The 288358-nt window shown below is 36.5% G+C and overlaps 6 protein-coding genes, 1 long non-coding RNA gene and 1 pseudogene across 12 annotated transcripts; 5 read left to right on the top strand and 3 right to left on the bottom strand.

Moving 5' to 3' along the window:
* The first annotated feature begins 1677 nt into the window (after positions 1 to 1677).
* Positions 1678 to 6900, top strand: LOC102802257 (CMP-N-acetylneuraminate-poly-alpha-2,8-sialyltransferase-like). Its single transcript, XM_085501520.1, has one exon. It carries the CDS (start codon positions 2248 to 2250, stop codon positions 3382 to 3384), a length of 1137 nt encoding a protein of 378 aa, XP_085357646.1. The 5' UTR covers positions 1678 to 2247; the 3' UTR covers positions 3385 to 6900.
* Positions 6901 to 9657: 2757 nt separating this feature from the next.
* Positions 9658 to 39276, top strand: LOC102802499 (ceramide kinase-like protein). The gene is made up of 12 exons (XM_006824983.3): positions 9658 to 9916; positions 12448 to 12681; positions 17629 to 17754; positions 18558 to 18618; positions 23984 to 24129; positions 25033 to 25107; positions 28525 to 28693; positions 30423 to 30500; positions 34179 to 34531; positions 36105 to 36319; positions 37081 to 37196; positions 37593 to 39276. Exons 1-12 carry the CDS (start codon positions 9808 to 9810, stop codon positions 37669 to 37671), a joined length of 1761 nt encoding a protein of 586 aa, XP_006825046.1. The 5' UTR covers positions 9658 to 9807; the 3' UTR covers positions 37672 to 39276.
* A 1804-nt stretch (positions 39277 to 41080) lies between these two features.
* Positions 41081 to 94941, bottom strand: LOC100378887 (ATP-dependent translocase ABCB1-like). Of its 2 annotated transcripts, XM_085501521.1 has the most exons (25): positions 94810 to 94941; positions 92818 to 93045; positions 92251 to 92422; positions 90828 to 90952; positions 86406 to 86522; positions 85895 to 85949; positions 84103 to 84216; positions 83214 to 83321; positions 82928 to 83053; positions 82087 to 82290; positions 81690 to 81860; positions 71414 to 71606; positions 71026 to 71049; positions 70642 to 70790; positions 63958 to 64107; positions 63163 to 63267; positions 62743 to 62820; positions 55881 to 55964; positions 50369 to 50572; positions 49990 to 50231; positions 47283 to 47439; positions 46122 to 46319; positions 41865 to 42071; positions 41566 to 41712; positions 41081 to 41463 (listed from the first exon to the last, which is right to left on the bottom strand). In XM_085501521.1, exons 1-25 carry the CDS (start codon positions 94935 to 94937, stop codon positions 41266 to 41268), a joined length of 3684 nt encoding a protein of 1227 aa, XP_085357647.1. In that variant the 5' UTR covers positions 94938 to 94941; the 3' UTR covers positions 41081 to 41265. The 2 variants fall into 2 exon arrangements, with proteins under 2 accessions (XP_085357647.1, XP_085357648.1); XM_085501522.1 differs by lacking the exon at positions 71026 to 71049.
* Positions 94942 to 95402: 461 nt separating this feature from the next.
* Positions 95403 to 108480, bottom strand: LOC146740965 (uncharacterized). The gene is made up of 4 exons (XR_014930041.1): positions 108429 to 108480; positions 101292 to 101375; positions 98764 to 98938; positions 95403 to 95478 (listed from the first exon to the last, which is right to left on the bottom strand). It is a non-coding gene; the product is annotated as an uncharacterized LOC146740965 (long non-coding RNA).
* A 5493-nt stretch (positions 108481 to 113973) lies between these two features.
* On the top strand, positions 113974 to 166977 carry LOC100379035 (ATP-dependent translocase ABCB1-like). Of its 3 annotated transcripts, none has more exons than XM_085501524.1 (29): positions 113974 to 114203; positions 122613 to 122678; positions 122875 to 123034; positions 123323 to 123377; positions 124009 to 124193; positions 125786 to 126013; positions 126459 to 126630; positions 128077 to 128201; positions 130180 to 130296; positions 130651 to 130705; positions 131156 to 131269; positions 131428 to 131535; positions 131693 to 131818; positions 131912 to 132115; positions 133518 to 133688; positions 140305 to 140497; positions 145027 to 145053; positions 145534 to 145685; positions 146018 to 146164; positions 147347 to 147451; positions 149461 to 149538; positions 153225 to 153308; positions 155701 to 155904; positions 157578 to 157819; positions 158599 to 158755; positions 160595 to 160792; positions 163161 to 163367; positions 165225 to 165371; positions 165477 to 166977. In XM_085501524.1, the coding sequence occupies exons 2-29, from the start codon at positions 122639 to 122641 to the stop codon at positions 165672 to 165674; spliced, it is 3999 nt and encodes a 1332-aa protein (XP_085357650.1). In that variant the 5' UTR covers positions 113974 to 114203; positions 122613 to 122638; the 3' UTR covers positions 165675 to 166977. The 3 variants fall into 3 exon arrangements, with proteins under 3 accessions (XP_085357650.1, XP_085357649.1, XP_085357651.1); XM_085501523.1 differs by having other exon boundaries at positions 113974 to 114192; XM_085501525.1 differs by lacking the exon at positions 145027 to 145053 and having other exon boundaries at positions 113974 to 114192.
* A 2512-nt stretch (positions 166978 to 169489) lies between these two features.
* Positions 169490 to 176560, top strand: LOC144344679 (uncharacterized). Its single transcript, XM_085501925.1, has 3 exons — positions 169490 to 169614; positions 169791 to 176333; positions 176510 to 176560. Exon 2 carries the CDS (start codon positions 169903 to 169905, stop codon positions 175999 to 176001), a length of 6099 nt encoding a protein of 2032 aa, XP_085358051.1. The 5' UTR covers positions 169490 to 169614; positions 169791 to 169902; the 3' UTR covers positions 176002 to 176333; positions 176510 to 176560.
* Positions 176561 to 178219: 1659 nt separating this feature from the next.
* LOC144362062 (uncharacterized) lies at positions 178220 to 189345 on the bottom strand (annotated as a pseudogene).
* A 22357-nt stretch (positions 189346 to 211702) lies between these two features.
* Positions 211703 to 243415, top strand: LOC100366380 (progranulin-like). Of its 3 annotated transcripts, XM_085501527.1 has the most exons (16): positions 211703 to 211818; positions 214097 to 214273; positions 214666 to 214890; positions 218408 to 218641; positions 219208 to 219432; positions 219683 to 219907; positions 222703 to 222927; positions 223178 to 223402; positions 231742 to 231941; positions 231963 to 232170; positions 237476 to 237580; positions 237764 to 237889; positions 239449 to 239550; positions 240135 to 240581; positions 240746 to 240973; positions 242286 to 243415. In XM_085501527.1, exons 2-16 carry the CDS (start codon positions 214097 to 214099, stop codon positions 242397 to 242399), a joined length of 3066 nt encoding a protein of 1021 aa, XP_085357653.1. In that variant the 5' UTR covers positions 211703 to 211818; the 3' UTR covers positions 242400 to 243415. The 3 variants fall into 3 exon arrangements, with proteins under 3 accessions (XP_085357653.1, XP_085357652.1, XP_085357654.1); XM_085501526.1 differs by having other exon boundaries at positions 231742 to 232170; XM_085501528.1 differs by lacking the exons at positions 237476 to 237580; positions 237764 to 237889 and having other exon boundaries at positions 231742 to 232170.
* The last annotated feature ends 44943 nt before the right edge of the window (positions 243416 to 288358 follow it).

Consider the following 288358-nt stretch of genomic DNA (forward strand, 5'->3'; position numbering starts at 1 on the left):
CTTGTTTGGTCCAACTGTCATTGAAATTTATAAATATTAATAATGATAAAAGGAATGCTGTTGTTGAGCCGAGAGTACACTACCTTGTCTTCATTTGTTGTCATTAAAACACAAAACAAATTGAGTTGAAAGTAAAGTACAAGTAGTTATGTATAATTTGTAACCTAGCTGTTGTTGCGGAGTAAAAGCTTATTATTATAACATTTCACATTGATATATTTTAATTTCGTAAAAAAATGTTTTATTAGGTTATCCAGGGTAACTACTATCATATTTGTTCCGAACAACCCCAGCATGATCCCAACTGAATGGCGACAACCGCGACCCAAGGAAAAATATATGCAGGTATACCCTTTCATTTATACGTGTCGTGGGCTGTCGTTTCGTCCCAAATAAAGCTGTTTCGTAACTGTTCATCGATGGTGATACATATAATTGGTTTGTTTGACGGGCGAAGTGCCCGGTAAAACCACTCTCTCACTTTAATGATATATATTCGCATGTATATATAATCTCAATGTAACGATAATTAATGATAATTATTCAGAACCTGGATACGAAATTTCGAATCGTGAGTTAGTCCGAGCTTGTCTGTTTTAATGGGACGAAACAGATTTGGGACGAAATGACATTGGGGCAAAAACGAAACAGATTTGGGACGAAATGACATTGGGGCAAAAACGACTTATAGACGAAACAGCATTGGTAGAGGTCGAGAAAGCTCCGCGGTATACAAGTGGGTGAAATGACACCGAACCGTCGTGGGCGGCATTCCATTTGTCACCTCCGGCATTCAGCTCTAACCGTAAACGCATGGATGAAGTGTTTTGGTGATAACGTATCACCCAATTTAGGACAAGGTCAAGATAATATAATATGTGTAAGTGTTTACTTGTTGTGATTTGTGTGTAACCAAGGGCGGTTACGGGCAATGTTTATTTGCTTTACAAGCATACAGTCAGTTGAATTGGGTCGATGACGTCAACAATTGTATGTATTCGATTTACGTGACTAACTATACCAGATTTAAATGTATAAAGTTTGAGTTTGAGTAATAAAGTTATTATTGTTATTATTATACAATTTGTTCTTCCTACTATCAGTATTATTAACAAGCCTATATTCCTATTTTATCAATATTGTATTGCACTTAAAACTAAGATCGAAATGTTGAAATAGTCACTTTACTTACTCCAGGATTTTTTCACTACTTTAATACCGTTTAGTCGCAGTCAATATTTCCACCCAACCCATAAAATTGACGAATTTATGGCATCTTCGGGACCAAAATGTCCGAAATACAAACATTCGGTGTACAATTTGTAAATGTTTCTTTCAGTGCTAATATCCAAGAGAATCAGTACCTATCATAATGGTTATGAATTACTTCACGATGTAGTATTGCTTGATGATGTAGTAGTGATGGCAAGAAACCGGTGCACTACCATAAGCTTCCGCGCAGGGTCAGCTAGTAGCATGCAGTGCCTTTAAAATTGTTAAAAAAATGTGTACCTGGTCGCGGATTTACAAGTTTAGATTTAAACATATTTTTTAGATGATATTTTTAACTGGTTAACCAAAACTACGAAAAGTCAGAGTTTGTAGTTGAATAGGTTACATCGTACTACATCGTATTTGCGGACTAATACATATTTATACACGGTGAAGCTTAATGAAGGTCAATTTTCCGACAATGGTTGTCGTTTCTTAGCGGTGGGTGTTGAGCATATTACGGTGTAGATCCATTCTCGGTACCAGGTTTAGTTCTTGATTTTCACATCTCCAGGTAGAAGACTAGTTGGGCTTTTCCATTGAATTCACAAAGGACTCCAGATTTCGACGTGAAAATCGAGAACTCATCGCTGAATGTTTGAGCTGCGGTACTTTGTTACTCAACTCACAGTCCCTCAACTGTAATCGGAAAACGGTTAACCATGAGGTAACAAGAAGCTAACGGTCAGGTTGTTGTAGTGTTTATTTGCCTTGTTGACGCTGTGAGGGGTATTCGGACAAACAACATCAAGGGTGAGAAATTTCACTAGAAACGTGGCCATATTCTGACGTCCAGTCAGCAGGAACTTGATTAATGCATGTACAGAAGGGTGGATCTGTTGAATAGAATAGAAACCGGGGTCGTTTCTAACGCACCCGGATCTTGTAAACGGGCGTTGGCATTACAAACCCATTTTGGATAATTCATTCTTTCATTTCGCTACTGGAATGAGTAATATATAATTTATTTCCAAGATGCGACTCAAAAGATTACACGGTCGCATAGGCGAACAGTGGAGATGGATGAAACGGCTGAATCACCACTATCTCTATCTCGTTATTATGGAAAAGCGTAACTCGAACTCACAACTCGCAAATTGCTTGTTGTCGTGGATCAATCTTCGTTCAACACTTGTATTCTGTGTTTTAACGTTTATGATATGCATTGCAATGTATGGGACTATGTCTGCTACAACTCGTCGCCTCTACACAGACACTATTAATCGAAATATACTACAAAGACATTTGGCTAAAACATCTCTTAAACTTAGAACTTGGGAAAATAATATCACCAGACGAGCAGAGCTGAGGACTCGACTTGATGAGCACATGAAACACACTAGTTTTGTTTGCACCCAAGAAAATACTCCAATTGGTGCACAGTATTTCGACACTTTTCATTCGAAAAAAACAATGGGAATTGATGCTGAGAAACAACGTCTACTTCCAAAAGTGTCTCCATTTTCAAACACCACGTTCAAGACATGTAGCATTGTGGGAAACTCAGGTATTCTCAATAACAGTAAATGTGGACGAGAGATTGACAGTTGGGATTTCGTTATGAGGTCAAACTTGCAGCAAATTCAGCCATTTGTAGAGGACGCTGGCAAAAAAATGAATCTTACGAGCCTGTCACCGAGTCTTATAGTTTCCAGATATAAATTATTCGGAAAAGAATTTGATGTGACAAACCTGTTGGAAGCCATGCAAGAATACGTGGGGTATATGCTTTGGATTCCCAACAGTAAAGGAAATGCTGTCATGACTTTTCCTGTAACTCAACTAGTACAAGAAAACACTGAAATTGAGGTATTGCTCTTAAATTCTGAACATACTGAAAAATTCCAGGAGTTTTGGCAGTTATCTAAAAAAACAATATCAACAGGATTGACTTTGGTCAGTATAGCACTGTCAATGTGTGAAGAATTACACCTGTATGGGTTTTGGCCATTTCCTCTGACTGCGGACGGACAGTCAGTAGAAATGCACTATTCTGGTGACCTGCAATGGTCTTCCTACTTTAGCCATCATGATTATCCTTCAGAGTTTGATCTTTTGACAAAGCTTCACTATCAAGGTATTCTTAAGTTACATGTTGATAAGTGTTACTGATTAGTTTAGCAAATATTAACTTATGATAATGAACAAAAAAGCTCATTGGGTTCAATGTTCCAGGTCTTTGCAATAGGTAGTTTTTACTGTTTACAAATTTGTTATGTGCATATTGCCATGAAATATTGATATGTAATATCAGCTATTATGACAAATGTACTTGCATGAAAAGCCTCTTTCAGCCTTTGCATCATGATGTGGAAAACTTATCTTAGCCTTTGCATCATGAACTGGAAAACTTATCTTAGCTTTTTCACCATGATGGAGAAAGCCTCTTAGCTTTTTCACCATGGCATGGAAAGGCATTTTTATAGCCACGACCAGCATTTCACTTTTGTAGTCTTGCCTCATGTGTGTATGCAAGACTGATAAAATTATTGTTTGAGGAGTGTGTGATAAGTAAATTTGGGTTTTATGTAAACTTAAATGTTGAGATTTTGTAGCTGCTGTTTTGGTCGTCTGGTAATAAACTTCAACATTGAAGTGGTATTTGATGATACCAAAGTGAACTGCCAATGTTTTCGATATAGAAAATTTGTTCTGGAAACCCCAAGTTACTTTAGTCTGAAGATAAGAATAGGAATAGTTATAATACATGGAGGGTTAAAATAGTTTAAATACCAATGGATAGCTATATTGTCCACTTACAATGCATTTTGTATGCACTAGAAAACTGGTTCTATGAAAACAGGAGATGTCTGCACAGTAAGAACTACATTGTTATGAAACTGAAGCCCATTAAGTGATTCTGAAAAGGTCATACTTCCTGGTATTTCATTGCTGTTGTGTAACATTAGACTGAAAAATAGTTGATTTTACTTTTCAAATCTTGTGTGTTTTTCTGTGATTTTTTTTTCAAATCTTTAAAAAAATATATTCACAGCCATAAATGTTGGGTAGGATTGGAACCATAAAATTTGTTTTGTTTGGCTTTATTTGCATCTGATAATTCAATATCCCTGTAATAGAACTTGTAAATATAAGCTAGATAATTTGTGAAACTTGCACACATGACTTGCCTGGGATGCATAGTGGTGAAGATGAGGCTGGTGTAATGTAAATAGGATTCTATACTCCTGCTTAATCAGGCTGCGTCTGCAATTCGTCGTTATGGTACAGTGTCTTCAGTGCACTGCTAAAGCATGTATTTATAATGTTCTTTGTGACTAATAATGTCAAGGACTGTAATTGTCTTTAAATTTTTTCAATATCAGTACCGGTATGTTTACTGGTTTTGAGGTACCGTACCTTTCTTCTTTATAACAGATTATGACATACCGTCTACCAGTATGTCATAATTACCTGAACTCAGGGCTTGTTTTTTATCGAATAGTACTTGTACATGTGTGGTTATTTCTGTAAACTGTTTTATTTTCACCGCATTTCCAAATGCCAATTTTCACTGCTACAAAATTTCACTGACTCACAAAAACTTGTCTCTGGGAAAAACAAAGTGGTTTACAGTATATGGTTTGTGTGATAGAGTACAATAATATGAGATGTTGGACAAATAGTACAAGTTGGTTCATGTGGTTAGTCAATCTAATTTTTTTTACATTCATTGAAAGTCTAAAGAAAATGGCGCACCATGGTGACCATCACCTTTTAAATAAAAGTATACAGATTTATTTTATTTAAACTAAAGTGACAATGTTCATGGACAAAAGATAAATTATCTTGGTGCAAGTGGCATGTAAATTGCAATGATATGAATCTATATGAAGTATGGTAATGATTCCCATTATCAACACTGAGTGAAACATAATCAGTTGCAAATGTCACTTTGCTTACTTATTAATACATTAATGATGGTGTTCCCATTTAGTTAGATAATATGGTGTGGATCATCAATGTGCTATTGTCATGTAAATATTTATAATCTTTTTTATGACTTAGCTTTATTACTAAATAGAACATTAGCTGTTTTCATTTTGAATGTAAACCATACAGTTAACAAAAATATAACAGTGGTAAACTTGAAGAGAGTAAGTGTTCTACAGTTTTATTATGCATTCAGATTTAATGTAAATTAACAATATTGAAATAGACGATGCTGTGATGTGACTAGTACTACTTTAAGTAGGCATGTAAACCAGTATCAAGTTGATGATTGCTGCCCCGAATTGACATAAACTACCTAGAATTCCTGACACTGGTGATATAAAACAAGTTATTTTCTGTAATGGTACTCATTTTTTTGATTGCTACTTTCTGTGGAGACCCACATCAAAAGGAATTTCCTGTTGCTGACATCTTGTAATAATTTCTGTATAAATATGTCTAAAGATGGTTCTCTAGGGTAATTGTTTAATGTCACCGTTGTTCAATACGATTTGTTGGCTGAATTACAAATGTTGTTTTATTCAGTAAAATAGTACTGTCATTGCAAAGAAAGTTTCATTGTACTATTTCAAACACTGATTTTTTTGTCTTCCATGTTTTTTTTATTCTCTGACTGGCTTGATTTGTACTTATTTCTTGTATGCACCATGTAAACATTAATTGAAACAGTTTTTTTTTTAAAGTAATTTAAAAAGCCAATTTTTTAAATTTGGTAATTTCTTTGGTTAAATACATGTAGTTATTACTTACCTTGAATTCAAAACTAAGTGTTCTTTTCATGTATACTTATGCAAAATGCCAAAATTATCAAATAGAATCTTTCTAGGACTGTACAAATGCTTTAACGCTTGACTGGATTTTTCAGGAATATACTAGTTATAATAATAGAATAGAACAAAATGTGTTTTTTTTTTTAACAGCAACTTTCAATGCAAATGTTTAATGTAATTACAGTGTTCATCTCTCTCTCTTTCTATCTATCTGCCTACCCACCTAATGCTTGAAGTTTTTTTGTCACTTTTATATCATGTTAATATTATTTATAATGCAGATTTATTTTTTTCATGCAAATTAATTTAAAAGACTAATAATAATGGAATGAAAGGGAATGCCTGATAACACTGAATACATTTCTGAACACAGTTGATATTTGTGGGAATGTTGTGTACAGAATGAAGCCATTACCCTGACTTTGCCATTTATTATTAATCTGTTTGTGTTCTTGAAACAGTGTTTGTTTTATGCTTGTTTTGTTTAACTACAATACCAATCTTTAGTATAATATAATGTACCCAACAACAACAAAATTACTTATTTTTGGTCATTATCTGTTTGCCTGGCAAACAACACGCGCTCTTTCCTTTTCTGCGAATAATTAATAAACTGAAAAAACATGACCAGAAACAAGTTTTTTTTTTTTTTGGAGGGTATATGATAGTACGTGAAGGCTATAATATTGAATAATGAAGTCATCTATAATGGTCTAAAGCGTTAATGCTGTGGTCCCGTCATTGACTGATATTCAAATACTATTACAGCCTGAACTACTAACACAGTCAGTATGCTACAATACTTTTGACAAAATGAATCATCTTCAATGTTATTCACATATGTCTAGTCATCACAGTGCAACTGTAGATTCAATAAATGTAGTTTTTAATAAATTAACATAAATTTTATTTTGTATTTTTATATTTGCATTGTTGGACACCAAACATATTATTAGTTTTTCTATATCTGATGACTGTTGCAATGGTATGTACCTTACCACGTTTATATTATGGTTACTACTGTAAGCAGCTTTCACTGTCTGGATGTGGCTGCAGACTGACCACGCCCTTTTCACCACTAAATATTGTCACCTTGAAGGTGCACTTCTTTCCTTCATGAAGGATTTTGTACCTCAAACTCTCAGCTGGATATGGGTAATGAAAAATAAGGTGTTGAATATTAAAGCCAATCTTATACATATTACCACACAATGTAACCTCCCTACGATAAAACTGCTTCTACTGACTTCTATTTGTAGACATAGTAATCAGATTATGATAGTATCTTCCTTGTTTTCGGAAATATTTTCCTACAGTGGTTAAACAGAAAAAAGAAAATCTTCATCTGCTCAATACAAATACGAGTCATGAGGGTGATTATAATGCTGACATTGTACAGAAAGATTATGAAAAACCCTATGTTTTGAGTCACAAATCAAATATAAAAAAATCATAATCTGCTTATAACAACCAAGACAAGTCTGTCAGTCTGGACAACAAACACCCTTGAGATCACGAGCAAAATCATTAACAACCAATATTTTTGATTTCTCAAACTCGTCATTCTGTCACTCTTCACTGTAAGTGTTGGCCTACACTTCCAATAAACGTTAAATAAAAAAACTCCTTGTATTTCTAAAAATTAAGTAAATTGATGTGCTTTATAAACTTCCCTTGTTTGAAACGCTTGATTTGTAGATTTGAAAATTTATAACAAGGCCCCAATTTCTACACCACTCTTGGACATGTCGACTGCATTTTATAAAAGCATGAATGTTTTTTAGTCCCCGTTTAGAGGAAGTCTGAAAACGGGGACTATTAATTTGGGTTCGTTTCGTCAGTACGTATGTCCGGAGCTGTATCTCGGACACCCATTGACGGATTTCATTCAAACTTTACATGAAGACTATAAATAATGTCTTGCATATGCGCGTCAAGTTACTTTATGATCGGAGAAAAATGGCCAACTGGCGACCATTTTGGATGTTAAATTTGCTATTTCTGATACCTAAACGTGTTCAGTTTTTCAGAGATGACTGGGCCAATCTTGATCAAAGTTGGTATGATGATCATACATATTGGGTTGTAGGTGCCATTTTGTTTTTCATGGTACCCATGCTACTTTCTTATGAATGCAATGAGCGTTTTCTTTAAATTTTGTACAAAGACAGTATACCAATAGATACATCAACATAAACATTATTTTTGTAATTTGATTCAATATGACTGCCCAATGTCCAATTCGTGTGTAAAAGCACTAAATCATAATTTTTTACAAATCCATCTCCTATAATGGTTTCAATCTAATCTCAATGACTTCATCAGCATCAAATTGATATGTCAGATCACAAAATTTTGGACGGGGACTGTGTTGTTGTTAGGACTTGTTGAAATTTTGGTTGAATTACGTTAACTTAACATGTTGTGATTGGTCAAGGTGTTTTCACAAATCTTTAAAACAGAAATTGTATGTAAAAACATTTGTGCCTTCATGAAATGCAATATAACATTTACACATTTTCTGCATTGTCATCTAAAAGAACTACTGGTATGTCATTGACATATAATCAAGGTCCAAATCTCTTGGTTTTGCTAAAGCCATCCATCCCTCCCATGCTTGAAGTGGAATAAATGGAACTTGGCTTGCAAATATGGTATATAATTAGAGAAATGCATTTTCATTGCCAACCTGTAAGCAGAGGTGGAGGTGTTTCAAACCCAACAGCAATATGATGGTAAGTGATTGCTTGCAACTGTTTTGCACCTGAAACCAATTGTTTCTTTGTGCTCTGGTGATATATGATAACCCCCGCCGTGAGCGTGTACATCTGTCATGCTGAAAGGGTGACTGCCCTCCACAATAAAGGGTGGACATGCTTACCATTGCACCACACACTAGGTTGATTGCGTATGTGTTATCGTAAATAACAGATGAGTTCATGGTCAAATGAGAATCTGGCATACAGTTAATGACATTTTTAATACGGTAAGGAGAAAGTAGCCATACCAATTAACTAAAGTATCAATCTTACTGGTAATGACCCAATTGTTTTCTGTTACAACTAATGTCCCCGGTAATATGCAAATGAGCTACTGAAGAGGGCTTTAATTTGCAGAAAACAACCAATTGAATTGAATTGACACATAACATAACTATTGTTAATATGATATTATAGTTACAGATTTGTCATAAATTACAGCCAAGCAAACCTTGAGGACTTTATTTTGAATATCTCTATGGGAAAAACCAGGCAAAATACTATTTTTCTTTCTTTCACTTTTGTGCTAATTTTTTTTCAATGATGAATTTGCTGTAATTCCCTCAGGGTGTAATTTTCTAAGAAATATGCACACAGAATTTGTTCCTGTTATTGATCCCTGCAGATTTGTTTTTGCCATCGCACCCGAGTTTCTAATGGTCCACCTCTAAACAAATAGAACATCTGGGAGGAGAGATGATTGGAAAATTGTATAATTTGTTTTCATCACTTAGTTGTAAAATGTTTATTTGTTGCTTTTCTTAATAAAATGTTTATTTATTAAATGTGAAATACAGGTCTATTATATTGAGAAAGTGGCGAAGCTTTAAAGGTCAGTCACCCATCCATACTTATGAATATGGCATATGAGGGCGCAATTCAGCTCACCTGACTTCGGCGGACCTTTAGCCTTTATTCAATAAAAGAGTGTCGTTGCGGTCGTTGAACCATGCAGATTTGTCATTCGTCTTGCAACAATGAAATCGTGGTTATATTTATGACTAATGCTCTGTAGCTTGAGAACCATATACATGGCATTACTTGAGTAAATCATGGCCACCGACAATTTACTGACTGGTATTTTCGACATTGAGAAAAATCACTTTGACGTGAGTCTCACAAGAACAGAAATCAAATGGATACCCATCGAAGAAAAACACCGTAAGTGACAATTTAATAATGCCATAGTAACACCTGGCAACTGTTATTGTTTAGAAACATGCAGTTAGGATAACTTGTTCGAGCCTGCTTTCGTTTTCGGCACCTTTGGCGCTGTATTGTGGGTGAGATATTTCGGTCAAGTCGACGACCAAATCAAATGTAAATATGGCTGACGCCGACTATTTAGAGCCACGCAGCGGCTCGTGTGGTACATGCCGTATGTATTGTGACATTTCTGTCAAGCGTCTTGTTATCTTACGCCATGAAAATCGATTATTTAAAATTTGTTACGTAGTAATTTGACAAGGCAGGGAATTTATGAACGAAGTGTATCTAATATTAAGCTATGATCTAATAGATTGAGAGATTGTGATTAGACTAGAGCACGGTTACTAAAAAACGAAACCGTGACTAGAGTTACTACTACTAGTAACTCTGATGAGAATCGTTATATCTTGGTCTGTATTCTACGCAATTTTATAAGATCACGAGGGACAAATAAATAGAATCAAAAAAAAAAAAATCATTTTAGATATTTAAAGACTGCAAGTCACAGTAACTTTTGCTACATTTTGTCATTCCGAAATCGAGTGATTGTATAGTGAGTACATTGACCTACTACTTATTATTATTATTATTTTTTTAATCATTACTTTAGTCTTAATGTTTTGTATTATTAGTCTAGTTTTGTTTAGTGTAAATTTAACACAGTCACTTGGGGGCTGAAAATCAATAAATACTAATTTTCAAAAAAAATCATCCGCTATACGTATATAAATAAACAAGTTGTGAAACACGGCACCTAGTAAATCGACACCCTGTCGTTTTCAAATGTCGATTTCTTACCTTAAAATGCGAAACAAAAAGTGCAGAGGGGGTCAGGTGTTATGTTAATAACCATTGTTCATAATCGCTAACTTGGTTTTATTCAAAACTGCACAAATCGCGAGTTTTCTGGTGATATCCGACAATTTCATGATCGAAAATGGCCAGCAGCCAGAATCAAGGGGGATTCGCACAGAGTTCTGGGTAAATCAAGTGCGCATACTCATTTTCAGCCAATCAGGCGTGCCGTAACAGCGAGTATTTCCTTGATTTACCCAGAACTCTATGCGAATCCCCCTTGATTCTGGCTGCTGGCCATTTTCGATCATGAAATCGTCGGATATCATCAGAAAACGCGGGATTTGTGCAGTTTGGAATAAAACCAAGTTAGCGATTATGAACAATGGTTATTAACGTAACACCTGATCCCCTCTAAAATTTTTGTTTCGCATTTTAAGGTAAGAAATCGACATTTGAAACCGACAGGGTGTCGATTTACTCGGTGCCGTGTTTCACAACTTGTTTATTTATATACGTATAGCGGATGATTTTTTTTTTGAAAATTAGTATTTATTGATTTTCAGCCCCCAAGTGACTGTGAAATTTAACCATTGTAATTCCTCCTGGGGAATTTTACGTGTTTAATAAAGTATAAGTATAACATGGAGGTCCATCGTGAGAATAAAACAATTTTTTCCAAAACCACTTAGTTTTCACGAATTGATATGTTTATAGCATTTTGAAAATTTCACTGATTTTCACCGACAGATATAATTTGTAAAAAATTTCTCTTATGACCAAAACACTTTACATTAATTTATTTGCATCTCAGCCTGAATTGATTTTTCAATAAATGCATGCATGACAGTGATATTAATTGTTAAGAGTAATAATAAATAGCCAAAAGTTGAAAACCTATAGAAAAGTGTTACATTGTAGCCTCAAGCCAGATAGAATATTCCAGGACTTGGAAAAAAATTGGACAAGTATTTACAAAATGCAGATTTCAGGGCATGTTAAAGATTAGCAGTGTATCAACATTGAAAAATCATTGCAAATTTTTCGTAACCTTCTTGGTCTTCTTAATGAATTCAGATTTATTTTAATTAGTATAATTTCCTAATGTCTAATATGAAGTCCATTGTTCTACAAAATATTTTCAAATGCAAACAGCAAAGCTGTCTTGATCAACAAGTCTTTTGTTGTAGTTTTTAATGCTGCAAAAACGTTCAAGTTTAGTACACACTGTAAAACTAGAAACAGTAACTATAGCAATGGCGTATGTGATGAATAATAAACAACTAAACATGAATAAACATGTTCTTCTATTCAAAATTATAAATAACTTACCTGACATAATTTATTATTTTCACTTCTCACAAGTTTTGTCCTTTCAGCAAAAATTAATTCTAGCTAAAATAAATTTGTTTGCAGTACTTGAACTGTGTACTCTCAGCCCAAGGCATTTACTTCATTTTTATAAATATTTAAACTGAAACAAGGTTTCTATTTGCCGATTGAATAACACACTGCACACATGGCTTGTTGATTAGCTGGTTAGATTCAACTGCTTTTAGAATTACTAAATATTTATAAAGTTGAAGAGAATGCATTTGTTACGATGAGAGTATTTCAAGCTGGACTATCATTCTATACTGTGAATAAAAGCAATCTTTAAAATCAAAGTTTGAATTTTGCTATTTCAGGATTTATCAATATCTTCCAATCAAAAAGTACATTCACAAAGTTGAATCTCCATCAAGTCTTTGGTGTTAAAGTGAAACGACGTGTGAAAGTAGGAAGTCATACTGGGTATCCATTGGGCGTGGCAGTGTTTTATAGAAAACGTGATGAGAGAAAAAAAGATGTGTTGTTGTTGAGATGTAGTAATGAAGAGATATGCCAGCAATGGAGGAAAGCGATTAATGATATAGTCAAAGGTGAGACAGCTTGGCAATATTTAATTCAGGCCATGCTTTTTGAAAATAGTCTGGAGGCTAGAAATGGCTCGTCTGAATACAGTAACGCAAGTAATTGAGGAGCTGTGCTATTAAAATCTTTTCAGAATTCTGTTGATTGTGAGAGAGTCTTGACTTGAGCAAGTGATGAAATGATCACATGCCAGTAAGGTGTGACAATCATAAACCAAGAATTGTGTTTATTACAGACTAGACCATAGACCCATTTCTGTTATTCATGCAAGTGTATGCACTTCTAATACAGCGAATATCAGGGGGTAGAGGGTAACAGTAGCAACATTATTTTGTGTGGAACAAGATAACATTTTGAAAAAAATGCTATTTTAATTGGCCAATTATTCAACAAAATTCTATTTTGAAGTTTTATTTGGTTTTAAATCTATTTAAAGAATAATTCTAGACATCAAAAAGTACCATATCATTCATAATATATAAATTAAGCTAAAAAAAGTTTTTAACTGAAAAATGACTATGTGACCAATTATGGCCAAAATATTTTTTGAAAAAACAGTCTGATTGGCTTGGAGTAAAACATTGAAATTTTGACAAATTCAGTATATTTTCACCTTAGATACTTACAAAATTATGGCTGATTTACTACCCAACCATAAAAACTAGCTGGCAGTCAGAGGTTAGCTTTATGGTGACAGTTTTTTTAAAAAAGATGCAATGAAGTCTGTAACAGTGCACATCAAGTCTTCAAAGACAGACCAGTTCCGTCAGGATTCCCACCTGCAATTATTTCCAACAGGCAACGTGGTTTGTCCGGTCACCACAATGTGTCACCTCCTGTCTGTTCGCTACCAAATGAACGCACTACCTAATGACCCACTAACTGGCTCTACTAGAAGGAACCCCACTCCACAGGGAATTTGTTATCAATGCGCTACGTCTTTGCTAACGCGGCCGGTCATTCATTCGTATTGGAGCTGCTACAACTGCTGCAACGCGTCATATTCCAGACCATCTTATCAAAACCTTAGGAAGATGGACCAGTGACTGCTACCTGACCTACATCTGCGCACCTCAACAGCTTTTAAGAGAAACCTTTATCGTCCTAGCATCTCCATAAACCGCGTTCAGACAATTACCACCTGCATCACGGGCCACACATGGCTGTCCCACAGGCCCGAGGCACTTCCCTCCCCCTGTGTTGCACAGTTCCATGTCACCCATGCCCCTCTCCCCCCAGGCCGCACATAGCTGTCCCATAGACCACGAGGTTACTAAACACCCCTGTGCCGCTCAGTTGATGTCCCCTGAGCCGTGAGAAGTTCAGTTTAGTTACCTTATTCTTGAGCAGACCACGCAGACAGCGAACGTCAGTTCCCTCTGCACCACTCCCTGGTCTGTTCAAGTTTGAGTCACCCTACTAACCTTTTTTTTTCTCCTTCAGGTCTCTTTATTTCATGGGGGTCACTTTGCTCCACTAGCAGCTCATGTCCCTCGTTTGGCCATTGGATTTCATCCTGACCCCCATTTCAAGGTCAAGCGGCCTCATACAGGTTTTCCCTCTCCTTCTTTTGGATCCAGAAATCCATTGCTCAGGGGGGCATGTGCTGTCTTGGTGGGTAGAAGTGGGTCCCCTACCCAATTTTTCTGAATCGTATCTTATTGAATTGTAATTTTATTAGTTTTGTAGTTTGTGTCTGTAAGTTGTTTTTGCTCAATAAACTTGTCTTTGTCTTTTACTCGTTTACCGCGTGGAGTGTCTTTACAAACTTGCATTGTGTGCATTGCATGATGGGAAACAGTAGACAGTATATTTTTTGAGGTGACTGCTTGTTATAGGTTGTTCATAATGTTTGAAAAGTACAAATATTCATCATTTTATAGCTTAGATGTAGATATAGTTTCATTTCTTTTAACCACTAGACATGAAACTAGACAAATAATAAAGAAATTTTTAATTTACGGTTTTAAACAAATGGTCTGATCTGAACTTGCTCCCATGATTATTCTGTGAAAAAAAAAATCTTGAAAAAAAACACAGATTTGTGGTTCCCTGTTTCTAGACTTCAAGTCATGCCAGAGGCTAATAAACATGGTGTTCGTAACATTAATGTTATTTTTAGGTTCAACCAGTATGAGTTCTAAATAATTTTAACGCATGATCTGTAGAAAGCCCATACGGATAAAATGAATGGGCAATATAAGCATCAGTAAGTGATGTGTTATAGAAAAGAAATTTAACATAAATTTAATTTCTGATATATTTCTTCTTACATTTTATTTCACTATTTTAATGTTCAAGACATATTTACTGTTTTTTTATAATTTCACGTATTTGTCAAAGAAAGCAATGAGTTTTATTGTTATTTTCCATGTTCACATAGATTTAATTTAGTGGATTAAATTTACTTATCAGTGAAAATAGTGAAATTAAAACCCAGTGAATAATTAATGCATTTACAGTAACTTGATTTCTTCTGTAGAATATTTGTTAAAGGGACTGTTGATAGTCATGAAGTGCATTATGCACTATTAATTTAGTTCATCTAAAATTGGTTGGATTATATAATAAATATTTGCTTTCTTAATAGCTGACGTGCTTGCATATGCATGACAGAGACACAGGGTTCTTCATAGTGTTCTTAATGTGTTGGTTCATTTGCATAACAAACAGTGTTAATTTCCTCTATTGTTTTCATTGTATGCTAAATGAACCCTGTTGCTTTATTGCTTTGGGACAATTCATGGTAGTATACACATTAATTTTCATTGACAAATTTGCCTAAAAAAAATTGCAAATACTATTTCCTTTATTCCATTTAATGTTCCATTTTGTACTATCAGATTTGAATAAAATGCCCAGTTAATTATGGTTTGCATTCAATAGAAAGTCTTCTCAAATTTTTTAAGATGTTAGATTAGGTTACAATAAACTACTAACTTTATAAACTGGCAATGTTCTTTGTGTTCTATGGTTGTTATTCACAGAAAATCCATTCAAGACAGAGTCATACTATTGAAATATTCACCAGATAAGTTTACAAACAGGGATGCTAGTATAGACTGTGTTTAATGTTTTTTTTCCAACTAGATATTTAAACAAAATGTAATTTTCTCCTTCAGTTTTTGTAGATCACATCTGCTAATTCTCTTCAGTAACTCACATAATGTAGTTCATGGTGAAATTGTTTCTATGGATAAACAGTTTGGTTGTCACAAACAATTTATTTTGCTTATTGTAGTACGTCAAACTGTCAAAAAAATGGCTGTGCGCAGTGAGGTGATTAACCACAAAATTGAAGGCTGCTTGCATGTGGTTAGAGGTACTATTTCATTAGGACTTGTGAGAGGGAGTTTGGTTGTAACCATAGACCTTAGAAGGTCTATGTTGTAACACCAGTCCTGTTGTTGTGGGACTGTGACTAAAACAGCATTAGGAACCAACCATTTGAAATCCGGGGTGGGGGTGTGGCAAAAGTGTTTCCCTGCAACACCTTGAACAGATCTTTAAGCCCCCCCCCATTACCCTGATTTTCAATGGTCAAGCCCTTATTTAATTGTTCATGTATTCTAGTTATTCTGATATGATCTAAAACAATTACAATATCTTATTTTCCATTATGTGCATGTATAATTGAGGTTTTTAGAATGTTAAAATCTAATTTAAGGAAAAAATATACTGTCAAATTCTTTATTTTTGCTTGAAATTAATTTTCACTATTTTTGCTGAAGGACTGATTCAGTGAAAATAAATTCCAACAAATATACCTTTTTCCCTATAGTGCAAATAAATTCCATACAAAACACCCAAAGTCTTTTCAGTGAAAATTAAATCCAGCTAAAATAAAGTATTTCACAGTATGTGTTTCTGATCCTGAAATTTTGAAAAAAAAATGGTGAGCTTAAATTCAGATTCATAACATAAATTATTTTTATTACCTGCATTATTTCAAACATTATAATGACAAAGCAAATAAAATTGAGCAGATGTAATGTCAGTCCATAATAGAGAGTAACGGTAGCACTTAACATGTTATTGTATATTATTCAAGATGGATGCTTAGTTACATATAGCAACCAATCAAAAATCTTCTCTTATGTATAGGCAGTTTTTATGTCATAATTACTGTAATTTGTTACCTCTGTCACTTGACTCTCAGTAATTGCCAAATTGTTAGTTTTTACATCCAACCTATAAATTACATGGGTGGGCCTAGGATTACCGGTATATTGATTACATGTAATTTTAAATGTCATATACATACATGTATAGACCATTTTCCCAGAAGTCGAAGATACAGCGTTTCACATGCACACTGTTTTGGGGTGTAACATACATGCATGATATTTTGCCTCTGGAGTGTACCAATCAACATTACAAAAAATAAAATGTCCTCCTATTTAATATTGGCAAACTTAATACATGTTTGTATTTTCAGCCATGACGAAGCAGGAGTAGTTTTGCATCCCAGGCTCTCCCTACTCACTGGAAAGTTGTCTATTGTGTGTACCATCACTACTTTCATGTACAACAGTACTACAGTACAAGGGGTAGTGTATAAAATGTTTCCATGACAGGAAAGGGAGTGCTTCTATAGATAATAAAATATTAGTGGTAATCCTTTGCTATATATTTTTACCAATGATGCACCACTGCAGCTATAAGTGTTTTTGTAGAACATGTAAGATTTATGATCAAACTACGACTACATGGTTAATTTTTTCCATATTAATGTTACGTAATTCAGCAATGGAAAGCTGTGAACCAATGAAAAGGTACTAAATTGTTTTCAGTTTTCACTTTCAGTTTTTTTTTTTTTTTTTTTTTACAAATCAATAAATCAGGGTGATCAGGAAACCTATAACACCATTATAAACATATATTCTTACACAGAAAATAAAGTAATCCCCAAGACATCACAGATGGTTTCTCACCTATCAAATTTGTTGTTACAGATTTTCCCGAAAGGCCAAAGAAGTTGAATGTTATTATTCATGAAGATAATAGTCGAGCAGAAAATGTGTACAGAAGAAAAGTTCAACAGTTATTTGAATATGCAAATATCATTGTACAGATTGTTTGTAAGTATATTCAGCTCCATATGTATATAGATAAATAAAATATTTGAATCAGAAAAACATGGTTGAGGTATTTGTGCCCAATATTTTTAGCTTCACTGTCAACTTTTGAGCAAGGCTTATCATAAGAGTGATTGTCCACTGTTGCCATCCATACGCGTCGGTGTCAAATTTTTTCGACTTTTCTTGAAAACCGATTGTCAAGTCTGATTGTTTTGACACTTGGTGTATATGTACCTTGTGTAGACCTCTCTCAGATTTGTTCATTTTGTGATGATATCTTCAATTCTTTATTTGAAATGTGCATTGCAAACAGTGGAGCTATCTCAAGCAAGAGACTGCTTGTCTTTATCCTATTTAAAAATAAAATATTGACTTTTGAGTAGCAACCTTAATTATATGCACTAAAAAACTGTTTTATTTCATAACAATAAATAATTATTTACTTTACATATTGATTTAGAATCAGTTCATGTTTTATATGTTCTATACACAAATGCAGCTAAACTAGCTGTAGTTACAGAATATGCCCCTTTAACCACTGAACAAAAGTACAAATAAAATATCTACTGTTAATATTTCTTTTGTCAATCTATGCTGATAAATTTGTTATTCATTGTTAGAATTCTAAAGATACAATATTGATATAAAATTAATTCATGTGAAATATACACTATATCCGTCCAGTCAAACTGGATACAGATACTGAATATGGCCCTTTAACCACTGAACAAAAGTGGAAATCTACCGTTGATACATCCTTCCTTGTGCTGTGCTAACAATTTGGTTTGTTTGTTTGTTGTTAGATTCCTCAAGATACAATATTGATAATAAATTTCAAGAGATGCAGCTTAAGGACATAGATGGGTATGTGAATACTATCGGATTCTGCCGTAAATTCGCCCATCCGAAAAACCGCCCTGGGCGATTTCACTGCTGGTGGGCCCTTATTTGGGGTAAAAATTTTCAAAAAATTATCAAATATTTTTAGGCGGGCTTATATTTTTATTGAAAAATCCACCTATGCCGATTTTCAACGCTGGCAGTTGGACAACCCAAAACGAAAGAAACTATTGCAGAAGCTAATCTAAAATGTTATACATTTTTGACTCCCGTGTGCGAAGCACAAAAAACCGCCCTGGGCGATTTCACTGCTGGTGGGCCCTTATTTGGGGTAAAAATTTTCAAAAAATTATCAAATATTTTTAGGCGGGCTTATATTTTTATTGAAAAATCCACCTATACCGATTTTCAACGCTGGCAGTTGGACAACCCAAAACGAAAGAAACTATTGCAGAAGCTAATCTAAAATGTTATACATTTTTGACTCCCGTGTGCGAAGCACAAAAAACCGCCCTGGGCGATTTCACTGCTGGTGGGCCCTTATTTGGGGTAAAAATTTTCAAAAAATTATCAAATATTTTTAGGCGGGCTTATATTTTTATTGAAAAATCCACCTATACCGATTTTCAACGCTGGCAGTTGGACAACCCAAAACGAAAGAAACTATTGCAGAAGCTAATCTAAAATGTTATACATTTTTGACTCCCGTGTGCGAAGCACAAAAAGGGAGTCTTTGCAGTTAGTGTGTCTGTATGTGTGTGTGTGTATGTGTGTATGTGTGTGTGTGTGTGTGTGTGTATGTGTGTCCGTCTGTTCCACTGATATCTCAAGAACCATACATCAGTTTTTGATGAAACTTGGTGCATAGATGCTCTGGGCCAATGCGCAGATTTGATTAGGTTTTGGTAAAAATCCATGCATATTAATTACCTAATTTGCATGATAATTAGCTGATTTTTAGCTGTTCCATGACTGTTCCACTGATATCTAAAGAACCACTCTTTGGATTGTGATGAAACTTGGCACACAGATGCTCCAAACTAATGCACAGATTTGATTAGTTTTGGGTAAAAATCTGTACAATATTAATTACCTAATTTGCATAATGATTAATCAATTTTCGGCTTTTCCACTGATATCTCAAGTACTAATCATCACATTTCAATAAAACTTGGTACATAGATGTCATAGGACGCTGCACAGACCTGATAGTTTTTAGGATAATATCAGTATATATTAATTAGCTAATTTGCATAATTAATTAATTTTCAGCTTTTGATATTTCAAGTAGTAATCATCACATTTCAATGACACTTGGTACATCGATGTCATAGGACACTGCACAGACCTGATAGTTTTTAGGATAATATCAGTATATATTAATTAGCTAATTTGCATAATTAATTAATTTTCAGCTTTTGATATTTCAAGTAGTAATCATCACATTTCAATGACACTTGGTACATAGATGTCATAGGACACTGCACAGACCTGATAGTTTTTAGGGTAATATGAGTACATATTAATTACCTAATTTGCATAATTAATTAATTTTCAGCTTTTGATATATCAAGTAGTAATCATCATATTTCAATGAGACTTGCTACATAGATCTTCTAGGATTATGCAGAGACCTGATTAGTTTTAATTGGATATTAATTACCTAATTTGCATAATGTTCCACTGATATATAAAGAACCACAAATTGGATTTTAATGAAACTTTTAAAGAGAACTATGCAGAAACCCAATTAGTTTTTGGTAAATATTTATGCTTATTAATCTCCTAATTAACATAATTAATTAACACTGATATCTCAATTACTGATCATCACATTTGAATAAAATTTGGTACATAAATGCTCTAGAACAATAGACAGGCCTGATTAATTTTGGGTTAAAATTTGTTCATATTAATTCTCTAATTAGCATAATAATTCATAATTTTTTTGTTCTGTTCTGTTCATATTAGTTACCTGATTTACATAATTAGTTTTCAGCTTTTCCATCAATATCTCATGTACAAGTAATTTTTAATTAATTTTTAATGTGTCTTCAATACTCTCAGCACACGGGAGTCCTTTCTAAGCTTTCTTTGATTTACTTGCTGGATTGAAAATTAGCAGCGCAATTTTCTCAAAAAAAAATAACATTAACAACCTCGTTTCATTTTATTAGTAACGAAAGTATATTCTAAAAGAAGTTTCAAATAAAAACGAACCCAACTGCATTGCAAATGATCACGGTATCTCAATCCGGCCATGCTGCGTTTTACAATTGTTGATTATTACCTAGTAATGATTATAATAACGTGCAAAAAATAAATATGTTGAATTGTTATGAAATGGAAATAAATTTCAAATTATTTCATCGTAAGCGAATGATTCCGTTCGCATTTTCAGCGCTCGATGCTGTGGAAATGAATATCCGCCATGTTTGACCTGTGATGGTGTTCTTTGACCTGACAATATAATTAACCAATGAAAACGATGGATGATGCCAACGTGATCAAAATATCATAGCTCATTTAAATATGTTAATGTTATTGAATGCAGTACGTGCAGACGATGATTTACCGATGTTGTTGTACGATCTTTTGGCTTAGATTTTGATGGGAAAGCGGCATGATTTGTTTTTAAATAAAAAAAATAGTTATTTTCAAAAGATAAACTGAGCATTTGAAGAATAATTTAACATTGTTTACAGCGATAACAGCTCATTGTCGGAACGATAATACTCTTCAATAGGCGTCGATGACTACAGCGAAACTTTTAGGCACCAGAAAAGATTAAAATAACACCTTAAAAAACTGCCGAAAAAATCGCCCTGGGCGGTTATTTGGTCCCATTTAATTTTTTCAAAAACCCGAACTGCCGTTTAACGGCCCTGGGCAAATTTACGACAGAATCCGGTACTCATACTAGGCATCATATAGACTTTATCTACGTATGGAGATTTTTAAATATGGCAATCAATTGTTAATATTTTCCCAACAGACTTTCTCGCCCAAATTTTTCTGCACTCTTTAAATATTCTTTAGTTTTTCTGGAACTTTGCTCTAATTTTGGAGCCAACAGACAAAACTTTAGTCAATTTCACTCCAAAAATTTGGCTACTTTTGTTTTTTGTCTCAGTCTTCTGAAGTGCAGACTATAAACAGGACTATTTTGTGAATTTGTGATAAAAAGAAAGAACTGGTAGTGAAAAGCTTACTTTAATATTTTTAGATATTTTATGATAGACAAATTATGTGAAAAAAACCTATTTGTGGCAAACATACAGTCTCTGTAAACAACATACTGCTGTATTAAACAAACCACTTCTGTAAACCAAAGACCTACATGTATAAACCAACACCTCTGAACAAAAAAAACCTCTATAAACTAACCACTCCTGTAAACTGAATACTTCTGTAAACCAAACCATTCTATAAACCATATAGCTCTGTAAATCAGATACCTCTGTAAACAAAACACCTGTAAACCAACCACATCTGTAAACAAACACTGCTGTGAACCAACTCTTCTATAAACCAACACTTTAATTTAATACATATGTAAACAAAACATCAGTAAACAAACATTTCTGTAGACTAAATACACCTCTAAAACAACCACTTCTGTAAACCATTCTCCCTGGTGTTTGATTTACTTTGGTTTGACTGACATAACATATTAAAGTGCCTGTGAAATGGCTGCTATTTTCAAGCCTAAAATTATCATTTGATACATAAATATTATTAATTTTTATGTTTCTAAGCATGAATTATTTTTTTAAGTGAAAAAATGTGTTTTAAACTCAGTCTACGGCAACTTTATTTTTGTGTATTTTAAAACAAGGCTCCTCATTAGCTTCTCATTTGCATACAGAAATTCCCCTTGTGACGTCAGAAGGGGAAGTCGCATGGCAGCTTGCATTGCCGATACGTGTAAATAAGGCAAATTTCTTGTGCAGTTTTCTCATCTTTGACTAAATTGTCACTTATGTACTTGTTCGTCGAGGAAGAATGGACCATAATGAACACATAGTATAAATTTTTGTTGCATGGGGTTGAGTTAGATGTGAAATATGTCCGTTCTGGTGTAGCTGGTCACCGTGATCGTCACCGACACCGGCGCACGTTTGTACACTGTCGCTGAACAAAATAGAATTTGACATCGGAATTATCTCGTTATTTAGCAGGTTACTAGGCACGTCACTACACTGTTTTATTTCATCGATCGTCTGAGTAAAACTTTCAAAATTAAAATAAAAGAGAACATATTCTGACATTCTAAACATTAGACTATAGTGATCACTATAAAATAATTAAAAAAACGACAAATCACAGTTACTAAATAAATGACAGCCACGTGGAAATAAATTGACTTTTTGTTGAAATAGGTGAACGCGTCGGGTCACGACGAGGGCAAGTGCGTTAAAAGCAGCGTTTAATTGGATAACAAAAATAATCGAGATCGACACACATACAGATAAATTCAGAGTGGATTCGAGTTAGCGTGATCCATGGCGTGATTGTCATAATTATGACATCATATTAAAACTTCATTTGGTGGAAACACGTCGACCAAGCCCGAATTCTAATTTCATAAATTATTACGCAGATCAAGCTGCAAGCATGGAGGTAAAAAAGAACAGAGGTGTGAATTCGACATTCAACACCAATCACCAAACAATTCAGAAACTTTTAGCCTTCGAAAATGAAAACAATTAGAAGTGTGTAAGGGCTGTGTAATTTCCTGTTTGTCCGACGCTTCGTTTTCGTGTCACTGTCAAAATTATTGCTACCTTTTACCTAACAGGGACTAAACGATAATCACGATCGCAAACACTTGCCGGACGTCTCTCTCTCTCTTCTAAAATCCGCCTCGGTGATCATGGGCTGGTCCGGAATCTATTTCTTTCAAAAGTGTTGCGCCAGGTTTACGTTAAGTTGATTTTGTCCACTGATGTCGCACCTTCGGATCGATTAGAAACGTGTGAATACATACAATATGATTATACGTTTCACTGCAACTGCCCACAACACAACACAACAACTAAAAACTCTCTCTCTCAAAAAAAAAATAAAATAGACAAAAAAGAAAAAACGCCGACCGAAAAATGTAAATCGTTTAAAACTATACTGAATGACCAGTGTTATTACGGCTCGGGGGTATGACTTCTTCTCACATTTTTGTCATTTGGTGGCGCACTTTCCGCGAGAGTCGGAAATCCGGAAACAGTTGACCGTTTCAGGATAGGTGGGTGTGGCTACAGCACGAGAAATATCCCAAATTTACTTGAATACGAGTAATCATTTTCAGTGGGACACGGATCTAAAATGGGAAACGTGAGGGTGGGCATTGCACAGGCACTTTAAATGACATGTTTGTATTGTATTTTGATAGGATTGTCTGCATTGGTGATGATGGTTATATCAGTGACTGTATAAATGTCATATTAAAGCAAGCACAATGTGATGCTGGTGTTGATACCAAGAATATCAATTTCAGTCCTGCACGATGTCTTCTACCAATTGGAATCATATCAACAGGTTGGTCCACTAGTTATAGATTAGGAATATTCAGGTCTAGGTTGACAGCAGTGGGTTGTGTTGGGGTTTGGCTGGGTGCTTCACCCTTCACGTATGCTTGTTTTGCCGGACTATTTAGCCGCTCACAAAGAATACATTCAACCCCTCGCATAGGCCTTTTTTTGCCACTCGCAAATGATACATTTTTATCCCTTTTATACATTTTATCCTATATGCAATTTTGTATTCAACACTTTTTGCTGCTTGGTACTCGCATATGGGACTTTTTCTAGGTGGTACATACCTGGTTCATGATGTCACTTATGTCAAAGACTATCTATATATTCTCTATATTCTTTGCTTATATCAACCAGCTCAACAAACAAAATAAACTATTAAGATCAGTGCATATTATGAGTACTTATTTGTGGTGGTTTTTTGTATAAATAAACATATTTTACATTATAATCCCCAATGCAATGTTAAATCATATACTCTCCAGTAGAGAGTCTATAGTTAAATATTTGCTCTGTTAGAAGTTTTTTTCCAATAGAAACACACACAAACAAAAACTTGTATTTATTTGCATCAAGTGACTTATTTTGATTACATTTGTCAATCACTTAAGCACTACTGTTTATCATCTAAATATATGATGTTTTATGCGATGAAAATTGAGGTTATAAAAATTTATAAATTGAAGAGACAATTGCAATGTTAGTTTCATTGCCAACCGCCTAGGAGTCTTTATTGATAAAATCTTAGAAATTTGTGCTAATTGTTAAATGAGTTTTTTCTTATATTTATTATTGTCTTTGACAGTTTTGTTACTTTGTTCGTTTTTTGACCATAATTTTCTCAAATTATTTTGAGTCAAATAAAATTCTATATTGGTAATATTTTGCATGTTTTCTTTTTGTACAGGGCCACTGGATATAATATCTTCATCGAGTTGTGGAAGTAGTGATCCAGTACAAACAGCATTAAATATTATCTTTGGTAAGTATATATATGATATGTATCTAGTGTGAATATGAGGTTATTACGAGAATACCTCAAAGTATGCATGAAGACAGTACAGCTGGTGTACCGTATCAACCGATGTGCAGCAGAGGTCGATGCGTGTACTGTCTTCGTGTATACTTTGAGGTATTCTCGTAATAACCTTATTATTATACATCTTTTCCTTCCAAGGATACATCATGAAAATGCCGAAATACAAAAAGTTTAGAACAGAATCAGCGAACATCAGCCATGTTTGTTTTTATTATTAGAGGATGCTTACAGTACAGTTCTCGCGAAAGCTTTGGCTTTTGTGGCATCATTGTCGCCTACGCATGGCTTCATTGTCACCTCAGCATCACATCATTGTGGCATCAGCTTCACGTCATGAAAATTGAAGCTGTGTTCACCTCGCTTATTTTGTGGCATCATCGTGGCCTCAGCTTCGCAGTCTCATGGCATCAACATGGCATCAGCTTCAAAATATTGTGACATGAGTACCGGTATGACCTCATTATTTTCACACGGAAAGGCAGTAGAGAAAAACATGTGTACAGAAGTTAGATATGTAATAGATTTGAAATTCAAGGCAGTAAGGGGAACAAAATAACATGACCAAGAGTAAAATGACATTTTAAAAAGATATTTTGTTTAATTATTTAATGTTGCAAGTATTGGGTACCAAAAACTTTGTGAAGTACATTGCAATCTGCAAGGTGACGTATTGTGTCATATTGACTGCAAGGAAATCACACGATGCAATCATCGTTCGGATACAACACAATTTGCTATACAAAATGAAACTGTTCTTGTTATAAAATTACCTTATTTTCGTTCATTTTATTTGCTGGTAAGAGATTAAGAGGTAACAGATTCAGATTCCTCATTTCGGTGGTATTTTACTGTGTTTCGTTTAGTTTTACCCGAGTCCGATCCCATGCCTGGACTTACTAATACATTCAAAACACATGCACGCCGCCTGGTGCGTCGGCGTTGTCGTCTGCCATCTTGATACAAAGTTCCAAAACAAGTGCGTACATTTCTAACTATGATTGGATAGTTGTAGTGGCGTAGGTCTCGTAAAATTTTACATCCAATTTTCTAAATTAAGTCACGATCAGTGACCTGAGCTCGATCTATATGTACTTTAAAAGTATTCTCACAAAAAATATTTTTGAATAAAAACGAGCCACTTGCCCTGTAAAAAATCGAATAGTACTTGACATGCAGAAATAATTTATTGGGCTTCAGAAAAAAAACGTGTCCATTTAGTTGTAGCCGTAAATATTTGGTGACCAGTCGATGAACAATTTGAAACTCATGATACACACGAAAGTCCTTCGATACTGAATATCATCGACCCCAATCTGGTTTACCTTATTTCCCAACTTGCAAAACTGATTTGTATCTCTTTTTTTGAACTGAGGTCAAATCCCAGCCGTTTGTCAAAATATACCGATGTTTTTCAGTGAATAATTGTGAAGCATGTCACAGCACAAAAAAACTATGTGAATCAACGCTGGAGATTGGATGGTACAATGACCCTTAAATTAGCGTCAAATATGCTTTGTTACAACATCATTGATTGGCTGAGAGTCACCTGATCAGAGCACGACCTAGGTCACAGAACCATATTTGTCCGTATTATCAACGGGACTTTGCGAGAGATCGATATTCCAAACAAATTATTGGGACATGGTCGGTAGACATTTCAAACTAATGAAATTATTAACGAAAAACAAGATTTTTCCAGATATTTACGAACATACTGTCATACCAAATATATGCAAAATTGACAAATACACAAAGAGATATTAAGTTTTATTTTAGCCTTAGAAATATTTCGGCTTGTTTTCTCCTTGGGGGAAATAACATTATTATACAAATTATACAAATTGTAAACTCAACACATTCAGGAAAAGAAACCCAGACAACTATGTCGTACTTCTGTTGAAATACATTTTGTAGCAGTGCGTCACGTCAGAATATTGTTTAAAATAAAATAGTCAATCCCAGCCAAATCTAGGTCAAAGGGTCAGATAGCGTGCATATAATTATAGATAGTTAAAACAAAAGGTATTTGAACTTTTGACAAATCTAATATTGTAATGATTATTTTGTTTGACGTGTATCGTTTGTTGATGTGACCGCGTTCTATCTGATCTTGACCTTATTATTTATACATCAATCTTCATGATCTAATTAAATGGTTTGTATAGCCCTGAGCAGGATGATAAAAATTAGGGGTGCTTTCTCACTTTGAACTCTCACATTTGAACATGTCCACCATCTTAGAAATATCATTTTTGTAGAATTTGATTTGTAGTTTGAATTTCCTAATAAGGTAGTATGTGGATAACGGTGAAAAACTGCAAAATTATGGTATTCTGTAACTGATGGAGTGGCGGTGAATGAAATATAGTAATGCCTGATATGCCAGACATAAATTTATTGTTTTGGTACAGCATGCAACTATGTTCAAAATTGAGTCTCCTCAACATGATTTAATTCTTGTACTTCAAAAGAACAATGCAGATTTATTTTACATTGTGAATCACTATAGTGGGCAGACTGCTTGTGTAGTGGTGTTATATACAATGCCTGGTTACCATTTGAATAGGACAAGAGAATGAACTGACCATTAAGGAGTGTTGACTGCCCAAGCCTTTACAATAAGATAGCATGAAAGATACTATCCAACCAACAATTGGTCAGCTTCTCCATCTTATGTTTGAGAGTGTGTTTGACTTTAACTGGATTTGATCAAATGACCTAAATAATACATAATTTTTCAGCTAGCTACTTCTCAGTAATAGGGTTGACATTGGTGCCAAGTGCATAAAAGTGCATATGTTCATATGTTCAATCTAACATGTATGTCCTGCCTCGCTACTTTTTATCAGTCTTGAATTTTGCAAATAACTAGGAGATCAATACCTTATTCTGTCCTATATACATTGTTTCAGTGTAAAATTTTTTTGTTCTTTTCTCATGTCTGGCAGCCTCTATCTCTGAACTGCAAACCATGTGGACTGTACGTGCCAGCATGGTAAAAGAAAGCGCACATACAGCCAACATTGCTTGCAATTAAATACAGCTGATAGATTGTATGATTCCCCATATACAGGTAATTAGATGAATTCTTATTTATGTATATGCTAATATGGTGAAAGATAGCTTTTGATGCTTGTAGACATAACTAATATCAGTACGATTCCCCCATATTGCAGGTAATTAAGTGAATTGCGAAACTATCACATAGAATATGGCTTTTTAGCTTTACTGTTACTGGGCTCCGAGAGTGTAACATTTTTTCTGGTCTTTTGGTCTTTCCTGTTGAGCAAGTTTGCTTCAATTCATGTGGTGTGTCAACATATGCCATATAATACAAATATTGTGTTGTATTATTTTCAGGTGATATGCAAGCCTTAGATGCCTGTAGTTTATATTATGATGGGCAATTCCAGCAATTTTGTTTCACAGCTCTCTCTGGATTTTATAGTGACTGTATTAAAAAACAGAAATGGCCGGTGCTAATTAAAAATAAATATACAGTCGCTGCAAAGTCGCTTGTCAATCTTGGGTAAGTTTGCTCCTACTGTTTCAGGCTCTTGTATTAGAGATCAAAGTTAAAAAAAATGGTTGTCCCAGCAGGTCAACCACATTGAGAAACCTGTTATCCACCTGAAAAATTGGTTATAAAATAAAACTTTTTAAGCTTTTGAGTTCAAAAAATTAACGTAAATAGTTTTTGGCTGAAACACTATTCTATTTTGTGTTGGAATAGACTTTCATTGTAACAGCAAACAAAATTTTAGTGTGTGCTACTGTACTGTACTATAAGAAAAATTGCCAAATATGCTGTGGCAGTTCTTTCCTAAATCTTGGCCATATACAAAATTACCACGACAGGATTGGTCTGAATAGCAGTATTCACTGCTATTAATTATTCATGATGTGTAGTTTTGGAACCTGGAGTGGAACACTTTCAAAACAGGAAAGTAGACGTGCACTTGCGCAATGAATTCTACATGTCAGGAAACACATGCATTATAGTTGCGTAGAACAGGTCAGATTAAAAGCTGCCATTCTTATTGGTTACCAGCTTATAAGTCATGCTACTCATTAGCATATTTATTACGTCAAAAACATGGTGACAACTATAGAGGGCATGGCAGAACAGATGAGTCGTGGACATTTTGTGTCAACCCAGGAACTTGTTCTTAAAGGGATTATATAAAAAAATATAACTGCCATGAAGTAAAGCATTTTTTATTGTTTTTTTAAAAACAAGATTTGTGAAACAAATTGGGTTATACTGATTTTTAAGCTAGAGTAGATTGATGTATGAGAGTAATGATAACAATAGAGAATGACCAAGACTCGATCTACATGCCAAGAACTACCGTTCTTACTTTTTATGGAATAAGCAGTTAGCATGGCTAAAACTGCTTACTCTTTATGGAATAAGCAGTTAGCATGGCTAAAACTGCTTACTCTTTATGGAATAAGCAGTTAGCATGGCTAAAACTGCTTACTCTTTATGGAATAAGCAGTTAGCATGGCTAAAACTGCTTACTCTTTATGGAATAAGCAGTTAGCATGGCTAAAACTGCTTACTCTTTATGGAATAAGCAGTTAGCATGGCTAAAACTGCTTACTCTTTATGGAATAAGCAGTTAGCATGGCTAAAACTGCTTACTCTTTATGGAATAAGCAGTTAGCATGGCTAGAACTGCTTACTCTTTATGGAATAAGCAGTTAGCATGGCTAGAACTGCTTACTCTTTATGGAATAAGCAGTTAGCATGGCTAGAACTGCTTAGACCACACTGATTTAATTTTATGGATGACATCCTCTGAAGACCCCAAAACTAATGCGAGAGGGCGAAAAAAAAAAAATCCTGCCAAAAAAAAAAATTGCTGCTAAAACCACAGGACTACAGAGTTGTTATTACCAATTGAACCACAGTGTATCAAAAAAACAACAACAAGTCTTTATTTGTAGGAGGCACATGTTGATGTACGCATTTCGTACTGTATTACTGTCACAGGTATCATCACCTTTGATTTTGAAAAGGCAAAAGGATAAGGCAGATGTTAGCTTTGCCAAAGGCATACACATCAACTCAATAATAAAGAAAAACTTACTGTGTTGTATTGAAAAAAAAAATTTAATTAAAAATGAACATATTATTTTTAATACAAGAGTGCACAGAACACGAGAAAAACAGTCTCAATATTTATAGTACCCAGTTATGTGCTGTACAGTCAAAATAAGTAGTAATTTTAATAATGTGTTTTTCTTTATAGTGATAATGACTATACCATAGAATTTCTACCAAGATGGGATTTAGTAGCAAGGAGAGACACAAGTCCATGTAGAACTCGGTATGTACCATGTCATCATACTGTAACTACTTTTTATAATAATGTAACAAATTTTCAAGAATTTTGTGAAAATCTTAACATTTTGTAGCAGTGAAAATGATAATAACAACTTGTTGTAATCAGCGCTCTCCCCAGGATTTTGTTATCACAATAATAAAGAAATACATTTGATAGCTGTGGTGTACATGATGTATATTGTATGGTATGTGTAGCATTCTATGCAGGTACAGACCTTCTCTATTCACTACGTTCAGTTACCCACCATAGACTTAGGTAAGTCAATTTTGTGCTTAACTCTTTTCTCTAGACCAAGCGCTACCCGATCGGTGTGGTGTCGGGCACCGAAGCCAGCAGAGACTGGTGTGAGACCTCCCTTGGTTCCTTCTCCGACCCCAGTACCATGAATTCTTGTTTGATGGAACGGGCAAGGGTGGATGGCTGCGTTCCATGGAATTTTTCAGCAGCTCAGTCTGAAACAATTGTCACATGCAACGTAATATTACCGTAATTGGTATAGTACAGGTGTGATGGTTCAAATACCAGATGTCACATGCAACGTAATATTACCGTAATTGGTATAGTACAGGTGTGATGGTTCAAATACCAGATGTCACACGCAACGTAATATTACTGTAATTGGTATAGTACAGGTGTGATGGTTCAAATACCAAAATGGCAACAGTAACATAAAGACTTCCCTGGCGGCAATGATAACATGCAAACACGGAGCCAACAGATGAGGTTTCAACTGGTACTGGTATTATTATACTCTGCAAATATCAAGTACAATAACGTGGTAAAACTCCACTACTCCAATAACTAGATACTTAAACTCCAATACAATTCAACGAGATCTCCGATCTGAACTCAGTGCAGAACAACTCCCCTATATATACCCCCACTGTCTATAAATAGACCATAACATCAGCATACATAATGAGTCTGGAACTTACTACAAATTCCTAGTTCCATTACCTTCTATTGCCTCCGACAGTGTTCTATTACCTATTCAACCAGTTTCTAAAAAAATCTAGAATATTCCACCCCAGACACAGTACGGTTCTAGAACATTCTCAGTGAACATTCTTGGTGTTGGCCAAGGGCAAGCGGAGTAGACCCTAAGCTGTGAAAATGCGACCTAAGTCGACACTTGCTAGCAAGAAGCAGTCAGGAGGCAAGCGCCCCTAATCTTCCGGGGGAGGGAAGAGTGGCAGCACGCCACCAGGAAGAAGGCAACAGGTGGTGGATCCTCCTCTTCCTCGGGTGGTCGTTGCCACCCCACTGCTCAGTTGACTGTTGGCCAGGTAGCTGATTTTGCGTCCATTTGTTTGACGAGTTAGGATTGTCCTATGCAGCAATTGCCATTGAGAACTCTTTGGGGACAAGACTAGTCGATTGACCTGTTATTAGGAGACTTTTCACTGCTTTTCATTATCAGAGGCCTAGACCCCAAACTAAGGAACTGCTCAATTGGGTCATGTCGGTTGTGTTGTCCGCTCTGAGCAGACTGCCCTTTGAACCACTGGAATTAGCACTACTGAAAGGTTTGACATGGAAAACAGTCTTCTTTCTAGCTCTCGCCCCTGGCAGGCGTCGTGGATGGCTGTGCCATCTTTATGGACAATGAAGTTGTGCTAAAGACATGAATCTGGTTTCTCGCCAAGAACCAAATCCCAGGGTACGATCCACAGCTGATCATCATCCCCGTCTGGACAACATTGTCAGACCTCTACACAGGGTCTACAGAGACACCAAGTATGAGTGCATGAGGTTTGTGTGATTGCTAACTCATTAGCTCTTGCGTCAGGTGCCCTCTCGAAAACGTACTGAGGGCAGGCTTCTGGAGAACGCAAAACTATAACCTTAGAGACGCGCAATCCATTGAGGAGGTTCTTTTTAGGTTAGGTCCTGTCGTAGCAAGTCTGATTTAGATTACTGACCCAGCCCGGACGACCACAGGGATCCTTGCGCATAGGCGATAGGACAGTCTCGGTGACAGATTTGTGCAGAGAAGCATCACAACAACAAAAGCGAGGAAGAAACCTTGGACGTTTTTTTCCAGGTCTCACTTTCGGTCTATGCACCTAATGCAGAACTGTTTTTGGCTTTAATTTTCTTTTCTTTTGGGAAGCTACATTGTAGTTATCCCCAGACTTTGGGTTTGGGTCTAGCATCCTTGGGCAAGATAAGACATCGTTTTTTCACTGGTCTTAACTAGGTAGTAATCATAGGTGAAATTTTGTCCCAGAATGGGGCACCCTTTAATTTGAGTACTCCTTTGCTTCTGTTTTAGCTTGGAACCCACAATTTCTCAGCGTCAGACACTGCCTACAGTTCAAAATGGTCATTTTGACTGACTGGCGTTTATGGTGGGTAACTGAACATAGTGAATTTAGGCAGAGGGTTTTTCAACCCGCAAATTTACATAGTTCATACCCACCATAGACTCCGGGTCCCCCCAACCACCCCATTTTCCATAGCGATTGACTTTATTCCTCATATACAGAGAAAACCAAGGGAGTAGCATGAGGCAAGATGGTTGCTGACTTCTTTGCCTTGGTCACGTGTTATGTGACATGGAAGACAATTTATGAGATCATGGGGCTTCCCCTGACCGAGATATCTCTGTCCATCATTGGCTGAATCGCATTTTGACTGACCGGAGTCTATGTTGGGTATGAACTATGTGAATTGGCTCTGCCTAAGCTAAGGGCAATTGTAATTGTGCTACTAGCACTTTCCCAATTTTGTTTACATCGTAACTGAGAGTTGCAATTGGAAATCAAGAATGAAAAGAACTACATGATTTGAAAAAAACATACAACGAACTTTACAAATACGTGGATGTCTAACATGAACAGTACTGATTCAAAACTAAGGACTTTTAAATTATTCAAAAATATCATTCAACAGGAAACCTATTTTCAAAAATTCAATGACAGAAAAGAAATAGGGACACTTGCAAGATTTAGAATGAGTGGCCACAAACTGAAAATTGAAACTGGTCGCCATCAAAAACCTAAAATACAACTACAAAGCAGAATTTGTCAAAACTGTTTCAAAATTGAAGATGAACAACATTTCACAACAGAATGCACTTTATATGCAAACAACAGAGACATTCTATATGCAACAGCCAAATCCTGTATATATGGATTCCAAGATATGACAAACAATACTAAATTCATACAAATAATGAATAATAAGAACACTTCACTAATCAAAGAAACCATAAAGTACATCGAACAGTGTTACAACATAAGAAATACATTACCGACATAAATAAACAATATATGCCATATTCTTACATATTGTAAATTGTCTTACTATTTACGGATAGTTTTATGTCCGCTCAACTATGTAAAAACTTTATTAACTTGTCAACCAAAAAAGAAATATCACATTATCTTTACGGTATTAATAAAGAATTCTATTCTATTCTAATAATAATAAAAAAAAAAATTAAATTACTATTATTATAAGGGAGTAATCAAAAATTGCAAGGTGACAGTGCTCCCCCGTTACCTTGTTTACAGAGAACTTCACTGCTGGAATGATGAACAAAATAGTTAGAACTGAACAGATTTGTTGTGCCTTTGTTGCGCCAAGAGAATTGGTCACATCAATTTATTCAGATATTGTTTTTTTCTACTTAGTAATACAAATATTGTTTCACAGATGTAAACATTGTTCTGCAGTTGAAGACTACCAAGTTCTACACGGCAATACATTCAGTACAATCTATAAGAATAAGGAAACACTAGTAGAAGTACCAAATCATGTCAAGAAAATTCAAGTGCGAAGTCGGACACCAGATCAACCACATGCTAGTAAATCTGCCTGGTTAAATGTTAATACTTCCATACCAAGAGTACAAAGTTCTCCAAATTTTCCATGTGTGGACACTGTAGATCCTGTACTTTTACCTAATCCAGTTGCTACACCGCCAGAACTGCCATTGCAGTCACCACCATCCTCACATTTACAGTGCAGTGGCATTGCCTCTGCTATGCCACATGAAAGCATCACAGGTTTGTTTCTTTAATCAGTATTTCTACACACAGTAATCTTATGTGAATATGTTAATCATGTGTAAATACCAATATAGATGATTTAAACTTGTGACATTTGGTTGTATGTATGAATATAGACAAATTGAACCAATGACGTTAGATTACAGGCAACTGCCGCAAACATTACAGGAATAAAATGTTTTGCGCGACATATCTGGGTGCGTGTAACAAGTCGACAACTGACATATCACACTTTTCTCATAGTTTATGTGATCCAATTTTAAAAATATTCTGTATCAATGTGGAGTAGCTGCAATGTGGATGATTTGAACCAATTACATTCGATTATATGTACAAATGTTGATGATTTGAACCAATTACATTCAGTTATATGTACAAATGTTGATGATTTGAACCAAGCCATTCGGTTGTATGTACAAATGTTGATGATTTGAACCAATTACATTTGGTTGTATGTACAAATGTTGATAATTTGAACCAATTACATTTGGTTGTATGTACAAATGTTGATGATTTGAACCAATCCATTCGGTTGTATGTACACATGTTGATGATTTGAACCAATCCATTCAGTTGTATGTGTACAAATGTTGATGATTTGAACCAATCCATTCGGTTGTATGTACACATGTTGATGATTTGAACCAATCCATTCAGTTGTATGTGTACAAATGTTGATGATTTGAACCAATCCATTCGGTTGTATGTACAAATGTTGATGATTTGAACCAAGCCATTCGGTTGTATGTACAAATGTTGATGATTTGAACCAATTACATTTGGTTGTATGTACAAATGTTGATGATTTGAACCAAGCCATTCGGTTGTATGTACAAATGTTAATGATTTGAACCAATCCATTCGGTTGTATGTACAAATGTTGATAATTTGAACCAATTACATTTGGTTGTATGTACAAATGTTGATGATTTGAACCAATCCATTCGGTTGTATGTACAAATGTTGATAATTTGAACCAATTACATTTGGTTGTATGTACAAATGTTGATGATTTGAACCAATCCATTCGGTTGTATGTACAAATGTTGATAATTTGAACCAATTACATTTGGTTGTATGTACAAATGTTGATGATTTGAACCAATCCATTCGGTTGTATGTACAAATGTTGATAATTTGAACCAATTACATTTGGTTGTATGTACAAATGTTGATGATTTGAACCAATCCATTCGGTTGTATGTACAAATGTTAATGATTTGAACCAAGACATTCTGTTGTATGTACAAATGTGGATTATTTGAAACAAGACATTCGGTTGTGTGTACAAATGTTGATGATTTGAAACAAGACATTCGGTTGTGTGTACAAATGTGGATGATTTGAAACAAAACATTCTGTTGTATGTACAAATGTGGATTATTTGAAACAAGACATTTGGTTGTATGTACAAATGTGGATGATTTGAGCCAATGGTATTTAATATTACAGGTATGTAACAATAATGTGGATGATTTTGTTTGTTCTAAATTATTTCAAGCAATGAGATATGGGCTGATTACAACTACTGCAATATGATTACAGTATTATTTATTTGCATAAATTTCAGGTAGTGGTAGTGACAATACGTGGCATACTGTGAATGGCTCATATTTGAGTATTGGTCTGTTCATAGTACCTGGTATTTGTAACATTGTACCTAACTATGGATTATCACCATACACTCATATAGCTGATAGTAATGCTGATCTAGTGGTTGTACAAACTACTACTAAGACTAATTTTTTACATCATCTCAGAAAATACAATACTAACAAAGATCCTGTAAGTAGAGTATCATTTATTTTAATAATTTATTTCACATTTGTTTGTATAGCGTTCGTGACGCGATTTCCGTTACTGCCTGAGTGCATACTTTGTGGTATTCTCATGATAACCTCATTATTATAAATCTTTTTTTGCTTGTAGTGATAATTTATGAGATTTTAGACCGAAATGACAACAAAAAACCATTTGTACTAAGTGAATGTTTGCATGAGTGGCTGAATTCTGTTTTCATTACACACTATAGCACTTCTGTAAATTAAGGAAATTGTTCAAATGTGAAAACAACCTGGTTATATTGGTGATGTTGTTTACAAAGAAAAATTTGGGCGTTTGAATGAGTGCTAATTGTCGGTAGACAAATTCTATTTTTGGTGGTAGATGTACAATAATATGAGGTTATTACGATGATACCAAAAAATTATGCGTGAAGACTGTCTGAGTGCATACTTTGAGGTATCCTCGTAAGAATCTTTATAGTATTATACATCTTTTCCTACCAAGGATACATCATGGTAATGCCGAAATCCAAAAAGTTTAGAACAGAATCAGTGAACTTTGTGTGAAGTCCGGTCAAACCCTGGTTTTTATTATGAGAGCATGCTTACGCGCATAATTGGAATTCGCATTTCCTAATATGGTAGGATGAAAATACCCAGTAAAATACCGCAAAATTATGGCACGGTGTAACTTATGGCGTTACGATGACAGATGTATAATAATACAAAGTACCAGGATGTGTCATGTATTTTTTGTTGCAGTTTGATTTCCCTTTTATTAATGTATACCGAGTGAAAGCAGTGCGCATTTCAAGCAGCTCACCTGTTGATTGGTCAATTGATGGTCATGTGATACAGAAAAACAACATAGAAATCCGGTAGGAATAGAATACATGTTACTTTATACAGAACACTTGATTGCAAAGTGTATTGGGTAATCTGTATGCAGATTTGAATACATTTCATAGTTAACCTTTTTACCACCAGTTCCCTCTTTTCATCACTAATAGTCCCGTTTATAGTCTGCACTTTCCTTCAGAAGTTGGGACAAAAATAAACAAATTATTCAAGTAAAAACTAAAAATTGATTCAAATTTTGTCTGTTGGCTCAACAAATTTGGGTTCATTTTCAGAAATATTGAAGTATATAAAAATATATGCAGAAAAATTTGGGTGAAAATATTAAACTTGTATTCTGCATCAACATTTCTATATGTTGGTACACACTATCATATTAATCACGGTAAGCAATTTATTTATCTGTTCTATTTCAGAGCACATCATCAGTTATTAGCAGTGTTTAGCAGTGGTATATCACAGACAAGACATGTCACACAGGATGTTTCCACTTAGTATGCTTCTAGTTATGTGACTATTTCTTTTTTTAAATCAACAATACTTCATTTCACATTTCTCCATAAAATGGTAATAGACTTGAATATATATTTTTATTTATGTACCCAGTAAATATTTGCAGCTTTGCGTGCACCTGTTTTTTTATTTTTCAAAAACTTGTAAGAGAGTTTTGTAAATTTAGTACGGCATATAAAGTGAAAAAATGTTTTATTTCTAGAATTTATTTTATTTATGAATTTTCCTTAAAATTGAGGTGATAATAGAATGAAGTTGTGATGCATGGTGTAATTCTGAACAACTCTCCATCCATGACAAACCAAATACTGTATTTGCTCTATTTGAAGCACATCTCTAAAAGTACAAAAAAAAGATGCCAGATCAATAAAATATGACCTATATAGAACATGCTAATAGACCAAATACAGTTTGAGATTTATATACATAATCACAATTTGTTGATTCAAAATAGATGCAAATAAATGAGACAACTGATATAGTAATTTATTTATTTCTGACAAGTATAACAAAAACAGTACTTCCAATCATTGATAAGTTATATTTAACAAAAGTTTTAATTTTGCAATGTGATAAAATAAAAGTTTAGTAATGGTCTCTGCAACAAAATGGGTGTGGGCAATATAATCTTTTGACCTGAGTTTGGGTATTAAAGGCAGTCGTTTAGCTTTGACCTGAGTTTGGGTATTAAAGGCAGTCGTTTAGCTTTGACCTGAGTTTGGGTATTAAAGGCAGTCGTTTAGCTTGCTGAACAATGAAAAACCTAAACCTATTTGTTGCTATTCTATTGCTATTTACTTCAATATGGTTGCATCTTCATGACAAACATAACTTATTTCCAGTTACTGTAATTAATCAGATGAAGCACTTGAACAAATGTACTGTCAAATGGGTTTGGTTTACTACATGGCAGTTTGTTTTCAAAAATATTTTTAGCAAGTTAATGAGAAAGTCAAACAAACATTACCTTGAACACCGTAAATTGACCTTCAATTAATAATTTTATGTCTTTTGAAAACAAACAAAAATATACAAAACATGACTGCAGTAATAGAAATATTAAACAAAAGTGACATTAATAATTTACAAAACTTGGACATACAATTATAAATTCAGGTGAAAAATTGATATTTTGAGTTAAAAATAGTATCTTAAACGATTAGTATAAAATCAGTTATGTATTAGGAGGTAATCTAGAATCACATATAATGTTTTGTGCTGCATTCTTCTTAAAGATATAGATTTTGACGTATCATAGAAAGATCTCTGTTGGGTACTTGAAATGTGTTCACAATGTTTTCTCAGTTATAATACTCAATATTAATGCCCTTAAAATTGAATATTATCTTTGGTCAAAAGTATCGGTAAAAAAATAAGGTCCCATGATTAACCATGACAAATTAGGGTTTGTTTTAGGAATTTTTTTTTTCTAGTGTCTTTTCAAATTCATCACAATTGCTGATAATCTGAGTCTGTTTTCATAAACAAACCTTTCAATGATTGTTGTCAAATGCTTGTGTGTGGTCTAATAGCATAAAAAATGGAAAGTTAAAGGGATTCTAAATAAATCGCTTCATGGGATTTTAATCGTCGCCTGCATGGTTATAAACATACATACCGTATCACTTTCTGTTATTTTGGTCGGAGCATTAGGGACAATACCCTCAGATCTAAATGTAAATATTGGGGTTTGATCCTGTAATACAAGTCACTACATACATTAAAGGCCACTTTGAAACACAGTCACTTCATACTATTTGGGCCACTTTGCATGTTTACACTTCGTACAAACCACTTAGTTGAATTGATGCACGGGACAAAAAGTATATTTACGAAAGACTAACAGGAAAGTGAACACATATTATTTTAAGTATGCTGTTTTGGTAAACCATTGCCAACAATATGGGATGAAATTCATGTGATACAAAGTTACTTTGGATAGGCATGTGGGACAAAGTGACTTGGGATAGGCATGCGGGACAAAGTGACTTGGGATAGGCATGCGGGACAAAGTGACTTGGGATAGGCATGTGGGACAAAGTGACTTGGGATAGGCATGTGATACAAAGTGACTTGGGATATGCATATAGGACAAAGTGACTTGGGATAGGCATGTGGGACAAAGTGACTTGGGATAGGCATGTTGGACAAAGTGACTTGGGATAGGCATGTGGGACAAAGTGACTTGGGATAGGCATGTGATACAAAGTGACTTGGGATAGGCATGCGGGACAAAGTGACTTGGGATAGGCATGTGATACAAAGTGACTTGGGATAGGCATGTGGGACAAAGTGACTTGGGATAGGCATGTGAGACAAAGTGACTTGGGATATGCATGTTGGACAAAGTGACTTGGGATAGGCATGTGGGACAAAGTGACTTGGGATAGGCATGTGGGACAAAGTGACTTGGGATAGGCATGTGATACAAAGTGACTTGGGATAGGCATGCGGGACAAAGTGACGTGGGATAGGCATGTGGGACAAAGTGACTTGGAATAGGCATGTGATACAAAGTGACTTGGGATAGGCATGTGATACAAAGTGACTTGGGATAGGCATGTGGGACAAAGTGACTTGGGATAGGCATGTTGGACAAAGTGACTTGGGATAGGCATGTGATACAAAGTGACCTGGGATAGGCATGTGATACAAAGTGACCTGGGATAGGCATGTGATACAAAGTGACTTGGGATAGGCATGCGGGACAAAGTGACTTGGGATAGGCATGTGGGACAAAGTGACTTGGAATAGGCATGTGATACAAAGTGACTTAGGATAGGCATGTGATACAAAGTGACTTGGGATAGGCATGTTGGACAAAGTGACTTGGGATAGGCATGTTGGACAAAGTGACTTGGGATAGGCATGTGATACAAAGTGACTTGGGATAGGCATGTGATACAAAGTGACTTGGGATAGGCATGTGGGACAAAGTGACTTGGGATAGGCATGTTGGACAAAGTGACTTGGGATAGGCATGTGATACAAAGTGACCTGGGATAGGCATGTGATACAAAGTGACCTGGGATAGGCATGTGATACAAAGTGACCTGGGATAGGCATGTGATACAAAGTGACTTGGGATAGGCATATGGGACAAAGTGACTTGGGATAGGCATGTGGGACAAAGTGACTTGGGATAGGCATGTGGGACAAAGTGACTTGGGATAGGCATATGATACAAAGTGACTTGGGATAGGCATGTGGGACAAAGTGACTGGATGAACTGCATATGGTGGTACATAGTGAGTTTGTGGTATGTCATGACCCTCTGGTACGAAGTAATTCTGTTTTGGTACAAAGTTATTAGCAATAAATATGGAAATAAAAAAAAAAAAATTAAACCTTTAGGAAAGTCACATATATACACATCATCCTTAAAAACAGGTTTTTAGAGTAATAAGTTATGAATTTTGTATTATACAAGAATATTATTAACCATGTGTCAAATATTTACACCAAATGTCACTGTGAAGTATTTTACAAGCAACCGATTCAGAACATAAGCAATTAGAATGACAGCTGTAGTTTATTTTCAAAATATGCACAACCCAAATTTAACTAAACTTGGTTTCAGTTCATAACTTGTGTGTTGTTTAACCTGAAATAAACGCCCTCTTTGTTCAAGAGATCATTGTGTTTGCCTTCTTCTATTACTTTACCATGTTGTATAACAACAATCTTGTCAGCATCTTGGATAGTTGATAAACGATGGGCAATGACCAAACATGTACGACCTACGCTGGCTTTGTCAAGTGCTTCTTGTACTACCTATTACAAAATAAATATATATACACATTTAGTATTGATGATAAAAAGCCAAAAGAATCACAAACACAGTTTGTCAGTCAGCAGAGAATGGATGAAACATACCGATTCACTTTCTGTATCTAATGCTGATGTTGCTTCATCCAGTAGAAGTATCTTAGGATTTCTGACTAAAGCTCTGGCAATGGCAACTCTTTGCTTCTGTCCACCTGATAACTGAGTTCCTTTATCCCCTACACCTGTCTCATATCCCTGGTAAAAAATGTGAATAAACAAAATAAGAAGACCACAAAACTGCTTTGTTGAAGAAAACCAGTAATACTAGAAGCAATGTTCTTTTACAAGGTGCCTGTGTATTTTTATTCATGTTTCAAATAATTGTACTCGTGTACTAATGAACTCACCAGAGGCAAGCTCTCAATAAAACTATGAATATTTGCATTAGTTGCAGCTTGAATGATTTCTTCCATGGGTACTTCACGGGAATTGTCCCCATAGGCGATATTTTCAGCAATAGAGCAATCAAATAATGTTGGTTCTTGTGAAACAATACCAATCTGAGATCTCAACCACTGGATGTTTAGATCCCTTACATTGTGCCCATCTAATATCTAGAATCAAAAATTAAAACAAAGTTACATTTAGGCAATGGAGTGAAGTAAGGTAGACCAACTTACCACCATACCAGCCCATGGATCATATAATCTCTGTATTATCAGAGAATAGAGTAAGGTAGACCAACTTACCACTGTACCTGCCCATGGATCATATAACCTCTGTATTATCAGAGAATAGAGTAAGGTAGACCAACTTACCACCATACCGCCTATGGATCATATAATCTCTGTATTATCAGGGAATAGAGTAAGGTAGACCAACTTACCACCATACCAGCCCATGGATCATATAATCTCTGTATTATCAGAGAATAGAGTAAGCTAGACCAACTTACCACCATACCAGCCCATGGATCATATAACCTCTGTATTATCAGAGAATAGAGTAAGGTAGACCAACTTACCACCATACCACCTATGGATCATATAATCTCTGTATTATCAGGGAATAGAGTAAGGTAGACCAACTTACCACTGTACCTGCCCATGGATCATATAATCTCTGTATTATCAGAGAATAGAGTAAGCTAGACCAACTTACCACCATACCAGCCCATGGATCATATAACCTCTGTATTATCAGAGAATAGAGTAAGGTAGACCAACTTACCACTGTACCTGCCCATGGATCATATAATCTCTGTATTATCAGAGAATAGAGTAAGATAGACCAACTTAGCACCATACCGCCTATGGATCATATAATCTCTGTATTATCAGGGAATAGAGTAAGGTAGACCAACTTACCACTGTACCTGCCCATGGATCATATAATCTCTGTATTATCAGAGAATAGAGTAAGATAGACCAACTTAGCACCATACCGCCTATGGATCATATAATCTCTGTATTATCAGGGAATAGAGTAAGGTAGACCAACTTACCACTGTACCTGCCCATGGATCATATAATCTCTGTATTATCAGAGAATAGAGTAAGATAGACCAACTTAGCACCATACCGCCTATGGATCATATAATCTCTGTATTATCAGGGAATAGAGTAAGGTAGACCAACTTACCACCATACCGCCTATGGATCATATAATCTCTGTATTATCAGGGAATAGAGTAAGGTAGACCAACTTACCACCATACCGTCTATGGATCATATAATCTCTGTATTATCAGGGAATAGAGTAAGATAGACCAACTTAGCACCATACCAGCCCAATGGATCATATAATCTCTGTATTATCAGAGAATAGAGTAAAGTAGACCAACTTACCACCATACCTGCCCATGGATCATATAACCTTTCTATTATCAGAGAATAGAGTAAGGTAGACCAACTTACCACTGTACCTGCCCATGGATCATAGAATCTCTGTATTATCAGAGAATAGAGTAAGATAGACCAACTTAGCACCATACCGCCTATGGATCATATAATCTCTGTATTATCAGGGAATAGAGTAAGGTAGACCAACTTACCACTGTACCTGCCCATGGATCATATAATCTCTGTATTATCAGAGAATAGAGTAAGATAGACCAACTTAGCACCATACCGCCTATGGATCATATAATCTCTGTATTATCAGGGAATAGAGTAAGGTAGACCAACTTACCACTGTACCTGCCCATGGATCATATAATCTCTGTATTATCAGAGAATAGAGTAAGATAGACCAACTTAGCACCATACCGCCTATGGATCATATAATCTCTGTATTATCAGGGAATAGAGTAAGGTAGACCAACTTACCACCATACCGCCTATGGATCATATAATCTCTGTATTATCAGGCAATAGAGTAAGATAGACCAACTTAGCACCATACCAGCCCAATGGATCATATAATCTCTGTATTATCAGAGAATAGAGTAAAGTAGACCAACTTACCACCATACCTGCCCATGGATCATATAACCTCTGTATTATCAGAGAATAGAGTAAGGTAGACCAACTTACCACTGTACCTGCCCATGGATCATATAATCTCTGTATTATCAGAGAATAGAGTAAGATAGACCAACTTAGCACCATACCGCCTATGGATCATATAATCTCTGTATTATCAGGGAATAGAGTAAGGTAGACCAACTTACCACTGTACCTGCCCATGGATCATATAATCTCTGTATTATCAGAGAATAGAGTAAGATAGACCAACTTAGCACCATACCGCCTATGGATCATATAATCTCTGTATTATCAGGGAATAGAGTAAGGTAGACCAACTTACCACTGTACCTGCCCATGGATCATATAATCTCTGTATTATCAGAGAATAGAGTAAGATAGACCAACTTAGCACCATACCGCCTATGGATCATATAATCTCTGTATTATCAGGGAATAGAGTAAGGTAGACCAACTTACCACCATACCGCCTATGGATCATATAATCTCTGTATTATCAGGGAATAGAGTAAGATAGACCAACTTAGCACCATACCAGCCCAATGGATCATATAATCTCTGTATTATCAGAGAATAGAGTAAAGTAGACCAACTTACCACCATACCTGCCCATGGATCATATAACCTTTCTATTATCAGAGAATAGAGTAAGGTAGACCAACTTACCACTGTACCTGCCCATGGATCATAGAATCTCTGTATTATCAGAGAATAGAGTAAGCTAGACCAACTTAGCACCATACCAGCCCAATGGATCATATAATCTCTGTATTATCAGAGAATAGAGTAAAGTAGACCAACTTACCACCATACCTGCCCATGGATCATATAACCTTTCTATTATCAGAGAATAGAGTAAGGTAGACCAACTTACCACCATACCAGCCCATGGATCATATAAGCTCTGTATTATCAGAGAATAGAGTAAGGTAGACCAACTTATCACAATACCAGCCCATGGATCATATAATCTCTGTATTATCAGGGAATAGAGTAAGGTAGACCAACTTACCACCATACCAGCCCATGTATCATATAACCTTTCTATTATCAGAGAATAGAGTAAGGTAGACCAACTTACCACCATACCAGCCCATGGATCATATAATCTCTGTATTATCAGGGAATAGAGTAAGGTAGACCAACTTACCACCATACCAGCCCATGGATCATATAATCTCTGTATTATCAGGGAATAGAGTAAGGTAGACCAACTTACCACCATACCAGCCCAATGGATCATATAATCTCTGTATTATCAGAGAATAGAGTAAGGTAGACCAACTTACCACCATACCAGCCCATGGATCATATAATCTCTGTATTATCAGGGAATAGAGTAAGGTAGACCAACTTACCACCATACCAGCCCATGGATCATATAACGTTTCTATTATCAGAGAATAGAGTAAGGTAGACCAACTTACCACCATACCTGCCCATGGATCATATAACCTTTTTATTATCAGAGAATAGAGTAAGGTAGACCAACTTACCACCATACCAGCCCATGGATCATATAATCTCTGTATTATCAGGGAATAGAGTAAGGTAGACCAACTTACCACCATACCAGCCCATGGATCATATAACGTTTCTATTATCAGAGAATAGAGTAAGGTAGACCAACTTACCACCATACCTGCCCATGGATCATATAACCTTTTTATTATCAGAGAATAGAGTAAGGTAGACCAACTTACCACCATACCAGCCCATGGATCATATAATCTCTGTATTATCAGGGAATAGAGTAAGGTAGACCAACTTACCACCATACCAGCCCATGGATCATATAATCTCTGTATTATCAGAGAAAAGAGTAAGCTAGACCAACATACCAGCCCATGGATCATATAACCTTTCTATTATCAGAGAATAGAGTAAGGTAGACCAACTTACCACCATACCAGCCCATGGATAATATAATCTCTGTATTATCAGGGAATAGAGTAAGGTAGACCAACTTACCACCATACCAGCCCATGGATCATATAATCTCTGTATTATCAGGGAATAGAGTAAGGTAGACCAACTTACCACCATACCAGCCCATGGATAATATAATCTCTGTATTATCAGAGAATAGAGTAAGGTAGACCAACTTACCACCATACCAGACTATGGATCATATAACCTCTGTATTATCAGAGAATAGAGTAAGGTAGACCAACTTACCACCATACCAGCCCATGGATCATAGAATCTCTCCAGAATCTGTACACATGTACTTTTACCACAGCCACTGCTACCAACCAGTGCAACACGTTGTCCAGGATTTACTTTCATGTCTAATCCTCTTAATACTGGTACATCTGGTCTTGTTGGATAACGGAACTTAACCGCCTGGAATTCAACTTCAGAGTTACATACTTCCTGCAAGTGATCAAACCACATGTGTTAATTAACTTTAAGTCTATTAAAATTTACTGTCTACACAGGAAGAGTTGTCCTTGCTCTGTACTGATATACATAAACATTATCACACACAAGATTATGATTAAAGGGTGGTGATTGTTGCTCTGTGTCATATTCCATAATGGTCTCACAGTAAAGTATACAACGTGTGTAAAATGCACTGTTAACAAGAAATTCAAACATGTACTGCACAATGACCACCTCTCTTTAATGTCATTCAAGTGCCATAGTGAAAAGAATTACTATCACTCACTACAAATATCACTTAAATGGGAAACCCAAGTTTATAGATCTGCGACCAATAACAGTTGTCAATATTATTGCTTCTGTGCAAACATTAGGGATTAAGCATGGGCAAGATTGGTAGTACACATAGTGGAAAATTCATTGCCTTAAAACAGAATCTCTCCACATTAATCACAAAGAAGTTTTATCTGTCGTTCTAGCTGCTGATGAGATGAGAACAAACTATTCCACTGTTCTCATTTACACTAAAATCCAGGTTACAATGGCAAACATCAACAAAAGGACATCCCGTAATAAATTAGAGGCAATCTCTTTCCTACAAGAGACATTTTAGTATTTACATGGGATGATTTCCAGAATCCACCAATATATTTTATATTTACATGTCTAATGCTGTTTCTCCTTTCATAAATGCAACAATTTTAATTATCATTACTGCTTTTGTAGTATCTTGGGAATTTTTATAGTTTAGTGTTTTTCAGAATATGCATATTAATTTGAGAACACCATGTTAGGTTGTAGCTAGTTGTAGTCAAGATTAAACTACCCCTACACTATCCAAGACACTTGTTTTATTCTGTATTTTCTTCCCACCTAAGCACCCTCACCAGTTGATCATTTGACATAAAATTAACATAACATCACAGGTAACAAATGTATTTGCATTGAACTTACTGGTTTGAGTCCCTCTGTGCTAGAACTGTCTATTTCAGATTCCTTGTCCAAAAGATAGAATATGTTATTAGCAGCAAATTTAGCTTTGGTTGCATCAGGTGCGAACGCACTGGCTTGACCCAATGCCATGGCACCAAATGCAATAGCAGAGAAAACCCTGAAATTAGAATATATCTGATTGTAATCAAGCAAGCATATTCAGATAGAAATAATGACTAACAGGCAGGAGCTGTTTTTTTTCTTTTCTTTTTTTTAATCTTTGTAATCAAGTCAAAATGACCCCTGTTGCTATACACATGGAAACAGTACCTAGACAGCTAGCTATACATATACAAACAGTGCCTAAACAACTGGCCATATATTTGCAAACAGCACCTAGACAGCTATACACATACAAACATTGCCTAAACAGCCGGCTATATACTTGCAAACAGCACCTAGACAGCTATATAGCTATACACATACAAACATTGCCTAAACAGCTGGCTATATACTTGCAAACATAATCTAGACAGCTATATAGCTATACACATACAAGCATTGCCTAAACAGCTGGCTATATACTTGCAAATAGCACCTAGACAGCGAGCTATACACATACAAAAATTGTCTAAACAGCTGGCTATATACTTACAAACAGCACCTAGACAGCTATATAGCTATACACATACAAGCATTGCCTAAACAGCTGGCTATATACTTGCAAACAGCACCTATACAGCTAGCTATACACATACAAACATTGCCAAAACAGCCGGCTATATACTTGCAAACAGCACCTAGACAGCTATATAGCTATACACATACAAACATTGCCTAAACAGCTGGCTATATACTTGCAAACATAATCTAGACAGCTATATAGCTATACACATACAAGCATTGCCTAAACAGCTGGCTATATACTTGCAAACAGCACCTAGACAGCTAGCTATACACATACAAACATTGCCTAAACAGCCGGCTATATACTTACAAACAGCACCTAGACAGCTATATAGCTATACACATACAAACATTGCCTATGCAGCTGGCTATATACTTGCAAACATAATCTAGACAGCTATATAGCTATACACATACAAGCATTGCCTAAACAGCTGGCTATATACTTGCAAACAGCACCTATACAGCTAGCTATACACATACAAACATTGCCAAAACAGCTGGCTATATACTTGCAAACAGCACCTAGACAGCTATATAGCTATACACATACAAACATTGCCTATGCAGCTGGCTATATACTTGCAAACAGCACCAAGGCAGCTAGCTATACACATACAAACATCACCTAAACAGCTGGCTATATACTCGCAAACAGCACCTAGACAGCTATATAGCTATACACATACAAACATTGCCTAAACAGCTGGCTATATACTTGCGAACAGCACCTAGACAGCTATATAGCTATACACATACAAACATTGCCTATACAGCTGGCTATATACTTGCAAACAGCACCTAGGCAGCTAGCTATACACATACAAACATTGCCTAAACAGCTGGCTATATACTTGCGAACAGCACCTAGACAGCTATATAGCTATACACATACAAACATTGTCTATACAGCTGGCTATATACTTGCAAACAGCACCTAGGCAGCTAGCTATACACATACAAAAATTGCCTAAACAGCTGGCTATATACTTGCAAACAGCACCTAGGCAGCTAGCTATACACATACAAACATTGCCTAAACAGCTGGCTATATACTTGCAAACAGCACCTAGACAGCGAGCTATACACATACAAACATTGCCTAAACAGCTGACTATATACTTGCAAACAGCACCTAGAAAGCAAGCTATACACATACAAACATTGCCTAAACAGCTGGCTATATACTTGCAAACAGCACCTAGACAGCTATATAGCTATACACATACAAACATTGTCTAGACAGCTGGCTATATACTTGCAAACAGCACCTGGACAGCTGGCTATATACATGCAAACAGTGCCTGGGCAGCTAGTTATATACTTGCAAACAGCACCTAGACAGCTAGATTAACACATACTAACATTGCCTAAACAGCTGGCTATGCATATGCAAACAGCGCCTGGGCAGCTAGTTATATACTTGCAAACAGCGCCTGGACAGCTAGTTATATACTTGCAAACAGCACCTACACAGCTAGCTATACACATACAAACATTGCCTAAACAGCTGGCTATGCATATGTAAACAGCGCCTGGGCAGCTAGTTATATACTTGCAAACAGTGCCTGGACAGCTAGTTATATACTTGCAAACAGCACCTACACAGCTAGCTATACATATAAAAACAGTTCCTAAACAGCTGGCTATGCATATGCAAACAGCACCTGGGCGGCTGGCTATATATACATGCAAACAGCCCTAAAGCAGCTGGCTACTCATATGCAAACAGCACCCAGGCAGCTGGAGATTTTGTGATCATAATTAATTTTTCAGCTATTTGCATGCCAGTACCATAAATATAAACAAGGCAAAAAAAAACTGAAATTGAATATCAGCAACCTGTAAACCTCTATGCCAATGACTTCACCATAGACATAATCAAAGAATGAATCTTTATAATCTGATTACCTCTGTAGTACCTATTTTTTCTTTTGGTGTTTGCTTTAGACAGTTTTCAGTGTAAATAACTACCTCACCATTTCATGCAAGCATTGCTTACAGTTTATGATAAATTTTCATTGGTTGTTTAATTACTTACAGAAATACATCTTCAAAATCCATTTCTCCTAATTCAATCATCCAGGCACCAAAGCGAAAGGCTGCAGCGTGCACAAAATAAATCATACACTGTGAGAAACCAAAACTTAATCCATAGACATGAGCTTTTTTTAGACCAGCTTTATATGGTGGATATAAAGAATCATGATATAGTTTATTAAAAGTCTTCTCTCTGTTCAATGACACAACAGTTCTGATATTCTCAATGGCTTCAGATGCAATCTGCAATAACAACATAACAACAATTATAAAAATATAATCATACATGTAACAAAATTGTGTATTCTCATAAAAAAATATCATTGTAAATTCTGTACAAACTAAATACCTTCAAAATTAAACAAAAAAAGACCTCTGACCTTTCCAGCCTCTTCCAAGGCTTCTTTATCCTTGTGTGTGAATCCCTTAAGAATATTCAACTGCAGAGCAGACCCCACTGCCATGAAGGGTACACATGCTAAGACAATAAGGGTCATCTGCCAACCAAATACAAATGCTATGATGATGCCAGTACCCATGTTGGTTACTGACTGAATCATAATTCCTATACGAACACCAGCAGCCTAGTAAACACAATAAAGCAGTTGTCAGATATTATATAGAATGTGAACGTAAGTAGTTGTCTGAGGTTCTTAGATGTGAACATTGATATTGACAAATGATAGTGTTGGAACTACCAGATTCACCAAGACATACCCATTGATATTGATAAATGATAGTGTGGGAACTACCAGATTCACCAAGACATAAACATTGATATTGACAAATGATAGTGTTGGAACTACCAGATTCACCAAGACATAAACATTGATATTGATAAATGATAGTGTGGGAACTACCAGATTCACCAATACATAAACATTGATATTGATAAATGATAATGTGGGAACTACCAGATTCACCAAGACATAAACATTGATATTGATAAATGATAATGTGGGAACTACCACATTCACCAAGACATAAATATTGATATTGATAAATGATAGTGTGGGAACTACCAGATTCACCAAGGCATAAACATTGATATTGATAAATGATAGTTTGGGCACTACCAGATTCACCAAAACATAAACATTGATATTGACAAATGATAGTGTTGGAACTACCAGATTCACCAAGACATAAACATTGATATTGATAAATGATAGTGTGGGAACTACCAGATTTACCAAGACTTAAACATTGATATTGATAAATGATAATGTGGGAACTACCAGATTCACCAAGACATAAACATTGATATTGATAAATGATAGTGTGGGAACTACCAGATTTACCAAGACTTAAACATTGATATTGATAAATGATAATGTGGGAACTACCAGATTCACCAAGACATAAACATTGATATTGATAAATGATAATGTGGGAACTACCAGATTCACCAAGACATAAACATTGATATTGATAAATGATAGTGTGGGAACTACCACATTCACCAAGACATAAACATTGATATTGATAAATGATAATGTGGGAACTACCAGATTCACCAAGACATAAACATTGATATTGATAAATGATAGTGTGGGAACTACCACATTCACCAAGACATAAACATTGATATTGATAAATGATAGTGTGGGGACTACCAGATTCACCAAAACATAAACATTGATATTGATAAATGATAGTGTGGGAACAACCAGATTCACCAAGACATAAACATTGATATTGATAAATGATAGTGTGGGAACTACCAGATTCACCAAGACATAAACATTGATATTGATAAATGATAGTGTGGGAACTACCAGATTCACCAAGACATAAACATTGATATTGATAAATGATAGTGTGGGAACTACCAGATTCACCAAGGCATAAACATTGATATTGATAAATGATAGTTTGGGCACTACCAGATTCACCAAGACATAAACATTGATATTGATAAATGATAGTGTGGGAACTACCAGATTCACCAAGACATAAACATTGATATTGACAAATGATAGTGTGGGAACTACCAGATTCACCAAGACATAAACATTGATATTGATAAATGATAGTGTGGGAACTATCAGATTCACCAAGACATAAACATTGATATTGACAAATGATAGTGTTGGAACTACCAGATTCACCAAGACATAAACATTGATATTGATAAATGATAGTGTGGGAACTATCAGATTCACCAAGACATAAACATTGATATTGATAAATGATAGTGTGGGAACTATCAGATTCACCAAGACATAAACATCGATATTGATAAATGATAGTGTGGGAACTACCAGATTCACCGAGACATAAACATTGATATTGATAAATGATAGTGCAGGAACTACCAGATTCACCAAGGCATAAACATTGATATTGATAAATGATAGTTTGGTCACTACCAGATTCATCAAGACATACACATTGATATTGATAAATGATAGTTTGGGAACTACCAGATTCACCAAGACATAAACATTGATATTGATAAATGATAATGTGGAAACTACCAGATTCACCAAGACATAAACATTGATATTGATAAATGATAGTGTGGGAACTACCACATTCACCAAGACATAAATATTGATATTGATAAATGATAATGTGGGAACTACCAGATTCACCAAGACATAAACATTGATATTGATAAATGATAGTGTGGGAACTACCACATTCACCAAGACATAAACATTGATATTGATAAATGATAGTGTGGGAACTACCAGATTCACCAAGGCATAAACATTGATATTGATAAATGATAGTTTGGGCACTACCAGATTCACCAAGACATAAACATTGATATTGATAAATGATAGTGTGGGAATTACCAGATTCACCAAGGCATAAACATTGATATTGATAAATGATAGTTTGGGCACTACCAGATTCACCAAGGCATAAACATTGATATTGATAAATGATAGTGTGGGAACTACCACATTCACCAAGACATAAACATTGATATTGATAAATGATAATGTGGGAACTACCAGATTCACCAAGACATAAACATTGATATTGATAAATGATAGTGTGGGAACTACCAGATTCACCAAGACATAAACATTGATATTGATAAATGATAGTGTGGGAACTACCAGATTCACCAAGACATAAACATTGATATTGATAAATGATAGTGTGGGAACTACCAGATTCACCAAGGCATAAACATTGATATTGATAAATGATAGTTTGGGCACTACCAGATTCACCAAGACATAAACATTGATATTGATAAATGATAGTGTGGGAACTACCAGATTCACCAAGACATAAACATTGATATTGATAAATGATAGTGTGGGAACTATCAGATTCACCAAGACATAAGCATTGATATTGATAAATGATAGTGTGGGAACTATCAGATTCACCAAGACATAAACATTGATATTGATAAATGATAGTGTGGGAACTACCAGATTCACCGAGACATAAACATTGATATTGATAAATGATAGTTTGGGCACTACCAGATTCACCAAGACATACACATTGATATTGATAAATGATAGTTTGGGAACTACCAGATTCACCAAGGCATAAACATTGATATTGATAAATGATAGTTTGGGCACTAACAGATTCACCAAGACATAAACATTGATATTGACAAATGATAGTGTGGGAACTACCAGATTCACCAAGACATAAACATTGATATTGACAAATGATAATGTGGGAACTACCAGATTCACCAAGACATAAACATTGATATTGACAAATGATAATGTGGGAACTACCAGATTCACCAAGACATAAACATTGATATTGATAAATGATAGTGTGGGAACTACCACATTCACCAAGACATAAATATTGATATTGCTAAATGATAGTGTGGGAACTACCACATTCACCAAGACATAAACATTGATATTGATAAATGATAATGTGGGAACTACCAGATTCACCAAGACATAAACATTGATATTGATAAATGATAGTGTGGGAACTACCACATTCACCAATACATAAACATTGATATTGATAAATGATAATGTGGGAACTACCAGATTCACCAAGACATAAACATTGATATTGATAAATGATAGTGTGGGAACTACCAGATTCACCAAGACATAAACATTGATATTGATAAATGATAGTGTGGGAACTACCAGATTCACCAAGACATACACATTGATATTGATAAATGATAGTGTGGGAACTACCAGATTCACCAAGGCATAAACATTGATATTGATAAATGATAGTTTGGGCACTACCAGATTCACCAAGACATAAACATTGATATTGATAAATGATAGTGTGGGAACTACCAGATTCACCAAGACATAAACATTGATATTGACAAATGATAGTGTGGGAACTACCAGATTCACCAAGACATAAACATTGATATTGATAAATGATAGTGTGGAAATATCAGATTCACCAAGACATAAACATTGATATTGACAAATGATAGTGTTGGAACTACCAGATTCACCAAGACATAAACATTGATATTGATAAATGATAGTGTGGGAACTATCAGATTCACCAAGACATAAACATTGATATTGACAAATGATAGTGCTGTAACTACCAGATTCACCAAGACATAAACATTGATATTGATAAATGATAGTGTGGGAACTATCAGATTCACCAAGACATAAACATTGATATTGATAAATGATAGTGTGGGAACTATCAGATTCACCAAGACATAAACATTGATATTGATAAATGATAGTGTGGGAACTACCAGATTCACCGAGACATAAACATTGATATTGATAAATGATAGTGCAGGAACTACCAGATTCACCAAGGCATAAACATTGATATTGATAAATGATAGTTTGGGCACTACCAGATTCACCAAGACATACACATTGGTATTGATAAATGATAGTGTGGGAACTACCAGATTCACCAAGACATAAACATTGATATTGATAAATGATAGTGTGGGAACTACCACATTCACCAAGACATAAACATTGATATTGATAAATGATAGTGTGGGAACTACCAGATTCACCAAGACATACACATTGGTATTGATAAATGATAGTGTGGGAACTACCACATTCACCAAGACATAAACATTGATATTGGTAAATGATAGTGTGGGAACTACCAGATTCACCAAGACATAAACATTGATATTGATAAATGATAGTGTGGGAACTACCAGATTCACCAAGACATAAACATTGATATTGATAAATGATAGTGTGGGAACTATCAGATTCACCAAGACATAAACATTGATATTGACAAATGATAGTGTTGGAACTACCAGATTCACCAAGGCATAAACATTGATATTGATAAATGATAGTTTGGGCACTACCAGATTCACCAAGACATACACATTGGTATTGATAAATGATAGTGTGGGAACTATCAGATTCACCAAGACATACACATTGATATTGACAAATGATAGTGTTGGAACTACCAGATTCACCAAGACATAAACATTGATATTGATAAATGATAGTGTGGGAACTATCAGATTCACCAAGACATAAACATTGATATTGATAAATGATAGTGTGGGAACTACCAGATTCACCGAGACATAAACATTGATATTGATAAATGATAGTGCAGGAACTACCAGATTCACCAAGACATAAACATTGATATTGATAAATGATAGTGTGGGAACTACCAGATTCACCGAGACATAAACATTGATATTGATAAATGATAGTGCAGGAACTACCAGATTCACCAAGGCATAAACATTGATATTGATAAATGATAGTTTGGGCACTACCAGATTCACCAAGACATAAACATTGATATTGATAAATGATAGTGTGGGAACTACCAGATTCACCAAGACATAAACATTGATATTGACAAATGATGATGTGGGAAATACCAGATTGACACATTGCATCACAACATACTACTCAACAATAAAATGAGAGATGTGAAATGACTTACCCCTTGAACTAATGATGCATCCGATGCCAATCTGGTTGTCAAGGCACCCGTACTATTCTTTGGATCATCAAACCAAGATATTTCCTGCAACAATATAATCTAAAGGTGAATAGCAACTCATTAAATAGTTATGTAGTGCTTGTAGCTAGGGAATAAAGATGGCTATGATAGTCTGTAGATGGCTATGATAGTCTGTAGATGGCTATGATAGTCTGCAGATGGCTATGATAGTCTGTCGATGGCCATGGCAGTCTGTAAATGGCTATGATAGTCTGTAGATGGCTATGATAGTCTGTAGATGGCTATGATAGTCTGTAGATGGCTATGATAGCCTGTAGATGGATATGATAGTCTGTAGATGGCTATGATAGTCTGTAGAAGGCTATGATAGTCTGTAGATGGCTATGACATTATGCAGATGGCTATGATAGTCCATAGATGGCTATGATAGTCTGTAGATGGCTATGATAGTCCATAGATGGATATGATAGTCTGTAGAAGGCTATGATAGTCCATAGATGGATATGATAGTCTGTAGATGGCTATGATAGTCTGTAGATGGCTATGATAGTCTGTAGATGGCTATGACATTATGTAGATGGCTATGATAGTCTGTAGATGGCTATGATAGTCTGTAGATGGCTATGATAGTCTGTAGATGGCTATGACATTATGTAGATGGCTATGATAGTCCATAGATGGCTATGATAGTCTGTAGATGGCTATGATAGTCCATAGATGGATATGATAGTCTGTAGATGGATATGATAGTCTGTAGATGGCTATGATAGTCTGTAGATGGCTATGATAGTCTGTAGATGGCTATGATAGTCTGTAGATGGCTATGATAGTCTGTAGATGGCTATGACATTATGTAGATGGATATGATAGTCTGTAGATGGCTATGATAGTCTGTAGATGGCTATAATAATCTGTAGATGGCTATGATAGTCTGTAGATGGTTATGATGGTCAGTAGATGGCTATGATAGTCTGTAGATGGCTATGATAGTCTGTAGTTAGCTATGATACACTGTAGATGGCTATGATACACTATAGATGGCTATGATAGTCTGTAGATGGCTATGCTAGTCTGTAGATGGCTATGATAGTCTGTAGATGGCTATGATAGTCTGTAGATGGCTATGATAGTCTGTAGATGGCTATGATAGTCTGTAGATGGCTATGATAGTCTGTAGATGGCTATGCTAGTCTGTAGATAGATATGATAGTCTGTAGATGGCTATGGTATTCTGTAGATGGCTATGGTAGTCTGTAGAAGGCTATGATACACTATAGATGGATATGATAGTCTGTAGATGGCTATGATAGTCTGTAGATGGCTATGATAGTCTGTAGATGGCTATGATAGTCCGTAGATGGATATGATAGTCTGTAGATGGCTATGATACACTATAGATGGATATGATAGTCTGTAGATGGCTATGATAGTCTGTAGATGGCTAAGATAATCCATATATGGCTATGATAGCCTGCAGATGGCTATGATAGTCTGTAGATGGTTATTATAGTCCATAGATGGCTATGGTAGTCTGTAGATGGCTATGATAGTCCGTAGATGGCTATGGTAGTCTGTAAATGGCTATGATAGTCTTTAAATGGCTATGATAGTCTGTAAATGGCTATGATAGTCTTTAAATGGCTATGGTAGTCTGTAGATGGCTATGGTAGTCTGTAGATGGCTATGATAGTCTGTAGATGGCTATGATACACTATAGATGGATATGATAGTCCATAGATGGCTATGATAGTCTGTAGATGGCTATGATAGTCCATAGATGGATATGATAGTCTGTAGAAGGCTATGATAGTCCATAGATGGATATGATAGTCTGTAGATGGCTATGATAGTCTGTAGATGGCTATGACATTATGTAGATGGCTATGATAGTCTGTAGATGGCTATGATAGTCTGTAGATGGCTATGATAGTCTGTAGATGGCTATGACATTATGTAGATGGCTATGATAGTCCATAGATGGCTATGATAGTCCATAGATGGATATGATAGTCTGTAGATGGATATGACAGTCTGTAGATGGCTATGATAGTCTGTAGATGGCTATGATAGTCTGTAGATGGCTATGATAGTCTGTAGATGGCTATGACATTATGTAGATGGATATGATAGTCTGTAGATGGCTATGATAGTCTGTAGATGGCTATAATAATCTGTAGATGGCTATAATAATCTGTAGATGGCTATGATAGTCTGTAGATGGTTATGATGGTCAGTAGATGGCTATGATAGTCTGTAGATGGCTATGATAGTCTGTAGATGGCTATGATAGTCTGTAGATGGCTATGATGGTCTGTAGATGGCCATGATAGTCTGTGAATGGCTATGATAGTCTGTAGATGGCTATAATAGTCCGTAGATGGCTATGATAGTCCATAGATGGCTATGATTGTCCATAGATGGCTATGATAGTCTGTAGATGGCTATAATAATCTGTAGATGGCTATGATAGTCTGTAGAAGGTTATGATACACTATAGATGGCTATGATAGTCTGTAGATGGCTATGCTGGTCTGTAGACGGCTATGATAGTCTGTAGACGGCTATGATAGTCTGTAGATGGATATGATAGTCTGTAGATGGCTATGATACACTGTAGATGGCTATGATACACTATAGATGGCTATGATAGTCTGTAGATGGCTATGCTAGTCTGTAGATGGCTATGATAGTCTGTAGATGGCTATGATAGTCTGTAGATGGATATGATAGTCTGTAGATGGCTATGATAGTCTGTAGTTGGCTATGATACACTGTAGATGGCTATGATACACTATAGATGGCTATGCTAGTCTATAGATGGCTATGATAGTCTGTAGATGGCTATGATAGTCTGTAGATGGCTATGACGGTCTGTTGATGGCTATGATAGTCTGTAGATGGCTATGATAGTCTGTAGTTGGCTATGATACACTGTAGATGGCTATGATACACTATAGATGGCTATGATAGTCTATAGATGGCTATGCTAGTCTGTAGATAGATATGATAGTCTGTAGATGGCTATGGTAGCCTGTAGATGGCTATGATACTCTGTAGATGGATATGATAGTCTGTAGATAGATATGATAGTCTGTAGATGGCTATGGTATTCTGTAGATGGCTATGGTAGTCTGTAGATGGCTATGATACACTATAGATGGATATGATAGTCTGTAGATGGCTATGATAGTCTGTAGATGGCTATGATAGTCCGTAGATGGCTATGATACACTATAGATGGCCATGACAGTCTGTAGATGGCTATGATAGTCTGTAGATGGCTAAGATAATCCATAGATGGCTATGATAGTCTGTAGATGGTTATTATAGTCCATAGATGGCTATGGTAGTCTGTAGATGGCTATGATAGTCCGTAGATGGCTATGATAGTCTGTAAATGGCTATGATAGTCTGTAAATGGCTATGATAGTAGATGGCTATGATAGTCAATAGATGGCTATGATAGTCTGTAGATGGCTATGATAGTCTGTAGATGGCTATGATACACTATAGATGGATATGATAGTCTATAGATGGCTACGATAGTCTGTAAATGGCTATGATAGTCTGTAGATGGCTATGATACACTATAGATGGATGTGATAGTCTGTAGATGGCTATGATAGTCTGTAGATGGCTATGATAGTCTGTAGATGGCTATGATAGTCTGTAGATGGCTATGATAGTCTGTAGATGGCTATGGTAGTCTGTAGATGGCTATGGTAGTCTGTAGATGGCTATGATAGTCTGTAGATGGCTATGATACACTATAGATGGCTATGATACACTATAGATGGATATGATAGTCTATAGATGGCTATGATACACTATAAATGGATATGATAGTCTGTAGATGGCTATGATAGTCTGTAGATGGCTATGATAGTCTGTAGATGGCTATGATAGTCTGTAAATGGCTATGATAGTCTGTAGATGGCTATGATAGTCTGTAGATGGCTATGATACACTATAGATGGCTATGATACACTATAGATGGATATGATAGTCTATAGATGGCTATGATACACTATAGATGGATATGATAGTCTGTAGATGGCTATGATAGTCTGTAGATGGATATGATAGTCTGTAGATGGCTATGGTAGTCTGTAGATGGCTATGATAGTCTGTAGATGGCTATGATAGTCTGTAGATGGCTATGATACACTATAGATGGCTATGATACACTATAGATGGATATGATAGTCTGTAGATGGCTATGATACACTATAGATGGATATGATAGTCTATAGATGGCTACGATAGTCTGTAAATGGCTATGATAGTCTGTAGATGGCTATGATACACTATAGATGGATATGATAGTCTGTAGATGGCTATGATAGTCTGTAGATGGATATGATAGTCTGTAGATGGCTATGGAAGTCTGTAGATGGATATGATAGTCTGTAGATGGCTATGGTAGTCTGTAGATGGATATGATAGTCTGTAGATGGCTATGGTAGTCTGTAGATGGCTATGATAGTCTGTAGATGGCTATGATACACTATAGATGGATATGATAGTCTATAGATGGCTACGATAGTCTGTAAATGGCTATGATAGTCTGTAGATGGCTATGATACACTATAGATGGATATGATAGTCTGTAGATGGCTATGATAGTCTGTAGATGGATATGATAGTCTGTAGATGGCTATGGAAGTCTGTAGATGGATATGATAGTCTGTAGATGGCTATGGTAGTCTGTAGATGGATATGATAGTCTGTAGATGGCTATGGTAGTCTGTAGATGGCTATGATAGTCTGTAGATGGCTATGATACACTATAGATGGATATGATAGTCTGTAGATGGCTATGATAGTCTGTAGATGGATATGATAGTCTATAGATGGATATGATAGTCTGTAGATGGCTATGGTAGTCTGTAGATGGATATGATAGTCTGTAGATGGCTATGATACACTATAGATGGATATGATAGTCTGTAGATGGCTATGATAGTCTGTAGATGGATATGATAGTCTGTAGATGTATATGATAGTCTGTAGATGGCTATGATAGTCTGTAGATGAATATGATAGTCTGTAGATGGATATGATACACTATAGATGGATATGATAGTCTGTAGATGGCTGTGATAGTTTGTAGATGGCTGTGATAGTCTGTAGATGGCTGTGATAGTCTGTAGATGGCTATGATAGTCTGTAGATGGCTATGATAGTCTGTAGATGGCTATGATAGTCTGTAGATGGCTATGATAGCCTGTAGATGGCTATGATAGTCTGTAGATGGCTATGATAGTCTGTAAATGGCTATGATAGTCTGTAGATGGATATGATAGTCTGTAGATGTATATGATAGTCTGTAGATGGCTATGATAGCCTGTAGATGGCTATGATAGTCTGTAGATGGCTATGATAGTCTGTAGATGGCTATGATAGTCTGTAGATGGCTATGATACACTATAGATGGCTATGATACACTATAGACGGATATGATAGTCTGTAGATGGCTATGATAGTCTGTAGATGGATGTAATAGTCTGTAGATGATCCATATATGGCTATTGTAGTCTGTAGATGGCTATTGTAGTCTTCATACAGCCATGAAAATCTTCATACAACTATGAAAGTCTATGAATGAATATGGAAGTCCACAAATGAACTACGATAGTAAACACTCAGCTGCTGGCCAATGTGTTGTGCTGTGTAGGAATGGATATGAATGTCCATATAATTGAAGATTCTGTAGACAGTTATGATGAAAGTCTACAGATAGCCATGAATTATAGCCTGCAGATGGCTTAACTCAAAATTCTGTAGACAGTTACGGAAGTCTACAGATTGGCATGAATTACAGCCTGCAGAAGGCTTAAATCAAGATTCTGTAGACAGTTATGAAAGTCTACAGATTGGCATGAATTAAAGCCTGCAGAAGGCTTAACTCAAGATTCTGTAGACAGTTATGAAAGTCTACAGATTGGCATGAATTAAAGCCTGCAGAAGGTTTAACTCAAGATTCTGTAGACAGTTATGAAAGTCTACAGATTGCCATGAATTAAAGCCTGCAGAAGGCTTAACTCAAGATTCTGTAGACAGTTATGAAAGTCTACAGATTGCCATGAATTAAAGCCTGCAGAAGGCTTAACTCAAGATTCTGTAGACAGTTATGAAAGTCTACAGATTGGCATGAATTAAAGCCTGCAGAAGGCTTAACTCAAGATTCTGTAGACAGTTATGAAAGTCTACAGATTGCCATGAATTGTAGCCTGCAGAAGGCTTAACTCAAGATTCTGTAGACAGTTATGAAAGTTTACAGATTGCCATGAATTAAAGCCTGCAGAAGGCTTAACTCAAGATTCTGTAGACAGTTATGAAAGTCTACAGATTGGCATGAATTAAAGCCTGCAGAAGGCTTAACTCAAGATTCTGTAGACAGTTATGAAAGTCTACAGATTGCCATGAATTATAGCCTGCAGAAGGCTTAACTCAAGATTCTGTAGACAGCTATGAAAGTCTACAGGTTGCCATGAATTAAAGCTTGCAGAAGGCTTAACTCAAGATTCTGTAGACAGTTATGAAAGTCTACAGATTGCCATGAATTATAGCCTGCAGAAGGCTTAACTCAAGATTCTGTAGACAGTTATGAAAGTCTACAGATGCCTACATCACAGCAGCAGTTAAAGCGTGTCACAGTTATATCTAGAAAAGTGCATGTCTAAATAGTTCTGAAATCAGAGATAAAAATATACATTAGTCACAAAGACTTTATGTAGTCAGTAAGTGGATAGGTTCTGTTTTCTATTGGAAAGATGCAACAATTATTGCCAACAACATTCAAGGGGCTTGTATATTCCCGTATCAAGATGACAAATACCTGTTTTAGCATGGCACGAAATGTCAGACTTCTAAGCCTCATTGTTAATTCTTCACCGGATTTACCAAACATTGTAGACTACAATAAATAAAGACAATAACATCACTGTGCAACACAAGGTATAGAAATATGCCAGCCTACATTGGGTGAATATTTATAGTGATAACTGGTGACATGTTACAACAGTGTTGACCAACATTCAACACTGGTATGACAGTATATTTCAAGTTTAAAACTACCTTAATAATTGCCAAAACTTACCAAAAGTTATAATGAACCCTTATGTGTACTAAATGACAAGTTTTATACTGATACAGTTTTTTTAAAACTATGTTACGAACTGCAAACCATGATATTGCACTGACCATGATTGATGAACTTTGAACTATGAGTGGAGTAAGCACTGAAAGGATAACTCACCTGTACAACAAAAGCAATGCCAGACATTACTCCAATACAAACAAAGAAGAGACAAAACAAATTAGCATCAGATCTGACCTGATCCTCATCTGGGTTTGCAAACACCTAGAATAAAAACACAAGTAAATACTGATAGTTTATAAGTAACTGACTTTTAATTTAATTCATAAACTGGTAAATGGGTCCATGTTTTGGGACAGTTTTTCGATTTTCATCAAAAATGTATGCAATAGTTCAGAAGATTGGAACAAAAAAAGCCAAATTTTTTAGTAAAAACTGAAAATTGCTCAAATCTCGTCTGTTGGCTCCAAAATTAGGGTTCATTTCCAGAAATATTGAAGAAAATAAAAAAACAAGTGCAGACAAATTTGGGCAAGAACATCTAGTGGTAAAAAGGTTAAAGTTGCAATCAACTCAAATCATATAAGTTTTTATTCTTCAACAACAGTAATCCAGTTAAACAGAAAATGTAAGGTAAGATTATGACAAACTAACATGTTTATATATAAGTAGTCCTTAGTGTGATAGCATTGCACATTGTATCAGTGATACACACTACATAGGGAATACATATTACAAATCCGTTAAACATTAAATATGTCAATCATAAAATGCTGAGGGTTTCAGAAAAGAATCTTTCCAGATCCAGTGATAGTGTCAATGGTCCTTGGCACAAACAGTGTCAAAGATGTCTACAATACTTATACCACTGTTCAACTTAAATAATGCACTCAGCATTAATGGTACCTATACTGAGTCTACTATTATAATTATATATACATCATATATACATACGGCTATAATTTTACTGAAAACCACAGCAAATGCAGGTTGTACAGCACCATGAAGAATAGCTGCTAGGGAGCCTGCTAGTATATAAGGCCACTCAGGTGCATTCATTTTCAGAATACGACCAAACCCAATGTCTGGTATCGTTATATTATCCTGAAAATATATACAAATAAAGAATTAAATCATAACATGTCCTTTCGTTAATGTATAAGATGATGCACGAAGGAGAGTTAATAGGATAAAGTAGGTTAAAAAGGTAGATATCCTAAGGTGCCATCAGGATTAAAGGAATCGTCCAAAAAGGTAACAGGACACCACATAGGTTTAAGATATTAATTACAGAAGGATAATGATGGCCATCATGTTTAAGATTGATGCCAGTGGGATAAAAGGGTTGCTATCAGGTTTAAGGGAATTATCCTTGTAAGATAAAGAGTTGCTACCAGGTTTACGGTATTTATCCTAGTGGGATAAAGGGTGGCTATCAGGGTTAATGTATTTCTCCTAGTGGGATAAAGGGTGGTTATCAGGGTTAATGTATTTATCCTAGTGGGATAAAGGGTGGCTATCAGGGTTAATGTACTTATCCTAGTGGGATAAAGGGTGGCTATCAGGGTTAATGTACTTATCCTAGTGGGATAAAGGGTGGCTATCAGGGTTAATGTATTTATCCTAGTGGGATAAAGGGTGGCTATCAGGGTTAATGTATTTATCCCAGTGGGATAAAGGGTGGCTATCAGGGTTAATGTATTTATCCCAGTGGGATAAAGGGTGGCTATCAGGGTTAATGTACTTATCCTAGTGGGATAAAGGGTGGCTATCAGGGTTAATGTATTTATCCTAGTGGGATAAAGGGTGGCTATCAGGGTTAAGGTATTTATCTTAGTGGGATAAAGGGTGGCTACTAGGGTTAAGGTATTTATCCTAGTAGGATAAAGGGTGGCTATCAGGGTTAATGTATTTATCCTAGTGGAATAAAGGGTGGCTATCAGGGTTAATGTACTTATCCTAGTGGGATAACGGGTGGCTATCAGGGTTAAGGTATTTATCCTAGTGGGATAAAGGGTTGCTATCAGGGTTAATGTATTTATCCTAGTGGGATAAAGGGTGGCTATCAGGGTTAATGTATTTATCCTAGTGGAATAAAGGGTGGCTATTGGGGTTAATGTATTTATTTTAGTGGGATAAAGGGTGGCTACTAGGGTTAATGTATTTATCCTAGTGGAATAAAGGGTGGCTATCAGGGTTAATGTATTTATCCTAGTAGGATAAAGGGTGGCTATCAGGGTTAAGGTATTTATCTTAGTGGGATAAAGGGTGGCTACTAGGGTTAAGGTATTTATCCTAGTAGGATAAAGGGTGGCTATCAGGGTTAATGTATTTATCCTAGTGGAATAAAGGGTGGCTATCAGGGTTAATGTACTTATCCTAGTGGGATAACGGGTGGCTATCAGGGTTAAGGTATTTATCCTAGTGGGATAAAGGGTGGCTATCAGGGTTAATGTATTTATCCTAGTGGGATAAAGGGTGGCTATCAGGGTTAATGTATTTATCCTAGTGGAATAAAGGGTGGCTATTGGGGTTAATGTATTTATTTTAGTGGGATAAAGGGTGGCTACTAGGGTTAATGTATTTATCCTTGTGGAATAAAGGGTGGCTATCAGGGTTAATGTATTTATCCTAGTAGGATAAAGGGTGGCTATCAGGGTTAATGTATTTATCCTAGTGGAATAAAGGGTGGCTATCAGGGTTAATGTACTTATCCTGGTGGGATAACGGGTGGCTATCAGGGTTAAGGTATTTATCCTTGTGGAATAAAGGGTGGCTATCAGGGTTAATGTATTTATCCTAGTAGGATAAAGGGTGGCTATCAGGGTTAATGTATTTATCCTAGTGGAATAAAGGGTGGCTATCAGGGTTAATGTACTTATCCTAGTGGGATAACGGGTGGCTATCAGGGTTAAGGTATTTATCCTAGTGGGATAAAGGGTGGCTATCAGGGTTAATGTATTTATCCTAGTGGGATAAAGGGTGGCTATCAGGGTTAATGTATTTATCCTAGTGGAATAAAGGGTGGCTATTGGGGTTAATGTATTTATTTTAGTGGGATAAAGGGTGGCTACTAGGGTTAATGTATTTATCCTAGTGGAATAAAGGGTGGCTATCAGGGTTAATGTATTTATCCTAGTAGGATAAAGGGTGGCTATCAGGGTTAAGGTATTTATCTTAGTGGGATAAAGGGTGGCTACTAGGGTTAAGGTATTTATCCTAGTAGGATAAAGGGTGGCTATCAGGGTTAATGTATTTATCCTAGTGGAATAAAGGGTGGCTATCAGGGTTAATGTACTTATCCTAGTGGGATAATGGGTGGCTATCAGGGTTAAGGTATTTATCCTAGTGGGATAAAGGGTGGCTATCAGGGTTAATGTATTTATCCTAGTGGGATAAAGGGTGGCTATCAGGGTTAATGTATTTATCCTAGTGGAATAAAGGGTGGCTATTGGGGTTAATGTATTTATTTTAGTGGGATAAAGGGTGGCTACTAGGGTTAATGTATTTATCCTTGTGGAATAAAGGGTGGCTATCAGGGTTAATGTATTTATCCTAGTGGAATAAAGGGTGGCTATCAGGGTTAATGTACTTATCCTAGTGGGATAACGGGTGGCTATCAGGGTTAAGGTATTTATCCTAGTGGGATAAAGGGTGGCTATCAGGGTTAATGTATTTATCCTAGTGGGATAAAGGGTGGCTATCAGGGTTAATGTATTTATCCTAGTGGAATAAAGGGTGGCTATTGGGGTTAATGTATTTATTTTAGTGGGATAAAGGGTGGCTACTAGGGTTAATGTATTTATCCTTGTGGAATAAAGGGTGGCTATCAGGGTTAATGTATTTATCCTAGTAGGATAAAGGGTGGCTATCAGGGTTAATGTATTTATCCTAGTGGAATAAAGGGTGGCTATCAGGGTTAATGTACTTATCCTAGTGGGATAACGGGTGGCTATCAGGGTTAAGGTATTTATCCTTGTGGAATAAAGGGTGGCTATCAGGGTTAATGTATTTATCCTAGTGGGATAAAGGGTGGCTATCAGGGTTAATGTACTTATCCTAGTGGGATAAAGGGTGGCTATCAGGGTTAATGTATTCATCCTAGTGGAATAAAGGGTGGCTATCAGGGTTAATGTATTTATCTTAGTGGGATAAAGGGTGGCTATCAGGGTTAATGTATTTATCCTAGTGGGATACAGGGTGGCTATCAGAGTTAATGTATTTATCCTAGTGGAATAAAGGGTGGCTATCAGGGTTAATGTATTTATCTTAGTGGGATAAAGGGTGGCTATCAGGGTTAAGGTACTTATCCTAGTGGGATAAAGGCTGGCTATCAGGGTTAATGTATTTATCTTAGTGGGATAAAGGGTGGCTATCAGGGTTAATGTATTTATCCCAGTGGAATAAAGGGTGGCTATCAGAGTTAATGTACTTATCCCAGTGGGATAAAGGGTGGCTATCAGGGTTAATGTATTTATCCTAGTAGAATAAAGGGTGGCTATCAGGGTTAATGTATTTATCTTAGTGGGATAAAGGGTGGCTGTTAGGGTTAAGGTACTTATCCTAGTGGGATAAAGGGTGGCTATCAGGGTTAATGCATTTATCTTAGTGGGATAAAGGGTGGCTATCAGGGTTAATGTATTTATCCTAGTGGAATAAAGGGTGGCTATCAGGGTTAATGTACTTATCCTAGTGGGATAACGGGTGGCTATCAGGGTTAAGGTATTTATCCTTGTGGAATAAAGGGTGGCTATCAGGGTTAATGTATTTATCCTAGTGGGATAAAGGGTGGCTATCAGGGTTAATGTACTTATCCTAGTGGGATAAAGGGTGGCTATCAGGGTTAATGTATTCATCCTAGTGGAATAAAGGGTGGCTATCAGGGTTAATGTATTTATCTTAGTGGGATAAAGGGTGGCTATCAGGGTTAATGTATTTATCCTAGTGGGATACAGGGTGGCTATCAGAGTTAATGTATTTATCCTAGTGGAATAAAGGGTGGCTATCAGGGTTAATGTATTTATCTTAGTGGGATAAAGGGTGGCTATCAGGGTTAAGGTACTTATCCTAGTGGGATAAAGGCTGGCTATCAGGGTTAATGTATTTATCTTAGTGGGATAAAGGGTGGCTATCAGGGTTAATGTATTTATCCTAGTGGAATAAAGGGTGGCTATCAGAGTTAATGTACTTATCCCAGTGGGATAAAGGGTGGCTATCAGGGTTAATGTATTTATCCTAGTAGAATAAAGGGTGGCTATCAGGGTTAATGTATTTATCTTAGTGGGATAAAGGGTGGCTGTTAGGGTTAAGGTACTTATCCTAGTGGGATAAAGGGTGGCTATCAGGGTTAATGCATTTATCTTAGTGGGATAAAGGGTGGCTATCAGGGTTAATGTATTTATCCTAGTGGAATAAAGGGTGGCTATCAGGGTTAATGTATTTATCCTAGTGGGATAAAGGGTGGCTATCAGGGTTAATGTATTTATCCTAGTGGAATAAAGGGTGGCTATCAGGGTTAATGTACTTATCCTAGTGGGATAAATGGTGGCTATCAGGGTTAATGTATTTATCTTAGTGGGATAAAGGGTGGCTACTAGGGTTAATGTATTTATCCTAGTGGGATAAAGGGTGGCTATCAGGGTTAATGTATTTATCCTAGTGGGATAAAGGGTGGCTATCAGGGTTAAGGTATTTATCCTAGTGGGTTAAAGGGTGGCTATCAGGGTTAATGTATTTATCCTAGTGGAATAAAGGGTGACTATCAGGGTTAATGTACTTATCCTAGTGGAATAACGGGTGGCTATCAGGGTTAAGGTATTTATCCTAGTGGGATAAAGGGTGTCTATCAGGGTTAATGTACTTATCCTAGTGGAATAAAGGGTGGCTATCAGGGTTAATGTACTTATCCTAGTGGAATAAAGGGTGGCTATCAGGGTTAATGTACTTATCCTAGTAAGATAAAGGGTGGCTATCAGGGTTAATGTATTTATCCTAGTGGAATAAACGGTGGATATCAGGGTTAATGTACTTATCCTGGTGGAATAAAGGATGGCTATCAGGGTTAATGTATTTATCCTTGTGGGATAAAGGGTGGCTATCAGGGTTAATGTACTTATCCTAGTGGGATAAAGGGTGGCTATCAGGGTTAATGTATTTATCCTAGTGGGATAAAGGGTGGCTATCAGGGTTAATGTACTTATCCTAGTGGAATAAAGGGTGGCTATCAGGGTTAATGTATTTATCCTTGTGGGATAAAGGGTGGCTATCAGGGTTAATGTATTTATCCTTGTGGGATAAAGGGTGGCTGTCAGGGTTAATGTATTTATCTTAGTGGGATAAAGGGTTGCTATTAGGGTTAAGGTATTTATCCTAGTGGGATAAAGGGTGGCTATCAGGGTTAAGGTATTTATCCTAGTGGGATAAAGGGTAGCTATTAGGGTTAAGGTATTTATCCCATTAAATGGAAACTATCAGATTTAGATTTCAGTAGGTTGAAGGGAGGGCATTATGTTGAAACTTTTGATCATAGTAGCTTAAACAGTGACAATGATTTCAAGGTATTTATCCCAGTTAGTAATAAGGTTTAAGGTATTGTTTTCAGTAGGATAAAAAGTTTTCTTTATGCTATTGATCCCAGTAGGTTAAAGGTCAAGAACCAGTTTAAGGTATTGATGCCAGTAGGTTTAATGTGACCGTAGGTTTAGGGTATTGATGCCAGTAGGTTAAATGTGACCATGGGTTTAGGGTATTGATCCCAGTAGGTTAAATGTGACCATGGGTTTAGGGTATTGATCCCAGTAGGTTAAATGTGACCATGGGTTTAGGATATTGATGCCAGTAGGTTAAATGTGACCATGGGTTTAGGGTATTGATCCCAGTAGGTTAAATGTGACCATGGGTTTAGGGTATTGATCCCAGTAGGTTAAATGTGACCATGGGTTTAGAGTATTGATCCCAGTAGGTTAAATGTGACCATGGGTTTAGAGTATTGATCCCAGTAGGTTAAATGTGACCATGGGTTGAGGGTATTGATCCCAGTAGGTTAAATGTGACCATGGGTTTAGAGTATTGATCCCAGTAGGTTAAATGTGACCATGGGTTTAGGGTATTGATCCCAGTAGGTTAAATGTGACCATGGGTTTAGGGTATTGATCCCAGTAGGTTAAATGTAACCATGGGTTTAGGGTATTGATCCCAGTAGGTTAAATGTGACCATGGGTTTAGAGTATTGATCCCAGTAGGTTAAATGTGACCATGGGTTGAGGGTATTGATCCCAGTAGGTTAAATGTGACCATGGGTTTAGAGTATTGATCCCAGTAGGTTAAATGTGACCATGGGTTTAGGGTATTGATCCCAGTAGGTTAAATGTGACCATGGGTGTAGGGTGTTGATCCCAGTAGGTTAAATGTGACTATGGGTTTAGGGTGTTGATCCCAGTAGGTTAAATGTGACCATGGGTTTAGGGTGTTGATCCCAGTAGGTTAAATGTGACCATGGGTTTAGGGTGTTGATCCCAGTAGGTTAAATGTGACCATGGGTTTAGGGTATTGATCCCACTAGGTTAAATGTGACCATGGGTTTAGGGTATTGATCCCAGTAGGTTAAATGTGACCATTTATCTTTGCGGGTTTACACACCTTTTCTTTGTCAGTTTCTTCATCACTTTTCTTGGAAGATGCTGAAAATGCTCTTTTCAATTTTCTTTTAGAACCCCTGTCTGATTCAACACGTTTCAAACTACTTGACTTGAAAAGTATTGCCTCAATTTCCTCATCTTCTTCATCATCTGTGAAAAAGATACATTTAATATACTACTATTTGAGATCATAACATAACCTGAAAACAAGTGTGTATGCATTGAAGGTAGTTGTTACAAAAAACCTCACGATTGAAACATGTTTGAGTTGTTTTAAACAAAAAATAAAGTCACCCTAACTAAGCTGATGTTAGTATCAAAGTAGATAAAAGCATATGCATAGAGAATGAGACAAAGTTTGAACCACATGGTGGGTATCACTTACCAATTACATTCTCATTTAAAGCATCTACAATGTTGGCATAGCAAGAAAGTTAAGAAATGAATATTCATAGGATTTAGTATACAGTGATAAGATACAGCAGTCAATTACAAACCATGATTATGTCTACATTCTAGACAAGTATTAGTATCGTGTATAAAATGTTTACATTGTACAGTTGTCTACTGTTGCGCCTTGTATAATTATTTTTTTCTGTTAATTTCTTTGTTGTTGAGAATTTTAACAATGTTTAGTTTGACTATGTTTTAAAATAAAAAAACAAAAACATGTCTTTCTTTTACACCAAAACAGCTAGTTTGTGCTTTTCAATAATTCAGCACAATTTATTAGAGAAAAGTACACTATAATTTTACTAAACTGATGTACTTACCATCACTGACATCTTCATCTTTTTGTTTGGTTTGCATCATTACCAATTCATAATATAACCCTTCAGCAGCCATGAGTTCATCATGAGTTCCTTCTTCGACAATAACACCATTTTGTACAGAACAGATTTTATCAGCATTTCTGATAGTTGATAATCTATGTGCAATCACTATTGTTGTTCTTCCTTCACTTGCCTAGTGTAAACAACAATACTGATTGGTTAAACTGATTGCATAAATTATGGAAATGAGAAATGACACTTGCCTAGTGTAAACACAACAATACTGATTGGTTAAACTGAATGCATACATTATGGAAATGAGAAATGACACTTGCCTAGTGTAAACACAACAATACTGATTGATTAAACTGAATGCATACATTATGGAAATGAGAAATGACACTTGCCTAGTGTAAACACAACAATACTGATTGGTTAAACTGAATGCATACATGATGGAAATGAGAAATGACACTTGCCTAGTGTAAACACAACAATACTGATTGATTAAACTGAATGCATAAATTATGGAAGTGAGATAACACTTGCCTGGTGTAAACACAACAATACTGATTGGTTAAAATGAATTTATAAATTATGGAAATGAGAAATGACACTTGCCTAGTGTAAACACAACAATACTGATTGGTTAAACTGAATGCATAAATTATGGAAGTGAGATAACACTTGCCTAGTGTAAACAACAATACTGATTGGTTAAAATGAATTTATAAATTATGGAAATGAGAAATGACACTTGTCTAGTGTAAACACAACAATACTGATTGGTTAAAATGAATTTATAAATTATGGAAATGAGAAATGACACTTGCCTAGTGTAAACACAACAATACTGATTGGTTAAACTGGATGCATAAATTATGGAAGTGAGAAATGACACTTGCCTAGTGTAAACAACAATACTGATTGGTTAAACTGAATGCATAAATTATGGAAATGAGAAATGACACTTGCCTAGTGTAAACACAACAATACTGATTGGTTAAACTGAATGCATAAATTATGGAAATGAGAAATGACACTTGCCTAGTGTAAACACAACAATACTGATTGATTAAACTGAATGCATAAATTATGGAAGTGAGAAATGACACTGGCCTAGAGTAAACACAACAATACTGATTGGTTAAACTGAATGCATAAATTATGGAAATGAGAAATAACACTTGCCTAGTGTAAACAACAATACTGATTGGTTAAACTGAATGCATAAATTATGGAAATGAGAAATGACACTTGCCTAGTGTAAACACAACAATACTGATTGGTTAAACTGAATGCATAAATTATGGAAGTGAGATAACACTTGCCTAGTGTAAACAACAATACTGATTGGTTAAACTGAATGCATACATTATGGAAGTGAGAAATGACACTTGCCTAGTGTAAACACAACAATACTGATTGGTTAAACTGATTGCATAAATTATGGAAGTGAGAAATGACACTTGCCTAGTGGAAACACAACAATACTGATTGGTTAAACTGAATGTATAAATTATGGAAATGAGAAATGACACTTGCCTAGTGTAAACAACAATACTGATTGGTTAAACTGAATGCATAAATTATGGAAATGAGAAATGACACTTGCCTAGTGTAAACACAACAATACTGATTGGTTAAACTGAATGCATAAATTATGGAAATGAGAAATGACACTTGCTTAGTGTAAACACAACAATACTGATTGGTTAAACTGAATGCATAAATTATGGAAGTGAAATGACACTTGCCTAGTGTAAACACAACAATACTGATTGGTTAAACTGAATGCATAAATTATGGAAGTGAGAAATGACACTTGCCTAGTGTAAACAACAATACTGATTGGTTAAACTGAATGCATAAATTATGGAAATGAGAAATAACACTTGCCTAGTGTAAACAACAATACTGATTGGTTAAACTGAATGCATAAATTATGGAAATGAGAAATGACACTTGCCTAGTGTAAACACAACAATACTGATTGGTTAAACTGAATGCATAAATTATGGAAATGAGAAATGACACTTGCCTAGTGTAAACACAACAATACTGATTGGTTAAACTGATTGCATAAATTATGGAAGTGAGAAATGACACTTGCCTAGTGGAAACACAACAATACTGATTGGTTAAACTGAATGTATAAATTATGGAAATGAGAAATGACACTTGCCTAGTGTAAACAACAATACTGATTGGTTAAACTGAATGCATAAATTATGGAAATGAGAAATGACACTTGCCTAGTGTAAACACAACAATACTGATTGGTTAAACTGAATGCATAAATTATGGAAATGAGAAATGACACTTGCTTAGTGTAAACACAACAATACTGATTGGTTAAACTGAATGCATAAATTATGGAAGTGAAATGACACTTGCCTAGTGTAAACACAACAATACTGATTGGTTAAACTGAATGCATAAATTATGGAAGTGAGAAATGACACTTGCCTAGTGTAAACACAACAATACTGATTGGTTAAACTGAATGCATAAATTATGGAAGTGAGAAATGACACTTGCCTAGTGTAAACACAACAATACTGATTGGTTAAACTGAATGCATAAATTATGGAAATGAGAAATGACACTTGCCTAGTGTAAACACAGCAATACTGATTAGTTTAAACTGAATGCATAAATTATGGAAGTGAGAAATGACACTTGCCTAGTGTAAACACAACAATACTGATTGGTTAAACTGAATGCATAAATTATGGAAATGAGAAATAACACTTGCCTAGTGTAAACAACAATACTGATTGGTTAAACTGAATGCATAAATTATGGAAATGAGAAATGACACTTGCCTAGTGTAAACACAACAATACTGATTGGTTAAACTGAATGCATAAATTATGGAAATGAGAAATGACACTTGCCTAGTGTAAACACAGCAATACTGATTAGTTTAAACTGAATGCATAAATTATGGAAGTGAGAAATGACACTTGCCTAGTGTAAACACAACAATACTGATTGGTTAAACTGAATGCATAAATTATGGAAATGAGAAATGACACTTGCCTAGTGTAAACAACAATACTGATTGGTTAAACTGAATGCATAAATTATGGAAGTGAAATAACACTTGCCTAGTGTAAACACAACAATACTGATTGATTAAACTGAATGCATAAATTATGGAAATGAGAAATGACACTTGCCTAGTGTAAACACAACAATACTGATTGGTTAAACTGAATGCATAAATTATGGAAGTGAGAAATGACACTTGCCTTGTGTAAACACAACAATACTAATTGGTTAAACTGAATGTATAAATTATGGAAATGAGAAATGACACTTGCCTAGTGTAAACACAACAATACTGATTGATTGAATGCATAAATTATGGAAATGAGAAATGACACTCGCCTAGTGTAAACACAACAATACTGATTGGTTAAACTGAATGTATAAATTATGGAAATGAGAAATGACACTTGCCTAGTGTAAACAACAATACTGATTAGTTAAACTGAATGCATAAATTATGGAAGTGAGAAATGACACTTGCCTAGTGTAAACACAACAATACTGATTGGTTAAACTGAATGCATAAATTATGGAAGTGAGAAATGACACTTGCCTAGTGTAAACACAACAATACTGATTGGTTAAACTGAATGCATAAATTATGGAAATGAGTAATGACACTTGCCTAGTGTAAACAACAATACTGACTAGTTCAACTGGATGCATCAATTATGGAAGTGAGAAATGACACTTGCCTAGTGTAAACACAACAATACTGATTGGTTAAACTGAATGCATAAATTATGGAAATGAGTAATGACACTTGCCTAGTGTAAACAACAACACTGATTAGTTCAACTGGATGCATCAATTATGGAAGTGAGAAATGACACTTGCCTAGTGTAAACACAACAATACTGATTGGTTAAACTGAATGCATAAATTATGGAAATGAGAAATGACACTTGCCTAGTGTAAACACAACAATACTGATTGATCAGTTCAACTGAATGCATAAATTATGGAAATGAGAAATGACACTTGCCTAGTGTAAACACAACAATACTGATTGGTTAAACTGAATGCATAAATTATGGAAATGAGAAATGACACTTGCCTAGTGTAAACAACAATACTGATTGGTTAAACTGGATGTATAAATTACGGAAGTGAGAAATGACACTTGCCTAGTGTAAAGAGAACAATACTAATTGGTTAAACTGAATGCATAAATTATGGAAATGAGAAATGACACATGCCTAGTGTAAACACAACAGTACTGATTGGTTAAACTGAATGCATAAATTATGGAAATGAGAAATGACACTTGCCTAGTGTAAAGAGAACAATACTAATTGGTTAAACTGGATGCATAAATTATGGAAATGAGAAATGACACTTGCCTAGTGTAAACACAACAATACTGATTGGTTCAACTGAATGCATAAATTATGGAAATGAGAAATGACACTTGCCTAGTGTAAACACAACAATACTGATTGGTTAAACTGAATGCATAAATTATGGAAATGAGAAATGACACTTGCCTAGTGTAAAGAGAACAATACTGATTGGTTAAACTGGATGCATAAATTATGGAAATGAGAAATGACACTTGCCTCGTGTAAACACAACAATACTGATTGGTTAAACTGAATGCATACATTATGGAAATGAGAAATGACACTTGCCTAGTGTAAACACAACAATACTGATTGATTAAACTGAATGCATACATTATGGAAATGAGAAATGACACTTGCCTAGTGTAAACACAACAATACTGATTGGTTAAACTGAATGCATAAATTATGGAAGTGTGAAATTACACTTGCGTAGTGTAAACACAACAATACTGATTGGTTAAACTGAATGCATAAGTTATGGAAATGAGAAATGACACTTGCCTAGTGTAAACACAACAATACTGATTGGTTAAACTGAATGCATAAATTATGGAAATGAGAAATGACACTTGCCTAGTGTAAACACAACAATACTGATTGGTTAAACTGATTGGTTAAACTGATTGCATAAATTATGGAAGTGAGAAATGACACTTGCCTAGTGGAAACACAACAATACTGATTGGTTAAACTGAATGTATAAATTATGGAAATGAGAAATGACACTTGCCTAGTGTAAACAACAATACTGATTGGTTAAACTGAATGCATAAATTATGGAAATGAGAAATGACACTTGCCGAGTGTAAACACAACAATACTGATTGGTTAAACTGAATGCATAAATTATGGAAGTGTGAAATTACACTTGCGTAGTGTAAACACAACAATACTGATTGGTTAAACTGAATGCATAAATTATGGAAATGAGAAATGACACTTGCCTAGTGTAAACACAACAATACTGATTGGTTAAACTGAATGCATAAATTATGGAAATGAGAAATGACACTTGCCTAGTGTAAACACAACAATACTGATTGGTTAAACTGATTGCATAAATTATGGAAGTGAGAAATGACACTTGCCTAGTGGAAACACAACAATACTGATTGGTTAAACTGAATGTATAAATTATGGAAATGAGAAATGACACTTGCCTAGTGTAAACACAACAATACTGATTGGTTAAACTGAATGCATAAATTATGGAAATGAGAAATGACACTTGCTTAGTGTAAACACAACAATACTGATTGGTTAAACTGAATGCATAAATTATGGAAGTGAAATGACACTTGCCTAGTGTAAACACAACAATACTGATTGGTTAAACTGAATGCATAAATTATGGAAGTGAGAAATGACACTTGCCTAGTGTAAACAACAATACTGATTGGTTAAACTGAATGCATAAATTATGGAAGTGAGAAATGACACTTGCCTAGTGTAAACACAACAATACTGATTGGTTAAACTGAATGCATAAATTATGGAAATGAGAAATGACACTTGCCTAGTGTAAACACAGCAATACTGATTAGTTTAAACTGAATGCATAAATTATGGAAGTGAGAAATGACACTTGCCTAGTGTAAACACAACAATACTGATTGGTTAAACTGAATGCATAAATTATGGAAATGAGAAATGACACTTGCTTAGTGTAAACACAACAATACTGATTGGTTAAACTGAATGCATAAATTATGGAAGTGAAATGACACTTGCCTAGTGTAAACACAACAATACTGATTGGTTAAACTGAATGCATAAATTATGGAAGTGAGAAATGACACTTGCCTAGTGTAAACACAACAATACTGATTGGTTAAACTGAATGCATAAATTATGGAAATGAGAAATGACACTTGCCTAGTGTAAACACAGCAATACTGATTAGTTTAAACTGAATGCATACATTATGGAAGTGAGAAATGACACTTGCCTAGTGTAAACACAACAATACTGATTGGTTAAACTGATTGCATAAATTATGGAAGTGAGAAATGACACTTGCCTAGTGGAAACACAACAATACTGATTGGTTAAACTGAATGTATAAATTATGGAAATGAGAAATGACACTTGCCTAGTGTAAACAACAATACTGATTGGTTAAACTGAATGCATAAATTATGGAAATGAGAAATGACACTTGCCTAGTGTAAACACAACAATACTGATTGATTAAACTGAATGCATAAATTATGGAAATGAGAAATTACACTTGCCTTGTGTAAACACAACAATACTAATTGGTTAAACTGAATGCATAAATTATGGAAATGAGAAATGACACTTGCCTAGTGTAAACACAACAATACTGATTGATTAAACTGAATGTATAAATTATGGAAATGAGAAATGACACTTGCCTAGTGTAAACACAACAATACTGATTGATTGAATGCATAAATTATGGAAATGAGAAATGACACTCGCCTAGTGTAAACACAACAATACTGATTGGTTAAACTGAATGTATAAATTATGGAAATGAGAAATGACACTTGCCTAGTGTAAACAACAATACTGATTAGTTAAACTGAATGCATAAATTATGGAAGTGAGAAATGACACTTGCCTAGTGTAAACACAACAATACTGATTGGTTAAACTGAATGCATAAATTATGGAAGTGAGAAATGACACTTGCCTAGTGTAAACACAACAATACTGATTGGTTAAACTGAATGCATAAATTATGGAAATGAGTAATGACACTTGCCTAGTGTAAACAACAATACTGACTAGTTCAACTGGATGCATCAATTATGGAAGTGAGAAATGACACTTGCCTAGTGTAAACACAACAATACTGATTGGTTAAACTGAATGCATAAATTATGGAAGTGAGAAATGACACTTGCCTAGTGTAAACACAACAATACTGATTGGTTAAACTGAATGCATAAATTATGGAAATGAGTAATGACACTTGCCTAGTGTAAACAACAATACTGATAAGTTCAACTGGATGCATAAATTATGGAAGTGAGAAATGACACTTGCCTAGCGTAAACACAACAGTACTGATTGGTTAAACTGAATGTATAAATTATGGAAATGAGAAATGACACTTGCCTAGTGTAAACAACAATACTGTTTGGTTAAACTGAATGCATAAATTATGGAAATGAGTAATGACACTTGCCTAGTGTAAACAACAATACTGATAAGTTCAACTGAATGTATACATTATGGAAGTGAGAAATGACACTTGCCTAGTGTAAACACAACAGTACTGATTGGTTAAACTGAATGTATAAATTATGGAAATGAGAAATGACACTTGCCTAGTGTAAACAACAATACTGATTGGTTAAACTGAATGCATAAATTATGGAAATGAGAAATGACACTTGCCTAGTGTAAACACAACAATACTGATTGGTTAAACTGAATGCATAAATTATGGAAGTGAGAAATGACACTTGCCTAGTGTAAAGAGAACAATACTGATTGGTTAAACTGAATGCATAAATTATGGAAATGAGAAATGACACTTGCCTAGTGTAAACACAACAATACTGATTGGTTAAACTGAATGCATAAATTATGGAAATGAGAAATGACACTTGCCTAGTGTAAACACAACAATACTGATTGATTGAATGCATAAATTATGGAAATGAGAAATGACACTTGCCTAGTGTAAACACAACAATACTGATTGGTTAAACTGAATGTATAAATTATGGAAATGAGAAATGACACTTGCCTAGTGTAAACAACAATACTGATTAGTTAAACTGAATGCATAAATTATGGAAATGAGAAATGACACTTGCCTAGTGTAAACACAACAATACTGATTGGTTAAACTGAATGCATAAATTATGGAAATGAGAAATGACACTTGCCTAGTGTAAACAACAATACTGATTGGTTAAACTGGATGTATAAATTACGGAAGTGAGAAATGACACTTGCCTAGTGTAAAGAGAACAATACTAATTGGTTAAACTGGATGCATAAATTATGGAAATGAGAAATGACACATGCCTAGTGTAAACACAACAGTACTGATTGGTTAAACTGAATGCATAAATTATGGAAATGAGAAATGACACTTGCCTAGTGTAAAGAGAACAATACTAATTGGTTAAACTGGATGCATAAATTATGGAAATGAGAAATGACACTTGCCTAGTGTAAACACAACAATACTGATTGGTTCAACTGAATGCATAAATTATGGAAATGAGAAATGACACTTGCCTAGTGTAAACACAACAATACTGATTGGTTAAACTGAATGCATAAATTATGGAAATGAGAAATGACACTTGCCTAGTGTAAAGAGAACAATACTGATTGGTTAAACTGGATGCATAAATTATGGAAATGAGAAATGACACTTGCCTCGTGTAAACACAACAATACTGATTGGTTAAACTGAATGCATACATTATGGAAATGAGAAATGACACTTGCCTAGTGTAAACACAACAATACTGATTGGTTAAACTGGATGTATAAATTACGGAAGTGAGAAATGACACTTGCCTAGTGTAAAGAGAACAATACTAATTGGTTAAACTGGATGTATAAATTACGGAAGTGAGAAATGACACTTGCCTAGTGTAAACACAACAATACTGATTGATTAAACTGAATGCATACATTATGGAAGTGAGATAACACTTGCCTAGTGTAAACACAACAATACTAATTGGTTAAACTGGATGCATACATTATGGAAATGAGAAATGACACTTGCCTAGTGTAAACACAACAATACTAATTGGTTAAACTGGATGCATACATTATGGAAATGAGAAATGACACTTGCCTAGTGTAAACAACAATACTGATTGGTTAAACTGAATGCATAAATTATGGAAGTGAGAAATGACACTTGCCTAGTGTAAACACAACAATACTGATTGGTTAAACTGAATGCATAAATTATGGAAATGAGAAATGACACTTGCCTGGTGTAAACAACAATACTGATTGGTTAAACTGAATGCATAAATTATGGAAATGAGAAATGACACTTGCCTAGTGTAAAGAGAACAATACTAATTGTTAAACTGGATGTATAAATTACGGAAGTGAGAAATGACACTTGCCGAGTGTAAACAACAATACTGATTGATTAAACTGAATGCATAAATTATGGAAATGAGAAATGACACTTGCCTAGTGTAAACACAACAATACTGCTTGGTTAAACTGGATGTATAAATTATGGAAATGAGAAATGACACTTGCCTAGTGTAAACACAACAATACTGATTGGTTAAACTGAATGCATAAATTATGGAAATGAGAAATGACACTTGCCTAGTGTAAAGAGAACAATACTAATTGTTAAACTGGATGTATAAATTACGGAAGTGAGAAATGACACTTGCCTAGTGTAAACAACAATACTGATTGATTAAACTGAATGCATAAATTATGGAAATGAGAAATGACACTTGCCTAGTGTAAACACAACAATACTGCTTGGTTAAACTGGATGTATAAATTACGGAAGTGAGAAATGACACTTGCCTAGTTTAAACACAACAATACTGATTGGTTAAACTGGATGCATAAATTATGGAAATGAGAAATGACACTTGCCTAGTGGAAACACAACAATACTGATTGGTTAAACTGAATGTATACATTAGGGAAGTGAGAAATGACACTGGTCTAGAGTAAACACAACAATACTGATTGGTTAAACTGAATGCATAAATTATGGAAGTGTGAAATTACACTTGCGTAGTGTAAACACAACAATACTGATTGGTTAAACTGAATGCATAAATTATGGAAATGAGAAATGACACTGGTCTAGAGTAAACATAACAATACTGATTGGTTAAACTGAATGCATAAATTATTGAACACAATGATATGATGTAACCAACCTTATCCAAAGCAGCTTGCACTGTAGCTTCACTCTCTGTATCTAATGCTGATGTAGCTTCATCCAGTAATAATATTTTTGGATCTCTCACTAAAGCCCTAGCAATGGCTACTCTCTGCTTTTGACCACCTGATAACTGAGCACCACGAGATCCAACAAGTGTGTTATAACCCTATAAGGTAATTGCAGTACATAGTCATAAAGCTCCTGAAGGTCAAATAACAGTGCTGAGTTTAGTATCAGGAAAGAAACCATTTTGTACAAGATACAACAGGATTCCTACTAACAAAGTTCCATCATCACAATTAAAACAGAGTTAAAATAGAAAGAAAAGGCATCATCTACCTCATGAGGGGGGGGGGGGGGGGCTCTACAAACTAGGAGCTAAATGTACTTACTTCAGGCAAGGCTGATATAAAGTCATGTGCATTTGATTCTTTACATGCTTTCTCAATCGCTGCTTGTGTTACGTCTTCTTTTCCATAACGAATATTCTCAGCAATGGTTGTAGCAAACAGGACAGGTTCTTGACTGACAACTCCAATATGCTTACGCAACCAACTGATATTTATATTTTTGATGTCTTGCCCATCAATTTTAATCTGAAATTATAATTTTTTAAATCAATACAAACTTTTGTTCATATGTACTTTTTTTTACCATATCTAATATATTGCAATGCACAAAATAGAATATATCTTATGGTATTCATAGCACATTCATAGCAAGAAAATGTCAACTCATTAGCAAACATTATTTGTATAAAGTGTTCTATTTATGACCGTTATGACTCATAAAATGACAAAATACAGAATTAAAGATAATTTAGCTCCCAGTCCACTGCATAGTGAACATTTCTCACATTGCTATTTTATACCGTCATGAATTGCGTATTTGTAAAATGAATCTTTGATCAGATGACAAAAATTATTTTATGTGAATGTGTATCAAAATTATTAATATAGTACAATGTATGAAAGTGACATGCATCAACTACCCATAATATCTTTTTACCAAGTTTGAAAAAAAGTGGAACGAACAAATGTCCGAAATCTGGTTCTTGGATGTCATAATACTTGAATTTAGTGTATTTTTACAAACAAACCAAAATGGCTGCCAGTCAGCCATCTTTGACACAGGCCTGAAAATCATCCCACATGCATATACATCAGACAAGGTAGGGATTAAACTTAAAGCCTCTGTTTCAGTTGAATCTGAGACTAATAATTCTATACTTACACTGCCACTAGCAGTATCATAAAATCGTTGTAATAAATGTACAGTAGTACTCTTTCCACATCCACTGGATCCACACAATGCCACAGTCTGACCAACATTAACCGTTAAATTCAGACCCTTCAAGACCTGACAATTACAGAAGAAGAAAAAAGTAATAATAATCAATCAACTGAATATAATTACAAAATGTTTCAATAATCCCCCCAAAACGCAGTCTCTAGTAAATAATTTCGAAATAGTAAGCAGATACTTTTATGAATTTCCTTATTATAACATAAACTCATACTTTGACATCCGGTCTGGATGGGTATTGAAAATGCACATCTTCAAACTGTATATTGCCCTCTATAGGTGGTGTTTCACCATCACTGCTACTGCTATCAATTGATGGAACCTACAGTAAATAGCATATTAAAGTAAAAGTAATGGTAAAATTTCAAGGTGCTGTACAATTATTATAGTTAGAAAGAAAATGTTTGCATTTCTTCACCCGCTTGGTCACCTAAAATCTGTGACGTTGAAGGACATGGTCATTATCTTGCATCAAAAAATAATTCGAAATGTATTTCAACATATTCTATGATTGACTGCATTAATTACTCCTAAATTAATGCATGAAAAGTACATACACCTTCCCACTGATGTAACTCATAGAAAAAAGTGGAATCATTCATGTCTCATTTTAATATTTGGACAGCCACAATAAATAGAATTTCCAATCCCCCAGACATCTCACAGTGTAAATTCAGAATTGGTGTAAACAAAAGACTGCATTCATCACATGAATGCATACATATAAGTAACAGGGCACAGCAACTGTTTTGTTTTAACAGTTCTACAAATAAGACTTGAAAATTTGAACTTTCTTGTAATTACAGTAAATCTCACCAGACCTTAAATGCAAACGGCTGAGATTTTGTTAAGAGCGAGAGGACTATGCAAGTTGTTTTTACTCCTATAATAGTGTTCTATGCTCTGCCAGGATCATGTCAACCATTCCAAACAATTTGGTTATAAAATACATGAGTTAATAGGAGAAAATATTTGAGGGAGAAAAACAAGTCATATAGCGCTTTTACTCACTATGAGAAATCATTTGCTTTTAAGGTCAATTGATTGAAGACAATGAATAAATCTATACCTACAACTGTAAAGCCTATAACACAATTACTCACCGTATCAATGATGTCCCATATGACGGCAGCAGCACCCCTGGCTATGGCAATGTCACCAATGGCAGGCGAGGCATTCCCAAGGGAAAAAGCACCAATGAGAACTGCAAAGAACACCTGTAAGCACAGTCTGAAATGTTATTTGTGTTCTTGAGTTATCAATAGTAACTGATACCTACTGTGAACAAATTAATGTAGTCGTTTTTTTTAAAGTAAAAATATTTTTTTTTATTAGACTGGTGCATTGGTTCAAGTTTGATATTATATTTTTTGTCTATTGAATAAATTAAAACAAGCATTGATAATGCATAGTTCCCGTTAAGTATTAGCTGTAGTCGATGTAAATGTTCAGTACATGTAGAAATGAAAGATCAATGTTTTTTTAACACTAACACAGATTATAGATTGTGTTACTGTCAGTATAGTACCTACGTGGAAACTTTGAACTGAATTTGACTAGATCTTACAGAGGAAATAGCATGAAAGAAAAATGCAGCCAGTCGGGTATTGTTGATCAAGTATCTCCAAAAGAAATATTGCTTGCACCGTAACCTAATATGTAAGGTCATCATACAAATTTTGATTGAAAACGCCCTATTCAACTTTGAACTGAATCAGGCCATATCGCCCTGTTCAGCTCCAAGAAAAAGTTCCAGACATTTTAACAGAATGATATTTTACGTTTTTTTAACAAAATGGCCACCATTTCGATAAATTTGATCAAATTTCAAGACAAAACATGTTGCGTTACCTTGCAGTATACTGCCTATGTACAAACTTTCAAGTGAATCAGGCCATATCTTATGGAGGAATCAGCACGAAAACGGAAAAAAACAAAATGGCCGCCAGTCGACCATCTTGAACCAAATCTTGAAAAAAAATTGACGTGCATCTATAACCCAATATGCATGATCACCATACAAAGTTTGATTGAAATCACCCCGTTCAGCTATGAGAAACAGTTCCAGACACATTACAGACTGTGATTTTAAGATATTTAACAAAATGGCCACCATTTCGACAAATTTGATCAAATCTCGAAAACAAAACATGGTGTTATGTTATCTTGAAGTATAGTACCTTTGTACAAACTTTGAACTAAATCAGGCCATATCTTAGAGAGGAATCAGTGCGAAAACAGAAAAAAACTAAATGACCGCCAGTCGGCCATCTTGGACCGAATCTTGGAAAAAAGTAACATGCACCTATAACCCAATATGCATGATCACCATACAAAGTTTGATTGAAATCACCCTGTTCAGCTCTGAGAAACAGTTCCGAACACGTTTAAATCAGAATTCAGCAAATTTCAGGGACAAAATGGCTGCCAGTCAGCCATATTTCGAATCATAACGAAAATTTGCGTGCACATGTAGGTCATCATACATTGTCTGTATACCAAGTTTGAACGAGATAAGTCAAAGGGTTTTCGAGAAATGGTTCCGGATGGACGCACGGACACACGGAACCCAAATTAATAGTCCCTGTTTTAGGACTTCGTCCGAATGGGAACTACCGATAACAAAAATTCAAAACAGACACATTGAAGTACTAGTGTAGCTGTGAAACATTTGAAGTGACACACAACACAATGTGACTCCCTGTACGTGTGCATGTATGTGTACAGCGCTTTATATCATAGCATTCAGACCAACACATACTACATGTAGCTCCTGAATAAGATAAGTAAATTCGATGAATACATCAAGTTGACTATTCTAGTCTACTTTGCATCATTTGTGATGTGGCAGTGCTTGTACATCACACAGTTTATAGTATTTAAACTGTTACTTACTGTTAGCATATTACCAACTGTATATTCACCTGCCAGTATTAATGTTGATCCATACCTGTATATACAATGTAAAAACACCAAAGTCAGCATTATCATCCTCTACATTTAGTATAATTACGAATAATACAAACAAAATTATAATATATAATATCCATGATTTTACATTCACAGATAAACGATGGATGCAGCCTACTCCAAAAAATGTGATTATTTAAAAAATATCATACTGGGTTAAATGTTTGAATAAATAGCAAATAAAAATTGGTGGCTATTTTGGATTAGAAAATGCAAAAAACATTTGATGTTCATAATTCAAAAACTACCTCAAATTTTGACAAAGTTCCAGTGCCCCCCAAATTGTGTTAGCTGTGACCATCTTTGATTCTTAACATTACCTACTGGTGCCATTTTGGCTATCCTTGGAGACTTTCAGCAGATAATGTGTAGAAATGGCATACAACAATTGATTCCTGTGTATTCACAGTGTTTGTACTAAAGCATCTATACTCACCAGAAACCAAGCGCATATGTACTGAATACCAACAGAAATGTAATACCCATTCCAGCACCTTGTACTATTCCTTTTTTGATGCCCATCTTTTTAGCAGCAATCAAGTTAGTATCATATCTGTTTGGAGACAATAGCATTTGTCATGGTTACTAAAACTTACTGAAAATAGAACTGGAGTAACAATACAAGAAAGCCCGTCCCGCTGAATGTTGATACATTGCTGGAATATTTTGTAATTTGGTTGTTGATTTTACTACAGTTGTTCAAAATCAGCATTGTTGTTATCAAGAAGAAGTCAAAAATATCACTTTTTACCAAAAATGACAAAAATATTCATCTAAATTAAGAAGATATCATGAAATGAATAAATCTGAGAGAGGTCTACCTGAGCTACCAATATGTATAGTATCAAAGCAATTGAATTTGCGTTTTTTTAACAATAAGTCGAAACAAGTTCAAAAGTCAATGCGGAGGAGGGAGACTGACAACAGCGAAATAAAAATTTAAAAGTATAATGAGAACAAAAATAAAACAAGAACAAAACCTTATTGTAAACACAGTTAAACAAATCTATCCCTAAACAAAATTCAAAAGCCACATTCAGCCGATAAATGGATTGAATACTATAAACAATTGAATACTAAAGAAGATTTAACAGACTTTCAAAAAAACATTGTAACTAAAACAAAAATACTCGAAAATAATTAAACATTCCTCAATACCAAAATAAAAATAAGAAATTAAATTAAAGCTGCAAGCAGCATCACAGGGGGCCAAGTATACATGCCATAAATAATGAGGTCAAGTGATACACAATTGGTTAGTTTGAATGATTAGTACCATGAAGTCGAAATGCAGTTGGTTCCATATATTTATTTGAGATATAAAGGTTATTAATATATGTTCATCTGTTATTTTAATCAAATCTCTTGTTCAACGTTGTCATAATAACACAGGATTCATCATTCTAACTACAACAGTGCTTGAGTTATAACAGTTATGATTATTAATGAGGTTAGAAGCCCCCACCCCATGCAGTTGGTTCCATATATTTATTTGAGATGTTATGAATATTAATGAGTTCACATGACCATATATGGTCATCTGTTATTTTAATCAAATCTCGTGTTCATTGTTGTCATAATAACACAGGATTCATCTTCCTAACTGCAAAAGTGTTTGAGATATGGCAGTTATGCATATTAATGAGCTCACATGACCATATATGGTCATCTGTTATTTTAATCAAATCTCTTGTTCAAAGTTGTCATAATAACACAGGATTCATCTTCCTAACTGCAAAAGTGTTTGAGATATGGCAGTTATGCATATTAATGAGCTCACATGACCATATATGGTCATTTGTTATTTTAATCAAATCTCTTGTTCAACGTTGTCATAATAACACAGGATTCATCATTCTAACTACAACAGTGCTTGAGTTATAACAGTTATGCATATTAATGAGGTTAGAAGCCCCCACCCCATGGGTGCCCAGCCACGTGGCCTAGCAGTGTGCTATTGGGGCAAAATGATGCATCTGATGACACAAATGCACATACAAAATTTGAAAGAAATCAGACTAATACAAAACATGTAGTTGCATAATTTCTATTTTCACAAATCCAAGATGGCGACAAAACCACGTGACTGATCTGAAATCATTTTTAGGTTTTTGAAAGGGTTTGATATACAGATGCCATGAAGCAAAATTGAAAATAATCCCTCAAGTGTTGCCAGAGTAAAAAACTACTTCCTGTTTTAATAGAAGAAATCCAAAATGGTGGCCAAACCACGTGACCAATCGTAATAATTTTTTCAAACGTAAATGGGATTCATATATAGAAGCTAAATACTACATATGAGAGCATTCTGCTAGGTGGTTTTGAAGAAGAAGATTTTTAAGTGTTTTTTGCCGTTTTTAGGAAAAACAAAATGGCGGGAAAAGTCACGTGACCGCTAAAGTTTTTATTGCTGATATCAATTACACATGAGTTGTACTATATACCATAAAAAAATCTAGACGCCTAGACCCTCAGAAAGTGGTCAAACAGTCACTTCCGGTTTTATTTCAATCCAATATGGCTGCCAAACTAATTGACCAATCGAAATTCTGAAAGCATGTTGCACCAGTTCACATTAGGGACTATCAGTATAGAGCATTATCAGATCATTCCGTTCAGCGGTTTTCTCAAACGGCTTGACGAAAAAAGTTACGGAAGAAAGAAAGAAAGAAAGAAAGAAAGAAGAAAGAAAAAACCGGACAATAAGAATAGGGGCCATGCCTTACAGGCTTGGGCCCCTAAAAACGGACGATAATAATAGGGGCCTCGCCCTTCGGGCTTGGGCCCCTAAAAACGGACAATAAGAAGAGGGGCCACGCCCTACAGGCTTGGGCCCCAAATTATTCCAAGCAAAAATAAAGTATTTTACTGTACTCATTTGTTTGTCTGATTTGAACCTGAATAGTAAATTGCAGTGCTTAATGCTTAATGATGTCAAATATTTTAAACAAGTCAGAATCACCCTATGTCACCAGCATATTATCTCCATCACAAGAACCAATGGTAAAAGCATTCTAATACTGACAAAATGATCACCATTTACTACTGTAACAATACAACCATCATTTTCTTGTGACCCCTCACTTTTATGAGTCAACATCCCATATTGACTGGGAGTTGTAGGTATTTTCATTCATGAGCAGGCAACAACCTTACCAGTAATATAACAAGCTGGACATTTTCTCTGACAATCCTAATATGCAAGTAAAAAATTCATTAGGATTGTGCCCTCTATTGGTAATTTAAAAAAAATAAGATTATCACAAATCAATTGCAACCACACCAAAACACAAAAAATAAGTCATTGAAAATGACACAGTTCCTGTTAAATTTTTGAAAGTTCTCTTTGTGCTTGTCATATTAAAGTGAAGGGGTTGTCGCGAGCGTGTCCTTGAAACTTGAGTCCCAAGTGGTGTATACAAATGATTGTTTATTTGCAGCAAATTCGTACACGTGTTGCGTGATGACCCCACCGGTTTAAGACATAGCAAAGAAAAACATAGATCACAAGTGAAAGCATGTCCAAGTTATCACATTTTAAACAAACAAGATGGCCGCCAGTCAGTCATATTTGATCAAATGTACATGTATCCATTTATGACATACTAAATATTAATGAAAATGATATATGGGTAACAGATATATAGTAATATGGACAAAAATAAAAACTGCCATTATTCAGGCATCTTTGATCTGATTATGAAACAAAGTGACATGTATGATGTATGTGCCAAATATGAATGAAAATGGTACATAAATCTTGGAAATATAGTAGTAAGGCCACAAATTCAGATGGCTGTCAATAAGCCATCCTTGATCCGATTTTGAAACAAATTGACATGGACATGTATCCTAACATGTAATAAGGTATGTGCCAAATTTGAATAAAAACTGAAAAAGCATGTCCAAAATATAACATTTTCAAAAAACAAGATGGCTGCCAGTCAGCCATTTTGAATCAAATCGCTAAACTACTGTGGACAGAAGGATAGATGGAGACCGAGACTCCTCTCTGCATACAGCTTGCCGCAACGAGGCTGTGGAATATGCTGTACATGTATACCATTGTCATCAATATGTTCTGAACCAACCAAATTCTGAGATTTTGAGATATATTCTTTCCAAAGGAAGCCATCATGGTAAAATATGTAAAATAGAAATGGTTAACACATTTTTTTTTCTTGACTTAGAATTATTTTTGACATGGACATGTATCCTAACATGTAATAAGGTATGTGCCAAATTTGAATTAAAAAAGTGAAAAAACATGTCCAATATACCACATTTTCAAAAAACAAGATGGCTGCCAGTCGGCCATTTTGAATCGAATCGCTAAACCACTGCATGTGCATATGTACCACATAAAGTACTAGGCACATGTAAAGAATGAACAGAATCAGTCCAAAGGATTATGAAATATGACTCCGGACGGATGGACGCACGGACAGACGGACGGCCGCACAGACGTCGGAGAACATGTATCCTAACATGTATAATCTATGTACCAAATTTGAATGAAAACTGACAAAGCATGTCCAAAATACGACATTTTAAAAAAACAAGATGGCTGCCAGTCGGCCATTTTGAATCTAATCGCTAAACCACTGCATGTGCATATGTCCCACATAAAGTATTAGGCAGAAGAATGAACGGAATCGGTCCAAAGGATTCTGAAATATGACTCCAGACGGTCGCACGGACGGGGACCGAATTATAAGTCCCCGTTTTCGGTCTTCGTCCGAACGGGGACTAATAACAATGAAGACTTGTTCAACTTTTAAACTGTCTTCTTGAACTTGCATCAACATTTTATTCAGATACAGGTTCAATGAGTTGTGTTGGTGTAAATTAATCTTACCGTCTACTTTCTTTCTCTTCCCCACCAAATGCAGCCACTGTTCTAATTGCTGACAAAATTTCTTCTGCAACACCACCAGCTTTGGCGTAGGAATCCAACTCAGTACTTGTCATTGAAGAAAGAATCTGTGAATTCAACAAATTGTTAAAATGCCTCATGTAATTATAGGATAAAATGCATTTTTTGACAAGTGAGCATGTTTTGGTGCATCTGAATCATTTTAGTATTAGTCAACATTTTAAAATTCACTGTCAATCTTTTTTTAAAAATCCAAACTGAATTTTCTTTGTTCAGGCTTATGTATAGTAATAAACTAGTTTGGTCAAAAAGCAAGATTGCAGGCAGTCAACCATTTTTGATCCAATTGTGAAACTAATTGTCATGGACATGTATCCTAAAATGTTTAATTTGAAGAGAAAAACCCATGTCAATGATACATTTAGGAAAAACAAGATGGCTGCCAGTTGGTCATTTTGGATTTTAACACTCAACAAATCATCATTTGTTTGCATCAAATTTGAATGAAAACCAACAAATTCTGTCCAAGGTACTACATTTTCCAAAAAGCAAGATGGATTCCAGTCAGCCATCTTTGATCTCATTATTTAACAAACTGACATGGACATGTATTCCAATAAGTATGATGTATGTATCAAATATGAAAGAAAATGATCCATAAGCCTTGGAGATATAGTAGTATGGTAAAAAAAGGCAAGATGGCCACCAGTCGGCCATCTTTGATTCAATTGTAAAACAAATTGTCATGGACAAATAATCTAAAATGTATTTGTATGTACTAAATTTCAACAAAAACTGACGAAGTATGCATAAGATATCAGTACTACATTTTCAGAAGACAAATGGATGCCAGTCAGCCATCATGAATTGAATCAGTTAACCACTGCATGTACATATGTCCCAAATAAAGCACTAGGCACATGCTAAGAATGAACAGATTTCGTCCACAGGGTTTTGAAATATGACTGTGGACAGAAGGATAGATGGAGACCGAGACTCCTCTCTGTATACAGCTTGCCGCAACGAGGCTGTGGTGTATGTAGATAATGAACAAGTGAATATGCTGTACATGTATACCATTGTCATCAATATGTTCTGAACCAATCAAATTCTGAGATTTTGAGATACATTCTTTCCATCATGGTAAAATATGTAAAATAGACATGGTTAACACATTTTTTTTTTTTTACTTAGAATTATTATTGACATGGACATGTATCCTAACATGTAATAAGGTATGTGCCAAATTTGAATTAAAAAAGTGAAAAAACATGTCCAAGATACCACATTTTCATATATCCTATCCTATCCTATCCTATCCTATCCTATCCTACCAGTATATCATTCTGACTATAGCTATTAAGTAAATGATCTAATCTCAATAGGTAAATATCAATATGTGTACCTTCGTCATAAGACCAGCACATACTGCAAGTAGTGGACTCACAGCCAGGATGACCAGTGTTAATTTCCAACCATAAATAAAACCAACAATAAATCCCGCAAAAAACGCAGTCATAAACTGAACAAATGAACCCATCTTATCTCCAATTCCTGCTTTGATCTTGTTGATATCACTGCAAGGAAAATAGGGGTGATATAATTATGTTGTTGGTTGTTATTAGTTGTGTATAATTAGCTGGCCACAGATATGCAACACTATGGTCTAATTAATAGCAGTCATCTAGTAGGGTTCATAACAAGCTTTCATGTAAAGTTCATGCCATATTTGTACTTAGAATCACTAAATATCTACAACTGAAAACAATCCAACACATGCTGAAGTTTAATTCAGTATAGCACTGGTAAAAAGACACCCCCCCCCCCTCGAGTTACCAATAATTTATGACTGGTCTTGAATAAATAGACTTCATTTAAAGTCAGTACAGCACTGATTACTCCACTCTAGTTACCATATAGTAACATATAGCATTTAAGAAACATGCGCACAATACAACTAAAACAAACTTACTCTGATAGTCTTGTTGTAAGCTCACCGGATTCATGAGTGTCAAACCAACCAATTTCCTGTTTCAGAACAGCGGCAAAAAACACGGTTCGCATACGATTGCTCTGATGTTCTGATGTGGATACCAATGAAGCAATCTGAACGTAAGCAGCTACAAAAACTCCTGCGCCAATAGCTACGAAATATAATGTATTTCGGTTCATAGCCTCAAGAAACTCTTCTAATGCAGCTCTGTTTGCAAATGTAAAGTGAAAGAAAATAATAACTTGGTAGCATTTTTTTTAATTTCTCACAATTTTACTAATTAAACATAAGGAATAATCTGTATCTAAATTACATTTGGGCAGTACAAAAGTCCATGAAATGTAAAATTTTCAACAACAACAAAATGTGTATCATGGTAATTGGATCACATCAAAAATCAAATGGTAAAATACAAGTCTTAATCAAATACAGAAGCACAAATCACAATATAATAAAATAACTACCATATAAAAATCTAGCTACAAAATTGGGAAGAAGCTCCTTCAGTCACACTACAGAGGACAAAGCCATGACCCACCCACCCACAAGGTAGGTCAAGGGAAGGGGCTCCTTCAGTCACACTACAGAGGTCAAAGCCATGAGCCACCCACAAGGTAGGTCAAGGGAAGGGGCTCCTTCAGTCACACTACAGAGGACAAAGCCATGACCAACCACCAAGGTAGGTCAAGGTATTGACCTTGATGGGTCAAGGAGATCCTGCTGCGAAGCTGAGATAGATGGGAGGTGACCAAGAAGATGGTTGCTGAGCCCTGAAATGTGGGGCAGGATGGAGTCCATGAGCCCAAACCGAGGGAGGCATAAAGTTGTGATCGAAGGGACCCCCATAGGTATAACCTTTGTGAGCTGGTGATATGAAGAGTACTGGTATATAAACACAAGCACCCTCTTCTCTATAAATGTTATTATCAAAGCTGTAGGTAATAATTAACCAAACTGATTAAAATTCAATATAGTTATAGGCTCGAAAATATACACACTCGCGATTTTGACAACGCTCACATGAGTGTTTTAGGATAGTGGGAATAGATATACCAGTTACATCAGTCATGAAGATTGCTGATTCGATTGCTGGCTGGAATAGCTGTATTCAGTGTTCATTTCTAAGCAATATGTCTATACACTCGCGATTCTCAATTTCTATGTGTGGACGGCGACGGCTGACAGATTGTTGTAGTTCTGCAGCTTTCTTGGCACAGACAAGTGACTTTTAGGTTTCTTTTTCTACTATTCTGATGTTTACTTGGTCATATTTTGTATATACTAGTCATACACTGACAGTAAGTAAATGAGCAGAGACATAGTCAACATGAGTCTTTGAAGGCCCCATCTTACAACATTAATAAACGAAAATGACATTACAATCTCATGCTTTCGAACAATCTGATATTTATGCTGGAGAACAAAGTATACAAGTACTGTCTATACCTATTTAACTGTTGTTGATTTTTGTACAAAATTACAAGAGCACAAAACAAACAGCTGACAACAATCGACAGATATAAAACAAATGCATTATTAAGACAAGGAAAAATAGTTCTTTATGTCAAGGTTATATACTAAATTAATTTTATGGTATTTTAGTGAGTGTACATGTATGCATTAAAATATGTATACCCATCAAAATTATCAAAGCTTCAAATGTAATCATAGTACAAATGTAAAGACAATTATAGAGTGATTTGGGATTTGTTGGAAAAAAAATAGCCGTAATGCTGTGACATTGTCTAACTGGTGGTGGGAATCTGCAAGCTAGTTTATAAAAAATAGTGAATAAACAATTTCATAAATATTACTGACCGCGAAAAACACCTCTCGTGAAGTGTCTTGTATATCATATAAAAAAATAGTCATAAATAAACAAACATAACAATAAACAAATATAAAAAACAAAACAACAAATTGGAACCTATAACGTACATCAGATTTTAATCAGATTGGATAGTGACTTACTCTGCAATTGCTTCTGTGGATACATTTAGGAGAGATGTGAAATTAAAGTCTTTTGCTGATGATACAAATGTATCTGTCATATCACCAAACACAATAACCATGAGTGGAAAAGCTGATCCATGAAGCATTGCTGCTAACATACCAATGAATAACAATAAACCATCAAAGCAGTTCGCAAACCGAAACTGGAAAATAAAGTTATCATGAAGGATATATATATGGTCTAAAAAAAAACATTTCAGGAATATGTGAGACATTATTTCCAACATAAAACCGACAGATGGAAAATAAAGTAATATATGTAAATTGTTCTAAGATGTTTTTTTTCATTATAAAGGCATTATAAATAATATTCTAAAATGAATTGCAGTGTTTTAACAAAGTACATATGGGGCTAATTGGTCTTCTCATTCTAGGCTCAAATCACAACAAACACACACACACACACTGAAGTAAAAATGAAGAAATACTTCACATAAAATAAATACAAAGTGTATATCGAGAGACAGGATCCACATTAGAAATCATGTTTGATGCCTTCAATGCAATTTTTATCATTTTTATTTTGTTACATACTAAAAAAAAAATGAAATTTACACTAAAAGATTTCTTACTAGTTGCCGGAATCCAACCATCTTTACTTTAACATCTGTACCATCATTTTTATTCCTACAACATACAATGTATTACTGGTATGATTACCAAGAAATAGACATATGCAGTAGTTGATATGACTCACTAAAAGGAATACACATGCAGGTACAGTTGACTAAATTATGGTGGATATAACTAGATTGTGGTTAATATAGCTAGATTGTTCTTGGTATAACTAGATTGTGGTTGATATAACTAGTTTGCAGTTGGTAGAGATAGATTATGCTTGATATAACTAGACTGTAGCTGGTATGACTAGATAGTAGTGAATATAACTAGATTATGGTTGATATAACAAGATTGTGATAGATATAACTAGATTGTGGTTGATATAACTAGATGTCAGTTGATATAACTAGATGTCAGTTGATATAACTAGCTTGTGGTTGATATAACTAGATGTCAGTTGATATAACTAGATTGTGGTTGATATAACTAGATTGTGGTTGATATAAATAGAGTGTGGTTTATATAACTAGCTTGTGGTTGATATAACTAGCTTGTGGTTGATATAATTAGATGTCAGTTGATATAACTAGACTGTGGTTGATATAACTAGAGTCTGGTTTATATAACTAGCTTGTGGTTGATATAACTAGATGTCAGTTGATATAACTAGATTGTGGTTGATATAACTAGATTGTGGTTGATATAACTAGATTGTGGTTGATATAAATAGAGTGTGGTTTATATAACTAGCTTGTGGTTGATATAACTAGATGTCAGTTGATATAACTAGATGTCAGTTGATATAACTAGCTTGTGGTTGATATAACTAGATGTCAGTTGATATAACTAGCTTGTGGTTGATATAACTAGATGTCAGTTGATATAACTAGATTGTGGTTGATATAACTAGATTGTGGTTGATATAAATAGAGTGTGGTTTATATAACTAGCTTGTGGTTGATATAACTAGATGTCAGTTGATATAACTAGATGTCAGTTGATATAACTAGATTGTGGTTGATATAAATAGAGTGTGGTTTATATAACTAGCTTGTGGTTGATATAACTAGCTTGTGGTTGATATAACTAGATGTCAGTTGATATAACTAGATTGTGGTTGATATAACTAGATGTCAGTTGATATAACTAGATTGTGGTTGATATACATAGAGTGTGGTTTATATAATTAGCTTGTGGTTGATATAGCTAGATGTCAGTTGATATAACTAGATTGTGGTTGATATAACTAGATTGTGGTTGATATAAATAGAGTGTGGTTTATATAACTAGCTTGTGGTTGATATAACTAGCTTGTGGTTGATATAACTAGATGTCAGTTGATATAACTAGATTGTGGTTGATATAACTAGAGTGTGGTTTATATAACTAGCTTGTGGTTGATATAACTAGATGTCAGTTGATATAACTAGATTGTGGTTGATATAACTAGATTGTGGTTAATATAAATAGAGTGTGGTTTATATAACTAGCTTGTGGTTGATATAACTAGATGTCAGTTGATATAACTGGATTGTGGTTAATATAACTAGATTGTGGTTGATATAACTAGAGTAAGGTTAATATAACTAGCTTGTGGTTGATATAACTAGATGTCAGTTGATATAACTAGATTGTGGTTGATATAACTAGAGTTTGGTTTATATAACTAGATTGTGGTTGATATAACTAGATGTCAGTTGATATAACTAGATTGTGGTTGATATAACTAGATGTCAGTTAATATAACTGGACTGTAGCTGATATAACTAGATGTCAGTTGATATAACTGGACTGTAGCTGATATAATTAAATTGTGATAGATATAACTAGATTGTGATGGATATAACTAGATTATAGTTGGCATAACTAGATTATGGTTGGCATAACTAGATTATGGTTGGTATAACTAGATGTTAGTTGGTATAACTAGATTGTAGTTGATATAACTGGATTGTGGTTGATATAACTGGATTGTGGTTGATATAACTGGACTGTAGCTGGTATAATTAAATTGTGATAGATATAACTAGATTGTGATAGATATAACTAGATTATGGTTGGCATAACTATATTATGGTTGGTATAACTAGATTATGGTTGGTATAACTAGATGTTAGTTGGTATAACTAGATTGTAGTTGATATAACTGGATTGTGGTTGATATAACTGGAGTGTGGTTGATATAACTGGACTGTAGCAGGTATAATTAAATTGTGATAGATATAACTAGATTGTAGTTGATATAACTAGAGTGTGGTTTATATAACTAGATTGTGGTTGATATAACTGGAGTGTGGTTGATATAACTAGCTTGTGGTTGATATAACTAGATTGTGGTTGATATAACTAGATGTCAGTTGATATAACTGGATTGTGGTTGATATAACTAGATTGTAGTTGATATAACAAGTCATTGATAATGACACAGTCCCCGTTAAATTTTTGAAAGGTCTCTTTGTGCTCGTCATATTAAAGTGGAGGGTTGTCACGAGCGTGTCCTTGAAACTTGAGTCCCAAGTGGCGTATACAACAGATTATTTATTCACATCAAATTCGAACACGTGTTGCGTGACGACCCCCTCCGGTTCAAGACGGCAAAGAAAAACATAGATCAAAAATGAAAGCATGTCCAAGCTATCACATTTTAAACAAACAAGATGGCCACCAGTCAGCCATATTTTATCAAATTGCAAATTGAATTGACATGTACATGTATCCATTTATGACATGCTAAATATCAATGAAAATGATACATGGGTGACAGAGATATAGTAATATGGCCAAAAATAAAAACAGCCGTTATTCAGCCATCTTTGATCTGATTATGAAACAAACTGACATGTATGATGTATGTGCCAAATACGAATGAAAATGGTACATAAATCTTGGAAATATAGTACTAAGGCCAAAAAGTCAGATGGCTGTCAATCGACCATCCTAACATGTATAATCTATGTACCAAATTTAAATGAAAACTAACAAAACATGTAAAAAATACGACATTTTCAAAAAACAAGATGGCTGCCAGTCGGCCATTTTGAATCAAATCACTAAACCACTGCATTCGCATATGTCCCACATAAAGTACTAGGTACATGTAAAGAATGAACAAAATCGGTCTAAAGGATTCTGAGATATGACTCCGGATGGACGCACAGACATGCAGAGACCGAATTATAAGTCCCCGTTTTCGGAGCTCGTCCGAACGGGGACTAACTAGATTGTGGTTGATATAACTAGATTGTGGATTATATAACTAGCTTGTGGTTGATATAACTATAGAGTGTAGTTGATATAACTAGACGTTAGTTGGTATAACTATAATGATCTTGATGTTAATCCAATTCTTACTTAATAGTATGTTTAGTTTCCATGGCAATATCATAAGATGACCTTCTGTAATTGTCACTAATATTCACAGCATGGTTTGAATTACGGGATGATACAACAGTCATGGGTAAAACTGCTGGTTCACCACCTTTCGTCTCAGTCTCGTCATAAGATGGTGGTGGGTTGTCTATAGAGTCTGTATAGAATATATCAGTTACCATTAGTTGGTGATAAAAATTAATTGAAGGCCTTCAATGGTGGTGGTCTTTCAATGCATTCTATCCATACAGGGGTACAAGAAGTAAAGTATAAGTGAATAATTCAATGCAGCTCTCATGACAAAAAAATATTGTATCTGAAAAAGATTTTATAAATGTAATACTGAAACCTACTGATGGCATTTATTGCTGCTATCTGAATACAGTAATAGTATAAAATCATATAGGCTACAAATAACCATAATTATGTGAATATAATACAGGGTGTATGTTGGTCCAATTTATCTGATGGGAAAATAGGTGTTGACATGATCACATTTATCTGATAAAATGTCTGGTTTTCCAAAAAAATTTAACAGACATCAGATTGTGTGGTTTGCATAACAATGAACATATCAATCTGATCATATAAACTGACCTAGACTCTGACATCTAACTAATAAAAAAGAATAAAATAGTCTTTACCAGTCGCACTGCATCATTGTTATATTTACATATCAATACTCCAAGGTGAATATGATTACAATAACGATATTATTATTCAAATGTACAATCACCATTTCCACCACCCAAAAAGTCTTTAAAGTATTCATAATGTCGAAAACATTAAATTGTGAGATTGAGAAATGACAGAGAGTGGAATACATATTTTTCAGTCAGTAACTGGATGGTATGCTTTGTCTATCAGTGTACATGAGGCCAACATGATTTCTGCTGCTGAAGACCACAGACAGGCCAGGAAGAACAGGGCCAACAATCCTGAAGCAGCAGCTACCATTCCCTGTTCGAGACTCTCTCGGGCGCATATTGGCCTCACCAACCACCTGTGAACCCACAAGGCAAGATCATCCCGGCCCAAGGATGATGAGATGGTTCTCGTTGAATCGACAGACAAACAACACACACAAATGATATATCAACATGCAGTGTATGTTCGCATGCGTGATGTGATATTTATTATGTAAATATTTTGTGTCCAGAAAAAACCTATGACATAATATGCTATGATAGGAATAAATAGGATAGCAATATATTATTTGAAATGATTTGATGTGATATTTATCATTATTCAAAACAATATATGATCTTATTTGAAAGGATATTTATAATTATTCAAAAAGATATATATATGATTTTTATTATTATTCAAAACAAAATATGATATGATTTGATATATTTGATTTGATGTGATTTTTATTATTATTCAAAACAAAATATGATATGATTTGATATATTTGATTTGATGTGATATTTATTATTATTATAACGCCATAAGTTAAAGCATGCGATATTGCACTGGGTATTTTCATCTAAGTATGGAGCGATTACGTGTGTGAGCATCCTCTAATAATAAAAACAAACATGGCTGCCCCCAGGGTTTGACCGGACTTAACACAAAGAACTTCTAATCACTAAATCTGTTCTAAACATTTTGGATTTTGGTATTCCCATGATGTATCCTTGGAAGGAAAAGATGTTATAATAATAAGGTTATTATGAGGATACCGCAAAGTATGCACTCAGACAGTACATTGTTTTTTCGACTTTCGCTGCATGTCAGTTGATACTATTGCTGTACTGTCTTTGTTTATACTTTTCGGTATCCTTACAACCACATATTATTCAAAACGAAATATATAATTCGATGTGATATTTATTATTATTCAAAACAATATATGATCTTAATTGAAATGATATTCATAATTATTCAAAATGATATATATGATTTGATGTGATATTTATAATTATTCAAAACAAAATAAGATATGATTTGATGTGATATTTATTATTGTGTGATATGATATGATATAATATGATATGATACACCTATGGTGTGAATAAAGAATACAAAGGGATTATATATTCATTGTAGGGATTGAATTGTACAAGTGGAGACAACTTTCTATTATATGACGAGACTATTTGAATAACTTTGGGCGCAAATGTGTGTATTTGAATGATATGCTGAATGCTGCTGTTGTGACTCACTAAATTTAGTAGCTCAGGACTTGCAGAGTTTGATAGAGATTTATATAAACACAATTCTAAAAAAAATATATATTTAATATTTATGACAAATTGTTTTATTATTTTTGATTAAATGTCTACGAATGGTATAAATAATTTGGAAATTTTGCCAAAAATAATAAAACATATGAAGTAAACATTAAATAATAATGTGGATAATACCACAACCTGAAAAGAAATATGCCACTTGACAGCAAAATATACTCAGCCAGTTACCAGGTTTCTAAAAGAGGTTTATTTGATTCTCACCAAACTCTTCTACAGGGGTCATATTACCAGATATGTCCCTGCTATCTGTCTTACCACCACTGTTTCCAGATGATCCATTTGAAGCCATGTTGATTTATTGCTGTGTTGTGTAAACGTCTACGATCAATACTTCAGATTCTAAAACATAAGAACATAAAAATATGATAAATAGCTACATGGTTACATAATTTGAATACCTAGTAATAATATCAAAATTAATATAAACAAGACATGACATGTCATGTCATAGCCCCCGCTCAGAAAATATTTAAAAACTTATATTGAACTGGGTTTGTGTCAGAGTGAATTAATTCAATAGTTGTGTTCACGTTACACAAAGTACGGGCTAAGATTTAAGCTGATTTAGGCTTATCTAGCATATTTGCATTTAGGCAAGACCTAATTGCGTCCACGCACAGGGAGGGCCAGTTGTTAGCACGGGCTAAGGTGCAAGCCACTATTTATGAACGAAAAATGGATGACACGCGCGAGGTTCTATTTCTGCTGCTGACATGTTTCGTTCTAATTTTGAAGCAACGCGCACAGGAACGCGAGAGAAGATGGACCCAACTTATTTGGATGCAAAGAAACAGTATACAACGGCGTAACAGAATACAGAGTTTTATTAATGCATGTCGTAGACAGCGAACCAAATTTATTTTGTCTACGATTGGTGCTGCTGTACGCTCGACTACAGCGACCCGATCAGTGTGGAAGCGTGTACACTGAGCTCGGTTGCTATTTTGGGAATGAGAAAGTTGGATATATTTGATCACGTGCATAATGTTCACACCCAAAGGTCGGCACAGAGGGCGCTAAGCCCTGGGCTAAGCATTCGCACACACTATGTTAGCCCGTGCTAAGGGTCTAGACCGCGTCTTAAATTTGGATCAGATTTAACCCGTACTTAGAATTCCTTCGCCCGTGCTAAGCGTTCAAGTACGTTTGCTTAGCACGGGCTAAGGAATTTGACCTCTTAGCCCGTGCTAAGGAGCTGTGCGTGAACGCAACTATTGTGAGCTGTATTAAAATTCCATTATTAATTGTTCAGAATTGATGTGTTACAATTTTAGGGGGGTGGGGTAAAAAAAAAATATTCATTTTGCTTTTCTGAGACAATTTATAACTTGTTAAACATATAATGCGAAGTGCACTTGTAAACAATTATTACCTGTCCCTGTACCAACTTTGAACAAAACTGGATGACGCATATCTGAGAAAAAGCTTGTTTTTTTAGATTTTTAAGGGAAAAAATGGCCTCCAAGCCGTAAAAATGTATTCAATCAAACAGGTCATGAATGATACTGCCTTCACTTGTTGACATTTGAAAGTTGCAACATATAATTTGTCCAGTTTTTGGCATGGACATAAATTGGCAAACATGATTTCTATGGCAATTTCAAGTTTATAGCACTCTCCATCCTGGTCTCAGGAAGAACACCAGAAAGCAACAAACAAGTACAACAGGTAAAATGACATGCAAGTATGCAAATCAGATCTGCAAATATGTTGAAGAGTCAGTGTTGTGTCTGTTTGGATAAACTTCCTTGTACAACTGTATTCCGAATACAAGGACACTGTCAATCACAGAACTGTTCATTGAAAAACTTCTGATATTTTAGACAGTAACAGGGAAATGATACTGTTTGTCATACAAGTACTAGCACCAGATGAGGAACTGAGAAACTGCAATGATCCTTGGTGTACATTACCTGTGTCAACAGCTTTACTTCCCATGTACTTCATGTACAGATCTACATGTAGTTTGTGGCCCTAAATATGGACAAGAGTACTTCTCATATGACAATGATACAAATAAAGTGCAAAAATCCAGAAAAATATTATCAAGTTTTTATTATCATACATTAATATTAACAAATCGTGTGAAATTGAACTTTTATGTACAGAGAAACACATATTTATGCTTTGGTTGACAGCACTTCTCAAAGTAAAAAAAAGAGGACCTGCGAAACTTTATACAATTGTCAGACATGCAGCGAATAGTATGCTTTTGTAATATATGCAGTTACAGTGGCTTTGCATTCTGAGAAAAAATTCTGGCTCTGCACCTGAAAAAAACAAAAAAAAACATTTAGTCAAAAGTAAGCAGAGGTTGTAGCATATGTGCTCCCATTAGCTGTTAAATTTAATTAAAAAAGCTATATGTGCATCCTCTCTTCAGTACGAAAACATATTACTTAATATATTTATACCAGCCAGAAAGAAATTGCATTAGGAATATAAATGGATTGATGCATGCATGTCTAGCAATATACTGTTTGAAAGGCCGCAAGATGTAATGAAATAGCAAACCAATCACTACTCGAGTCGGACTGGCTGGGAAACTGCACAATACATACAAAAATGTATGCAAATGATATATGAGCAGCTCCACCAAATTTAAAAATATTCTTTCCATAGTTATGACTCTAATGTGAGTGTGATTTTCCACTCCTTAGCAATAGTAGTTAGAGTATTGTATTGTACTGTATCGTACAAGTTTATTGTGATTCTAAATGTGCTTGTAATATTATTTAGCTTTATTTAGGATTCTGTTTAGTTGGTAACTTTACTGTATCTTAATGTAGTTTATTTTATTTTTATACGACCATAGAACAACTCACTGTAGTTTGTTTTAATGTTGAATAAATATTATAATATTATTATTATTAAAATCAGTCACAGTACAATAGTGACGTATTGCGCGAAATTGTTGCAAGGACAATACTTTTCTCGATTTGCGTGCTGTCGTGCGTTGATAAAAAATGCACGGAATGGTCGGCAGTATCGATCAAGTTCATCTACTAGTGTGACCTTCATGGCTGGCGAAAAGCAAGATGCCGTATAATCTTTTAAATAGGCGTCAAGGAGGAGTGAAAGGCTGGTACGGCAGCTTACTTGTTTTTGAAGTGTTGCAATTGTTGATTAGTACTCGGTGGTGATTATATTAATGTACAAAAAATAAATTCGTTGAATTGTTATGAAATGCAAGGAAAATTCAACTTAGTTTTATCGTAAGCAAATGATTCCGATTACATGCTAACGCTTCATGCCATACGATATCCGCCATGTTATCCATGCTGACGAGGTGTGTTTATTGACCAGATAGGTCAAGTCGCTAACCAATCAATCAAAATGCTGGATGGTGCCCATGTGCTCAAATTACCATAACATTTAAATATGTTAATGACAGTTCAGCGACCTCATGGTGAAAGCAACACGGAAGATATTTACCGATGTTTTAGTGCGATCTCTTGGCTGCATTTTTCATGGGAAAAAAGGCATGATTTTTTTTTTAATCTGCCCGATTTAGAAAAATGAATAAACGTACCGTCCCAAATAAGAATGTACCGGGTGGAATTTTTCGGGGAAAAAAATACCGGTACATTTATTTGGGACAAGTAGCGTTCTGGGCAAGCTCTCCGAGCAGAGACATATTTTTAACTTCGCATTGGCATGATCAGTGGATTACGTAAATAAACCAACACTTTCAATGAGTACATGCCGACCCAACTAAACTTGAGGACGCATCTCATAGAACAATAGCTGTGGAAATCATAATGTAAATGTTGCGGAAATCAAGCATGGCGATAATGATTTTGAGCGAGGCAGAGTCTGTCAAGCGTCTCAGAGCAACATTGGGCCGACACCACCACGACGTTCGAATCATGGAGAGAGCACTGCAAACCTCTTAAATCACGAGGTAAACTTTCAATTCACACAATACATAATCAATTCCTACAACAATAATAATCAAAGAAAGCTTAGAAAGAACTCTCGTGTGCTGAGAGTATTGGAGACACATTAATTCAAAATTACTTGAACTTGAGATATTGATGGAAATGCAGAAAACTAATTATGCAAATAAGGTAACTAATATGAACACATTTAAGTGTAAAACTAATAAGGTCTGCGCAATGTAAAAGTAATAAGATCTGCGTAATGTAATATCTATGTACCAAGTTTCATTGAAATGTGATTAGAACCAAAAAATTATTATTATTGTGCTAATTAAGAGAATTAATATGAACAGATTTTAACCCAAAATTAATCAGGCTGTCTATTGTCCTAGAGCATTTATGTACCAAGTTTTATTCAAATGTGATGATCAATACTTGAGATATCAGTATTAATTAATTATGTTAATTAGGTGATTAAGAAGCATAAATATTTACCAAAACTAATATGGTGTACAGTCCTACACATGTAGGTTCATTGAAATGTGATGAGTACTCTTTAAAAGTTTCATTAAAATTCAATGAGTGGTTCTTAGGACAAATTAACTAATTAAGCAAATTAGTACCGTAGTTAATATGCACAATAATTTATCCTAAAATTAATCAGGTCTCTGCATAGTCCTAGAAGATCTATGTCGCAAGTCTCATTGAAATGTGATGATTAGTACTTGAGATATCAGGTGAAGGGCTGAAAATTAACTAATTATGCTAATAAAGTGATTAATATGCACAAATATTTACCCAAAACTAATCAGGTCTCTGCACAGTCCTTATAAGTAACTATGTACTATGTTTCATTGAAATTTGTTCATTACTACTTGAAATATCAAAAGCTGAAAATTAATTAATTATGCAAATTAGGTAATTAATATGTACTGATATTACCCTAAAAACTATCAAGTCTGTGCAGTCTCATATGACATCTACATGTATGTACCAAGTTTTATTGAAATGTTATGATTAGTACTTGAGATATCAGTGGAAAAGCCGAAAATTGATTAATCATTATGCAAATTAGGTAATTAATATAAACAGATTTTTACCCAAAACTAATGAAATCTGTGCATTAGATCAGAGCATCCATGTGCCAAGTTTCATCAAAATCCAATGAGTGGTTCTTCAAATATCAGTGGAACAGTCATGGAACAGCTTAAAATCAGGTAATTATCATGCAAATTAGGTATTTAATATTCATAGATTTTTACCCAAAACAAATCAAATCTGCGCATTAGTTCAGAGCATCCATGTGCCAAGTTTCATCAAAATCCAATGAGTGGTTCTTCATATATCAGTGGAACAGTCATGGAACAGCTAAAAATCAGCTAATTATCATGCAAATTAGGTAATTAATATTCATAGATTTTTACCAAAACCTAATCAACTCTGCGCATTATCCCAGAGCATCTATGTACCAAGTTTCACCAAAATTTGATTAGTGGTTCTTGAGATAATGGTGGAACAAAAAAAGTGACATACATACATACATACAGACAGGGTAACTGCAAAGACTCCCTTTTGTGCTTCGCACACGGGAGTCAAAAAGGCAGTTTTTCTGGCGAAACTCTCGCCAGGTTAGCAATAGTTTCTCACGATCACCAAACCCGAGACACAAACGATAATTCAAAGTGTATAAATACCATAACAAGCACAGTTTCTTACCTTTGAAATTGACGAGACACAATTTTGTCCATATAAGCGTTGCACAAATAAAGGTACAATTCCGGAATACAATATCCTCACACAAAAACGACTGTGATTTCCACCGAGACGAGAACTGCGTATGCGTCATCAAAACTCGGATTAAACTCGGGTAATTTTGGGAAAAGTCGGATTTTCCAGCAGTTTTGAAGGAAAAATGTTAAAAATCAAAGAAAAACACAGTGAAACTTTGAAGAATCGAAAAAATAACTTGATGTGCATAATAGCACCATCAATTCCTGTCTCTGTACCAACTCTGAACTGAATTGGATCACACATGTGTGAGAAAAAGCTGGTAACGTGAAAATGTGCACACACGGATGCACAGACACGACCCAAATTAATACCCCCCCCCCCCCCCCCCCCCCCGCCTGGATCACAGATCCGGCGGGGGCTAAAAACTCATGTTTTTTTTATAAATATTTGTGAGCTTGACTTAACAACTTATATGACACCCAATACCACCCTCACCCCCCATTAATGGGTACATTCTAAATTAAATTAGTCTGTTGTAAAGATAGAAGTTGAGGGGGCAACTCTAGTGGTAGTAGTCATGACTACGGTATCATGTTGAACACTGAGATGAGTAGGATACAAGATGTTATCTGAGTTTGATGATTGTTTTATTTACTTTTAATATCTTTGTTCAAGTAGGTATACTACTGAATGCCAAATATTTAAAATATATGTAAACTAAATATTGTCATATTTTGGTGAATCCTAAATGGTGTCCATGTCATTTAAAATGACGAAGACTAAAAATGTTATTCACAATACTTATATTCACATCTTCATTGCAGTTGCATTATGTTGGTGGCATTTTTACTTGATTTGGATTTTTCTAGATGTTGTTAATGTTATATTTTTACTACCAAATGTCTTTGTGTTTATTTGTATTTTGAGTTGATCAGTTGCATTGACATGTCTTTCTAAGAGGAGGGTTCTATATGAGATACACCATGGGGGTACACCTTATTTAAAATACATAAAAAATATGCAAAATGTTGCACCAAATGTTTGGCAGGAAAAATTAAATTGTTCAAAGAATTAAAACAGAAACAGGTTGGGATTAATATATAATGCAGTCACCCACACATATTGTATGAATGTTAGTATTGATTTTCACATTTCATTGTTATACAGTGGGTTTTCAAATTAATTAAAAAATTCATGTCTTCACTGTATTCACCATATTATCGTACTTGGAACAAAATTAACAAATAAAATATTTTCTATCCATTAAAATTGTACTCATAATTTGCTGAATATACTGTTGTTTAAATCTGTAGCTCAGATCACACACACACACACACTGTATAACCAATGTACACAAGAAACTGATCAAACCACATTGAAAAGGTTTCCATATAAGGTGAAAGATTCATTGCAGATTTTCATTGGGCCAAGCCCACAAACTAATGGCCTTAAAGCAATCTATGACGTTATCCATGATTCAGCAATTTGCAATGCACCCACTGAACATTATAAAAAGTGCTTCTGAAACACTACAATAGGGAAAACCATTAATCATGGCTGATATGTCAACACCAACAGTTTGCATTCAGTGTATATGGTACTTGATATCTTGTGTCATACAGTACCAGGCTACTATGACAGTTACTCTGTGAATTCTAATGAATAGATTTATTACCTATATATATCCCCTACCCAGAACAGGATTGCCAACCGCACATTACAATCAGACTGCATAGGTAATAGCTAATACTAAACAGAGGAAGTGACAGTATTATATTACCTTTCATTTTCTTTTAAAAAGACGCAGGTGAAGATCTCAAATCAAAAAAAACTTCTAAGATAGATGCTTCAAAGCTAATTTGACATTTACAATACAAATGTAAATGTACAAATACACTAACCACTAATACAGCATTTTTTGAAACCATATCTGATGTTAAAGGTGATCACTGTCAACATACAGTACATGTACTTGCATGGCATGGCAAGAGGTGTGCTCGACTAATATGTCTATGACTGGATTCTTGAAGCTTTGTCTGCCAGTCTGTCTGCAGTATGCTAATTGATCTTTTGGCCTTAGAAATTATTCTTAGATATAATACAGGTCATAATATCATTTTTTATGTATCTTCAAATATTTTATTCTTTTGATTTTTTTAAACATACATTTTGATAATTTCTGCAACAATAAACCCTTTGAACTTGGACATTGGGGTATTTCATGTGAGAATATGTTCTGGGGTAGTATTGACCTCCACAGAGCTCCCTTCGATTGTAACATAATTGCACGTATATGTAGTAGGCAACTCATATGTTACATTAGGGTTTATAGAACAACAAAATAAAGTTCAGTGACCAGTGAATGCCCTTTTTTATAATACCGTACCTTATAAATATAAATTTGCTAGTGTGAAAACAAAAATTCTCAATGTTTTTTTTTGTGTGAAATATAAACCAACATTGATACATTTTTTTTTCACTCAAATCAGTAGTTCTCAAAATACATCCACACTTCATAACTGTAATGTTTGTTTAAAACCATGCTGTCATTGTGCTCTACATTCTTGTGATTCTAAGTATATGTAATAATGTCAGGATGTCATTTAGTTGAACCCAAAGTAGATATTGTGGTGTGACATTCATACCATGGTATTAGTGTTTTGTGTTCTTATGTATGTAGGTCATTAAGGTCATATACATATCATTACACTAACTTGCAAATAATGACTATACTAGTAGTTCTGCAGTTTGCATATCAAAGGAGCAATATTGCAAATATTGCAAAGTTTGCAATATTTCATTAAGAGGGCAACTAACTGTCATCTTTTTTTAAATTATTTTTCTGTTAATTTAAATTCTAGTATCATGCAGACATATTAATTAGGTTCTTTAACAATTTTATTTTAGCTGATACATGTATACATGGTATAAATTATATTTGAAAAAATAATGCCACTACAGTACTTAATGTCACAGATCAACACTAAATAGATTGTACTTTACTATTTTACATTCACCTGGCATGCAATAAAACATCTCAAGTTATCTTTAAGATGACCTTCAACACCATGTGCACAGCAATAAATTAATTCAGCCCAACTAAGTTTTCAACTTTTCAACTTTTTGTTTGATTTGTACATTAGAAAGCAAACAATGTGCAAGTTTCACATGTTTTCTTGTGAAAATTTGCAATAAATTTTTTTTTAACATTTTAAGCAATAATAAATAATATTAATAAATTTCACAATTCAAACTAAAACATAAGATTTCTATTGATGGAATAACATTCAAAACATTTTCAAATGATGTCATTGAGCATTCTGCTTGTTAATGGACTGGTTGGACTGCCGTGGTTGAATTTAAAAATATTAATTGAAATGAAAGAAATTTGGCGTAAATAGTATTTTAATCAGTTTATTCAGTTGTAGGCCAGAAGTCTTCCAATGCATGATTTAAACGGCCTTCTCAAAGCACCATCAGAGATGCTAACTGGTTGTCTGCTAAGGTAAAGACAACAAGCCATGCATGCGACAGTCCCCGTTAGTTATCAAATTTAAGATATAAAGTTTTGTTTATAGTAATATAGCTGGAATATAAACATGTCAGGAATATGATGATTGTTTAACATTTAAATGATTTACATTTGTATCTGATCGTCAAATGAGTCTTGAGAGATATTGCTCTGGAACAGCATTAATTAAAACAAAATCAGCAATTATGAATATATGTATAATGAATATATGAAATTTGAACATAGTCAGTCAAAGCATGTCAGAGATATGGCTCTAGAAGCCCATTCATTAAAAGAAAATGGCCACTAGTCAGCCATTCAGAATCCGATCTAAAAAATAAAACAAGTTTTTTAGCACAAAAATAGCCACAATTAGGCCACTTTGAAAAGGATCGTCAAACCAATGTATCCGTATATCTGTGACATGATGTATAATGAATATTAAAAATTTGAACATAATCAGTCAAAACAAGTCAGACATATGGGTCTGGAAACCAATTCATTAAAACAAAATGGCCACCAGACAGCCATTTTGAGTCTGATCTGAAAAATAAAATGACGTGCATCAGGAACCCGTAATGTCTAATGTATGTACCAAGTTTGAACGAAATCCATCCATAAATGCCAGAAATGCTTGATATTTGATGATTTTTTAGCACAAAAATGACAACCATTCAACCATTTTGAATAGGATCGTCAAACCAATATATCTGTCTATCTATGACATGATTTATAATGAATATTTAAAATTTGAACATAATCAGTCAAAACAAGTTGGAAATATGGGTCGAGAAGCCCATTCATTAACCCAAAATGGCCGCCAGTCGGCCATTTTTGAATGTTATCTGAAAAACAAAATTATTTGCATCAAGGTCCCATAATGTCTAATGTATATATCAAGTTTGAACAAAATCCATCTGTAAACAGCCGAGAAATGTTTGATTTTTATGATTTTTTAGCACAAAAATGGCCGCCATTCGGCCATCTTGAATCAGATCATAAAACAAAATGATGTTCAACAAGGTCCTATAATGTCCAACGTATATACAAGGTTTAAACAAAATCCATCTGTAAACAGGCGGGAAATGCTTGATTTTGATGATTTTTAGTACAAAAATGGCCGCCATTCGGCCATCTTGAATCAGATCGTGAACAAATTGACGTGCATATGTATGATATCATGTATGATGTATATGTGAAGTTTGATTGTGATTGGTCCAGGCATTTCTAAGATACAGGTCCGGACGCACGCACAGACGCACGCACAGACGCACGCACGGACGCACAGAGGTCAAAACATAAGTCCCCGTTTTCGGACTTCATGTTAATAATAATAATAATAATAAAACGTGTTAAGACAAAGTCAGTTTATAAAAAGATAACAAAGGGTAGTTAACTATAGACACTGTTACATTGTCACTGTGACAAAAGTTCATTCACAAATGACTTTTCTTTGCCCTCAAATATAATCTATCTAGGTTTTCAAGGAAAATTTTGACCAATGAATGCTCAAGATATCATTATAAATTTGGCATCCAATCAGTACCGGTACTATTATATATTCACAGTTGTTGAAAAATGAACACGTTTTCAATCTCCTAACAGTGAATTATGCAAGCTAACTGGATCTCATCTAATTTGTGGCCTGTATATATAATGATCGCTTTTGTTCTAGGTCTATTATAGTGTCTGAATATGTGTGTAAGACCTTGCTTCTGTCAATCAGATGGTTAGATTCAGATTAAGCAAGTCACAGAGAAAATTAATTGCCATATTTATAGTTCAGCAGCTATTACTGGTACTCCATTGATACTAATAATAAAACGTGTTAAGACAAAGTCAGTTTATAAAAAGATAACAAAGGGTAGTTAACTATAGACACTGTTACATTGTCACTGTGACAAAAGTTCATTCACAAATGACTTTTCTTTGCCCTCAAATATAATCTATCTAGGTTTTCAAGGAAAATTTTGACCAATGAATGCTCAAGATATCATTATAAATTTGGCATCCAATCAGTACCGGTACTATTATATATTCACAGTTGTTGAAAAATGAACACGTTTTCAATCTCCTAACAGTGAATTATGCAAGCTAACTGGATCTCATCTAATTTGTGGCCTGTATATATAATGATCGCTTTTGTTCTAGGTCTATTATAGTGTCTGAATATGTGTGTAAGACCTTGCTTCTGTCAATCAGATGGTTAGATTCAGATTAAGCAAGTCACAGAGAAAATTAATTGCCATATTTATAGTTCAGCAGCTATTACTGGTACTCCATTGATACTCAGGAGGCTTTTGCTTGTAATAGTTTAATGCTAAGCAGTATATTCTGTTAATAGTGGTTGTCGTCCTGGTTTCATTCTACATTCTATTTTGTTTGATCTGTTGCCAACGTTTAGAATTTAGTGACAAAAACATACATGGTATTTTTCAGTTACTGTTTTGTTTCGAATTGTTGTATTTTGGTGAACACCTCATATCTCACCTGCTTATGTATAGTATGGTAACTGTAGTTGTGTCATATTCAACATTTGTTCCTTTATCCTAATACTTGCTTATGGAATATGTCTATGACTGGATTCTTGAAGCTTTGTCTGCCAGTCTGTCTGCAGTATGCTAATTGATCTTTTGGCCTTAAAAATTATCCTTAGATATGTACATAATTCTGTGGTGTTTATATCTTCTCTGCCATATTTGAACTAGGCTGTTGTTGATAGTTCTTTCATTAAAGTTATGATGCATTTGTTTCAATTTCTACGAGTCCTGAGATGAAGTCATTTATAAAAATATTGAACAAGGTTGAACTCCTTTGTTTAACTCCATTCTCAATTTTAAAATTTTCACTGAATGTGACTATGAAATTTGTGTACATGTTCTTAATATATATGTTATTTTTGTAAGTAGACTGCATAGTATGATTGTATGATAAATATTGTAATGTAAATTTGTAGGCTTAATTGCAGAGAATCTTGTAATTTGTTAATGTAACTTTGTAATTTGTGTCCACTTTTTATCTTTCACTGGTAATCACTTTTTGTTGTGTCAATAAAATAAAAATATTTTCATTAAGTCAGTCATTTTAGATTAGCTATTAAATGTACTTAGTTTTATATTGGTTTGCTTGTCTTGGCTTTCATTGTCCTTGTTATGTAACCAGTTCACTTAGGATTTTTACGTTTTTCAATAAACATCGATCAATATCACATCGTAACTTAAGTGATCGGTAAAATTACTCCATCGCATCACGCGCGCTCCAATGACTCATGAGCCCTTCTGCCACTGGCCTTCGGTCACACGGAATACAGCCCTAAAGGATGGCCACTTCCAATGACTACCCGACCCAAGATCAAATGTTGGGGGGACCAACCTACACACTGCACTACACACAGGCGCTGGTTGCTAACACCTGAGGTGTTCGACTTCTATTATTATTAAGATTGTCCAGAATAAATTTTAACAACAATCCATACCTTTCATTGATTTTGTGGTCTCATCTTGTTGAAGCGTACATTTAAACAAATCTCAACGCCATCATGATTTTCACCATCTCGTTGCTAAGCCAGATGAGTGGGAGAAAGTCATCCAATGACGTCACTCTCACCCCAAAAAGGTCGTTGATCACGTGGTGCTAACTAGGTCACCTTCAAATGCAGGTTATTCAACTCTTTCAAAAAAAACAATATTTGGTTTTACTCTGGATTTAATTCTTCATTTGTGTTATTGTGAAAGTTAAATTAATGGAAATTAAATTAAATTTAGCCCACGTTATGATATGTTGAGTAAAATTTAAACAAATGTGCCACAGAGGTCAAGCAAAAGCGAACGCGGCTAACGTCACGTGACAAGTGACGTCGTTTCTGTTGCTACTTCCAAATGTGAGAAATTGGGTCTCCAGTTTGCGTCACTTTCTGATGATATATTTGTGAACAAACCATCAATATACACAGTATACACAACTTTCGCACATGCATGATGACCAGACTGCGGTGAAGAAAAGTGATTTTCACAGAGGCGTGGACATTTCAAAGGTACGTTCACTGTAAGTAGTGACAGCTCTGTGTGTACGCGGGGAGGTAGTTCGGTAGCTCGCGGTTTCACCGTATTTTTTTTAATTTCCGGTGGTGTTTTGCGATCGCCTCCCACAGCGGGTGAAATAATCTTACGGAGGTACAGCAAACTACAGCGAAACCAAGAGAGCTAGGTCTCAGCCTTTAAAAAAAACACTGTGTAGTGTAACGACACCTGAACAAAACAAAACGATACAACCTCATTGTATTGTAAAAAAAAAAATCACCAGGTAATAAACACCAAAAGTAGCATTCTTTCTGTTTTTTACCTGTCATGAACAATCATTTTTAAAATTTAGCTTTATGTAATTATGTTTTTACATACTACCGGTACTCACTAAATTACTGTGACAAACAGATGAGAAAAAAAAAGACCACCTTGTGGTTAAAAGTTTATTTAATTTATTCATTTTAAATAGCTTTTGTACTTTACTGTATTTAACATTTAAATCCAAACCTCCACTATGCATCTGGAATAAATGTTTTATAAATTTCAATTAAATTGGTTATGCCTATAATATGAAACAATACTAATCTAGCTTACAGTCAAATAAATTGTAAAAACTCATATGGGTTTCTATCACTGAAGTTACATTTTATACTCTCAGTGCAGCAAATGCATTCCTTCCATCTTTATAGTATTTATAAAATTCACAATTCAAAACAAGAGGTTTCTATTCGTGGATTAAATAACTGTAGAACTGATTCAAATGACATTGTTACACACTTTACTCATTGTTTGGCTGGTTGAATTCAACTACCATTTAAATTTATATATTTTTTTGAAGATGAATTGAATGCCTTTGCTGCGCTGAGAGTACTATGAATGCCTTTGCACAGTATGCTTCATTTGAGGTCATTTTATCAGCCTTCTATTCTTGTAAACAAATAGAGCATGAACTTTAAGATGAAACTTGACAATTAAATTCTGTGTGTTTCAGTCCATGGAAGGTATTCCGTTAATACCTTCCATGTTCAGTCTAAGTCACACATGCAATGCATATTTATTATAATAATCAGTCTATTTATTTTTAGCTATAATAATAACTTTATTACACAACTGATAACAACAAAGGGTAGATACACATGGTGAACATAAACTTCAAAAGTTGCTAGGAATAACAATTAAATGATCAGTTCTAAACAATTTGTTTTACAGTATTAGCATATGCACTTTTGTAAATGACAGGTTTGTCTCTATTGTTAAGTTTTTAAGTCATATTAAATGTGACATGCATTATGTAAATACATCAAAGTTTGATCAAATATTAGATTAAAAAAATTTCATTTACATATTACTGTAAAATACTATATTTTCGCTGGAGGGAGGATTCAGTGAATATATACGTTTTTTTCCTATGTTTTACATTTAAATTCAACTTTAATCAAAAATCAGTGAAAATAAACTCCATAATAAAATACCCAAAAAGTCTTTTCAGCAAAAATTAATTCCAGCTAAAATAAAGTATTTTACAGTAACTGTATGATGTTGTATTCATTTACATATTAACTGTATGATGTCGTATCTCATGCTTAAAGGTGTAGGATTTTGCATAAATAAGTTGTTTGAAATCTGCTTACCATATAAGGCAATAGCTGACTTTATCTTCAAACTACTACTACCAAGATCTGCAATAGCTGACTTTTTGTGTGATTTCTCGTTTGCATATTAATTGTATGATGTCATGTCTCATGACTATTTAGTTATATTTAGATCTTACCTAAACCAGTTGTTTGAAGTGTGCTTACCATACAAGACATAACTCACTTTATTGTCTTATTTTCGTACATTGTCGTTCTACTTTTAAGTGTTGCACTGCAGTTTATGCTAGTCTAATTTTTGCAAGACATTAGCTACAAAAAATTTACTTTAGGAGCTGAATACTATTGAGTGTCAGTTTATTTTCACTGGCGCAACAGCAAAGATTTCATGCAAGATACATGTATGACAAAAAATGTGCAGTGAAAATAAGAAAAGTAAAATATCTACAGTAGGATGTATTTTATTAATCTGCCTGAGATTGTGGAAAATTAACTTGTCGGATGCGAGAGTGACATCAACTTTCTTTGCTGTGTTTTCTTGTATGACTCACCTAATTTGCATATTAACTGCATGATGTCATCTCTCATGCAAGTGAATATCTGTCAGAGTTTGCATATTACTCAAATGTTCTCCTTTATTCACATGACTACCATTCACCTTATTTGCATATTAACTGCATGACAACCTCAAGTTTTGAATATTTTGTATATTAAATTTGGTATCTTCCCATTCTTGGAGAATACCTGTCAGTGTCCCCCACTTTTGTATACAAGTAAAACACCTCTGCACATGACCACCACTTGTTGATTTGTATATACCGGATGAAATAATTTTATTTTTTAAATATGTTTTTTTATTTTGAAACAAGATTCTAATTGTCCATGCTTGAAATTGTTTGTTTTAGGCAAAAGTCACTGTGTACTATTCAGCAGAGTAATACCTATATGCCTGTTATATTAATTAATGTTAAATCTATATTATTTACACTTCAATGCAATAAGCAAATTCATATTTCTAGTCATGTACATCAGTTGGCGCCACAGCTTTTTTTTTATGTTTTTAGAACTTTAAAAAAAAATTGAAGAAAAATCAAATTAAATGCCCAAATTCTATAACCATTATGAAAAATTCATGAAAAATAGTATTTAAAAAAAATAAAAATTAACTAGAAACCTTTTTCTTTTTTTTTTTTTACCTTGAAGTAATTTTTAAAAAATTCAGCAATGTTATGGAGTATTAAGTTTATATTTGAGATTAATATTTTACAACTTGTCAATATGATAATTTTTGTGGTATTTATGACTAAGATATACTTGTATTGATCTTAACAATTGATTTTAACAATTCGTCACTATTAACATGTCATGTTGAGTACATAGTCTAATGTGTGTTGATCGTTAAATGTAGAGCAAAGTACAATCTATCTGGCAAAATTTTTTATTACTCCAATGAACAAACTGAACTTTCTCTGACCTTGACATATATTTTTCTTTTTCACTGACTTGTGAAAATCACGAAAATCATTTTGACTCGTGTAGCTGCTTAGAACTCTAGATGTGCAGCAAAATTTGTGTTAATTATTTCTAGTGGAATCCGCACAGGTATTAAAAATAACAGTATCATTACTTAAGTGTGACCAATAGCGAACTTGACATGTGATCAACAAAAGTCACTTGGAATAAACATGTTAGAAGCCAGTTATAGAATGACATTTGGCTTGGTGACCTCAAAACCCTGTATAGTAGCCTATCATTCTATAACGTATACTGGTACCTATGCTCACCTAGCAGAGAAAATTCCTGGGGTTCCAATTTTGAAAACTACGGCCAGGGAGGGGGGGGGGGGTAGATTCAATTTCACTCCTATAAGATAAAGTGGTCACCTCTTTTCACACACTAGTGTTTTCAAATTATTCCCTAAATGAGGGAGAAATATTATACTCCAAAATTAATTTTAATGTATAAATAACCTGATGGGCCTGATCATAATATTCATCTCCAATTATGATTATTATAAAATAATCAGGAAAAATTGTCGTCCTATCAGTTTCCCTTGCAATATTCCTGGAACTTAAGCACTTTTAATTTCAACAAGCTGAAAATCCTAGCCAATATCATTTTCATAAGGAATTTGTGTAATTAGGGTGTAGTAGATTCAAACACAGTGAGTGGATGAAACCATTTTCAAATGGGATTTATGGATTTGAATTTATAATGAAGTCATATTTTGAGTGAAAAATGTATTGAAACCTACAAGCATTCTACATATGTGAAATAATATTTGATCATAAATGTACAATTTCATTTCAAATTCAAGAACCCCCTCTCCCCCCTTCCATAAAGTATAATCGGACGAATTGCAAATGAATGTTTTTACTTTCCAGTAGTTAAAAACAAAATCACACACAACAAACACTGCTGACAGTATTACTAGGATTACTGTATATGATGTAAGGGAGCTTGATAGCATTTTACCAAAGTTTATTCCAGTTTATATCTGCACCCCCCTGTTGATGAGCTTGTGTGTTTACTTCATACAGGGTATAATTTCCATGGGTGTATAAGTCATACAAAGTTTTATTTCCAAATCACCATTCACCATACAGTAATGGAAATGTAATGGGTATTTTCCCCATCATACAGTGCTGGAAATCCGACCACATCAACAGGGGGGTGCAGATATAAACTGGAATGACCCATTTTGGTACCTTCTTTTCTCTAATTGTGTGTACCGGTAGCTACCAAGTCACAAGTCTACTTGATAAGATGTTTAATAGCTTTGTGTTATCATATACCTACTTGAATACAGATACCAGGTAGTTAAGTAAATAAAACACTCATCCAATAATCCTAATAATCTTATGATATTGTTGCTATGCAGGGGTCAAAATACTCAGGTGCACACTGCACTATGCACATAGATTATTAGCTAGTGCAAGTAAACTCAAAATATAATGCACACACTGTGCATGTAGAAATTAACACGTTTTCTCATTATATTCACTGAGTCTAAATTAAGTTCAACCAACATTGTAAGATAACTCAAAAAATACAAATTCTTTCATGAGCGCATAGATCGAGAACCTGTAAATTTTATTAAAACTTTAAAATTAGTTAGTGCAGATAAATTTCAAATTCAACGTGCACACTGTGTATGCAGGGGAAAAATTCTATTTCAATCCCTGCTATGACAATGATACTTTGGCAGACAAAGAAAATTTTCTTTTCTTTGAAACACATTTAAGAGAAAAAAAATATTTTTGCTTCTGGTCATGCCTTTCATTTCATATTATGGTGAGAATGAAATTAGCTCAATTATGGTGAGAATAAAAGAAAAACGGCAAAAAACAAAAGCACTCACTTTTTTGCAACATCACTCTCAGGACTTTTTTAGCCTTAACCACCAAAGCTAATGACCATTCATGATAGCTATGCCTGCTGGGTTTAATGCAGATGCATGTTGCCTTGGAGCAGGAAGAATTCATTCATCACAGACTTAAAGGCTAGAAACGCTAGAATTCAATTCATTTTACATGAACTCCAATGTTTAAATGGCTATAATGCCAATACATATAATGTCAAATTTACACTACCAGTATTTGTCATTCCTGAACAGTCTGATACCCCTCAAAATATCAAGAACTCGTAGCGTTTTTAGATTGTCAACATTTTGTCAGTAAAATTGATAGCATGTTACACATTTACCAAAGCTTTATAAGATAAGGCTGTGCAACTTTAATGTGCTTTGAAGACCCTGTTTAGCTTTCGTTTAAGTAAAATTCATTTTATCCTCAGAATGCAAAATATAATTATAACAAAAATCAAACACACATTTTATTGAAAAAATATTTACAGCAACATCACCCAGGAAACAATCTAGCTCTATGGCAAATCCTTGAATTGAAGACAAATAAATTCCTTAATTCCTTAATTCATTCATTCATTCATTCAATATCCCAACAGCTGAAATGCATCACTTGTTGGTGACCTAGTTTTAGTGTTTTTAAATCATTAAAGAAAGCTAAAGGTAAGCTATTCATAAAACAAGAGTAATAATTAGTATTCATATATTGTTTGAACTTTATGACCAAATGACAACCTGTCTTTTGAATTGTAACTAAACATTGCATGCCCATGCACCTAGACTCAATATGGTGAAGTGGATGAAATTACTGTAGATTGCTTTATTTTTGTTTCACTACTATATTGTATACCTGGAAATTCGTGACATATTTTAGCAGTGAACATTTCATCTCATGACAATGAAATCCCATTGTTATGAGATATATGACAATGAAATACCATCAAATTATCCAATTATGAAAAATGATAGCTCCAAAAATTGAGCCATTTCTAGTATTCGCAAAAATCACACTGGTTACATAGTTTTTGAATTCTAGTGTACGTTAAAATACTGTTTAATGATGTGATTAATAAAAAATTAATGGGCTACATGATTTTATTCCTTGATTTTTAAAAAAGTTTTTGATTCTCATCCGTTCATTCCTGCTGGCCTCCACAAAATCACTGGGGAAATAGTCTTCAGACAATGTGTTAACAGTTTTAACAAAAATAATGATAATAGTAAATATAGTTGCATTGCAGCAATGACTGGTTTCAAGCCCAGCGTGGCTTATTAGCAATGTACAAGAATTAGCACTATTAACGAGGCTTTATTAATAATATGTAATTGTTGCTTATAAATCAAATGATATATTAGTTACAATTCTAGTACAATGTTGATTGTATAATCTGCAACAGTGTTTGATATAATGTAGTTATGCATGATAATAACTATTTCTCTTGTCCAATGTCTTCAATATTGCACTGCTGGCATTGTTTTATCTGCAACAATGCTTGGAATATGACAATTATGCATATTGATGAGGTCACATGAACCTCCCCAAAACAACCATTTTCCTCCCTGCATCACGATTATAGTTGTTAATGACTACTTGTCTCAAGCGGCAATTCCATGTAATAATGTTATGTCTTTTGAATACACAGTACATATTGCAGCCCTTTCTCAAAAGTAAGAAAAAAAATGTGAAAAAAAACATTCTAAAATCTGGAGCTGCAATTTTGGGAATAAACTAGTATGACGTTCAGTCTTCGGTCAAGATGATATATCAGCATCACTAAATTACTGAATTGCGACACAAATGCTGTTTACCACATCATGACATCTAATTATTATTGTAAAACATAGCTAGAAAGCAACACATCGATAAGTCATTGCCTGCTCGATGAATTCACTTCTGTGATTAGACAAAGCTAATTCACTGTGACACAAACTGGAAAAGAAAACATTGAAGAACATTTTGACAGCAATCAAAATTAAACCTGTATAGCGACAAGGACATGTGAACCTCAATACATGTACACCAAGTAGTGCAATCACAACATTTTGTGTTTTATAATTAAACCCAAGTAAAGTAGTGACTGTTCTTTTGTAAACTTTGTAGATATTTTTTTCACACCTCTGCACATGGTCACACCTCGCGAAATTTATGAATTTGTTGTTACTAATTACGCTGCCTTATTTTCAAAATACCCTCTATATTGCCACTTACACATGTATGCACCGGAACATACAATGCAGTGACATTTTAAATATTTGCTCATGCGATTTTAAATTTTCTTACTGTGTAATTATTTGTTAAGATTAGACTGATACATCCTATTTCAGCAATTTCACATCACATGAAATTGATTGACTGCAATTCTTATTCAAGCTCAGCGTCTCTTTACTGGTTAACTTTTTCAACCTTTATTCATCAAAATCACAACTGGTTTTAAATACAATGTATATCCACTTGAGTACTACACAATTAATCTATATTTGAAAAAAACAAACATGATTTTACCGAAGCTTGGCTAGAACTGTTTAATACAGCGTGACTTGCAAGGAAATAACCCCTATAACTTAGAAGCGTATAAATACTTGGGCCTTCAAGTTGCTTGGTTCATCAGAAACATTTTCATAAGCCTTACTGCTCTTAGAATAGCAGCCTCATGTACATGTACCATCTGCCACATTGCAATACATCCTCATTATTTTTTTGCCGGCCAGTGATAGCAGAGATAGCACATCACATACCGGTACATCAAATACAAACATTTATTTCATACCAACAAGCAAATTTGTAACAACTGTAACACAAGCACAGGTTGCACTAAAATGGGTTAATGATTAATATTGATAGATTAGATGCAATCCTGATGCAACTTTTGCTGCAAGTCTTTGTGGAGGATTTTATTTAAATTTATAAAAATTGATTTTATTTAGATTCAATTAATTTAAATGTACAATTTACAGTTCTTTCAACATCAGTGTCCGAATTGCAGCCTCGACTGAGATAAATACTGATAAGAGTATTTAGTAGAATAGGTACATAAAACATGTAAACACCAAAAGTGAGAAGGGATTACATACAACATAAACTCACACAACCATCAGACACTGACAATCTTTTTAAGTTTTGAAATTAATGGCTTTTACAAACATTCACTGTGTGTTTAAATCATAGGTTAATCAACAGTTCGTTTATAAGTTCAGTCACATCAGACAAAACAAACCTCACTTGGTGCCGTAGTGGAAACACCTCTTTTGTTGTAGATGTAATCTATGTGGTTAGATATATTGTATCCCGTTTCTGAAAGAGCTGTATTATTAGAAAGTTATATTTATTATGGTAACCATTTGAATGTTTTCAAAGGGTGAATGATATGCAAACTACCTAATGAACATGCATAGATAGTGCATAGACCTAATTTGTGAATGGTGACAAAACCTGACTTTGGCGTTCGAGGAGTGAATTTGTGTTTTCTTTTTGTAGCAATATAGAATTTGAAAAATCAAGATATGAAAGGCAACAAAGTTGATGAAGGTGTCGAAATGACAGGTAAGTCTCCAGTGTATAGAATATACTGCATGAATATTATGTATAATGAAAGATATTTGTAGACGTATAATATGACCTGCCTCACTGTGTGTGAATGTACTGGAACATTATCAGTAACTGGTGTATAGCACCCTCAGTGGTGATACATGCAATGATATCATACTTTGTTTTCTTTATTTGATTTGGTTGTCTTCAGAGAATGGAAACCCACCATCTTATGAAGACGCTGTCAGTCAGACAGGAGATAACAGTCCTGCTGTTCTACCTGTCACTACCATACCTAGTAATGGTGCATCAAACCATGCTGTAACTGTTCATGATAACAATACAGAGCAAGATAAAGAGCAAGAACCCAAGTATGTTTATATTAATAATACAAGTCATATAATTATGTGTAATATAGAACATTGAGCTAACTATTCAACTCCTATGATAATTACACCTTTAATCCCGAGGAAATTATCTGCCCAGCATGACTGAGTAAAATAAGAATATGGTACTCTTAAAGCACTTACATACCCCGGATTGGCTGTGATACACTGAAACCCTTTAGCATGACTGAGAAAAATAACCATACACTGAAAATACAGCTGAAACCCCCAAGCCAGATGCAAAATGACAATATTTGTAATTTTACTCCACAGAAAAAGTGATAAAGATGAAGAAGTGAAAGTAAAGATGGTTGGATTTGGACAACTGGTAATTTATAAATATAACTTTATATATTTTGGATTTTTGGCATAATATTTGTTTTTTTATGAGAAATTGTGTCAATGGTAATTTTATCACAGAAACCATTACCATGTTTGAAACTATAGTGTATCTTTCAATAGACTTGTTTTGGGTTTCCAAAGTGTTTTGGTTGCTTAATTACCATCTATTTTACATTCATACACTCAAAAAGAATATGCACAAAATATAATTTATATTCTTATGGTATCCATATATGCCTTGTAAAGTGTTTCTGGGGACAACACACAAGCGATATAAATTCAACTTACAAAAAAACTGATGTTGAACATGACCTAGAACTCATCTATTGCAATTTAATGCAATATCATGGCATCAACCAGGATGGATCAAACACATTGTATTTATTATGGTGAATTAATCATGACAAGTGGCTTTAACTTTCCTGCCTTTAGTCTATAGTTTACTTAACAATGATAGAGAGGAATCTTTCTTGTGTTCATCTCCAGGTAGTGTTTGAACTTGACAATACCAGCGTTTCTTTGATAATATTTCTTAATTATCTGAAGTAGAATAATTTTGTTCACAGTGCACAAATTAATTTTACAATATATTGATAACATTTTCTTTGTGTTTTCAGTTCCGGTTCGCAAAGTGTTTTGATATCTTTTTGTTAGCTATTGGTCTCATAGCTGCTTTCATACATGGGCTGACTTGGCCTCTTATGATTATCGTTTTTGGTGGTATGACAGACTCATTTGTAAGTTCAGGAACAGCTCCAAATATGACAGCACTTAATGAAACACAATTGCAAGAGCTTTATGAGTAAGTAGACTCTAGGCAAGTTTAGAATTTTCTTCAATTTGTTTGGGATTTTGTGTTATTTTGAATGTGAAAGTGGGAGCAATTTTCCCCCACATTTTTGGTCACTGACAGCGTTGAATCAAATCAATCCCATGTTTTTGCAAAATTTTGAGAATTTTATTTTTCACAAAAGTGATTGTCCGTCGTCATCTGTGTCAATGTTTTACTTTTTCGACTTCTTTTTGAAAACTACAAGCCTGGATGCTTTGATACTTGGTGTATATGTACCTTGGGTAGACCTCACTTAGATTTGTTCATTTCATGATATCTTCAATTCTCTAATTTTGATGAATATTTTTGTAATTTTTTTGGTGAAAAGTGATATTTTCGACTTCTTGTTGAAAACCACAAATTCAATTGCTTTGATATTACATATATAGGTACTACATGTGGACCTCTCTCAGATTTGTTCATTTTGTTAATGATATCTTTAATTCTCTAATTTTGGTGAATATTTTTTTTTAATTTTTGGTAAAAAGTGATATTTTTGACTTCTTGTTAAAAACCACAAGTCCAATTGCTTTGATATTATACATATAGGTACTACAGGTAGACCTCTTTCAGATTTATTCATTTCATGACGATATCTTCAATTCCCTAATTTTGATGAATATTTTTGTCATTTTTTGGTGAAAAGTGATATTTTTGACTTCTTGTTGAAAACCGCAAGTCCAATTGCTTTGATATTAAATATATAGGTACTACATGTGGACCTCTCTAAGATTTGTTCATTTTGTGATGATATCTTCAATTATCTAATTTTGATGAATATTTTTGTAATTTTGGTAAAAAGTGATATTTTCGTCTGATTGCTTTGATACTATACATATTAGTGGCGTTCACGTTAGAGATCTCAGGACCGAGTCGGCACGTGCCGAAAAAAAACTTGATCTTGGCCCGATAGATGCTTGGGACCGAAACTCAGCACGTGCGGAGATTTGCTGCTTGAATGCTCGACATGAGCCGAAATCATGCCTTTGGTAAATTTAAGAGAACATGTGCTGTAAATGTAGTTTGAAATGACGATGACAGGAAATGCAGATATACTAGTATATGGTTGGATGCTTTGGTAATGAATGAAATGAATGCAAACCGTCGTCAGCGACGCATATTTTTATGCTGCTGCAACTGCTATTTTCTTGCAATGCTACAATGACGTGAAAAAAAAAAATTGTTTTTCAAATCTTCTTAGCCGTTCATATGTACGATGGCTTGTAATAAATACCATAACAACAAATTGATACAATTTCACTATAGCAATTATTATTATCATCATATGCTATCATTTTCCATGTTTGGGCCAAATAAGAAATGGTCCTAAGTGGGTACCGAATAACATGCTGTAATCCCTCTGCAAACACAAAAAATTAAAAATTTCGGCACAGGCAGAGATCCCGTAACGTGAACGTAGTAATTGTTCATTTTCTAATGATATCTTCAGTTTTTTAATTGGAATGTGCATTGCTAACAGTGGAGCTATCTATAATTTATTAGAAATTCACACATATTACTGTTGGTGTTTGACGTATATAATCCTTCTCTCGAATTTACAGCGAAGCTATAGATGGATTCTTGGAAGAAATGAATATGTTCACTATATACTTTGTAATCATTGGTGTTGGAGCATTTATAACAAGTTACATACAGATTACAGCGTTGGTATCAACATCAGAACACCAAGCTTTTGCTATGAGAACAAGTTTCTTTGCAGCTGTAATTAAACAGGAGATTGGTTGGTTTGATACCAATGAATCTGCAGAGCTCACAACAAGACTATCAGAGTAAGTAATTAGCTATGATCATCAGAATGGCCATATATTTCAAATGTGCCTGGCTCTTAGAGATGGTGAAATCAGTTTGTGTGCACTACTCTCAATACTTGTGGTCTATAAGTTTGATTGTGTTTTTAGTCATGGTCATTTTTTCATTTTTTTTTGTATTCTCAGCAATAGCCAATTAGAAATTTTATGGGCGATTTTGGTTGATTCTGGAAAAAAAATCATAAAATAAAAGTCTACTTGAAATCAAAACTAATTAGCACAGCTTTTCTACTATCTCCCTGCGAGTTTCTGATTATCAACCACTAAGTGATACATCAAAGAGATCTTTTGGTTGGCTTTATACTATACAATATCCAGTGAGGCAGTAGTCATTCAACTTGAAAATGACAAATATTCTGTGAAGTTTTAATAACATACCGATACATTCAATATTATTTTATTGCAGTGATATCAACAAGATCAAAGCAGGAATTGGAGATAAGATGGGTTCATTTGTTCAGTTTTTTTCAGCATTTCTTGGTGGATTTATTGTTGGTTTTATTTATGGTTGGAAATTAACACTGGTCATCCTGGCTGTGAGTCCACTACTTGCAGTATGTGCTGCATTGATGACAAAGGTATGTTATTATAATTGTATATAATATATTCCAGATTTTCCTGAGGGTTCACAAGAACAAAAATAAGAATTAATGATATCAGTGGGCATTTGGATTAAGTTTATTTTATACAGGTTTAAAACCTGTTCAATCTGTAGTCTTCTGTATCCAAGCAAGAGTGTTTGTCATTCTATTAAAAACAGGGATAAAAAACATGTGAAAAAACTGTATACAGTGCTATATATCATCATAAGAAATCTTCAAATGACCAAAGGTCATGGTTATCACAACTCATCTTTCTAAAATGTAAAGATTTAAATGCGATGTACAGCAGGGCTTTTAGCAAATGTCATCAAAGCAAGTTATGTATCCCCCCCCCCCCTGCATTGAAAGTTTTCATGGTCTGCATCACGACTCATCAGATCAATGTCCATCATGGTCCATTGCAGTGACATAAGTTGACTCTTTCCAGTTCATATTTGAATCAAGACTTTTTCATAGCCATGCATGATTGTCCTGTTAGGAATATTTTCAGTCCTACATGTAGTTATTTGAAGTGTATTTATTTATAATCATTTTACCAGGTATTTATAATCTTGTCACTTTAAGACCTATCGGTAAATTTGTACTATTGCATGTCAATCATTTGTATATCAAAGTCTGTTATATTAACATGTATTATTATACATTGTCACTGTAACACTATAAGTTATAGGGTGCTGTAATTTTGTGGTATTGCACTAGGTATTTTCATCCTACAATATTAGGAAACGCAAATTCCAAATATGGAAATATGATTAGGCATGCAGACGTCCTCTAATGATAATAATAATAAAAAAAAACATGGCTGCCCCCAGGGTTTGACCAGACCCCACACAATGATGTTCACTAAATCTGTTCTAAACGTTTTGGATTTCAGCATTCCCTGGGAGGAAAAGATGTATAATAATAAGGTTATTACGATGATACTGCATGTTGGCTGATATTCCTGCTATTCTGTCTTTGTGCACACTTTGCAGTATCCTCGTAATAACCTCATATTTCAACTAAATTCTGTCATGCTTTGTTGCTTTGAATTGTGTTTTTAGAGCATTCTAAACACAATTTAACCTTAGTACATAGTATGTAATGCAGCGAATGGGAAATTATGTTCAAAGCAATTATCAACAATTAGTTCACTGACGAATGCGACTTTGGAGGAACCTTGGTTAAGGTCCGCAGGTGCTTGTGTTCGACCGAGCTTGGTTGATGCCAGGATAGTGCATTAAAATTGCCATTTGATAGGGAGATGGCTCTGTCATGTAGTCCCAAACAGGAAATGACTTCTGTGGCAAAATGCACTATGTGTCAGCACTAGCACTTGTAATTTGCACATACAAAAAAAGTCAGGAGAGAAAACAGTGTCATTCAATGTCCGGAACTGTCGCCTGGCACAAAAACATTTAAAAACATTTATTTTCTTCATAGATGATGACTGATATGACAAGTTCCGAGTTGGATTCTTACGCCAAAGCTGGTGGTGTTGCAGAGGAAGTATTATCAGCCATCAGAACTGTGGCTGCCTTTGGTGGTGAAGATAAAGAAAGTAAAAGGTACCCATTTGTGTGAATATTGGGAGTGTTATTTATAGAACACTGCTGCATTTGAATAGAGTTTTTCTATTGTAGACCAATGCTGCACTTGAATAGAGTTTTTTGCTATTGTAGACCAGTGCTGCACTTGAATATAGTTTTTCTATTGTAGACCAGTGCTGCACTTGAATAGAGTTTTTCTATTGTAGACAAGTTCACACTTGAATAGAGGTTTTCTATTGTAGACCAGTGCTGCACTTGAATGGAGTTTTTCTATTATAGACCAGTGCTGCACTTGAATATAGTTTTTCTATTGTAGACCAGTGCTGCACTTGAATATAGTTTTTTGCTATTGTAGACCAGTGCTGCACTTGAATATAGTTTTTTTCTATTGTAGAACAGTGCTGCATTTGAATATAGTTTTTCTATTTTAGACCAGTGCTGCACTTGAATATAGTTTTTCTATTGTAGACCAGTGCTGCACTTGAATGGAGTTTTTCTATTGTAGACCAATGCTGCACTTGACTAGTTTTTCTATTGTAGACCAGTGCTGCACTTGAATAGAGTTTTTCTATTGTAGACCAGTGCTGCACTTGAATAGAGTTTTTCAATTGTAGACCAGTGCTGCACTTGAATAGAGTTTTTCTATTGTAGACTAGTTCACACTTGAATATAGTTTTTCTATTGTAGACTAGTTCACACTTGAATAGAGGTTTTTTATTGTAGACCAGTGCTGCACTTGAATGGAGTTTTTCTGTTATAGACCAGTGCTGCACTTGAATATAGTTTTTCTATTGTAGACCAGTGCTGCACTTGAATATAGTTTTTTGCTATTGTAGACCAGTGCTGCACTTGAATAGAGTTTTTTTCTATTGTAGAACAGTGCTGCATTTGAATATAGTTTTTCTATTTTAGACCAGTGCTGCACTTGAATATAGTTTTTCTATTGTAGACCAGTGCTGCACTTGAATGGAGTTTTTCTATTGTAGACCAGTGCTGCACTTGAATAGAGTTTTTCTATTGTAGACCAATGCTGCACTTGACTAGTTTTTCTATTGTAGACCAGTGCTGCACTTGAATAGAGTTTTTCTATTGTAGACCAGTGCTGCACTTGAATAGAGTTTTTCAATTGTAGACCAGTGCTGCACTTGAATAGAGTTTTTCTATTGTAGACTAGTTCACACTTGAATATAGTTTTTTGCTATTGTAGACCAGTGCTGCACTTGAATGGAGTTTTTCTATTGTAGACCAGTGCTGCACTTGAATAGAGTTTTTCTATTGTAGACCAATGCTGCACTTGACTAGTTTTTCTATTGTAGACCAGTGCTGCACTTGAATAGAGTTTTTCTATTGTAGACCAGTGCTGCACTTGAATAGAGTTTTTCTATTGTAGACCAATGCTGCACTTGACTAGTTTTTCTATTGTAGACCAGTGCTGCACTTGAATAGAGTTTTTCTATTGTAGACCAGTGCTGCACTTGAATAGAGTTTTTCAATTGTAGACCAGTGCTGCACTTGAATAGAGTTTTTCTATTGTAGACTAGTTCACACTTGAATATAGTTTTTTGCTATTGTAGACCAGTGCTGCACTTGAATGGAGTTTTTCTATTGTAGACCAGTGCTGCACTTGAATAGAGTTTTTCTATTGTAGACCAATGCTGCACTTGACTAGTTTTTCTATTGTAGACCAGTGCTGCACTTGAATAGAGTTTTTCTATTGTAGACCAGTGCTGCACTTGAATAGAGTTTTTCTATTGTAGACCAGTGCTGCACTTGAATAGAGTTTTTCTATTGTAGACCAATGCTGCACTTGAATAGAGTTTTTCTATTGTAGACCAGTGCTGCACTTGAATAGAGTTTTTCTATTGTAGACCAGTGCTGCACTTGAATGAAGTTCTACTCCTGCTAAAGCACCCATATTGTGGACCACTTCAAATCAGTCGCTATTAAGCGAAATGTGTCACATGTTTTGTTCTCACAAAAATGTTCTACTCAACAGATATGACTCGAATTTAAGTTCTGCTAAAAATGTTGGTATCAAGAAAGGATTGGTCAGTGGAGTTGGTATGGGGGTTACCTTCTTTATTATGTTTGGAACATATGCACTTGGATTCTGGTGAGTGCTTATTGCTTTTACCAATGGTTTAAATCAATATTATTTTTATCATAATTGATGAGTTGACCAAAATACATCCATTATATAGTTTTGAGTTCATATAGTGAATCATAAACTGATATTTAAATAAATATGCATATATCACCTATATTACCTACATTTTTCAATGCTGTAGAATTACACATTATGAGGACCAGTGGTTTTCTTAAATTTTGTCTTTGATACTTCCAAGGACAAAATAGTGTGTTTTTTGTTTGTAATGCAGTGAGTCAATAATGTCATTATAATTTGTCATATACCACTTTGTTATATAGTTGTATTACATTTTACACAATACCAAATGATTTGCTGCAGGTATGGAACCGTATTAATTCTGGAATCAGATTACACCATTGGAGGCATGTTAACAGTAAGTATGAAATCTTGATCTCAAAGTCAGTAAATGTCCTGATGCTGTAGATCAGTCTTCTCCGGCATATGCAATATGCCAATGACTTATAAGATAACAGTAAGCAAACAGTGTGATACATATACGATGAAGTTCTTTGGCAAATTAAAGAAGTTCAGCCATTTTGATCATGAAATCTCCCACCAAATATACATTACACTATGAAAAATGAGTGAGTCTGTGAAAGAACTGGTTAATACTCCTCTGTATCATCTACTTAGACTTGAGAACTCTCATTCCATACAATTTGTGCAATGAAGGACTAATTATACATACATGTACAGACATTATATTGTGGTCAGGGGATTATCACATTACATACCCGCACTTTAGACTTTTTAACATTGTTTGAACTTTCTTAACTAAAATATAAGATATTATTTCTGAAGATTATTGTCAATCTCGTTTAAGGTTTTCTTTGCTGTGTTGATTGGTGCATTCTCACTGGGGAATGCAGCACCTTCCATTGGGGATATCGCCACTGCTAGAGGTGCAGCTGCTACTATTTGGGATATCCTTGATTCGGTGAGTGTCATTATTCACTATTGCATCGGGTAAAAAATTCAATTTCTCGAATTCACCACTTGAAAGCTAAACTATTTTTTTTACATCACTACAAAATTTTGCATAATTCTTTATCAAGGCATTTTTTTTTTTAATTACCCATCACTCATTTCCTGCAGATTCCATCAATTGATAGCAGTAGCAGTGATGGTGAAACACCACCTATAGAGGGCAATATACAGTTTGAAGATGTGCATTTTCAATACCCATCCAGACCGGATGTCAAAGTATGAGTTTATGTTAATAAGGAAATTCATAAAAGTATCTGCTTACTATTTTGAAATTATTTACTAGACTGTGTTTTTGGGGGGATTATTGAAACATTTTGTAATTATATTCAATTGATTGATTATCATTACTTTTTTCTTCTTCTGTAATTGTCAGGTCTTGAAGGGTCTGAATTTAACGGTTAATGTTGGTCAGACTGTGGCATTGTGTGGATCCAGTGGATGTGGCAAGAGTACTACTGTACATTTATTACAACGATTTTATGATGCTGCTAGTGGCAGTGTAAGTATAGAATTATTCAATACAGTAGAGATGTTGTAAAAAAGTATGAGTGGAAGAATTTTAATCACATTAATTTAAATATTATAATTTCAGATTAAAATTGATGGGAATGACATCAAAAACATGAATATCAGTTGGTTACGTCAGCATATTGGAGTTGTCAGTCAAGAACCTGTCCTGTTTGCTACAACCATTGCTGAGAATATTCGTTATGGAAAAGAAGACGTAACACAAGCAGCGATTGAGAAAGCATGTAAAGAATCAAATGCACATGACTTTATATCAGCCTTGCCTGAAGTAAGTACATTTAGCTCCTAGTTTGTAGAGCCCCCTCATGAGGTAGATGATGCCTCTTTTTTAGTCCCCGTTCGGACGTAGTCCGAAAACGGGGACTTATGTTTTGCCCTGTGTGCGTCCGTGCATCCGTGCGTCCGTGATCACCTGTATCTCGAACATGCATGGACCGATTAAGTTCAAACTTCACTCATACATCACACATTATATGGGACATATGCACATGCATTTTTTTCATGATCTGATTAACGATAGCCGAATAGCGGCCATTTTAAGGCCGAAAATGCATTGAAATCGCACATTTTCACCATTCCGGACCCGGATCTCAGTTATGCATGGACGGATTTTGTTCAAATTTAGTACATACATTAAACATAATAGGACCTTGATGCACGTCATTTTTTTTTCCGGATCATATTCGAAATGGCCGACTGGCGGCCATTTTGTTTTAAAGAATTCAGTTCTGGATCCGTATCCGAGACATGTCTGGATTGATTGATATATGGAGTTGTCGCCGTGTCTCATTCATTCCTGTGTTGCGCTTCTCGCCTGTCGACAGTAACCAACGATAACATAGCTGTGATAAGTTATCAATTATTTTCATTTGGTAATTATATTAAAAAAAAAAAAAAAAAAATGTCTGGATTGATCAAGTTCAAACTTCACACACACATGGTACATCATGTCACAAATAGATATGTGCATTTGTTTCATGATCCGCTTAACAATAGCTGAATGATGGCCATTTTAAGGTCGAAAATGCATCAAAATCACGTATTTTCACAATTCCAGAACCGGATCTCAGTCATGCATTGATGGATTTTGTTCAGATTTAGTGCATATATTAAACATAATATAAGCTTGATGCATACCAATTTTTCTTCGGATCAAGTTCAAAATGGCCAACTGGAATTTAGTTTTCGATCCATATCTCGGACATGCCTGGACAGATCAAGTTCAAACTTCACATACACATCATACATTATATCATACATATGCCTGTGCATTTGGGCCAGTCCTTTTAAGGTCAAAAATTCACAAAAATTGCACATTTTCACCATACCAGAACTGAATCTATGTCATGCGTGGGCAAATTTAGTTTAAATTTTTTTTTGGATTGTGTTGAAAATGGCTGACTGGTGGCTATTTTGTTTTACTGAATGCAGTTCAACATCCATATTGTTGCTGCTTTGAATGTATATGTCACTCAAATATGAACGGAACTGGGACGTGTCATTGACAATGACTTGTTCTATTTTAACTCTATTTAAATTGTGATGATGCAACTTTGTTAGTCGGAATCCTGTTGTATCTTGTACAAAATGGTTTCTCTCCTAATACTAAACTCAGCACTGTTATTTGACCTTCAGGAGCTTTATGACTATGTACTGCAATTACTTTATAGGGTTATAACACACTTGTTGGATCTCGTGGTGCTCAGTTATCAGGTGGTCAAAAGCAGAGAGTAGCCATTGCTAGGGCTTTAGTGAGAGATCCAAAAATATTATTACTGGATGAAGCTACATCAGCATTAGATACAGAGAGTGAAGCTACAGTGCAAGCTGCTTTGGATAAGGTTGGTTATATCACTCTCTATTGTCAGTGTCACATTTTAAGCATAAAGTTATGTAATAACATAAAATTAACAAATACAGAACACACTACTGTCACTAGATGAAGTAAAATTTAAGTTAGGGTATCTTGGATTAAAAAAAAAAAAAGCAATATCTCAAACATTCTGATTTGGTGGTGATCAATATCCATGACATACTTTTGTCATTGTGTTCAATAATTTATGCATTCAGTTTAACTAATCAGTATTGTTGTGTTTAAACTGGGCAAGTGTCATTTCTCATTTCCATAATGTATGCATTCAGTTTAACCAATTAGTATTGTTGTTTACACTAGGCAAGTGTCATTTCTCATTTTTATAATTTATGCATTCAGTTTAACCAATCAGTATTGTTGTTTACACTAGGCAAGTGTCATTTCTCATTTCCATAATTTATGCATTCAGTTTAACCAATCAGTATTGTTGTTTACACCAGGCAAGTGTCATTTCTCATTTCCATAATTTATGCATTCAGTTTAACCAATCAGTATTGTTGTGTTTACACTAGGCAAGTGTCATTTCTCATTTCCATAATGTATGCATTCAGTTTAACCAATCAGTATTGTTGTTTACACCAGGCAAGTGTCATTTCTCATTTCCATAATTTATGCATTCAGTTTAACCAATCAGTATTGTTGTGTTTACACTAGGCAAGTGTCATTTCTCACTTCCATAATTTATGCATTCAGTTTAACCAATCAGTATTGTTGTTTACACTAGGCAAGTGTCATTTCTCATTTCCATAATTTATGCATTCAGTTTAACCAATCAGTATTGTTGTTTACACTAGGCAAGTGTCATTTCTCATTTCCATAATTTATGCATTCAGTTTAACCAATCAGTATTGTTGTTTACACTAGGCAAGTGTCATTTCTCATTTCCATAATTTATGCATTCAGTTTAACCAATCAGTATTGTTGTTTACACTAGGCAAGTGTCATTTCTCATTTCCATAATTGATGCATTCAGTTTAACCAATCAGTATTGTTGTGTTTACACTAGGCAAGTGTCATTTCTCATTTCCATAATTTATGCATTCAGTTTAACCAATCAGTATTGTTGTTTACACCAGGCAAGTGTCATTTCTCATTTCCATAATGTATGCATTCAGTTTAACCAATCAGTATTGTTGTTTACACTAGGCAAGTGTCATTTCTCATTTCCATAATTTATGCATTCAGTTTAACCAATCAGTATTGTTGTTTACATTAGGCCAGTGTCATTTCTCACTTCCATAATTTATGCATTCAGTTTAACCAATCAGTATTGTTGTGTTTACACTAGGCAAGTGTCATTTCTCATTTCCATAATTTATACATTCAGTTTAACCAATCAGTATTGTTGTGTTTACACTAGGCAAGTGTCATTTCTCATTTCCATAATTTATGCATTCAGTTTAACCAATCAGTATTGTTGTGTTTACACTAGGCAAGTGTCATTTCTCATTTCCATAATTTATGCATTCAGTTTAACCAATCAGTATTGTTGTTTACATTAGGCCAGTGTCATTTCTCACTTCCATAATTTATGCATTCAGTTTAACCAATCAGTATTGTTGTGTTTACACTAGGCAAGTGTCATTTCTCATTTCCATAATTTATGCATTCAGTTTAACCAATCAGTATTGTTGTTTACATTAGGCCAGTGTCATTTCTCACTTCCATAATTTATGCATTCAGTTTAACCAATCAGTATTGTTGTGTTTACACTAGGCAAGTGTCATTTCTCATTTCCATAATGTATGCATTCAGTTTAACCAATCAGTATTGTTGTTTACACTAGGCAAGTGTCATTTCTCACTTCCATAATTTATGCATTCAGTTTAACCAATCAGTATTGTTGTTTACACTAGGCAAGTGTCATTTCTCATTTCCATAATGTATGCATTCAGTTTAACCAATCAGTATTGTTGTTTACACTAGGCAAGTGTCATTTCTCATTTCCATAATTTATGCATTCAGTTTAACCAATCAGTATTGTTGTTTACATTAGGCCAGTGTCATTTCTCACTTCCATAATTTATGCATTCAGTTTAACCAATCAGTATTGTTGTGTTTACACTAGGCAAGTGTCATTTCTCATTTCCATAATGTATGCATTCAGTTTAACCAATCAGTATTGTTGTTTACATTAGGCCAGTGTCATTTCTCACTTCCATAATTTATGCATTCAGTTTAACCAATCAGTATTGTTGTGTTTACACTAGGCAAGTGTCATTTCTCATTTCCATAATGTATGCATTCAGTTTAACCAATCAGTATTGTTGTTTACATTAGGCCAGTGTCATTTCTCACTTCCATAATTTATGCATTCAGTTTAACCAATCAGTATTGTTGTGTTTACACTAGGCAAGTGTCATTTCTCATTTCTATAATGTATGCATTCAGTTTAACCAATCAGTATTGTTGTTTACACTAGGCAAGTGTCATTTCTCATTTTTATAATTTATGCATTCAGTTTAATCAATCAGTATTGTTGTTTACACTAGGCAAGTGTCATTTCTCATTTCCATAATTTATGCATTCAGTTTAACCAATCAGTATTGTTGTTTACATTAGGCCAGTGTCATTTCTCACTTCCATAATTTATGCATTCAGTTTAACCAATCAGTATTGTTGTGTTTACACTAGGCAAGTGTCATTTCTCATTTCCATAATGTATGCATTCAGTTTAACCAATCAGTATTGTTGTTTACATTAGGCCAGTGTCATTTCTCACTTCCATAATTTATGCATTCAGTTTAACCAATCAGTATTGTTGTGTTTACACTAGGCAAGTGTCATTTCTCATTTCCATAATGTATGCATTCAGTTTAACCAATCAGTATTGTTGTTTACACTAGGCAAGTGTTATCTCACTTCCATAATTTATGCATTCAGTTTAACCAATCAGTATTGTTGTTTACACTAGGCCAGTGTCATTTCTCACTTCCATAATTTATGCATTCAGTTTAACCAATCAGTATTGTTGTGTTAACACTAGGCAAGTGTCATTTCTCATTTCCATAATGTATGCATTCAGTTTAACCAATCAGTATTGTTGTTTACACTAGGCAAGTGTCATTTCTCATTTTTATAATTTATGCATTCAGTTTAACCAATCAGTATTGTTGTTTACACTAGGCAAGTGTCATTTCTCATTTTTAGCTCCGCTGTCGAGTTTGTCGAGCGGAGCTTATCATATGAGTGATTGTCCGTCGTCGTCCGTGTCAATGTTTTACTTTTTCGACTTCTTCTTGAAAACTACAAGCCTGAATGCTTTGATACTTGGTGTATATGTACCTTGGGTAGACCTCTCTTAGGTTTGTTCATTTCATGTTGATATCTTCAATTCTCTAATTTTGGTGAATATTTTTGTCATTTTTGGTCAAAAGTGATATTTTCGACTTCTTGTTAAAAACCGCAAGTCCAATTGCTTTGATACTACATGTATAGGTACTACATGTGGACCTCTCTCAGATTTGTTCATTTCGTGATGATATCTTCAATTCTCTATTTTTGGTGAATATTTTTGTCATTTTTGGTAAAAAGTGATATTTTCGACTTCTTGTTAAAAACCGCAAGTCCGATTGTTTTGATATTACATATATAGGTACTACATGTGGACCTCTCTCAGATTTGTTCATTTCGTGATGATATCTTCAATTCTCTAATTTTGGTGAATATTTTTGTAATTTTTGGTAAAAAGTGATATTTTCGACTTCTTGTTAAAAACCAATAGTTCAATTGCTTTGATATTACATATATAGATACTACATGTAGACCTTTCTCAGATTTGTTCATTTTGTGATGATATATTCAGTTCTCTAATTTTGGTGAATATTTTTGTCATTTTTGGTAAAAAGTGATATTTTCGACTTCTTGTTAAAAACTGTAAGTCCGATTGCTTTGATACTATTCATATTGTTCATTTTCTAATGATGTCTTCAGTTCTTTAATTGAAATGTGCATTGCTAACAGCGGAGCTATCTCAGCCGATAGGCTGCTTGTTATAATTTATGCATTCAGTTTAACCAATCAGTATTGTTGTTTACACTAGGCAAGTGTCATTTCTCATTTCCATAATTTATGCATTCAGTTTAACCAATCAGTATTGTTGTTTACATTAGGCCAGTGTCATTTCTCACTTCCATAATTTATGCATTCAGTTTAACCAATCAGTATTGTTGTGTTTACACTAGGCAAGTGTCATTTCTCATTTCCATAATGTATGCATTCAGTTTAACCAATCAGTATTGTTGTTTACACTAGGCAAGTGTCATTTCTCATTTCCATAATTTATGCATTCAGTTTAACCAATCAGTATTGTTGTTTACACTAGGCAAGTGTCATTTCTCATTTCCATAATTTATGCATTCAGTTTAACCAATCAGTATTGTTGTTTACATTAGGCCAGTGTCATTTCTCACTTCCATAATTTATGCATTCAGTTTAACCAATCAGTATTGTTGTTTACACTAGGCAAGTGTCATTTCTCATTTCCATAATTTATGCATTCAGTTTAACCAATCAGTATTGTTGTTTACATTAGGCCAGTGTCATTTCTCACTTCCATAATTTATGCATTCAGTTTAACCAATCAGTATTGTTGTGTTTACACTAGGCAAGTGTCATTTCTCATTTCCATAATGTATGCATTCAGTTTAACCAATCAGTATTGTTGTTTACACTAGGCAAGTGTCATTTCTCATTTCCATAATTTATGCATTCAGTTTAACCAATCAGTATTGTTGTTTACACTAGGCAAGTGTCATTTCTCATTTCCATAATTTATGCATTCAGTTTAACCAATCAGTATTGTTGTTTACATTAGGCCAGTGTCATTTCTCACTTCCATAATTTATGCATTCAGTTTAACCAATCAGTATTGTTGTGTTTACACTAGGCAAGTGTCATTTCTCATTTCCATAATTTATGCATTCAGTTTAACCAATCAGTATTGTTGTTTACACTAGGCAAGTGTCATTTCTCATTTTTATAATTTATGCATTCAGTTTAACCAATCAGTATTGTTGTTTACACTAGGCAAGTGTCATTTCTCACTTCCATAATTTATGCATTCAGTTTAACCAATCAGTATTGTTGTGTTTACACTAGGCAAGTGTCATTTCTCATTTCCATAATTTATGCATTCAGTTTAACCAATCAGTATTGTTGTTTACACTAGGCAAGTGTCATTTCTCATTTCCATAATTTATGCATTCAGTTTAATCAATCAGTATTGTTGTTTACACTAGGCAAGTGTCATTTCTCACTTCCATAATTTATGCATTCAGTTTAACCAATCAGTATTGTTGTGTTTACACTAGGCAAGTGTCATTTCTCATTTTTATAATTTATGCATTCAGTTTAACCAATCAGTATTGTTGTTTACACTAGGCAAGTGTCATTTCTCATTTTTATAATTTATGCATTCAGTTTATCCAATCAGTATTGTTGTTTACACAAGGCAAGTGTCATTTCTCACTTCCATAATGTATGCATTCAGTTTAACCAATCAGTATTGTTGTGTTTACACTAGGCAAGTGTCATTTCTCACTTCCATAATGTATGCATTCAGTTTAACCAATCAGTATTGTTGTTTACACTAGGCAAGTGTCATTTCTCAATTTTATAATTTATGCATTCAGTTTATCCAATCAGTATTGTTGTTTACACTAGGCAAGTGTCATTTCTCATTTTTATAATTTATGCATTCAGTTTAACCAATCAGTATTGTTGTTTACACTAGGCAAGTGTCATTTCTCACTTCCATAATTTATGCATTCAGTTTAACCAATCAGTATTGTTGTTTACACCAGGCAAGTGTCATTTCTCACTTCCATAATTTATGCATTCAGTTTAACCAATCAGTATTGTTGTTTACACTAGGCAAGTGTCATTTCTCATTTCCATAATTTATGCATTCAGTTTAACCAATCAGTATTGTTGTGTTTACACTAGGCAAGTGTCATTTCTCATTTCCATAATTTATGCATTCAGTTTAACCAATCAGTATTGTTGTGTTTACACTAGGCCAGTGTCATTTCTCATTTCCATAATGTATGCATTCAGTTTAACCAATCAGTATTGTTGTGTTTACACTAGGCAAGTGTCATTTCTCATTTCCATAATGTATGCATTCAGTTTAACCAATCAGTATTGTTGTTTACACTAGGCAAGTGTCATTTCTCATTTCCATAATTTATGCATTCAGTTTAATCAATCAGTATTGTTGTTTACACTAGGCAAGTGTCATTTCTCATTTCCATAATTTATGCATTCAGTTTAACCAATCAGTATTGTTGTTTACACTAGGCAAGTGTCATTTCTCATTTCCATAATGTATGCATTCAGTTTAACCAATCAGTATTGTTGTGTTTACACTAGGCAAGTGTCATTTCTCATTTCCATAATTTATGCATTCAGTTTAACCAATCAGTATTGTTGTTTACACTAGGCAAGTGTCATTTCTCATTTCCATAATTTATGCATTCAGTTTAACCAATCAGTATTGTTGTGTTTACACTAGGCAAGTGTCATTTCTCATTTCCATAATGTGTGCATTCAGTTTATCCAATCAGTATTGTTGTTTACACTAGGCAAGTGAAGGAAGAACAACAATAGTGATTGCACATAGATTATCAACTATCAGAAATGCTGACAAAATCTGCTCTGTACAAAATGGTGTTATTGTCGAAGAAGGAACTCATGATGAACTCATGGCTGCTGAAGGGTTATATTATGAATTGGTAATGATGCAAACCAAACAAAAAGATGAAGATGTCAGTGATGGTAAGATTGTCAAAGTCTTGATAATTGAAACCAGTTAATTTATAATCATATAATGACTGCCTACCTCATCTGTATTTCTCACATAGTAATATAACCTTTATAATTGCCTACCTCATCTGCATTTCTCACATAGTAATATAACCTTTATAATTGCCTACCTCATCTGTATTTCTCACATAGTAATATAACATTTATAATTGCCTACCTCATCTGCATTTCTCACATAGTAATATAATCTTTATAATTGCCTATCTCATCTGTATTTCTCACAGCAATATAACCTTTATAATTGCCTACCTCATCTGTATTTCTCACAGCAATATAACATTTATAATTGCCTACCTCATCTGTATTTCTCACAGCAATATAACCTTTATAATTGCCTACCTCATCTGTATTTCTCACATAGTAATATAACCTTTATAATTGCCTACCTCATCTGCATTTCTCACATAGTATTATAACCTTTATAATTGCCTACCTCATCTGTATTTCTCACAGCAATATAACCTTTATAATTGCCTACCTCATCTGCATTTCTCACATAGTAATATAACATTTATAATTGCCTACCTCATCTGCATTTCTCACATAGTAATATAACCTTTATAATTGCCTACCTCATCTGCATTTCTCACATAGTAATATAACATTTATAATTGCCTACCTCATCTGTATTTCTCACATAGTAATATAACATTTATAATTGCCTACCTCATCTGCATTTCTCACATAGTAATATAATCTTTATAATTGCCTACCTCATCTGTATTTCTCACAGCAATATAACCTTTATAATTGCCTACCTCATCTGTATTTCTCACAGCAATATAACATTTATAATTGCCTACCTCATCTGTATTTCTCACATAGTAATATAACATTTATAATTGCCTACCTCATCTGCATTTCTCACATAGTAATATAATCTTTATAATTGCCTACCTCATCTGTATTTCTCACATAGTAATATAACATTTATAATTGCCTACCTCATCTGCATTTCTCACATAGTAATATAACCTTTATAATTGCCTGCCTCATCAGCATTTCTCACATAGTAATATAATCTTTATAATTGCCTACCTCATCAGCATTTCTCATATAGTAATATAATCTTTATAATTGCCTACCTCATCTGTATTTCGCACAGCAATATGACCTTTATAATTGCCTACCTCATCAGCATTTCTCACACAGCAATATAATCTTTATAATTGCCTATCTCATCTGCATTTCTCACATAGTAATATAATCTTTATATTTGCCTACCTCATTTGTATTTCTCATATAGTAGTATAATCTTTATAATTGCCTATCTCATCTGTATTTCTCACATAGTATTATAATCTTTGTAATTGCCTACCTCATCTGTATTTCTCACATAGTAATATAATCTTTATAATTGCCTATCTCATCTGCATTTCTCACATAGTAATATAACCTTTATAATTGCCTACCTCATCAGCATTTCTCACACAGCAATATAATCTTTATAATTGCCTATCTCATCTGCATTTCTCACATACAGTCAAACCTGTGTTAACGGCCACCTGGATATAGCGGCCACCTGCCTATAGCGGTCACAACTGAACAGTCCCTACAAATTTTACATGTAAAGTACCCTGTTTACAGCGGCCACCTGCCTAACGCGGCCAACGGCCACGCTTCAGCGGCCGCAGTGAACAGTTGAACTGCATATAACGGACATAGTTCCCGGATGTCTTGCAGACTACTGCCTTCCACCTCAGACAACTAATAAGCTCACAAAGGACAAAGTTAGCACGTTTTCACACCTTTCATTCAACCGATGGCTTCGGCAATTATGTTTTATTCTTGTTTATAATTCAGTTTACCACGGCAAGCACACCGTACCGATGGCTATGGAACGCCAAAAACATAATTACGAATTTGAAAGTGTCTTGATAAAAAAACATGCTGTCATTAATGTTTTGTTGAAATATGTATACCATTGGAATAACTTACAATTTTGTTCAATTAATGAATCGAGCAATCACAACGATGACGACCCGCAAAAGTTGTGAGTCGCCAGGACACAGTCACGGTCCCTATGCATGTGGCTGGGGTGAATCGGAATGCTGACGGTAAATCCTCGATCGAATTGATTACCAACAAAAAAAACATAACAGCTCACTTGTTATTTAGTATCGATATTTATTCACTTTGAACTCCTATAATTACCGATAAATACGCATGTAACTGGAACTGATAGCAAAAAGTAAAAAAATCAACGCAACGGCCATGCCTGTTTATCCATCCAAATAAATTATGCTAATTAGCCTTGCGCATGTGCGTTCTTGTTCTTCCGGGGTTATGATAACTCGGGTCAAAAAGAAGAGTCGTTTCCGTTAGCCCTGCATTAGTGTGTATCGATCACTGCGAGGGAATGTGTGTGCAGTATCGTCTCGTTGTCTAAACTAAATTCGTTCAACAATTTTTTTTCGGTCGCTACTGCCTCGGTACATGTAACAATAGATGCTTTTAACAATGATGTTAAATTGACCCCAGTTCGCCGGCCCATTATTACCTCCATGGGCGGCCAAAGCCGCCAGGCATAGTTCACACGTTCCTATTGTTGCACCAGTACAATAACATGGAAGTCGCACAGATTTCGATTGCGCAAAGTAATGTTTTGATTAGGGATCAACCATTTCGTAAGTGAGGTAGGTCGAGAAAATTTTTGAAAAAAAATGAACGAAATGTTTAGGGAATTGTGATTTGGGAGGAAACTTTCAAGTTGTCACGTACATGTAACTGGAAGAATACAATAGATAAGTGTTCTTTCCGTATACGTAACGTTGTAGGGATCAATAAAGCACTGCTAACTGTCCCTCTTCCTTCTCCTTGAAAGAATTTGCTATAGCCCAGAAACATTCCGATTTATTAGAACAGTTACCAGACACAATAGATATTTAAAGAAACAAAGAAATTCAGAATAGCTAAGCAAAGCAAGCGGAGTGATTTCTTTAGTAGGAAATGAGACTCAAACTGCTGCTGAACATCAACTTTACTGTACAAATCTTCAAATAATTTTCATACTACTCATTATTGTGCAATGATCAATTTTTTGTGAAATGATTTTAGTTTACATAATACAATTTAAAATCAACATTTTTATTTGTAATAAAGTGTTTGGATACTGTGTACAGTAGTGTAATAGTGTGTCAAATGGGGTTGCGAGATCCGTTTTAATACATTCAGTGCCTAATTAATATTCATGAATAAATTAGTGAACCTGTATAGAAAGGCCACCTGTCTATAAAGGCCAAAATTTCAAAGTCCCTTGGGTGGCCGCTATAGACAGGTTTGACTGTAGTAATATAATCTTTATATTTGCCTACCTCATCTGTATTTCTCATATAGTAGTATAATCTTTATAATTGCCTATCTCATCTGTATTTCTCACATAGTATTATAATCTTTGTAATTGCCTACCTCATCGGTATTTCTCACAGCAATATAACCTTTATAATTGCCTACCTCATCAGCATTTCTCACACAGCAATATAATCTTTATAATTGCCTATCTCATCTGCATTTCTCACATAGTAATATAATCTTTATATTTGCCTACCTCATCTGTATTTCTCATATAGTAGTATAATCTTTATAATTGCCTATCTCATCTGTATTTCTCACATAGTATTATAATCTTTGTAATTGCCTACCTCATCTGTATTTCTCACATAGTAATATAACATTTATAATTGCCTACCTCATCTGCATTTCTCACATAGTAATATAACCTTTATAATTGCCTACCTCATCTGTATTTCTCACAGCAATATAACATTTATAATTGCCTACCTCATCTGTATTTCTCACAGCAATATAACATTTATGATTGCCTACCTCATCTGTATTTCTCACATAGTAATATAACCTTTATAATTGCCTACCTCATCTGTATTTCTCACAGCAATCCGTAAAATCTGTATTAGAAGCCGCATCCCTAATAGAAGTCGCACCCATTCTTTTTGAATAATTGAGAACCAAAAAATCAGCATTTCTCATTTGTGTAGATGCTCTAATAGAAGCCGCATCCCCTCTATTGCATTGTACCATTTTAATAGAAGCCGCGGTTTCTAATACAGATTTTACAGTAACCTTTATAATTGCCTACCTCATCAGCATTTCTCACATAGTAATATAATCTTTATAATTGCCTACCTCATCGGTATTTCTCTTATAGTAAAAGTCATAAAGATTATATTAAATATAATCTTTATGACTGCCTACCTCATCTGTATTTCTCACATAGTAATATAACCTTTATAATTGCCTACCTCATCAGCATTTCTCACATAGTAATATAATCTTTATAATTGCCTACCTCATCTGTATTTCTCACAGCAATATAACCTTTATAATTGCCTACCTCATCGGTATTTCTCACATAGTAATATAATCTTTATAATTGCCTACTTCACATGACTATAGTGCTACATCTGCCATATACTAATCTTCAATTTTTCAATTTCCATGCTATATCAATACAACTTTTATAGTGACTTTAGTAAAAAACACGCCAGTTGGTAAGTCAACAGAATTCAAATGAATAATTACAAATCAATTTTAATAAATGTATTGTTGATTCCAAAATAAGCTGGTAATACACCAGTTCGGTTATGCTACAATATGACTTATGATGACAATATGATGTACGTCAGGTTACCTAGATTCTTTCACATTACAGTACTTGCTCTCACTTATACTAGCCAAATAATTTAAACATGCAGTATCGCATGCATATGTAGATTCCAAACTCTCTGGGTGCACATATTTTTTCCTGTCAAGATTTTAGTGCGTCATTTTTTTTCCAATTTTTCTGTATTTTATTTTTGGGCATTATTTCATTTTGGCAATATGTCTTACCCCCGGTAATTAAAAATTAAAAAAAAAAAATTGTATGGTTTTGTGAAAGGTGACTTTGGTGCTTAATTAAATTGATTTGTTTTAATCAGCAACGGTGTCATTCATGAAAATGAACGTTCAGATTTGTTTTTGTGTTGCAGATGAGGACATGGAAGAGATTGATTTTAAGCACAAACTATCATCCTCAGGAAGCCTTAAACGTAAGGAATCTGATAGAGGATCAAAGAAACATTTAAAAAGAACATTATCGACAAATTCTAAAACGACTGATGATGATGACGAGAAGGTGGAAGTAAGTTGATGTATATATTCCTGTACTGTGATGTCTGTATTACAGTCAAGCTGGACCTGAGCTAAAATTATCTATTCAAATCACTAATGGTTCATTTGTAATATCATTGTTCAGTCTGATAACTGAGGTTCATGTTATCCTAGTTTTGAGTTAACTAATTTTCATATTGTATCCAAAATTGTTATTAAGATCCATAGCCAATGAGAAATTTATGTCAATTTCGTTTAAAATTATAATAAAAAATGATAGGAAAAAATTTTAGCAGGATAAATCATGGGGCTCAAAAATTACAAAGTTTGAAATTATTATTGACATTATGTGAATACACACAGGATGATAAAATACCTGAAGTTGGAATGGGACGTATCATGAAAATGAATGCACCCGAGTGGCCTTACATTATGGTAGGCTCCCTAGCAGCTATTATAAATGGTGCTGTACAACCTGCATTTGCTGTGGTTTTCAGTAAAATAATTGGTGTAAGTATAAGGAAACAGTAAGTGTAAGTACATGTAAGTTTGAAAGTGTACTGCACTCAGTTTTTATCGTAGATGAAAGGCAAGCTGTTGTTATTTTTGTTAACTCCATTGTAAAGCTTTCATTTGGTTACAATAACTCAAAACTCAAACAGTTTGTATCCAATTTCTTTTATTCTTTGGTCACAAAAACTAAAACATTTTTTATCTGATCATTCTTCAAATCAACACTCCTTTTATATCACATGATTACTGGCGTATCATTAGTTAAATACAGTTTAATTATGTCATTAATAAAAATCTCCATACCGTACGTACTTCAATTTAACATTTTTGACATATTGGTATGGTTTTCATGTAAACATCGGGTTAGACAAAAATTTTAGACTTTGAATGTCAATCTTGTCTTGTCTGACTATTATTTTATTCTCAAGAGCAAACATCTGGGCATTTTCCCATCTGGCAACCACAATCAGTGAAAACAACGGTCAAAAACCTTCAGAAAACTGTACTGGGATAGTGTAACAGTGTAACAAGATTATTCTCACATGGTGCTACATATAAATTTGGTTGTTTATGATTGACCCATAGTTGACTGGCTCTTCAACTTGGGGCTCCATATGAATACGTGGTACAGTTGTGCGCATCTTAGCAACATAGAAAGTTCTGTGATGTCGCTCTGCCCCCAAGAATATGCAAATTGCAAGTACTGACCTTCTTCAGAAATTATAATGGCCTGCGTTTATGGCACTTTAATATGCTCCCTGGCATTGCCTTGGTGGATGAATAAATGGCCAGTGGCTTTGACTAGCTTTTCCCTATCAAATATGTGGAAAACTTACTCCTGATAAATTTGACCCTATTTTTCGCGACCATATAATTTATAATAATATATGTCATCGAAAAATATTTTGAGATAAACTTTCACTATAGAAACTTGTGTAATGTTTTTTAACATTGGGAATTTGGGACTCTTGTTCTAAAACAAATTTACATTAAAGCATATGTCAGATGACCATAGCGTGCCATTGTTTACAGACAAGCGTCTACCCTTGAGTCTTTGCATTTTTTAGTGTGTGTTATCGTCGCTTGGGACTCAATTCCTGCGCGTGCGCAGGTGACAACCCTCCCGCTTTAAGTGTCTGTCTAAAGTATGTACTAATAATCATATTGTTCTATATTTAGATATTTTCAAATCCAAATGAAGATGAGATTAGAGCTGATGCCAATTTCTTCAGTTTGCTGTTTGTTGTTATAGGAGTGGTGTCTGGTTTAGCTTATCTGTTACAGGTAAGCTGTATTCTGTCAATTTTGATGTTTCATGTGTTCCCTAGTAAGCAGAGTTAGGTCGGTATTACTGTTTCCTGTGATCCCAGGTGAGCCGTTCAGTGTTACTGATTAAACTCTATTGTGTGCACTGCCTTCCCAATTGCTTTTGTACTTGATAGGTAGGTACCTACTCTAAAGTTCCAAATAAACTTATCGGTATGTTTATTTTTTTTCCTGAAAAATTCCACCTGGAATGGTATGTTTACTTATTTTTCTAAATTGGGCCGAAAATTTCTTGATTTAAAAAAAAAAATCATGCCGTTTTGCTATCCAAATCAAAGCCAAAAGATTGCACTACGACATTGGTAAAACGCTCCCGTGTGTCGTTCACCATGAAGCCACTAACACTGTCATTAACATATTTAAATGAGCCATGGTAATTCAAACACATTGGCACCATCCAGCATTTTGATTGATTGATTAATTAGTGACTTGACCTATGAGGTCAATAAACAGTTTCAGGTCTGCGTGTGAATGGACAAACATGGCTGATATCGTATTACATCGAATGTTTACATGCGATTGAAATCATTCTCTTACATTGTAACTATTAAAGTTGAATTTTTCTGGCATTTCATAACAATTCAACAAGTTTATTTTCTGTACGTTATTATAATCTATTGCAACACTTCGAAAACAAGTAAGTTATTAACTTGTGAAAAGCAGCATGACCGGATTGCGCTACCTAACTGTGATCATTTGCTACTAAGCAATGTGTTTGTTTTTATTCAAAACTTTTTTAGAATATACTTTTGGTACCAACAACATTAAAAAATAAATGCATATTAAATATACTGAGTATTTTTTGTTATCATGTGAACAGTTTTTTTGATTGACTAATTTTTTGAAATTTCGTGACACCTATCACGTATCAAATTAAGGTAGAGATGCAGTTTACCTGACAGGTATTTTAATTAGGAAACCAAGATGACCTCCCTTGTCCACAAAACTATATATTTTCGGAAAGCTTATTGTATGAATTTAGTGAAATGTATTATCGTTTTGTAAAAATAGTGCATAATATGGAGATCCCGTCATTACTTTTTTTCACAATGTTTCTTTTTTATTATTTATGTACAGCCTTGCTAAATCTTGCTAAGCATTCAAAAGAGGGAATGTTTGCACCTGTTATCGATATTTCAAAATCGTTTTTTGAGTATGTTCCACTATTCACAATTGTACAACATTTTAACAGTCTATAGCCAAGACTCTTTGGATAATAAAAAGCAAAAAAAAAAAAAATTTCACTCCCAAGTGCCCATGAACCTTAAGGCCTTTCACTCCTTGATGCCTAAATTGGAGTGACGCCTACTTAAAAGATTATACGGTATCTTGCTTTTCTCCAGCCACAAAGGTCACACTAGAGGAACTTGATTGATGCAGCCGACCAACTCGTGCATTTTTACCGACGCACGGCGGCACATAAATGAAGAAAAGTTTTGTCCTTGCAACTGATCAAATTCTGAGTAATACGTTACTATTGTACTGATTGGCTAGAAAGTTTCTCAGCCAGGCTGACTCAAGTAGTGATTGGTTTGCCATTTTGGAATTTGTTCTGGGGTATGTTCATTCCGAGGGGTACATTTATTTGGAACTTGAGAGTAGTGGGATTTCTTTCAGATTAATTCATTTTATGGCATGGATCAACAATTTTCTATTTTTAGTGAATATTTTTGGTAACTTTTTAAAAGCTGTGTGCTAAATTTATTCAATTTATCATATACATGTATCTAGGTATTTTTGCTGGAATTACATTGACTACACAGTTTAAGGTGGGGTCAGAATTAACATGTAATCTCATTAATATGCATAACTATGGTTCTAAGCAAACTGAATTGATGGCAAAACCAATTAGACATGAACAATATTACTGATGAAAGTTGGTTGGAAGTGTCAAATACAGTTAGTTGAACTATTTCTGGCATATTAATATTGTTTGCTCTGATTCCACTCTTATTTATTTATTGTAGTCTACAATGTTTGGTAAATCCGGTGAAGAATTAACAATGAGGCTTAGAAGTCTGACATTTCGTGCCATGCTAAAACAGGTAGGAGTGAAACTTCTTTCCCAAGCTATGTATCACACCACTTATAGTGGTCAACATTGGCATGTATCACATTACATCACATCACATCACATCACATCACATCACATCACATCACATCACATCACATACACATGCAAGCACACACACACACACACACACACACACACACACACACACACACACACACACACACACTTGTATTGCAATATGTTCCGAGGACTTCATTGGATTAACTTTTAATATAGTTGAATTAACTTTTAATATAGTTGCGATATGAACTCGATTAAAACGCGTTCCTATATAGGGTTGCGTTTTAATTGGAGTTTAATTAAACTCAATTACAATGCAATACAATGGAGAATTGCATTTTAATTAGGTTTAATTAAACAAGAGTTGAATATCCCGTGACTGAACATAGAAATGTTTGCGAAGCTTAGGTTTAGTATCGGGGTAAGGTATGGTACAATTATATTAATATTAATATAACGTGAACCATACCTTCCCCCGATACTAAACCTAAGCTACGCAAAACGTATTAATAATCGAATTAACTATTAATATAAATTATGTTTTCCGAGGACTATGAAAAAGGTCCTCGGAAGGTGTGTATGTCCTCGGAAGTAGCTATATATATGTATTTTTGTCCTCGCAACATATAGCAATCCAAGTACACACACACACACACACACACACACACACACACACACACACACACACATATATATATACTTGTATTGCTATATGTTCTGAGGACTCCATTGGATTAACTTTTAATAGTTGTTTGGATTAAAACGCAACTATATTTAGGGCTGCAATTTATTTGGAGTTTAATTAAAGTCAATTAAATTGCAATTCAATATAGAATTACGTTTTAGTTCAAGTTTCAACAAAGTAGAAATAACATCATACATTCTGTGACTTGACATAGATATGTTTGCGAAGTGTAGGGTTAGTAAAGGGGGTAGGTATGGTGCAGTTATATTAATATTAATAACAAGTTTGAATAATTATCAATATAAATTATGAAAAATATTGAGGGTCATCACTTGGTAGGTTTGTCATCACTTTGTAGGTTTGTCGTCATTTGGTAGGTGTAAAGTTAAATGGAAGTCTTTACAACATTGATAAGACATACACACACACACTTTCTTGTATTCCGTTTGACCCAAGGACTTCATTTGATTAACTTTTAATATAGTTGCGATATGAACTTGAGTAAAACGCGTTCTTATATAAGGTTGCAATTTAATTGGAGTTTAAGTAAACTCAATTGCAATGCAATTCAACATTTTATTAAATAAAAGTTGAATATTCCGAGATTGAACATAGAAATGTTTGCGAAGCTTAGGTTTTAGTAAAGGGGGAAGGTATGGTACAATTATATTAATATTAATATAAACTGTACCATACCTTTCGCCTTTACTAAACCTAAGCTACGCAAAGCGTATTAATAATCAAATTATCTATTAATATAAAGTATGTTAACAGAAGACTAAGAAAAAGGTCCTCGGTTGGTTGGTATATATTAAAAACAATGTCCACATTTGACACCTTTCACAAACACACACACACACATACATACATACATACATACATACATACATACATACATACATACACACCCACACAGACATGTATTACATCACTGACAACCAAGATATGGATCACATCACTGACAACATAGTCATGTATCACATCACTGACAACATAGTCATGTATCACATCACTGACAACCTAGTCATGTATCACATCACTGACAACACATTCACGGATTACATTACTGACAACATAGTCATGTATCACATTACTGACAACATAGTCGTGTATCACATCACTGACAACGCATTCACAGATTACATCACTGACAACTTAGTCATGTATCTCATCACTGAAAACATAGCCATGTTACTCATCACTGACAACATACTGTAAAATGACTAATTTTCACTGGGTTTAAATTTCACTGATTTGAAGCATATTCTTTGGGTTTTATCATTTAGATAATGTGTTCTATGCTAAATTTTACATATTCACTGGGTTTTAATTTAGCGCATTTTCCAGTCAGTGAAATAAGCCAAATTAAAACCCAGTGAATAATTAACCCCTTTACAGTCGTCGTGTATCACATCACTGACAACATAGTCATGTATCACATCACTGACAACACATTCACAGATTACATCGCTGACAACATAGCCATGTATTTCATCACTGACAACATAGTCATGTATCACATCACTGACAACATAGCCATGTATCTCATCACTGACAACACATTCACAGATTACATCACTGACAATGTAGTCATGTATCTCATCACCGAAAACATAGCCATGTTACTCATCACTGAAAACATAGTCATGTATCACATCACTGACAAAATAATCATGTACCACATCACTGACAACATGGTCATGTATCACATCACTGACAACGTAGTCATGTATCACATCACTGACAACGTAGTCATGTATCACATCACTGACAACATAGTCATGTATCACATCACTGACAACATAGTCATGTATCACATCACTGACAACATAGTCATGTATCACATCACTGACAATATAGTCATGTATCACATCACTGAAAACATAGTCATGTATCACATCACTGAAAACATAGCCACGTATCACATCACTGAAAACATAGCCATGTATCTCATCACTGACAACATAGTCATGTATCAGATCACTGACAACATAGCCATGTATCTCATCACTGACAACACATTCACAGATTACATCACTGACAATGTAGTCATGTATCTCATCACCGAAAACATAGCCATGTTACTCATCACTGAAAACATAGTCATGTATCACATCACTGACAACGTAGTCATGTATCACATCACTGACAACATAGTCATGTATCACATCACTGACAACATAGTCATGTATCACATCACTGACAACATAGTCATGTATCACATCACTGAAAACATAGCCATGTATCTCATCACTGACAACATAGTCATGTTACTCATCACTGACAACATAATCATGTATCACATCACTGACAAAATAATCATGTACCACATCACTGACAACACATTCACAGATTACATCACTGACAACGTAGTCATGTATCACATCACTGACAACATAGTCATGTATCTCATCACTGACAACATAGTCATGTATCTCATCACTGACAACATAGTCATGTATCTCATCACTGACAACATAGTCATGTATCTCATCACTGACAACATAGTCATGTATCTCATCACTGACAACATAGTCGTGTATCTCATCACTGACAACATAGTCGTGTATCTCATCACTGACAACATAGTCGTGTATCTCATCACTGACAACATAGTCATGTATCTCATCACTGACAACATAGTCATGTATCTCATCACTGACAACATAGTCATGTATCTCATCACTGACAACATGGTCATGTATCATCACTGACAACATGGTCATGTATCACATCACTGACAACATGGTCATGTATCACATCACTGACAACATAGTCATGTATCAGTCACACACAACATGTATTATGTATCATCTCAATGACCAAAATATCATGTGTCACACCACTCATGCAGAGGTCTATAGTAATATCACACTAATGCCCACTCAGTGACCAACATGCAGAGATATTGTGCTAATATTACATATGATTCTAGCTATAACAGCAGATCCTTTCTTTGTTTTATATTTTAGGAAATATCTTGGTTTGATGAGCCCAAAAATAGTACAGGCGTCTTGACAACCAGATTGGCATCAGATGCATCATTGGTTCACGGGGTAGGTCAGCACAATACTTCAGTGTTGTGATATTTAGAACTTCACTGATAAAGTTGTCATCTACCTTGTTAATTAGTCCGAAGTTCGAAACGGGGATTTATAATTCGGTCTCCATCTATCCTTTCGTCTGTCTGTCTGTTCGGTTCTGTCTGGAGTCATATTTGCATGTTCCTCGTACTTTACCTGGGACATATGCACATGAAGTGGTTTACTGATTCAATCCAAGATGGCTGATCATTTAGTTTTTTGAAAATGTAGTATCTTATGCATGCTTTTTTAGTTCAAATTTGGTACATACATTGTACATTACAGATTACATGTCCATGACAATTTGTTTTACAATCACATCAAAGATGGGTGACTGGCGGCCATCTTGAATATTCACCATACTACTATATCCCCAAGGCTTATGGTCTGTTTTCAATCATATTTGGCACATATATCATACATATTAGAATTCATGTCCATGTCAGTTTGTTTAATAATCAGATCAAAGATGGCTGACTGGCAGCCATCTTGCTTTTTGTCCATATTACTGTATCTCCAAGGCTTATGGACAAATTTCATTCATATTTGGTACATACGTCATACATATTGGAATACATGTCCATGTCAGTTTGTTCCAATATTCGATCACAGATGGCCGACTGGCATCCGTCTTGTTTTTTTGAAAAGGTGGTATCTTGGACAGGATTTGATTTGACAACATTATACATGTTGAGATACATGTACATGATGATTTGATTCGTGTTTTGTATCTCTGTACATGAGCCTGGACGAATGAAATTCAGTTTTGATACAAAAAATGCATGAATAGCAAATTCCCTAATGACTTGTTTCAAATAAAATGGTCATTGTGACAAGTTATGCCATATTTACTGCAATTTCAATTGAGTTATGAATCTATGAATGAATTATTTCTATTTCAAAAAATAAGAATTACATATATACACTTGTGGGACGATCAGTGAACATGTCAACACTGAGTCATAATTGTCATATTAGTCTTAGATAAATCTAAACACAGACCAGCCTCTCTGTGACTGTGAGCCCATCACAAGCCAGTCACTTTGCCAGTGACCATACTGACAACAGGATTTCTACCAATATTTACTGGGTCAAACTCTGTAAAATGTTTTATACTGCTGTTGTATGGGTTTTTAGCTTATCATATGAGTGATTGTCTGTCGTCCGTGTCAATGTTTTACTTTTTCGACTTCTTCTTGAAAACTACAAGCCTGAATGCTTTGATACTTGGTGTATATGTACCTTGGGTAGACCTCTCTTAGGTTTGTTCATTTCATGTTGATATCTTCAATTCTCTAATTTTGGTGAATATTTTTGTCATTTTTGGTAAAAAGTGATATTTTCGACTTCTTGTTAAAACCGCAAGTGCAATTGCTTTGATATTACATATATAGGTACTACATGTGGACCTCTCTCAGATTTGTTCATTTTGTAATGATATCTTTAATTCTCTAATTTTGGTGAATATTTTTGTCATTTTTGGTAAAAAGTGATATTTTCGACTTCTTATTAAAAACCGCAAGTGCAATTGCTTTGATATTACATATATAGGTACTACATGTGGACCTCTCTCTGATTTGTTCATTTTGTAATGATATCTTTAATTCTCTAATTTTGGTGAATATTTTTGTCATTTTTGGTAAAAAGTGATATTTTCGACTTCTTGTTAAAAACCAATTGTTCAATTGCTTTGATATTACATATTTAGATACTACATGTAGACCTTTCTCAGATTTGTTCATTTTGTGATGATATCTTGGATTCTATACTTTTGGTGAATATTTTTGTCATATTTGGTAAAAAGTGATATTTTCGACTTCTTGTTAAAAACCAAAAGTTCAATTGCTTTGATATTACATATATAGATACTACATGTAGACCTTTCTCAGATTTGTTCATTTCGTGATGATATCTTCAATTCTCTAATTTTGGTGAATATTTTAGTCATTTTTTGTAGAAAGTGATATTTTGGACTTCTTGTTAAAAACTGTAAGTCCGATTGCTTTGATACTATACATATTGTTCATTTTCTGATGATGTCTTCAGTTCTTTAATTGAAATGTGCATTTCTAACAGCGGAGCTATCTCAGCCGATAGGCTGCTTGTTAAATAGCTGCTACAATATAATATTAATAACAACTTTTGAACATGTTGTATTTGAAGACAATCACTGCATACAGTTAGTTAGTACATGCAATACTGCAGTACATAGAAAGAGATGTTTTCTGTCATCAAACCCTAATTTACTCTGATTTGCCTGTATTTTTTTGTAGTTTTTGTTTATACAACCATTATCTCAACCCATGTGAATGAAGCAAGTTGTTAATAAACATTATTGTTAATAAAATCTTAAATTACTTATTAGGCTGCTGGTATACGTATTGCTACGGTTATATCATCTGTTGCCAATATGGGTACTGGCATCATCATAGCCTTCGTATTTGGTTGGCAGATGACCCTTGTTGTCTTAGCATGTGTGCCTTTTGTAGCTGTGGGTGGTGCTATTGAAATGAATGTTCTTAGCGGGTATACAAACAAAGATAAAGAAGCTTTGGAAGAAGCTGGAAAGGTTAGAGATCATAATTTTATTTGTGTGCTTTATTTGTTGACAGTATATAGTGAAAAAAATCAACTAATTGTTATAAAACAAATGTCTATTTTTAAAAAGCCTAATACTACTGGTAATATACAGTTAACTGCTTGAATTTAGCTAGTCTGTGAAATTTTATAGCAGTGTACAACACAGTATGCACGTATGTGTCTCTGCAGGAAATCTAAGTTAAGACTTGGCAGAACGATGAGTTACATTTTCTCAAACAAGTGTACTAGTATTGCACAGTGAATAAGATACTAAACAACAGAAGGTTAGATGTTATTCACGCCAAAATCATATTCATTTCAAACCACAACGGCCATAAACAATCAGATGTGTTTATTTAAAAAAAAATGAATTGAATGCACAATATTTTAAAATTTGAATGCATAATGTTACTGTGCAGTAATGTCAGTTAGCCACATTAACCAGTGGGTTTCACCATGTTTTGTCAGGCGCATAGACTGTATAGGCTAAGTGAAAAGTGTGATCTGTAGAAAATACACATTTTGTTACATGTATTACATTTTTACCTTGCCCATAACATCAAAGATGGAAGGAAAAGTTATATTAAGGGAAAGATTTTTGTCCAGCGTTGTTGTCGTCGTTGTTGTTGTTGTTGTTGTTGTTGTCGTCGTTGTTAATAATTGTTATTGTGTGCACAATAACTTCTATTCAATAATTAATTCTATTCCAAACTTTATAAAACTTGGTCACCTTATTCATCAATATAAAGTCTTCCCTGAGTATGAACAACAGTTGTCCTGTATGAAAATATCATGCAAAAATTGAGAAAATCGGATAAAATATTTTGACTATTTCTACTTGACTGATCACTGGTGATACACATTCAAAGGTCACTGATCTCAGTGGAAATATGCATTGTTGTATGTGTTCAATGAAGCAAATCATTTATCTTGTAATAATATCCTCTGTAATGTATCTCCCAAATCCCATGGAAATACTAGACTAGGTTTCAAAACCAACTCATAGAGAGAGTTTTTGCACAGTTTGATACACATTTGCAAACCTACCAATAAAATCTTCACAGAAAACAAGAAGTCAAATAATCAATATAAACACTCCTATGAATTGGGTGCCAAACTTTGATCAAGATCTGAATTTAATAGAAAATCTGTTTAGTCCAAAGTTATCAAATCATAAACGTGCAATACATAAAAAATACATAAAAAGCAAAATGTTGCATCCACATTTTGAAAAGAAAATTGTACTCAAAAATAGGTATTCTGTATTTGACAACAGTTCATTCGACAAATGAAAATTCACAGGACTTTGTTTCACCTATTAGAACAGAATGATTGTTTTTATAATACTAATTTAAAGACACACAAACAAAGATTGCCGTGTTTGAAGATGTAGATTCTCAGGAGGCAACAGTACTGTTGACTTCTCTCTCCAATGGACACCAACTAACAATTTAAGTTGATTTGCATACAAAGCAGAGCTTTCAAGGACATTCGGTAGGCTGCTTTCCAACTCTTGTTTCAACCCCAAAACTTGTTTGTATTCAAAATTAATTATAACAATGCATATTCATATTGAAACAAACTATGATAAAGGGAATAATATTATATAACAAAGGGCAAGGTCACTAGAGTTCAACTATGTTTATAATTTTGTTATTGCAGATTGCATCTGAAGCCATTGAAAACATCAGAACTGTTGTGTCATTGAACAGAGAGAAGACTTTTAATAAACTATATCATGATTCTTTATATCCACCATATAAAGCTGGTCTAAAAAAAGCTCATATCTATGGATTAAGTTTTGGTTTCTCACAGTGTATGATTTATTTTGTGCACGCTGCAGCCTTTCGCTTTGGTGCCTGGATGATTGAATTAGGAGAAATGGATTTTGAAGATGTATTTCTGTAAGTAACAAAGACATCTTCATATTTAGAAGCTGAGTTTAGTTATGCGGCAGTTTATTAAAGGGCTGCTCACAACTTTTTAGCTCTGCTGTCATCGCGATGACCCAGCGGAGCTGTTGGTATGGGGGTCTCTCCGTCCTGTGTCCCGCGTGAAGTTTTCCTTTGCACGACTTCAAAAGTACTTGATCAATTACATTCATATTTGTACCAAATGGGTGGTTCTCTGTCAGATTTGTTAAATTCATGTCAAAATATGGAAATTTGGATTTTTAGTGAATATTTTTGTCATTTTTGGTAAAAAATTAAATTTTTCGACAACTAGTCTGAAACCCTAAGTCCAAATGCTTTCATATTTCCAACAATGATACATGGGGTGGTCCTCTGTCAGATTTGTCAAATTGGTGTCAAAATATGCAAATTTGGATTTTTAGTGAACATTTTTCTCATATTCTTGTTCCATGATAATGAAGACAGCAGAGCTATTTCGACCGTCAGGTCGCTTGTTTTCTATTGTTTAAATGAAGCAAAAAAAAAAAAAACAGCAGTGACTTACAGTTTGTCTGTCCAACATAATTGTTTTAACCTGATTTTGTACAAAGTTGGTACAAAGACAAGTCATAATGGCATACATTGTTGACCTTTGACCAACTAGCGACCTTTTTTTGCAGGTGTCAATGCTAACATGCTAAATGCTGCCTTGACATTCAAGTAACAAATTAGTTAGGATTCCTAAATTGACTCTTCTGACACTGTATTACCATAATTTTTGTCTCTTGTAGTGTGTTCTCTGCTATTGCATTTGGTGCCATGGCATTGGGTCAAGCAAGTGCGTTCGCGCCTGATGCAACCAAAGCTAAATCAGCAGCTAATAACATATTCGTGATGTTGGATAGAGAACCTGAAATAGACAGTTCTAGCACCGAAGGACTGAAACCAGTAAGTTAATGTCACCCACTTTTATTAGTCCCCGTTCGGACAAAGTCCGAAAACGGGGACTTATAATTCGGTCCCTGTGCGTGCGTGTGTCCATGCGTCCTTGCGTCTGTCCGTCCGGAGTGATATCTCAGAATCCCTTGGACCGATTCCGTTCATTCTTTGCATGTGCCTAGTACTTTATGTGGGACGTATGCACATGCTGTGGTTTAGCGATTCAATTCAAAATGGCCGACTGGCAGCCATCTTGTTTTTTGAAAATGTTGTATTTTGGACATGCTTTGTCAGTTTTCATTCACACTTGGTACATAAATTATACATGTTAGGATACATGTCCATGATGATTTATTTCACAATTGGATCAAAGATGGCCGACTGGCAGCCATCTTGTTTTTTGAAAATGTCGTATTTTGGACATGCTTTGTCAGTTTTCATTCAAATTTAGTACATAGATCATACATGTTAGGATACATGTCCCCGACTGTCCGTGAGTTCCTGAGTCTGTCCGTCCGACCGTCCGTGTGTCTGTCTGTCCGTGCGTCAGTCTATCCAACGTCATATTTCAGAATCCTGTGGACCGATTCCGTTCATTCTTTGCATGTGCCTAGTACCTTATGTGGGACATATGCACATGCAGTGGTTTAGCGATTCAATTCAAAATGGTCGACTGGCAGCCATCTTGTTTTTTGAAAATGTTGTATTTGGACATGCCTGGTCTGTTGTCATTCAAACTTGGTACATAGATTGTACATGTCCATGACTATTTTTTTCGCAATTGGATCAAAGATGGTCGACTGGCAGGCATCTTGTTTTTGTTTTTTTATGCGGTATCTTGGTTGTGCTCTGTCAGTTTTCATTCAAATTTGGCACATACATGTACTTTATACATGTTAGGATGCATGTCCATGACAATTTGTTTCAAAATCTGGTCAAGGATGGCCGATTGACAGCCATCTGAATTTTTGGCCTTACTACTATATTTCCACAATTTATGTACCATTTTCATTCATATTTGGCACATACGTCATACATATCAGTGTGTTTCATAATCAGATCAAAGATGGCTGAATAATGGCTGTTTTTATTTTGGCCATATTACTATGACATGAAACACGTGTTTTGATGTAAATAAACAAACAATCTGTTGTATACGCCACTTGGAACTCAAGTTTCAAGGACACGCTCGCGACAACCCCTCCGCTTTAATATGACGAGCACAAAGAGAACTTAACGGGGACTGTGTCATTTTCAATGACTTGTTTATATATGTATAAAAGCTGAACTTTAACTTGAACTTAACTCGTATAATTAGTTCTTGATTTTTGAAGGTGTATATAGGGGATAATTCTTTGTATTCTATCGGAGCTGTACTACTGCTCCTCCCATCGATTAACAGATTAACTCCAATGCGTTTACATGTTTCCCATTCTATCACTCAATTGCTGTATTTCTTTACTCTGCCAAATAGATATTAGGGCGTGTATCTTTTCATCTAGCCAAAAATTATGTGATATTACAAACGATGTTGTCCCCGCCATAATTAAAATGAGAGCTAACTTAAAGAGTCGATTGAGGGCGTGATTTCGGCGCAATGCGTTTACACGGTCAGAGCCATGTAAGGATCCCAATCTTATCAGAGTTCAACCAAAAAGGTTTATTAGAGACAAACTTGGCTCAAGCTGAACGCAAATACCCAGCCATTTTTCGCTCACTCGAGCCATAGGGCTCCGATAATATCATTTTGGGTAGATGTAGCATATGTGTGACTGTCTGTATGGTCATGTACGAAAGTTATTCCTACAATGCTATAACTCTAATACTTCCTGTTAAATTTGTTTGCAGGAAGTATGTAACTCTGAAGTTGAATTCCAGGCGGTTAAGTTCCGTTATCCAACAAGACCAGATGTACCAGTATTAAGAGGATTAGACATGAAAGTAAATCCTGGACAACGTGTTGCACTGGTTGGTAGCAGTGGCTGTGGTAAAAGTACATGTGTACAGATTCTGGAGAGATTCTATGATCCATGGGCAGGTATGGTGGTAAGTTGGTCTACCTTACTCTATTCTCTGATAATACAGAGGTTATATGATCCATAGTCTGGTATGGTGGTAAGTTGGTCTATCTTACTCTATTCTCTGATAATACAGAGGTTATATGATCCATAGTCTGGTATGTTGGTAAGTTGGTCTACCTTACTCTATTCTCTGATAATACAGAGATTATATGATCCATAGTCTGGTATGTTGGTAAGTTGGTCTACCTTACTCTATTCTCTGATAATACAGAAATTATATGATCCATCGTCTGGTATGTTGGTAAGTTGGTCTACCTTACTCTATTCTCTGATAATACAGAGGTTATATAATCCATAGTCTGGTAAGTTGGTCTACCTTACTCTATTCTCTGATAATACAGAGATTATATCAATCTGATTAAAATCTGATGTAGTGTACGGGCTTTAATTATTTTGGCTATAAACTTATTTTAATTTTATTTTTTATTCCTTTTTATTTTATTATTATTTTACCTTTATTTTGTGTTTTCTTTTTAATTCCGCCCTACCTATATCTGATCCGACGCCTACATGTATGTAAGTCCCGTTCAAATCTCGCGTAAGTAACAGCCAATCACAGCCCCCTTTTATACAGGCTGTCGGTTGCTTACTTTTCAGTGTAGCCAGGTTAGTGATACTCTACGGGCAATCTTTCTGTACATTATATTTTGCCCACTTGAATAAACCATTAATAGAAAATTGCTAGTATATTTTTATTTACAAAAGAAATTCAATAGCATTTTACAATTTTTGTCATTACATTGAATATTTTTTTCACTTCCAACAAATGTGTACACTTCCAGATACATCTTTGCCAGCCAAGGTTCGTTCATTCAGTCATCGCTTCAATTTTACATCAAACACTGAGCATAATTATCTAGAATGGAAGCAAAAAAATAAGTAAATCGTAATAATTAGAACACTGCAAACAGCTATAGTAAACAATGCAAACTGATTTTAAATTGTATAACTGTCACCGGCCCACGGCATCAACGCAGAAAATTGGAGCAAAAAAATGTGTTCCAAATAAAAAATATTTTATTCCAGTCCAAATCAGCTCCATTACTTTAATAAAGAGTTATTGTATAATGTACAAAATGTTGACACATTTCGATGAATATTTACAGCTACGGCTTCAATAATGTAGACGATTTTGGCCCGATCGTCAACAAAACATCACCCATCTCCAGCCTGAGGGCAAGCGACTGGAAAAAGACACCGGTGTTCGGTCGAACCGGTGGAAACAAAATCGCCACTTCCAGAATAACTACGCAAAATAACGATCTAAACTCGAACCATTCGAGCCACAGTATTGACATAAAAATGATTTTCGTTGCATGTACCATTAATTAACTAAACTTACCGAAAAGCCGTGTTATTCTCGGTCGCTAATGTCGGTATAATCCGCCATTTTATTTGAGTGTGTTTGCCACTCTGCCCAGTGACGTCATTATGTGCGCTATAGAAGGATGTCTGTGATTCGTTGACTAAAATCGTCGATAGTGGGTCTCGTTGAAATCTCGTTACATAGGCATCGGGTCAGATGTAGGTAGGGCGGAATTAAAAAAAAAAATCACAAAATCAAAATCAAAGTAAAATAATAAAATAAAAAGGCATTAATAACAAAAGTAATAAAAAATAAAATGAAATAAGTTTATAGCCAAATTAATTAAAGCCCGTACACTACATCAGATTTTAATCAGATTGAGATTATATGATCCATGGGCAGGTATGGTGGTAAGTTGGTCTACTTTACTCTATTCCCTGATAATACAGAGATTATATGATCCATGGGCTGGTATGTTGGTAAGTTGGTCTAATTTACGCTATTCTCTGATAATACAGAGATTATATGATACATGGGCAGGTACAGTGGTAAGTTGGTCTACCTTACTCTATTCTCTGATAATACAGAGGTTATATGATCCATGGGCTGGTATGGTGGTAAGTTGGTCTACCTTACTCTATTCTCTGATAATACAGAGATTATATGATCCATGGGCAGGTACAGTGGTAAGTTGGTCTACCTTACTCTATTCTCTGATAATACAGAGGTTATATGATCCATGGGCTGGTATGGTGGTAAGTTGGTCTACCTTACTCTATTCTCTGATAATACAGAGGTTATATGATCCATGGGCAGGTACAGTGGTAAGTTGGTCTAGCTTACTCTATTCTCTGATAATACAGAGATTATATGATCCATGGGCAGGTACAGTGGTAAGTTGGTCTACCTTACTCTATTCCCTGATAATACAGAGATTATATGATCCATAGGCGGTATGGTGGTAAGTTGGTCTACCTTACTTCACTCCATTGCCTAAATGTAACTTTGTTTTAATTTTTGATTCTAGATATTAGATGGGCACAATGTAAGGGATCTAAACATCCAGTGGTTGAGATCTCAGATTGGTATTGTTTCACAAGAACCAACATTATTTGATTGCTCTATTGCTGAAAATATCGCCTATGGGGACAATTCCCGTGAAGTACCCATGGAAGAAATCATTCAAGCTGCAACTAATGCAAATATTCATAGTTTTATTGAGAGTTTGCCTCTGGTGAGTTCATTAGTACACAAGTACAATATTTGAAACATGAAGAAAAATATACACAGTCACCTTGTAAAAGAACAATGCTACTTGTAATACTGGTTTTTACCTTGCCCGTAACATCAAAGATGGAAGGAAAAGGTATATTAAGGGAAAAATTTCTGTCCGGCATTGTCATTGTCGTTGTTAATATTGTTGTTGTGTGCACACTAACTTAACTAATTCTATTCCAAACTTTATCAAACTTTGTCACCTTATTCCTCAGTATAAAGTCTTCCCTGAGTATGAACAACAGAAGTCCTGTATGAAAATATGCAAAAATCAGATAAAATATTTTGACTGTTTCTACTTGACTGATCACTGGTGATACACATTTAAAGGTCACTGATCTCAGTGGAAATATGCATTGTTGTCTGTGTTCAATGAAGCAAAACATTTATCTCGTAATAATATCCTTTGTAATGTATCTCCCAAATCCCATGGAAATACTAGACTGGGTTTCAAAACCAACTCATGGAGAGAGTTTTTGCACAGTCTGATACATATTTGCAAACCTAAAATCTTTACAGGAAAAAAGATAAGCACTTGTATGAATTGGATGCCAAACTTTGATCAAGATCTGAAGCTAATAGAAAATCTGTTTAGTTCAAAATTATCAAATCAACAACAATACATAAAAAATACATAAAAAGCAAAACATTGCATCCACATTTTGAAAAAAACTCAAAAATAGGTATTCTGTATTTAACAAAACAGTTCATTCGACAAATGAAAATTCACAGGAATTTGTTTCAGCTAATAGAACAGAATAATAGAGCTTTTATAATAATAATTTAAAAAACGCGTTTAAAAAAACCAAGATTGCAATGTTTGAAGATGTAGATTTGCAGGAGGCAAAAGTGCTGTTAACTTCTCTCTCACTGGACACCGTAAAGTTAAGTTGATTTGCATACAAAACAAAGCTTGCAACATGATAAAGGGCGTTTTCTTTTACTTCTCAAATAATACAGTAGTCACACATTGAATATAATAAGGCAGTTCATATTTGTCTCAGTGGATCATTAATTTTTGACAGACACCTGTACAAAATACTTGGGCAAAAGCCAGCTAAGATTTTCTGGTATCTTGCATGATTTATGAATCTATTCACGTTTAAATGCAGCACTTTTTTTCTGAGATGCAGCATTTGTTTTTATAATAAAAACTCTGAATTACTTTGAATAAAGCTTGAAATTGTGTCCCTTAAAATAATTAAACAAATTAGGCACCAATGTTTTTGTAAGATATTTACATCTATCAAGGACATTCAGTAAATTGCTTTCCCACTGTTGTTTCAACCCCAAAACTTGTTTGTATTCAAAATTAATTATGACAATGCATATTCATATTGAAACAAACTATGATAAAGGGAATAATATATAACAAAGGGCAAGGTCACCAGAGTTTAACTATGTTCTTCAATAGAGCTTAGTTTTTTTGTCTTCTTATCCCTGTTGGTCTCTGTTTGTCCGTCCGTCCGTCCGTCCGTCCGTCCGTCCGTGCATCTGTTCAGAGTCATATTTCAGAATCCAACAGTGCATATTTCAATTTGATCAAATATGTCCGACTGGCGGCCATCTTGTTTGTGATAACTTGGACATGCTTTCACTTGTGATCTACATTTTTCTTTGCTATGTCTAAAACTGGAAGGGTCGTCACGCAACACGTGTTCGAATTTGATGTAAACAATCTGTTGTATACACCACTCAAGGACATGCTCGCAACAACCCCTCCACTTTAATATGACAAGCACAAAGAGAACTTTCACAAATTTAACGGGGACTGTTTCATTTTTAATGACTTGTGTTTATTCACATTTTTTACCAGGGATATGAGACAGGTGTAGGGGATAAAGGAACTCAGTTATCAGGTGGACAGAAGCAAAGAGTTGCTATTGCCAGAGCTTTAGTCAGAAATCCTAAGATACTTCTACTGGATGAAGCAACATCAGCATTAGATACAGAAAGTGAATCGGTATGTTTCATCCATTCTCTGCTGACTGACAAACTGTGTTTGTGATTCTTTTGGCTTTTTATCATCAATACTAAATGTGTATATATATTTATTTTGTGACAATAGGTAGTACAAGAAGCACTCGACAAAGCCAGCGTAGGTCGTACATGTTTGGTCATTGCCCATCGTTTATCAACTATTCAAGATGCTGACAAGATTGTTGTTATACAACATGGTAAAGTAATAGAAGAAGGCAAACACAATGATCTCTTGAACAAAGAGGGCGTTTATTTCAGGTTAAACAACACACAAGTTATGACCTGAACTATTATTAGTCTTTCTGACATTGGTTTTTAATAGTTCATTTTAAAACTTGGATTTGCCTTCAGCTGTGCTCTGATTTCAACTGCATGTGCTGTTCTGCGTATTTTTCCTGAGCAGTGCACTTTTAATTCTTTAATTTGAAATTATTACAAAATTGATAGGATAGTCACAAATTGTCCCATCTAACACCGAGTTTTGTGTAACCCAAATAGTGGGATATTTACAAACTGTGCTCAGGACTAACAGTGTTTAATAAAGTATATACCACTATCCTGTATTTAACTACCATATTTACTCTATTCTCCATTAAAAGCATATATAAACCATATATACTAAATCATTATATTATAATTTTACCAATAAAAACACACCTGTCATGTACATAAATAGAGCAAATACAGTATTTTGAGACTGCCTATTCTCTGAATATTTGACTTCTATTGGTGTGGTGTGAGCTGGACAACAGTCATGAGTTTGCATTTTGTTTCATATTCGGTACAGAATGTTTTTGTTTGTTTTTATTTTGCATTTCTTGCCTAAATGTCTCTCAATTCCTGGCTACTGATATCAAATTGTGTGCACATACTGCATATTTTTACCTTCAATTATGTGCTATCATTACAATACAGAATGTATTGTATTGTAACATGTGTACATTGGTAGTCATGTAAGGTAACACATTGTACTGTACTGAAAATCTCCTATTACTGTCAAATACTTTATTTGAGCTGGTATTCATTTTCCCTGAAAGGACTTTTTGGCATTGATTTTTGATGAGTTAAGTATAAAATGTAGAAAAAAAGGTATATTCACAGGATTTTATTTTCACTAAATCATCTTTTCAGCAAAAATAAATTACAAGTAAAAATATAGTATTTTACAGTAAAAAACAATTCAGAGAAAATTTTGGTGAATGTACATAATGATTTAATTTCAGAACGATAATTTAAATATTATCGGGTAATAGACATGACTTGTGGATCTGTGTTTGTATTTATCTAAAATTTGTATTCAATTTGACATTTTATTAATGTTATACTGAATATTTTATATGTTTATTTGTATTGTATTCTTATACTTGGTGTTTTAGAGCTTTTTAGAAAAATGTATTTAATCAATAAATTATGAAATCATTTAACTACATATTGATTGATTGTCTAATGTCTTTTCACTTTGCTTGTTTCATTGTTGTTTTCAAGATGCGCATGATAATTTGTCATGGTTTATGTACAATATGTTAATATTCAACATTAAATATCTGTAAGTTTGGTTATCTTCAATAAATGAATATATTATATTATTATTATTATTATTTTATTTCCATTTCTCTATAGAAATATACCCCACTAACCTTGGGGAACAGGTTACAATGCGAAAGTTACAGGCGTGACTTTAATCGTCTCAATAAAATAAAGTATTATATATATATACACATACACACACATATACAACTCATCTATTGGAGAACTCACACTAACAAATTATATCTAATCTGAAAAGCTGTGTATACAAATCTTGTAATACTTTGGATGATTTCATGGTTATCCTGAGAAAAAAAATATGTAAGTTTACGGATAGGCGAAAGGAACTCGAATTGTGGTTCAATGCGGTTAATTCGATCAAAAGGCGGTTTTCGAATATGGTTATATGCTGGACAAACTACCAGAAAATGAGTTTCATCTTCAACAGCATCTATACATATTTGGCCGGTTCTATTTTCCACTGGAGTTCCATAATATCAACCGGTCTCAATGTGTAACTTATGATTAGAGCACCAGAGTTTAGTTAAAGCTTGTCTGTACAGGGGAACACGAACGATATCCAAATAATTCTCATAAAAAATATTTGTTTTAAATTGGCGAAACGTTCGTAACTTATTTCTAATGTTTGGGGATCTACGAACATCGTCAAATAAAGCATCTTTCCAACTTTTGAAATAACAATCTCTCTTTCCAATTAACGTTGTTTCATCGATAATTTGGGAGATAAACCTATTCTCCCAAACAGTATGCATATTGTGTTTAATTAATAATTTCTTAATAGCTAAAGCAAAAATGGCTTTCCTATCTGTGCCATTTTTTCAGACTCTCTATAGGCTTTGTAAACGAGTCGATTAGATGACATTTTCAGAATACGTTTCCAAAATTTAATACGGATTAGATTTCTGCCGATACTAAGTGGATATCGTCAGAGTTCACCCATAACTGCACTGTTGGTTGTATTTTGCCCCACACCTAATATATATTTACACCACTTTAACTGAACATCTTCAATTGGTTTACAATACCGATTTCCTATAACTGCCGCTCCATAGATTAAAATTGGTTTAATTTTCGAGTCAAATATTTTTTGAAGTAATTTTGGTGAAATCTCATTACCAATTTCTTTCCTGACCGCGTACGCTGCCTTTGAAGCTTTTCCGGCCAAAATTGCACATGCCAACTTAAATGAACCATTTTCGGCAAAGACAACGCCTAGATATGTATAATTTACAACAATATCAATTTGATTTCCAAAAAATTTAAAATCCAAGTTATCTTCATCACAGTCAACAATATCCTTATTGAAAATAATAATTTCAGTTTTAGTGGTGTTTACAAACATTTTCCACAAATAACAATAAAATTGGAATCTGGCAAGTAACAACTGTAAACCCGAAGCACTATCAGATACAATAACTGTGTCGTCGGCATACATAAGACATGTTAGTGTATAATCATCCAATTCAAAGCCATTTCTAAATCGTTTAGAAAAAATGCAAATAAAATTGGGCTTAATATGCCCCCTTATTGTACCCCAATCTCAGATGTAAATGTTTTTGTGTAACCATGCAGTAATTTTACACAATATTTAACCACACTGTACATACTCTGCAAAAGATTGACTATTTTACAACTAAAGCTTACTCTAACAAGCTTTAAAAATAAACTAGCTCTGTCAACATAGTCAAATGCTTTTTTATAGTCTACAAAACAAACGTATAATCTCTTTCTAGCGGCTCTATATTTCTCAATTAGCGTTGACAGGGTAAAATATTATCTTCAGTGCTGTGATTTGCCCGGAAGCCTGCCTGATTATCACTGAGAATATTATTTGTATCAAGCCATTTCACTATTCTTTCGTTAATAATAATTGTAAAAAGCTTACCGAAACAACTCAATAGGGAAATGCCACGATAATTAGCGGGGTCGTTACCTTTCTTTAAAATTGGACAAATCAGTGACTTTGACCAGGTCTCTGGGAAATGCCCACTATTCAAAATCAAATTAAAGACCTTTGTATAACACTTGATAAGATCTTGATTACTATTTTTGAATAACTCATTTCTAAAGCCATCAAACCCGGGTTGTTTTTTCATTTTTAATTTCTTTATTGCAGCTGTCACTTCCTCCATACTAATCTCCATATCAAGTTATACAGTATCAATATAATCTTGTCGTGTATTATCATGAGTGGGAATTTCAGAGCCCACTGTCTCGGACACTGGCGCTTTACTCAAACGCTCAAAATAATTAAACCAATCTGTGTTCGAAATATTTGGGTTTGTCCCAGTTTCTGACTGGGTAAGCCTACGAAATTTACCCCAAAATGAATAATCTTTTGAAAAACAACTTGATTCCAAATCAATAATTTGTTTTTTCCGGTATTCCCGCTTCTTCCATTTCAGCATTTTCTTATAAACACGTTTTGTATTCGCCAAAGTACAGTATACCGTTCGATTTGTCGGATCCCTATTTATTTGTTTATAAAGTTCGTTGACCTCGCTTCTTATTTCCTTGCACTCAATGTGTTGCTACCGTCGTACGGTAAATCTAGGAATTCCTCTACAGCGCCCTCTATTGCAATTGTTTGTTTGTTATGCACTGGAGTAGAAATGCCGTCAACGTAAATATGGCAGCCATTTAAAGACCGGGCTCCATCAGTTTGCCCCGAAATCTAGGTGAATACTTAATTTAAATGTATTTTCTAGTAGCGATAGAAATGATTAATATCTATTGGTGCCGACATTACAATTGTGTTTGATTCTTTGTATTTTATGGATTTGTATTTGATGATTCAAAATGTGCATGTTCATTACGACGTTGCTCAAGTTTTATATGTACTTTTGTACTGTAGTTTACCTGGATGGTATAGACAGCAAAAATAAAGTTCGTGAAGACTACGAAATTACAGCTATTATCATTCTGAGTAAAGAATTAAGGGTAGCGCCCGCAACAGTAAACTAGAAATGTCCGAGGACACAGAAGTTCAGCTTGAAGGTCAATCTCCAGTCGATGAAGACAGAGATCAAGCAGCAAGTGTCAATGGGACGCGAACGCGGACTTTAACACTGAAAGGTAAGGAGCTCAGATTCAACATTCTTAGAAGAGATTTGAAAGCAAAGAAATCTGAACTTAGTAAAGCCAAAAGAAATGCCATTATGCAAAAAGGATTTGAAGATACCCGAGCACTTAAACAAAAGCTGTTAGTTGCACAGATAGCATGGCAAGACATAAGTGAACTTTATGATGAACTTGCTGAATTGTTGGAAAAGCAGGAAGAAATTGCTGCATTCACAAAACAGAAACAACAAGACTTTTTGGAATGGCATAAATTTGAGGATGACATCAAAGTAGAAATTCAACATCGTATTGATATGGAAATGCTAAACCCTGAATCACTCAAATCAAGTTCACAGAAAACTAAAATTAGTAGCCATAGCAACCGTACAACTTCCAGTGTCAGGTCAATGAAACTGGAACTTAAGAAACAGGAAGCTGCATTGAGAGTACAGCTATCGTTTGCACAAAAGGAAAAACAGCTAGAAAGAGAGGAGCTAGAACATAGAAGGAGGATTGAAGAATTAAAGTTACATAAGAAACTTGCTGAAAATCAGGCACAGCAAGAAGTGATATATGAAGTAGACAGATCTGATGAAGGAAGTCAGAATTTGAGTGGCATACTGCCAGCCAATAAGGATGAAGATATGTACAGATTTTTAAATTCACAACCAGAGATGGATGAACAACACTCACAATCAAATAATACAGAAGCACAAAGGGCTATGCAAACTACTAGTTGTACAGCCAGCAGTGTTGATTACAGCCATGTTCCTTCAGTACACGATCAGAACTGTGCATTAATTTTGTCACCAAAAATGGAAGCAAAGGTAAACAAGAAAGTAGAAAACAAGGATGCCAGGGCCAAGGTGAGCAGTGTTCCAAACCCACTTGCGAATGAAGTCACTGATGCTATGAAACAGTTGGTGGACTCATTTAGGCTTCCTCAAGTCAAATTAGAAATTTTCAGTGGAAACCCACTCCAGTTTCCCTCATGGGAGTCCTCTTTCAAGTCTCTGATTGAGTCAAAGGCCCCCTCAGTGGTTGAAAGATTAAATTTGTTGAGCCAACATCTGTCTGGTGAGCCCAAAGCAATGGTTAATAGCTACCTCTTGCTCCAAACTGAAGAGGCATTTGTACAAGCCAAAGCTGAGTTGAAGGACAGGTATGGTAACAATACAGTGATTGCCAAGGCATTCATAGATAAGCTTGCATCATCACCAAGGATCCAACCACGTGACTCCATTGGACTCCGAAGATTTTCTGATATGTTAAATGAAGTTGTTGCAGCAAAGCGAACAATACATGATCTTGGTGTCTTGGATTACCCACAAGAAAATGCAAAGCTGGTAGCTAAAATTCCAACTTATATAGAAAACCAATGGAGACGTATTACACATGCCAGTGTTAGCAGTGGATGTTTTCCAACCTTTGAGCGGTTTGCATTATTTGTGAAAGAAAAGGCAAAAGAAGCAAACATACCTGCTTTTGAACCTGAAGTGAAAGACTGGAAGGAATCTTCTGTTTTCAATAGAGAAAGCAAAAACACCAGCAGGGGAGGGAACCAAGTGAAAGCTAGAACATTTACCACAAATGTAATCAGTGGTAATGAAGATCTGAAGTGCCCTTTTTGCAAAGAACAGCACCATATTGATGACTGTGACAAACTGATGAATCTTCACAGAAGAGAACGGAAGCAATTCTTCAAGACAGAAGGTCTGTGCTATGCTTGTGGGATGACTAAAGAACACAATGGGAGAGCATGTACATCCAGAGTTGATTGTAAGAAATGTTCAAAAAAACATTTGACAGCTCTCCACTATGATGAAAACCGTACTACCAGTGTAAGTCATTGCATTTCTGTATGTAACAGAGAAGGACAGACAACTGACAACTCCATGATTGTACCTGTATGGGTACGAAGCAAAGTTAATCCCAACAGAGAAATCTTACAATATTGTGTTCTAGATCCACAGAGCAATACCTGTTTCATCTCAAAAGAACTTCAGAAACAACTTAGAATCATAGGGCATGATACTGAACTGACACTGTCAACAATGCAAATGAATGGTGCAGTTGTTTCAGCTAAGAGGATAAGGGATTTAGAGATTCTTAGTTACGACAGAAAAGTTGTAATACCAGTGCCAACATCCTACACCAGAGACCATGTTCCAGCAGAGAGACACCAAATCCCAAGTTCAGAGGTGGCAATGAAGTGGAACCATCTACAAAGAATTGCTGATAAGATACCTCCAATCATGCCTCAAGTTAAGGTTGGAATATTAATAGGTAACAATGTTCCATCGGCTGTAAGACCTAGAGATATCATAGCTGGCGATGAAGATCATCCATATGGCCAAAGGTCTCTACTAGGATGGGGAATAGTTGGAACAATTTGTTCAAATTCAGAAAACAATGTTGTGTCAAACCGCATTGTGACCACAGAAACAAATGCAGCGAGTCAGCTTACAGCCATGCCTGCAAATAAGCCGAAATTAGTTAACAGATTGGTAGTTCAGTCAACCTCAAAGGAAATAGTGAGTACACAACAGATTCAACAGATGTTTGAACGGGACTTTATTGAACATAAACACAAACAAGATTCTCTGTCAGTTAATGATCATAAGTTCATCAGGTGCCTCTCTGACAATATCATCAAGAGAGAAGATGGTCACTATGAGATGCCCCTTCCACTGAAGTACAATAATCTTCGACTTCCAAACAACAAACAATTAGCTGTAAAAAGAACATTACAACTCAAAAGACGATTGCAAAGAAATCAGAAATACAAGAAAGATTACTTCACATTTATGGAAGATATCCTAACCAACTGTGCTGAAGAAGTTCCTGAAGATCAACAGAATGTAGATGGCAGGGTGAATTATGTACCACATACAGGTGTGTATCACCCCAAAAAACCTGATAAGATCCGTGTGGTTTTTGATTGCTCTGCAAGATATGAGGGCATATCTCTTAATGACTGTCTCCTCCAAGGACCTGATCTTACCAATGGTCTAGTTGGGGTCTTAAGTCGCTTCAGAAAAGAAGAGGTGGCAGTGATGGCGGACATCCAGGGTATGTTCCACCAGTTTCATGTCACTCCAAATGATAGGGATCTGTTACGCTTCTTATGGTGGAAAGATGGTGACTTGGACAAGGAATTGTCTGAGTACAGAATGACTGTACACTTATTTGGTGCAGCCAGTTCACCAGGATGTGCCAACTTTGGTCTGAAGAGAGCAGCAGATGATGGAGAGGAGGAATTTGGTGAAGAAGCAGCTAGTTTTATCAGAGATGACTTTTATGTAGACGATGGGTTAAAGTCAGTTTCAGATGTAAGCAAAGCCATCACCTTTGTTAACAATAGTATTGATATTTGTGCTAAAGCTGGGTTGAAACTGCACAAGTGGATCTCAAACAAGAGAGAAGTGCTGGATGCAATACCTCCTGAAGCTCGTGCGTCGAGTTTGATGGAAGTAAACCTTCAAACAGACCTCTTACCTGTAGAAAGAGCATTAGGAGTGACATGGGTCGTGGAGGGTGACTTTTTCCAATTTAGAATATTATTGCGCGACTTACCACTTACTCGCAGAGGTATTCTTGCTACCATCTGCTCAGTGTATGATCCTTTAGGTTTTGCAGCCCCAGTAATCCTAACTGGAAAGATCATCTTGCAAGAATTATGTAGAAATAATGTTGATTGGGATGATCCCATCACTGAAGACCTCAGAATGAAATGGATACAGTGGAGAACTGACATTCTTGAGTTACAGAGTTTGAAGGTAAACCGTTGCTATAAACCTAACAACTTTGGTGAAGTCAAGAGAATAGAGCTTCATTACTTCTCTGATGCCAGTGAAACAGGTTATGGACAGAGCACATATTTGAGACAAATCAACCAGGATGACGAAGTATACTGTTCTTTCGTCATAGGAAAGGCCAGAGTCACACCACTCAACAAACAAATCACCATCCCTCGCCTTGAGCTGACAGCAGCAGTTTTATCTGCAAGAATGAGTCACTACATCACCACAGCACTACAGTTTAAAGATGTGAAAGAGTATTTTTGGGTAGATAGTAAAGTTGTTCTTGGATACATAAATAATGAATCCAAACGTTTTCACACCTATGTCGCCAACAGGGTCCAGCAGATACGAGAGTTGACTTCTCCAGATGCATGGAAGTATGTTAACACTGCCTCAAACCCAAGTGATGACGCTAGCAGAGGGATAACTGCCAGGCAACTTATCAAAGATTCTAACTGGTTAACTGGACCAGATTTTCTATGGAATGATAAGTCCCTATCTGCAACAGAATTTCGATATGAGTGTACCAGTGACACAGAAGAAGAGATGAGGAGAGAAATGAAGAGAACTTCCACGGTATTGAAGACTAATTCACTCACAGCCTGTTCAGATGGTCAATTGATCGACCGCTTTGATCAGTACTCATCATGGGACGCATCTAAACGAGCAGCCGCTAATTGTCTACGTCTTAAGGCAAAAATGTTGAGAGCCACCAAAACCATAAATAGAAAGTTAGATCTCACAGATGTCATGTCAGAAACTAATACACCCTTAACTGTACAGGATCTCGCAGAAGGTGAAAAAGCCATAATACGAGAGGTCCAAAGTAGAGCCTTTCAGAAAGAAATACAGATACTGAAGGAAATGAAGCTAGTAGGTAACCCACAATCTAGAAACCAACTAAAGGCACGAAATATACAGTTCAGAAAATCCAGCACTATATATAAACTGAATCCATTCATAGATGACCAGGGTTTGCTGAGAGTTGGAGGTAGAATACAGAAATCCTGCCAGCTCTTTGAAATTAAACATCCAGTCATCTTACCCAAGAATATTCACATAACAACACTAATAGTGCGACACTTCCATGAACAAATCAATCATATGGGAAGAGGCTGTACTCACAACTACATCCGACAGCATGGATATTGGATCATCAGTGGCTCATATACAGTGTCTAAATTGATCAATCAGTGTGTCACATGTAGGAAGTTCAGAAGAGCACCCCAAACTCAGAAAATGGGAGACCTTCCAAGTGACCGCATAAAGGAAGCCCCACCATTCACATATTCAGGTGTAGATCTTTTTGGACCATTCTTAATCAAGGAGAGGAGGAGCCAGTTGAAGAGATATGGTGTAGTTTTTGTGTGCATGGCATCCAAGGCAATTCATCTGGAGACTGTCAACTCTCTAGATACCAATTCTTTCATCAATGCGGTGAGAAGATTTGTTACCATCCGTGGACCTATTAGGCAGCTGAGAGCAGATTGTGGCACTAACATCGTTGGAACACACAATGAAATGATTAAGGGCCTGAAAGAGATTGATCAGAAGAAAATGGCTGATTTCTTGATAGGTCAGAGGTGTGATTGGATTGAGTTTAAATTCAATGTTCCCAGCAGTAGTCACATGGGAGGAATTTGGGAGAGACAAATAAGGACTGTTCGAAGTGTTCTGGAACCCCTCATCTATCAGGCAGGTCCACAGCTGGATGATGAGTCCTTTCGCACATTTATGGCCGAAGTGCAGAACATCGTAAATTCAAGACCAATTACTCTCAATCAGCTGAGTGAATCCGATTCTCCAGAACCTCTGACACCAAACCATTTGTTAACGATGAAGACCAGAATACTTCTTCCCCCACCAGGCAACTTCCAGAAGGCTGATATGTACTCAACACGTAGATGGAGAAGAGTACAGCACTTAACCAATGAATTTTGGAACCGATGGAGAAAAGAATTTCTGCATACGCTACAGCAAAGGCCAAAGTGGACCACATCACAGTACAATCTGAAATTGGGTGACATAGTCATTATCAAGGAAGATAATGTACCACGTAACTTCTGGCGTCTTGGCAGAGTGACAGCAGTGTATCCTGGGAAAGATGGTTTGGTACGCAAAGTACAGCTTACTACTGCCAGTTCCATAGTGGACAGACCAATCCACAAGCTTGTACTGCTCCTTGCTGTTGATGAAGACTAATTGGGACTATGAATAACATTGAGTACAGTTAAATTGTTACCTTTATTGTTGATGTTATTTTTTGTGAACTCTTACTTGAATTTCAAGAGCAATTATTATTATAGACATAGTTTGATATAGATATTATAAAGTTTGGCATGAGTGCAAATGTACGATAAATTACCCATTTGCAGAGAGGAGTGTTGCTACCGTCGTACGGTAAATCTAGGAATTCCTCTACAGCGCCCTCTATTGCAATTGTTTGTTTGTTATGCACTGGAGTAGAAATGCCGTCAACGTAAATATGGCAGCCATTTAAAGACCGGGCTCCATCAGTTTGCCCCGAAATCTAGGTGAATACTTAATTTAAATGTATTTTCTAGTAGCGATAGAAATGATTAATATCTATTGGTGCCGACATTACAATTGTGTTTGATTCTTTGTATTTTATGGATTTGTATTTGATGATTCAAAATGTGCATGTTCATTACGACGTTGCTCAAGTTTTATATGTACTTTTGTACTGTAGTTTACCTGGATGGTATAGACAGCAAAAATAAAGTTCGTGAAGACTACGAAATTACAGCTATTATCATTCTGAGTAAAGAATTAAGGGTAGCGCCCGCAACACAATGTCAAACCAAGGTTTCTTTATATTTATTTTTCCCCCACGCCTTTTTCTAAAACGTTTTTTCTCTATCATTGCAGTTTTCGAAACTTTGTGTAAGATATTTTCGATATCACACAGTGTCAATTCAACCCCATTTTTGTCAATAATTATTTTTTTTGAATTCATTAATCTCAGCCGTTATTGCTGGTGTATTATATGTTTGGATAAAATCTGCCCGACTTTCACCCCTCAAGTCATACATTATCGCCGTATGGCTTTTAGCATCGAACACGTTTCTATCTTGGTAATTATCCCCAATTTTCTGTTCAGAAAATTCACAAAATACCACCGTTAATATTAAAGGTGAATGGTCAGAATGCCGTGTGATATCACCGACCCTAAAGTCTTTCAAAAAATCACCTGTTAACATTGAATCAGAAACCATCACGTAATCAACTGTACTGACACCTAATGCTATGCCATTACGTATTTGGAAACATGTGTATTTCCCCGGTATGTCTGTACCAAATCTTCCATTCAAAATTCTCATTCTAGTACTAATACACATATTTACCAATAATTCACCATATTTATTAATTACTTTGTCAATTCAATTTTGTCATCATTGACGTAATCGTCCGGCAATGGTAAATGATTTGTTCCATCTAATTTAACATAATCACACATGTTTCCAGTCCTGGCATTCATTATAAATGAAACATGAGATTTGATTGGTTATCTACAATATTTCAATAATATAAATGAAACAGATATGATTGGTTTTCTACAATATTTCAATATTATAAATGAAACATCAGATATGATTGATTTTTCTACAATATTTCAATATTATAAATGAAACATCATATATGATTGGTCATCCACAATATTTCAATATTATAAATTGTCACATGCAACGTAATATTACCGTAATTGGTATAGTACAGGTGTGATGGTTCAAATACCAAAATGGCAACAGTAACAGAAAGAGTTCCCTGGCGGCGATGATAAAATACGAACACGGAGCCAACAGATGAGGTTTCAACCGGTACTGGTATTATTTTACTCTGCAAACATCAAGTACAATAACGCGGTAAAACTCCAAACCTCCAATAACTAGATACTTAAACTCCAATACAATTCAACGAGATCTCCGATCTGAACTCAGTGCTGAACAACTCCCCTATATATACCCACACTGTCTATAAATAGACCATTACATCAGCATACATAATGAGTCTGGAACTTACTACCAATTTCTAGAATGTTCCATTACCTTCCATTGCCTCCTACAGTGTTCTATTACCTATTCAACCCGTTTCTAAACAAAATCTAGAATATTCCACCCAGACACAGTACGATTCTCAGTGACACGGAAGTGGTACATAAGTCGTATGCGACATGCCTCCCCTCTCAAGAATATTATAACATATAATATTACATGACTAGCAACGACGTCAATAATACGAATACGATAACAATTTCAAATAAAACAACAATACAACATATCAAATCGAACTGAATAAAGCTCTGAATACATAAATTCGAAAATCACATACAGTAGAATATAATAAAATATGAAATACAGTCATAAACGAATAACATTCTACTATACTCTTCAAAAGTTCCTCAGTCCATCAATCTACTCAGGTAGTTCGCTACCACATTGTCCCGTCCAGGAATATCCTCAACACGATAATTATATCCTTGCAGAGTCATCGCCCATCTCATCACTCGGTCATTTGCAAACTTGGCTTTATCCAGGTAAGACAATGGTTTATGATCCGCCTGCAAAATGAACTCCACACCGGCTAAATATAGGCGAAATTTATTCACGCCCCATACAATGGCTAAACATTCCCTTTCTACAGTTGAATATTTCTTTTCTGCATCGGATAACTTCTTACTTGCATACGCAACTGGATGAAGCTTCTCACCATGATTCTGCATAAGTACTGCTCCAATTCCTACCTGAGACGCGTCCATCCGCAACACAAATGGTTTCTGTGGGTCTGGCAACTTCAAAATTGGTTTGCCCAATAAGTATTCCCGCAAAGTGTTATATGCTTTCTCCTGGGCCTCTCCCCATACAACTTTGTTGGGTTGTCCTTTCCTTAGTAGATCACTCAGGGGTGCTGCAATAGTTGCGAATAAGGGGATGTGGTCTCTGTAGTAATTGACCAGCCCAAAGAATGATCGAACACCTTTCTTGGTCGCTGGTCTTTGCGCTTCTCGAATTTTTTCCATGTTGTCGTGACTCGGACTCACCCAATTGTGTCCAATTTCATGACCCAGGAATTCTACTGATATTGCACCCAGAACACACTTGGATGGTCTAGCTGTTATGTCCGCTGCCCTTAGTCTTCGTAACAACTCAGATAATACTTGAACATGCTCATCCCAGCAGCTTGAATAAACTATCAGGTCATCTATATAGCTTCCAACCCCCTCCATACCTGACAATAATTTCCTGATTCCCCGCACCAGAGTAGCTCCTGAATTCTTCATTCCAAATGGCATTCTTAAAAATTCATAAGTTCCATCGGGAGTAACAAATGCTGTCTTTGGTATATCTTCTTCAGCTACTGGTATATGCCAATAACCCTTACTTAAATCAATTTTTGACAGGAACTTACTATTATGTAGCCTCTGAAATATGTCCCCTGTTGTTACCATTGGCTCAGGGTCGGTTACAGTGACCTTATTTAATTTCCTATAGTCTACACATATGCGATTCGATCCATCTTTCTTCTTTACAATCACCACCGGTGACGCATAGGGTGATGTAGACTTCCTGATTACTCCCATTTTTAACATATCTTCAGTATCTTGCCTAAGGTTCTCCCTTATTGCATATGGTAGTGAGTATGGCTTAGATCGTATTGGTGTATCATTTGTCAGGTCAATCTTATGACTGATTATCTTGGTCTTTCCTGGCAAGTCAGTAAACACCTTATCATAAATATTGACTAAACCCACCAGTTCTCTTCTCTGGTGTTCTGTCAGGTCTGTACCAATTTGAACATCTTTACCTGACTCCTTTGGTTTACAAGTTCCTAACTCTAGAAGATCATCTTCGTCTACAGCATTCTCTCCATCTGACTCGTTGCACCCCGCTGTAGCTGCGCGCACAGCATTCATCAAGTCTATGGCCGTATTTGGTGAGTAACTTGTCTCACTTCCATCTGGTTGAAGTGACGTCTCCCGCTCAACATACAACATGATACGTCTTCACTTTGTCACCTACCTTCACTCGAGAATTGTTTTCGCCTATTACCTGCTCCACCACATAAGGACCCTTCCACTGCATCAATAGCTTGTTGTTGTCAGTTGGCAGCAAAATTAACACCTTATCTCCTTCCTTAAGCACTCACTTCTTCGTTTTACGATCATAGTAACACTTGTATCGGTTCTGTGCATTTTGTAATTCCTCTCGAGCAATCTCTAAAGTCTGTTCTAACCGATCTCTCAACTCAAACACATACTGGTAACTATTAACTATCTCAGGAGTATCGCTCTCTTCGGTCCATAACTCTTTAAGAATCTTCATTGGGCCTCTAACCGATCGACCATATAATAGCTCAAATGGGGAAAAGCCAGTTGACTCCTGTGGTACCTCTCTATATGCGAAGAGTAAAGCACTAATATACCGATGCCATTGCCTTGGTTGTTCATGGCACAACTGCTTTAACATCTTCTTCAAAGTACCATTTAACTTTTCCACCAGTCCATTACAAATGGGGTGATAGGGCGTAGACATCAGTCTCTTAATGCTGAGCAATCTTGATACTTCTTGCATACATTCTGAGTCCCCATGTCACTTAGTACTTCTTCTGGAACCCCCAATCAACGTCTCGGCTACAGTCTCCGTATCTATATTTTTAAGTGGTACTGCCTCTGGATACTGTGTAGCATAGTCCACCATAGTTAAGATGTATCGATGACCCCTGTCACTGGCTGGCGTAATTCCTAATTTTCGAGTTGTTAGTTTTCTGCGGAATTCCGCTAGAGGGCGCATCCAAAATACCCGGATGACAAGCCTGAGTGGGGTTGTTTTTATTGAAGTTCTGTATTCTTACATGCGTAAATCAATAGATTGGAAAAGCAAAAAAGTCCCAGAACTCCGCAAATTTCTTCAGGATCGTGGTATAACTTGCAGCAATGTTCGTAAAGCTAAACTGTTTGAACTTGTTGAGTTAGCAAACGAGTTAAATGTTCGCCAAGTGTCAAACAATTGTCGTCGTACTGTAAAACATGAGTCGACGATAACTCTGGTAGATCCGTGTAAAGTAAAAACTTGGCAAAAAAACTTCATACTTTGCCTTTGTTTGAAATAGCTGATATGTTCGCATATTTGTTGCATCGAAGTGACTGGACAACAGCCAGACTGAAAGAATATCGACTTATTAATGGTTACTTACTTCATAATTTCCGTAAAGCTTCATCATGTGCAGAATACAGAATTTAATTTCATTATGGCAGAGTGTATTCGGCAATGATCCATGAAGGAAAATCCTTACAAGCCATGGTTTATTATTAAATCAAACTCTAAAATAGTTTCTGGAGTTTGTAACTGTGTAGTGTAAGTTTAATTTAATATTTTATTCACCAGGCGATCAGCAGATGCAGTTATCATAAATGGACACACGTTTTTTTCCTTCCGTAGTTATTTTAACTTCAACTTCGCAAAAAATGCCATCATAAGGATTCTGAACAAGAAGATCGATGTGGGAATCGGCAACGAGCGAATTTTTCATCAAATCCGGCTCAATGTTTTCATTTGCAAACGTCTCGAGAAGCCGACAGAGTCTTCGTTTTTCAATCGATGTATACCTGCGGTTGAAAGACGGCTGTCTCCAGTTATTGAACTAACAAAATATTGGCGCAGGATGGAAAATGCCGTGAACAAACCCGGGAATATAGTTTGGCGTCCACTCAGATTCCCAACGACGCATTCGAATCCACTGGCGTTGAAGTGTTGATTACATGGACGAAAGAAATGTATGAAAAGTTACGCCTTTCATCTCAGGATATTTTGCTGTTTTTTTCTTTTTAATCGAACCCAAAGAATAGTCTGGGGCATTACAATGCCAGTTAACCATTTTGACCAATTCTTGCAAAACGTTTGTAAAAAATAAGACTTCGGCAACAGTAACTACTAGTATATTGCTTACAGCAGACGCCGCTCAAATTTCAAAACCCCACCACGAACGTTGAATGGACTGTCATCCGGGTACTTTGAGAACGCCCTCTATCGAATTTCGTGAGAAAAATAGTAACTCGGAAATTAGGAATTGGTCCAACCAAATCTATAGCCACACGCTTGAATGGCATATCAATTAAAGGCATCTTACTCAAAGGGGCCTTCACAACTGATCCCTATGATACAGTCTTCTGGCACACATCACACAACCTACAAAAACTGGTAGCATCTTGATGTAGCCCAGGCCAATAAAAGCTAGTCACAATCCGGTCTTTTGTCTTCTTTATCCCCATGTGTCCACCAAATATTGAATCATGGGCAATCTCCATAACACGAGTCCTCAACAGTTTCGGCACAACCACTTGTCTTGCCTCCTGGAACTGAACGATCCTGATGCACACGATATAGCAAGCCTCCATATACCTGGAACTCGGTTGTATGGTGCCCTCTCACTTCTGGTTCTCTCTTATTATAATATTTCTTCAATGATGTGTCTGCTTGCTGTATCTCGATTAATTTGTCTTTTGTTACATGTGCTCCAATCTTTACATCACACACTTTGAGCGGCTTCACCTTACCAGATTTCTTCGCTTGCGCTCTGGTTGTTACTGCTCCACTCACATTCCACACTGGATCCAGGTCATCTGGTGGTCTTGCTCCGGGCACATTCCCAACAATTAACTCATAGATTGGGTCCTGCACACATAATGCTTCAACCATGCCTCTCAAATATGGCATATCAATTTCCACCATGGCGACTGGAACCCTTCTTACAGTACGATCAACCATCAATATATGACCCATCTTTTTTGTATACTGGTCATCTGGTACCAAGCTCTTCTTGACTATAATGCCATTACACCCAGTGTCTCTCAACATGGTCACAACTGTGTCACCAACCTTCCCTTGACCCACAGGCAAAGTCCTGTCCTCCACAACGCCACTCCGTTCCATACATGCATCATTCACAACCTTTAACTGCTCCCCCGATGCTAACAACAAATGGTCCTTCTCAATCGTTTTAGGCACATCACTGTCAATTTGAACAGCACAGCTAGCACTGATATTAGACTCCTCTTTAACCACTGCAGCTGCACCAGTAGTAGTGCTGGGTTTAATACTCTTTCTTTCTTGACCCTTGTGTTGTCCACTATGGCAGAACTTAGCCACATGTCCTATGTCACCACACTGAGGGCACTGTTTACCTTTGTCATGGTTAACATCAGTAACGCGGGATGGACATTGTGCTGCTCGATGACCAACACCCTGACATACATAACACTGGATACTACTACCCTGTCCCACATCAGTATTTCTAATGGCAGTCTTGTTATCATTACGCCTCACCGCCTCACCTGGTCCTTCGTGGATAACTGTCGACCATGTGCCACTAAGTACTGCTTTGCTACTACTGCCAACTCATCTAAATCTTTGGGTGCTCTTTCTTTAAGATAAACTGCAAGATCTCTTGTACAGGCACCAATAAACTGCTCCTTCACCATCAAGTCGGTAACACCATCATATGTTGCTGCAGTGCCTGACAACTCAACCCATTTAGCAAAATAATTCTTAAGCCGCACAATTAACTGGTCAGGACTCTTGGAACTTTCAGGTTTAATTTCACGGAATCGCTTCCTGTACCCATCCTCTGTGAAAACGTATCTTGTCAATAGCGCCACCTTCACACGATCATAGTCAACTGCATCAGTGTCGGACATCCTGGAATATACTTCCAGTGCTCTACCAGTCAACAGCGCACTCAATTTTATGGCCCATCCATCTCTATGCCAACTCGCATTCGTTGCAAACCTCTCAAACCGCAATAAATAACTATCAAGTTCGTCCTTACCATCAACAAATGCAGGCAACTTTGGTGACTGTGCATCACTGACCACATTTCGTTGACCGCCAAAATCAGCCTGTTGGAACCCCGGCATTGCTGCTTGAAGCTCTAATCTCCTCAACTCAAATTCGCTTTCCTTTTCTCGCTGTTCTGCTTCCGCTTCCAGTCGTAACTTTTCCTTTCTTTCCTCAATCTCCATTTTCCTTACCTCTGCTTCCCTCTCTTTTTCTCGCTGTTCTGCTTCCGCTTCCAGCCGTAACTTTTCCTTTCTTTCCTCAATCTCCATTCCCCTCACCTCTACTTCTATTTCCATTTTTGCCATCTCTCTTCCCTCGCCGCTTGTCTGTCAGCCCGCTGAGAACTCAATTGCTCCAAAATAAATTTCCTTTTGTCTTCTCCAGTCATTCCCAGTTCATCCGCCCATTCCATCAATTCTTGTTTCGACAAATCTTTCATCTCGCGGCCATGTTGTCTTCTATATGTCTTCACTGTTCCCGGACGAGCCCCCAGATGTCACACGCAACGTAATATTACCGTAATTGGTATAGTACAGGTGTGATGGTTCAAATACCAAAATGGCAACAGTAACAGAAAGACTTCCCTGGCGGCAATGATAAAATACGAACACGGAGCCAACAGATGAGGTTTCAACTGGTACTGGTATTATTTTACTCTGCAAACATCAAGTACAATAACGTGGTAAAACTCCAAACCTCCAATAACTAGATACTTAAACTCCAATACAATTCAACGAGATCTCCGATCTGAACTCAGTGCTGAACAACTCCCCTATATATACCCACACTGTCTATAAATAGACCATTACATCAGCATACATAATGAGTCTGGAACTTACTACCAATTTCTAGAATGTTCCATTACCTTATATTGCCTCCTACAGTGTTCTATTACCTATTCAACCAGTTTCTAAACAAAATCTAGAATATTCCACCCAGACACAGTACGATTCTCAGTGACACGGAAGTGGTACATAAGTCGTATGCGACATAAATGAAACATCAGATATGATTGGTTATCTACCATATTTCAATATTATAATTGAAACATCAGATATGATTAGTTTTCTACAATATTTCAATATTATAAATGAAACATCAGATATGATTGGATATCTACTGTATTTCAATATTATAATTGAAACATCAGATATGATTGGTTTTCTACAATATTTCAATATTATAAATGAAACATCAGATATGATTGGTTATCCACACGATTTTAATATTATAAATGAAACATCAGATATGATTGGGTTTTCTACAATATTTCAATATTATAAATGAAACATCAGATATGATTGGTAATCTGCAATAGATGAATGTTATAAATGAAACATCAGATATGATTGGTTATCTTCAACAATTGAATATTATAAATGAAACATCAGATATGATTGGTTATCTACAATAGATGAATATTATAAATGAAACATCAGATATGATTGGTTATCTTCAAAAGTTGAATATTACAACTGAAACATCAGATATGATTGGTTATCTACAATAGATGAATAATAAAAATGAAACATCAAATATGATTGGTTATCTACATTATTTCAATATTATAAATGAAACATCAGATATGATTGGTTTTCTACAATAGTTGATATATCATAAATAAAAAAGATGTTATTATAAATGAAACATCTGATATGATTGGGTTTTCTACAATATTTCAATATTATAAATGAAACATCAGATATGATTGGTTATCTACAATATTTCAATATTATAAATGAAACATCAGATACGATTGGTTATCTACAATAGATGAATATTATAAATGAAACATTAGATATGATTGGTTATCTACAATAGATGAATAATAAAAATGAAACATCAAATATGATTGGTTATCTACATTATTTCAATATTATAAATGAAACATCACATATGATGGTTTTCTACAATAGTTGATATATCATAAATAAAAAAAGATGTTATTATAAATGAAACATCTGATATGATTGGGTTTTCTACAATATTTCAATATTATAAATGAAACATCAGATATGATTGGTTATCTACAATATTTCAATATTATAAATGAAACATCAGATACGATTGGTTATCTACAATAGATGAATATTATAAATGAAACATTAGATATGATTGGTTATCTACAATAGATGAATAATAAAAATGAAACATCAAATATGATTGGTTATCTACATTATTTCAATATTATAAATGAAACATCAGATATGATGGTTTTCTACAATAGTTGATATATCATAAATAAAAAAAGATGTTATTATAAATGAAACATCTGATATGATTGGGTTTTCTACAATATTTCAATATTATAAATGAAACATCAGATATGATTGGTTATCTACAATATTTCAATATTATAAATGAAACATCAGATACGATTGGTTATCTACAATAGATGAATATTATAAATGAAACATCAGATATGATTGGTTATCTACAATAGATGAATAATAAAAATGAAACATCAAATATGATTGGTTATCTACATTATTTCAATATTATAAATGAAACATCAGATATGATGGTTTTCTACAATAGTTGATATATCATAAATAAAAAAAGATGTTATTATAAATGAAACATCTGATATGATTGGGTTTTCTACAATATTTCAATATTATAAATGAAACATCAGATATGATTGGTTATCTACAATATTTCAATATTATAAATGAAACATCAGATACGATTGGTTATCTACAATAGATGAATATTATAAATGAAACATCAGATATGATTGGTTATCTTCAAAAGTTGAATATTACAACTGAAACATCAGATATGATTGGTTATCTACAATAGATGAATAATAAAAATGAAACATCAAATATGATTGGTTATCTACATTATTTCAATATTATAAATGAAACATCAGATATGATTGGTTTTCTACAATAGTTGATATATCATAAATAAAAAAAGATGTTATTATAAATGAAACATCTGATATGAATGGGTTTTCTACAATATTTCAATATTATAAATGAAACATCAGATATGATTGATTATCTACAATATTTCAATATTATAAATGAAACATCAGATACGATTGGTTATCTACAATAGATGAATAATATAAATGAAACATCATACATGATTGGTTATCTACAATATTTCCATATTATAAATGAAACATTAGATAAGATTGGTTATTCACAATATTTCAATATTATAAATCAAACATCAGATATGATTGGTTTTCTACAATATTTCAATAATATAAATGAAACTTCAGATATGATTGGGTTTTCTACAATATTTCAATATTATGAATGAAACATCAAATATGATTGGTTTTCTACAGTAGTTGAAATATTATAAATGAAACATCAGATATGATTGGTTATCTTCAACAGTTGAATATTACAAATGAAACATCAGATATGATTGGTTATCTACAATAGATGAATGATAAAAATGAAACATCAATATGATTGGTTATCTACATTATTTCAATATTATGAATGAAACATCTGATATGATTGGGTTTTCTACAATATTTCAATATTATAAATGAAACATCAGATATGATTGGTTATCTACAATATTTCAATATTATAAATGAAACATCAGATATGATTGGTTATCTACAATATTTCCATATTATAAATGAAACATTAGATATGATTGGTAGTCCACAATATTTCAATATTATAAATCAAACATCAGATATGATTGGTTGTCCACAATATTTCAATATTATAAATCAAACATCAGATATGATTGGTTTTCTACAATATTTCAATAATATAAATGAAACATCAGATATGATTGGTTTTCTACAGTAGTTGAAATATTATGAATGAAACATCAGATATGATTGGTTATCTTCAACAGTTGAATATTATAAATGAAACATCAGATATGATTGGTTTTCTACAGTAGTTGAAATATTATAAATGAAACATCAGATATGATTGGTTAACTACAATATTTCAATATTATAAATCAAACATCAGATATGATTGGTTATCCACAATATTTCAATATTATAAATCAAACATCAGATATGATTGGTTTTCTACAATATTTCAATAATATAAATGAAACTTCAGATATGATTGGGTTTTCTACAATATTTCAATATTATGAATGAAACATCAAATATGATTGGTTTTCTACAGTAGTTGAAATATTATAAATGAAACATCAGATATGATTTGTTATCTTCAACAGTTGAATATTACAAATGAAACATCAGATATGATTGGTTATCTACAATAGATGAATGATAAAAATGAAACATCAATATGATTGGTTATCTACAATATTTCCATATTATAAATGAAACATTAGATATGATTGGTAGTCCACAATATTTCAATATTATAAATCAAACATCAGATATGATTGGTTTTCTACAATATTTCAATAATATAAATGAAACATCAGAAATGATTGGTTATCTACAATATTTCCATAATATAAATGAAACATTAGATATGATTGGTAGTCCACAATATTTCAATATTATAAATCAAACATCAGATATGATTGGTTTTCTACAATATTTCAATAATATAAATGAAACATCAGATATGATTGGTTTTCTACAGTAGTTGAAATATTATGAATGAAACATCAGATATGATTGGTTATCTTCAACAGTTGAATATTATAAATGAAACATCAGATATGATTGGTTTTCTACAGTAGTTGAAATATTATAAATGAAACATCAGATATGATTGGTTATCTACAATATTTCAATAATATAAATGAAACATCAGATATCATTGGTTATCTACAATAGATGAATAATATAAATGAAACATCAGATATGATTGGTAATCTGCAATAGATGAATATTATAAATGAAACATCAGATATCATTGGTTATCTACAATATTTCAATATTAAAAATGAAACATCAGGTATGATTGGTTATCCACAATATTTCAATATTATAAATGAAACGTCAGATATGATTGGTTTTTCTACAATATTTCAATAATATAATTGAAACTTCAGATATGATTGGTTTTTCTACAATGTTTCCCCTGCACCACCCCTACCAACCTCCTGCACCGCCACACCCATGCCCTGTCTCTCCGTACTGCATACCGCCTCTCCCGACCTCTCTGCACCACCTTACCCGACCTCCCTGCACTGCCAGACCCACTCCCTGTATCTCCGTGGTGTACAAAGCCTTTTTCGACCTCCCTGCACCGCATCTCCCGACCTCCCTGCACCGCCAAACCCGACCTTCTTGCACCGCCTCTCCTGACCTCCCTTTACCGCCACACTCGACCTCTCAGTACCGCTTCTCCTGACCTCCTTTCACCACTTCTCCTGACCTCATTTGACCGCTTCTCCCATCCTCCCTGCACCGCCACACCCGACCTCACTTTACCGCCTCTCCTAACCTCCCTGCACCGCCACACCCGACCTCTCGTCTCGGTACCGCCTCTCCCGACCTCCCTGTATAGCATCTCCCAACCACCCTTCACCGCTACACAAGACCTCGCTGCACACCTCACCCGATCTCTCTGCATTGCTGCACCACCACACCATACCTCCCTGTACCACCTCTCTCGCCCTTCATGCACCGCCACACACGACCTTTTGGTACCGCATCTTCCGACCTCTCTGCACTGCCTCTCACGACCTTTCTGCACCGACCGTCTCGACCACCCTTCACTGCTACATCCAACCTCCCTGCACTGCCACATCCAACCTCTCGGTACTGCATCTCCCGACCTCCCTGCACCACCTCTCCCGACCTCTCTGCGCCGCCTCTCTCGACCTCCCTGTACCACCACTCCCGACCTCCCTGCACCGCCACACCCAACCTCTTAGTACCGCCTCTCCCGACCTCCCTGCACCACCACACCCGACCTCATGGTACCGCCTCTCCCGACCTCCCTGCATCGGCCCTCCCAACCTCCCTGCACTGCCACACCCACTCTCTGTATCTGCATGGTTAACATCGCCTCTCCCTACCTCCATACTACGCCACACCTGACTTCTCCTCACAGCCTCTCTGAATCTTCCTGCCCTGCCACACCCAACCTTCCTGCACTGCCACATCCAACCTCTCGGTACCTCCTCTCCCAAACTCCCTGTACCGAATTTCCTGACCTCCCTGCACTGCCACACACGACCTCCCTGCACCACCACTTCCGACCTCCCTGCACCTCCACACCCGACCTCTTAGCACCGCCTCTCCTGATCCCTGCACTGCCACACCGGACCTCTCGGAACCGCCTCTCCCGACCTTCCTGTACAGCATCTCCCGATCTCCCTGCACCACCACAAAAGACCTCCCTGTACCGCCACCCCTGACCTCTCTGCATCGCCCTTCCCGACCTTTCTGTACTGCCACACTCGACCTCTCTGCACTGCCACACCCAACCTCTCAGTAACATCTATCCCGGCCTCCCTGTACCGCATCTTTTGGCCTCCTGCACCGCCACACCCGACCACTCTTCACCGCCACACCCGACCTCCCTGCACCACCACATCCAACCTCCCTGTACCGCATCTTCTGACCTCTCTGCACCGCCACACACTACCTCTCGGTACCGAATCTCCCAACCTCTTTGCACCACCTCTCTCGACCTCGCTGCACCGCCATTCCCGACCTCCCTGCACCGCCACACCCGACCACTTAGTACCACCTCTCATGACCCCTCTGCACTGCCCAACCCAACCTCTCGGAACCGCCTCTCCCGACCTTTCTGTACCATATCTCCTGACCTCCCGGCACCGCCACAGAAGATGTCCCTGCACTGCCACACCTGCCCTCTCTGTACCGCCCATCCCGACCTGCCTGTACTGCCACACCCGATCTCTCTGCACTGCCACATTCAACCTCTCAGTACCGTCAAGACCTTTCTGCACCGCCTAGCCCGACCTTCCTGTAACGCCTCTCCCGGCCTCCCTACACAGCCTTCCTCGACCTCCCTGCACGGCCTCTTCCGACCTCCCTGCACCGCCACACCTACTCTCTGTATCTCTGTGGTACACACTGTCTCTCACGTACTCTGTGTACCACCTTTCCCTACCTCCCAGCATGCCACACACTCTCCCTTTATCTCTTCGGTGCACACCGCTCCTTCTGACTTCTCTGCACTGCCACACCCACCCTCTCTGCACAGCCCAACCCAAACTACCTGCACCGCCACACCCAACCTCTCGGTATCGTCTCTCCGTGCCGAATCTCCTTAACTCTCTGCACCACCTCGCCTGACCTAACTGCACCGCCTCTCCCAACCTCTCGGCACTGCTACACCCGACCTGTCGGTATCTTCTCTCCCGACCTCCCTGCACCGCCTCTCCTGATATCCCTTCATTGCAACACCTGAACTCTTGGTACCACCTCTCCGGACCTCCCTGCACCGCCTCTTCCGATCTCCTTACACCGCCAAACACGACCTCCCCGTACAGCATCTCCCGACCTCTCTGCATCGCTGCTCCTGACCTCCCTGCACAGCCCATCCCGATCTTGCTGCACCGCCACACCCAAACTCCCTTCACCGGCACACTCTCCCAACATTCCTGCACTGCCTCTCCCGACCTTCCTGCACCGCCTCTCTCGACCTCCCTGCACCACCACACCCGCTCTCTGTATCTCTGTGGTGCACACCGCCTATCCAAACCTCTATGCAACGTCTCTCCAGATCTCCCTGCACTGCCACACCCTACTTGTCCTCACTGCCTCTCTGGATCTCCCTGCACCGCCACACCCACTCTCTGTATCTCTTTGGTAAACACCACCTCTCCAGACTTCCCTGCACAGCCACACCTGATCTCTCTGCACCGACTCTCCCGACCTCCCTGCACAGCCACACTCGACCTCTCAGTACTGTCTGTCCAAACCTTCCTTCCCGACATCTCCTGACATCCCTGCATTGCAACATCCGACCTCTTGGTACCGCCTCTCTTGACCTCCCTGCACTGCCTCTTCTGATCTCCCTGCACCACAACACACAACCTCTCAGTACAGCATCTCCCAATCTCTAAGCACCGCCTCTCCTGATCTCCCTGCACCGCCTGTCCTGATTTTGCTGCACTGCCACACTCGATCTCTCTGCACCGTCACACCCAACCTTTCTATACCATCTCTCCCGACCTCCCTGTACCCCATCTCCTGACCTCCCTGCACCACCACACCATATCTCCCTGCATCATCTCTCCCGACCTCCCTGCAATGCCTCTCTACCACCTCACTCGACCTCCCTACACCGCTACAGACCTCACTGGACCACCTCTCCCAACCTTCCTTTACCGCCACACCCAACCTCTCGGTACCGTCTCTCCTGACCTCCCTTTACAGCCTCTCCCTATCTCTCGGTACCACCTCTCCCAACCTTTCTGCACTGGCTCTCCCAACCTCCTAGCACATGCTCTACCGACCTATCTGCACTACCACATCGGACCTCTCATTACTGCCTCTCCCAACCCTCCTTACCACCACACCCAACCTCTTGGTACCGCCTCTCCAAACCTCCTTTTACCGCCACACCCGATCTCTTGGTACCACCTTTCCTGATCTCCCTGAACTGCTTCTTCCGACCTCTCTGCACCACCTCTCCCGACCTTTGTTTACCGCCTCTCCAGACCTTCCTGCACAGCCACATCTGACCTCTCGGTACTGCCTCTGCTGACATCCCTGCACTGCCACACATGACTTTTTGGTACCGCCTGTCCCAACCTCCCTTTACTGCCACACCCGACCTCTCGGTACCGCCTCTCCCGACCTCCCTACACCGCCACACACGACCTCCCCATACAGCATCTCCCAACCTCCCTGCACCGCTGCTCCTGACCTCCCTGCACAGCCTGTCCCGATCTCACTGCACCACCACACCCGAACTCCCTTCACCCGCACACCCAACCTCTCGGTACCATATCTCTCGACATTCCTGCACTGCATCTCCCGACCTGCCAGAACCGCCTCTCTCGACCTCCCTGCACCATTACACCTGACCTCTCGGTATGGCCTCTCTCAACCTTCCTTTACCGCCTCTCCTGACCTCCTTGCACCACCTCTCTCGACCTTCCTGCACCGCCACACCCACTCTCTGTATCTCTGTGGTGCACACCGCCTATTCAAATCTCTATGCAACGTCTCTCCAGATCTCCCTGCATTGCCACACCCTACTTGTCCTCACCGCCTCTCTGGATCTCCCTGCACCGCCACACCCACTCTCTGTATCCCTTTGGTAAACACCACCTCTCCAGACTTCCCTGCACAGCCACACTTGATCTCTCTGCACCGACTCTCCCGACCTCCCTGCACTGCTACACTCAACCTCTCAGTACTGTCTGTCCAAACCTTCCTGCCCCACATCTCCTGACATCCCTGCATCGCAACATCCGACCTCTTGGTGCCGCCACTCCTGACCTCCCTGCACCGCCTCTTCCGATCTCCCTGCACCACAACACATGACCTCTCAGTACAGCATCTCCCAATCTCCCTGCACCGCCTGTCCCGATCTTGCTGCACTGCCACACTCGACCTCTCTGCACCGTCACACCCAACCTTTCGATACCATCTCTCCCGACCTCCCTGTACCCCATCTCCTGACCTCCCTGCACCACCACACCATATCTCCCTGCATCGTCTCTCCCGACCTCCCTGCAATGCTACTCTACCACCTCGCTCGATCTCCCTACACTGCCACACCCGACCTCCCTGTATCGCCTCTTCCGACCTCCTTTCACCACCTCTACAGACCTCAATGGTCCGCCTCTCCCAACCTCCCTTTACAGCCTCTCCCGATCTCTCGGTACCACCTCTCCCAACCTTTCTGCACCGCATCTCCCAACCTCCCAGCACACACTCTCCCGACCTCTCATTACTGCCTCTCCCAACCCTCTTTACCACCACACCCGACCTCTCGGTACCGCCTCTCCAAACCTCCTTTTACCGCCGTACCCGATCTCTCGGTACCACCTTTTCTGACCTCCCTGAACTGCTTCTTCCGACCTCCCTGCACCACCTCTCCCGACCTTTGTTTACCGCCTCTCCAGACCTTCCTGAACAGCCACATCTGATCTCTCGGTACTGCCTCTCCCGACCTCCCTGCAACCTCTCCCGATCTCTCTGCGCCACCTCTCTCGACCTCCCTGCACCGCCACTCCCGACCTCCCTGCACCGCCACACCCAACCTCTTAGTACTGCCTCTCCCGACCTCCCTGCACCACCACACCCGACCTCATGGTACCGCCTCTCCTGACCTCCCTGCATCGGCCCTCCCAACCTCCCTGCACCGCCACACCCACTCTCTGTATCTGCATGGTTAACATCGCCTCTCCCTACCTCCATACTACGCCACACCTGACTTCTCCTCACAGCCTCTCTGAATCTTCCTGCCCCGATCTTTTTACCGCCACACCCGACCTCTCGGTACCGCCTCTCCCGACCTCCTTTTACCGCCACAGCCGACCTCTCGGTACCGCCTCTCCCGACCTCCTTTTACCGCCACACCCGACATTTCGGTACCGCCTCTCCAGATCTCCCTGAACTGCTTCTTCTGACCTTCCTGCACTGCCTCTCCCGACCTTTATTTACCGTCTCTCCCGACCTCCCACAGTGCCACATCTGACCTCTCAGTACCGTCTCTCTTGTCATCCCTGCACCGCCACACATGACTTTTCGGTACCGCCTCTCCCGACCTTCCACCACTGCCAAACCCGACCTTTCAGTACCATCTCTCCCGACCACTATTTACCACCTCTTCCGATCTCTCGGTACCGCCGCTCATGACCTCTCTACACTGCCTCTCCCAACCTCCAAGCACCGCCTCTGCTGACCTCCCTGCACCACCTCACCCAATCTCCCTGCACCGCCTATCTCAACCTCCCTTTACCGCTACATCCGACCTCTCGGTACCACCTCTCCCGACCTTTATTACCGCCTCTCCTGATCTCTCGGTACCGCTTCTCCTGACCTCCCTGCACTGCCTCTCCCAACCTCCGACCTCTCTGCACCGCCACATCCAACCTCTCGGTACTGCCTCTCCCGACCCCTTTTACCGCCATACCCAACCTATCGGTACCGCCTCTCCTGGCCTCTTTTTACCGCAACACCCGATCTCTGGGTAACGCTTCTATCGACCTCCCTTTACCGCCACTTCCGATCTCTTGGTACAGCCTCTCCCGACCACTTTTTACCGCCCACCGGTACCACCTTTCCCGACCTCCCTTTACCACCTCTCCTGACCTCCCTGCACCGACACACCTGACCTTTCAGAACTGCCTTTTTCGACCTTTCTTTACCGACTCTCCCGATCTCTCGGTACCGCCACTCCCAACCTCCTTGCACTGCCTCTCCCAACCTCCCAGCACAGCCTCTCCCAACCTCTCTGCACCGCCACTACCAACCTCTTGGTACCGCCTCTCCCAACCTTCCTGCACTGCCTCTCCCTCTCCCAGTACAGCCACATCTGACCTCTCAGTACCGCATATCCCGGCCTCCCTTTACCGCCACACCTGATCTCTTGGTACCACCTCTCCTGACCTCCCTTTACCGCCTCGCTTGACCTCCTTGCACCGCCACATCCAATCTCTCGGTACTGCCTCTACTGACATCTCTGCACCACCACACCCGACTTTTCGGTACCGCCTATCCCGACCTCCCTTTACCGCCACACCCGATCTCTCAGTACCACCTTTTCCGGACCTTCCTGCACTGCCTCTCTCGACCTCTCAGCACCACCTCTCCCGACCTCCCTGCACTGCCGATCCAGACCTCTCTACACTGCCTCTCCCGACCTCTCTGCACCGCCTCACCCAACCTCCCAGCACCGTCTCTCCTGATCTCTCTAAACCGCCACACCCGACCTCCCTACCCGACTTTTCCGACCTCCCTGCACCAGCACATCCAACCTCTTTGCACCACCTCTCCCGACATCCCTGCTCTGCCTCTTCCGACCTCCCTGCACATTCTCTCCCGACCTCCCAGCACCGCCAAACCCGACTTTTCTGTACCGCCTCTCCCGACCTCCCTTTACCTCCATACCCGACCTCTCGGTGCCGTCTCTTTCGACCTCCCTTTACCGACTTTCCCGATCTCTCGGTACCACCTCTCCCAACCTCCCTGCACTGCCTCTCCCAACCTCCCAGCACAGCCCCCTCCTGACCTCTCTGCACTGCCACATCCGACCTCTCTGTACTGCCTCTTCCGACCTCCTTTTACCGCCGCACCCGATCTCTCGGTACCACTTTTCCTGACCTACCTTTACCGCCTCTCCCGACCTCCCGGCACTGCCATACCGGACCTATCAGTACCACCTCTCCCGACCTCTTTTTACCGCCACACCCGACCTCTCGGTACCGCTTCTATTGACCTCCCTTTATCACCTCTTCCGATCTCTTGGTACCGCCTCTCCTGACCTCCCTGCACCGCCTCTCCCGACCTCCCTTTACTGCCTCTCATGACCTCCCTTTACTGCCACACCCGACCTCTCGGTACCACCTCTTCCGACCTCCCTGCACCCCTCTCCCGACCTCCCTGTGCCGTGTCTCCCGACCTCCCTTTACCACCTCCCTCGACCTCCCAGCACTGCCAAACCCGACCTTTCGGTACCGCCACTCTTGAACTCTCTTTACCGCCACACCCTACCTTTCGGTACCGCTTCCCCGACCTCCCTTTACCGCCTCTCCCGATCTCTCGGTACCATCTCTCTAGACCTCCCTGCACCTGCACACCTGACCTCTTTGCACCACCTCTCCCAACATCCCTGCCCCGCGCCTTCCGACCTCCCTGCACTGTCTCTCCCAACCTCCCTGCACCACCACACCCGATCTCTCGGTTCCGCCTCTCCCGACCTTCCTGTAATGCCTCTCCCGATCTCTCTGCACCGCTACACCCGACTCCGTGCACCGTCTTTACAGACCTCCCTGCACCGCCGCACCTGACTTCTCAGTACCGCCCCTCCAGATCTTGCTGCATCACCTTTCCCGACCTCCTTGCACTGCCACATCCGACCTCCCATTACCTCCTCTTTCGACCTCCCTACAGCACCTCTCTATCTCCCTGCACCGACTCTCCCGACCTTTCTGCACCGCCTCTTCCGACCTCCCTGCACCGCCATATCCGAACTCTCGGTACCGCCACTCCAGACCTCCCTTTACCGCCACACCTGACCTCCCTGCACCACCTCTCCCGACCTCCCTGCACTGCCACACCCGACTCCCTGCACCGCGATTACAGACCTCCCTGCACCGCAGCACCCAACCTCTCAGTACCGCCCCTCCAGACCTCACTGCGCCGCCTTTCCCAACCTCTTTGCACCGCCACATCTGACCTCCCATCACCTCCTCTTTCGAACTCCCTGCACCGCCTCTCCACCTCCCTGCACTGACACTCCCAACCTTTCTGGCACCGCTTCTTCCGACCTTGCTGCACCGCCATATCCGAACTCTCGGTACCGCCACTCCCCACCTCCCTTTACTGCCACACCCAATCTCTTGGCACCGCCTCTCCCGATCTCCCTGCACCGCCTCTCCCGACCTCCCTGCACCGCCTCTCCCGACCTCTCTTTGCCGCCTCTTCTGACCTCCCTGCACCACCTTTCACGACTTCCCTGTATCGCTTCACCCGACCTCTCTGCACCACCTTTCCCGACCTTCTTGCACCGTCACTCCAGACTTCCCTGCACCATCTCTCTCGACCTCCCAGCACCGCAACATCCGACCTCTTGATACCGAATCTCCTGACTTTCTTTTACTGCCAAACCCGACCTCACGGTACCGCCTCGCGCGACCTCCCTGAACCGCTTCTCCAGACCGCCCTGCACCACCACATCCGACCTCTCGGTACTGCCTGTCCCGACCTCTCTGCACCCCTCTCCCGACCTCCTTGTGCCACGTCTCCCAACCTCCCTGCACCGGCTCTGTCGATCTCTCGGTTCTGCCTCTCCCGACCTTCCTGCAATGCCTCTCCCGACCTCCCTGCACCGCTACACCTGACTCCCTGCACCGCCTTTACATACCTCCCTGCACCGCCGCACCCGATCTCGCCAGACCTCGCTGCACCGCCATTCCAGACCTCGCTGCACCACCACATCCGACCTCCCATCACATCCTCTCTCGACCTCCCTGCACCGCCTCTCCACGACCTCCCTGCACTGCCTCTCCTGATCTTCCTGCTCCACCTCTTCTGTCCTCCCTGCACCATCTCTCCCAACCTCCCTGCACCACCACACACGCCCTCTCGATACCGCATCTCGCAAACTCCCTGAACTGCCTCTCCCAACCTCCCTGCCCCACCACATCCGACCTTCCTGCACCGCCTCTCCCGACCTCCCTGCACCGCCACACCCAGCTCCCTGCACCGCCTTTACAGACCTCCCTGCACCGCAGCACCCGACCTCTCAGTACCGCCCCTTCAGACTTCGCTGCGCCGCCTTTCCCGACCTCTTTACACCTCCACATCTGACCTCTCATCACCTCCTCTTCCGAACTCCCTGCATCGCGTCTCCACCTCCCTGCACTGACGCTCCCGACCTTTCTGGCACCGCTTCTTCCAACCTCGCTGCACCGCCATATCCGAACTCTCGATACCGCCACTCCCCACCTCGCTTTCTCGCCACACCCGATCTCTTGGCATCGCCTCTCCTGATCTCCCTGCACCGCCTCTCCCGACCTCCCTGCACCGCCTCTCCCGACCTCTCTTTGCCGCCTCTTCTGACCTCTCTGCACTGCCTTTCCCGACCTTCTTGCACCATCACACCCGACTTCCCTGCACCGTCTCTCTCGACCTCCCAGCACCACAACATCCGACCTCTCGATATCGAATCTCCCGACCTTCTTTTGCTGCCAAACCCGATCTCTCGGTACTGCCTCTCCCGACCTCCCTGCTCCCATCTCCAGACCTCCCTGTGTCATGTCTCCCGACCTCCCTACACCGCCTCTGCCAAGCTTCCTGCACCGCCTCTCCCGACCTGCATCGCCACGTCCGATCTCTCGTTACCGCCTCTCCCAACCTCCATTTACCACCACACCCGATCTCTCGGTACCCCCTCTCCCGACCTCCCGGCACCGCCAAACCCAACCTTTCGGTACCGTCTCTCCTGACCTCCCTTTACCGCCACACTCGACCTCTCGGTACCACCTCTCCAAACATCCCTGCACTGCCTCTCCCAACCTCCCAGCACAGCTTCTCCCGACCTCTCTGCCCCACCACATCCGACCTCTCGGTACTGCCTCTCCCGACCCCTTTGACCGCCACACCCAACCTCTCGATACCGCCTCTCCCGACCTCCTTTTACCACCACACCTGACCTCTCGGTACCGCTTCTCCCGTCCTCCTTTTACTGCCTCTCTCGAACTTCCTGCATCGCCTCTCCCTACCTCCCTGCATCCTCCCTACCCGGCTTTTTCGACCTCCCTGCAGCGGCACACCTGACCTCTTAGCACCACCTCTCTCGACATCCCTGCACTGTCTCTCCCAACCTCCTTGCACCACCACACCCGATCTCTCGGTACCGCCTCACCCAACCTCCCTGCACTGCCTCTCCCGATCTCCCAGCACAGCCACATCTGACCTCTCTGTACCGCCTCTCTCGACCTCCCTGCATCACCCCATCTGACCTCTTGGTACCGCCTCTGCTGACATCCCTCCACTGCCACACCCGACTTTTCAGTACCGCCTCTCCAACCTCCCTCTACTGCCTCTATCGACCTCCCGGCACCGCCAAACCCGGCCTTTCTATACCGCCTCTCTCGACCAGCTTTACCGCCACACCCGAACTCTTGGTACCGCTTCTCCCGACGTCCCTTTATCGCCTCTCCCGATCTCTCAGTACCGCCTCACCCGACCTCCCTGCACTGCCTCTCCCGATATCCCAGCACAGCCGCATCCGACCTCTCGGTACCGCCTCTCTCGACCTCCCTGCACCACCCCATCTGACCTCTCGGTACTGCCTGTGCTGACATCCCTCCACCTCCACACCCGATTTTTCGGTACCGCCTCTCCTGACCTCATTTACCGCCACACCCGATCTCTCGGTACCACTTCTCCCGACCTCCCTTTACCTCCTTTCTCGACCTCCCGGCACTGCCAAACCCGACCTTTCTATACCGCCTCTCTCGACCTCTCTTTACCGCCACATCCGACCTCTAGGTACCGCCTCTCCCAACCACCCTTTACCGCCACACATGATCTTTCAGTACCGCCACTCCCGACCTCTTTTTACCGCCTCTCCCGACCTCCCTGCACTGCCACATCCGACCTCTCGGTACCCCCTCACCCGACCTCTCTTTACCGCCACATCCGACCTCTCGGTACTCCCTCACCCGACCTCTCTGCACCGCCTCTCCCGACCTTTCTGCACCGCCTCCCCGACCTTCCTGCACCGCCACATGCGACTTCTCGGTACCGCCTCTCCCGTTCTCTCTGCACTGCCTCTTCCTACTTTCCTTTACCGCCACACCCGATCTCACGATTCCACCTCTCCCGATCGCCCTGCACCGCCTCTCCCGACCTCCCTGCACCACCACATCCGACCTCTCAGTAACGTCTCTCCAAACCTCCATTTACTGTGGGAATTGTTAAGGAGAGTAGGTTCAAGTTCAGGAATGGAAGATTAAACCGTGCATGAACTGCAATAGATAACTTTATTGAACTATGAACGAACCATGAACAAACAAAAGATGACTTTATTGAATGAACTATGTGGCTCTCCTGACCTCCCTGCACTGCCTCTCTCGTCCTCCCTGCACCACCCCACCTGATCTCTCTGCAACGCCTCTTCCGATCTTCCTTTACCGCCACCACATCTGACCTCTCGGTACCGCCTCTCCTGACCTCTTTTTACCGCCGCAACCGATCTCTCAGTACCGCCTCTCCCGACCTCCGTGTACTGCCACACCCGACCTCTGTACTGCCTCTCCTGACTTTCCTTTACCGCCACACCCGATCTCTCTGCACCACCTCTCCCAACCTCCCTACATCGCCTCTTCCGACCTCCCTTTACCGCCTCTCTCGACCTCCCTGCACCGCCACATCCGACCTCTCGGTGCTGCCTCTTCCGACCTCCCTTTACCGCCACACCCAATCTCTCGGTACCGTCTCTTCCGACTTCAGGTTCAAGTTCAGGAATGGAAGATTAAACCGTGCATGAACTGCAATAGATGACTTTATTGAACTATGAACAAACCATGAACAAACAAAAGATGACTTTATTGAATGAACTATGCGGCTCTCCCGACCTCCCTGCACCGCCTCTCTCGTCCTCCCTGCACCGCCCCACCTGATCTCTCTGCAACGCCTCTTCCGATCTTCCTTTACCGCCACACCAGATCTCTCTGTATCGCCTCTCCCGACCTCCTATTACCGCCTCTCCCGACCTCCTGCGCCACCACATCTGACCTCTCGGTACCGCCTCTCCTGACCTCTTTTTACCGCCGCAACCGATCTCTCAGTACCGCCTCTCCCGACATCCCTGCACCGCCACATCCGACCTCTCAGTACCGTCTCTCCCGACCTCCCTTTTCTGTGGGAATTGTTAAAAAGAGTAGGTTCAAGTTCTGGAATGGAAGAATAAACCGTGCATGAACTGCAATAGATGACTTTATTGAACGAACTATGAAAGAACCATGAACGAACAAAAGATGACTTTATTGAACGAACTATGAACGAACAAAAGAACCAAAAACTAACTGAAGAAGAGACGTTTCGTCTCCTATTTATATTCTCAAAGTAAATATTGGTCTTCTTTTTGAAAGGTTACAATGAATATGGCCTTGTACATGATTGATGAACAGATAAAGGAGCTGATTGGTTGAAATTAAAACAATCTCATTGGCTGGCTAAATCTCTGTCAGAATTCTAAATTGTACTCAAGCTCAATTTTCCGACATTTCTCTGGCCATGAAATAAAAATCAGGAAAAAAACTAAACAAAAAATGAATATTGATAATAAACACACATAATAAAATTCGAAGGCGAAAAACTACCGATAAATGAAATATAGATTTGAACATGCAGTTGGAAATACATTGTGATATAAATCACACAAACTTCATAAACGAATCAGAGTAATGTCATAAGAGTCAGTTCAGTTCATAATAGTTAACATGTCAATTAATGTCCTGGATTTGTAGTCGAGTGATATCAGCTGCTGTTCTAGTAGAGGCTCGGCGATTAATGATTTCAGGCTCTCGTACTCGTTCAGCAGCAGGCGATTCTTGAGTGTCTTTGGAAAACACATCATCGGGCTTTGCACACACTTCCAGTGGGTACAGTTTCATCAGAGGGCGGTTTGTACGTTCAGATGAAGTTTTGATATCAACGGATTGCACAATTCTATCATTTCCATATTTCAGTCGTTCAACTAATCGCCAATTAATTCGTCGATCCGTGTCGCTGTGCACGAGGACTATATCACCGATTTTAACTAAATTGTCCGTTTTGCCTGTGTTATCATGTCTTTCATATAGCACAGTAAGGTATTCGGATACTCATCGTTTCCTGAATTGCGCGTTTAATTTAGACATGTTCACGATATCAGGTCGACTTCCTAAGTCCCTGCCCCACCTCTCCCGACCTCTCTGCATCGTCTATCCTGACCTCCCTGCACTGCCTCTCTAGACCTCCCTGCACCTCCACACCCGATCTCCCTTTACCGCCTCCCCCGATCTCCCTGCACCTCCACAACCGATCTCTCGGTACCGCTTCTCCCTATCTTCAAGAAGCGCATCTCCCGAACTTCCTGCATTGCCGCACCCACTTCCTGTATCTCCGTAGTGCACACCGCCTCTCCTGACCTCCCTGTGCCACCACACTCAATCTCTCGGTACCGCTTCCCCAGACCTCGCTGCAACGCCTCTCCCGACCTCTCTGCACCGCCACACCCGACCTCCCCGCACCGCCTCTCTCGACCTTCCACTACCGAGGCACCCGACTCTCTGCACTGCCTCTCCCAACCTCCCTGCAATGGCACACCCGACTTCTCGGTTCCATCTCTCCCAACCTCCCTGCACCGCCTCTTCCGACCAACCGACCTCTTGGTACCACTTCTCCCTATCACCAAGTAGAGCATCTCCCAAACTTCTTGCACCGCCACACCCACTTCCTGTATCTCCGTAGTGCACAACGCCTCTCCCGACCTCCCTGCACCGCCACACTCAATCTCTCGGTACCGCCTCCTCAGACCTTGCTGCACCACCTCTGCTAACCTATCTGCACAGCCACACCTGACCTCCCCACACCGCCCATCTCGACCTTCCAGTACCGAGGCACCCGACTCCCTGCACTGCCTCTCCCAACCTCCCTGAAATGGCACACCCGACTTCTCGGTACTGTCTCTCCCGACCTCGCTGCACTGCCTCTTCCGACCTCCCTGCACCGCCACACCCAACCTCTCTGCACTGCTTCTCCCGACCTCCTTGCACCACCTCTCCCAACCTGCCTGCACCACCTCTCCCGACCTCCCTGCACCGCCTCTCCCAACCTCTCTGCACTGCTTCTCCCAACCTCCCTGCACCACCTCTCCCAACCTCCCTGCACTGCCACACGCACTCTCTGTATCTCCATGGTTCACATCGCCTTTCCCGACCTCTCTGATTGGTTATCTTCAATAATTAAATATTATAATTGAAACATCAGATATGATTGGATATCTACAATAGATGAATATTATAAATGAAACATCAGATATGATTGGTTATCCACACTATTTCAATATTATAAATGAAACATCAGATATGACTGGTTATCTGCAATATTTCAATATTATAAATGAAACATCATATATGATTGGTTATCTACAATATTTCAATATTATAAATGAAACATCAGATATGATTGGTTATCTTTAATAGTTGAATATTATAAACAAAACATCAGATATGATTGGTTATCTACAATATTTCAGTATTATAAATGAAACATCAGATATGATTGGTTATCTGCAATAGATGAATATTATAAATGAAACATCAGATATGATTGGTTATCTACAATAAATGAATATTATAAACAAAACATCAGATATGATTGGTTATCTACAATAAATTAATATTATAAATGAAACATCAGTTATGATTGGTTATCTACAAAATTTCAATATTATAATTGAAACAACAGATATGATTGGTTATCTTCAACAGTTGAATATTATAAATGAAACAGCAGATATGATTGGTTATCTACAATATTTCAATATTATAATTGAAACAACAGATATGATTGGTTATCAAAAATATTTCTATATTCTAAATGAAACATCAGATATGAATGGTTTTCTACAAAAGTTCAATATTATGAACAAAACATCAGATATGATCGGTTATCTACAATATTTCAATATTATAAATGAAACATCAGATATGATTAGTCATCTACAATAGATGAATATAATAAATGAAACATCAGATATGATTGGTTTTCTACTATATTTCAATAATATAAATGAAACATCAGATATGATTGGTTATCTACAATAAATGAATATTATAAACAAAACATCAGATATGATTGGTTATCTACAATATTTCAGTATTATAGATGAAACATCAGATATGATTGGTTATCTACAATAGATGAATATTATAAATGAAACATCAGATATGATTGGTTATCTACAATAAATGAATATTATAAACAAAACATTAGATATGATTGGTTATTTACAATATTTCAGTATTATAAATGAAACATCAGATATGATTGGTTATCTACAATAGATGAATATTATAAACAAAACATCAGATATGATTGGTTATCTACAATAAATGAATATTATAAATGAAACATCAGATATGAATGGTTATCTACAATATTTCAATAATATAAATGAAACATCAGATATGATTGGTTATCTACCATAAATGAATATTATAAATGAAACATCAGATATGATTGGTTATCTACAATATTTCAATAATATAAATGAAACATCAAATATGATTGGTTATCTATAATAGTTGAATATTATAAACAAAACATCAAATATGATTGGTTATCTACAATATTTCAATATTATAAATGAAACATCAGTTATGATTGGTTATCTACAATAAATAAATATTGAAACAAAACATCAGATATGATTGGTTATCTACAATATTTCAGTATTATAAATAAAACATCAGATATGATTGGTTATCTACAATAGATGAATATTATAAATGAAACATCAGATATGATTGGTTATCTACAATAAATGAATATTATAAACAAAACATCAGATATGATTGGTTATCTACAATATTTCAGTATTATAAATGAAACATCGGATACGATTGGTTATGTACAATAGATGAATATTTTAAATGAAACGTCAGATATGATTGGTTATCTACAATATTTCAATATTATAAATGAAACATCAGATATGATTGGTTATCTACAATATTTCAATAATATAAATGAAACATCAGATATGATTAGTTATCTACAATATTTCAATAATATAAATGCAACATCAGATATGATTAGTTATCTACAATAGATGAATATTATAAATGAAACATCAGATATGATTGGTTATCTACAATATTTCAATAATATAAATGAAACATCAGATATGATTGGTTATCTACAATAGATGAATATTATAAACAAAACATCAGATATGATTGGTTATCTTTAACAGTTGAAATATTATAAATGAAACATCGGATACGATTGGTTATCTACAATAGATGAATATTATAAATGAAACATCATATATGATTGGTTATCTACAATATTTCAATATAATAAACAAAACATCATATATGATTGGTTATCTACAATATTTCAATAATATAAATGAAACATCAGATATGATTGGTTATCTACAATAGAGAAATAATATAAATGAAACATCAGATATGATTGGTTATCTACAATATTTCAATATTATAAATGAAACATCAGATATGATTGGTTATCTACAATATTTCAATATTATAAATGAAACATCAAATATGATTGGTTATCTTCAACAGTTGAATATTATATTCCATTCTTTTATTTGGAAAGGTGTTATTGAGGAGCTTACTGTTGTTCACGTTGCAATATGGAGTTATGATGATGTAATAAAAACATATAAACATAAACACGTCTGTTGATGATTTGTTGTAAACGACAATAACGATATACAAATTGTACATGTAAAGAGAATATGCTGAAAAAGTATGCAGTGAACAAACAAGAAAGACCATATTATACTTTCATGTTAAATTCCCTTTGACCGTTTACAAAGAAAACAGATAAAAAGTGTCGTCTAGTACATAAGTAAACGATTTACTACAGAAGACGTGATGCTGCACCTTTACACCATATAATTATCAAAAAATTGTCAATATTAACGAGCTGTCTACTATCGGACAATTACCATTTTGTCTTGACTACTGGAGATATCAAATTATTCCCCCTTCTGACAATTATTGGTATTTAGAGTCTACGTCTCTGTCAAAGAATTACTGGTCCAAGAACAGGGGAACTTCGAAACAAAAAATCTCTAATATCGATCTAAATACGATTTTTAGACAGAATTATTGAAATTCTCCGATATTACTGAAAATTACTGGCTCACGAAACGGTAGACCTACTAGTAGCCAAACTCCAATATCGATCTAACTACGTTTTTCTCTCTTAAATAATGATGTATTCACGCTTTTAGAATAAATGAAATGTTGTATATTTGACGTAACTAACAGATAATGAAAAAATGCAATACATTTTACACCTTGCCATGTCTACGATTTTACGTTTTTTATTTATTTAAATAAAATTATTACGAAAATAAAAACAATTGATTGCAGCTTACGAAAATACCCCTTGCCCGCCCTCAGTTTATTTTACACCCAAAATGCAAAGGGGTTGACAATTAAAAATGAACAACTTTTGAAAGCAGCACAAAATTCTGAAATCCTGTGGTTTCTGATGGCTGGTGAAATACGTGTTGCTCTATATTCATCCAGTGAATACTACATATAGCAAAAACGACATATGAAATGTACTTTATTTCATTACAATTTGAAGTTTTTAAGCGTATTTAACGCAAAATGCAATCTGATTAAAATAAGACCTTATTGCGTTTTTTTAATTTATTTATAATTATTATTTTCATTTTTTAGATCATCAGACTCCTGCAACCTGTAGTGGTTCTGGTTAAAGGTTTAGCCTGTGAAGGTTCATTATTTTATGCAGATTGGTCATTGGCAACAGGTTCAGTCAAAACATTGATGTGTTGATCGTCTGGTTCAGTGGAAGTTGGTTTTTTGTCTCCTTGATTAGTGGGAGGACCCATATTTCTTTCAGTTACACTGGAAGAAACAGGCGGTTTCTCTCTATCTGGTGGGTGATTTGTTGTTCCTCATAATGTTTGACATTCACGTCCTTCACCACATGCTTGGCATCTAACAGCTCACCCATTCTAGTTGGCTATCCCTTATCTACAGGCAGAACTTCATAGGTGAGACCTCCTATATCTAGCTAAGCAGCTCCAAGAAACAGTTCAGAATCCCATGTGCCCTTATTTTATTTAAACCTTTAAAAGCCCTGTTTCTGATGAATACCGAGTCCCCAACGGGTAAATCAGTTATATCAGCCTTGAAATTATTTCTGGCTATTTGTATCATTTATATCATCTACTGTGCTATTCTATATTCTATGTTCACCCGAATCACACGAACCAAAATCATTTTTATGCTTACTAAAAGCATAGACAAATCCCCCTATCACATAATACAAGTCTCTCTGTTCTGAATCATTGAGTTCACCATTATTAAAACAAGAGTCAAGAACAAATGTATGGTGATAATAAAAAAAAAAAAAAAACCAAAAGAATAAGCTGCGCACATATAGACTGCTAAAGAAGAATTGCCAGTATGACAATTATCTAACAACAGTGACAAATGCAAAACATAAAGCAGCGTTAACAAAATTGAGAATTTGCGCCCATAATTTAGAAATAGAAGGACGATACAAAAAAATCCCTGCAGTGGTAGAAATGTGGCAAAATGAGATTGAAGACGAAATGCATTTCTTACTTGAATGCAAGCTGTATGAAAATGAGAAGACTGAAATGTTGAAGAAAATAAATTTAATACATTGCAAGAACACAAATACTAATAAATTGATTACAATGCTAACAAGCAATAACAGACAAAAAATAACAAAACTAGCAAGCTACATGTACATCTATAATTGTTTCAGTGCCAGAGAAAATCATTTCAAAAACTACCAGCTGCCCCTAGATAAGTAAACTATTTCCTTTCTTTTCAATTTTAGCGCTTCCATTTTGTTACTTCCTCAGTTTTTCATCTTTATTGTAATATTCTTTTTCAATATCCAAATAAGGATACGATTATGCAATAAAGGTTATTATTATTATTACATTTCAGTGTAAATCAAAAATACTGCATCTTTATCTCACAATGTCACATATTAACTGCTTCTGGACAATCTCCTACAGACTTGTGAATTATTGAGCCCCGATTTCATCGTCTCCATCTTCTCTATGATACTTTGTTAACATAACCACAAGGACACTCATATCTGAAGTGCCCCACAGCATTTATAATGTTTGAACTGGGTTACTTTCTCTGGGCTGGGTCTTGATGTCAGTAATCCCAACTGCTTGTGTCGTGTTGCTGTCTGCTCACTCATTTTAGAAACCAATTCATGCAAGTCTTTATCAACTATTAACTGCATATACAGTCAGCTGTATAGTGGCAGCAAGTTTAATTTTGGTCACTTTCACTTGACCTCATCAGTAGCATAACGCAGTCTGAAGTGATGAAACACTGAATTAATTAAATGTCAATTGGGTATCTCCCCTAGCCTTTTTTGATGAGTACAAATATTCAGACTGAGAAAAGAACATCCTTGAACGGCCGTGGTCGCCGTGCAGCGCGTGTTTGTAATCATACAATTTATTTTACACGCATTGTAGACATCGCTCTAAGACCCATAGGGAACAAAACACAGCGTGACGACCATCGCCTTTTAATTGCCGATTTTGAAGCATCGTCATCGTCAAAAACATCAATGCCATACATAATAACTGGTATTTTAAAGGGCGGCAGTCGTCGTGCCGCGTCCTGTTCGATATGGGACTCATAGCGACGTATACAACACGTGTAAAATACATTGTTTATTTACATGAAATTCGAGCACGCGCTACGTTTTTCGATTTAGGCTGCGAAAGTAGAACATTCCGGAGGGGTGAAACGGGTGAACCACATTTAACGCGTAAAAATAGAACGCGTATTTTGACCTCTATGTGGCCAACCAATGTCTGGACACGATACGTTTGCGGTCGTTGCCAAAGAGCCCCGCGTCTATCGCCTGGCGATGCTCTTCCGTTTCACCCCTTCTGGAATGTTCTACTTTCGCAGGTTTTTCGGAAAACGTCGAAAAAACACAAGAATTACTAGTAGTAGAAATATTCCTTTTTTTGGGTGGATTATTGATAGGGAATAATGTGAGTTTTTGCCTTAGTTATTTTTTTCTCGGCGAAAAACTGCGAACTCGGCAAATTTGGTTGCACAACTTCCCTCTATCATATACACCCAGCGACACCGATGCCACCGATTTCCTTTTTAATTTGTTTATATCTTCTTTGAAGGGCGGCAGTCGTCGCGTCGCGTCCTGTTCGATATGGGACTCATAGCGACGTATACAACGCGTGTAAAATACATTGTTTATTTAAATGAAAATCGAACACACGCTGTGCGACGACCACCGCGCGCTTTAAATATACCGTTTTAGGCGAAGATAATGGAATCAAAGAAAAAGGTCCATTTCGTTTTAGACGAATATACGTGTTAGTTGTATGGTTTAACTAATGTTTATACCATAAAACGTATGTTCAAAGCAATTTATGTATAAATAAGAAAAATAGCAACAGAAAAGTGTCTGTCTCAAAACTTGGAATATTGTCTATGCCAGTGACGAGTGTGGTTGAATCATTATTGGATCAACTTCATTCTAGGAATTTTCAGCATCTGCGTCGATTCTGTATACTATTTGACTTTAAAGAGGGGGCAAAGGGGGTAGCTGGTACAGTTTTACGGGAAATAAAACGGGCTTTTTACAATTTACAAGGAAAAAAAATACGTTTTTACAGTTTACAGTGAAAATTGAATTTTGCAGTGAATTTTGTCATCTATTCGTTTTTACAGTTTTGAAAATGTAATTTCCCTAGTTTATTCTTTACGGCTTTTTTTTTATTTGGATGTAAATTCTTGTACGTACCGAGAAAAATGACACATTTTTACAGTGTACGACGAAAAAAAATATTTGATTGATTACGTTGTACGTCTAGCCTGTGATTACAGAATTACGGAATTTATTTTTAATTCACATTGTACGAACAAAAAAATATTGCAATTATGTTGAACGAAAATAACCATTGCCCCCCCCTTTAAAAACACAAATCAGACTTTTTGAGTTTTAGAAATGTTGACTCATTAACGAGAGCGCACTTCCTTAGAGAAAATGAAAGGACTGGAGTGAAAGGTATATTTGGATGACATATTCAAGTTCGCACACGGTGACTTTGATTGCATATTTCTTTCGTTTTCTGTCTGATTTGAAAACGTTGCGCCCACCTCCCAATCGTGACAGCACAGTCACTCTACTAGGTCTAGTAGAGTGACTGTGGTGACAGTATCACCGCGGATCGCTTTATGACCTCATAGATTACACCAATCTCCCCAGGCAGAGTTCTATCACAAATATATCTCTGCCACCACGCGATCTTATGCTTGTCGTTGATTGGTCGATGCATCACAGTGGTACTACTTTCAAAAACGCGCACCAAACCATTGCAATGCAGGTGTTCGATTTTCGAACCCAACGAAAGCGTGCGCGTTTTTTTGTAGATTCTGGCTGTTTTCACAGTGAGAAGCTCATACTTTTACTTTCCTTGGCACAAACGGAGTGGCAATAGAACGTGTTCGCTGTCAATACCACGAAGTGCTTTCCTTTCTTCATATCTTCATATTTCTTCATGTTTAATGTGCTATTTGTGATATTAGTTGTGTGAAGTATTATTTCTGTTCTTGTTTTACAACCATAAAATTACTTTCTGTAGTAGATTTTCGTGTTGAATAAAATTATTATTATTATATTATTATTATATGTCTTCGCCTAGCGATCGACAGGGCCGTCAGCTTGATGAACCGAGTAACACCTTAGCAACCGTTATTCCGCCGCATGAAATTATTTTCTGCTGTAAATTATAACTATTTCACCCTTGACAGTGCATTTACGGAAATATCGTTATCAGCTATCGATAAAATATTTTAAAACTTGTTTTCCAGTAGTAATAAATCAACACTAGATCCCTCTAATAACAAAAATACGCAAATAATACGCGTAGTAAAAGTCTTGTGGTGTTTCATCGCACAGTTCGATACAGGGGGGGGGGTTGCATGGAAAAATAATGTAAAGGTAATTTTTGAGACACATTTTCGATCAGACTCCAGCTAACTATTGAAAGTAAACACAGGTTTTCTCTTTACCATGAATGCAGAGGCACGTTTATATTTCACTCTAGTACTATTGCTCAAAATGTTTTCGGTGACTTTTATCAGTGACAAGTTACCTAATTAGTGTGCATTTCAATGAACCACAGTGTGTGTGCATGCGCAGTTTGAAATGGAACAGATTTGAACGCAATAAAATCACGCGTAGAACTCGGGCTCCAGCAAGAAATTGTGGCGTCAAACTGGTTGTTGGTTGAATTGTTTTGAAATAGACATAATTTTGGAGCCTGTATTTGTCTATGAAATGTTTCTAAGTTTTGTTGAGGATTATTCTGTAAAGGAATGGCTGAAATTATTTTATCTGTTCGTAAACGGGACGTTATTGCTTGGCGATGGGCTACTGACGACTGACGTCGAAACGTTCCATTCAGATCAGAAGGCGCCCTCTCATGGCTGCCTCCAAAAGCAGTGTTAGCGACGGTAAGTATTTTACTCGTTTTCTCAACAAAATCACCAAGTTATGCTGTGTAATATGCCGCAATCAGTGAAGTTCAGGTTCAATTTCATTTCTAGAAAGTTTCAGCCATCATTTTATGATCATACTTTCGGTGATCTAACCGCAAGGAACTCTGGGAAGGATAATGAGATTACAACACGTGACAGCCACAGTCACATGATTGAATCACGAGGTCTCCTCATTCATTGACCCCAGTCGTGGTCACAGCACATTGTCTGAGCTCGTCGTTTGAGTGCTCTGCTCTGTGGAACAAAGGACACTCTCAAGGTGAGTTAGTTACTTATTCTGTATCCCAGGGTCGTGTAACGTGTCTAATGGTAGTCATACACTCTTATGCAAAATAAACTGTGACGGAGTGTAAAAATAAGAACCTGCAGTGCACTGTAACCTTGTACCCTCTTTACAAATCAAAACCAGGAAGTTGACAAGCCTGCCGGTAAGAACAAAAATCCACATGATATCCGTTGTCCTTCCCGGAAGTTTTAAAATTCACCAGACCATATTTTATTTTATTTTCAATTTACCTGTACTACTAGTATGTGAGTGAGTGAGTGAGTGTCTTCGAAAGTGAAATTATTTTGTTATTAAACATTGAGCTTTAAAAGAGTGCAGTGTTTTGCCATTCTTAAAAGTCACGGGCGACTGTCGGAATACAGAAAAAAAATTGTAGTGGTATACATTTGGGCATTGCGCTTCCATTCAGGTTTTCAATGAGATTTTGCTTCTGTTCCAGGAATCAAATGATTCAACAGTTTCTTGCAAATGTTATCACTAATTCATAAAGACGGAAGCTATGCGACATACAAGAACAGACAATGTTTGTTTGGGTTAACTTTCGTTTCATCACCCATGCTAACCGGTCCCGCCTGACTTTATAGTAGTTGTGTCCTCAGTTGAACTATGGCATGGTGTGAATGAATTGGTGCAATTACAGTTGTGCTTTGTATTGCATGATTCCCCCTAATCCTAAAATCGTGTTGCTATACGCATCCATATATAACTGCAATAACATGATTTTATTTCCCATACACATGAATTTAACTAAATTTCATCAAATTTATATCTTCTCTAAACCAGTGGTAGTACTTGATAAGCAAGATTATCCCTTCAAATATATACCATATGCTGAAATGCTTGACTTGGATTTGTGAATTAAGATATTGTGCAATGATAGCTAAATAATAATTACTTTGTACCTTTAGTAATAATGTTGCCAGACTCCTTATTGAACAATGTATTTGTTCATTCAATAGAATACAAGTATTGTAAATACAGAATAGTGTAATGATAGCAAGGGTATGCAAAGATCAATGAGTGATGCTTGTATAATATTATTAACAGTATATAAATATACTAAGATATTTTTGACTTGTTTAAGTTAGAGATGCAGGTTCGTGGGCACTTGGGAGTGAAATTTGTTTTTTTTCTTTTTATTATCCAAACAGTATTGGTATAGACTGTTGAAATTTGGTAGAATTGTGAATAGTGGAATATACTCAAAAAACGATTTTAAAATATAGATAACAGGTGCAAACATTCTCTCCTTTGAATGCTTAGCAAGATTTAGCAAGGCTGTACATAAATAATAAAAAAGAAACATGGTGAAAAAAAGTAATGACTGGATCTCCATATTATGCACCATATTTAACTTTTTACAAAACGATAATACATTTAAATTTGGAACTGTTACAGCCATTATAATTATGAGCATTTAGCAAACTTCTTACTGAGTGAATTGTTATGCAAATTAGCAATTATCTCGGCTTCTTTTTAGTGCACATCCCAGAACTTTAAAAAAAATAGCTCGTAAAAGGCTTTGACCATTTGTTTTGAAATTTTCACAAATAATTGTGAATAGTGGAATAGTAAGATATTTTTGGTTGAACAGTGTTACAACAATCATACAGACAACTAGCCTGGGTGTTAATGTATACATAAACTTGAAGTAGTGAAATTTAAGCTGCTGCTGGTAGACAGTTTTCAAGACGGCACTTTCTTCATAGTAAACAGGTGTACCCATAAACCAATTTTGACAGGAAACTGAAGCATGGTTGAGAAGCTATTTTATTAAATCTCTTTTGACCAAAAAAGCACATTTTTGTGCATATTTCAAACTACAGTGTCCATAAAAAAAATACTAACAAAATTTTAAAATTCATACAATAAGCTTTCCAAAAATATAGTTTTGTGGACAAGGGAGGTCATCTTGGGGTCCTAATTAACTAATTAAAATACCTGTCAGTTAAACTGCATCTCTACCTTACATGTAAGTTGTTAAAAACAAGTTTGATTGCTTTGATATTATACAAATGTACATATAGGTACATTTTTGTACTATAGGTGGGCCTCTCTCAGATTTGTTCATTTTGTGGTGATTACTAACAGCTGAGAGGCTGCTTGTTTAGACTAGATTTTGTGCTTACACCTGCTTGATCCTCTGCTTTCTCATATGTTAGACTTCCATTGTCCTAGTCTGGACAACTCTGTCTATCCAATAACACAAAATTAACTGCACAAATATTTTGTTTTTATTTCTATTTTACAGATGATTTTGTTATTCATTACATTCATGGTGCTGTCGCATGCTATTGCTTCTCCTTTGTATTTTACCCCGAGTGAATTAAACTCTATGTTATGTCCGGATGGAAAGTCTCAATGTCCAGATGGAAGTACATGTTGTAAATTGACCAGTGGAGAATGGGGATGCTGTCCAATGCTAAAGGTATATTTGTTCCATCTAGGCAAATAATGTATAAATGACTACAATTCACCATACATTGTAATTACATGCTCTAATCAACTTCTCCAGATGAAATGAGCCAAAATGTTGCGTGTGTTTAGTACACAACATTCAGCAACTTCTTTCGGATCTGAGGTGAACTAAAACTGGCCGAGTGAAAAGCAATATACAAATGTAAAACAAGATATCTGCCAATCGCCATTTTTTAAGATGTTGAGGGATTAGTGCTTTGAATGGTATGGATACCAAGTTGGATGAGCATGGTATATACTACTGTTTGATACGCTTGTATTTCACGTACATGTACACGTAAATGCAACCAACCAAGGTAGTACTGGTTGGTCAACAAAATGTGATCGTGTGGTTTATTTCAGGCAGTATGCTGCTCTGATGGTCTACATTGCTGTCCTAATGGTACAACATGTGATGTTTCTCGGGGTAAATGTAATAAGGGTGAATTTAGTATGCAATGGGTCAAGAAAACACGATCAATCCCCGCTGACTCTATCTTGTGTCCTGATGGTAAATCCCAATGTCCAGATGGCAACACGTGCTGTAAGCTGAAAACTGGAGAGTATGGGTGTTGTCCTTTACCCAAGGTACTGGCACTGTATTTTTCTTACTTCCATACTAGTTACATAGACCAAGGTAAACAAGGCAACTGTAGTTCCATGACACAGGGTGTTGCAGTCGCATAGCGCAATGTGTTGCAGTCGCAGTGTGTTGCAGTCGCATAGTGTAGTGTTGCAGCCACATAGCGCAGTGTGTTGCAGCCGCATAGCGCAGTGTGTTGCAGTCACATAGCGCAGTGTGTTGCAGTCACATAGCGCAGTGTGTTGCAGTCGCATAGCGCAGTGTGTTGCAGTCGCATAGCGCAGTGTGTTGCAGTCACATAGCGCAGTGTGTTGCAGTCACATAGCGCAGTGTGTTGCAGTCACATAGCGCAGTGTGTTGCAGTCACATAGCGCAGTGTGTTGCAGTCACATAGCGCAGTGTGTTGCAGTCACATAGTGCAGTGTGTTGCAGTCACATAGCGCAGTGTGTTGCAGTCACATAGCGCAGTGTGTTGCAGTCACGCAGTGTAGTGTGTTGTAGTCGTATAGTGCAGTGTGCTGCAGCCATATAACGCAGTGTAGTGTGTTGTGGTCATATAGTGCAGTGTGCTGCAGCCGTATAACGCAGTGTGCTGCAGCCGTATAACGCAGTGTGTTGCAGCTGTGTAACGCAGTGTGTTGCAGCTGTGTAACGCAGTGTGTTGCAGCTGTGTAACGCAGTGTGTTGCAGCTGTGTAACGCAGTGTGTTGCAGCTGTGTAACGCAGTGTGTTGCAGCTGTGTAACGCAGTGTGTTGCAGCTGTGTAACGCAGTGTGTTGCAGCTGTGTAACGCAGTGTGTTGCAGCTGTGTAACGCAGTGTGTTGCAGCTGTGTAACGCAGTGTGTTGCAGCTGTGTAACGCAGTGTGTTGCAGCTGTGTAACGCAGTGTGTTGCAGCTGTGTAACGCAGTGTGTTGCAGCTGTGTAACGCAGTGTGTTGCAGCTGTGTAACGCAGTGTGTTGCAGCTGTGTAACGCAGTGTGTTGCAGCTGTGTAACGCAGTGTGTTGCAGCTGTGTAACGCAGTGTGTTGCAGCTGTGTAACGCAGTGTGTTGCAGCTGTGTAACGCAGTGTGTTGCAGCTGTGTAACGCAGTGTGTTGCAGCTGTGTAACGCAGTGTGTTGCAGCTGTGTAACGCAGTGTGTTGCAGCTGTGTAACGCAGTGTGTTGCAGCTGTGTAACGCAGTGTGTTGCAGCTGTGTAACGCAGTGTGTTGCAGCTGTGTAACGCAGTGTGTTGCAGCTGTGTAACGCAGTGTGTTGCAGCTGTGTAACGCAGTGTGTTGCAGCTGTGTAACGCAGTGTGTTGCAGCTGTGTAACGCAGTGTGTTGCAGCTGTGTAACGCAGTGTGTTGCAGCTGTGTAACGCAGTGTGTTGCAGCTGTGTAACGCAGTGTGTTGCAGCTGTGTAACGCAGTGTGTTGCAGCTGTGTAACGCAGTGTGTTGCAGCTGTGTAACGCAGTGTGTTGCAGCTGTGTAACGCAGTGTGTTGCAGCTGTGTAACGCAGTGTGTTGCAGCTGTGTAACGCAGTGTGTTGCAGCTGTGTAACGCAGTGTGTTGCAGCTGTGTAACGCAGTGTGTTGCAGCTGTGTAACGCAGTGTGTTGCAGCTGTGTAACGCAGTGTGTTGCAGCTGTGTAACGCAGTGTGTTGCAGCTGTGTAACGCAGTGTGTTGCAGCTGTGTAACGCAGTGTGTTGCAGCTGTGTAACGCAGTGTGTTGCAGCTGTGTAACGCAGTGTGTTGCAGCTGTGTAACGCAGTGTGTTGCAGCTGTGTAACGCAGTGTGTTGCAGCTGTGTAACGCAGTGTGTTGCAGCTGTGTAACGCAGTGTGTTGCAGCTGTGTAACGCAGTGTGTTGCAGCTGTGTAACGCAGTGTGTTGCAGCTGTGTAACGCAGTGTGTTGCAGCTGTGTAACGCAGTGTGTTGCAGCTGTGTAACGCAGTGTGTTGCAGCTGTGTAACGCAGTGTGTTGCAGCTGTGTAACGCAGTGTGTTGCAGCTGTGTAACGCAGTGTGTTGCAGCTGTGTAACGCAGTGTGTTGCAGCTGTGTAACGCAGTGTGTTGCAGCTGTGTAACGCAGTGTGTTGCAGCTGTGTAACGCAGTGTGTTGCAGCTGTGTAACGCAGTGTGTTGCAGCTGTGTAACGCAGTGTGTTGCAGCTGTGTAACGCAGTGTGTTGCAGCTGTGTAACGCAGTGTGTTGCAGCTGTGTAACGCAGTGTGTTGCAGCTGTGTAACGCAGTGTGTTGCAGCTGTGTAACGCAGTGTGTTGCAGCTGTGTAACGCAGTGTGTTGCAGCTGTGTAACGCAGTGTGTTGCAGCTGTGTAACGCAGTGTGTTGCAGCTGTGTAACGCAGTGTGTTGCAGCTGTGTAACGCAGTGTGTTGCAGCTGTGTAACGCAGTGTGTTGCAGCCATATAGTGCAGGGGTGTGTTGCAGCTGTGTAACGCAGTGTGTTGCAGCCATATAGTGCAGGGGTGTGTTGCAGCCATATAGTGCAGGGGTGTGTTGCAGCCATATAGTGCAGGGGTGTGTTGCAGCCATATAGTGCAGGGGTGTGTTGCAGCCATATAGTGCAGGGGTGTGTTGCAGCCATATAGTGCAGGGGTGTGTTGCAGCCATATAGTGCAGGGGTGTGTTGCAGCCATATAGTGCAGGGGTGTGTTGCAGCCATATAGTGCAGGGGCATGGTATACAATGTTGCAGGGGCATGGTATACAATGTTGCAGGGGCATGGTATACAATGTTGCAGGGGCATGGTATACAATGTTGCAGGGGCATGGTATACAATGTTGCAGGGGCATGGTATACAATGTTGCAGGGGCATGGTATACAATGTTGCAGGGGCATGGTATACAATGTTGCAGGGGCATGGTATACAATGTTGCAGGGGCATGGTATACAATGTTGCAGGGGCATGGTATACAATGTTGCAGGGGCATGGTATACAATGTTGCAGGGGCATGGTATACAATGTTGCAGGGGCATGGTATACAATGTTGCAGGGGCATGGTATACAATGTTGCAGGGGCATGGTATACAATGTTGCAGGGGCATGGTACACAATGTTGCAGGGGCATGGTACATAATGTTGCAGGGGCATGGTACATAATGTTGCAGGGGCATGGTACATAATGTTGCAGTGGCATGGTACATAATGTTGCAGTGGCATGGTAGTGTTGCAGTGGCATGGTATACAGTGTTGCAATCGCATGGTACACAGTGTTGCAATCGCATGGTACACAGTGTTGCAATCGCATGGTACACAGTGTTGCAATCGCATGGTACACAATGTTTGCATTAGCATGGTACACAATGTTGCAGTTGCCTGCTACACAATGTTGCAGTGGCATGGTACACAATGTTGCAGTGGCATGGTACACAATGTTGCAGTGGCATGGTACACAATGTTGCAGTGGCATGGTACACAAAATGTGATACAGGAGTGATACAAGTCGTTGTGTTCTGCAGATCGTTGCCATCAAAACTAAGTTTTAATAAAAATTTGTTTTTTATTAAGGCTGTATGCTGTAATGATGATCTACATTGTTGTCCAGCTGGTACGACTTGTGATGTTTCCCATGGTAAATGCAATTCTGGTCGTATTGGATTGCCATGGCTAAAGAAGACTAATGCAATGCCTGCATATGCCTCATTGACATATATAACGTGTCCTGATCAAACAGAATGTGATGATGGACAGACATGCTGTGAACTGGTTACAGGAAAATATGGTTGTTGTCCTTTACCAAAGGTAAGTTACTATTTGTATCAGTGGTAAATAGGCGTAAGAATGTATCAGTATCTGAAATGTATACTTGCATGTCAACTTCATTTCTACATTGTTAACATAGAACACTACACATAAGTACGATTTATGTCACGAGAAAAAAGAAAATGGACTAAAAATATGGAGGTCGCCATACAAAATTGAAAATAGCATGGTAGTCTGTTTTAGGGCATTTTACCATTGTTTCCAATGGATCAGATATATCTCAAAATTTAGCTCAGTGACATGTGTATTTCACACGGTACTAGTTGATGTATTAAAAATATTAAAATATTTAAAATGTTTTAAGTAGGTTTTTTATCAAGGAAATGTTTTCAGTGGTCTATTAAAACATTTATTTGTATAATTTCTAAAATTTTCCACAAAAATTGTTGACAGTGAACTAATAAAGTTAAGTGTTGTTAACTAATACTAAAGTGAATAATTGTAGACAGCTTTGACATAAAATATTGAATATGCATAAAATATGTGTACATGTACAAAATTGCGAGTAACATTTTACCTTAAATGACAATTGGTGTATTTTTCAGGCTGTATGCTGCTCTGATGGTCTACATTGCTGTCCTAATGGTACAACATGTGATGTTTCTCAGGGTAAATGTAATAAGGGTGACTTCAGTATGCCGTGGGTCAAGAAAACTTTAGCCACACCAACAAATTCTATATTGTGTCCTGATGGTCAGTCTCAATGTCCAGATGGAAGCACTTGTTGCAAACTGTCGACGGGTGAATGGGGATGTTGTCCCTTACCCAAGGTATTTAATTAGTTGTATTGTTACCGGTATCTATGTTTATTTATTTATTTATTGAGACGTCGCATGCAGACAATGTTCATACAAAGTCAATACAGTATGTAATGTTATACATTGTGTCATTGTCTATTGAGCCTGGTCGCTTGTATTCAGAGACAAATCACCCAGCTAAAAATGGGTAACTTGGATCATAAAACAACCAATGCAATCTAGAATATCAATATCTTAAACATTATTCTCAATTTATTTTCAGGCTGTATGCTGCTCTGATGGTCTACATTGCTGTCCTAGTGGTACAACATGTGATGTTTCTCAGGGTAAATGTAATAAGGGTGACTTCAGTATGCCATGGGTCAAGAAAACTTTAGCCACACCAACAAATTCTATATTGTGTCCTGATGGTCAGTCTCAATGTCCAGATGGAAGCACTTGTTGCAAACTGTCGACTGGTCAATGGGGATGTTGTCCATTACCCAAGGTATTTAATTGGGTATATTATTACCCATGTTTATTAGCACCAATGTTATCGAAGATGATTGAGCTGATGGGTTGACTGGACCCATCGTCGCCTGTCCATCAACTTTTATTCAATCAACTTCTTCTCCCAAACCATAAGCTACATCACCATGCTATTCATAGCAACAACTACCTGGGGTGGTCCTCTGTCAGATTTCTTCATTTCATGACATCACATCCAAATTTCTATATTTAGGTAATATTTTTGTCACTTTTGGTCAAAAATGATTTTTTTGCAACAACTGCTTGTCAGATTGTGTTGAAATTTGGCATGAATGTTCTTGACATGGACTAGACTCTGATTTACAAAATTTGGGACCATATGTAAGTGTCTATTTTTGACTCCCGTGTGTGAAGCACAAAAAGGGTATCTCAAGTACTAATCATCACATTTCAATAAAACTTGGTATATAGATTTCATAGGACACTGCACAAACCTGATAGGTTTTAGGGTAATTCGAGTACATATTAATTACCTAATTTGCATAATTAATTAATTTTCAGCTTTTGATATTTCAAGTAGTAATCATTACATTTCAATGAAACTTGGTACATAGATTCTTTAGGGACTATCCAGAGACTAGTTTTAGGGTAAATAATTGTACATATTAATTACTAATTTGCATAATTAACCACTTTTAAGCTATCACACTGATATCTAAAGTACTAATTATTCCATTTCAATGAAACTTGGTACAAAGATGCTCTAGGACAATTATGTACAAACCTGATTAGTTTGTGGTTAAAATTGGTTTATATTAATTCTTCTAATTAGCATAATAATTCATAATTTTTTTTGGTTCCAATCACATTTCAATAAAACATAGATGGTCTGTTACATTGTGCAGACCTCATTAGTTTTACATTCAAATCTGTTCATATTAATTTTCTGATTTGCATTATTGGTTTTCAGCTTTTCCATCACTATCTCAATCAAGTACAAGTAATTTTGAATTATTTTTAATGTGTCTCCAATACTCTCAGCACATGGGAGTTCTTTCTAAGCTTTCTTTGATCAGCTTTTGATATTTCAAGCAGTAATCATCTCATTTCAATGATACTTGGTACATAGTTACTTAAGGACTGTGCAGACCCCTGATTAGTTTTGGGGTAAATATTTGTGCATATTAATTACCTTATTAGCATAATTAGTTAATTTTTAGCTTTTTGCCTGATATCTCAAGTACTAATCATATTTCAATGAGACTTGCTACATAGATCTTCTAGGACTATGCAGAAATCTGATTAGTTTTAATTGGATATTAATTACCTAATTTGCATAATGTTCCACTGATATATAAAGAACCACGAATTGGATTTTAATGAAACTTTTAAAGAGAACTATGCAGAGACCTAATTAATTTTTGGTAAATATTTATGCTTATTAATCACCTAATTAACATTATTAATTTACACTGATATCTCAATTACTGATCATCACATTTGAATAAAATGTGGTACATAAATGTTCTAGGACAATACAGGCCTGATTAATTTTGGGTTAAAATTTGTTCATATTAATTCTCTAATTAGCATAATAATTCATAATTTTTTTGTTCTGTTCTGCTCATATTAGTTATCTGATTCACATATATTAATTAGTTTTCAGCTTTTCCCATCAATATCTCGTGTACAAGTAATTTTTAATTAATTTTGAATGTGTCTTAAATACTCTCAACACACATGAGTTCTTTCTAAGCTTTCTTTGATTTAGTAAATATTTTTGTTTTTGTTTGCCAATTTTTGCATACTTTTTACTTCTCCGAAACCACCTGCCAGATGCCTTGAGATTTATAATATTGATGTTGTCCTTTACCCAAGGTATTTAATTAGTTGTATACTAGTTATATAACTACCTAATGTTTATCAACACACATAACACATTTAATTAATGATTTGAGCATATTCACTGTTCACAAATTTGTCAAAGAAACAACAAGTTTTATTGTTAGCTCCCAAACGGAGCTTATCATACGAGTGATTGTCCACCATTGTCTGTTGACTTTTTCTTGAAATCTACAAGCCTGAATGCTTTGATATTAATCCCCAGTCGGATGCAGTTCGAAAACGGGGACTTGTGTTTTGACCTTCGTGCGTATGTGTCTGTGCGTACAGACCTGTATCTTAGTCTTGCCTAATCCAATCTCAATCAAACTTCACACATACATCATACATAATATTATACATGTGCCCATCAATTTGTTTCATGATCTGATTCAAGATGGCCGAATGGTGGCCATTTTTGGTCTAAAAAATCATTAAAATCAAGCATTTATAGATGGATTTTGTTTAAAATTGGTACATACGTTGGACATTATGGGTCATTGATGCACGTCATTTTATTTTTCAGATCCGGCTATTAAAATATAGCCGACTGGCAGTCATTTTGTTTTAATGATATGTATGTATGTGTATATGTGTATGTATGTATATATGTATGTATATGTGTATATATGTATATATGTATGTATATATGTATGTATATAGGTATCTTGGGTTGACCTCTCTCAAATTTGCTCATTTTGTGATTTCAATTCTTATATTGAATCGTGCTTTGCTAACAGCAAAGCTATCTCAGCTGAGAGGCTGCTTGGTTTACCTGTTCACTTAGATATAATTTAGCAGCTTTTACTTATCAGTGAAAATAACAATATTAAAACCCATTGACTAAATTAATGCATTTACAGTACTCAAACCAGACAAAGTTTGATAACTCGGTATAACTACAATGTTGATATTTTACACAATTGTTTTCAGGCTGCATGCTGCTCTGATGGTCTACATTGCTGTCCTAATGGTACAACATGTGATGTTTCTCAGGGTAAATGTAATAAGGGTGACTTCAGTATGCCATGGGTCAAGAAAACTTTAGCCACACCAACAAATTCTATATTGTGTCCTGATGGTCAGTCTCAATGTCCAGATGGAAGCACTTGTTGCAAACTGTCGACGGGTGAATGGGGATGTTGTCCCTTACCCAAGGTATTTAATTAGTTGTATTGTTACCGGTATCTATGTTTATTTATTTATTTATTGAGATGTCGCATGCAGACAATGTTCATACAAAGTCAATACAGTATGTAATGTTATACATTGTGTCATTGTCTATTGAGCCTGGTCACTTGTATTCAGAGACAAATCACCCAGCTAAAAATGGGTAACTTGGATCATAAAACAACCAATGCAATCTAGAATATCAATATCTTAAACATTATTCTCAATTTATTTTCAGGCTGTATGCTGCTCTGATGGTCTACATTGCTGTCCTAGTGGTACAACATGTGATGTTTCTCAGGGTAAATGTAATAAGGGTGACTTCAGTATGCCATGGGTCAAGAAAACTTTAGCCACACCAACAAATTCTATATTGTGTCCTGATGGTCAGTCTCAATGTCCAGATGGGAGCACTTGTTGCAAACTGTCAACCGGTCAATGGGGATGTTGTCCTTTACCCAAGGTATTTAATTAGTTGTATACTAGGTATATAACTACCTAATGTTTATTGACACACATAGCACATTTAATTAATGATTTGAGCATATTCACTGTTTAAGTTCACAAATTTGTCAAAGAAACAACAAGTTTCATTGCTAGCGCCCCTGTCAAACAGAGCTTATCATGAGTAATTGTCTGCCATTGTCCGTGTCAATTTTTTACTTTTTCAAAAACTTTTGAAAACTACAAGCCTGAATGTTGATACTTGATGTATACAGTACAGTTCTCGCGGAAGCTTTGGCTTTTGTGGCATCATTGTCGCCTACGCATGGCTTCATTATTGCCTCAGCATCGCATCATTGTGGCATCAGCTTCGCGTCATTGAAAATTGAAGCTGTGTTCGCCTCGCTATTTTGTGGCATCAACGTGGCCTCAGCTTCGCAGTCTCATGGCATCAACATGGCATCAGCTTCAACTTATTGTGACATGAGTATGACCTCATTATTTGCACGCAGAAGGGCAGTAGACAAAAACATGTACAGAAGTTCGATATGTAATCGATTTGAAATTCAAGGCGAATAAAATAATATGATCAAGAGTAAAATGACATTTTAAAAAGATATCTTGTTTAATTATTTTAGTGTTGCGAGTATTGGGCACCAACAACTTTGCAAAGTACATTACAATCGGCAAGGTGACGAGTTCCATATTGACTAGAAGGAAAATCGTGATAAATTCAAATCACACGATGCAATCTTCGTTCTGATACAACACAATTTGCTGTATACAAAGTGAAACTGTTCTTGTTATAAAATTTACCTTTTTTCGCTCATTTTATTTGCTGCTAGAAGAGCAGATTCAGATTCCTCATTTCGGTGGTATTTTTCTGTGTTTCGTTTAGTTTTAGCCGAGTCCGACCCCATGCCCGGACTACTAAAACACGCGTATGCCGCCTGGAGCGTCGGCGTCGTCGCCAGTCATCTTGATACAAAGTTCCAAAACAAGTGCGTACATTTCCAACATATGATTGGATGGTTGTAGTGGCGTCGGTCTGGTAAAATTTGACAACCAATTCTCAAAATTAAGTCACGATCAGTGATCTGAGCTCGATCTATATGTACTTTAAAAGTATTCTTACAAACATATTTTCGAATGAAAACGAGCCACATGCCCTGTAAAAAAATCGAACAGCGCTTGACATGCAGAAATATTTTATTGGGCTTCAGAAAAAAAAACGTGTCCATTTAGTGTGGCCGCAAATATTTGGTGACCAGCCGATGAACAATTTGAAAATCATGATTCACACGGAAGTCCTTCGATACTGACAATTATCGACCCCAGTCTGGTTTACCTTATTTCCCAACTTGCAAAACTGATTTGTATCTCGGCCCTGTTTTTTTTCTTTCTTTTTTTGAACTGAGGTAAAATCACATCCGTTTGTCAAAATATACCGATGTTTTTCAGTGAATAATTGTGAAGCCTGTCAAGGCACAAACAAAACTTTGTGAATCGACGATGGAGATTGGATGGTACGACGACCCTTCAATTTGCGTTAAATATGTTTTGTTACAACATCATTGATTGGCTGAAAGTCACCTGATCGGAGCACGACCTGGGTCACAGAACCATATTTGTCCGTATTATCAACAGGACTTTGCGAAAAAACCACACCCACATTTTCAACCATTTTAGCGCGGAAGTTGCCAACAAATGTCGAAAACTTGTGAATTTTATGAATTCGAATAAAATAAAGCTAGCGATTCGTAAGACTGGTTAATAATATATCCCCCGATGCTCTTCGATTTTTTTTTTATTTCAAGGTGAGAAATTGATACTAGTAGTTGAAGTTCCATCGATTTCAAGGCGACTATTTAACCGCGACAACTCTACGCTCTGTTGTAGTTTCGCGAGGTAAAACAAAAATACAATAAATAGTACTTGTTTAATTATTTGGTTGTACAGCCCGCAAATTACGGGACATGATCCCCATGAATTGCGATAAATAAATGCTGATTGTGTTGAATGACGGACGTTGGGACCGTTTGGAGAAACAAATTACGGTCGGTAGACATTTCAAACAAATGAAATTATTAACGAAAGACGAGATTTTTCTAGGTATTTACGATCATGCGGTCATACCAAATATATACAAAATTGACAAATACACAAAGAGGTGTAATAGTAGGTCATTTTTATTTTAGCCTTAGAAATATTTTCTGTCACTCAGTCCACGTCCATGCGTGGGAATTCTATTTAGCTTCATGGTCCTTCGGCTTGTCTTCTGCTTGGGGCGAAACAACAATAATTATACAAATCGTAAACTCAACACAATCAGGAAAAGAAACCCAGACAACCATGTTGTACTTCTGTTGAATACATTTTGTAGCAGTGCGTCACGTCGGAATATTGTCTAAAATAAAATATTCAATCCCAGCCAAATCTAGGTCAAAGGGTCAGATTGCGTGCATATAATTATAGATAGTTAAAACAAAAAGTATTTGAACTTTTGACGGTTGTTCAACATCTATGCACGGTTACTAAACTAGTAACCGTGATCTATGAAAACCAGAAAATTTTTAGTAGTCCGAATTTTTGCACGGTCGAAAATAAAACGGAAATTGACCGGTCAAAAGCGGAAGCGGTCAAGAGGTTTGGGGGAAATGAGTACAGTACTTCTTTGTTTGATGAAGCGATGCTGATGCCACATTGTCGCCATAATGAGGCCACAATGAAGCGAAGCGATAATCGCCTAACTTTTTAATGTCGCAACATTGAAGCGATGCTGAAGCCATAACAATGCCATAATGATGCGAAGGTGAAGCGAAGCGAAGGTGAAGCTGAAGTGAAGCGAAGCCAAAGCTTCCGCGAGAACTGTACTGTATGTATCTTGGGTAGACCTCTCTGTTTTGTTCATTTCATGATACCTTCAATTTTCTAATTTTGATAAATATTTTTGTTATTTTTTGTAAAAACCACTTTCAAGTCTAATTGCTTTGATATCATAAAAATATATATATATATATATATGTATGTAACTCAGGTGGTTCTCTCTCGGATTTGCTCATTTTGTGGTGATTTCTTCAATTCTTTGATTGAAATGTTCATTGCTTACAGCGGAGCTATCTCAGCCGAGTTGTATTTTTACTTGTTCACATAGATATCATTTTGCAGCTTTTACTTATCAGTGAAAATAACAATATTAAAACCCATTGACTAAATTAATGCATTTACAGTACTCAAACCAGACAAAGTTTGGTAACTCGGTATAACTACAATGTTGATATTTTACACAATTGTTTTCAGGCCAATGTCCAGCCAACAAATCACAATATACCCCTCAGTTGCAGTTATTTGTTTAGTATTACTGTACTTCCCCAGAGTATAAGCCCAGGAGCCTGAACATGTAAAATCAGAAAAATTAGAGGGTGGGCTTATACTCGAGGACCACCTCAGAAAAGATAAATTATTGGGGGTTTAAAATTATAATAATCTTCCCAACCTCAAAAAAATTATCCAAATTTCATTTTTTGTTCACAGCGTCGGTCTCGTAGAAATACTCTGTCCTTTTGATTTCCATGACACTTTTTACAATTAAGAAACAAATATGTTCATAAAAATAAACACATTTTATTACAATATGGTTTACATACAGTCTGAATTTACGGTGCAAAATGGGTAGGGGCTGTGGGGAAAACTGTTGAAAGCAAGATCTTTATCATTATCTTCGTTGTGGAATGTCTTTGATTGTACGCAAACTCTTGATACAAAGCAATTTCCGCCATGGTGTTTTTCATCATGATTTGACCTGAACAACTTTTTTAGCTTTTTTGTCGAGCGAAGCTTATCATATGAGTGATTGTTTATCGGCGTCCGTGTCAATGTTTTACTTTTTTTACTTCTTCTTGAAAACTATAAGCCTGAATGCTTTGATACTTGGTGTATATGTACCTTCGGTAGACCTCTCTCAGATTTGTTCATTTTGTAATGATATCTTCAATTCTCTAATTTTGGTGAATATTTTTGTCATTTTTGGTAAAAAGTGATATTTTCGACTTCTTGTTGAAAATCGCAAGTCTGATTGTTTTTATATTACATATATAGCTACCGTACTACATGTGGACGACTTTCAGATTTGTTAATTTCGTTGTGATATCTTCAATTATGTAATTTTGATGATTGTTTTTGTCATTTTTGGTGAAAAGTGATATTTTTGACTCCCATGTGCAAAGCACAAAATGGGAGTCTTTGCAGTTAGTGTGTCTGTATCTGTATGTGTGTGTGTGTGTGTGTGTGTGTATGTGTGTATGCGTGTTCCACTGCTATCTCAAGAACCATACATCGGTTTTTGATGAAACTTGGTGCATAGATGCTCTGGGCCAATGCGCAGATTTGATTAGGTTTTGGTAAAAATCCATGCTCGTTAATTACCTAATTTGCATGATAATTAGCTGATTTTTAGCTGTTCTATGACTGTTCCACTGATATCTAAAGTACCACTCATTGGATTTTGATGAAACTTGGTACATAGATGCTCTGAACATATGCGCAGATTTGATTAGTTTTTGGTAAAAATCCGTGCCTATTAATTACCTAATTTGCATGATAATTAGCTATTTTTTAGTGGTTCCATGACTGTTCCACTGATATCTAAACAACCACTCATTGGATTTTGATGAAACTTGGTACATAGATTTTCTGAACTAATGCTAGGTTTTAATTAGTTTTTGGTAATAATCCGTGGATACTAATTACCTAATTTGCATAATGATTAGTCAATTTTCGGTTTTTCCACTGATATCTCAAGTACTAATCATCACATTTCAATGAAACTTGGTACATAGATGTCATATGACACTGCACAGACCTGATAGCTTTTATGGTAATATCAGTACATGTAATTACCTAATTTGCATAATTAATTTTCAGCTTTTGATATAAGTAGTGAGCATTACATTTCAATGAAACTTGGTACTTACATACTCAAGGACTATGCAGAGATTGATTGTTTCGGATAAATATTTGTGCATATTAATCACCTAATTTGCATAATTAGTTAATTTTCAGCTTTTCCACAGATATCTCAAGTACTAATCATCGCATTTCAATGAAACTTGGTACATAGATCCTTTAGGACTATGCAGAGACCTGATTAGTTTCAGGGTAAATAATTGTGCATATTAATTACCTAATTTGCATAATTAATTTTCAGCTTTTCTACTGATATCTAAAGTACTAATCATCACATTTCAATGAATCTAAAATTATGCAGAGACCCAGTTAGTTTTTGGTAAATATTTGTGCATATTAATCACCTAATTTGCATAATTAACCAATTTCCAACTTTCACACTGATATCTCAGGTACTACCTTAAAAACCCTCAAATAAGAGCCACTTTGTAACACTTTCATTTCTGGGTGGTGCTTATTTGAGGTAACGTGTTGACAACCCTGTAGCCAGTGGCTCTTAAACCAGGGTCATCAAACTTTTTCATTGTGAAATAGGGAAGGGGATAGGCAAACACACACACAACCAAAACAGACAAGTAATTATTAATGATGTATCATTGCAATTAATTTATTCTGTAAAAATACTGTTATGGGAATAACAAATGTCAAATAAATACAACGATTCGACGTTTCACTGACAATGTGTAGCGATGCCTAAAGTCGGATTTGGTAGCACTCTCAGTGTCTGACCCAACACTCGAATCACTTGTACAATTGTTTACCAAGTTTGGTACGGCAAACTTTTTTCTTGAAAACTGGGAATAACTTGCGTGGCTGTGGCTGGCGTGGTGGTTGATTTGGTGACAATATAAAATAGTTTCGAATAGAATTGATCTGACCAGCAGCGACAGGAGAGGACATACACATGTACTTGCAAAGGAAGCATGGAACGAATGATAAAAATGATGCCCAATCACTTGTATTTATGGCAAAAACAATAAATAAAAACACGTTTTTCTATGGATTTGTACAGCTTGGGTACTTGGGCATTGTTTTAATTGCGCTAGACATCTGACAGTACAGCTTTGGTTTATATTTCCTGTTTCATAATCAAGCCAGCTTATAATGATATTCACGTACTTCAGTCTACGCAAACAGGGTCAAACTATAGCCCCACCCCTATATAACCAAATACGAAACAATACCGAGAAAGTAACAATTACATGTATTAAAAATAATTTCCTGTGACCAATCGGAGAGACGAAATCATTCATGAAAGCCCAGGCCTGTTACAAGGCATTTTCAATATTTTCAATTCTCACAAATAGCTAATTTAAATATTTGGGTCAGGTGGGTCACGTAGACTTCACTTTGCTGTAAGACAAGTTGATCGCACAAGTTTGTGGAACTAATCCATTAGACTTCAATTTTGATTATTTTCGGCAAGAGAGTCCTCTCCAAACTAATGCAAGTTATTTTGTTACTTCCCTGAACATTTTGTCTTGAATCATCCAAAAACGAACGTCTCAAATAAAATGCAAAAAATAACCCAAAATCACGATCAGCGAGAGTGGGCTGCGTAATCATTACATTCTCACAGTCGGAGCTACGTCCCGATCCCTCAAACGTTGCCATGACCGGATTAACACTTCTGTTTTCCCCCACGCTAACCAAATTCCCCCCACGCTAAGGAAAAAATCTTTTGTTTTCTGCTGACTTCCTGTTCCGGTCCGTCTGAGAATGTATTTTCGATACCTCCGATTTTCCGATAAAGGCGTTCTAAAATCGTGACATTCTTTACTTGGTTATAAAGACAACATTGACAATGAATATCTCAACGTGTCCTTCGGTGTTTCGGCAAAAAACATACTAGTAGTTACTATGAATAGTTTGTGAATTGGTCGATTGTGTGTCAGAAATATAAAATGGACAAGTTGACAGTCACATTCACGCTCTCAGTGCATTTCTTTCGTCTATCATTCTTCCGTTCTCAATTACACAGGACATCAGGCAAGTTATGGGGATAATCTTTAGTTGTCTCACACCTTCTGTGGGGTAATAAACAATGCAGGTGGAAGTGAGGCGCGATAAGCTCGGTGTCTGCCTGATTGTAAACAACCGGGTGGCTGGCACTTATTTCTGGGTTCTTATTGACAAAACCACTCAACTCTTGGTGGCTCTTAATGGAGGGTCAAATGTAACAAATTTTCACTGAGTGGCTCTTAATTGAGGGTGGCGCTTATTTGCGGGTTTTTACGGTAATCATCATATATCAATGAATGTTTATACATGGATGCTGTAGGACAATAGACAGACCTGGATAATTGTGGGTTAAAATCTGTACATATTAATTACCCAATTTGCATAATTAACCAATTTTAAGCTTTCACACTGATATCTAAAGTACTAATTTCCATTTTAATGAAACGTAGTACAAAGATGCTCTAGGACAATGTACAAACCTAATTAGTTTGGGGTAAAACTCTGTTCATATTATTTCCCCAATTAGCATAATAAATCATAATATTTTTGGTTCTAATCACATTTCAATTAAACTTGGTACATAGAGTTTTTGTTGCATTGCGCAGACCTCATTAGTTTTACAATCAAATCTGTTCATGTTAATTTTCTAATTTGCATAATTAGTTTTCAGCTAAGTAATTTCAAATTATATTTACCTAATGTGTCTCCAATACTCTCAGCACATGGGAGTTCTTTCTCGGCTTTCTTTGATTAAATTCTTGTTGAAAACAGCAAGTCCCATTGCTTTGATACTATACATACATATTGTTCATTTTCTAATGATATCTTCTGTTCTTTCATTGAAATGTGCATTGCTAACAGCGGAGCTATCTCAGCCGTCAGGCTGCTTGTTTGACTTAACGGATCACGTCTTTCGTTAACCAATCAAAATGCTGCGTCATACAGACAAAGTTGTCCGATTATTGACGAAGTAATTTTTTCAGCGCAATGCAGAAGTGAATTACCGCGATGTTGAAATGCGATCTGATCGACAAAAAAAGTGATTTTATTCCCTAAAGCTGTTGATTTGCAATTTTCGAAAGGTAAACTGAGGGTGGAGGAAATATTCAAACTTTTCACGGTTGCCAACAAGTCATTTTGAAGAATAGTTTGCTCGTTCACACTATTATTCGGAATAGTAAAACTATGTTCAATGACCAGGTTTCACATTTTTGGCGTTTCTAAAACTGCTACTCAAAAGAAATATGGATTACTTCAGTATTGCAACATCGGGATTCATCGTGAAAAAATAGCAGAATTGAAAAGATGCGGATCATGTTCCATACCTTCGCCGGTCATGCACTCTGAAATTAATGCGAGTTGCATAGTAACAGAAATTGAAACTAGACTATGAAAATAGATGGTTTTACAGTATATCGTGATTATTTTCAGGCTGTATGCTGCTCTGATGGTCTACATTGCTGTCCTAGTGGTACAACATGTGATGTTTCTCAGGGTAAATGTAATAAGGGTGACTTCAGTATGCCATGGGTCAAGAAAACATTGGCATTAAGAAATGTTGATGTCATCTCTAGTGTTAATGATGTCATCTCTAGTGTTAATGATGTCATCTCTAGTGTTAATGATGTCATCTCTAGTGTTAATGATGTCACATGTAAAGGAGGCAAGCAGAAGTGCCCTGACGGGAATACGTGTTGTGAAGAAGCAAGTGGTTTGTTTGGTTGTTGTCCATTTCCAGATGCCGTTTGTTGTGTTGATCAACAACATTGTTGTCCACAAGGATTTACATGTGATTTACAACAAACAAAGTGTATTAAAGGGTCTTTAGGATTGCCCCTAATGAAGAAAACCATGGCTCAGGTATGTTACATTATGAGTTAGGTGTAACACTTCACATCAGACTGCGACTGTTATTTCCTTTGTTCATGTCACATAGGTACACAATGAAATAACACATGCGTATCAATCCATCTGAAAAACAACAAAAAATTACAAAAAAAATTTCTCTGCAGTACTTCCGTAAAATTGATTAATAAAGTTTGAAGTAGTATAAAAATGTATTAAAATATTGTGACAAAGAATCATTGTTTAAATGTGCTAAATGTGAGAATTGTGCTGCAATATTTCTACTCACACGACTGCGTACTTTTAAGATTGAACAATTAGCTAAATTGCATTGGTGTATGCTACCTTAAGGTAACCAAAATTGACAATTCAAAATAAGTTACATTGAATGGATTCATAAAGCAGTAATTAACTTGTAGGTTTTTGATATGCAGTGAGTGATTGAATTTACTAGATATATTTTGTGGAATTTGGTGTATGAAGTAGTATGTGCCACATACCAAATACAACAGTTGCAGTATTCCCATGATATCTGGGTCAGAAAGTGTAAGCAAACATCGCCATGCATTTTCAGCAGCATAGGACATCAAGTCAATTGAATGGCATGTGAAACTGATGTCTCTCTAATAAGAAAAAAAGTTGAGACGTGCTTGAACATCCACTTCTCAAGTTGTCTTTTTCTTTCTAAATGTTATACAAGATTTCATAGCATTCATTGCCACTGACTCTAAGCAAAAATGGCCTGTTGTCTTTAGCTTGTCCTAAAGCTAGATTTGAAACAGCATTGCGTGTTGGCATTTAAGGTATTGCACATAAAAAAATATATCGTTCAATTTCTGACATGTATAACTCTTGCATGCTGTAACTGTAGATTCCAATTACTGGCTCATTTTATAAGTTCAAATGTTTTTCAGATAATACAGCTTTAATACTTTGACACTAAAAACCACTCCATACACGTACCTTATAACTGATATCTCAATTGTCAATATCTCCATAACCCACTCCATACACATACCGTATAAACTGATATCTCAATTGTCAATATCTCCATAACCCACTCCATACACATACCGTATAAACTGATGTCTCAATTGTCAATATCTCCATAACCCACTCCATACACATACCGTATAAACTGATATCTCAATTGTCAATATCTCCATAAACCACTCCATACACATACCTTATAACTGATATCTCAATTGTCAATATCTCCATAACCCACTCCATACACATACCTTATAACTGATATCTCAATTGTCAATATCTCCATAAACCACTCCATACACATACCTTATAAACTGATATCTCAATTGTCAATATCTCCATAACCCACTCCATACACATGCCTTATAACTGATATCTCAATTGTCAATATCTCCATAACCCACTCCATACACATACCTTATAAACTGATATCTCAATTGTCAATATCTCCATAAACCACTCCATACACATACCTTATAACTGATATCTCAATTGTCAATATCTCCATAACCCACTCCATACACATACCTTATAACTGATATCTCAATTGTCAATATCTCCATAAACCACTCCATACACATACCTTATAAACTGATATCTCAATTGTCAATATCTCCATAACCCACTCCATACACATGCCTTATAACTGATATCTCAATTGTCAATATCTCCATAAACCACTCCATACACATACCTTATAAACTGATATCTCAATTGTCAATATCTCCATAACCCACTCCATACACATGCCTTATAACTGATATCTCAATTGTCAATATCTCCATAACCCACTCCATACACATACCTTATAAACTGATATCTCAATTGTCAATATCTCCATAACCCACTCCATACACATACCTTATAAACTGATATCTCAATTGTCAATATCTCCATAACCCACTCCATACACATGCCTTATAACTGATATCTCAATTGTCAATATCTCCATAACCCACTCCATACACATACCTTATAAACTGATATCTCAATTGTCAATATCTCCATAAACCACTCCATACACATACCTTATAAACTGATATCTCAATTGTCAATATCTCCATAAACCACTCCATACGCATACCTTATAAACTGATATCTCAATTGTCAATATCTCCATAACCCACTCCATACACATACCTTATAAACTGATATCTCAATTGTCAATATCTCCATAACCCACTCCATACACATACCTTATAAACTGATATCTCAATTGTCAATATCTCCATAAACCACTCCATACACACACATACCTTATAAACTGATATCTCAATTGTCAATATCTCCATAAACCACTCCATACACATACCTTATAAACTGATATCTCAATTGTCAATATCTCCATAAACCACTCCATACACATACCTTATAAACTGATATCTCAATTGTCAATATCTCCATAAACCACTCCATACACATACCTTATAAACTGATATCTCAATTGTCAATATCTCCATAAACCACTCCATACACATGCCTTATAACTGATATCTCAATTGTCAATATCTCCATAACCCACTCCATACACATACCTTATAAACTGATATCTCAATTGTCAATATCTCCATAAACCACTCCATACACATACCTTATAACTGATATCTCAATTGTCAATATCTCCATAACCCACTCCATACACATGCCTTATAACTGATATCTCAATTGTCAATATCTCCATAAACCACTCCATACACATGCCTTATAACTGATATCTCAATTGTCAATATCTCCATAAACCACTCCATACACATGCCTTATAACTGATATCTCAATTGTCAATATCTCCATAAACCACTCCATACACATGCCTTATAACTGATATCTCAATTGTCAATATCTCCATAAACCACTCCATACACATACCTTATAAACTGATATCTCAATTGTCAATATCTCCATAAACCACTCCATACACATGCCTTATAACTGATATCTCAATTGTCAATATCTCCATAACCCACTCCATACACATACCTTATAAACTGATATCTCAATTGTCAATATCTCCATAAACCACTCCATACACATACCTTATAACTGATATCTCAATTGTCAATATCTCCATAACCCACTCCATACACATGCCTTATAACTGATATCTCAATTGTCAATATCTCCATAACCCACTCCATACACATGCCTTATAACTGATATCTCAATTGTCAATATCTCCATAAACCACTCCATACACACACATACCTTATAACTGATATCTCAATTGTCAATATCTCCATAACCCACTCCATACACATACCTTATAAACTGATATCTCAATTGTCAATATCTCCATAAACCACTCCATACACATGCCTTATAACTGATATCTCAATTGTCAATATCTCCATAACCCACTCCATACACATACCTTATAAACTGATATCTCAATTGTCAATATCTCCATAAACCACTCCATACACATGCCTTATAACTGATATCTCAATTGTCAATATCTCCATAACCCACTCCATACACATACCTTATAAACTGATATCTCAATTGTCAATATCTCCATAACCCACTCCATACACATACCTTATAAACTGATATCTCAATTGTCAATATCTCCATAACCCACTCCATACACATACCTTATAAACTGATATCTCAATTGTCAATATCTCCATAACCCACTCCATACACATACCTTATAAACTGATATCTCAATTGTCAATATCTCCATAAACCACTCCATACACATACCTTATAAACTGATATCTCAATTGTCAATATCTCCATAACCCACTCCATACACACACATACCTTATAAACTGATATCTCAATTGTCAATATCTCCATAAACCACTCCATACACATACCGTATAAACTGATGTCTCAATTGTCAATATCTCCATAAACCACTCCATACACATGCCTTATAAACTGATATCTCAATTGTCAATATCTCCATAACCCACTCCATACACATGCCTTATAACTGATATCTCAATTGTCAATATCTCCATAACCCACTCCATACACATACCTTATAAACTGATATCTCAATTGTCAATATCTCCATAACCCACTCCATACACATACCTTATAAACTGATATCTCAATTGTCAATATCTCCATAAACCACTCCATACACATACCTTATAAACTGATATCTCAATTGTCAATATCTCCATAACCCACTCCATACACACACATACCTTATAAACTGATGTCTCAATTGTCAATATCTCCATAAACCACTCCATACACATACCTTATAAACTGATATCTCAATTGTCAATATCTCCATAAACCACTCCATACACATACCTTATAAACTGATATCTCAATTGTCAATATCTCCATAAACCACTCCATACACATACCTTATAACTGATATCTCAATTGTCAATATCTCCATAACCCACTCCATACACATACCTTATAAACTGATATCTCAATTGTCAATATCTCCATAACCCACTCCATACACATGCCTTATAAACTGATATCTCAATTGTCAATATCTCCATAACCCACTCCATACACATACCTTATAAACTGATATCTCAATTGTCAATATCTCCATAACCCACTCCATACACATACCTTATAGCTGATATCTCAATTGTCAATAGCTCATCTTGTACTGTATTGTTTTTTGAAACATTCACCAACCTTCAGAATCACTGAAAATAATTAGCATATTCCCTGCTAAGTATTAATATTCATACAATCCATGATGATGCTTAATTGTCCCAAAATGAGTTTTTATCCAAGTACAGATTTACCTCATTTGCATGATCTATTTCATGACTGGTATAATAATGCAATTGTACAGGTGTACCTCTATTGTACATGACTACATCAATCATTCATGTGTATATTTGCAGTCATTGTCCACACAAAGCATTGTCTGTCCAGATCAGTCAATCTGCATGGATGGCTGTACATGTTGTCCAGTGTCTACTGGAGGTTTTGGAGGCTGTCCTTTAGCCAAAGCAGTCTGTTGTGCAGATGAACAACACTGCTGTCCAAATGGTTATAAATGTAGTTTGTCAGATGGTTCCTGTTACCTTGCTAACATAATACTCCCATGGGTTGAACATGCTCCAGCTGTTCCTATAGATAAGGTACTTGATGCTCTTGTTATGAATTGGTGGCATTGTCTGTCTGTCCTAAGTTTCCATGTCATGTTTGTCTGTGGAGCTATTAGTCTCGGTCTATCTATCCATATATCATTTGCAATGTCTAAGTCCTGCATATATGATAGCCCTATTACTGAGAATCCATGACTGTTAATTTCTGTAACTTGCTCTTGCATTCTTTCTTTGGTAAACTGTTTATACATGTACATTGGTTGAGTAATTAATGTCTTGCATCATTTCAGAATGTTGAAGTTGTTGTATGCCCTGGTGGTAAACAGGAATGCCCCTCACAGATGACTTGTTGTTCAGTACACAGAGATTTATATGGATGTTGTCCGGTGCCTGATGTAAGTTTTTTAACATCATGATTATGTTTGTAGTTAGGTGCCGTAATGTTCAGTGTATCTAAAATCGAAGATGGAATTGTTGGGATATAGGATATTGTTCATCTGCATTCTATTAGCCTCTTCAAATTTATTTTTGAATTTTTTCCCATGGCAACAAATTTGTTTTTCTTCTAAATGATACAGGCGGTTTGTTGTGATGACAAAATTCACTGCTGTCCCAAAGACTATACGTGTAAGGATAGCCGCTGTCTTAATGGAGATATTAACTTGCCGATGTTGGAACGTGTCTCGGCTAAATACACCCACAAAGTAGGTCAATGAAAGTTGAGAATTGTATAAATAAATCTGTTACATTTGTGATCATGTAAATATTATATTGTGAATGTTCCTGGGAGGAGGGGGGTGCTACGTCACCAAACGTTCTACATTGCTCGGATGCGAACCATTGTACAATGCATTTCTATGGGCTCTGTGTGAGCTGTTGTGGAATGCCAGTCGACGCGTTGGTGAAAACAGTTGAAGTCAAAAAAAGGCACATACCAACCTTGCAGCAATCCAAATTGTAATGTTGCATATGAGGTATTCTTGTGATACTGTTAGTCTCAACAATTAGTCCGGAAGTAAGGTTTTCTGAGTTTTCGGCAGCTGTTGTCAGGCGGTGCAAATGCCCAGATACTTAAATCAACAAACTGGTTTATATTATTTTGTTAATGTACATGCATGAGCTTTTACAATTAGTAACTGCTATTTGAGTTCATGGTCACATTTACATGGGTTTGTTGCTTCCAGTGTGTGCCTAAAGTAAATACCGTATGCAAGGCAATGTAAGAGTGAATAAGTGAAAAAAAAATTGTTAGGGTTTAATCTCTATCTTTTTTAGTCCCCGTTCTGACGAAGTCCGAAAACAGGGACATACAATTCGGTGTCCGTCCGTCCGTCCATGCCCTCCGTGTCTCCGTCCATGCCCTCCGTCCGTGCCTCCGTCCAGAGTCATATCTCAGAATCCCTTGGACCGATTCCGCTCATTCTTTGTATGTGCCTAGTACTTTATGTGGGACATATGCACATGCAGTGGTTTAGCGATTCAATTCAAAATGGCCAACTGGCAGCCATCTTGTTTTTTGAAAATGTTGCATTTTGGACATGCTTTGTCAGTTGTCATTCAAACTTGGTACATAGATTATACATGTTAGGATACATGTCCATGACGATTTATTTCGCAATTGGATCAAAGATCGTCGACTGGCAGGCATCTTGTTTTTGTTTTTTTATGCAGTATCTTGGACGTGCTCTGTCAGTTTTCATTCATTTGGCACATACATGTACTTTATACATGTTAGGATGCATGTCCATGACAATTTGTTTCAAAATCTGGTCAAGGATGGCCGATTGGCAGCCATCTGACTTTTTGGCCTTACTACTATATTTCCACAATTTATGTATCATTTTTATTCGTATTTGGCACATACATCATACATATCAGTGTGGTTCATAATCAGATCAAAGATGGCAGAGTAACGGCTGTTTTTATTTTGGGCCATATTACTACTACAAGGAATTCGTTTTGATGTAAATAAACAATCTGTCGTATACGCCACTTGGAACTCAAGTTTCAAGGACACGCTCGCGACAACCCTTTGCTTTAATATGACGAGCACAAAGAGAACTTTCAAAAATTTAGGGGGACTGTGTCATTTTCAATGACTTGTTCTAGTGTAGTTTGTACTGCATGACTTTTTTGTCTTCTTAAATAGAATCGCACATTCAATCCTTTTCAGTTTTCACAAAAAAATTAAACCTAGCGCTATTGGCTTCGTATACTTGTTCATGAAACTTGAATTTTTTTAAATTTCAATTTATTTTATTAGGTAGAGTCAGTGATGTGCCCAGATGGTCAGTCTGAGTGTCCAGATGGGAGCACATGTTGTATATTAGCCAGTGGTCAATATGGATGCTGTCCTTTACCAAAGGTGAGTTGAATGGACACGGCTAACACACACAAGTTTGGTTAAATGGCCACTTAAAAGTCCAAAGAAAGAACTGGTTGGCAAACGCACAGCTATAGCTGTTCAAGTCATTTCCGTGTTCATTTGTGAACCCGAGAAACAACTTTATTCCTTGATACAATGTCAAGTAGAAAACTTTTGACCAATTAGCGTTTAGCATGGCAAGTTCACTACCATTCTATATTCAGCTTCGTTATTTGTCACTTTTTCTTTACCATTCCACTGTATTTACCTATACCTTACTCAACCAAGTTTTATTATAGTTTAGTTGGACACAACTCCCTCAGTTATCACCCACAATGCATGTACATTTACAAATATCAACAATTATATGGATTTTTATTTTAAAATTGTTGTCAGAATAGGGTTTGATGACCAAGTTATCGTTTCCATGGACAAAGTTTCCTTGCCCTTTTCACTTCACAAAATATCAAAGTTCAATGCTTTTTAATTTTCTGTATTTTTACAAGTTTCCATCTTTATATTTACATTAAACTAAATTACTTCAGATAAACCAGTTTGTTTCATCATTAATTATTTCTAACTAGGCTGTATGTTGTGATGATCACCAACACTGTTGTCCTAATGGCTACAAATGTGACACGGCAGGAGGATCATGTCAGAAAGGAGATGACGCCATACCCTGGTTAAAGAAACACAATTCTATTCCGATGTCTGGTAACGTAAAGTGCCAGGATGGTTCAGAGTGTCCTAGTGGTAGTACATGCTGTAAACTGCCTACTGGGGACTATGGCTGCTGCCCATATCTTGATGCTGTCTGCTGCAACGATGGTCTACATTGTTGTCCTAAAGGTTATACTTGTAATACCAAGGAAGGAACGTGTCAAAAGGCATCAATTAATATGTTGCCCTGGGTGAAGAGTTCAGAAGGTCTGGTTGATCTGGTTACCTGCCCTGACAAGGCAAAATGTCCTGATAAAACGACATGTTGTCAGTTGCCATCTGACAAGTATGCCTGCTGTCCATTAGAACATGTAAGTATGGATGTCAGGTGACTATTATGCAGTGTGTTATGCTGTAGTGTTACAAGTGCCTCCTCTGCAAAGAAGAGGTTAAATGTTTTGATAGACATGTACAACTGTTCATCCTGGTCTATACCCCTTATATGAATCAATATTCATTGTTCATATTTTTTCAGGCTATTTGTTGCGAGGATAAGATACACTGCTGTCCAGATTATTTGACATGTGACATGCCATCTGGAAAGTGTGTTCGCAAATCCATCATATCTATTCCATGGATGGAGAAAATCCCTACACTTATAGATTATGTGGATGTTTGTCCAGATGGTCTGACAGGTTGTCTGAGTGGGCAGACTTGCACAGCTACAACCTCTGGACAATATAACTGCTGTCCTATGCCAAATGTAAGTTATTTTAAATTTTCATGTTTGTGACTTCCCAAGTTTGAATCTCAAGATGCCATGAAAACATGGTTTTTCAAATCTGCTTGCTGATGCATTGTGTGTATTTTATTGGAACCTGGGAACTATGCCAGTAATATCTTATTACCCATTCAGATTTATGCATTCTCTGTTTGCTATGAAATGTTAAGAGTAGTGTAAGGGAAAGGAGCCAGGGAGTTGTTTATTTCAGATAAAATGAAATTTACAGATGATTGATAATACTTTTCAACTTTACTGTCATTACCGGTGACTATTCATAATTATCATCGTACCTAGGCACAGTTAGTACAGTAAGAAATAGTGAGTGAAACTCCACAACAGTTCTAAGCTACATAATACCATATTACTAACATCATACCTAGACATTAGTACAGTAAGAAATAGTGAGTGAAACTCCACAATGGGCAATAGTTCTAGGCTACATAATGCGATATTACTAACATCATACCTAGGCATTAGTACAGTAAGAAATAGTGAGTGAAACTCCACAATAGTTCTAGGCTACATAATGCGATATTACTAACATCATACCTAGACATTAGTATGTACAGTAAGAAATAGTGAGTGAAACTCCCCAATAGGCAATAGTTCTAGGCTACATAATGCGATATTACTAACATCATACCTAGGCATTAGTACAGTAAGAAATAGTGAGTGAAACTCCACAATAGTTCTAGGCTACATAATGCGATATTACTAACATCATACCTAGGCATTAGTACAGTAAGAAATAGTGAGTGAAACTCCACAATAGTTCTAGGCTACATAATGCGATATTACTAACATCATACCTAGGCATTAGTACAGTAAGAAATACCGGGTAGTGAGTGAAACTCCACAATAGTTCTAGGCTACATAATGCGATATTACTAACATCATACCTAGACATTAGTACAGTAAGAAATAGTGAGTGAAACTCCACAATAGTTCTAGGCTACATAATGCGATATTACTAACATCATACCTAGACATTAGTACAGTAAGAAATAGTGAGTGAAACTCCACAATAGTTCTAGGCTACATAATGCGATATTACTAACATCATACCTAGACATTAGTACAGTAAGAAATAGTGAGTGAAACTCCACAATAGTTCTAGGCTACATAATACCATATTACTAACATCACACCTAGGCATTAGTACAGTAAGAAATAGTGCGCTCACTAAATTGTTTTAGGAAAAATGTAATCCTAGTTATGAGATATAGATTTTATATACAATGTTGTTAAAAAAATTAAATTTTTGACATCATATTTGTTATTCTTTTTATAGGCTGTCTCTTGTGATGGTGGTGAACACTGTTGTCCCCATGGTTACGCATGTGATAAACACCAAGGATGTTTAGAAATGGATAATGTTCCCCTATCTTCAGTACAGCTACCATAGTAACATCTGTTTTTGCAAGAATTGTCTTTATCGAGGGAACTAAATTTGAGAAGGCATAATTGTATATTTTTTGTGATGATAATTTTTTTTACATTTTTGGCATTATTTTCTGTGCAAATTAGACTATTGTAGTTATTCAGAATGTTGCACTAAATTTTTGAGCATATCTGGGACTTCTTATGTTGCAGTACAGCACCCTCAGGTGTTTAATTGTGTAATTACTTTGTTTCTGTTGTACCTTAAGGTGGTATTGTGAACATTAGACAAATCACTGCTAAAGATTAACCATTCCCAAAATATTCACTTCCTGTTTTTAAAAAAAATGTAATAAAGTAATCCATCAATTAAAATTGTACAATCTTCGATATCGAGATCCATGTTAAGAATGTTGGCATTCAGATATGATCACATGACATGTATATAATATCGAAAAATTATGCATTCCAAATAAACCATGGAGGGAATACTTTTGTTGTATATTGAGGGCTCGCTACTACATACCATAGCATGTCCTGTTTTGATCAATAAGCTTCCCATGTGTATTGATATTTGGTAATGAATTTTCCATATACAAATAAAGGTGACTTGGACAATCTATCAAGAAAAGTAGCTTAATATTCTGTCTAGTGTTCCACTCTTTATGCATGCCACTAATACCTGGAATATGTGGTGTTCTACACTCCACTAATGCCTAAAATCTATGTGGTGATCTATAGTATACACACAACTAATGCCTAGAATCTGTGATGTTCCACCCTCAATATGCCAAAACACACAAGATTCTGTGCCATGATTGGTCAATACGTAAACACGCAAGGTTGTATAGAATTACACGGTCACCCTTGCATAATGAACTAATGGAAATAGTCAACAGATTATTCCTCATTGCATATCGAAAATTCCATGTTTTCTACCTTTAGCATGTCCATGTTTTGACCGATTTAGTATCTGGTGAGGATTTACAAATGTGATAAAAACTAATAAATATTTTGTTTTAAATTTGTTGGCATTAACAATACTGATCTTTTTTTTTTTATGGACTGGGAAGGGGTTATAGATGTGTGCTGTTGTCCTAACCGTAACCCCACTCCTACTCTACTGTGTAGAATCTAGTGGTCCACTATTGGTCAAACTTGCTATGCATCATTCAATATTTTATTATTGATTGAAACTCTGGTCTTTACCATCCAAATTCACCCCCGGGTGTTGAAAAAACAAGTGGGCTGGGAAGACTGGCATCCCTAAGTAACCAGTTCTAGTTGGAAACAATTTAGGTCATTAATAAGGGACAACATCAAAAGTTCAATGTAGGATAAAAAACTAAATTCCTTTAGTTTTTTTCTCAAACCCCCCCCCCACCCCCACTGAAACTTAATCGATAAATATTGATCATGGTGTCAGACTACATTCACCATTAAATAAAAGTTTATAATCGGACAGTAGTATGGCATAGCAGTTGGTTTTAGGTCCATGCCCTGAAATTGACCTCATTTGACGTGCATATTTATACTCTGACCAAACCATTTTATTGTCTTGGATGTTTTTTTTCATTTTCGTTTATTTTTGTCCATGATTGGATAGAAAAAAAAAACAATCTACAAATACTCCATTTTTTTTTTGACTTCATTAAAAAATAAAATCGTTTTTGTAGGATGGAAACTTTTTGAGGTCAAAACCCCCACCCCCAAACTAAAGCAAATAAGTTTTTTATCCGACATCGATCTTTTGACGTCCCTAAAATATATCATTTGCTTTGAAGTTTGTTCAATACGATGTCAATATTTCCTGTAAACCAGATTAATTCTACAGTTTCAGATTTTATTATTTTGAAATGTAGTTTCTGGAAATGTTTGCATGTGGTGACTGTTGCTATATCACTGTTGCGCTTGGAGTAAATGTGTGCATCTTTTGTGAAAATGATACTAGGTATCTTAAAGGGTGCAATGGTGATCTGTTCGTTTTCTGTACCATTCATGTACCAAAGATAATCCATGCTTAGTATGTCAAAACTGGAATCTGGCTGCTGTGGTAGCGGCAACTATTTAAGAAAGCTGTGCTGCATTGTGGCATGGTAAATAGTTTCACAAGGGACTATCAATGCAGGAAATAACACCACCACAGTTATGCCTGGGACGCTCACTAAAGTAGATTAATGCTGTTTTACCAGCCTACCAATTGAATAGTGCTGCATCAGACAGGCTGCGACACCTGCTTTGAGGTCGGTGGAATTGCAAATTAATATTGACTCTTAAGAGTCCCAGGAGGACCCCAAGACGGGTGGATATCCATTGACTGCGATCATTTACCAACACAGGTGCCAAAACCATTTCCATGGAGACTGTATTTGACTGTCATGCATGTTAACAGATCGCTTAGGTCAGAACCAAGTGAGATCTGAACATCTTCGGAAGGCTTTTGAATTCCAGGACATCCCATAAAGTTTGCAGGGGAATGGATAAACCATAGTTAACACACTAATGGGCTTCCTGTTTCTGGTTGGGGTACACCAGAGCCATGTAACTACAATTGTTGAACTAGAAAATGCCAAGTTTTTCAAAGTTTGCTTAGTGTCATGCACGGCAAGGTGGCTGTGGTACAATATCCAATGTGTTAGACAAGGCAGTTTCCCAAGGCTTCTACTGAATGTCCATTTTCCTTCATGTTTTAACAGCCAACCTAGCGCAGTGTGCTATACCTATACAATGATCTACTCGCCACAAAGTATTATTCATTTTGTTACAATTAGCCGTATATTGCTGAGAACCAGTAGGCCCTCTGTTGAACACTGATACAAATTTCAGTTTCAACACCACACCACACTGGTGTCAATTACCTTGCTAAAAGATCCGATGAGGCTGATACTGCAGAAAGTGAGACAACCACAATCACAGAAATTACCAATTTCTTTCGCTCTCATTACCCGAACATATTTTTAATAGATGTGAGAGATGACGAGCTAGCTTATTTTGACATTTCATCATGGGGAACCCAACCAATGCACACACCAGGGCCATCACTTGAAGCAAGAAAGTCTGTCTTCCTGTATTGACTCAACCGAAACTTATCTATATCCAGGGGGTAACGTGTAGATTCACAGACTGCCCATACAACTGGACGTAGCATCACAGGATTTCTCAAACGTACTGACAATTCCAGTCGAGTAGCCTCACAGCTGGTCACAAAGTATATATTGACTGCCTCATGAGGGAAAAAAAAAAGGAGGTGCTGTTAGCACACTTCTCATAGACGATCACTATCCTGAATCTCTAGAATTTGTGGTGTTCCACTCTATACACCACTCACCTCTATAATCTGTAGTGTTCCATTCTATAAACCATTCATCTCTAGAATTTGTGGTGTTCCATTCTATAAACCATTCATCTCTAGAATTTGTGGTGTTCCACTCTATAAACCATTCATCTCTAGAATTTGTGGTGTTCCACTCTACACCATTCATCTCTAGAATCTGTGGTGTTCCACTCTATAAACCATTCATCTCTAGAATTTGTGGTGTTCCACTCTACACCATTCATCTCTAGAATTTGTGGTGTTCCACTCTACACACCATTCATCATTAGAATCTGTGGTGTTCCACTCCATACATCATTTATCTCTAGAATCTATGGTGTTCCACTCTTTAAACCATTCATCATTAGAATCTGTTGTGTTCCACTCTATAAACCATTCATCTCTAGAATCTGTGCTGTGTCACTCTATACACCATTCATCTCTAGAATTTGTGGTGTTCCACTCTATACCATTCATCTCTAGAATCTGTGGTGTTCCACTCTATACATCATTCATTTCTAGAATTTGTGGTGTTCCACACTATACACCATTCATCCCTAGAATTTATGGTGTTCCACTCTATTTATCATTCATCCCTAGAATTTATGGTGTTCCACTCTATACATCATTCATTTCTAGAATTTATGGTGTTCCATTCTATACACCATTCATCCCTAGAATTTGTGGTGTTCAACTCTATATATCATTCATCTCTAGAATTTGTGGTGTTCCATTCTATACACCATTCATCCCTAGAATCTGTGGTATTCCACTCTATACATAATTCATCTCTAGAATCTGTAGTGTTCAACGCTATATATCATTCATCTCTAGAATTTGTGGTGTTCCATTCTATACACCATTCATCGCTAGAGTTTGTGGTGTTCAACTCGATATATCATTCATCTCTAGAATCTGTGGTGTTCCATTGTATACATCATTCATCCCTATAATTTGTGGTGTTCTATTCTATACACCCTTCATCTCTAGAATCTGTGGTGTTCAACTCTATATACTATTCATCCCTAGAATTTGTGGTGTTCCATTCTATACACCATTCATCCCTAGAATTTGTGGTGTTCCATTCCATACACCATTCATCCCTAGAATTTGTGGTGTTCCACTCTATACACCATTCATCTCTAGAATTTGTGGTGTTCCATTCTATACACCATTCATCTCTAGAATTTGTGGTGTTCAACTCTATATATCATTCATCTCTAGAATATGTGGTATTTCATTCTGTACACCATTCAGCCCTAGAAATTGTGGTGTTCCACTCTATACACCATTCATCCCTAGAATTTGTGGTGTTCAACTATATATACATCATTCATCCCTAGAATTTGTCGTGTTCAACTCTATATATCATTCATCTCTAAAATTTGTGGTGTTCCACTCTATACACCATTTATCTCTAGAATGGGTGGTGTTCAACTCTTTAAACCATTCACCTTTAGAATCTGTGGTTTTCCACTCTATAAACCATTCATCTCTAGAATTTGTGGTGTTCCACTCTATACCATTCATCTCTAGAATCTGTGGTGTTCCACTCTATACATCATTCATTTCTAGAATTTGTGGTGTTCCACACTATACACCATTCATCCCTAGAATTTATGGTGTTCCACTCTATTTATCATTCATCCCTAGAATTTATGGTGTTCCACTCTATACATCATTCATTTCTAGAATTTATGGTGTTCCATTCTATACACCATTCATCCCTAGAATTTGTGGTGTTCAACTCTATATATCATTCATTTCTAGAATTTGTGGTGTTCCACTCTATAAACCATTCATCTCTAGAATTTGTGGTGTTCCATTCTATACACCATTCATCCCTAGAATCTGTGGTGTTCCATTCTATACATAATTCATCTCTAGAATCTGTAGTGTTCAACGCTATATATCATTCATCTCTAGAATTTGTGGTGTTCCATTCTATACACCATTCATCGCTAGAGTTTGTGGTGTTCAACTCGATATATCATTCATCTCTAGAATCTGTGGTGTTCCATTTTATACATCATTCATCCCTATAATTTGTGGTGTTCTATTCTATACACCCTTCATCTCTAGAATCTGTGGTGTTCAACTCTATATACTATTCATCCCTAGAATTTGTGGTGTTCCATTCTATACACCATTCATCCCTAGAATTTGTGGTGTTCCATTCCATACACCATTCATCCCTAGAATTTGTGGTGTTCCACTCTATACACCATTCATCTCTAGAATTTGTGGTGTTCCATTCTATACACCATTCATCTCTAGAATTTGTGGTGTTCAACTCTATATATCATTCATCTCTAGAATATGTGGTATTTCATTCTGTACACCATTCAGCCCTAGAAATTGTGGTGTTCCACTCTATACACCATTCATCCCTAGAATTTGTGGTGTTCAACTATATATATATCATTCATCCCTAGAATTTGTCGTGTTCAACTCTATATATCATTCATCTCTAAAATTTGTGGTGTTCCACTCTATACACCATTTATCTCTAGAATGGGTGGTGTTCAACTCTTTAAACCATTCACCTTTAGAATCTGTGGTTTTCCACTCTATAAACCATTCATCTCTAGAATTTGTGGTGTTCCACTCTATACCATTCATCTCTAGAATCTGTGGTGTTCCACTCTATACATCATTCATTTCTAGAATTTGTGGTGTTCCACACTATACACCATTCATCCCTAGAATTTATGGTGTTCCACTCTATTTATCATTCATCCCTAGAATTTATGGTGTTCCACTCTATACATCATTCATTTCTAGAATTTATGGTGTTCCATTCTATACACCATTCATCCCTAGAATTTGTGGTGTTCAACTCTATATATCATTCATTTCTAGAATTTGTGGTGTTCCACTCTATAAACCATTCATCTCTAGAATTTGTGGTGTTCCATTCTATACACCATTCATCCCTAGAATCTGTGGTGTTCCACTCTATACATAATTCATCTCTAGAATCTGTAGTGTTCAACGCTATATATCATTCATCTCTAGAATTTGTGGTGTTCCATTCTATACACCATTCATCGCTAGAGTTTGTGGTGTTCAACTCGATATATCATTCATCTCTAGAATCTGTGGTGTTCCATTTTATACATCATTCATCCCTATAATTTGTGGTGTTCTATTCTATACACCCTTCATCTCTAGAATCTGTGGTGTTCAACTCTATATACTATTCATCCCTAGAATTTGTGGTGTTCCATTCTATACACCATTCATCCCTAGAATTTGTGGTGTTCCATTCCATACACCATTCATCCCTAGAATTTGTGGTGTTCCACTCTATACACCATTCATCTCTAGAATTTGTGGTGTTCCATTCTATACACCATTCATCTCTAGAATTTGTGGTGTTCAACTCTATATATCATTCATCTCTAGAATATGTGGTATTTCATTCTGTACACCATTCAGCCCTAGAAATTGTGGTGTTCCACTCTATACACCATTCATCCCTAGAATTTGTGGTGTTCAACTATATATATATCATTCATCCCTAGAATTTGTCGTGTTCAACTCTATATATCATTCATCTCTAAAATTTGTGGTGTTCCACTCTATACACCATTTATCTCTAGAATGGGTGGTGTTCAACTCTTTAAACCATTCACCTTTAGAATCTGTGGTTTTCCACTCTATACACCATTCATCGCTAGAATTTGTGGTGTTCCTCTCTATACACCATTCATCTCTAGAATCTGTGCTGTTCCACTCTATAAACCATTCATCACTAGAATCTGTGGTGTTCCACTCTATACACCACTCACCTCTATAATCTGTGGTGTTCCATTCTATACATCATTCATCTTTAGAATCTGTGGTGTTCACACTCTATACATCATTCGTCACTAGAATCTGTTGTGTTCCACTCTATACATCATTCATCGCTAGAATCTGTGGTGTTCCACTCTATACATCATTCATCTCTAGAATCTGTGGTGTTCCACTCTACACACCATTCATCTCTAGAATCTGTGGTGTTCCACTCTTTACATCATTCATTTCTAGAATTTGTGGTGTTCCACTCTATAAACCATTCATCTCTAGAATTTGTGGTGTTCCACTCTATACACCATTCATCTCTAGAATTTGTAGTGTTCCATTCTATACACCATTCATCCCTAGAATTTGTGGTGTTCAACTCTATATATCATTCATCTCTAGAATTTGTGGTGTTCCACTCTATATATCATTCATCTCTAGAATCTGTGGTGTTCCACACTATACACCATTCATCCCTAGAATTTATGGTGTTCCACTCTATTTATCATTCATCTCTAGAATTTCTGGTGTTCCATTCTATACACCATTCATCCCTAGAATTTGTGGTGTTCCACTCTATACACCATTCATCTCTAGAATTTGTAGTGTTCCATTCTATACACCATTCATCCCTAGAATTTGTGGTGTTCAACTCTATATATCATTCATCTCTAGAATCTGTCGTGTTCCACTCTATACACCATTCACCCCTAGAATTTGTGGTGTTCCATTCCATACACCATTCATCCCTACAATTTGTGGTGTTCAACTATATATATCATTCATCTCTAGAATTTGTAGTGTTCCATTCTATACACCATTCATCCCTAGAATTTGTGGTGTTCCATTCTATACACCATTCATCCCTAGAATTTGTGGTGTTCAACTCTATATATCATTCATTTCTAGAATTTGTGGTGTTCCACTCTATACACCATTCATCCCTAGAATTTGTGGTGTTCCATTCTATACACCATTCATCCCTAGAATTTGTGGTGTTCCATTCTATACACCATTCATCCCTAGAATTTGTGGTGTTCAACTCTATATATCATTCATCTCTAGAATTTCTGGTGTTCCATTCTATACACCATTCATCTCTAGAATTTGTGGTGTTCAACTCTATATATCAATCATCTCTAGAATTTGTGGTGTTCCACTCTATACATCATTCATCTCTAGAATTTGTAGTGTTCCATTCTATACACCATTCATCCCTAGAATTTGTGGTGTTCAACTCTATATATCATTCATCTCTAGAATATGTGGTGTTCCACACTATACACCATTCATCTCTAGAATTTGTGGTGTTCAACTCTATATATCAATCATCTCTAGAATTTGTGGTGTTCAACTATATATGTCATTCATCTCTAGAATTTGTAGTGTTCCATTCTATACACCATTCATCCCTAGAATTTGTGGTGTTCAACTCTATATATCATTCATTTCTAGAATTTGTGGTGTTCCACTCTATACACCATTCATCCCTAGAATTTGTGGTGTTCCATTCTATACACCATTCATCCCTAGAATTTGTGGTGTTCCACTCTATACACCATTCATCCCTAGAATTTGTGGTGTTCAACTCTATATATCATTCATCTCTAGAATATGTAGTGTTCCACACTATACACCATTCATCTCTAGAATTTGTGGTGTTCAACTCTATATATCAATCATCTCTAGAATTTGTGGTGTTCCACTCTATACATCATTCATCTCTAGAATTTGTAGTGTTCCATTCTATATACCATTCATCCCTAGAATTTGTGGTGTTCAACTCTATATATCATTCATCTCTAGAATATGTGGTGTTCCATTCTATACACCATTCATCCCTAGAATTTGTGGTGTTCCATTCTATATATCATTCATCCCTACAATTTGTGGTATTTAACTCTATATGTCATTCATCTCTAGAATTTGTGGTGTTCCACTCTATACACCATTTATCTCTAGAATATGTTGTGTTCCACTCTATACACCATTCATCTCTAGAATATGTGGTGTTCCACTCTATACACCATTCATCTCTAGAATATGTTGTGTTCCACTCTATACACCATTCATTTCTAGAATATGTGGTGCTCCACTCTATACACCATTCACGTCTGGAATCTGTGGTGATCCACTCTATACATAATTCATTTCTAGAATCTGTTGTGTTCCATTCTATACACCATTCATCTCTAGAATTTGTGGTGTTCCACTCTATACATAATTCATCTCTAGAATCTGTAGTGTTCCACTCTATAAACCATTCATCTCTAGAATCTGTGGTGTTCCACTCTATACATAATTCATCTCTAGAATCTGTAGTGTTCCACTCTATAAACCATTCATCTCTAGAATCTGTGGTGTTCCACTCTATAAACCATTCATCTCTAGAATCTGTGGTGTTCCACTCTATACATAATTCATCTCTAGAATCTGTAGTGTTCCACTCTATAAACCATTCATCTCTAGAATCTGTGGTGTTCCACTCTATACATAATTCATCTCTAGAATTTGTGGTGTTCCATTCTATACATAATTCATCTCTAGAATTTGTGGTGTTCCACTCTATAAACCATTCATCTCTAGAATCTGTGGTGTTCCACTCTATACACCATTCATCTCTAGAATCTGTGGTGTTCTACTATATACACCATTCATCTCTAGAATTTGTGGTGTTCCACTCTATACATAATTCATCTCTAGAATCTGCAGTGTTCCACTCTATAAACCATTCATCTCTAGAATCTGTGGTGTTCCACTCTATACATAATTCATCTCTAGAATTTGTGGTGTTCCACTCTATAAACCATTCATCTCTAGAATCTGTGGTGTTCCACTCTATACACCATTCATCTCTAGAATCTGTGGTGTTCTACTATATACACCATTCATCTCTAGAATTTGTGGTGTTCCACTCTATACATAATTCATCTCTAGAATCTGTAGTGTTCCACTCTATAAACCATTCATCTCTAGAATCTGTGGTGTTCCACTCTATACATAATTCATCTCTTAAATCTGTAGTGTTCCACTCTATAAACCATTTATCTCTAGAATTTGACATCATTCATCTCTAGAATCTGTGGTGTTCCACTCTATAAACCATTCATCTCTAGAATTTGTGGTGTTCCACTCTATAGATATCACTGACAAAATTGACACCAAGCTTCATCATTGGAGACAGTTTGTCAAAGCATTATCCTACTGGGGCCGTGTGCTAGTTGTCAATCAGCTGTGCGCCTCAAAATTGTGGCACCGTTTTATCAGTATGTCACCCCCAAAACACATTGTTGACTCACTTCAAACAAGATTCAACGACTTCGTATGGCAAAGCAAACACTGGGTGGCGCGCAAAGTTCTCTATCAACCACCGATAGAGGGCGAACAAGGTCTCATACACATTGACTCTCGCATCAAATCATTCAGACTACAATATATACAGCGATACCTTTACTACGGCCTGGACCATCCTAGCTTTCAGTTCACAGACTACTATCTCAGACAATTCAACAACCTTAACTACAGTAAACAACTCTTTGCTACTCGTTTTGAAAGCCCAGATAGTTACTACTGCGCTCCTTCTTTTTACAGTGAAATTCTCACAGCCAGTAACGCAGTCGAATTTAGGCGGACAAACATACCCACTGAAATTCATGAATACCTTAATGCCCATTTATAATAACCCGCTTATTTCACATCCCGATACTGAACAACCATTCATTATTGATCACTTTGCTCACGCTGGATTCACCAGAATTGGTGACTTGATTAACACGAAATTTCGTCGTTGGAAAACTGCAGACGAGCTCGCATCAATGGTACCAATACACTCCTATCGTATTCTCAAACAAAAAATTGATTCTCTACACAAAGGAATTGTATCCAGTCTCCCGGACCTACCCTTTATAGAGTACTTTCACGAAGAAACTGATGAACCACCGCCACCAGACACCTCCAGGTATGCGTACACACTTCACATCAATTCTGACAATGACGATACCATTGTTGAGCACTCAGTCTGTCTATACAAATTCGAAAAGAAGGTTATATACGAACTTGTAATCAAATCACTTATTTTTTATAACAAGACTATAGACACTGTATGGAGAGACATTTTAAGTATCCCACCCGAAACTATGCCCAATTTCAAATGTATTTATGATTTTCCAGTTCCCAAAAAAGAAGGTGACTTACAATGGCGGTTTCTGAAAGGCGCCATTTCCACGGGCACATTCATGCAAGTTTCGGGTTACACTGACAATGGTTCAAATAAATCATTCATCTTTAGAATCTGTGGTGTTCACACTCTATACACCATTCATCTCTAGAATCTGTGGTGTTCTACTATATACACCATTCATCTCTAGAATCTGTGGTGTTCCACTCTATATATCAATCATCTCTAGAATTTGTGGTGTTACACTCTATACACCATTCATCTCTAGAATTTGTAGTGTTCCATTCTATACACCATTCATCCCTAGAATTTGTGGTGTTCAACTCTATATATCATTCATCTCTAGAATTTGTGGTGTTTCATTCTGTACACCATTCATCCCTAGAATTTATGGTGTTACACTCTATACACCATTCATCTCTAGAATTTGTAGTGTTCCACTCTATACACCATTCATCCCTAGAATTTGTGGTGTTCCACTCTATACACCATTCATCCCTAGAATTTGTGGTGTTCAACTATATATATCATTCATCCCTAGAATTTGTGGTGTTCAACTCTATACACCATTCATCCCTAGAATTTGTGGTGTTCGACTCTATATATCATTCATCTCTAGAATCTGTGGTGTTCCACACTATACACCATTCATCCCTAGAATTTGTGGTGTTCGACTCTATTTATCATTCATCCCTAGAATTTGTGGTGTTCCACTCTATACACCATTCATCTCTAGAATTTGTGGTGTTCCATTCTATACACCATTCATCCCTAGAATTTGTGGTGTTCAACTCTATATATCATTCATCTCTAGAATCTGTGGTGTTCCACACTATACACCATTCATCCCTAGAATTTGTGGTGTTCGACTCTATTTATCATTCATCCCTAGAATTTGTGGTGTTCCACTCTATACACCATTCATCTCTAGAATTTGTGGTGTTCCATTCTATACACCATTTATCTCTAGAATCTGTGGTGTTCCACACTATACACCATTCATCCCTAGAATTTGTGGTGTTCGACTCTATTTTTCATTCATCCCTAGAATTTGTGGTGTTCCACTCTATACACCATTCATCTCTAGAATTTGTGGTGTTCCATTCCATACACCATTCATCCCTAGAATTTGTGGTGTTCAACTCTATATATCATTCATCTCTAGAATTTGTGGTGTTTCATTCTGTACACCATTCATCCCTAGAATTTGTGGTGTTCAACTCTATACACCATTCATCCCTTGAATTTGTGGTGTTCAACTCTATATATCATTCATCTCTAGAATTTGTGGTGTTTCATTCTGTACACCATTCATCCCTAGAATTTGTGGTGTTCCACTCTATACACCATTCATCCCTAGAATTTGTGGTGTTCAACTATATATATCATTCATCCCTAGAATTTGTCGTGTTCAACTCTATATATCATTCATCTCTGAATTTGTGGTGTTCAACTCTATATATCATTCATCTGTAGAATTTGTGGTGTTTCATTCTGTACACCATTCATCCCTAGAATTTGTGGTGTTCCACTCTATACACCACTCACCTCTATAATCTGTGGTGTTCCACTCTATACGTCATTCGTCTCTAGAATCTGTTGTGTTCCATCATTCATCTCTAGATTCTGTGGTATTCCACTCTATACACCATTTATCTCTAGAATTTGTGGTGTTCCTCTCTATACACCATTCATCTCTAGAATCTGTGCTGTTCCACTCTATAAACCATTCATCACTAGAATCTGTGGTGTTCCACTCTATACACCACTCACCTCTATAATCTGTGGTGTTCCACTCTATACGTCATTCGTCTCTAGAATCTGTTGTGTTCCATCATTCATCTCTAGATTCTGTGGTATTCCACTCTATACAACATTCATGTCTAGAATCTGTGGTGTTCCACTCTATACATCATTCATCCTTAGAATCTGTGGTGTTCCATTCTATTCATCATTCATCTCTAGAATCTGTGGTGTTCTACTATATACACCATTCATCTCTAGAATCTGTGGTGTTCCACTCTATACATCATTCATCTCTAGAATTTCTGGTGTTCCATTCTATACACCATTCATCTCTAGAATTTCTGGTGTTCCATTCTATACACCATTCATCCCTAGAATTTGTGGTATATATCATTCATCTCTAGAATTTGTAGTGTTCCACTCTATACACCATTCATCCCTAGAATTTGTGGTGTTCCACTCTATACACCATTCACCCCTAGAATTTGTGGTGTTCCATTCCATACACCATTCATCCTTAGAATTTGTGGTGTTCAACTCTATATATCAATCATCTCTAGAATTTGTGGTGTTCCACTCTATACACCATTCATCTCTAGAATTTGTAATGTCCAATTCTATACACCATTCATCCCTAGAATTTGTGGTGTTCAACTCTATATATCATTCATCTCTAGAATTTGTGGTGTTTCATTCTGTACACCATTCATCCCTAGAATTTGTGGTGTTCCACTCTATACACCATTCATCCCTAGAATTTGTGGTGTTCAACTATATATATCATTCATCCCTAGAATTTGTCGTGTTCAACTCTATATATCATTCATCTCTAGAATTTGTGGTGTTCCACTCTATACACCATTTATCTCTAGAATGGGTGGAGCTCCACTCTTTAAACCATTCATCTTTAGAATCTGTGGTTTTCACTCTATACACCATTCATCTCTAGAATTTGTGGTGTTCCTCACTATACACCATTCATCTCTAGAATCTGTGCTGTTCCACTCTATAAACCATTCATCACTAGAATCTGTGGTGTTCCACTCTATACACCACTCACCTCTATAATCTGTGGTGTTCCACTCTATACATCATTCGTCTCTAGAATCTGTTGTGTTCCACTCTATACATCATTCATCTCTAGATTCTGTGGTGTTCCACTCCATACACCATTCATGTCTAGAATCTGTGGTGTTCCACTCTATACATCATTCATCTATAGAATCTGTTGTGTTCCATTCTATAAATCATTTATCTTTAGAATCTGTGGTGTTCACACTCTATACACCATTCATCTCTAGAATCTGTGGTGTTCTACTATATACACCATTCAACTCTAGAATCTGTGGTGTTCCACTCTATATATCAATCATCTCTAGAATTTGTGGTGTTCCACTCTATACACCATTCATCTCTAGAATTTGTAGTGTTCCATTCTATACACCATTCATCCCTAGAATTTGTGGTGTTCAACTCTATATATCATTCATCTCTAGAATTTGTGGTGTTTCATTCTGTACACCATTCATCCCTAGAATTTGTGGTGTTCCACTCTATACACCATTCATCCCTAGAATTTGTGGTGTTCAACTATATATATCATTCATCCCTAGAATTTGTCGTGTTCAACTCTATATATCATTCATCTCTAGAATTTGTGGTGTTCAACTCTATATATCATTCATCTCTAGAATATGTGGTGTTCCATTCTATACACCATTCATCCCTAGAATTTGTGGTGTTCCATTCTATACACCATTCATCTCTAGAATATGTGCTGTTCCATTCTATACACCATTCATCTCTAGAATATGTGCTGTTCCACACTATACACCATTCATCCCTAGAATTTATGGTGTTCGACTCTATTTATCATTCATCTCTAGAATTTCTGGTGTTCCATTCTATACACCATTCATCTCTAGAATGTGTGGTGTTCCATTCTATACACCATTCATCCTTAGAATTTGTGGTGTTCAACTCTATACACCATTCATCACTAGAATTTGTGGTGTTCCACTCTATACACCATTTATCTCTAGAATGGGTGGTGTTTCACTCTATACACCATTAATCCCTAGAATCTGTGGTGTTCCACTCTATACACCATTCATCTCTACAATGTGTGGTGTTCCACTCTATACACCATTCACCCCTAGAATTTGTGGTGTTCCATTCCATACACCATTCATCCTTAGAATTTGTGGTGTTCAACTCTATATATCAATCATCTCTAGAATTTGTGGTGTTCCACTCTATACACCATTCATCTCTAGAATTTGTAATGTCCAATTCTATACACCATTCATCCCTAGAATTTGTGGTGTTCAACTCTATATATCATTCATCTCTAGAATTTGTGGTGTTTCATTCTGTACACCATTCATCCCTAGAATTTGTGGTGTTCCACTCTATACACCATTCATCCCTAGAATTTGTGGTGTTCAACTATATATATCATTCATCCCTAGAATTTGTCGTGTTCAACTCTATATATCATTCATCTCTAGAATTTGTGGTGTTCCACTCTATACACCATTTATCTCTAGAATGGGTGGAGTTCCACTCTTTAAACCATTCATCTTTAGAATCTGTGGTTTTCACTCTATACACCATTCATCTCTAGAATTTGTGGTGTTCCTCTCTATACACCATTCATCTCTAGAATCTGTGCTGTTCCACTCTATAAACCATTCATCACTAGAATCTGTGGTGTTCCACTCTATACACCACTCACCTCTATAATCTGTGGTGTTCCACTCTATACATCATTCGTCTCTAGAATCTGTTGTGTTCCACTCTATACATCATTCATCTCTAGATTCTGTGGTGTTCCACTCTATACACCATTCATGTCTAGAATCTGTGGTGTTCCACTCTATACATCATTCATCTTTAGAATCTGTTGTGTTCCATTCTATAAATCATTTATCTTTAGAATCTGTGGTGTTCACACTCTATACACCATTCATCTCTAGAATCTGTGGTGTTCTACTATATACACCATTCAACTCTAGAATCTGTGGTGTTCCACTCTATATATCAATCATCTCTAGAATTTGTGGTGTTCCACTCTATACACCATTCATCTCTAGAATTTGTAGTGTTCCATTCTATACACCATTCATCCCTAGAATTTGTGGTGTTCAACTCTATATATCATTCATCTCTAGAATTTGTGGTGTTTCATTCTGTACACCATTCATCCCTAGAATTTGTGGTGTTCCACTCTATACACCATTCATCCCTAGAATTTGTGGTGTTCAACTATATATATCATTCATCCCTAGAATTTGTCGTGTTCAACTCTATATATCATTCATCTCTAGAATTTGTGGTGTTCAACTCTATATATCATTCATCTCTAGAATATGTGGTGTTCCATTCTATACACCATTCATCCCTAGAATTTGTGGTGTTCCATTCTATACACCATTCATCTCTAGAATATGTGCTGTTCCATTCTATACACCATTCATCTCTAGAATATGTGCTGTTCCACACTATACACCATTCATCCCTAGAATTTATGGTGTTCGACTCTATTTATCATTCATCTCTAGAATTTCTGGTGTTCCATTCTATACACCATTCATCTCTAGAATGTGTGGTGTTCCATTCTATACACCATTCATCCTTAGAATTTGTGGTGTTCAACTCTATACACCATTCATCACTAGAATTTGTGGTGTTCCACTCTATACACCATTTATCTCTAGAATGGGTGGTGTTTCACTCTATACACCATTAATCCCTAGAATCTGTGGTGTTCCACTCTATACACCATTCATCTCTACAATGTGTGGTGTTCCACTTTATACATCATTCATCTCTAGAATCTGTTGTGTTCCACTCTATACATCATTCATCATTAGAATATGTGGTGTTCCACTCTATACACCACTCACCTCTATAATCTGTGGTGTTCCACTCTATACACCATTCATCACTAGAATTTGTGGTGTTCCACTCTATACACCATTCATCTCTACAATGTGTGGTGTTCCACTCTATACATCATTCATCTCTAGAATCTGTTGTGTTCCACTCTATACACCACTCACCTCTATAATCTGTGGTGTTCCACTCTATACATCATTCATCTCTAAAATCTGTTGTGTTCCACTTTATACACCATTCATCTCTAGAATTTGTGGTGTTCCACTCAATACGCTATACATCTCTAGAAATTCTGGTGTTCCACTCTATACATCGTTCATCTCTAGAATCTGTGGTGTTCCATTATATACACCATTCATCTCTAGAATCTGTGGTGTTCCACTCTATACATCATACAACTCTTGAATTTGTGGTGATCCACTCTATACACCATTCATCCCTAGAATTTGTGGTGTTCAACTATATATATCATTCATCCCTAGAATTTGTCGTGTTCAACTCTATATATCATTCATCACTAGAATTTGTGGTGTTCCATTCTATACACCATTCATCCCTAGAATTTGTGGTGTTCCATTCTATATACCATTCATCCCTACAATTTGTGGAATTCAACTCTATATATCATTCATCTCTAGAATTTGTGGTGTTCCACTCTATACACCATTTATCTCTAGAATGGGTGGTGTTCCACTCTTTAAACCATTCATCTTTAGAATCTGTGGTTTTCACTCTATACAAATTCATCTCTAGAATTTGTGGTGTTCCTCTCTATACACCATTCATCTCTAGAATCTGTGCTGTTCCACTCTATAAACCATTCATCACTAGAATCTGTGGTGTTCCACTCTATACACCACTCACCTCTATAATCTGTGGTGTTCCATTCTATACATCATTCGTCTCTAGAATCTGTTGTGTTCCACTCTATACATCATTCATATCTAGATTCTGTGGTGTTCCACTCTATACACCATTCATGTCTAGAATCTGTGGTGTTCCACTCTATACATCATTCGTCTTTAGAATCTGTGGTGTTCCATTCTATACATCATTCATCTTTAGAATCTGTGGTGTTCACACTCTATACACCATTCATCTCTAGAATCTGTGGTGTTCTACTATATACACCATTCATCTCTAGAATCTGTGGTGTTCCACTCTATACATCATTCATCTTTAGAATCTGTGGTGTTCCACTCTATACACCATTCATCTCTAGAATATGTGCTGTTCCATTCTATACACCATTCATTCCTAGAATTTCTGGTGTTCCATTCTATACACCATTCATCCCTAGAATTTATGGTGTTCCACTCTATTTATCATTCATCTCTAGAATTTATGGTGTTCCATTCTATACACCATTCATCTCTAGAATTTGTGGGGTTCAACTCTACATACTATTCATCCCTAGAATTTGTGGTGTTCCACTCTATACACCATTCATTCCTAGAATTTGTGGTGTTCCATTCCATACACCATTCATCCCTACAATTTGTGGTGTTCCACTCTATACACCATTCATCCCTAGAATTTGTGGTGTTCCACTCTATACACCATTCATCCCTAGAATTTGTGGTGTTCCACTCTATACACCATTCATCTCTAGAATTTGTGGTGTTCCATTCTATACACCATTCATCCCTAGAATTTGTGGTGTTCAACTCTATATATCATTCATCCCTAGAATTTGTGGTGTTCCACTCTATACACCATTCATCTCTAGAATTTGTGGTGTTCCATTCTATACACCATTCATCCCTTGAATTTGTGGTGTTCCACTCTATACACCATTCATCTCTAGAATTTGTGGTGTTCCATTCTATACACCATTCATCCCTAGAATTTGTGGTGTTCCACTCTATACACCATTCATCTCTAGAATTTGTGGTGTTCCATTCTATACACCATTCATCCGTAGAATTTGTGGTGTTCCACACTATACACCATTCATCCCTAGAATTTATGGTGTTCCACTCTATTTATCATTCATCTCTAGAATTTGTGGTGTTTCATTCTGTACACCATTCATCCCTAGAATTTGTCGTGTTCCACTCTATATATCATTCATCTCTAGAATCTGTTGTGTTCCACACTATACACCATTCATCCTTAGAATTTATGGTGTTCCACTCTATTTATCATTCATCTCTAGAATTTCTGGTGTTCCATTCTATACACCATTCATCTCTAGAATCTGTGGTGTTCTACTATATACACCATTCAACTCTAGAATCTGTGGTGTTCCACTCTATATATCAATCATCTCTAGAATTTGTGGTGTTCCACTCTATACACCATTCACCTCTATAATCTGTGGTGTTCCATTCTATACATCATTCGTCTCTAGAATCTGTTGTGTTCCACTCTATACATCATTCATATCTAGATTCTGTGGTGTTCCACTCTATACACCATTCATCTCTAGAATATGTGCTGTTCCATTCTATACACCATTCATTCCTAGAATTTCTGGTGTTCCATTCTATACACCATTCATCCCTAGAATTTATGGTGTTCCACTCTATTTATCATTCATCTCTAGAATTTATGGTGTTCCATTCTATACACCATTCATCTCTAGAATTTGTGGGGTTCAACTCTACATACTATTCATCCCTAGAATTTGTGGTGTTCCACTCTATACACCATTCATTCCTAGAATTTGTGGTGTTCCATTCCATACACCATTCATCCCTACAATTTGTGGTGTTCCACTCTATACACCATTCATCCCTAGAATTTGTGGTGTTCCACTCTATACACCATTCATCCCTAGAATTTGTGGTGTTCCACTCTATACACCATTCATCTCTAGAATTTGTGGTGTTCCATTCTATACACCATTCATCCCTAGAATTTGTGGTGTTCAACTCTATATATCATTCATCCCTAGAATTTGTGGTGTTCCACTCTATACACCATTCATCTCTAGAATTTGTGGTGTTCCATTCTATACACCATTCATCCCTTGAATTTGTGGTGTTCCACTCTATACACCATTCATCTCTAGAATTTGTGGTGTTCCATTCTATACACCATTCATCCCTAGAATTTGTGGTGTTCCACTCTATACACTATTCATCTCTAGAATTTGTGGTGTTCCATTCTATACACCATTCATCCGTAGAATTTGTGGTGTTCCACACTATACACCATTCATCCCTAGAATGTATGGTGTTCCACTCTATTTATCATTCATCTCTAGAATTTGTGGTGTTTCATTCTGTACACCATTCATCCCTAGAATTTGTCGTGTTCCACTCTATATATCATTCATCTCTAGAATCTGTTGTGTTCCACACTATACACCATTCATCCTTAGAATTTATGGTGTTCCACTCTATTTATCATTCATCTCTAGAATTTCTGGTGTTCCATTCTATACACCATTCATCTCTAGAATCTGTGGTGTTCTACTATATACACCATTCAACTCTAGAATCTGTGGTGTTCCACTCTATATATCAATCATCTCTAGAATTTGTGGTGTTCCACTCTATACACCATTCACCTCTATAATCTGTGGTGTTCCATTCTATACATCATTCGTCTCTAGAATCTGTTGTGTTCCACTCTATACATCATTCATATCTAGATTCTGTGGTGTTCCACTCTATACACCATTCATGTCTAGAATCTGTGGTGTTCCACTCTATACATCATTCGTCTTTAGAATCTGTGGTGTTCCATTCTATACATCATTCATCTTTAGAATCTGTGGTGTTCACACTCTATACACCATTCATCTCTAGAATCTGTGGTGTTCTACTATATACACCATTCATCTCTAGAATCTGTGGTGTTCCACTCTATACATCATTCATCTTTAGAATCTGTGGTGTTCCACTCTATACACCATTCATCTCTAGAATATGTGCTGTTCCATTCTATACACCATTCATTCCTAGAATTTCTGGTGTTCCATTCTATACACCATTCATCCCTAGAATTTATGGTGTTCCACTCTATTTATCATTCATCTCTAGAATTTATGGTGTTCCATTCTATACACCATTCATCTCTAGAATTTGTGGGGTTCAACTCTACATACTATTCATCCCTAGAATTTGTGGTGTTCCACTCTATACACCATTCATTCCTAGAATTTGTGGTGTTCCATTCCATACACCATTCATCCCTACAATTTGTGGTGTTCCACTCTATACACCATTCATCCCTAGAATTTGTGGTGTTCCACTCTATACACCATTCATCCCTAGAATTTGTGGTGTTCCACTCTATACACCATTCATCTCTAGAATTTGTGGTGTTCCATTCTATACACCATTCATCCCTAGAATTTGTGGTGTTGAACTCTATATATCATTCATCCCTAGAATTTGTGGTGTTCCACTCTATACACCATTCATCTCTAGAATTTGTGGTGTTCCATTCTATACACCATTCATCCCTTGAATTTGTGGTGTTCCACTCTATACACCATTCATCTCTAGAATTTGTGGTGTTCCATTCTATACACCATTCATCCCTAGAATTTGTGGTGTTCCACTCTATACACTATTCATCTCTAGAATTTGTGGTGTTCCATTCTATACACCATTCATCCGTAGAATTTGTGGTGTTCCACACTATACACCATTCATCCCTAGAATTTATGGTGTTCCACTCTATTTATCATTCATCTCTAGAATTTGTGGTGTTTCATTCTGTACACCATTCATCCCTAGAATTTGTCGTGTTCCACTCTATATATCATTCATCTCTAGAATCTGTTGTGTTCCACACTATACACCATTCATCCTTAGAATTTATGGTGTTCCACTCTATTTATCATTCATCTCTAGAATTTCTGGTGTTCCATTCTATACACCATTCATCTCTAGAATCTGTGGTGTTCTACTATATACACCATTCAACTCTAGAATCTGTGGTGTTCCACTCTATATATCAATCATCTCTAGAATTTGTGGTGTTCCACTCTATACACCATTCACCTCTATAATCTGTGGTGTTCCATTCTATACATCATTCGTCTCTAGAATCTGTTGTGTTCCACTCTATACATCATTCATATCTAGATTCTGTGGTGTTCCACTCTATACACCATTCATGTCTAGAATCTGTGGTGTTCCACTCTATACATCATTCGTCTTTAGAATCTGTGGTGTTCCATTCTATACATCATTCATCTTTAGAATCTGTGGTGTTCACACTCTATACACCATTCATCTCTAGAATCTGTGGTGTTCTACTATATACACCATTCATCTCTAGAATCTGTGGTGTTCCACTCTATACATCATTCATCTTTAGAATCTGTGGTGTTCCACTCTATACACCATTCATCTCTAGAATATGTGCTGTTCCATTCTATACACCATTCATTCCTAGAATTTCTGGTGTTCCATTCTATACACCATTCATCCCTAGAATTTATGGTGTTCCACTCTATTTATCATTCATCTCTAGAATTTATGGTGTTCCATTCTATACACCATTCATCTCTAGAATTTGTGGGATTCAACTCTACATACTATTCATCCCTAGAATTTGTGGTGTTCCACTCTATACACCATTCATTCCTAGAATTTGTGGTGTTCCATTCCATACACCATTCATCCCTACAATTTGTGGTGTTCCACTCTATACACCATTCATCCCTAGAATTTGTGGTGTTCCACTCTATACACCATTCATCCCTAGAATTTGTGGTGTTCCACTCTATACACCATTCATCTCTAGAATTTGTGGTGTTCCATTCTATACACCATTCATCCCTAGAATTTGTGGTGTTCAACTCTATATATCATTCATCCCTAGAATTTGTGGTGTTCCACTCTATACCCCATTCATCTCTAGAATTTGTGGTGTTCCATTCTATACACCATTCATCCCTTGAATTTGTGGTGTTCCACTCTATACACCATTCATCTCTAGAATTTGTGGTGTTCCATTCTATACACCATTCATCCCTAGAATTTGTGGTGTTCCACTCTATACACCATTCATCTCTAGAATTTGTGGTGTTCCATTCTATACACCATTCATCCGTAGAATTTGTGGTGTTCCACACTATACACCATTCATCCCTAGAATTTATGGTGTTCCACTCTATTTATCATTCATCTCTAGAATTTGTGGTGTTTCATTCTGTACACCATTCATCCCTAGAATTTGTCGTGTTCCACTCTATATATCATTCATCTCTAGAATCTGTTGTGTTCCACACTATACACCATTCATCCTTAGAATTTATGGTGTTCCACTCTATTTATCATTCATCTCTAGAATTTCTGGTGTTCCATTCTATACACCATTCATCCCTAGAATTTGTGGTGTTCCACTCTATACACCATTCATCCCTAGAATTTGTGGTGTTCAACTCTATATATCATTCATCTCTAGAATTTGTGGTGTTTCATTCTGTACACCATTCATCCCTAGAATTTGTGGTGTTCCACTCTATACACCATTCATCCCTGGAATTTGCAGTGTTCAACTCTATATATCATTCATCTCTAGAATTTGTGGTGTTTCATTCTGTACACCATTCATCCCTAGAATTTGTGGTGTTCCACTCTATACACCATTCATCCCTAGAGTTTATGGTGTTCGACTCTATTTATCATTCATCTCTAGAATTTCTGGTGTTCCATTCTATACACCATTCATCTCTAGAATGTGTGGTGTTCCATTCTATACACCATTCATCCTTAGAATTTGTGGTGTTCAACTCTATACACCATTCATCACTAGAATTTGTGGTGTTCCACTCTATGCACCATTTATCTCTAGAATGGGTGGTGTTTCACTCTATACACCATTAATCCCTAGAATCTGTGGTGTTCCACTCTATACACCATTCATCTCTACAATGTGTGGTGTTCCACTTTATACATCATTCATCTCTAGAATCTGTTGTGTTCCACTCTATACATCATTCATCACTAGAATATGTGGTGTTCCAGTCTATACACCACTCACCTCTATAATCTGTGGTGTTCCACTCTATACACCATTCATCACTAGAATTTGTGGTGTTCCACTCTATACACCATTCATCTCTAAAATCTGTTGTGTTCCACTTTATACACCATTCATCTCTAGAATTTGTGGTGTTCCACTCTATACGCTATACATCTCTAGAAATTCTGGTGTTCCACTCTATACATCGTTCATCTCTAGAATCTGTGGTGTTCCATTATATACACCATTCATCTCTAGAATCTGTGGTGTTCCACTCTATACATCATACAACTCTTGAATTTGTGGTGATCCACTCTATACACCATTCATCCCTAGAATTTGTGGTGTTCAACTATATATATCATTCATCCCTAGAATTTGTCGTGTTCCACTCTATATATCATTCATATCTAGAATCTGTTGTGTTCCACACTATACACCATTCATCCTTAGAATTTATGGTGTTCCACTCTATTTATCATTCATCTCTAGAATTTGTGGTGTTTCATTCTGTACACCATTCATCCCTAGAATTTGTCGTGTTCCACTCTATATATCATTCATCTCTAGAATCTGTTGTGTTCCACACTATACACCATTCATCCTTAGAATTTATGGTGTTCCACTCTATTTATCATTCATCTCTAGAATTTCTGGTGTTCCATTCTATACACCATTCATCTCTAGAATCTGTGGTGTTCTACTATATACACCATTCAACTCTAGAATCTGTGGTGTTCCACTCTATATATCAATCATCTCTAGAATTTGTGGTGTTCCACTCTATACACCATTCACCTCTATAATCTGTGGTGTTCCATTCTATACATCATTCGTCTCTAGAATCTGTTGTGTTCCACTCTATACATCATTCATATCTAGATTCTGTGGTGTTCCACTCTATACACCATTCATGTCTAGAATCTGTGGTGTTCCACTCTATACATCATTCGTCTTTAGAATCTGTGGTGTTCCATTCTATACATCATTCATCTTTAGAATCTGTGGTGTTCACACTCTATACACCATTCATCTCTAGAATCTGTGGTGTTCTACTATATACACCATTCATCTCTAGAATCTGTGGTGTTCCACTCTATACATCATTCATCTTTAGAATCTGTGGTGTTCCACTCTATACACCATTCATCTCTAGAATATGTGCTGTTCCATTCTATACACCATTCATTCCTAGAATTTCTGGTGTTCCATTCTATACACCATTCATCCCTAGAATTTATGGTGTTCCACTCTATTTATCATTCATCTCTAGAATTTATGGTGTTCCATTCTATACACCATTCATCTCTAGAATTTGTGGGGTTCAACTCTACATACTATTCATCCCTAGAATTTGTGGTGTTCCACTCTATACACCATTCATTCCTAGAATTTGTGGTGTTCCATTCCATACACCATTCATCCCTACAATTTGTGGTGTTCCACTCTATACACCATTCATCCCTAGAATTTGTGGTGTTCCACTCTATACACCATTCATCCCTAGAATTTGTGGTGTTCCACTCTATACACCATTCATCTCTAGAATTTGTGGTGTTCCATTCTATACACCATTCATCCCTAGAATTTGTGGTGTTCAACTCTATATATCATTCATCCCTAGAATTTGTGGTGTTCCACTCTATACCCCATTCATCTCTAGAATTTGTGGTGTTCCATTCTATACACCATTCATCCCTTGAATTTGTGGTGTTCCACTCTATACACCATTCATCTCTAGAATTTGTGGTGTTCCATTCTATACACCATTCATCCCTAGAATTTGTGGTGTTCCACTCTATACACCATTCATCTCTAGAATTTGTGGTGTTCCATTCTATACACCATTCATCCGTAGAATTTGTGGTGTTCCACACTATACACCATTCATCCCTAGAATTTATGGTGTTCCACTCTATTTATCATTCATCTCTAGAATTTGTGGTGTTTCATTCTGTACACCATTCATCCCTAGAATTTGTCGTGTTCCACTCTATATATCATTCATCTCTAGAATCTGTTGTGTTCCACACTATACACCATTCATCCTTAGAATTTATGGTGTTCCACTCTATTTATCATTCATCTCTAGAATTTCTGGTGTTCCATTCTATACACCATTCATCCCTAGAATTTGTGGTGTTCCACTCTATACACCATTCATCCCTAGAATTTGTGGTGTTCAACTCTATATATCATTCATCTCTAGAATTTGTGGTGTTTCATTCTGTACACCATTCATCCCTAGAATTTGTGGTGTTCCACTCTATACACCATTCATCCCTGGAATTTGCAGTGTTCAACTCTATATATCATTCATCTCTAGAATTTGTGGTGTTTCATTCTGTACACCATTCATCCCTAGAATTTGTGGTGTTCCACTCTATACACCATTCATCCCTAGAGTTTATGGTGTTCGACTCTATTTATCATTCATCTCTAGAATTTCTGGTGTTCCATTCTATACACCATTCATCTCTAGAATGTGTGGTGTTCCATTCTATACACCATTCATCCTTAGAATTTGTGGTGTTCAACTCTATACACCATTCATCACTAGAATTTGTGGTGTTCCACTCTATGCACCATTTATCTCTAGAATGGGTGGTGTTTCACTCTATACACCATTAATCCCTAGAATCTGTGGTGTTCCACTCTATACACCATTCATCTCTACAATGTGTGGTGTTCCACTTTATACATCATTCATCTCTAGAATCTGTTGTGTTCCACTCTATACATCATTCATCACTAGAATATGTGGTGTTCCAGTCTATACACCACTCACCTCTATAATCTGTGGTGTTCCACTCTATACACCATTCATCACTAGAATTTGTGGTGTTCCACTCTATACACCATTCATCTCTAAAATCTGTTGTGTTCCACTTTATACACCATTCATCTCTAGAATTTGTGGTGTTCCACTCTATACGCTATACATCTCTAGAAATTCTGGTGTTCCACTCTATACATCGTTCATCTCTAGAATCTGTGGTGTTCCATTATATACACCATTCATCTCTAGAATCTGTGGTGTTCCACTCTATACATCATACAACTCTTGAATTTGTGGTGATCCACTCTATACACCATTCATCCCTAGAATTTGTGGTGTTCAACTATATATATCATTCATCCCTAGAATTTGTCGTGTTCCACTCTATATATCATTCATATCTAGAATCTGTTGTGTTCCACACTATACACCATTCATCCTTAGAATTTATGGTGTTCCACTCTATTTATCATTCATCTCTAGAATTTCTGGTGTTCCATTCTATACACCATTCATCCCTAGAATTTGTGGTGTTCCACTCTATACACCATTCATCCCTAGAATTTGTGGTGTTCAACTCTATATATCATTCATCTCTAGAATTTGTGGTGTTTCATTCTGTACACCATTCATCCCTAGAATTTGTGGTGTTCCACTCTATACACCATTCATCCCTGGAATTTGCAGTGTTCAACTCTATATATCATTCATCTCTAGAATTTGTGGTGTTTCATTCTGTACACCATTCATCCCTAGAATTTGTGGTGTTCCACTCTATACACCATTCATCCCTAGAATTTATGGTGTTCGACTCTATTTATCATTCATCTCTAGAATTTGTGGTGTTCCATTCTATACACCATTCATCTCTAGAATGTGTGGTGTTCCATTCTATACACCATTCATCCTTAGAAGTTGTGGTGTTCAACTCTATACACCATTCATCACTAGAATTTGTGGTGTTCCACTCTATGCACCATTTATCTCTAGAATGGGTGGTGTTTCACTCTATACACCATTAATCCCTAGAATCTGTGGTGTTCCACTCTATACACCATTCATCTCTACAATGTGTGGTGTTCCACTCTATACATCATTCATCTCTAGAATCTGTTGTGTTCCACTCTATACATCATTCATCACTAGAATATGTGGTGTTCCACTCTATACACCACTCACCTCTATAATCTGTGGTGTTCCACTCTATACATCATTCATCTCTAAAATCTGTTGTGTTCCACTTTATACACCATTCATCTCTAGAATTTGTGGTGTTCCACTCTATACGCTATACATCTCTAGAAATTCTGGTGTTCCACTCTATACATCGTTCATCTCTAGAATCTGTGGTGTTCCATTATATACACCATTCATCTCTAGAATCTGTGGTGTTCCACTCTATACATCATACAACTCTTGAATTTGTGGTGATCCACTCTATACACCATTCATCCCTAGAATTTGCGGTGTTCAACTATATATATCATTCATCCCTAGAATTTGTCGTGTTCAACTCTATATATCATTCATCACTAGAATTTGTGGTGTTCCATTCTATACACCATTCATCCCTAGAATTTGTGGTGTTCCATTCTATATACCATTCATCCCTACAATTTGTGGAATTCAACTCTATATATCATTCATCTCTAGAATTTGTGGTGTTCCACTCTATACACCATTTATCTCTAGAATGGGTGGTGTTCCACTCTTTAAACCATTCATCTTTAGAATCTGTGGTTTTCACTCTATACAAATTCATCTCTAGAATTTGTGGTGTTCCTCTCTATACACCATTCATCTCTAGAATCTGTGCTGTTCCACTCTATAAACCATTCATCACTAGAATCTGTGGTGTTCCACTCTATACACCACTCACCTCTATAATCTGTGGTGTTCCATTCTATACATCATTCGTCTCTAGAATCTGTTGTGTTCCACTCTATACATTATTCATATCTAGATTCTGTGGTGTTCCACTCTATACACCATTCATGTCTAGAATCTGTGGTGTTCCACTCTATACATCATTCGTCTTTAGAATCTGTGGTGTTCCATTCTATACATCATTCATCTTTAGAATCTGTGGTGTTCACACTCTATACACCATTCATCTCTAGAATCTGTGGTGTTCTACTATATACACCATTCATCTCTAGAATCTGTGGTGTTCCACTCTATACATCATTCATCTTTAGAATCTGTGGTGTTCCACTCTATACACCATTCATCTCTAGAATATGTGCTGTTCCATTCTATACACCATTCATTCCTAGAATTTCTGGTGTTCCATTCTATACACCATTCATCCCTAGAATTTATGGTGTTCCACTCTATTTATCATTCATCTCTAGAATTTATGGTGTTCCATTCTATACACCATTCATCTCTAGAATTTGTGGGGTTCAACTCTACATACTATTCATCCCTAGAATTTGTGGTGTTCCACTCTATACACCATTCATTCCTAGAATTTGTGGTGTTCCATTCCATACACCATTCATCCCTACAATTTGTGGTGTTCCACTCTATACACCATTCATCCCTAGAATTTGTGGTGTTCCACTCTATACCCCATTCATCCCTAGAATTTGTGGTGTTCCACTCTATACACCATTCATCTCTAGAATTTGTGGTGTTCCATTCTATACACCATTCATCCCTAGAATTTGTGGTGTTCAACTCTATATATCATTCATCCCTAGAATTTGTGGTGTTCCACTCTATACACCATTCATCTCTAGAATTTGTGGTGTTCCATTCTATACACCATTCATCCCTTGAATTTGTGGTGTTCCACTCTATACACCATTCATCTCTAGAATTTGTGGTGTTCCATTCTATACACCATTCATCCCTAGAATTTGTGGTGTTTCACTCTATACACCATTCATCTCTAGAATTTGTGGTGTTCCATTCTATACACCATTCATCCGTAGAATTTGTGGTGTTCCACACTATACACCATTCATCCCTAGAATTTATGGTGTTCCACTCTATTTATCATTCATCTCTAGAATTTGTGGTGTTTCATTCTGTACACCATTCATCCCTAGAATTTGTCGTGTTCCACTCTATGTATCATTCATCTCTAGAATCTGTTGTGTTCCACACTATACACCATTCATCCTTAGAATGTATGGTGTTCCACTCTATTTATCATTCATCTCTAGAATTTCTGGTGTTCCATTCTATACACCATTCATCCCTAGAATTTGTGGTGTTCCACTCTATACACCATTCATCCCTAGAATTTGTGGTGTTCAACTCTATATATCATTCATCTCTAGAATTTGTGGTGTTTCATTCTGTACACCATTCATCCCTAGAATTTGTGGTGTTCCACTCTATACACCATTCATCCCTGGAATTTGCGGTGTTCAACTCTATATATCATTCATCTCTAGAATTTGTGGTGTTTCATTCTGTACACCATTTATCCCTAGAATTTGTGGTGTTCCACTCTATACACCATTCATCCCTAGAATTTGTGGTGTTCCATTCCATACACCATTCATCCCTAGAATTTGTGGTGTTCAACTCTATATATCATTCATTTCTAGAATTTGTGGTGTTTCATTCTGTACTCCATTCATCCCTAGAATTTGTGGTGTTCCACTCTATACACCATTCATCCCTAGAATTTGTGGTGTTCAACTCTATACACCATTCATCCCTAGAATTTGTAGTGTTCCATTCTATATATCATTCATCTCTAGAATATGTGGTGTTCCATTCTATACACCATTCATCCCTAGAATTTGTGGTGTTCCATTCTATACACCATTCATCCCTAGAATTTGTGGTGTTCCATTCTATATATCATTCATCTATAGAATCTGTCGTGTTCCACTCTATACACCATTCACCCCTAGAATTTGTGGTGTTCCATTCCATACACCATTCATCCCTAGAATTTGTGGTGTTCAACTCTATATATCAATCATCTCTAGAATTTGTGGTGTTCCACTCTATACACCATTCATCTCTAGAATTTGTAGTGTTCCATTCTATACACCATTCATCCCTAGAATTTGTGGTGTTCCACTCTATACACCATTCATCCCTAGAATTTGTGGTGTTCAACTCTATATATCATTCATCTCTAGAATTTGTGGTGTTTCATTCTGTACACCATTCATCCCTAGAATTTGTGGTGTTCCACTCTATACACCATTCATCCCTGGAATTTGTGGTGTTCAACTCTATATATCATTCATCTCTAGAATTTGTGGTGTTTCATTCTGTACACCATTCATCCCTAGCATTTGTGGTGTTCCACTCTATACACCATTCATCCCTAGAATTTGTGGTGTTCCATTCCATACACCATTCATCCCTAGAATTTGTGGTGTTCAACTCTATATATCATTCATTTCTAGAATTTGTGGTGTTTCATTCTGTACACCATTCATCCCTAGAATTTGTGGTGTTCCACTCTATTCACCATTCATCCCTAGAATTTGTGGTGTTCAACTCTATACACCATTCATCCCTAGAATTTGTGGTGTTCCATTCTATATATCATTCATCTCTAGAATCTGTCGTGTTCCACTCTATACACCATTCACCCCTAGAATTTGTGGTGTTCCATTCCATACACCATTCATCCCTAGAATTTGTGGTGTTCAACTCTATATATCAATCATCTCTAGAATTTGTGGTGTTCCACTCTATACACCATTCATCTCTAGAATTTGTAGTGTTCCATTCTATACACCATTGATCCCTAGAATTTGTGGTGTTCAACTCTATATATCATTCATTTCTAGAATTTGTGGTGTTTCATTCTGTACACCATTCATCCCTAGAATTTGTGGTGTTCCACTCTATACACCATTCATCCCTAGAATTTGTGGTGTTCAACTCTATATATCATTCATCTCTAGAATTTGTGGTGTTTCATTCTGTACACCATTCATCCCTAGAATTTGTGGTGTTCCATTCCATACACCATTCATCCCTAGAATTTGTGGTGTTCAACTCTATATATCAATCATCTCTAGAGTTTGTGGTGTTTCATTCTGTACACCATTCATCCCTAGAATTTGTAGTGTTCCACTCTTTAAACCATTCATCTCTAGAATTTGTGGTGTTCCTCTCTATACACCATTCATCTCTAGAATATGTTGTGTTCCACTCTATACACCATTCATCTCTAGAATATGTTGTGTTCCACTCTATAAACCATTGATCTCTAGAATATGTGGTGTTCCACTCTATACACCATTCATCTCTAGAATATGTGGTGTTCCACTCTATACACCATTCATCCCTACAATTTGTGGTATTTAACTCTATATATCATTCATCTCTAGAATTTGTGGTGTTCCACTCTATACACCATTTATCTCTAGAATGGGTGGTGTTCCACTCTTTAAACCATTCATCTCTAGAATTTGTGGTGTTCCTCTCTATACACCATTCATCTCTAGAATATGTTGTGTTCCACTCTATAAACCATTCATCTCTAGAATATGTTGTGTTCCACTCTATACACCATTCATCTCTAGAATATGTGGTGTTCCACTCTATACACCATTCATCTCTAGAATATGTTGTGTTCCACTCTATACACCATTCATCTCTAGAATATGTGGTGTTCCACTCTATACACCATTCACGTCTGGAATCTATGGTGTTCCACTCTATACATAATTCATCTCTAGAATCTGTTGTGTTCCATTCTATACACCATTCATCTCTAGAATTTGTGGTGTTCCACTCTATACATAATTCATCTCTAGAATCTGTAGTGTTCCACTCTATAAACCATTCATCTCTAGAATCTGTGGTGTTCCACTCTATACATAATTCATCTCTAGAATCTGTAGTGTTCCACTCTATACACCATTCATCCCTAGAATTTGTGGTGTTCCACTCTATACATAATTCATCTCTAGAATCTGTAGTGTTCCACTCTATAAACCATTCATCTCTAGAATCTGTGGTGTTCCACTCTATACACCATTCATCCCTACAATTTGTGGTATTTAACTCTATATATCATTCATCTCTAGAATTTGTGGTGTTCCACTCTATACACCATTTATCTCTAGAATGGGTGGTGTTCCACTCTTTAAACCATTCATCTCTAGAATTTGTGGTGTTCCTCTCTATACACCATTCATCTCTAGAATATGTTGTGTTCCACTCTATAAACCATTCATCTCTAGAATATGTTGTGTTCCACTCTATACACCATTCATCTCTAGAATATGTGGTGTTCCACTCTATACACCATTCATCTCTAGAATATGTGGTGTTCCACTCTATACACCATTCATCCCTACAATTTGTGGTATTTAACTCTATATATCATTCATCTCTAGAATTTGTGGTGTTCCACTCTATACACCATTTATCTCTAGAATGGGTGGTGTTCCACTCTTTAAACCATTCATCTCTAGAATTTGTGGTGTTCCACTCTATACACCATTCATCTCTAGAATTTGTGGTGTTCCATTCTATACACCATTCATCCCTAGAATTTGTGGTGTTCCACTCTATACACCATTCATCTCTAGAATTTGTGGTGTTCCATTCTATACACCATTCATCCGTAGAATTTGTGGTGTTCCACACTATACACCATTCATCCCTAGAATTTATGGTGTTCCACTCTATTTATCATTCATCTCTAGAATTTGTGGTGTTTCATTCTGTACACCATTCATCCCTTGAATTTGTCGTGTTCCACTCTATATATCATTCATCTCTAGAATCTGTTGTGTTCCACACTATACACCATTCATCCTTAGAATTTATGGTGTTCCACTCTATTTATCATTCATCTCTAGAATTTCTGGTGTTCCATTCTATACACCATTCATCCCTAGAATTTGTGGTGTTCCACTCTATACACCATTCATCACTAGAATTTGTGGTGTTCCACTCTATACACCATTTATCTCTAGAATGGGTGGTGTTTCACTCTATACACCATTAATCCCTAGAATCTGTGGTGTTCCACTCTATACACCATTCATCTCTACAATGTGTGGTGTTCCACTTTATACATCATTCATCTCTAGAATCTGTTGTGTTCCACTCTATACATCATTCATCACTAGAATATGTGGTGTTCCAGTCTATACACCACTCACCTCTATAATCTGTGGTGTTCCACTCTATACACCATTCATCACTAGAATTTGTGGTGTTCCACTCTATACACCATTCATCTCTACAATGTGTGGTGTTCCACTCTATACATCATTCATCTCTAGAATCTGTTGTGTTCCACTCTATACATCATTCATCACTAGAATATGTGGTGTTCCACTCTATACACCACTCACCTCTATAATCTGTGGTGTTCCACTCTATACATCATTCATCTCTAAAATCTGTTGTGTTCCACTTTATACACCATTCATCTCTAGAATTTGTGGTGTTCCACTCTATACGCTATACATCTCTAGAAATTCTGGTGTTCCACTCTATACATCGTTCATCTCTAGAATCTGTGGTGTTCCATTATATACACCATTCATCTCTAGAATCTGTGGTGTTCCACTCTATACATCATACAACTCTTGAATTTGTGGTGATCCACTCTATACACCATTCATCCCTAGAATTTGTGGTGTTCAACTATATATATCATTCATCCCTAGAATTTGTCGTGTTCAACTCTATATATCATTCATCACTAGAATTTGTGGTGTTCCATTCTATACACCATTCATCCCTAGAATTTGTGGTGTTCCATTCTATATACCATTCATCCCTACAATTTGTGGAATTCAACTCTATATATCATTCATCTCTAGAATTTGTGGTGTTCCACTCTATACACCATTTATCTCTAGAATGGGTGGTGTTCCACTCTTTAAACCATTCATCTTTAGAATCTGTGGTTTTCACTCTATACAAATTCATCTCTAGAATTTGTGGTGTTCCTCTCTATACACCATTCATCTCTAGAATCTGTGCTGTTCCACTCTATAAACCATTCATCACTAGAATCTGTGGTGTTCCACTCTATACACCACTCACCTCTATAATCTGTGGTGTTCCATTCTATACATCATTCGTCTCTAGAATCTGTTGTGTTCCACTCTATACATCATTCATATCTAGATTCTGTGGTGTTCCACTCTATACACCATTCATGTCTAGAATCTGTGGTGTTCCACTCTATACATCATTCGTCTTTAGAATCTGTGGTGTTCCATTCTATACATCATTCATCTTTAGAATCTGTGGTGTTCACACTCTATACACCATTCATCTCTAGAATCTGTGGTGTTCTACTATATACACCATTCATCTCTAGAATCTGTGGTGTTCCACTCTATACATCATTCATCTTTAGAATCTGTGGTGTTCCACTCTATACACCATTCATCTCTAGAATATGTGCTGTTCCATTCTATACACCATTCATTCCTAGAATTTCTGGTGTTCCATTCTATACACCATTCATCCCTAGAATTTATGGTGTTCCACTCTATTTATCATTCATCTCTAGAATTTATGGTGTTCCATTCTATACACCATTCATCTCTAGAATTTGTGGGGTTCAACTCTACATACTATTCATCCCTAGAATTTGTGGTGTTCCACTCTATACACCATTCATTCCTAGAATTTGTGGTGTTCCATTCCATACACCATTCATCCCTACAATTTGTGGTGTTCCACTCTATACACCATTCATCCCTAGAATTTGTGGTGTTCCACTCTATACACCATTCATCCCTAGAATTTGTGGTGTTCCACTCTATACACCATTCATCTCTAGAATTTGTGGTGTTCCATTCTATACACCATTCATCCCAAGAATTTGTGGTGTTCAACTCTATATATCATTCATCCCTAGAATTTGTGGTGTTCCACTCTATACACCATTCATCTCTAGAATTTGTGGTGTTCCATTCTATACACCATTCATCCCTTGAATTTGTGGTGTTCCACTCTATACACCATTCATCTCTAGAATTTGTGGTGTTCCATTCTATACACCATTCATCCCTAGAATTTGTGGTGTTCCACTCTATACACCATTCATCTCTAGAATTTGTGGTGTACCATTCTATACACCATTCATCCGTAGAATTTGTGGTGTTCCACACTATACACCATTCATCCCTAGAATTTATGGTGTTCCACTCTATTTATCATTCATCTCTAGAATTTGTGGTGTTTCATTCTGTACACCATTCATCCCTAGAATTTGTCGTGTTCCACTCTATATATCATTCATCTCTAGAATCTGTTGTGTTCCACACTATACACCATTCATCCTTAGAATTTATGGTGTTCCACTCTATTTATCATTCATCTCTAGAATTTCTGGTGTTCCATTCTATACACCATTCATCCCTAGAATTTGTGGTGTTCCACTCTATACACCATTCATCCCTAGAATTTGTGGTGTTCAACTCTATATATCATTCATTTCTAGAATTTGTGGTGTTTCATTCTGTACACCATTCATCCCTAGAATTTGTGGTGTTCCACTCTATACACCATTCATCCCTAGAATTTGTGGTGTTCAACTCTATACACCATTCATCCCTAGAATTTGTAGTGTTCCATTCTATATATCATTCATCTCTAGAATATGTGGTGTTCCATTCTATACACCATTCATCCCTAGAATTTGTGGTGTTCCATTCTATACACCATTCATCCCTAGAATTTGTGGTGTTCCATTCTATATATCATTCATCTATAGAATCTGTCGTGTTCCACTCTATACACCATTCACCCCTAGAATTTGTGGTGTTCCATTCCATACACCATTCATCCCTAGAATTTGTGGTGTTCAACTCTATATATCAATCATCTCTAGAATTTGTGGTGTTCCACTCTATACACCATTCATCTCTAGAATTTGTAGTGTTCCATTCTATACACCATTCATCCCTAGAATTTGTGGTGTTCCACTCTATACACCATTCATCCCTAGAATTTGTGTTGTTCAACTCTATATATCATTCATCTCTAGAATTTGTGGCGTTTCATTCTGTACACCATTCATCCCTAGAATTTGTGGTGTTCCACTCTATACACCATTCATCCCTGGAATTTGTGGTGTTCAACTCTATATATCATTCATCTCTAGAATTTGTGGTGTTTCATTCTGTACACCATTCTTCCCTAGCATTTGTGGTGTTCCACTCTATACACCATTCATCCCTAGAATTTGTGGTGTTCCATTCCATACACCATTCATCCCTAGAATTTGTGGTGTTCAACTCTATATATCATTCATTTCTAGAATTTGTGGTGTTTCATTCTGTACACCATTCATCCCTAGAATTTGTGGTGTTCCACTCTATTCACCATTCATCCCTAGAATTTGTGGTGTTCAACTCTATACACCATTCATCCCTAGAATTTGTGGTGTTCCATTCTATATATCATTCATCTCTAGAATCTGTCGTGTTCCACTCTATACACCATTCACCCCTAGAATTTGTGGTGTTCCATTCCATACACCATTCATCCCTAGAATTTGTGGTGTTCAACTCTATATATCAATCATCTCTAGAATTTGTGGTGTTCCACTCTATACACCATTCATCTCTAGAATTTGTAGTGTTCCATTCTATACACCATTCATCCCTAGAATTTGTGGTGTTCAACTCTATATATCATTCATTTCTAGAATTTGTGGTGTTTCATTCTGTACACCATTCATCCCTAGAATTTGTGGTGTTCCACTCTATACACCATTCATCCCTAGAATTTGTGGTGTTCAACTCTATATATCATTCATCTCTAGAATTTGTGGTGTTTCATTCTGTACACCATTCATCCCTAGAATTTGTGGTGTTCCATTCCATACACCATTCATCCCTAGAATTTGTGGTGTTCAACTCTATATATCAATCATCTCTAGAATTTGTGGTGTTTCATTCTGTACACCATTCATCCCTAGAATTTGTGGTGTTCCACACTATACACCATTCATCTCTAGAATTTGTGGTGTTCCACTCTTTAAACCATTCATCTCTAGAATTTGTGGTGTTCCTCTCTATACACCATTCATCTCTAGAATATGTTGTGTTCCACTCTATACACCATTCATCTCTAGAATATGTTGTGTTCCACCCTATAAACCATTCATCTCTAGAATATGTGGTGTTCCACTCTATACACCATTCATCTCTAGAATATGTGGTGTTCCACTCTATACACCATTCATCCCTACAATTTGTGGTATTTAACTCTATATATCATTCATCTCTAGAATTTGTGGTGTTCCACTCTATACACCATTTATCTCTAGAATGGGTGGTGTTCCACTCTTTAAACCATTCATCTCTAGAATTTGTGGTGTTCCTCTCTATACACCATTCATCTCTAGAATATGTTGTGTTCCACTCTATAAACCATTCATCTCTAGAATATGTTGTGTTCCACTCTATACACCATTCATCTCTAGAATATGTGGTGTTCCACTCTATACACCATTCATCTCTAGAATATGTTGTGTTCCACTCTATACACCATTCATCTCTAGAATATGTGGTGTTCCACTCTATACACCATTCACGTCTGGAATCTGTGGTGTTCCACTCTATACATAATTCATCTCTAGAATCTGTTGTGTTCCATTCTATACACCATTCATCTCTAGAATTTGTGGTGTTCCACTCTATACATAATTCATCTCTAGAATCTGTAGTGTTCCACTCTATAAACCATTCATCTCTAGAATCTGTGGTGTTCCACTCTATACATAATTCATCTCTAGAATCTGTAGTGTTCCACTCTATACACCATTCATCCCTAGAATTTGTGGTGTTCCACTCTATACATAATTCATCTCTAGAATCTGTAGTGTTCCACTCTATAAACCATTCATCTCTAGAATCTGGTGTTCCACTCTATACACCATTCATCCCTACAATTTGTGGTATTTAACTCTATATATCATTCATCTCTAGAATTTGTGGTGTTCCACTCTATACACCATTTATCTCTAGAATGGGTGGTGTTCCACTCTTTAAACCATTCATCTCTAGAATTTGTGGTGTTCCTCTCTATACACCATTCATCTCTAGAATATGTTGTGTTCCACTCTATAAACCATTCATCTCTAGAATATGTTGTGTTCCACTCTATACACCATTCATCTCTAGAATATGTGGTGTTCCACTCTATACACCATTCATCTCTAGAATATGTGGTGTTCCACTCTATACACCATTCATCTCTAGAATATGTGGTGTTCCACTCTATACACCATTCACGTCTGGAATCTGTGGTGTTCCACTCTATACATAATTCATCTCTAGAATCTGTTGTGTTCCATTCTATACACCATTCATCTCTAGAATTTGTGGTGTTCCACTCTATACATAATTCATCTCTAGAATCTGTAGTGTTCCACTCTATAAACCATTCATCTCTAGAATCTGTGGTGTTCCACTCTATACATAATTCATCTCTAGAATCTGTAGTGTTCCACTCTATACACCATTCATCCCTAGAATTTGTGGTGTTCCACTCTATACATAATTCATCTCTAGAATCTGTAGTGTTCCACTCTATAAACCATTCATCTCTAGAATCTGTGGTGTTCCACTCTATACATAATTCATCTCTAGAATCTGTAGTGTTCCACTCTATAAACCATTCATCTCTAGAATCGGTGGTGTTCCACTCTATACATAATTCATCTCTAGAATTTGTGGTGTTCCACTCTATACATAATTCATCTCTAGAATCTGTAGTGTTCCACTCTATTAACCATTCATCTCTAGAATCTGTGGTGTTCAACTCTATATATCATTCATCTCTAGAATGGGTGGTGTTCAACTCTTTAAACCATTCACCTTTAGATTCTGTGGTTTTCCACTCTATACACCATGTCACGAGGTCACTGGGTCAATATTAGCCAAAATACCAAATAGTATGCAATACGTTTACTACCTCGTGTGCGGGTTCTTAACCAATATAAAATTACACAATTTGTGTAACACAAGTATAATTTAGACTGATGGGCTCCAGTAGAGTTCAATATGACTATATGCACATATAAGCAGCAATAATGCACACCGGCCAGTCTTAAACATACGACACTACACATGAATTACGTGAAACCATTGTTTATTAGGTACACAAAACATATACTTGCTATAGTTCTCTCCGTCGGTATCGCCCGCCCTTGCAGAGGTTCAGCACTACACACGGCCCTCACCACGCACCAACGCAACTATGTTATTGGTAAGAGGTGGGGGTTACGGAATTTCGCACTGTAGACACCACGGCAAAGTCGGTAACTACCCTACGACCAGGGGAGGAACGGCGTACCCTACTAGTCACGTTTATCAGTGCCATGCACTCTTAAAATGTTACATAAATAAGCTGGCCAGGAAAATAACAATTCTAGTAATTAACAAGATAATATAATATAATAACTTAAAGCCCAAGAATAACTAGTGTGTGTGTAGGAATGTTCGGTACCTGACGTTTTCCGACGTGCGTCGAGTAGTGTCAGTCGGCAGCGTCGCCCAGTGAATTATAAGAAGCCAGCGACGGTAATTTGCGACTTGAACTTTCCCTTCTCGTTCACAGCGCCAAGGCTTCCTTCCCAGTTAGACTTCAGACTGGTGTTCAACGCCAGGTTCGACTATGATAGTATGTGGTGGTACTGCTCGCCGCTTCTAGGGTCGTACAAAACGTAGATGTTGGTCAAGATCTCCAGCAGCAACAACCGAGCACCACGCTGTCTCAGTCTTTAAATACCCTGCCATCACATGGCTAATTGTGTCAATCGCTAATTGGTCCGCGACACCTGTTCATTCATCACACGGATACTCGTCCAGCAGTGTCCAAGTGCGACCTCGAGGTCACATAATAGGTACTTTCTGTACGTGTAGTGACAATGCGGCTACCTACTGGGCTACAAAACCTACCTCTGGGCTGTTATCAATTTATACTATTACAATAAATTAATAAATACAAAATTACATAATAACAACCGTGTCCTTTTAATAATACAGTTTCTGATATGATTCAAACACCTCGTGACACACCATTCATCGCTAGAATTTGTGGTGTTCCTCTCTATACACCATTCATCTCTAGAATTTGTGGTGTTCCACTTTATAAACCATTCATCTCTAGAATTTGTGGTGTTCCACTCTATAGATATCACTGACAAAATTGACACCAAGCTTCATCATTGGAGACAGTTTGTCAAAGCATTATCCTACTGGGGCCGTGTGCTAGTTGTCAATCAGCTGTGCGCCTCAAAATTGTGGCACCGTTTTATCAGTATGTCACCCCCAAAACACATTGTTGACTCACTTCAAACAAGATTCAACGACTTCGTATGGCAAGGCAAACACTGGGTGGCGCGCAAAGTTCTCTATCAACCACCGATAGAGGGCGAACAAGGTCTCATACACATTGACTCTCGCATCAAATCATTCAGACTACAATATATACAGCGATACCTTTACTACGGCCTGGACCATCCTAGCTTTCAGTTCACAGACTACTATCTCAGACAATTCAACAACCTTAACTACAGTAAACAACTCTTTGCTACTCGTTTTGAAAGCCCAGATAGTTACTACTGCGCTCCTTCTTTTTACAGTGAAATTCTCACAGCCAGTAACGCAGTCGAATTTAGGCGGACAAACATACCCACTGAAATTCATGAATACCTTAATGAACCCATTAATAATAACCCGCTTATTTTACATCCTGATACTGAACAACCATTCATTATTGATCACTTTGCTCACGCTGGATTCACCAGAATTGGTGACTTGATTAACACGAAATTTCGTCGTTGGAAAACTGCAGACGAGCTCGCATCAATGGTACCAATACACTCCTATCGTATTCTCAAACAAAAAATTGATTCTCTACACAAAGGAATTGTATCCAGTCTCCCGGACCTACCCTTTATAGAGTACTTTCACGAAGAAACTGATGAACCACCGCCACCAGACACCTCCAGGTATGCGTACACACTTCACATCAAGTCTGACAATGACGATACCATTGTTGAGCACTCAGTCTGTCTATACAAATTCGAAAAGAAGGTTATATACGAACTTGTAATCAAATCACTTATTTTTTATAACAAGACTATAGACACTGTATGGAGAGACATTTTAAGTATCCCACCCGAAACTATGCCCAATTTCAAATGTATTTATGATTTTCCAGTTCCCAAAAAAGAAGGTGACTTACAATGGCGGTTTCTGAAAGGCGCCATTTCCACGGGCACATTCATGCAAGTTTCAGGTTACACTGACAATGGTTCAAATAAATCATTCATCTTTAGAATCTGTGGTGTTCACACTCTATACACCATTCATCTCTAGAATCTGTGGTGTTCTACTATATACACCATTCATCTCTAGAATATGTGGTGTTCCACTCTATATATCATTCATCTCTAGAATTTGTGGTGTTTCATTCTGTACACCATTCATCCCTAGAATTTGTGGTGTTCCACTCTATACACCATTCATCCCTAGAATTTGTGGTGTTCAACTATATATATCATTCATCTCTAGAATTTGTCGTGTTCAACTCTATATATCATTCATCTCTAGAATTTGTGGTGTTCAACTCTATACACCATTCACCCCTAGAATTTGTGGTGTTCAACTATATATATCATTCATCTCTAGAATTTGTGGTGTTCAACTCTATACACCATTCACCCCTAGAATGTGTGGTGTTCAACTATATATATCATTCATCTCTAGAATATGTGGTGTTCAACTCTATATATCATTCATCTCTAGAATCTGTGGTGTTCCACACTATACACCATTCATCCCTAGAATTTGTGGTGTTCGACTCTATTTATCATTCATCCCTAGAATTTGTGGTGTTCCACTCTATACACCATTCATCTCTAGAATTTGTGGTGTTCCATTCTATACACCATTCATCCCTAGAATTTGTGGTGTTCAACTCTATATATCATTCATCTCTAGAATTTGTGGTGTTTCATTCTGTACACCATTCATCCCTAGAATTTGTGGTGTTCCACTCTATACACCATACATCCCTAGAATTTGTGGTGTTCAACTATATATATCATTCATCCCTAGAATTTGTCGTGTTCAACTCTATATATCATTCATCTCTAGAATATGTGGTGTTCAACTCTATATATCATTCATCTGTAGAATATGTGGTGTTCCATTCTATACACCATTCATCCCTAGAATTTGTGGTGTTCCATTCTATACACCATTCATCCCTAGAATTTGTGGTGTTCGACTCTATGTATCATTCATCTCTAGAATTTGTGGTGTTCCACTCTATACACCATTTATCTCTAGAATGGGTGGTGTTCCACTCTTTAAACCATTCATCTTTAGAATCTGTGGTTTTCACTCTATACACCATTCATCTCTAGAATTTGTGGTGTTCCTCTCTATACACCATTCATCTTTAGAATCTGTGGTGTTCCATTCTATACATCATTCATCTTTAGAATATGTGGTGTTCACACTCTATACACCATTCATCTCTAGAATCTGTGGTGTTCTACTATATACACCATTCATCTCTAGAATCTGTGGTGTTCCACTCTATACATCATTCATCTTTAGAATCTGTGGTGTTCCACTCTATACACCATTCATCTCTAGAATATGTACTGTTCCATTCTATACACCATTCATCCCTAGAATTTATGGTGTTACACTCTATTTATCATTCATCTCTAGAATTTCTGGTGTTCCATTCTATACACCATTCATCCCTAGAATTTATGGTGTTCCACTCTATTTATCATTCATCTCTAGAATTTCTGGTGTTCCATTCTATACACCATTCATCCCTAGAATTTATGGTGTTCCACTCTATTTATCATTCATCTCTAGAATTTCTGGTGTTTCATTCTATACACCATTCATCCCTAGAATTTATGGTGTTCCACTCTATTTATCATTCATCTCTAGAATTTCTGGTGTTCCATTCTATACACCATTCATCCCTAGAATTTGTGGTGTTCCACTCTATATATCATTCATCCCTAGAATTTGTGGTGTTCAACTCTATATATCATTCATCCCTAGAATTTGTGGTGTTCCACTCTATACACCATTCATCTCTAGAATTTGTGGTGTTCCACTCTATACACCATTCATCTCTAGAATTTGTAGTGTTCCATTCTATACACCATTCATCACTAGAATTTGTGGTGTTCAACTCTATATATCATTCATCTCTAGAATTTCTGGTGTTCCATTTTATACACCATTTATCTTTAGAATGGGTGGTGTTCCACTCTATACACCATTCATCCCTAGAATTTGTGGTGTTCCACTCTATACACCATTCATCCCTATAATTTGTGGTGTTCAACTCATTATATCATTCATCTCTAGAATATGTGGTGTTCCATTCTATACACCATTCATCTCTAGAATATGTGGTGTTCCATTCTATATACCATTCATCCCTAGAATTTGTGGTGTTCAACTCTATATATCATTCATCCCTAGAATTTGTGGTGTTCCATTCTACACACCATTCATCCCTAGAATTTGTGGTGTTCCACTCTATACACCATACATCCCTAGAATTTGTGGTGTTCAACTATATATATCATTCATCTCTGAATTTGTGGTGTTCAACTCTATATATCATTCATCTGTAGAATATGTGGTGTTCCATTCTATACACCATTCATCCCTAGAATTTGTGGTGTTCCATTCTATACACCATTCATCCCTAGAATTTGTGGTGTTCGACTCTATATATCATTCATCTCTAGAATTTGTGGTGTTCCACTCTATACACCATTTATCTCTAGAATGGGTGGTGTTCCACTCTTTAAACCATTCATCTTTAGAATCTGTGGTTTTCACTCTATACACCATTCATCTCTAGAATTTGTGGTGTTCCTCTCTATACACCATTCATCTCTAGAATCTGTGCTGTTCCACTCTATAAACCATTCATCACTAGAATCTGTGGTGTTCCACTCTATACACCACTCACCTCTATAATCTGTGATGTTCCACTCTATACATCATTCGTCTCTAGAATCTGTTGTGTTCCATCATTCATCTCTAGATTCTGTGGTATTCCACTCTATACACCATTCATGTCTAGAATCTGTGGTGTTCCACTCTATACATCATTCATCTTTAGAATCTGTGGTGTTCCATTCTATACATCATTCATCTTTAGAATATGTGGTGTTCACACTCTATACACCATTCATCTCTAGAATCTGTGGTGTTCTACTATATACACCATTCATCTCTAGAATCTGTGGTGTTCCACTCTATACATCATTCATCTTTAGAATCTGTGGTGTTCCACTCTATACACCATTCATTTCTAGAATATGTACTGTTCCATTCTATACACCATTCATCCCTAGAATTTATGGTGTTCCACTCTATTTATCATTCATCTCTAGAATTTCTGGTGTTCCATTCTATACACCATTCATCCCTAGAATTTATGGTGTTCCACTCTATTTATCATTCATCTCTAGAATTTCTGGTGTTCCATTCTATACACCATTCATCCCTAGAATTTATGGTGTTCCACTCTATTTATCATTCATCTCTAGAATTTCTGGTGTTCCATTCTATACACCATTCATCCCTAGAATTTATGGTGTTCCACTCTATTTATCATTCATCTCTAGAATTTCTGGTGTTCCATTCTATACACCATTCATCCCTAGAATTTATGGTGTTCCACTCTATATATCATTCATCCCTAGAATTTGTGGTGTTCAACTCTATATATCATTCATCCCTAGAATTTGTGGTGTTCCATTCCATACACCATTCATCCTTAGAATTTGTGGTGTTCAACTCTATATATCAATCATCTCTAGAATTTGTGGTGTTCCACTCTATACACCATTCATCTCTAGAATTTGTAGTGTTCCATTCTATACACCATTCATCACTAGAATTTGTGGTGTTCAACTCTATATATCATTCATCTCTAGAATTTGTGGTGTTTCATTCTGTACACCATTCATCCCTAGAATTTGTGGTGTTCCACTCTATACACCATTCATCCCTAGAATTTGTGGTGTTCAACTATATATATCATTCATCCCTAGAATTTGTCGTGTTCAACTCTATATATCATTCATCTCTAGAATTTGTGGTGTTCCACTCTATACACCATTTATCTCTAGAATGGGTGGTGTTCCACTCTTTAAACCATTCATCTTTAGAATCTGTGGTTTTCACTCTATACACCATTCATCTCTAGAATTTGTGGTGTTCCTCTCTATACACCATTCATCTCTAGAATCTGTGCTGTTCCACTCTATAAACCATTCATCACTAGAATCTGTGGTGTTCCACTCTATACACCACTCACCTCTATAATCTGTGGTGTTCCACTCTATACATCATTCGTCTC

Source organism: Saccoglossus kowalevskii, chromosome 7, assembly GCF_978046115.1.
Source record: "Saccoglossus kowalevskii chromosome 7, keSacKowa6.1, whole genome shotgun sequence".
Taxonomy (NCBI): domain Eukaryota; kingdom Metazoa; phylum Hemichordata; class Enteropneusta; family Harrimaniidae; genus Saccoglossus; species Saccoglossus kowalevskii.

What these genes read in the sequence shown, in the direction of transcription:
- LOC102802257 (XM_085501520.1), top strand. Translation starts at nt 2,248, where the DNA reads ATGCGACTCAAAAGATTACACGGTCGCATAGGCGAACAGTGGAGATGG.
- LOC102802499 (XM_006824983.3), top strand. Translation starts at nt 9,808, where the DNA reads ATGGCCACCGACAATTTACTGACTGGTATTTTCGACATTGAGAAAAAT. An exon ending in ACCCATCGAAGAAAAACACC is followed by an intron (nt 9,917 to 12,447) that starts GTAAGTGACAAT and finishes TTGCTATTTCAG; the next exon opens with GATTTATCAATATCTTCCAA. An exon ending in ACAAGTCCATGTAGAACTCG is followed by an intron (nt 30,501 to 34,178) that starts GTATGTACCATG and finishes ATTGTTTCACAG; the next exon opens with ATGTAAACATTGTTCTGCAG.
- LOC100378887 (XM_085501521.1), bottom strand. Translation starts at nt 94,937, where the DNA reads ATGCTTCATGGATCAGCTTTTCCACTCATGGTTATTGTGTTTGGTGAT. An exon ending in TTCGTGCCATGCTAAAACAG is followed by an intron (nt 55,965 to 62,742) that starts GTATTTGTCATC and finishes ATATTGTTGCAG; the next exon opens with GAAATATCTTGGTTTGATGA. An exon ending in ATGCATCATTAGTTCAAGGG is followed by an intron (nt 50,573 to 55,880) that starts GTAAGTCATTTC and finishes TGTGTTTACTAG; the next exon opens with GCTGCTGGTGTTCGTATAGG.
- LOC100379035 (XM_085501524.1), top strand. Translation starts at nt 122,639, where the DNA reads ATGAAAGGCAACAAAGTTGATGAAGGTGTCGAAATGACAG. An exon ending in ATGATGCTGCTAGTGGCAGT is followed by an intron (nt 131,819 to 131,911) that starts GTAAGTATAGAA and finishes TTATAATTTCAG; the next exon opens with ATTAAAATTGATGGGAATGA. An exon ending in TAGATACAGAAAGTGAATCG is followed by an intron (nt 165,372 to 165,476) that starts GTATGTTTCATC and finishes TTGTGACAATAG; the next exon opens with GTAGTACAAGAAGCACTCGA.
- LOC144344679 (XM_085501925.1), top strand. Translation starts at nt 169,903, where the DNA reads ATGTCCGAGGACACAGAAGTTCAGCTTGAAGGTCAATCTCCAGTCGAT.
- LOC100366380 (XM_085501526.1), top strand. Translation starts at nt 214,097, where the DNA reads ATGATTTTGTTATTCATTACATTCATGGTGCTGTCGCATGCTATTGCT. An exon ending in GATGTTGTCCATTACCCAAG is followed by an intron (nt 219,908 to 222,702) that starts GTATTTAATTGG and finishes AATTGTTTTCAG; the next exon opens with GCTGCATGCTGCTCTGATGG. An exon ending in GATGTTGTCCCTTACCCAAG is followed by an intron (nt 222,928 to 223,177) that starts GTATTTAATTAG and finishes ATTTATTTTCAG; the next exon opens with GCTGTATGCTGCTCTGATGG.